This window comes from Nyctereutes procyonoides, unplaced genomic scaffold (genome assembly GCF_905146905.1).
Source record: "Nyctereutes procyonoides isolate TBG_1078 unplaced genomic scaffold, NYPRO_anot_genome, whole genome shotgun sequence".
In the NCBI taxonomy this organism is placed as follows: Eukaryota; Metazoa; Chordata; class Mammalia; order Carnivora; family Canidae; genus Nyctereutes; species Nyctereutes procyonoides.
In genome coordinates this window covers 43,237,837-43,461,756 of record NW_026575024.1, presented here as the reverse complement: position 1 = coordinate 43,461,756, position 223,920 = coordinate 43,237,837, and the positions used below count along the sequence as shown (strand labels likewise).

The 223,920-nt window shown below is 42.5% G+C and overlaps 3 protein-coding genes and 2 pseudogenes across 8 annotated transcripts; 2 read left to right on the top strand and 3 right to left on the bottom strand.

Moving 5' to 3' along the window:
• Positions 1-17,575: 17,575 nt before the first annotated feature.
• On the bottom strand, positions 17,576-201,343 carry DTD1 (D-aminoacyl-tRNA deacylase 1). 5 transcript variants are annotated; one of them, XM_055345836.1, is made up of 6 exons: positions 201,179-201,330; positions 194,798-194,888; positions 192,607-192,842; positions 174,027-174,133; positions 33,203-33,374; positions 17,576-18,151 (listed from the first exon to the last, which is right to left on the bottom strand). In XM_055345836.1, the coding sequence occupies exons 1-5, from the start codon at positions 201,219-201,221 to the stop codon at positions 33,222-33,224; spliced, it is 630 nt and encodes a 209-aa protein (XP_055201811.1). In that variant the 5' UTR covers positions 201,222-201,330; the 3' UTR covers positions 17,576-18,151; positions 33,203-33,221. The 5 variants fall into 5 exon arrangements, 1 of the variants encoding a protein (XP_055201811.1); XR_008667082.1 differs by lacking the exon at positions 17,576-18,151 and adding an exon at positions 143,463-143,562 and having other exon boundaries at positions 33,240-33,374; positions 201,179-201,338; XR_008667080.1 differs by lacking the exon at positions 17,576-18,151 and adding an exon at positions 115,404-115,660 and having other exon boundaries at positions 33,252-33,374; positions 201,179-201,343.
• Positions 104,609-105,115, top strand: LOC129496205 (ATP synthase F(0) complex subunit C2, mitochondrial-like; annotated as a pseudogene).
• On the bottom strand, positions 134,081-135,483 carry LOC129496199 (60S ribosomal protein L12-like; annotated as a pseudogene).
• On the top strand, positions 161,840-169,747 carry LOC129496193 (ubiquitin thioesterase OTUB1-like). Its single transcript, XM_055304247.1, has 2 exons — positions 161,840-161,891; positions 168,519-169,747. Exons 1-2 carry the CDS (start codon positions 161,840-161,842, stop codon positions 169,109-169,111), a joined length of 645 nt encoding a protein of 214 aa, XP_055160222.1. The 3' UTR covers positions 169,112-169,747.
• A 17,399-nt stretch (positions 201,344-218,742) lies between the features above and the next one.
• SMIM26 (small integral membrane protein 26) lies at positions 218,743-220,775 on the bottom strand. 2 transcript variants are annotated; one of them, XM_055303287.1, is made up of 2 exons: positions 220,187-220,612; positions 218,743-219,500 (listed from the first exon to the last, which is right to left on the bottom strand). In XM_055303287.1, the coding sequence occupies exons 1-2, from the start codon at positions 220,377-220,379 to the stop codon at positions 219,334-219,336; spliced, it is 360 nt and encodes a 119-aa protein (XP_055159262.1). In that variant the 5' UTR covers positions 220,380-220,612; the 3' UTR covers positions 218,743-219,333. The 2 variants fall into 2 exon arrangements, with proteins under 2 accessions (XP_055159262.1, XP_055159263.1); XM_055303288.1 differs by lacking the exon at positions 220,187-220,612 and adding an exon at positions 220,625-220,775 and having other exon boundaries at positions 218,895-219,500.
• Between the last annotated feature and the right edge of the window lie 3,145 nt (positions 220,776-223,920).

Here is a 223,920-nt window from a genome sequence, read left to right as displayed (position 1 = left end):
GTTTGTCACCAAAGGACACAAGTTGCTGATATGCAAATGCTATAGTAGAGAGAGGTTTGCTTTTTTCCTATTGGGGCATGTTTTGGTTCATCCTCATTCAGCAGATCATGGAGTGTGGTAGATCACTATCATAATGGCCCTCAATTAATCCATTCCCCTTTGCAGTAGGACGTTGCTACCCCTCCCATCAAGACTCCATCCTTGGAATCTCTTTTTCTATCCCTCTTGAATCAAAGCTGGCTTTATGACTTATTTTGACCAAGAGAATATGGTGGATGTGAAATTGTGTAGTTTCATGAATCTAGGCCTTTACAGGGACTTGCAGCTTCCACCTGCACCTTCTTGGAACCCTAAGACCACCATGCTGTGAGGAAGCATGGACTAGCCTACTGAAGGATTACAAGCCATTTAGAGGAAAACCAAGGCATCCTGCCAACATCCAGAGAGGGAGGGCATCTTGGGCTCTTCAGGCTTGATCTAGTCATCAAATGATCTCTGCCACATACGTGAGCCCAAGTGAGACTAACAGAAGAACTGCCCATACTGATAACCCATAGAAATATGAAAAATAACAAATGATATTGTTTCAAGCCACTAGGGTTTGGAATGGTTTATTACAAAGCAGTGGACACCAGATCAATTGGGAAAGAAAAGGAGCACAGACCTTGCAGCCTTTGAAACACTCTGCCACCTGCAAAAGCAATGTCATGTGTGGGGCTCAAAGTGACTGTATATGCACATAAGGAAAGAAGACTGAAGTTGAAATGGACTCCACCCGCAAGAAGCAGTCAAACATTACTGCTTGCATCTGCCCCAGGAAGAGGCCAGCTGACAGCACAACTGAACACCAGGCCCAGCATTGGAGGTGGCAGGATAGAGGCCAGAGGCCCTGGCAATATCAGGAAGCGTGAGACTTGGAGTCTAGTTCTGGCCCTGCTGCTGCTTGCTTTGGAGAAGTCACTTAGCCTTCTAGTTTTTTCATCCCCCAAATGGGCATGATATCACTTTCCCTGCCTACTTCACAAGCTTGTAAGAAAGAATGAGACAATGAATGTAAAAGCCTTAAATAAACTTAACAGCCAATTTGCTATGACCATCTAGTCATGTAACATCTAGAAATCACTGGATCTTAATTTATACTCAGAATATTAGCAGACATGAAAACAATTATAAACCACATCATTAGAAGGGCTTCTGCCAGTATCTGGAAGGCCAATTCTATCTCTTGGGAATGCAGAGATGCTGTATGGCAAAAGTATGACCTTGATGATATATATTTATAACCAGTTTCCTCCCTTAGAATACCTGGAAAATGTCTAATGTCCATGCTGGTCCCATGGTCAGCTGTGAAATTTCTATTTTGCTCCCGAAACACCAAGAGCAATACCCTAGCACTATTGTTCATGGGATTGTATTGAGGGTCTCTAAATCTCTTCTTCATTTAACTGTGAGCCATGGCCTCCATTAAATGCATTCCTCCTCCTTCCTATCACCAAAACCATAGTTTCTCTTTATGACCTGTTCATTGACCTGGTTTTCTCTTTCAATCTGTTCTAAGTTCCTTCAGCCTCCTTTGGACATTGTCTTTTCCTTCTCCTTGCTTCATGGTTTGCTCAGCTTGACGGCGCCCCATCTCCTTTAGGAACCAGCAAATGGTGACACCTTATTCAGAATCTTGTCCTTCTTCTTCAGCTCTTCCATCTACCCTACCCCAACAGGATACAGTTATATGATCACCTAAGTTTCTCCTGTCAGGGTTGCAATGGATCTCAGATGTTAAGCAGAAGAGAAAGAAGGCACAGAAATAGCCAAGCCACAGTTCTTTTTTTAAAAAAAAAAAATATTTAAATTCAAGTTAGTTAACATATAGTGTATATAAGTTTCAGGGGTAGAATTTAGTGATTCATCAGTTGCATATAACACCTTGTGTTCAGTCCATCAAGTGCCCTCCTTAATACCCATCACCCAGTTACCTCATCCCCCGACCCAACTCCCCTCCAGTAACCCTCAGTCTGTTCCCTAGAATCAAGAGTCGCTTATAGTTTGCCTCCCTCTCTTTTTTCTTTTTCTTTTATTTTTCCTTCCCTTCCCACATGTTCATCTGTTTTGTTCTTAAATTCCATATGAGTGAGATCATATGGTATTTGTCTTTCTCTGATTTATTTCGTTTAGCATAATACCCTTTAGTTCCATTCACATTGTTGTAAATGGCAAGATTTCATTCTTTTTCCATGGTTGAGTAATACATATCTATATCTATATCCATATATCTCACATCTTCTTTATCCATTCATTTGTTGATGCACATCTGGGCTTTTTCCAGGGTTTGGCTATTGTGGGCATTGCTAATACAATAAACATTGGGGTACATGTGCCCCTTCAAATCACTATTTTTTTATTCTTCAGCTAAATACCTAGTAACTCAGTTGCTGGGTCATGGGGTAGCTCTATTTTTAACTTTTTGAGGATGCTCCATACTGTTTTCCAGAGTGGCTATACGAGTTTGCATTCCCATCACTGCTATAAGAGGGTTCCCTTTTCTCTACATCCTCAACAACATCTGCTTCCTGAGTCATTAATTTTAGCCACTCTGACCAGTGTGAGGTAGTATCTCATTGTGGTTTTTATTTTATTTCCCTGATGCTGAGTGATCTTGACTATTTTTTCATGTGTCTGTTAGCCATACATATGTCTTCTTTGGAGAAATGTCTGTTCATGTCTTCTGCCCATTTCTTGACTGGATTTTTTATTTTGGGTGTTGAGTTTGATAAGTTCTTCATAGTTTTTGGATACCAGCCCTTTATCTGATATGTCATTTGCAAATATCTTTTTCCATTCCATATGTTGCCTTTTAGTTTTGTTGATTGTTGCTGTGCAAAAACTTCTTATAGTTCATTATTGCTTTTGTTTCCCTTGCCTCTAGAGACATGTCTAGCAAGAAGTTGCTGTGACCACAGTCAAAAAGGTTGCTGCCTGTGTTCTCCTCTAGGATTTTGATGAATTCCTGTCCCACATTTAGGTCCATTTTAAATTTACTTTTGTGTATGGTGTAACAGAATGGTCCAGTTTTATTCTCCTGTATGTGGCTGTCCAACTTTCCCAACACTATTTGTTGAAGAGACTTTTTTCATTGGATATTCTTTCCTGCTTTGTCGAGGATTAGTTAACCATAGAATTGAAGGTCCATTTCTGGGTTCTCTATTCTGTTCCATTGATCTATGTGTCTGTTTTTGTGCCATTACCATACTGTCTTGATGATTATAGCTTTGTAATACAGCTTGAAGTACAGAATCATGATACCTCCAGCTTTGGTTTTCAACATTACTTTGGCTATTCGAGGTCTTTTGTGGTTCCATATAAATTTTAGAATTGTTTGTTCCAGTTCTGTGAAAAATGCTGGTGGTATTTTGATAGGAATTACACTGAATGTGTAGATGGCTTTGGGTAGTATAGACATTTTAACAATATTATTCTTCCAATCCATGAGTACAGAATGTTTTTACATTTCTTTGTGTCTTCTTCAATTTCTTTTATAAGTGTTCTATAGTTTTCAGAGTATAAATCTTTTACATTTTTGGATAGGTTTATTACTAGATATTATATGGGTTTTGGTGCAATTACAAATGTGATCGATTTCTTAATTTCTCTGTTGCTTCATTGTTGGTGTATAGAAATGCAACAGACTTCTGTGCACTGATTTTATATCCTGTGACTGCTGAATTCCTGTATCAGTTCTAGCAATTTTGGGGCTATTTCAGTATTTCAGGTTTCAAGGTTTTTTTTTGTAGTTTTATGGTTTTATTGACACAAATACGACACGCACATAAGCTGTTTATTCATTTTCTTCGCTACGCAGCCTGGCATTGGGATTGGTGACTCTGATGGCCAGAGTATCATGTCATCTATGAAGAGTGAAAGTTTGACTTCTTCTTGCCAATTTGGATGCCTTCTACTTTTTGTTGTCTGATTGCTGAGGCTAGGACTTACAGTACTATGTTGAACAACAGTGGTGAGAGTGGACATCACTGTTGTGTTCTTGACCTTAGGGGAAATGCTCTCAGTTTTTCCCCATTGAGGATGATATTAGCTGTGGGTCTTTCATATATGGCCTTTATGATGTTGAGGTATGTTCCCTCTATCCCTACTTTGTTCAGGATTTTTATCAGGAAAGGATGTTTTATTGTCAAATGCTTTTTCTGCATCTATTGAGAGGATCATATGGTTCCTATCTTTTTTTTTATTAATGCAACCCATAGTTCTTTAGTAACACTCCACCATACCACCACTACCATTGCCACACATTCATTATTGGGAGTTTAAAGTTCTGGCCTCTGCAGTCCAGTTAAAAATTTCACTCAGCCTGGCCTGTGCATATATCTGGGTGGGGTTTCTCCAACCTCCAGATGAGAAAATGCTATGTTTAACTTTATGTCACTTTCTACCAGGCAAATGAAACTGCTCCTCCATTTGTAAGTATGGTGGTTTTAAAATTCTAAAATTCTTTGACACTCCCTTCATGGAGAGTGGGTGGGAGAGTATTTCTCCTTCCTTTGAATCTAGGTGGGCTTGTAACTGCTTAGAGCAAAAACAAAAGCAGAAATGATGCTGCATGACTTTCAAGACTGAATCCCCAAAAAAGTCCATGCAGCTTCCACCCTGTTCACTGGAACACCAGCACTGGAGCCTGAGCTGCCATGTAAGAAGATCAGCCATGTCAAGCTGCTTGTGAGGAAGCACAGCCACATAGAGAAGCTGTGGGTGAATTCTCTAATTCTAGACTTCAAGTCTTTACATCTTAGGCATTAGTTAGACATAAGATCAAGGGAGCTTTTGGGTGATTCCAACTCCAAATGTTGAGTCATTACCAGCACTGAAATCTTCCCAGGTAAGACCTTAGAAATCACAGAGCAGAGACAACTCATCCCTGGCATGTTCTGTCTGATTCCTTGACAAACTAAATCCATTAAGTACAATAAAATGGTTGTTTTAAGCAGCTAAGTTTGTGGGTAATTTGTTAAATAGCAATCATAACTGAATGGCAAGTTACAGTACAAACAGGCATGTATATAGCAGAGTGGTACTTTGAAGTTCCTCTTGTAATGCAGGCAGAGTCTTTGGGAGTACCTTAGGGGGAGAAATCTATGGCCCCTCTTTTGAAACATCTGAACTGTCATGGAGGTTGCGCTTGGGTCTTACCACCTAGAAAGGAAGATGGCTGTCCCACTGTAGCATGTACTACCTGGTAAGACCACTAATACACCCAAAATAAGAATCAGCATGGCAATGTTTTCAAATCATGAGGTGAGACCACTTTGAGGGTTTGGCTCTGCTCCACTGGGGAAGGCAGTGGGAGAAGACTCTGTCTGGTTCTGTTTGTCAAGACCTCTTTTATCCTGACACATAAAACATAAAATCCAAAAATCTCTAGACAAAAAACTACTTTGTACTTTGGAGAGAGTTTGAACAATTTGAGCCTCTCTTGGGGTGAAAAATGCCACAAAAACTCAGATTCCCCTTTAATTATAGGTAATACTCATGGTTTAAAAAAATCTGCCAAAAAATGACAACCAAAACATACTTTGGGCATTTGTGGTTAAGATGGGAAAAAAGCAGTTTATCAATGAAAATCAAGTCAAGAGGAAACAATTGTATAGACCAATGAGGACACAAGCTATTCTGCACAATTACTCAGATGGTAGATTCACAGTAAAAAGGGATCCCCAGAGGCTGCCTCTTCTGGGTGATTGTTCCAGCACCCAATTTTGTTCTAACATAGCTGGTTCAAACTGGATCTGAATTCTTAGAGTAGCTTGAGCCATAATTATTACTTGATTCTAATGTACCAGTGGGATTCGAGAGTACACAATGGACTCTGGTAAATACCACTTCCTCCCTGTTCCTGTGAGGTCTGCAGGAGTCAATAGCTTCCCACTGTCACTGGTTTCTGGGTGCCCCAATATCCTGTGTTTCTCTCTTGACCTTCCCTCACCTCTGTAATAAGTCCTTTCATTAAAGTCTCTTAAAGCAGTTAAGATGGATTCCACTTCCTGGATGGTGCTATTCATGAACTAAACCTTTGGTCAATGTAGAGCTTAGAAAGCCCGATAGTCTTTCTGACAAGATTCTTCATGAGTTTCCAGATCTTTGAAGTCACCTGAATATTCAACAACAAATGTTCTGTGGATTTCGGACCATTTATCACTTAGGTATTATGTTCAGCTGCTGGTAGGAAGAAAAAAAAAAGCAATGGCTTAGAGAGTTGGCAAACTTTTTCTCAACAGGGGAAGAAAAGGTAAATATTTCAGGCCATGGGACACACAGTCTCTGTCACAACTACTCATCTCTGCCACTGTAATGTGAAAGCAGCCATACATAACACATTTAAAAATGCATGGGGCTGTGTTCCAGTAAAACTTTATTTACAAAAGCAGGTAACCAGCCCATGGGGTATAGTTTGACAGCCCCTGGCTTAGACAAATTAGCAAGGTTTTTGGTTTTGTGTGTTTTTGTTTTTTCATGTAATTAAAAGGCATTAGGTTTGTGGTTTTGCTGACAGTTCGGCAAGTTGCTAGTTGATGCTGCAGTTATCTGAAGGCTCAACTGGGAGTGGAAGGATCTATGTCCAAGGTGGTTCATTCATATGCCTGGCAAGTTAGTGCCATAGTCAGTTCCTGTACTGTGGGGAATCTCCATGGGGCTGCTTGAGTGTCTTCATAACATGGTGCCTGGCTTCCCCTGAAAGCAAGCAACCTAAGGCATCAAGGTTGGAGCTGCAATGCTTTTATTGACCTACTACTGCAGTCCCATGCAATAGAGCTGTGTTCTACTGCTCACGTAGGTCAGCCCTGATTCAGTGAAAGAGGGACTACACAAGAGCCTGAATACCAGGAGGTGATGATACTGAAGGGCCATCACTGAAGCTCACTACCACACCACTAGAAAAGGCTGCATCGCTACAGTGCATGCCTCACATCTGAACAGCTAATGAAAGGCAAGGCAGACAGGGCTCCAAGGGGAGGACCTTCTGTGTGTCAGGCTCCCCTTGAGATACTTTCCACTTTGCCACAAGTCAACAGTCTCTTGACATCTCTGATAAAAGCTGGGAAAAGCCAGAAGTAAGGAAGGACCCACTAGCTTGTGGAGTTGACTAAAGTTAAGAGCACTTTGAAGGCCCAAGACTGAAGTGAAGTAGCTTTGAAAGGCATCTTTGGACACAGACTGCTAATACCTGTGTGGCCTCCAGCCTCTGCCATGAAACAGACTGACCCTGGAAAGCCTGGCTCCTCATTCTTTCCCCCACTTTGATGCCCAGAACCACCTGGACTTTGTTTCTGGAACAACTGGCAGGCAACTAACAACTATTAGACCTGTGGGACCAGTAGCTCTCAATCCCACTGCCATTCCAAACACCTCAAGAGCTTTTCAACATTCTCAGTACAGATCTATCAGGCCAGCATCTCTGGGAGTAGGGCCCAGGCATCTGAAATTTTTAAATGATGCTGATGTGCTGTCCAGCTAAGGAGCCTCCAGCACAAACACTACATCCCTTTCAGTGCAGCTAGAGACGGAACCAGATGTTTGGGCAGCTGCATCACACTTGCAACTCATTTATAGCTTGTGGTTTGCTAAAACCCAAATTCACTTTCACAGAAACTGCTCTTCACCTAGGTCCTGCATAGTCTATATTTTGCAAGTTTTGCTTTACCCAAATTTGGTTACATGGTTTTGAATTCAAAGTGGGCTCTAGATGCTGGCATCACTTAAGGCTCTCCTTTCAACTCTGGAATCTGCCACTTGATGAGCTTGACTTCATCCAAGGCATTGATAAATGTGCTGTTTGGAGCACAGCCCTGTGGCATTCCCCAGACAAATTCCTGTGGAGAGTTTATCTGCCACAAACCTCCCAGCAGCATTCCTATCTTCTATGAATTCTCAGACATTAATAAGTTTTCCTAGGGCCATAACTGCATCTGGTTTTCTTGTACACCCCATGATGGCATCTTAGCCTTCCCCTTCTATACATACTTCTAGCCTACATAAATTGTCCTAGAAGACTAGTCATTGTTCTTCAGGAGAAGACACAGAAAAGGAACTGAGTGGTTCTGCCTCTGCTAGAGCTAGACTGCCTCATTCAGGTCCTCTTCCTCCCCTGAGAAGCTGTGTGTCCTTGGACAAGTTACCTACTGGCTCTGTGTGTCAGTGGCTCATCTGTGAAATGGGGATTCTAATAGTACTTTCCTCGTAGGGTATTAAATGTGTAAGTACATGAGAACTGCTTAGAAGAGCAGCTGGTACATAAAGGATACTATGGAAGCATTTCCCATCATCGTTGATGTCATTACTACTATTATTATAACAATTATTCTTCTAAGAGTGGAACTACCTCTGTTTAGTATCTTTCCACGTGGGAAGGCAGGTACTGAATATATTTTTAATTTCTTCTACTTGCTTTAGGTTTTAATTACTCTTCCTTCTTTCCTAAGATGGAAGCTTAGGTCATTAATTTTAGCTCCTTCTTCTATTATATGCATTTAATGCTATAAATTTCCCTCTAAGCACTGCTTTTGCTTCATGCCACAAATTTTAGTAAGCTGTATGTTTATTTTCATTTAATTAAAAATATTTTTAGATTTCTGTTAAGACCCTTTTTTGACCAAGGATTTCCTAAATATTTTTCTGTTACTAGTTTCTAGTTTAATGCCATTGCAGTCTGACAAATGATTGTGTATGACTGTGAATCTTTTAAATTTATTAGAGTATGTTTCATTATCCAGATGTGGTGTATCTTGGTGAGCGTTCCATATTAGCTTGAGAAAAATATGTCCTCTGTGGCAGGTACATGGAGTGTTCTATAAATGTCAATTAGATCAAGTTGATTGATAGTGCTGTTCAGTTCAACTCTATCTTTATTGATTTTCTGCCTGCTTGATCTATCAATTACTGACAGGGGGATATTGAAGTCCCCAACTACAATAGTGGAATTGCCTATTTCTCTTTTTAGCTCTATCAATTTTTGCCTGACATATTTTGATGATCTATTATTAGGTGTATACATTGTTATGTTTTCCTGGAGAACTGACCCTTTTATCATGATGTAGTGCCCCTCTTTATCCTTGTTAATAATTTTCCTTGTTCAGATGTCTTCTCTGTCTGAAATTAATATAGCTGCCCCAGCTTTCTCTTGATTACTCTTAGCATGGTACATCTTTCTCCATACCTCTACTTCTAACCTATCAGTCTTTATTTTTAAAATAGGTTTCTTATAGGGACACCTGGGTGGCTCAGTCAGTTAGGTGTCCAACTCTTGATTTCAGTTCAGGTCATTATCTTGGGGTCATGAGATCAAGTCCTGCATTTGGCTCTGTGCTATCCATGAAGTCTACTTGGGATGCTCTCCTCCCTTTGCCCATCCCCCACTTGTGCTTGTTCTCTTTTTCAAAAGAAGAAAAAAATAGGTTTCTTGTAGAAAACATATGGTACCTCCATGTCCATCAAAAGATGAATGGATAAAGAAGATGTGGTCTGTGTATACAATGGAATATTCCTCAGCCATTAGAAATGACAAATACCCACCATTTGCTTCGACGTGGATGGAACTGGAGGGTATTATGCTGAGTGAAGTAAGTCAATCAGAGGAGGACAAACATTATATGGTCTCATTCATTTGGGGAATATAAATAATAGTGAAAGGGAATAGAGGGGAAGGGAGAAGAAATGGGTAGGAAATATCAGAAAGGGAGACAGAACATGAAGACTCCTAACTCTGGGAAACAAAATAGGGGTGGTGGAAGGGGAGAAGGGCAGGGAATGGGGGGGACTGGGTGACGGGCACTGAGGGGGGCACTTGACGGGATGAGCACTGGGTGTTATTCTGTATGTTGGCAAATTGAACACCAATAAAAAATAAATTTATTATTAAAAAAAAAGAAAGAAGGAAAACATATGGTAGTTGCCCTAGAGTTTAAAATACACATTTTAGAGCTTCCTGGTTGGTGAACTTGTGGTGGTACCAGGAACAGAGGGGCACAGAAGCACTGTATCTTTTATCCACATCTGCCCTATGCATCTCTGCCATTTGGCTGTTCTTGAGTTATATACTTTTGAAACAAACCAACAGTCTGGTTGAGAAAGTAAACAAGTAAATAAATAAGTAGTAAAATATACATTTTAGTGAATCTAAGTCCACCTTCAAAAACCACTATTCCACTTCACATGTAGTTCAGGTACATTGTAACAGAGTATTCTCCCTCCCAGGCCTAGTGACATTGCTGTTGTTCATTTCACTTATCCATATGCTACAATCACCAAATACATTATTACCATTATTACTTTAAATAGTTAGTTTTGTAATCTTTCAGAGACCAGGACAGAGCCTTTAGATTTGTTTCCAATGCTAGCAGTACTAATTTAGAGAGGGAGGGGAGACAAAAAGCTTCCTCAAATAGAAAGGTACTCCCAGTCCTTCTGGAAAGCAGGATTTCCATTAAACATCTAAAGGACACCTATCATATAAAGCACTGTGTTGGGCACCCCAGGCTATGAGATAATCACAGAACACAGATGTCAGCCACTCTGGCCCCTATCTTAGAGATGAGGAAACAGTGGGGGAGTGCTCTGCTTGTGAGCTACTCTGGAGGAAAAAGAAGCTACAGAAAGGCAGCCTGATCTTAAACTGAATCCAGTACTAAAAGGTAAAATGCACCAACAAGGACATTATCAGGTCATTAAACAAAATTAGAATAAGGACAATAAATTAGAGAAAGAGCATTAAGCTGAGGATATATATATGACAGGGAGGGATGATAAAGCAAATGGGGCAAATAGCAAGCAAATCTGGAAAAAGGATATAAGGCTGTTTTTTGCACTATTTTGCAACTTTTCTGTAAGTTTGAAATTATTTCCAAATAAAAAACTTTTAAAAAGTAATCCTTTAAACCCCATATTATAATAATAGGCTGTAATTCTACATTCCTGGAAATCCAAGGATTTTTTTCTCCATATTTCTAGTGTCTTTGTATCACTGGCCCCAAAATGCCAAAATATAGTTTATTTTTTGGTAATATAGACTGCTTTTCAGAGGGGTGAGTTTACTAAAATGGGTTGTTGCCATCTTGGAGAAAGAGGGGCATCCAGAATACTGTGTGTCAAGGGGACCAGCCTCACTATTCAGAGGTAAATGATTGCTGGGATTGGAGAATCACAATTATGCCTCAGGCCTTGCTCTCAAGCAAAGCACAGCTTGGTTTGGCTCTCTCTGGGACACCCCCACTGGACAAGGAGGGCATCTTCTTTTCCTGTCCTTATTTGGAAGCATCTCTTCTTCAGAAAGTAGTGAGAAATATGAAGAGAACATTCTTTGCTACCAGTTATCCATGTGGAATTTCTGTTTTCCTGTTGAGCAACACTTGCATCAATGTGTGCCAAAAAATAACCCAAAAATTGAAGTTAGCAGGATGCCCGTGGAGACGCAGCATGCCTCTCCAATGTCATTTCCCTGGATGCTCCAGAGTGCCTGCTTAGCCATCCAGTAAGGCCCTTGTTTCTCCCTGTACTGAAGCACTCGCCACTGTGCTCTGCTCTCCATCTGTCTGTCTTCTCAACAACATGGGCCTCCTGGAGTCACGGTTCAGTTACATTTGTCTGTGCATGCCCAGCAACGGGCACAGTAGTTAACAGAGACTGCTAAGTGAATAAATGAAAGAATGAACAAACTAACAGGGCCCAAGAGTCAGGAGCCTTAGGGTTAAGCCATGGCCCTGTCACTATTTCTTTGCTTTCAAGCAAGTCAGTCTCCTCTTGGTGACCTCATCTACACAGTGGTGATGAATTTTCTGGTTATAGCACAGAATTGTTTCAGCACAGGGGTCATATCTGCACAAACATCAAAGGGATATGCATCCTCCTAACCGCTTCACCCATGGGCCACAAAAGATATGCCTCACCTGCAAATCTCCCACCTGGCCTGGCCTGGGGACACCCCAATGCTCTGCATACTTAATTCACATAACCCCTCCTCTATGATCAGCTCCCACTGTGTGTTACCAAGAGTAACACATGCAAGCCTCTGCAGACAACCAGTGATCATGCACAGAAGGCTGGCCAACTCAGTGGGATCAGGGGAAAATCACAAACTCAGTGTTCAGCACTGCCCGTAGATGGGAGGCTCTCAGCCCAACCGATCTGGTTATCCAGCTTGTTGGGATACAGTTTTTCATAGTTGTCTCTTATAATCCTTTGTATTTCTGTGGTAGCAGTTGCAAGGTTTCCTGTCTCACTTCTGATTTTATTTGAGTCCTCTTTCTTTTAAGTTTAACCAAAGATTTGTCAATATTGTTTATCTGATTCAAAAAATCAGCTCTTAGTTTCATTGATCTTTTCTCTTCTTTTCTGGTCTTTATTTCATTTATTTGTTCTGATCTTTGTTATTTCCTTTTTTCTGCTCACTTTGGGCTTAGTTTGTTTTCTACCAAGATTGAATCATGAGGAAATAGAAAAGCTGAATAGACCGATTACTAGTGAAGAGATTGAATCAGTATTCAAAAAGGAGGCCTTTCCCCAAAAGGAAAGGCTTAGGACCTGATAGTTTTATTGGTGAATTCTACCAAACTTTTTTTTTTTTGGTATTTTAGAGCATTTAATGTTTTTATTAATAATTGTTCCTTACATGAATATTAGAGGTTATAACCTACTTTCACATTCATCACCTCTTCTGTGTTTCTATTTATTTATTTATTTACTTATTTATTTATTATAAATTTATTTTTTATTGGTGTTCAATTTGCCAACATATAGAATAACACCCAGTGTTCATCCCATCAAGTGCCCACCTCAGTGCCTGTTACCCAGTCACCCCAACCCCCCGCCCACCTCCCCTTCCACCACCCCCAGTTCGTTTCCCAGAGTTAGGAGTCCCTCATGTTCTGTCTCCCTTTCTGATATTTCCCACTCATTTTCTCTCCTTTCCCCTTTATTCCCTTTCACTATTTTTTATATTCCCCAAATGAATGAGACCATATAATGTTTGTCCTTCTCCAATTGACTTATTTTTTTTTATTGGAGTTCAATTTGCCCACATATAGCATAACACCCAGTGCTCATCCCATCAAGTGCCCCAGAGGACTGTTATGAATTCTTTTTTAAAAATGTTTGGTAGATCCACTGAGGGGGGCACTTAATGGGATCTACCAAACATTTTTAAAAAAGAATTCATAACAGTCCTCCTCATACTCTTCCAAAAAATGAAGAGGAGGGAGCACTTCTAAACTCATACTATGAGGCCAGCATTACCCTGATATCAAAGCCACTACAAGGAAAGAAAATTACAGGCCAATATCCCTGATAAATATAGGGGCTCCTGGGTGGCTCAGTTGGTTGGGCAACTGACTCTTGATCTCGGGCTCAGATCATGATCTCAGGGTTGTGGGATCAAGCCCCTCATTGGTCTCTACACTCAGCAGAGAGTCTGGTAGAGATTCTCTCTCCCCCTCTCCCCCCCCCCCCACATTCTCTCTCTAAAATAAATAAAATCGATCCTTGGAGGGAAGGAAGGAATGGAGGGAGGGAGGGAGTTCAACACCACTAGTCATCAGGGAAATACAAATCAAAACCACAAGGAGATATCACCTAGCCCAACAGAAACAGAATTCAGTTCTTCATTTGGGTTTGCAGACCAGACAGTGGATATGGGAAGTAAACCTGGGATTTTAGTTGCCCAGGTGAGCACCAGGCCAGAGCTGTAATGCAGCTTCTGAAAAAAAGCAGCTTCAGTCACACTGAACTGCATCATCACAGCGACGTGCCTTGTGTGCCGAGCAGGTGCCACTGCAAGCCACCATGCCCAGTGCCTTGTGTACAGCCCTTGTTTAAGTTAACCCTTACAACCCAGATGTACAGATGGAGGATGAAGTTCAGAGAGCTGAATGAACACACACACCATGCCGAGACCATGTGGCACCTCTGCCACACAGCCAGGATGCAACCCCAAGTCTGGGTCACCCCTTGGCCTGTTGAGGCTTCCACAGTACTGTCCAGTGGCCTTGGTCACCCCACACCAGCAGAGCTGCACGTAGTCCTCCAGGTCACTCTCACAGCCATGTCACACGAGAAACTCCAAAACTAAACAAATCCACCTGGAGAAGGAGGGAGATGTGATGAAACCTAAATCCATGATCACACCTTACCAGATATCTGGGGGGGGGGGGGTGGCTGTTCCTGCTCCTCACTCTCCACTTGCATCTGTCCATGTCCTTCCATGGGTCTCATCTCCCTGAGTCCAGCCCCACCAGCTGGCTGGCAGATGTCTGAATCCCCATTTTGCCCACACTTCGAGGCACTGGTTTGCCTTCTCCCTGGCATGCCACTTTCAATCTGCCAACTCCGCTTTGTTCTTCAGACCTTAGCTCCCTCTGGGACAGCACCGCCTAGGCTGAGCCCACTCTCTGCTGCAGGGTGACTATCTGCTGGATGTCCTTCAAAAGACACCCCAATACCTTTCCTCCTTGATGATGGAGGCTCTCATGCACCAAGCATCAGGGAAGATTCAAAAATAAGCAGTTATTTTAAGGGCTCTACAAATATGAACTCTGTTATCAAATTAATTTAACAAATCCAAAATACCATCAGCAATAGATACTTTCATAATGGGAATTTAAGGTTTTGTTCTCCAGACCTCTACCACTTTAATGCATGAAGGTCTGTACTCCAGAAGAGAACAAAGACTAGGAGCAACGGTGAGAGGCAGACTCACCTCAAAACTGATTTTTCGGGATCCCTGGGTGGCGCAGCGGTTTGGCGCCTGCCTTTGGCCCAGGGCGCGATCCTGGAGACCCGGGATCAAATCCCACATCGGGCTCCCGGTGCATGGAGCCTGCTTCTCCCTCTGCCTATGTCTCTGCCTCTCTCTCTCTCTGTGTGTGTGACTATCATAAATAAATAAATAAATAAATAAATAAATAAATAAATAAATAATAAACAAACTGATTTTTCCACCTTATTCCCAAATATGATCAATGGGAGGCTCTATCTTTGGTTATTATTCCATGTCTTCTGAAATGAGGTTAACTCTACTCCTAAAAGATCCAAATCAGTAATGACTTGCAAACTAAGAATTCTAACACTGCCTGGCTGAAAAAGGGCAGGAAATCTGACCAGTTTGACAGAAAAGATCACCTCTCTGATTTTAGAGTGACTAAAATGATAACATATCAAGAAATCGTACATTTGTGGAACTGTTTGTTCCCTACAATCAAATCAATGAAATACCACTTTATCTGGTGGCATGCACCCATCTCTTTAGGATGCAGCTTGGTAGAGAAAATGCCTTCCTGTGGACCACCAACTATGAGGTAACGCTATATCCAGCCCCAGAAGGTGCCTTTCTTTGGTCTATGCTTTGTATCTCTCAAGAGCTTGGTCTCCTCTAAAGTACACCATTAAAGGCAAATGAAACAGACCCCGCTGCCCAGTGTTAATGGACATTGCTCTGTTTAGAGGACAGGCCAGCAGTCTGCCAAGCCTTCTCAAGAAGCCATACATGGGATGATTCTCCTCTCCCTTCCCATCCAAATGCTGCTTTAACGGACAAGAAAGAGAAAGATTAAAAATAAACTGAAAGCAGGAGCTGGAGATGTTAGGAGGGTATAAAAACTGAGTTTCATACTCTGCAAGTGGAACTACACCCCAAATCCGTTTACTCGTGAATCCCATAGTAAGGATTAGAAATGACCTTCAGAATGAGAGCGAAGGGTAGGAGAAGGCAGACTTCAGTATCTTTTGGATGCAGCTGTGGATTTCATTAGGTTTCTTCTGGAGCTTTCATTTTTATTTCACAACTTTGCCCTGTGGTTAGATCTGACCCTGTTGAGCCAGTCTTTGGTTTATATGCTGCTGCTTCTGTTTCTAGGAGTTGAAAATGGCCTTCAGGATGATCAAAAAGCTTCCTTCAATCCAATGTTACAAAAGGAGCAAGGAAGGAACCATATTCTGACATTTACCGTGTTTACTGCATACCACAAGGGAGGATTTTTAAATTTTTGATATACAATTCGCCACACACCTAAGTAAGCTCAGAACTGCCCAAATGCTAAATGCTCCTAACATCACCATCCACTTCTGAATCATGGTGGAAAGCTTTACCTTGTATCAAGCCAGCATCTGTTAATGGAACTTAAATTTATTGCTCTTTTGTTCTTGACCCAAGTGTTTTGTCCATATCTTTCAAACTTTCAGAGCTTTGCTCCTCTCCTTCAGTCCTTTCATGGTTTTCAGATCCTTCAGCCAACTGCCTACACGACTCTGCTCATGCCCCAATTTGTCTATGTCCCTTTAAAATGGGATCCAGGAACTGGGTTGTGGGCAATGAAGGTCTTTATCATTTTACCACGTCCAGACCTCAAGCACATTAGCTCTTCTCTCTATGCCATCCTCGTGACCAATTAGCACAAGGGCAGGCTGCAGCTGTTCAGTAAGCATTAATTGGTGGTGATAAAATGTTGTGGCAGAGAAATGTCTGACAAATGTGTTCAGCAAGTCCATGACCCTACAACCAAGTTTACAAAACTGTAGTTTGGAGTAACTTCATAGTGAATTTTAATTAAAGCCTACATAGATAGTTTAAACAGCAGAGCTTCTTGGACCTCACTGCCCATACAGATGGGGAATCTGACCAGAGATTTGCATTTGGAAGGGAATGATTTAAAATCCAGAGGTTTGTGCTATCATGGATTATCTCGAACCATCTATATTGGTTCAGAAATGGCAGTCTGACAAACCCCTTTCCAACTCCATGTTCCAAGTACCTGAATTAACACTAGAGATATCATTTGAGCTTTTTTTTTTCTTTCTCTCACATTTTCTATGTTTTCATTTGAAGTAGACAACTGGGTCAGATTAGACAGAATTTATTATAAAGGTCACAGATAGAGTTTCAGCATTACAAAAGTGCCAAATAAAGATGTCTCCTCTACAGTTAGGCAAGAAATATTTCAAGAGAAGATAACTGTGCTTGTATAAGCATCAAAATATTATAGATATTATATAATTGTATATAATATGTAGTAATATTTATGTAACTACTAACATCATATGATGTCTAAAAATTACCACTACAGTTGTGCCACTAACAGATTAAAATTAACTAAGAAATTCTTTGGCAGAATGTGGTTCCTTCTTCACATAATTATGAGGATATTGGTTGATATACAGACAACCATGAGGATACTGGATGGATATACAGACAACCATTCAGCTCTTGGAAAAGGGGCATTTGTATGTTCCAACACGCTGAGACTTTTCTCCACCTCCCAAAGGTGGATAAATCAGAGATGGCAGCCATACTCGGTCTCAGTCATTTGCCCATTTTTCCATAACTGGATTACCTTCCCATGTATGCTCCCCTTTCCTCCATCTCATGTCCAAGTAAAATGTCATCAGCAAAACATTACCACTGATAGGCTCTCACCACAGAATCAGAGATCTGTGTAGGCCACTCAGGGACGGCCTCTTGCTAGAGGGTTAGAGTGGGGTCAGACACATTGTATTTCTATAAACAAAATGACTAAGCAAAAACACAGCAGGATCTGTTTAATAATAAAGTGGTTTGTTGAGGTCTAGGATTTTATTATTTCTTTTTAGAAAAATGACAAAATTTACAAGATGCAAAGGTCTTACACAATACATTATCACTGATGTTTGTTCTCTTTACACCTTAACATGGGGCCTGGCTAAGCCAGTACTGGGAAGAACATGGATGCAGTTGAGACCCATCATGGACACATGTGAAAGGAGGACTCAGTGTCAAGTGATGTTGGGCCAGCCTGTTTCAAAAGAGAGCCAAGAAATCATAGGAACCAGCAGAGTCTTTTCATGGGGAAAGCATGGGTGTATGCCCTGCTGCCATGTGCATGAGGTACACTCCCCCATACCTCCAACACCCACTTTCTCTATTAGACCACAGCAACAACAGAAAATGGTAATGTTCCTTTGGTGGTGTTGTTTTGTTTTATTCTTTTTTGTTTTTGCAGGGCTACTCAGGTTCCCAATTTCTTATTTCTGTCTTCCTTTTCATGACTCAGTTCCAAATTCTTAAAGCAGTGTAGGTACTTAGCATCTTTCATGAATTTTTCAGGATCCAGTTCCGCCCAATGATAATGCACTAAAAAGAACAAAGATAAGACACATTACCGGAAAAGGTCCCAAAAGTTGCCTCCAAATCCTATGTAAAAAAAATAAAACCAAGCATAAAAATTTTAAAAAAAACAAACAGCTGATGCTACCCTTTTAGTTCATACAATGACAGCAGCATGACAATGTTTCACTTCACTATGAATAATCTGCCATGTTGTCATGTATAAACCCAAACACTGTCCTCACCAAAATCTCCAATTTATTAGAACTTTATTCTTAGAGCTCAAAAAGACACTACGTATCTGGGAATTAACTCACTTCTAAATGGCCTTTGGATCAAAGAGAAATTGGAAAATATTTTAAAGCGAATGTAAATGAAAAGACAACATATCACCATCTGTGATATGTACCTAAGGCACTACTTACAGGGAAATTCATAGCATTCAAAGGTTACATTAGAAAAGAAGAAAGCTGTCACGTCAATAATCTGAGCTTCTATATTAAGAAACTAAAAGAATAAAAGAGTAAAACCCAAAGCATGCAGAAGAGAAAAAATAAAGACTAGAACAGAAACTAATGAAATTTCAAACAAAAACAAATAATAAATGGGAAGATCAATAAATTTGATAAACATCCTGCCAGACTTATCAAGAAAAAAGAAGACATATGTTACGAGTATCAGGAATCGAAGAGCTAACATCGGTACATTTTATAGACATTAAAAGGATACGTCACAAGCAACTTTATATATTCTCACAAATTAGACAACACAGATGAAATGGGACAAATTCCTTGAGAAAAGATACAAAAGTCTCATTTCCAAATCCTTTTAATCATGAAGGAGGCAGGGGGGAACCTAAATGAACCATAGGGACAGGGAATAAACTAAACACTTGCTTTTGAGACATTTTTAACACTGCTCAAAGGATGGTAGGTTCTTCAGTATAAAATCTCCAAGTATCTCAAGTCTCCTTCTGTAATTCTGAGGCTACCACAAAAACCAGCTAGTCTTGCTAAGATTTATGAGGCAGGCAATTGTCATCCAAGAATTTAAATAAGCCCCAAACTTAACACAGCAGTTTCTACTTCCTCAGATCTAAATTCTAATTGTGTGAACTTCAGTAAAAGCAAAAGATTCTGATGATAGTGGGTTGCCCAGTGATACCACATCTGTGAATATGCTTCTGGATGCACTCGAGCATGGATCACATTCTTAGGAAAGGGTCACATTATGAGCAGATGCCTCAACAGAATTAACAGCCTTCCATTCCTGAACCCAGCTTGATATGGAGGCCTATGGGCCCATCCCAGAAAGGCTAATTATAACAGGAGCTATGTTCTTCAGTTCTATATGGATCCACACAAGAGACTAAAATTTTCCCCAAGGCCTACCCTCATTCTAAAACTCACCAGTCACAGTCCTGCACTACTTCCTAAGAGATATCTCAAAGACCACAAGGGGATAGGAATTATACATCATTCCTGGGGACCATATTACTTCCACTTTTAAGCCAGGAAAAGCAATCCATATGCTCCTATATTTTAATCAAGATGTTAACCCAAACCTAGGCATCTGGGGTGTACTAATGTCTCTTTCCTCATCTGCAATACTAATAACTAAAATCCTGAAACTGGATCTCACATTGACCTTTGGGGAACTTCATCTTCTTGGTGCAGATTAAAACCTTTGTTTTTGAATTTAAAATGAGTTTTGGGATCCAGCTTTAATATATTATTCTTTTACATTTACTTCAAATAAATATTCTACATGTGTTCAAGCTTTGAGATAATAAATTTATGTTTCAATGTCTGATGTACAGATGGAAATGATAAGGTTTACTGCAGAAGAATAAATGACCTGGAAAATGTTAACAATATTCCATTAGATGATAAAAGCAGTGACATTATATATACAGTCTGTCTTTATGTAAAATTCGAGAAAAAGATATAGAATTATCTGATTAGAGAAAATGTTATAAAAGCATTAAGTTAATAATGATTATCTTTATGAAATGGCAGGTGACTTTTACTTTCTTTGAGCATTATGGCATTTTATAAAACTTTCTGTGATGAATGAGCATTAATTCTGTAATACAAAATGGCTTTCAAAAGAAATTTTATGAGAAAGACAATTTAGAAATCACAATTCCCTACCAGAGAATCACAGAACTAGAAACCTGAGAGGTTTTATCCCAGGGCTTCTCAAAGTTTACAGTAAACCACTCAGGCCTAGAGATTTCATAAAGCACTTAACCTGAAGGGTTTAAACTACAAATTTCTTTAAAATTAGCTGTTCTAATACTGGGATACCTAATAGGCACATCTCATCACACTATCAACATTAATAACATGAACTCCCAAACTGCATGCAAGACCCTTCTGGCCAACGGTAGACACTGTTGCACCTGAAAGCTACTGCCCCACCAAGGTACATGGATTGGTCAAATAGATGCTGCTTTTTATTTCCAATTTCACTTTAACAAATATTCCTTCTCATTTTCTTAAACATTACCATGGAAAAACCCAGGGGCCAGGTTACTGGCTGGCAGGTGGGAGTGGCTGGAGATCATAACATTCCCAAGGCTAGAAGCCTGAAAGGGGAGATGGGAGGGAGCTATCCATGAGGTCCACTTGCCAGATCACAAGCACTGAGCGGAAGTTATTTGCAAGCTGACAAACACATGATTCTGCACAAAAGGGTGATAAAATTTAGAAATCCTAGAGGAAAGGTAATGTGCCTCCCTGTGAGAGCCGTTGAGAGGATGGCATGTACTTCCAAGTGCATTCTTCTGATGTCTCCGTGAGGCAGGTGAGCTATCTGAGGGCAGACGGAGGCACTTGACATGCAGTGTTAAGTGCCTGAGTTAACTTAGCACCACAATTTCATAGCCTTATGGAAAGAAGCTTCTGGAGTGGTTCTCGTTTACTGCCTACAAACATCAGGGGCAGTGGGGAACAGTACAGCATCAGAAGAAAGGAATTCCTCAATAGCCTGTTTAAGTCTCTCTGAGATGCTGATTTCCAGCTGATCTACTTCTGGCTTCAGACCATTAGAGCAACCACAAAGTGTAAGTGCTTAAGATACATAGACCACAGACCCGCTCTCCAAACCACTGTCAAAAGAACCCAACTTTTATATATTTATTTCAGGCCACAGCTAGGAATCTAATCTGAGAGTTCACTTACCTAGAAAAGAAAGGCTGTTCTTAGACATGAGTCTCTGAGAAGTCCACATTATCAGAGAAGGATTCACCCTGACTTAGCACTTAGATTCCAGTGAGCCCTCCACTGAACTGTCAAAGTGAAGAATCTCTGCCTTTATTCAAGAGCTGAAGGTCCTAACTTGGTGATAAGAACATGGGGACAGTGATCCAATTTCCTGATTAAGACAGAAAAGCTTGGGGATCCCTGGGAGGCTCAGTCAGTTAAGTATCTGCCTTCAGCTCAGGTCATGATCTCAGGGTCCTGGGATGGGGTACTGTGTCAGGCTTCCTGCTCAGCGGGGAGTCTGCTTCTCCCTCCCCCTAATCTTGTGCTCTCCCCTTCTCAAATAAATAAATATTTTTGTTTGTTTAGCCTGTACACTATCTATTGCTCACATATATTTGTATGTATTTAATCAAGTCAGTCTTACAGAACTGACAGTGGTTCAGAATCTTCACTTGTCCAACTGAACTCTGCAATGACAGGCTTATTCTATGTCAGCACCATCCAATATGGCAACCACTAGCCAGATGTAGCTACTGAGCACTTGAAACGTGGCTACTGTGACTAAGGAAATGAATTTTAAATTTTAATTTAATTAATTTATGCTTAAATATACACCCAAAGGTAGCGTCTACTGTATTAGATGGCATACTTCTAGGTTATCTGTAAGCTTGGTTCACTACTTCAGCTATAGACAGAATCATCTTGACAATTTATTTTCTAATAAATGAAACTAAGGTGGAAGCCTAGGCACATAGAAAATCCAACCATACTGCTGATAAACTAGCATAACATGACTACTATGTATCAGTGAGAAAGCAGTTCAGCCTCCTGCATAACAGGCCAGAACAGCACCAAGGTGTGGGAACAGTAACCTCCTCCAGGTTAGAAAAGAGAAAATGGAGCAGAAAATATTTTTTGAAGAAACACTGCTTAAAATTTCCCAAATGTATTGAAAGACAAACATTTACAGGTTCAAGAAACTCAGAAGGCCCAAGGCAGTCATCAGAGTGAAACTCAGATGTGATACAGATGTTGAAATTATCAGACAAGGGAAAATAACCATGATTAATATGTTAAGGGCTCTAATAGGTAAAAGAGACAATACATAAGAACAGATGGGTAATACAGCAGAGAGATGGGAACTCCAAGAAAGAATCAAGAGGAAATACTAGAAGTAAAAAAAACCCACCATAACAGAATGAAAGAACACCTCTGATGGGCTCACCTACTGAACACAGCCAAAGGAAGAATCAGTGGACCTGAAAATTAGTCAATACAAACTTCCAAATTGAAATGCAAAGAGAGAAAAGAATTAAGGGGAAAGGGATGTGAAGCAATTGCAAAAGGTACAACATATACATAATTGGAATACCAGGAAGAGAGAACAGAGCAGAAGTATTTGAAGAAATAATGGCCAAGAATGTTCCAATCTAGAGAGAGAATCTTGAAAGAAGCTGAAGGGGGGGAGGAAAGAAGGAAGGGTAAGAATGGGGAATAGCTATGAACCCACCTTACCCACAGAGGAACATTGCAAGGACTTCTCAGAGGAAACTATGCAAGCAAGAGAATGGAAAAAAATATTTAAACTACTGAACGAAAAAGCCACCCATCTAAAATTCTGTACTAGTGGGATTATCCTCCAAAAGTGAGTGAAATAAAGACTTCCTTAGATCTGTACTGCAAGAAATGCTGAAAGAAGTTTTTCAGTTTTTAGGCAGAAGAAATGTGATATAGGTCCGAAACTTGGATTTGTGGGGCACCTGGGTGGCTCAAATGGTTAAGCACCTGAATGTTTTTTAAAAAGATGACCTGAGCTAAGGCAGACGCTTAACCGACAGAACCATCCAGGCACCCTAAGCATCGGCTCTTGATCTCAGCTCAGGTCTTGATCTCAGAGTCATGAGTTCAAGCCCTGTGTTGGGCTCTGTGCTCAGCAAGGAGTTTGCTTGAGGATTCTCTTTCTCTCCCTCTGCCCTCCTCCCATTTGCTCATGAGCTCTCTCTCTCTCGAATGAATGAATGAATGAATGAATGAATGAATATAAATAAATAAATAAATCCTTTTTTTTTAAAAAACCGTGTATTGCAAATTCTAGGGCAACCACCAAAAAATTTTAAGTTTAAAAAAATAAAAACAGTACCTTGGAGGCACAGTTTTATACATGAAGCACCAGCCTATGAACTGGGAATGAATGTTGACAGGGAGGCAAAATGAAAGCTGTGGAAATGAAAGAGATTCTACTGTCTACGTGTGTGGGTGGGGGGGCGGGGGGGTGACAACAATGAAAACATGACTATTTAATACACACACACACACACACACACACACACACACAACCACTCTAGCTCATTAGAAAGAAATGTGCTCAGCCAGATATGTCTTATTATTCAGACAAAGGTCAAGTTGAAAAAGCAAGCAGGGATCCCTGGGTGGCGCAGCGGTTTGGCGCCTGCCTTTGGCCCAGGGCGCGATCCTGGAGACCCTGGATCGAATCCCACGTCGGGCTCCCGGTGCATGGAGCCTGCTTCTCCCTCTGCCTGTGTCTCTGCCTCTCTCTCTCTCTCTCTCTCTCTCTCTGTGTGACTATCATAAATAAATAAATAAAATAAAAAATTAAAAAAAAAAGAAAAGAAAAGAAAAAGCAAACAGATGGCAGCTTCCAAAATGCTTTTTCCTTGCTTGGTTTCAAGTGTGTTGACATTTGAGAACAGAAATGTGGGGTGCTGCTCAGGAGCATGCTCCTCTCACACTCTAATGATGGCAGTGAAGTAAATACTCGAGGCAGTACTTGACCCTGCAATCAAAGGCAGAGAGCACATGGTCCTCGTGAGGGGCTGCGGCCTTTGGCTGTGGCCAGAAAGGGGAAAGGGAGTCACAGCCTCAGAGGAAACCCTGAACCCTCCCAGCAAGGTGAGTGAGCCTGAAGGAATGAGACAGAGGACAAAAACAGAAGTGCATTTTAGTACTTCCATGTCCACTTGATAAAATAAGGAACATCTACAATGTGACAGAGAAATGTCAGCACTCTGGGAGTTCCCTCTGAAGGTTCCGACTCATTTTCAAAGAAAACTATACCTAAGCTCATGGAGTTTCTCACTCCATTTTTTTTTCTTTTCTTTTCTTTCCTTTCTTTCTCGCTCTTTTTCTTTCTCTTTCTTTTTTTCCTTTCTTTCTTTTCTTTCTCCTTCCTTCCTTCCTTCCTTCCTCCCTCTCTCTCTCTTCTTTCTTTCTTTCTTTTCTTTCTTTCTTTCTTTCTCTTTCTCTCTCTCTCTCTCTCTCTCTCTCTCTCTCCTTGGAAACTCAAAGCTCCTCCCTTAGGTCCTGTGAGGCTCCCTAGGGCTCTTTCTGTTTGTAAAGAAAAGCAAATGAAAACTGTAGCTCCCCTCACTGAGGCAGGAGTAGGGCTGCTGTTTCTCTGTGCAGCACAGTCAATGCCAAGGTCACCTTCTGTGACTACTTAATTCAGCTTTTACAGACATCTGAATATCGGGTGGTGATTTTGTAGGTTTACTGAGAACGACGAATTTCAGTAAATGGGACAACAGAAAAGCCAAATCCCTAACTGGAGGACCAGCTCTCATTCACTCCTGGCCCCCTTTAGGGTCTTCAAATCTGAGAACATGTCTATAACCCAGAGGTGTTAGCTGTACCCCAGCTCCTCCCTGGCCCTCAGATGGCTGTGGCTGTGGTGTCTCAGAGGGCCCCTCATGTCTGTCCATGCCTGAATGTCTGCACCAGCCACGGGGCCTCCACTAACATCTCTGATTTGAATTCCAACTGGACACTCACCTTAAAGTGCCAATAAGCAGATGATTTTCCTCATGTACTCCAAAACTCAAATAGTGCTCCATTAACATGCAAAGGAAATGTGGCTTCTGTGTTTTCATGGGCCCATCCAAACATCCTCACAAGCTCCCATCCGCTGAGTGGCAGCAGAGGCAATCTTGAACCCACAGTAATTCTGCACACCAGGGTGTGAGAACAGCTGAGTCACAGAATGGCCCCTGTGCCCAGCGGGGCTGGTGTGGTGCCGCATCTGGTGCTGAGACCTGGACACACCACTGAGTAGCACCTGATAGCTTGGGGGCCAGAGCCCCCACCCCTGCCCTACCCTGCTTTCATTTCTGCTCTCACTAGCAATACAGACTCCTCACACCCCACCCACATGGAGTCTGTAGCTGAGATCTGCAGGGTCTCATAGTAGCAGTCCTATGAAGAGCTGAGGTCATGACCCTCCTGGCTTCCTGGATGCAACGGCCTTAGCCTCTGGGGCAGGCTCACTTCGCTCCTTCCACCAGGATGCAGGGTCAGCCCAATTGACCCCCACACCTTTCTTCAACACCCCTCACCCCCCTCTACTGACTCCTGCTGCATCCTGTCTCCTAACCATGTCTTGCTTTCCCTTCTACTGCACTGCAGCAGCCTCACAGAGACCTCTAAGCCATCCTCCATAGTCTCCTGCCCGAATTCCCACCAGGGACCAGCACACAGGCCCCCAGGCCTCCAGCTTTCCTGTCAACCCAACCACCAGCCAGAGGACTCAATCCTGGAGCCATAGCACCAAGCATGGCCTTGGGCTTCTCCTCTTCTACTCCTCTTCTCTCTTTCACTGCCCCTCCTTACCCTGAAGCTCTCTTTCACCTTCCCTCCTGCTGGAAGATTCCAGCTACATGATTCCTGGTCATTCATCTTTCCCCCACCTCCTCCCCAGGGTCATAATGATGATGGGGCTGCAGTGCCCTTGATTTACAGGGAAAAGGAAAACAAATCTACTCTTTTCAAAACACTGTGCCCTTGAGTTTGCTTCCCCCACTATCATGTCCCTTCTCTGGCTAGGTTTTTGTTTGTGTGTTTGTTTGTTTTGACTCTTGAATAACACACAAGTTAGGGACACAAACCCCTACATAGTTGAAAATCTATAGAAGTTATGACTCCTCAAAAACTTAACTACTACTAACAGCTTACTGCTGACCAAAGCCTTACTGATGACATAAACAACACATTTTCTGTATGTTATATGTATTATGCAGTGTTCCTACAGGAAAATCAGTGAGTGAAAAGGCAATGCTATTACGAGAATCATGAGGAGAAAATACATTCACAGTCCTGTCCTATATTTACTGGCACCAGAAGTTTTCATCTGTTCACAAGACAAATTATCTGTCAGTACCTACGTCATCATCCCACATGATCCAAAACACTGTACGCATTATCCATATTACTAACATCACACACCAAAAATGAAAAGATAGTGTGAAAAAGAAATTCGTATTTACAGGTGTAATGATAAGTGTGTTGATAATAAGAAGCAGCAATAGGATTGCTTTATGGCAGTCTAGCCTATTCACTAATGAATGAATCATTGTAAAATTTTTCTGGCATACACTGTTAGTATGATACACTACTGTAAACACTGTTAACATTGTTTTTAAAACCACTTGACAGGATGAGCACTGGGTGTTATTCCGTATGTTGGCAAATTGAACACCAATAAAAAATAAATTTGTTATTAAAAAAAAAAAACACTCATGATGATAGGCCGATAGGCACTCTCTCCAATTGTAAGACAAAGAGGCATATTGTATGGTGATTCTTTGAAAGCAAATTTATAAAACAGTAAGAGAACAAAGGCGTTATCAATTTTATATTAGCATCATGCACCTTATGCCTATGTAAGTATAGGCTCTCCATTTCCATGGGAGTCTTGCACACGATGTTCTACATGATGACTATATAGGCAATAATGATGATGACACAAACCATCTCATGCAGTTCTTGCCATACAGTTACTAGGTTTCCACATGAGGACACGCATATACACAGCCCATAGGCTGACTAACTGTTATGGAACAATGATTATTTATTATTCAGTGAGTAGAAGTGGATCATCATAAAGGTCTCCATCCTCGCCATCTTCATGTGATGTAGGTGGAGGAGGAAGAGGAGAGGCTGCTCTCGCTGTCCTGGGGTGGCAGAGCAGAGGTGGAGAAGGTGGAAGGGGAGGCAGAAGAAGCAGGCACACTCAGAGTAACTTTAGGGGAATACCAAATATCATAATTTCTGACATTTTTGCCTTTTCTTTTCTCTAAAAATGTTATCATGTGGCACCTGTCCTCCTTCCACCTCTGCTTTAGTTTCAGCATCCACATCATAAAAGAAGTCTAAAGCAGTCAGGAAGTTGGATGCCTGGGTGGCTCAGTGGTTGGGCATCTGCCTTCTGCCCAGGGTGTGATCCTGGACTCCCAGAATTGAGTCCCGCATCGGGCTCCCTGCATGGAGCCTGCTTCTCCCTCTGCCTATGTCTCTGCCTCTCTCTCTCTGTGTGTCTCTCATGAATAAATAAATAAAAATTTTAAAAATAAAGAAATAAAGCAGGAAGAATTAGAACCCTCTGCCAGACTAATAATTTGTTTTCTGGCACTGCTGCTCCTAGGTCTTTTTCCTCACCATCTCACACTGGTTCAGAAACACTCATCTCCCTCAAGTCATCTTCTGTTCATTCCTGTGTGGTGCTTATTAGCATCTGAATTTCTCCAAGATCCATATCATGAAACCCATCATCCCTCAACTTGCCTCTTTTTAACCATTAGATCCACCATCTCTTTCATGATTTCCTTGATTTGCTCTGTTGTACATCCTAAGAAGTCATGTACAACATCTGGACACAGTTTTCTCCAGCAGGGATTTATTGTTTCAGGCGTGATGGCTTTCACAGCATTTTCTATAATAACAGTGGCATCTTCAGTGGAGTAATGCTTCCAGACCTTCTTGATGTTCTATAGGCATTCTCTTCCATAGTATGGACAATGTTTTCCATACAGTCTTGGGTGTGATGAGCCTTCAATGTCTACATGACCCCCCTAATCTAGAGCTGAATCAGAGACCATGTGTTTGGAGACCACAGCCCACTTTGACAACTTCAGTGTTGAACTCACATAATTCTGTAGCCAGGGACATTGTCCAATATCAAAAGAACTTTTAAAAGGTAATCCCTTCCTGGCAAGGTATATCCTGACTTGAGGAAAAAAGCACCAATGGAACCAATCCAGGAAAAGGGTTCTCATTGTCCAGGCCTTCTTGTTATGCAACCAAAAAGAACAGCTGGTGTTTATCTTTTCCCTTCAAAGCTGGGGGTGGGGGGACTGGTGGGGGGGGAGGTTTAGCAGCTTTAAGGGCAGCCCTGATCATAAACCCAACTGCATTTGCACAAAACAACAATCAGCCTCTCCCTTCCTGTTTTGAATCCTGATGCTTGCTTCTTTTCCTTACTAATAAATGTCCTTTGGGACATTTTCTTCCAGAATAGGGTACTTTGCCTGCATTAAAAACCTGTTCAGACATCCTTTCTCCTCAATGATCTTCTCAATGGTGTCTGGGAACTTGTTTGCTGCTTCTTGGTCAGCAAAAGCTACTTCTCCTGTTACCCTGACATTTGTAAAGCCAAACCTCTTTCTAAAATTATCAAACCATCCTTTGCTGGCATTCAATTTTCCAGTGTTGGAGCCTTCACTTTCCTTTTGCATTGAGCTGTTGCATGATTTCACCTTTTCTCAAATCATCTTAAGAGTCTATAGGTATGCCTTTCTTATAGCAATCCTGCACCCACATAAAAGCTGCATTTCCAATATGAGAGAAAAAGCGCAACATTTCCGTGCCTGCTGGCATAGCTGCAGCAATGCCTTCCTGAATTTCCTTTCCTTTTTTTTTTTTTTTTTTTTTCTTTTTACAACATCCCTGACGCTGGATTCATTCATCCTGAGATGGTGGGCACTGCAGTTTCAGACCTTACTCTATAGTATGAATCAAGCAATTCAACTTTTTCTTGTGGTGTCATGACTTTTCTCTGCTTCCTAGGAGCACTTCGAGCACCACTAGTGGCACCCTGGATGGATCCCACGGTGTTATTCAAGGTTTAGGATACTGCACTCAACATTATGAAAAGTATACAAGAACTGCGAGGGATCACTTTTTACTACAATCCACAATTTACTGCAGAGACAAACTGCTCAAGTGGAGATGATTACTGTCACATGACATTTTAAACGGATACTCATGACACATGAGTTCAATGCCAATAGCAACAGGAGGTAGCTAGGAAATGATTATGGTGGTATACAGCATGTGCTATAATTAATTTTATGCAGTTATGATTTAATACTGCATTTTCACATTCGTTTACATTTCTCTCCACTGTAAATGGTGTCATATATAGTCTGTTAAGTATTTCTGTACGTTTTGATAAATTTTAACTTTTTATAATAGATGTATGTGTATTTTATGGTAGCAACAGATAAAATAGACTGTATTTACCTATATTTAATGCATTCATGACATGCCTTTTTCTTAATTTTTTTATGTTTCTAGGCTATGGGGTTTGCCTGTGGGCTTTTTCAAATTGTTGCAAATCTCTGAAAAATTTTCCAATATATTTACTGAAAAATCCATGATGAGGGGACCCATAGAGTTCAAACCCATGCTGTACAAGGGTCAACTGTAGCATAATTTACTCCAAGATCTACACTACCCAATCTGCAATACCTTGAGAATAAATATGATTACAGGTTTTTAACTTTTCCACTGATTTTAGAAAAGCAAAAAATAAATACCTACAAGTCCATGAAAAATTTTGCCTCTTAAATTTTGGGAGATGTGGAAAAGAAATGCCCACTTTCACTTCTTCCACTTTTTATTGTGTGCGGTTTTTCTATTGTGAACATGTCTTCCAGGATGTTCTGTGATACACAGTTACTGTCTCTTCCTCTACGCATTTGGGTGTTTCTGGGTGTTTTTCTTGCCCCACAGAAATGGCAAAATCACTTCCAAACTGCCCACAAGCAAAGGATAATAATGCCCTGGATACCTTTCTACTGGAATCATTCTGAGGCCAAAATCTAACACAAATAGAAAACTATGTTTTACATGATATAAAAAGCAGAATTCAAAATCGTTCAATAAAGAAAACAAAGACTCAAAGTACTGAATAGAAAAAGTTACATCAAAAACCAAGACATTAAATTTATAAAATATATTAGCAGGTTGACAATATAATCAAGAAAGAAATCAACTATGTGGCATAAGAATTTTTTAAAGCCATTTTGAAAATTCAAGGCACGTTTGAATTTGTGTGTATTGGTGTGTGTGTTTATGTTCTTAAGCTGGGTTTGGCTACTAGGAAATAAATAATTATATATTTATTCCTTTTCTATTCATTGAGCTTATCATAGGAGTCTGAAAATTCAATTTTTTAAAATTTATTGTAAGGTCCTAAAACTCACTGGGAAGAAGCTCTTATTATTTATAATCTAAAAACTAAAAGGAAAACACACGGTGCTGTGTTAGAGTAGGGCCAAGAGGTAAAACACCCTGTAGGCTGGGTGGCTACCCTCAGTCCAGGGAGTAGAAATAGAAAATGTGGGGTCTGGATTTTGCTTCTGAACCAAGGAACCACTCACTATAATGCATGTCATTCCCTGGCCATCAGATTAGCCAGTCCCTCATCCTTCTTCCAGGGGCAGGAGTGGGTGCCAGGGCATTCTCTCCAACACGATCCCTAGGAGGCAGGGGAGGCTTAACAAGAAGTGCCATAGAAACATGGGTAGAGTCCTCTTCTACCTGCCCCTCCCACTCCAGCCTGCTGGGACAGTCAGTCACCAAGGTATTATGACTCTACCTGCCTGCTTTTTACAACATTACTGGCGAAGGGGATGAATTTTACTCTTTTAGTTAATAAAGAAAAACACCAAGGAGCAAAAATTATATAACTTACTGACCCACAGAAATCATCAGGATGGAAATAAGAAGTCAATGAGTTTCTGAGTTATTGCTGGACCCACTTAATGAGCACAACTATAAAATTCACTGAAAGAGCCACTGTGTGCACTGTCTTTGTATAACACAGTTCACCCTTCAGATTCAGGGTTTCTGTTCAGACTGTAAGTCAGAAGCACCAGCAATATTTGTGATGACAAAACTGACCACTGATATGAGCAAATCATCACAAAGTTTTGAAGGGGTGGGAATGGAAGTTTTATTTGATGCAAATGCCACATAAAATGTTACTGTGTATTCGTGAGTATTTAACATTATTTAGATACCACGTAGCACTTTTCAGAAGACTCTCCCTAACTCATACCAACTGTTTCAGTTCATGAATAAAAACCGATGTCTTTAGATCCAGACCAAGAAAAAGGCGCAGGAAGGGCTTGTGACTGTGACAAATGAGGGTAAGTGAGAAAAAACCTGCCTCTGATTCCTGCTTCACACTCATATGAGTGTGAGAAAAATCAACCAAGACCTGTGGCCACTCCCCGTAGATACAGGGTAGGAAAGAGAATGATTAGAGGAGAAGTCAAGAGAACATTACTGGATTTATTACCCAGTGCCTCCCTCCCCTTAAAACTACCAGTGAGTTAACAATGTAATCTTTCTGGGCTCTCTATTCTGTTGCTTTGGTCTGTTTGTACTTGCAAGCCAGTTACACAGCACCCAGTTATCACTGTTGACTCTGTAGTATAGAGCTCAGTGCCTGGGAATATGCATCCTAAAGGTCATTTCACAGATGGCCTAAAGAGAAGGCCAAAAACCATCTGAGGAGTGTTCTCCTCTCTCACCACTCAACATCTCCAGGATGAACCCAGATGCTGACGTGGTATGAACCACAGACTATATATAAGCTGAAGGCTAAGGCTCCAACATGTATAGCCAGACCTCACTTCTCTCTTGATTTCTGCTATGTCTCCTAACTGGCCTATTGGCTCCAGCCTCACTCCCCACAGCTGCTAGTGTGATTCTCTCAAACTTCATACCTGATTATGTCACTTGTACATTTGAACCATTCCAGAGGTTCCCCGCCATCTCAGAATGAAATCCACATTTTCCAGCTGCACACTGGAGCCCTATAACCCAGAACTCTCCTACTTCTCTAATTTTATGGAAGCTCCCAGATACCCCACCCCCACTTGTACCCAGGGCTTCAGACATTCTTCTCGACCTCTGTTCCAAAACTCTGTCCTCGTCCCACACTCAACAGTGTTTGCATCTGCTCCTTTTAGATGAGACAGCTCCCACCCTCGCCCCTCATCTGCCCATTTCCATATGTCTTTTGAGGTCGGGTTCTGGGGTCCTGCCTTCTGTGGAGCTTCCCCAACTTCCCCCTCCACATTCCCACCACTTCCACAACAAACCACCCTGCTGTCTAATGATTTCTATGCTTCTTCCTGAACTTGTGAACTCTGACAAGTAAGAGGCTCTCAATAACGTGCCCACTGGGGAAATGAACATGAGCAAAGGGCCATCAGATGGCCGGATCAAGCTTTAGGTGCCTCTGACCTTCAGGCAGGAAAATGGACTTAATGCTACAGTGAACTGAGATGCATTCCTGGGTGTGGAAGTGACAAGAATGAAGCCCTATCTTAGGAAAGGGAAACTAGGAGTGCACTTGGTACTAAGAAGGATGAACTGAAGGATGGAAGAACATGAGGCAGGCAGCTATGAAAGGAAGAGGCTGCAGGTGACTGTGGCCCCCACTGCAACTGCTGAGAGCAGGAGTGGAGAGGATGGAGCCATGGCAAGGAAGGGCCTGTGCAAGGCTCCTAGTCTGGATCGCACATCTATGAGCACTGTGGAAATGTTCATGGTAGCAGCAGTTGTCGACCAACATAGGTAAGTGAGGAAGGAGAACACCCCAGGTCCATGGGTCTCTGCCCACACCTCCACTTTTCTCTTCATCCGGAAAAGCAGGAGATTTCAGGAAGCTATGGGTGAATGCTCATAAAATTATTTCTGCTGCAAAAGCCATTCTGTTCTCTCTTTGTTACCATTTGCCCAAAATGTGAGAAGATGGGGCTATGCAAGGAGGGGAGGCTCCTACCTGAGTTTCATCCCTAAGTCTACGGCTCGCGTTCAGAAGACACGTCACCCTCTGCCCCACTGCTGGCACTGCGGTCTTCTTTTCGGGGGGCGTTTCTTTCTTTGCTTGATTCAGAAGGCCCCTTGGCTCTGGTCTTTTCTTTCCTCTGCTGCTGTTTTTCAAGCTTTGACAACTGATTATAAAAAGTAAAAAGACTTGTTTTACAAATGTAAACATGTGCCTGCATATCCAAAACACCAATTACTTTACACCCAGCAACCACTGAAAATGCTTCTGATAACCTGATATGCCACAGTGTTTCAGATATGCCAAATGGTCTGCAAAATGTTCGTCAAATAGGCACCTGAACTGTTAACACAGGTTAGTCACACGTGTGATCTCTCCGGACTCTTCCCCACTCATAACTCATCTTGCCACATGCTCTTTGAAAATGGTCAACCAACAGACTTCGTTGACAGGCTAAGAAGAACCTTATAAGTGAAAAGGCTTTTATTTATTTTTCCTCTGATGTCTCTATAGCTTTCTCTAACCAAGTTATTTTCCCACTGTTTTCTAAAGAGTGATCAACACACTCCTTTATTCGCTGGAGGTAAGAGAGAAGGCTCTGAATAAAAAGGACATTATGCACATTCAGAAATCGTCTCAATTTTGTTTTTTGAGGCTGAACTTACCCACATCCAAAACCCCAAAGTGCTCCTAGTAAGCCGCATGATGGCTACACAGGGATGCTGGCCATGGGGAGCTCTCTTAGACTTCTGGCATCCGACTCCAGAGGAACCTAGGTCCACTTTTCCCCTGAATATCTCCCCAACTTGTTCAAGGAAACCACAGACTAGACACAGTCGAAAGAAACAGATCATCTGACACTGAGCAACAGCAAGGCCACTCCAGAAAGGCCTGCTGAGAAATTTGTCAAAGCACATTGGCCAAGTTTGGGCCCACAGGATTTTTTTAGACCAAAAAAGCCATGTGTAACAAAACTCAAGAGACAGAAACACCCAGTTTCATCTGCCTCCCACATCAGGACTGCAAACATTTTATAGTTCACATGGAAAGAGGAAAACTTATTGAAGGGCTGGCTTCTCCCTGCCAGTCACCGTCCCATATCCAAGCACATGAAGAAAACACTCTAACCAACCTGCCAGGTCATCCCTTGATTATAGACAGACTTTGAACTGAACCTTTAGATAGATCAATAATCACCAGTTCTCAATTCAGTCCAGAAAACCAAATTTATTAATGGCTGACTTATTATCTTTCCCATTCCCTATTACCTGAAAAGCTATGCTAAACAGTGAGGTTGGTTAACACACTAATAATTAGAGTTTGTGAATGAAGACACCAATTCACCTTTGACCCATCAACTCTTCTCTCAGATAACTCCCCTGGATAAATTCCCATTAATATGCACAGGAAATGACAGGAATGAGCACTGCACTATTGTTTGTATCCGCAAAAAAACAGAAACAACCTAAACATCCACTGATAAAAGGACAGATAAATGTAATGTGGTATATAGTCAAATAAAGCAATACAGTAAAGCAGATCTACACATATCAAAATGGATCACGTTATACAAACCAAATTAAGTTTCAAAGAGCTCTATACGACAGGATTCCATTACACAAAACAGCACTAGACATTGCTAATGGGCTCATGCCAATATGGTATTGACTTGGAGAATACAAACCACCTTCAGTACAAAAGTTTTGAGGAGACAGAGAAGGGAACAGGATCAGAGTGGAATGACTATTATATGGGCTTCCACCATAACTATCAATTTTTACTTTTATAAAAAGAACCAGACGGTGCCTGGATAGCTCAGCTGGTTGAGTATCTGCCTTCAGTTCAGGTTGTGATCCCAGGGTCCTGGGTTCAAGCCCCACATCAGGCTTCCTGCTCTGCTTCTTCCTGTCTCTGCCTCCCTTTCTGTCTCTCATGAATAAATAAATTTTTAAAATTTTCAAAAAACAAACACAACCAGATATAGAACAGGGTTGCTGACCAGCGCCAGTATGTTAACTGCTTGCATTGGCATTTGGCCACTAATAATAAAATGCTTGCACTGGGATGTAAACCAACACATAGCTTCATCAACAAAGTCTTGTGAAAGTATCAGCTACTGATACTTGGTGGCATTTTTCTCCGTACTATTCTGCCACGAGAGGAATTTCTTGCATCTAAGATGACAGTCTTCCATCCTCATTTCCCTTTTGGTGTCTCTATGAAACGATGAGGATAGTGCATGGGGGTCCTTCTGTCTGCTCTATTTTTTTTCTTTTCACAAAATGATCTTGTATCGCACAATGTGAATGTTCTTAACATTACTGAACTGCACACTTAAAAATGGCTAGGATGGGCAGCCCGGGTGGCTCAGCAATTTAACGCCGCCTTCAGCACAGGGTGTGATCCTGGAGACCCGAGATCAAGTCCCACGTTGGGCTCCCTGCATGGAGCCTGCTTCTCCCTCTGCCTGTGTCTCTGCCTTTCTCTCTCTCTCTCTCCCCCTCTCTCTCTCTCTCTTTCTCTGTGTCTCTCATGAATAAATAAATAAAATCTTTTTTAAAAAATGGCTAGGATAATAAATTGCATGTGTATTTTACTGAAATTAAGAAAAACTTATTGGGATCCCTGGATGGCTCAGCGGTTTAGCGCCTGCCTTCGGCCCAGGGCGTGATCCTGGAGACCCGGGATTGAGTCCCGCATCGGGTTCCCTGCATGGAGCCTGCTTCTCCCTCTGCCTGTGTCTCTGCCTCTCTCTCTATGTCTATAATAAATAAATAAAATCTTTTAAAAAAAACTTATTGAGCTATATATACTTGTCATATATTATAGGAGTTTCAGGTGTACACGTAATGATTTGATATTTGTATATATTGCAAAGTGATCACCATGATGAGGTTAGCTAACAGCCATCAACAACAACAAAAAAAATTTGCTAATGATCTTAGAAAACAGAGCTGGCACTTCATGCTGGATACCAGCACCCCCCAATTTCTTTTTTGTTTTTTTATATTCCTAGTTCGTGAAATCCAAACATCTGGAAATCAATGTTCTGCAGTGAACTGTGATAAGTTGCCTTCAGCTGCCAGCAGCTTACGTTTACATCAGTGTCTGTGTGTTTATACATGTATGTATAATAAATATGTGTGCATCTATAGACAAATTATACACACACATACACACTAAAAAATCATGAACACATTCCAAGTTAGGCTTAACTAAGAAAATAATTTTTATTTTAAAAGGAGACCCTCTCTGTTTTGTGTTGCCTCTTTAGAGGTAAATATATAAAATGTGAGTATCACCAGTGACTTAGCCAAACCAAGCCTCCCCCCAACTGCTAAGATTCAATCTCTCATGCAAAGACCTGTTTGTCAACCAACCTGTTCTTTACTTTCTATTCTTAAATGCTGCTGAGAAGCCAGACCCTGGGAGGGTGATGGGGAATAATTCCTAAATAAAGTAAGCTTCCTGGAGGCTCCTCCAGTGGCCACTGTGCCCATCTGATTCTGCACTCATTCAGAGGTGCCATCAATAGAGCATGAAACTGTGGGAACACTGATATGAACTTTCACCCCAACCCTGTCCCCTCCCACCATGGACCACACTTGTAAATCACACTTGTAAAGCCACAGGCATAGCCTGAGTTTCTGTGAAGGATGTAATACTGATTCTCTTACATTATTTATCTTAACACACCCCAACCACATATGGTTCCATGCCTCAAAGTTTTCTATGAGAACATTGTGAACTAACCTAATAAATTTAAGCCTTTTCTCAGAAAACTTGGAATCCAAGGCAGCCAAAACTTGGAATTTAAATCTCAAGGCAAGAAAGCAGTTGGATTTTTTTTTTTAAGGAAACAAATGAGAAAGAAAGAAAAAGAAGAAAAGAAATTGGTAATGCATATGGAATTGTGTAGAATGTCAACAACTTTCAAATTAACAGAAAGATGGATGTCAAGGGGAATGTAAACCACTATAGGTCCCATGAACATGTGATCTATAAACACTGAAATGGAGTACTTTTGGTTTTTCCTTTGTTTTCTTGGTTTTTAATTAACTGATGAGGGTGTCCATAATACAAAGGAAACACTATGCAGACTGTACAGGCTCTAGTGTTATAGGGAGAAATCCAGTCTTCCAAAAGCAGCTCTGGACACACAGACACTGCCAAGGGCCAGATAGCCATTCTACAGCCAGCCTGTACCTCTCATGGTGATTCTCAGAAAGTTCAGAGGGGACTAAAGCAGGGGGGATGGGACTATCTAGATCCCAAACTCCCCAAAGTCATGATTAAGTCCACTGAGAAAATAAAGGATTTTCTTTGTAATTAAGATGTCCATGCTCAAAATGCATAATGCAAGAATAAACTAGTTCAACATGGATACTACTTCAGGGCTTGCAAGCCTAAATGCCTTGAAGGACCAGGCCGATAGCAAACTGAGGGAAGCAACAAAGTACAGAACAGGGCATGGTGGAGACTGCAGCCACACTGGAGAGGACAAGCCCCACCTAAGGACATTCACATTTCTTCCTAAACATCTGGACAGATGTAATGTCAGTGGGACATATATGGGTCACCTGTCAGGAACCTTCCCCCTGTATAACCCTGATTGCTCTAAACAAGCCAGTAATGCTGTATTATCATCAGCATCCCACAGAGAAACCACTGTCATCTGCCAGCACTGCAGGTACAGTCATCTTTCCAGCTTCTTCTTCCCTCCCTGCTGACTTACTTGCTACTTCAGAAGTGCCCATGTCTGACCCTGCTATCACATGGGCCTGCAATAGAAATCATAGCCAATAGGATGTGAGGGGGCTGCAGGAGGCTGCAGAGCAAGGTTTCCCTCCCTAATAAACACAGGTTTATCAGCCAGCCTTGTTCCCCGATGATCAATGTTGAGTTATAGCTGTATTTGAGCCTTCTGACTTCCTCAACCATCAAGGCAGAAATGTACAGCAAACTGAGACCCTACAGCAGCTTGTTGCTAAACTACCAAGGAGCTGGACCCATGTTAGAACTAGTTACTCTTTAATTTAGCAGAGAGAGATGGCCTTGAGTTCCCTGCATATCTTCTAGCCATGAAGACAAGGGAAAAGAAGGATCACAGCCTGGCCTGCTGTATACTATGGGCAGAGTGGCAGGAGTTGCCAGTACCCCAGCTTCCTCTGCCACTGGATGGCTCAGGTCCCAGGATTCCTGGTATTGAGCCCTGCATTGTGCTCCCTGCTTCTCCCTCTCCTGCTCCTCTTGCTTGTGCTGTCAGATAAATAAACTTAAAAAAATAAAATAATAAAATTTTTTAAATGGGGATTATAGTATTACCCTTCATACCTGCCAAGTGCTTAGAATAGGGCTTGGCTCATAGTAAGTAGAGGTCATCACCTATATGTGTGGTTGACAGTCAGCTCCAGGAAACCAGGGGGTCTGCTTGGTTTGCCTCTGTGTCCCTGGCACCTAGAATAGGGCATGATTCATAGCTGGTGCTCAATGTAAGTCTTAAACGAAGTTCATAATTAAACAAGAGAAGGCATGTGGCTCCCTGAAAACAATGTGGAGTTTGGTGTCTACAGGCCTAGAGTTTGGTCCCATCTTGGTCACTTGCATGCTGTGAAACCTTATGCAAGTTACATAACCTACTGAACACCCATGTTCTCATTTAGTTCAGTGCACATTTTATGAGATATTTTGCTTTCAGCTGCAAGAGCTGTAAATCTACCTGAGTATGGCTTAAACAGGAAGGAGCTGGAGGTCCTCCCCTACAGGCCAATGGACTCTAGCTCTGCCCTGTCACAGCTCTCCAGAGTTCTCTGTGTACCTCCAGACATCCCCTCCTCATTCTGAGAGCTGCCACCATTCCAAAACTCCCAAAGCAACAAGGGCCTAGAGTCAGTTCTCTCAAATCCCTGGCACTTATCCTCAGGAAAAGACCCCGTGTGGCCTGTCAACAGCAGTACTAGAGGCAGACTGGGGCAAGAGAAAGGAGTCTGGCCCCAGGCCCATCCACTGATACAAGGCAGACACATAGCAGGAGAGTCCAGCTGCCAGCATCAAGAAAACGCAGGCAGGACAGGGACCCTCAAGGCCCAGCCATTGAGCAGGGGGCAACCAAAGCAAGCAGTCAGTACAATGGCATCACAGCAAGAGACACAGAATGGCCAAAGTGTGGTGGTCTCAAGAGGGGACAAGCCCCAAGCTCGGGGAGGTCAGGAAGGAACTGACAGAAATAGGTCAGGGAGGACCAATGGAAGCTGGGGTTGAGGGAGGGGTAGGTGTCAATGTCCTGTCGGAGGGCGGAGAAGGCACATGAATTGAAGAGACCAGCATTGTCCCACGTATTCATTCTTCATTGTCGGACGTGTGAAGATGGAGAGCACAGGCAGTGCAGACCGCCTGCACAGAAAACGACAGGCAGATGACAGAAAACAAGGAAAGGCTGAAGAGCAAGAGGCCAGGGTGAAGGTGAGGACAACCCGGGAAAATATGGGAAGACTGAGGGGTGAGTTATGGTGAGATGGCACCACCAGCGGGAACTGGAGTATCGCCATCTGGGAATGACAGGTAAGTTGATGCACCTGCTGGTGGTAACCATAGACGTGGGGAACAACAGCAGGGGTGCTGGTGGTGTGGGGGAGCCCTGGGAACAAATCTTCCCTGAGCTCCCCATTCATGAAGACAACCGTGGTAATGTGACTTGCACAGTGTGGCACACACAAAGTACTGCATGAATGAGAGCAGAAAAGAATGAGCATGACCTATTATGTTTGAAGAGTGACTGGGTGACAGCCTCAGAGGGAAGGGAAACTCGAACTGTTACTTATGTCAGCTGTGGGCCTACACAGCTCTTCACTAGTGCTCAGGGGGAGGAAAGAGCGCAGGACACCCCCTCCGCAACCCCCAAGCTGAGTGATGCTGAGTGTCAGCCCTATGGGTAAGGCCTAGTGGCTGGGGTAGGCACAGCTGTCTCTTACACAGGCAGCAGCTTACTGGACAGGGGACAGGAGGCACTCCTGGCAGGCCATTTAATCCTCTACGCCTCTGTCCACTCTTCTGTAACTGCTCTGCCATCAGCCGCCAGTTCGGCCTGCCCAGGGCACGAGTGGGGACAGGACATGGCATGGCTATCGGCACTGGCACATGTAGAGCACCAAACAAATAGGGGATCCTTCTTATCTGCCCTGTCCTCTCACCCACAGCACTTTCAGAGGGATCTTCCAAGGCCAATCACTTCCCAGTGTGGGACACTCTCCAGTGTGATGATGACATATGACACAAAATGAAGAACTTTTGCCCTTGGTGGACACTAATGAGCTGCCAGGAGCGCCCTGCTGAGAAAACCTGAGTGCTCAGTGTGGTGCGTACAGTCAGACTCCAGGCTTCCCTAAACTCCACTCAGTGCAGAAGAAGCTCAGGCGAGGTGCTGCTGCTCAGCTGGGAATAGCCGCATGAGCTGGAAGGCTGTGAGCAGAGCTGACCCAGGCCTGCTGTCGCTGTCCCTTCTACATGCCTCCTGGGGAGCACTACAGGCTGCCAGGCCAGTAGGTGCTGGGTGCAGGTTTAAAAGGGCCCTAGAGGGATCCCTGGGTGGCGTAGCGGTTTGGCGCCTGCCTTTGGTCCAGGGCGTGATCCTGGAGACCCGGGATCGAATCCCACGTCAGGCTCCTGGTGCATGGAGCCTGCTTCTCCCTCTGCCTCTGTCTCTGCCTCTCTTTCGCTCTCTTTGAATAAATAAATAAATAAATCTTTAAAAAATAAATAATTAAAATAAAAGGGCCCTAGAAAACCTACTTCTTTGCCAGTCATTTCAGAACAAAACCAGTGCCCAGAAATTCCTGATGGAAGGATCACTCTCAGAGTGAGATGGTATCTTAAGCTTGCTTCTAATGAGGTTTGGGGGAACGATGGCAAAAAAAATATAGCTTCTTGTCAATGTTCTCATAAGGTCCCATATGTCTCATGAAAACCATGTCAGGTCTTCCTCTTTCTCCATTTAAAAAAAATATATATTTATTTATTTATTTGAGAAAGAGACAGAAAGAGCACGAGCAGGGAGAGGAGCAGAGGGAGAGGAAGAAATAAACTCCCCACTGATCAGGGAGCCTGATGTGGGGGTTGATCCCAGAAATCTGAGATCATGACCCAAGCCAAAGGCAGATGTTTAACCAACTGAACCACTCATGCCACCATCCTTTCTCCTTTTTGAACCTACAGTTGACAGAAGAGAGTAGTTCTTTCCTCAAAGGAACCATGGACATAAGCTAAATTTTTAATTTTAGTTCTTCAAAGTCTTTCTTTGCACTCAGGAAATAAATGATCCCTTAGACTATGATAACCAGTTTGCCACCTTTAGGATTCCAAGAAGTCAAGGGCAGATATTATGATTCCCAGATTGCTTCTGAGTGCTACAGAGGTGAAGTCAGCTGAGAGACAACACACCCAAGACCATACCCAGGCACCAGCCAGGCTGGGAAGAGCACCAGGTCTCCCAACTCCTGGCCAAGACTCCAGTCAACCTGCCTCCTTTGGAGCCAATGCTCCCAGGACAGAAGCTCACAGGTCCCAGACAGCAAACCTGGTCTCTGTTCTTGCTAGAGCAATGTTGGACTCACCCCCATGGCCCTGTCTTTGAGTTATTTTAATACTGGTTATTTCCTGCCAGGCTGTTCTGTCCCGCATATGAGCAAAATCTAATTAGAGAGTGAAGAAAATAACCAAAGAAAAACTCAAGCCCCATGAAGTCAGTTACTATGATTTTTATAGACCGTAGTGGAGATGGAAAAGTTCTGTTCCAACCAACCCCTCGCAAAGATTCCAAGAAAGTCTTATGGTGTAAGTCATAAAGATCAAATGTCTCCTCTGCAATTACTTTTTAAAATACCACAAGGTATTATTACTCTGAGGGTGCTGGCCTACACCTGTGGCCCTGCTGGGGTCAGGAGGCACAATGGGGCAATCACAGGATGTTGCAAAGGAAGGACATGCCCAGCCAGGCTCCCTTAGACTTAAGGGTGTGAGTTAAAGGACAAAGTGCCCCAAACCAATCAGCCCCATCAATTCATTTCAATAGCTTTAGAACTTTCCAGAATGCTCAATGCCTTTCCTTAGTATCAGGCAACTCCCACCACCAGTAAAAACGCCCTAACTCTGTAAAGTCATTTAAACTGCCCTGTGTGGTCCTTCATTCACCCTGCAGAGAAACAAAACAAGCTGACACTAGATATATGCTTTACTGAATAGCTAATAATTTCAAGGTAATGTGTAAGTGAAGCACTGTAGAATATGGAAATGTTCCAATCAGCAATGAACCTCCTGAGGATTAGGCTGAATTACTGGACTTGCCTGTGCCTCAGTGTGCTCTCCTAGACCACAGAAACTGGGAGGCAACCTTGCATCACTACCATGGAGATGCACCACCACGGTGATTGGAGCAGCCCACTGCCCTTCTATAATGGACCAAAACACCTTCAGAAATTGATTCTTCAAAGAATGGCAGAGACCTACACTCACGCTGGGCAAGGCTACTTCCACCTGCTGGTCCATCACATATTGACTGGCCTTGCCTTCAGAACCAGGACATCTTCTGAGTTACTGGAAACCCCTGGGTCTACAGCCTTTTGCTTCTCCCTGTTTTTCCCACTATTTATAGGCCACGGTGGCAGAGGGTCTGAAGGGGAAAGAAGGGAAGGCAAAGTCCAATCAGCAAATGATATGGGCAAAACTCTGAGAAGACAGAAGTGTGAATCCACTGTGGCATTTTAAACCATCTGTAGAAACCTACTTCTATAGATTATCTCTAATTGACGAGACCTTTTTTATTTTTTAAGAAACTGGAATTTGTACTTGGGCAATTTGTTTTATCAAACTGTAATCTGATATAATTTCATATTATGTGATAATTCTGAAAGCTTCTTTAAAAAAGTCCTTTGTGTAATGGAAAACCTGACAGAATGTTCAGAGGATGCTTCCACATACACAGCAGTGTCTGCCATTATGTCAACTGTCGTGTTATTTTTAAATCAAGGGGCTGCTTAATAAAAACATTACGAAGCAAAGTGCACACATGGTACCTAATTTTCATACATTATTAACTCTGCTTGAGGTTTTTGTGGGAATTAAAAAAAAAAAAAGCAAGCAAGCAGGCATCTGTTCCCATCTGAAATCGTGCAAGCTAATTTTATTTTCGAATTCCCCATTGTTTAACAAAAACCCTCTTAGGCATGCAAAAATGACGGGGGGTTGAGGATGGGGGTGTTCAGTTGTCTTTCCTATTAATCTTACTTCACTAAGTCGCATCAGTGTATTCCCTCACCGCGCAGGCACACACAAAGTGAGGCTTGTTTTAGGCCATCGTGGGATGTGCCAAGGGGTTCAAGGTCAGCTCAGGCATGAGTTTCTCTATCACTGCAGCTGCCCTCAGATCTCCAAGTTGGCCAACTATAGCAGATGCTACCAGGACTCTCTGTGTCCCTTGCCCAACGGTCACTGTAGTGTCAGAAGACAACCGCCTGTAAGCCCGTGCTTTTCCAGCTGCACCTCTCTGCCTGAGGATACCACCTGGCCAAAGGCAGAGGCTAGCCCCAAGTGCAGGGCAGGCCAGAGGTACTGGGAAGACAACACCTCTGGGAGTGAGTTCAGTCAACAAGTAATGAAAGTTGAGGGGTTTAAAACCCACCTTCGTCACCCATCATTGTGCCAACTTTGAAATATTACTACACAGTCCCCCAGAGGTCCCCAGGGATCGTCAACTCAGCCTTAGTAGCCTTTTCACTGCCCTGTCTCACTGTGCTTTCTGGAAGACCTCCAAAATTAACTGTCTCTATATAAATCCTCTTACTCTGGGAGGAGCCAAACCAGAAACATTTTAAACTTGTCTAACTCAGCCACACTTTAATATGATAATTCACTAGGTGTAACTTGTTACCTGGTCCTCTGCTAACCAGTATCCTGTGCTGGTTTACACACCTGGACACTGGAGGGCAGTGGCAGTCACAGCAGCCCTAAGCAACACAGCAACGTGAAGGGACAACTGAGCAAGTCTGGAGTGTAATTCCACGACATTTCATTACATATGCTGATGCTCTGTACACTCATCACCCATCCACATGGCACACTCCATAATCTAGTAGCCAGGATTTTTATTACGTTGCACTCCACTCTCTAACTCTATTGGAGAACAAGGTGTCACTGCAGTTCTAACACCTCTCAACTCTTTATTCTGTCAGTGGCCTGGGCTTTTCCTTCAATGGGGGCTAATTTTAAGATTTCAAGAATTATGGGAAAGGAGTAACCATTCCTCTCCACTGAGCAAGAAGCAACGATGCACAGCATTTGGGGCCAGAGGCTGGTCTTCCGCCACTCCACACACCAAGTGAATGGCATCTTCTCTCCTCTGTGCCTATGTGCATTTATTGGTTTGTAGGCCATGAGCCTTTTGAAGGCAGAAAGAACAGGCAACTCTTTAGTCAACATCTACTTTAGACTGAAGTCAACATCTATCACGCTGCTGGTACATGTCTGGTTCATAATCATGAACTGTAGCAAAGTTTAAGGAGACACTAAAGCAATTTCAGTTTTGCCATTCCAGGGCATAATTGGTAACAGAAAACTGTTCACGAGCACTTCAAACTAATAGTATTCTTTAAATGATTCAAAATGTTTCTTCAATTTGCAAGTCTTTAAAAGGGGAAGTGGGACGTTTTCTCGGCCCCCCCTTGGACTACATGCTGTACAAACGCCAATGGAGCAGATTTGGAACAGTGAAGAATTATTGAACACAATAACAATCATCCAGAAAAAGAGGAAGATGGGGGACCCAGAGAAACAGTGGACATTCTCTGGAAGAGAAATCATGGGCAGGCTTAGGCAAGATGAGGGCTTGGCAGGCCAGGGAGCAAGACATCCACAGGGAGAATGGCAAGGGCTCCAGAACTGGTTTGTCACAAAAGAGACCTCTGCAAGGGCTGTGTGGCAAACAGCAGTTTGGGAGCAGCAGGAATAAATACAGTACTTTCAGTACAATGTCAAGAAGAGAAAGACAAGTACATAATCTCAGAAAAACAAAAGGCTGAATAAGATCAAAAAAAGAATCCGGGGATCCCTGGGTGGCACAGCGGTTTAGCGCCTGCCTTTGGCCCAGGGCGCGATCCTGGAGACCCAGGATCAAATCCCACGTCGGGCTCCCAGTGCATGGAGCCTGCTTCTCCCTCTGCCTGTGTCTCTGCCTCTCTCTCTCTCTCTCTGTGACTATCATAAATAAATAAAAATTAAAAAAAAAAAAAAAGAATCCGAAGATAAAATCTGAATCCGTAGTAACTAACAGTTACAGAGTTATGACAATGTAAACACTATTAATTCAATTACAAATAATGATATCAAAAAATTAATCAATTAATAATAATATAATACTAGAAAGATGGATGGGGTGGGAGGTGAACAGGGCTAAGTAGCATGAGGTAATGCCAGAATTTAATATATCAAGAACAAGAAAAGTTTATTATTTAGGAATAGAGAAGAAAGTCCCCAAAGAAATAGCTTCAAATATGTTAATGGTGCTCATTTGTGTGGAACAGGACAGAGACAGGGAAAAACAGGCAAAGGAGTTGATTTTTTATTTTAAGCCTTTAGGTATTAGCTGATTTCAATTATGTACATAATTACTTTAATAAATAATTTAAAATTTAAGAACGAAAACTCAAACAGTGGATATAGTTAACAACAGACCCAATACCATAAACAAGTTAACAATTCAGAAAAATCATTTCATGTAATCCTTCCAATATCGAGAGGACAAGACTATAAGCAAAGGGAGCAGAAACTCAGAAGTCAACTGCAGGACAGAAATTGCAAAAGAAGAGCTCAGAGCAAATACAGCAAAAAGCAATAAGCAAAGACATCACCAGAGGACAACCTCTGGGCTACAGAAAGGCTTGAATATGTCCTGAAAGGACCAACCATCCAGGGAAATTTGAAAGAAATCCATTGAGGGCACCTGTCTTCTCTTCCTGCCACTAAATGCCATGAGAGAGCTGGGACATAGGAAAAACTAACAAACTGTGTGCTGGAGGAATGAAAGAATAACTGTGCAACAACAGACAGATGGGTGGACAAAGAGAAGGGAGAAAGCCAACCAAGTATCAAGGATGATGCCTGCAGAGTCTGAGAGCAAAAGATGGTGACTCAAATATTCCATATCGACCAGGATGTCTGCAAACATGCAAGTATTCAAAAGTATCACAGCCATTCCCATCCTTAAAAAAAATAAATGCATAAATAAATTACTCAGCAAGCTGGGGCCTCTTGAGAGAGTAATAAAGGAAACTCTGTTAAGTAATGTGACCAATAAAATGTTAACCAATAAAATGTTATATAAGTTCCAAAACTAGCTAGTGAATAGAAAAAAGAAAATGCAAATGAGAAATTAATCAAACTTATCAAGATCCAAAAATCGAGATTTACAAGTATTTTTTAAAATGTGAAGAAATGCAGGGCACCTGAGTGGCTCAGTCAGTTAAGCATCTGACTCTTGATTTCGGCTCAGGTCATGATCTTAGTTAGGGTCGTGAGATCATGCCCCACATCAGGCTTTGCACTCAGCATGGAGCCTGCTTGGGGTTCTCTCTCTCCCTTACCCTCTGCCCCTCTCCCTCTCTCTCAAATAAACAAACAAACAAATAAATAGAAAAAATGCAGACATTTAATACACGTATGAAAAGAGTCCAACTTCACTGGCAATTGATACAAATAAAAAAATAAGATACAATATATGATTATTCATCAAGTTGCCAAGGATTAAAGAATGATAATCGGCCTTTGCAAAGGTTTGAAGAAAGAAACATTATATATTATCAGTGGAGAGTGTACATTTGAGCCTTGGGGGCCCATCTTGGCAATGCCCATTTCAAAGCATACAGTATGACTCAGCAATTCCACCTATTTTAATTATTTTGTGGAAAACAAGTGGCTTAGTACATGCATCCTCATACATGCATGAGGATATTCGCTGCACTCATTTTTATAATAATAAAAACTGTGAAGCAACTTTAAAGTCCACCAAAAAAGGGATTCTTCAAATAAATGATGAGACATCCTGTACAAACTGATTCACCTGATTTGAGGTGTTGCTATGAAAAACCTATGACTGCAGTAATCAAAAACTAGAATTCCCATTTCTTCATCATTAAACAAGAAAGCCAGGGGTGCCTAGGTGACTCAGTTGGTTAAGTGTCTGGCTCTTAATCTCAGGTCAGGTCTTTTTTTTTTTTTAAGATTTTATTTATTTATTCCTGACAGACACACAGAGAGAGAGAAAGAGAGGCAGAGACACAGGCAGAGGAAGAAGCAGGCTCCACGCAGGGAGCCCGACATGGGACTCGATCCCGGGACTCCAGGATCTGGCCCTGGGCTGAAAGCGGCGCTAAACCACTGAGCCATCCGGGCTGCCCTCAGCTCAGGTCTTAATGTCCAGGTCGTGAGTTCAAGACCTGTGTTGGGCTCCACACTGGGTGCTAGGTATGGAGCCTACTTTAAAAATGAGAAAGAAAAGGAAGAAGAAAAGGAAGAAAAGGAAGAGAGGAAGAAAGAAAGAAAGAAAGAAAGAAAGAAAGAAAGAAAGAAAGAAAGAAAGAAAGAAAGAAAGGAAAGAAAGAGGAAAGGAAAGGAAAGGAAAAGAAAAGAAAAAAAAGAGAAAAGAAAAGAAAAGAAAAGAAAAAAGGAGAGAAAGCCACTACTGCTTAGTGACAGGCATGTGCTTGAAGCCATTTTCAGCAGAACAGGGCTGACCGACAGGATACAGCATAGTGTCGTTGCTGGGCAGGTGAGGTGGGGAACAGGAAGGCCCCTGGGTATGGCACATGCTCTATTTGTAAGCTAGGAGGCAGATCCTTGGGTGTTCATCTCAACATTATGCTCTTTACATGTCTGTGTATTATGTACATCCTCTTCCAGCTATCAAATATTGTGTAATAATATTTTTTAAAAACACAAGAGTGATGACACTTCATCTTTAGTCATTGCTTTGTCCAAACAATTCCAACAACCTAACTTGCCCCCAAAGAGAATATCTAACGAAGTAAAAACTCTTGATCACAAACTTGTAATTCTCAAGTCCACAGCCTGTAAGAGAAAAGGAAGTGCTCTCAATAGTATTTCAACACTACCAAGGATTTGATTGAAACTTAGGCTCTGAATGCCCCTGTGGCATGGCTGAGCCTCCTTAGTCTCTGGGTCCACATGCAGGTAACCCACTGGAGGCTAGAACTGTAGCATGCAAACTTTCTTTGAAATCTGACGTTTGTGGGATGCCTGAACGTCTACCTTTGGCTCAGGTTGTGATCTCAGGGTCCTGGAATCGAGTCCCACATCAGGCTCTCTGTGGGGACCCTGCTTCTCCCTCTGCCTATGTCTCTGTCTCTCTCATGAATAAATAAAATCTTAAAAAAAAAAAGAAATCTGACATTTGCTATCATTACCATTTACTTCTAAAAAGAATGTTAGCCAAGCACCACAAAACTCTTGTGAATGCCATTTATGTGGGAGAAAACGTATTTGTAAAACCATCAGCTATAGTTTCGTACAAACAAAAGCTACTCCACCCCACTCTAAGATAAATTTATTAGCCACAACTCATTTTTCAAGATGCTATCAGGAGTATCACCTGCCAGAGGAAGTTTGCTAACAATGAAATCAGAATAGAAGCATCACTCACACAGCCATTCTACTCTTTTGATCCCCTGCTCAAAATACACATATTACTAGGCAGATCCAGGAAATCGTACAGGAGCTTTTCCTAACAAATCAGCCCCACTCTACGCTATGAGGAAGACCTATCACATCCCAAATGGATGTCAAGTGTCTTATGCCAATAAGGTCCTCAAAAGACTTGACAACCTTTGGTTACTCTATTTTCCTCTACTTTCCAGTTTCCCACAACCAGACCCCAAAAGAGAGAGCCTGAACAGCAACAACCTGTGTGGAACTGGGGCTGGCCCCCATTGCTCCAAGATGTTCCAACCATTTTCTGGGAGGTGGCTGGAAAAACAGACTCTTTGGTCTCACCCAGACGTGCAGATCAGAGTCTGTGTTGAAACAGACCCTCAGGGGGTTCACGTGTACCTTCACTTTGAGACACACTGGCTAAAGAGCTTATCTTAAACTGAGGATACAAAGGGAGCATCATATTCTTTTTGTTGTTGTTGTTTAAGATTTTATTTATTTATTCATGAGAGAAGTAGAGACATAGGCAGAGGGAGAAGCAGGCTCCCCATACAGAGCCTGATGCGGAACTCAATCCCAGGACCCTGGGATCACAACCTAAGCCAAAGGCAGACACTCAACCACTGACCCACCCAGGTGCCCTGAGGGAGCACTATCTTCAATTAGACTGCTGTGAGCCGCCTTGAAGAAGGGCCAGTGGACTTTGTGGGGAGAGAGAGCAACTCCCATCCCCCCGCCAGGCCCTGCTGCTGCCTCTGACCAAAACTCACCCCACTGTGATTGCCTTCCATCTTCCACACTCCAGGGGACACTTTTAGCCAGTTTATCCCACCAGCCTTGAGGCTAAGTGGTTGCTACTATCCAGCAAGTGGTCTATACCAGACAGGAAGGTGGGGGGGTGGGGCAGGAAGGGCTCACTAGACTCAGAGTTGATGGAGGGGCCACATCCAAACCCCTCCAGGCCTCTCTCCATCACCTCAACACATACAAACACATGCTGTTCAAGCTCTGGCCTTCTTCCCTGTAGCCCTTTGTCTCATGCATGAATCTCTTCTCTATGGTATAAACAAGCCCCCCTTCTACAGTAGCCTCCCCTCTGCCTTACCCTAGGCCACCTATCCCATGTGGACACCACTCCTCTGAAGGCCTCCCAAGGCAGAACTTCCCCTTCCCCTCCTGCTCACTGCTCACTACCCACTAGGAGGCCTGCCTCCTCCTGCTTCCCTCTCTCCCTAACCATATCCACTCTATCCCAAGAAAGTGCCCTGGAGTTTATAAACTAGGGCCACTCCACCTTCTACTCCTTATCCTCTGACCTCCAGACAGCACTCCTCACAGTCTCTGGCCCAAGCCTCACTGTCACCCTGGGCAACACTATTTCTTTCTTCTTTTTTTTTTTTTTTTCTCTTCTTTTTAAGTAAGTTCCATGTCCAGGGTAGAGCCCAAAGTGGGGCCCAAACCCATGACCCTGAGACCAAGACCTGAACCAAGATCAAGAGTCAGATGCCTGGGATCCCTGGGTGGCGCAGCGGTTTAGCGCCTGCCTTTGGCTCAGGGAGTGATCCTGGAGACCCGGGATCGAATCCCACATCGGGCTGCCAGTGCATGGAGCCTGCTTCTCCCTCTGCCTATGTCTCTGCCTCTGTGTGTGTGTGTGTGTGTGTGTGTGTGTGTGTGTGTGTGTGACTATCATAAATTAAAAAAAAAATTTAAAAAAAAAAAAGAGTCAGATGCCTAATCAGACAGAGCTACCCACGTGCCCCTGGGCAATACTATTTCTAATCAAGGTCCACCCAGCTTCCCTACCTTGCAGTTCCCGGGGCCTCCTTACTCCAGCACCTATTCCCCACCTGGAACTCTAACCTTAAGAAGAGTAAAACTCTCAGCCGTCAGCACGTAGGCTCTGGTTCTCCTAAACTCCCCATTTCATCTTTCCCAGCTCCCGGCCTCTGATTCCTGGCCTCCTCCTCTTCCAGCAAGCCACACTGCCCATGGGACATTCCTCTTTGACCAATATAACCAATTTTTCTAACTTCTCAAAAAGCGACTTCCCTCACCCCACCAGCTCTGTAGAAGGAGGATGCTGAGGGCAAAGGATTCTAGGCCTCCACAACATTGTCAAGGGTAGTTCCATTTAATCTGTGTTATATACTCCAGTTCTGCATGGGATTTTAGCTAAAACCCAAGATTCCACATTTAAAGAAGTGTGAAAAGGACTTACTTACAGAGACTTCTGTAACTACCTAACTGCTCCCTGGCTCATCTTGTCCCCTTCAAATCTATCCTGTACTCAGCCAGAGATACAGTCAAAATGCCAATTCGATGGCCTGTAAATAGCACTCCTTAGCATTATCCATGATACCCAACACAAATGTCCATCACCTGATGAGTGGATAAGTAAAATGTGCCATACAACGGAGTCATACAATGGAGTAATAGAAATAAAAGAATGGAACTAGTGATACATCTTACGATGTGGATGAACACTGAAAACATTATGCTAAGTGAAAAAAAGCCAGGCACCAAAGGCCATATATTGCATGATTCCATTTACGTGAAATGTCTAGGGCAGGCAAATCTGAAGATGCAGAAAATAAATAAAACACACTGCTGTCTGAGGCTGGAGATGGGGAGAATGGGAAGCAACAGCTAAAGAGCTTTGGGCTTTTCTGTGATGACAGGAGTGTTCTAAAATCCTTTGTAGGGATGGCTGCACAACTCTGAAGATAGTAAAAGTCACTGAATTCTACACTTTGAGTGAGTGAACTGTATGTGAATAATATCTCAGTAAAATTGCTGAAAAAATAAAGTCACTCCCCATTTAGAAGCCTTCCAGGGAGGAGCTCCATTTCCAAAGAACCAGGTCAATGCTCTTCAGTGTATTACAGAAAGTTCTCCATGAACTGGCTTCAAATTGCTTTGTTTCCCACTTCCCCTCCCCTTGCCTTTCATGCTCTAGGATGTCGAAACTCTCCCCAACCCTACCCCATCACCCTGTTTTCTGCCCAGGCCTAAGTGCATGCCTAGACTTTATGTCACCTCACTCCTAATCATCTTCAGAGACTCAGCTTCAGCATTCTAGTCTTTTCTGGGAGCTGGACTGATGGCCCCATTCAGGTTTCCATAGTAGTCCTGCCCCCCATCCCCCAGAAGCTTGGGAAGCATCCAGTCTGGCCTGCAGCTCTAGAGCTCACAGTTACCTTGAATCAGGCCTATAAGCATGAAGTCCAGCATGGGGCCCAATACCAGCATCTTGCCACATCCCATCTAGGAAGGTACACACCATCCCTCCACCAATTCCCCACTGCCATGGGCCCTAGCACACAGAAACCCACACACCTTCCTCACCAGCTCTCAACTCACAAGGCCAACAGGCTCCTAGAATACAAAGATCGTAATCCTCCAAACTTAGCCTCCCACATTTCTCTTCTCTGGAAAAGATAAAGTCACTCCCAAGTCACTTCTTCCCCATCTCTCCACTGGCAATTAATATCTTAAGAAAATACTGTGTCCCCATCTCCTCAGCCTGGACTGGGAGCAAAAGTACAACAAATGGCAATAAATCAAACCAAAGCCCCGTGACTAATCTGGATCTTCCTCAGCAGGCAAAGGAGCAACACTCTCTATTGAGACAATCTTCCTGAAAAGAGGAGTAGAATTCCCAATCACCCAAAAGGGCGTCCCTCAGAAACATCTCTAAGATGTCATTCTCGTCATGTCCATGCACAAGATATCTAAATTTTGGTGCCAGCAGCTGACATTTACACTGATGATTAACTGTCTGAATTATGTCAGTACTCTGTAAGAAAAAAACCTGGATTGACAACTGCCTCCCATCATTGCTCTATTTATTGTGCAAGATCACTTATACAGTGCAATTTCATGATAAGAATTAATATAAATATGGGGCTCACAGACAGACAAATAAATTGCACAATTTTCAATTATTGCATCAAGACCAGGGACATTTCTGGACAAATAAATGAAGCATGAGTTTGACGAAACTGGAAAAGGAAATGCCTCCACTGTCACTAGGAAGGTCAGGCCAGCAAGAGAAATATATAAATTTCAGGTTCAATCAGTTACTCACAGACCAGCTATGCCAGACCTGCCCCATACCACACCCATAAATTCAGAAACATCCCTGAACAAGTGAACTTCAGGACAATCCAATATTTTGGCACCAACTGATCTCTTCCACGAAGACAAAACTATCCAGATGGAGGGAACAGCGCACAAAGATGCCAGTTCTCTAGAAGCAACCACAGAACCCATCTGCCTGGAAAGAGCCCAAGAGTAGAGCAGAAGGTTTTCAGCACTCCTCAACATCTGCCTCTGACCACCCAGGAAGGCCTATCTGAATTCCAAGGGATAAACACCACACCAGATACAGAGCAAGATGTGGGAATGAGAAAGTGCTGACCGTGCCTTGGGGATTTCTTGCTAGACATCCACTGAAGCACAGTTATAACTGAGGGCCAACTCTGAGAAGATGCTGATGTAGCACAATGATGATACTGACCTCTGTTATCCAGAGAGAGATGTGAGGCAACTGAAAACAGACTGTGACTAGGAGTCAAGGTCTAACAGTGAGCCAAGCTGGAAGTACCTCGAGAGTTCAAAGTGAGACTGTCATGGCATCTTACTCAAGAGGACTACAGCATTTTACAGAAAATGTCATCAAAAAGTGGCTCCTGGGGGATCCCTGGGTGGCGCAGCGGTTTGGCGCCTGCCTTTGGCCCAGGGCGCGATCCTGGAGACCCGGGATCGGGTCCCGCATCGGGCTCCCGGCATGGAGCCTGCTTCTCCCTCTGCCTGTGTCTCTGCCTCTCTCTCTCTCTCTCTCTCTCTCTCTCTCTCACTGTGTGCCTATCATAAATAAATAAAAAAAATTTTAAAAAAAAAACGTGGCTCCTGGGGGTTCCTTGATGGTTCAACCAGTTAAGCATTTGACTCTTGCTTTAGACTCAAATCAAGCCCTCACAGGTCTGAGATCACGTCATGCCCCCACATCCAGCTCCATGCTCAGCAAGAAATCTACTTGGGATTCTTTCTCTCCTTCTCCTTCTGCCCTTCCTCCCACTTGTGTGCTTCTTCTAGTGTGCATGCTCTTCTCTCTCTAAAATAAGTAAATAAAACTTAAAACAAAACAAAATGGTGGCTCCTGCCAAAGTACAAGGCACTCATCAGATCAGAGATTAGATCCAACAGAACTGGGCCCAACAGAACCAGACCTGACAGAAACAAATTATGTCAAACTTCTAACTTCACAATAGAGGCTAAGGAATAGCTTCATAGCGATTTTCTCATAAAAATATAAATCCATTTAAGGGCATCCAGGTGGCTCAGTCAGTTAGGCATCCGACTCTTGGTTTCAGCTCAGGTTGTGATCTCAGGGTTGTAAGATCAAGTCCCACAGCAGGCTGCATGCTCAGTGAACAGTCGGCTTCTCTTCCTTGCCCTCTGCCCCTCCCCCACCTCTTGCTCTTTCATGCACACTCTCTCTAAAAAAAGAAATTAAATCTCTAAAAAATTTTTAAAAATATAAATCAATTTAACATCCATTCCACTACTGAAAGAAACAAGGGAGAGTGCTAGTCCAAGTTCTATTATTTAAGGACCAGCTTGCTCTGGAAGGGCTGACAACAGGTCCCTGACAGCTGACAGAGTTAGTTCCTTCCTTGGAAATCTTACACAAAAAAGAAATAGATCCCCATTTATCTGAAACTAAAATAATATTTGCAAATACTTTAAATCTTGCCAGAGGAGGGAGTGCTCTTCTTTTTTGGACAATTTGGAGAAAAATGAAAAAATATATATAATTTAGTGCCCATTACAGATCCCAAATCACATTCTAGGTTAGAAAGCTAATACATAAACTATGACAGAGTTGAAGGGCCATATTCATATTATTGTTTGTCCTGATAATAATAAAATATTTACCAATGTAATTCTGAAATCTAATTATCACTGAGTATGAGCCAATTTATTTAAAGCAGTCAGCAATTATAGTAAAAGAACTGAGGGTTCTGGACATGGAATTCTCAAATAAGGCTGAGGACAAATCGCAGACAAAACAAAAAAGCTCAGGGAATAAGTCTTGGACCACCACCTCTACCTGTCTCCCTAGTTTTTCTTTTCTGTGCACTTGCAAGCCTACATGGTCACTCTTTTTAGGGCCATGATTTTTACTACAGATTCCTAAACACCCAAGGCTTCCTGGACTGAAACATGGTTTGCTATGTGGTGCCTGAATTTTGATCTACCTAAATGCAGACCAGTGTTTCCACATGTCCCCAGCTGATGCAGACCTGAAGCTGGGAAGAGGCAGTAAGAGTCAGGTGAAGGAAGAGGAACATCTCATTCCAAACACGATCATTTTTTAAATTTGCATGGCATTTCCCCCATAAATATTCCAGTGTGAGGGCCTCTTGGAAAAAGGAGAGGAAGCTTTTCTCCCACATACTCTAGGTTCCACATCTCTAAATGGTAGCCATCTGGATGAAGTCAGCATGACTGAAGCTGGACTATACCCTACATGCCCCTTGCCTGAGCTGAAAGTGTCCAGAAAGAAGCAAAAGCATGTACCACCTGCCTACCTCTCCCTCCTCCTCTTTCCTTAGCTTTTCCCTAAGAAAAGGGATTCTGTACCAAATTCCAGGCTATTGCTGGGATCCAGTTTGCTAGCAAGAAGAGTCACTTGGCATTAAAAAGTCACACGCATGGGGCCTCTGTCTGTCTTTTCCACTTCCGTTCTCTATGTAGTGGGTGGGTGCTCAACGCAAGTCTTCCCCATGACAACATAAGCCACTCATCAACCTAAGTCAACATGTGTAGACTCTGAACTTCAAAGCCTGATGCCAGCCTTCAGTAGTTATTGTTCTAACCTGTGCTAACATGGGATATATTCAACTTCCCATGAACATCTACAACCACTGTCTTAATCACTTCCTTACTTTGTTACTCACTGCTGCCAGCTTGTCCTTGTTTATGGGATTCTCCATGCTATATGTAAAATTGGCATTTATACTCTGATGTAACTTAAATGTTTGTGATACAGAGCTCATACAAAAACAGTAAAATAAGAAAACTCTGTTTATTAAGCAAGAAAGCACATCACTCTTCTGTTGAACAGAAACTCACACACCATTTCTTGAACTGGGACATTGCGCTCAGAGTCACCACTCTTAACATACCTTTTTTTTTTTATTGGAGTTCAATTTGTCAACATTTAGCATAACACCCAGTGCTCATCCCGCCAAGTGCCACCCTCAGTGCCCAGTCACCCAGTCACCCCAACTCCCAGCCTGTGTGGAGGTTCCTCAAAGAGTTAAAAATAGATCCACTCTTAACATACCTTGATGGGAGGTGCTCTCTTTTTCTGCTCATCCACTCTGCCCCTATTCTTCCCTGCTAACAGAACTCCTACTGAGTGCACCCTTGACCAGCCAGATCCCTCAGAGGCCACACGTCAAGCCACCATGGCCTATGCACCCCATACATCTTGCCAGGTATAGACTGAGACAAAAGTATGCAAGAGAATTCTGGCCAAAAATGTAAGGAAAAGTTTGCTAGAGGCTTCAGGGAAGGTCTTAAAAAGGGACATGAGATGGAGACGGCCCTTCTGCCTCAGGTCACTGCCGTCTGTGTGTATGCAACACCTGGAAATACACTTAGAAAGGTAAATAAAGACAATGCACTTAGAAAGGTAAATGGAAAATGGAAAAAACCTGGACCTGGAGGACATTACTTGCACCACTGTATTAATGAAGCCTAAGGCTCTAAATACTTTATTTTGTGATATAATATATGTCTCTATTATTTAAGTCATTTTAAAATATTTTTAGACCTATAACCAAAATATACAAACTCACAGAACCATTAAATGTAGGAAGCAACAGGTTAAACATTTTTTACTCTACAAAAGAACTGGCACAAACATGCATATGATATGTGTGAATTCACCTGTAATAGTCTCTGGTGTTATTAAATAATTCACCTTTATTATAACTGCACCTTTACTGTGTACATTACACATTTACACATGCATATTACCACGTTGAAGCACATACACAAAACCAAGTATACTGCAATGTGAAAGCCAAACCATGCGCCAAATATCAGAGCTGACTGCAGAAAATAGTATGTTCGGAATACGATGATCCTTTTTTCTTGTGATCAGCCTGGCAATAGGCTCTACGCCACAAATTAAAATTTTGGAAACACCAAATCCTTTAGAACATGCCTGCTTTGGTGAATGCCTTAGATAAGCAGTGTTGGTGAAGCTGGCTAAATTTTCCAAGATAAAACTATTATTATCACTAGTCTGTGTCTTACTATATAGCAAAGTAGCACTCTTCTTGTCCCCTCCAGAACTTCCCATGGCCAGGGACATCTGCCAGTGTCTGGAGATATATTTTCTTGTCACAAATGGGTGAAGGAACTGCTGGCACCTAGTGCGCAGAGGCCAAGGATGCTGCTAAACATCCTGCAATGCACAGAACAACCTCCAACAATAAATAATTATCTGGCTTAAAATGGCAATGGTGTCAAATTAAGAAGACCCAGTCTAGTCACAAAATCGGGTCTGAACCGATACCAACAGATTGGATCGTCTCCTGCAAATTCTCAGACCATAACCCTTGAAAATTAGAAACTCAATCACAATAAAAGTTTTGGAAGGACTCAAACACGTGGAGGTTAAGGACCATCCTGCTAAAAGATAAAAGGGTCAACAGGAAAATAAGGAAGAATTAAAAAGATTCATGAAACAATGAGAATGAAGATACAACTGTTCAAAATCTTTGGATGCAGCCAACATCAGGCCTGAGGGGGAAATAACATCGCAATACAAGCATCCATTCAAAAACTGGAAAAACACAAATACAAAAGCTAACCTTACACATAAAGTAGCTAGAGAGAAGCAGCAATCGACCGACTCCCATCAGAAGAAGAGAGTTAATTAAAATCTGAGCAGAACTCAACGAAATTGAGACCAAAGAACTTTGAACAGATCAATAGAACCAGGAGTTGGATCTTTGAAAGAATAATAAGATAGATAAACCATTAGCCAACCATAATAAAAATAAGAGAGAGAAGACTCAAATAAATAAAATCATGAATGAGAAAGAAGAGATCACTACCAACACCAGAATACAAACGATTTAAAACATATTATGAACAGCTCTACCCAATAAATTAGGCAATCTAAAGAAATGGCGCTTTCCTGGAAAGCCACAAACTACCAAAAACTGGAGCAGAAGAAATAAAAACCAGACAGGCCAATAACCAGGGAGGAAATTGAAGCAGTCAATCAAAAACCTCCCAAGACACAAGATCTCAGCCAGATTGCTTCCCAGGGGAATTCTAATCAAAACGTTTATAAAGAAAAATCATACCTATTCTACTAAAGCTGTTTGGAAAGATTAGAAAGAGAAGGAGTACAACCAAACTCATTCTATGAGGCAAGCATCACCTTAAATCCAAACCAGACAAAGACCCCACCAAAAAGAGAATTACAGACCAATATCCCTGATAACATGAATGCAAAAAATCTCAACAAGATACTAAGCCAATAGGATCCAACAACACATTAAGAAAATTATTCCCATGACCAAGTCGATTTAAATCCCCGGATGCAAGTCTTGTTTCAACACTCGTAAAACAATCAATGTGATTCATCATATCAGCAAGAGAAAAACCAAGAACCCATATTGATCCCTCTCATTAGATGCAGAGAAAGCATTTGACAAAATACAGCATCCATTCCTATAAAAACTCTTCAAGTTTAGGATAGATAACTTTCCTCGATATCTTAAAAGCCATCTTACGAAAATCCCACACAAATATCAATCTCAATGGGGAAGCACAGGGAGCCTTTCCCCTAAGATCATAACCAACAGGGATGTCCACACTCACCACTGCTATCCACATAGTTATGGAATCCTAGCCTCAGCAATCAGACAACAAAAAGAAATAAAAAGGCCTTCAAATTGGCAAAGGAAAGAATCAAACTCTCCCTCTTTCGCCGATGACATATACTCTACATAGAAAACACAAAAGCTCCCACCCCAAGATTTGCTAGCACTCAATACAGCAATTGGTAGCGTTGGCATATACACAATCTATGCCCCGAAATCAATGGCATTCCTATACACTAACAATGAGACAGAAGAAAGAGAAATTAAGGAGACAATCCCATTAACAATTGCACCCAAAAGCAAAGATACCTAGAATAAACCTACCAAAAGTAAATGATCTAAACCCGAAAAAACTTATAGCACACTTCTGAAAGATATTGAGGAAGACACAAAGAGAATGAAAAATATTCCATGCTCATGGATGGCAGAATAAATTTGTGAAAATGTCAATGCTACCAGGCAATTTACACGTTCAAATGCAATCCCTATCAAATACCATGGACTTTTTATCAGAACCTTAGAACAAATATATTAAGATTTGTGTGGAATCATAAAGAACCACCGAAAGCCAAGGGGGGAAAATTTTAAAAAAGAAAAACCATAGCTGGGGGCATCACAATGCCCAGATTTCAGGTGTACTCAAAGCTTTGGTCATCAAGGACAGTAGGTACTTTCACAAAAACAGACACATAGACCAATGAACGAGAATAAGAATCCAGAAATGAACCCTGAACTTTATGTCAACTAACATATTCGACAAAGGAAGGAAAGACGAACCACTTGAAGAAAGACAGTCTCTTCAATAAATGGTGCTTGGAAATTGGTCATTCCCACATGCAGAAGAATGAAACTAGACCACTCTCTTGCACCATACACAAAGATAACCTCAAAATGGATGAAATAATTAAATGTGAGGACAAGACTCCTCAAAATCCTAAGGAAACACAGGCAACACCCTTTTTGAACTTGGCCACAGTAACTTCTTGCAAGCATACATCCACGAAGGCAAAAGAAACAAAAGCAAAAATGAACTATAGGGACTACATCAAGATATGAAGCTTTGCACAGCAAAGGATACAGTCAACAAAACTCAAAGACAACCTACAGAATGGGGAGAAGATATTGGCAAATAACATATCAGAAAAAGGGCTAGTTACCAAAATCTATAAAAGAACTTATTAAACCTCAACACCAAGAAACAAACAATCCAACAAGAAATGGCAAAGAACATGAAGATAAATCTCACAGAGGAATACATAGACATGCCAACATGCACATGAGAAAATGCTCTGCATCACTTGCCATCAGGGAAATATCAAATCAAAACCACAATGGAGATACAACCCTCACACCAGTGAGAATGGGAAAATTAACAAGGCAGGAACAACAAATGTTGGAGAGGATGCGATAAAAGGGAACCCTCTTTTACACATGTTGGTGGAATGTGAACGGTGCAGCCACTCTGGAAACTGTGTGAGGTTCCTCAAGAATTAAAAATAGACCTCCCCTACGACCCAGCAAGTTGCACTGTATATGGATTTTTACCCCAACATTCAGATGACAATAAACCCGGGGCACCTGCCCCCCGATGTTTCTAGCAGCCATGTTCACAATAGCCAACGTGGAAGGACCGCGGTCCCACGAAAAGATGTATGAAAAAGAGATGTGTGTTATGTATACAAAGGAATATACCTCAGCCATTAGAACCACAAAACCACACATTTTTGCTCAACGTGATGGAACTGGAGGGTAAAAATGCTGATGAATAAGTCAAACGGAGAAGGAACAAACAGTGTAGTTCTCACTTATTTGGGGAATATGAATAATAGTGAAGGGGAATATAAGGGAAGGAGAAGAAATTTGGAGAATCAGAAATGGACACAGAACATAAAGACTTCTAACTCTTGGAATGAACAAGGGTTGTTGGAAGGGGAGGAGGCGGGGGTGGGGGAGAATGGGTTACGGCACGAGGGTACCCTTTGACGGGATTAGCACTGGGTGTTTTCTGTATGTTTTAAATTGAAACACCAAAAAAAAATAATTTATAAAAATAAAAAAAATAACAAATAAAAAATAAAAATAAAAAAAAAAAAAGACGACCCAGTCTAAAGCGATGTGACTCCTTCCACAAATTAGACACACAAAAACCTGATTTCGTTAACTTAATAATTAAATCTCCAGCATTTATTTTATGTTGTTTCTGTGTTTTAGGCTTACAGAAAAATAGACAGGATTTTCAGATTTCAAGGGAACCTGGCATACAAACTTCAGGCAGGCTTGAAATCTACTCTATCTGAATGATGATTTGCAAAGCACCAATCTGCCATTTACCCAGCAATTCTATACTTGTTCCTTGAAAGCATACTTTGCAGACACACCAAGTCCACCTACCTGTATGATGTCTCTTATTCTGCTCTCAACAGTGTAGCCTTCAGATTGTGCCAATGAGGAATGAGTATGGTCCCTAATGATACAGCTGGATTGTTCACATAAGTAACAAAATTCATGCAGATGGTGAATGAGTCAATAAAACTACACTTCATCTAGGCCAGATAAATCCAACATAAAACTCTAAGTTGCTAATCAGGCATATACTCAAGGAAAGTTATCAAATATGTGAATATCTTAAATGCACATGTAAAATCTTTCCTATCCCACCTACATAACCATCATAGTCATCTTTACTTAAAATGCATGTGCCCAATTCCATAGGCCATGCTGCACCTGACTATGCCATCTCTGTGCCTTTCCACCACTGGATTCTAACCAAATGACACAGGTATGTTAGGATTCCAAGGGATGCAGAGTTACCAGGATTGAGCAGGCTGGTCAAGGCCTACCTCTAGGGGACCCCATTCTCACAGATTATGGTGCAAATGCATCCAGTAGAAATGTAAGAACACAAGACTGTACCAAAGGAAAGGGCACAGGGAGACAAGAGAGGGAATCTGAATGAGGTTTGTATGGAACAACATGTGCATTTAAGAATGGGTGGCCAGCACAGATTTGTTGTCACCCGGAGCCTGGCTAACAGATGTAGGTCAGATGAAAACGATGCCAAGATCCTCATGAAGCCCCAGTATGGCTCCAATCCAATTCTAGAGAGCTACCTGAAGAGAATGGTGTCTCCTTATCTCCCATGATGCACAGATGCTGATACGACCATTTTTCCCTCTTTTAGGACAGAGCTCAGGGCTGGAGCTAAAGAAGAACCATCACTGCCTGCCTGGGCCCCTGCAGCTTCCCATCTGTCTCTACCACCACTCCAAATGACCTTTACAGTCTGCAGAATGTTTTTAAACTCAAAAGAAACCAAGAATGGCTTTGAAAGTGGGAGCAAAAAACACTTCCTACAAAAAACCATCAGGCCCAGATGTAAAATGTGTTTTACAGACACATTTTACCAATATCTAAGGAACAGATCATTCTAATCAGATACATGCTTCCAAAGTAACATAGAAGAGAGAAAGAACACACCCAACTCATTAATTCTAAGATAATATTAACTTAATACAAACCAGATAATAATAAAACAAAAAAAGGGAAAATGATAAGCCAAGCTCACTCATAAACATAGATAGAAAAGCCCTACACAGTGGCGTCTAGGTGGCTCAGTTGGTTAAGTGTCCAACTCTTGATCTCAGTTTAGATCTTGATCTCAGGGTCATGAGTTCAAGCTCTGTGTTGGACTTCACACTGGGCATGGAACCTACTTAAAAAATAAATAAACCAGATAAAAAATTTAAAAAAGAAAAGCCCTACACAAAATATTAACAAACCAAATATTACCAAAATTATGATATATCATGACCAAAGGTGACTTCTGTCAAGAAATGCAAGGATATTTTAACACCAGGAAATTAGTCTACTTCACTACACTAACAGGTTCAGTGGGGGAGGACCCATGTGGCTGCCTCAGATTGATGAACATTGATAAAATTCAACATGTTAAGAAAATGGGAAAAGGCCTTCCTTAAACCTGATAAAGATTATTTATTAAAACAAAACAAACCAACCCAAAGCAATCACCACCTCAATGGCAAAACAAGAGAAGCATTCTCTTTAAAATTAGGAAAAGACAAGGGAGTTTGCTCTCATCATTTCTGTTCAACATCATACTGAAATATTAAGTAGTGCAGTAAGAAAAGGAAATAAAAAGCAGAGAGACTATAATTCCAGAAGTAAAAAACTGTCATTATTTTCAGCTGATAGGACTATCTATATGGAAAACCCAAAACAATCTACAGTCTAGAGATTATGAACTATTAGAAAGTTTAACAAGGTTGTTGGATATAATATCTAAATTAATAATACATGTCCTTAGAAACCAAAGCCAGACCAGGAAACAATTAAATCATACTTAACAGGTAAATTAAAAAAAAAAGATTTTATTTATTTATTCATGAGAGACAGAGAGGCTGAGAGATAAGCAGAAGGAGAAGGGGCTCCATGCAGGGAGCCTGATGGGGACTCGATCCCAGAATCCCGGGATCATGACCTGAGCTGAAGGCAGATGCTCAACCACTGAGCCATCCAGGCATCCCCATGTAAATACTTTTAAAAATAACCAGTTGGGAGTAAAACTGAGAATCTGCTGATAAAACACCAGAAATACAACAAGAATGAAGAGAAAAGATTAAAACAGAATAAACTAAACACGTATTTCCTGAAAATCCTAAGTAATTCAGACGGCAAGTTTATCTTACTTCTCAAAGGAAAGAGCCTGCTTAAAAGATTCTCTGTAGGTAGGTATAGATGAGGTGATCTGGCTTCAGAATGTCTTATGTGTGAACTGCATTTGTCTTGTTAAGAAATGTTCTTAACAATGTAACAATGGCAAAAAACCTACTGGTCATTTTTCTTCCTGCTAAGCCATACAGAAATGATTACCAGTATAACCTGAGTCTCACACATAATCTACTGGATCCAACACTTTACAAAACAGACAGGGTCTCCACGCAAATCAGAGAAGGCTACAATGTTATTTACACTTTGGTGTTATTACACTTTGAGGTCCAAGCTCTAAGAAAAAAAATGGCCTGTTTGTTCCACATGATACCTTTAAAAAGCTGCACCACAGAGTGCAGCGTCTCAGCCTTTGAATGGAGTTAAGAGTGGTTCTATTCTGATCAACAGTGATAAGACCAGATTCCTTAGGAATCAGAATTCAGAACATCAAGATTGCGACTTCATAAAATGTCCCAGTCTCTGACAAAATAGTTTGACAAAATGATTTTAAATACTTTGCTACATTTTTACATAAAGAAATATATGTCTAAGTCACAGCAAGTGCCAGGGGTTGGAATGCTGGCACCTCTGTTATGACAGGAGGGATGCCTTCAGCAGGGAGATAGCAGTTTTCCCTGTTCCTCACATGTGCCCCTCAGAGGCTTGAGTCCTGGTACACCCCTCAGCCTCTGGCAGCTTGTTTTGGAAAAACAACTTAACTCGTAAGATGCTATTCTCTGGTAACCACCAAACACCTGTTCTCACAACCCCCATCCCAATAATATTAGATACATCTAACGTGACATTCTAGGACACCTATTTCGTGCAAGTGTTCCAGCCATTGTAGCTGACACGAGATTTTTAGCAACAAATCCCTCAGAAACCACCTTTTAAGGAATCATCAAAGAAACTGGTCTAGGATGTGTCTTTAGAGGCACCCTGCCTGGGGCACTGTTAGGGCAGCAAGACATACACAGATATTGAAAATATTCATATATGCAGAAAGTTACATAAAAAATACAAAACAGAGGACATGCTCCCTGAGGAAGGACAAAGGCTAGTAGCTTTTTGCCATGAGGCCTCTCATGGCAGAGGAGGAGTCAAGTCATGCATCTGGTCTGGCCCCCAGCCAAGGTGAAGAAGACAGAGCCCCCACCACTATCCTGCCTAACTCTGGGTTCCTATGTGGGCCAAAGGGAACTTACAAGAAGTTTTCCTTAACTTGGAGAGGGCTAGCTAACAAGCTGGTATCTTTCCTCTTCAATCTCTTTTTCAAAATTTTCTGATTTTACATGTGATATTATTTTAGACTGAGCCATATAAAACTGTAATATTGCTAAAAAAAATATGGTCAAAGAGCAAAAAGTTCATATGGTTCAACCTAATATAATCTATGCAGCATATATTATTGCAAAGTATACACTATCAAAATTTTATATTAGAGATAACAGAAATATAATATTGCATCAATTTTTCATACAAAGGTAGTTCTTTGTTGTCTATTTATAATTTTGAAAAATGTAAGCTTCATTTCACTAATGAATAAGCATGGATTTCCAATTTTTCATCCAAAATAAATCTCTTTATTAAACTAATGTTACCTGAAACTTCAAAGCTCATTGAATATTTTTAAATAAATAAACTAAAGATCTAGTCAGAGAAAGTGATAAAGACTGGTTACGAAAACCTAACTCTTAAATTGAATCCCTTGTTGCTTCTTTCCATTTGGTTTTCTTTGGCTGTTTTCTCGAGAGACTTATAAACAAGTTCCCTAGAAACCCAGACAGTTCTTTTTTTCTTCTATATTCTTCTAGCTCTTTTCACCTTCTAAATCTTTGTTTGTTTGTTTGTTTTATGATAGGCACACAGTGAGAGAGAGAGAGAGAGAGAGGCAGAGACATAGGCAGAGGGAGAAGCAGGCTCCATGCACCAGGAGCCCGACGTGGGATTCGATCCCAGGTCTCCAGGATTGCGCCCTGGGCCAAAGGCAGGCGCTAAACTGCTGCGCCACCCAGGGATCCCCAACCTTCTAAATCTTTAATCCTGGACTATGAAGTACAACATTTTTTTCCAGTTTAAAGGAGAATGGCACACTAATTTCTCCCCTTCCATTGGCACCCCTCTGTAGAGGAAGTTTTGAATAAACTCAGAGTAGCTAGTTAAGTAAAAGGTCTAGCTGATTACATTCAGCTTAAACTCTAAATTTTCTAAGGGCTAGTCAGAAAGATTAAAGTAGCAGGAACTCCTGCAATCACAAATCCAAAAGGAGATAAACTGGTTTCCTGACAAAAAATATTCTTTCACCTAAATCAAAATTTATAAAATCATAGGTTGGCCTGTTATGGTAGTTTGGAAAGAACGAAAATCTCCTTTCAGAATAAAGCAAGCCCCATTGTCTCTGACAGGTTAGGTCTATTCCTTCTATGAGTCAAAAAGCAGACCTTGGATGAGTCTGTGGGCCTCGTCCTGAGATTCAGGGTTGGCCAGGCAGATGTCTGAGTGGTGTGTGCATCCCTGTGAGAGTCTGGCATCTGTGTAGAGGAGCCAGAATGATATGAAACTGCTGCCCAACCAGTGGGACCCCATATACCACAAACCAGAATCTGGAAACATTTTCCAGCTCAGGTTCCCTCTCAGTCTTAAAACATTGTTTCTCCTCTAGAAACTAGAGAAACATTATAGCCATTTTTTTTTTTAAGAGCAAAATCTAAATGCTTCTGGGATTTCAAAGAGTTTTAAGATTCTGAACCAAATTTAGATGAACTGAGTGAAAACAATCACAAGGATTACATTTGCTGGAAAAAACACAAGGCTTTGAAAACGGATGGAGAAGGTACCAATCATTGAAATGTGCTTGGTTTTATTAAATGCCAAACACCTGAAAAATAGTTTGAAACATCTGATAAACCAAGGGCATGGCAGGGTTGGCCTTTGCTTAGCAAAATTTCTCAAAGCATACTAGTAGATCCAACTTCAAATGACTCAATTTGCATTTCAAACATAATATAAACTAGATCAGCCAAGAGTTAACGTCAATGACAGACTCCAAATATACCTAGAATATCCATACACCAGAGATTCAACACCAAAATCCTCCCAAGGAAAAAGCAGTAAGGAAAATGAACCCCTACTATTTGCACAGAACAGAAAGCCTGTGAATTAGAACCTGATACACTAACCTCTAGAAATTTGGGGAAATTTTCAGAATCCAAAGAATTTGTAAGGAGGGAAGAAAGCACAAAAAACTTTGTCAACTTTGATCAGTCCTTATTTTATAGATTAGATCCATAGAAAATCCCATTTTCAAACACAGTTTCAACCCCTTCCCCCATCCAAACATAAGTTCCAAGATGTCTGTTTGATTTGGTGACTTGGTTTAGTTTGGTGTCCTCTGCCTACCTATGCTATAGCCCAGTCCAGGGCTAGGGACAGTCATAAGAATACTAGGGACAAGTGGCCTGGAAAAAGCCACACCCTGAGATGAAGCAAATGTGGAGATGAGTTCCCCAACTTCTGGGATGGATGAGAAAACCAGCTTGGTATGCTGCAGACAGTGGAGAAGCAGGGCCGAGATAAAGGGAGTAGGCCAGAAGACAGGCACCCTTCCACAAGGAGGTCCCCTGAGGTTTGTCCTCAGGGACAGGGCTTGCTATCTCAGGCTCCAGAGGGAATGGGGCTGGGGAAAGGAAAGCATATGGCAGGACTCAGTTAAGTACCCAGGGCACCCACTATAGCCGGACCAGTGGCAGATGTAGTGAAGACAGAGTCCCAGCTCATCTACCCCTGAGGTCCAAGGTCAGGACTGGTCTTCGGATTGTGGCTGAGCATACAACTGGGGACAGGAAGATCCTTAGAGCCTGGGATCCAGGTTGGGCCTGGGCACTGGAACCAGAGACTTAAAAGTCCTATACAATAGACATTGGTTCGTATCATGCACAGGGCAGGAATGTCAGCAGTTTAGCCTACCGCTGAGGTCCTGAATGTATGGCTTATTTTAACAAATCTTCTAGTTTCAACAAAAAGTTTTGCTATAAGGGAAAAATGTTTAAACTTCTCTAGGACTCAGATGATAAATCACATTTAATACTCTTAACTGCTCCTAGCTGAACAGGACATCAAGCAAATGGACCTGAGTCCTTGTACAGGACAGCCTCACTGGGCCCAACCTAGAGGATGACCCAGTGACCAGGCTGACCTCCACCCTGGTGAGGGCAGCACCGAAGGAAGCCAAACCAATCCAACCCATCACTCAGCATCTGTGCTCAATCAGCCTACGTATGCAAACAGTCACTGAATTGAACGAAGGAGGAGAAACCTGCTTATCCTAATTAGTCTACCTGCAAATAGCAGGGGCAAGGAGAAGTTCTAAAGCTAGTCCCAAGCAGAAAAGAACTAAAGGTGAAAATAATTATCCCTGCACCAAAAAGAAGCAATCACATAAAATACGAGATCCGTATCAGCAAAACCAGCTTCAATACAGCTCTTGTGGTGATGCAGCAGCATATCAAAGGTACTCATGTCGAAGTAAATACACAAACCTACAAGTGGTAAGAAAGAGGAAAATAAAAACAGTGGTTTGGTTCAAAAATAAGTATCTAGGGCAGCCTTCTGATTTCACAGGTCAGGAAAGTGGGGCCTACAAGGGTAAGTGACTTGACACAAGAACCCTCTATGCTCACCTTTCTCACCCTTTCTTTTGAGCCTCACAGTGACCCAGGGGCTGAGGAGGCCTCATGATCATCCATCCCTACTTGTTAGGCAGGTGAAGTGAAGGTAAGAGAGCACCGTGCCTTCCCAAGTTCACATTTCTAGGGAATGAAAGAGGCTTCCCTAGCCTGAACCAGAGCTCACCCGTCTCAGACGATGAAAACATCTAATAACAACCCACTCCTTCCACAGCTGTGCTGGGTCCAGAAAGGGATGCAATGCCAAGGAAAACAGACTTTACTCTTGGGGAGAGAACACTGTGCGCTGCTGAAGACAAGGACTACATGGCTCAGGGAGGGTCCTTAAGAATGGGTAGAGCCCAAGTTAGCAGGGAGAATCCTCGGCCCAGAGGAAAAGCATGAAGGAGTAGAAAGAAGTAAACATGAAAGAATGGCCAGGGACGAGCACTGCAGAAGAATCGGCCTCAGGTTCCAACTAAGGAGTGATGAGCCATGTGGTCACATAAAGGTGGGGACATGACCCCAGGCCAAGCATCCTCCAAATCCATAGTCCTGCACCAAGGACCAATTCTGAAACCCTGGGCATCTCAACCAACCCCACTCAGACCACTGTGATCCTGCCAGGTCCTTGTCCCAGCTCTTAAGCAGAATGTGACAACCCTAGAAGAAGCATGGCCTGTTCCTGCTGGGCTAGCACATCCAAGCCAACTGCAGAGTCAAGTCCTCAACCACCCACAGGGACCCTGGGAAGATTTTAACAAGAGGACATTTCTGAAGGAGCAAAAAAGTTTGGGCAAGAAAATAGGTGTTTAAAATTAAAGGTTTTTCTATTGTCTTTTGGTACACACTACAAAGCCAGACCCTACGTGAAATGGCCCCTGAAATGCCAAGCGGACACGCACCAGGAAGAAAGAGCAGTTGGAAGAGGAGCACAAAGAGGCATCTTTCAAAGAGTGACCTCTGCAAAGGATGCCCTGTGGACCAGCCTCGGCAGGAGGCTATGGAGGGGCAGCAGAGGTGGCGGCAAGCCCTGAGAGCAGCTCACCAGCAGTCCTTTCCAGCCAAGGCACAAGAATCAGAGGGAACACTGGGAAAATGGAAATGCCTGGGCAGGGGAAGGAAAGAAAACATTAAAATGGTAATCCCATTTCAGGGAAATCCAGTGACAGTCAAGCTTCAAGAACTGTGCCAGATCCCTCTGCTGGAATTGGTACCTTAGGTGGGGTGGCGAGGAGGGAGATATGCACACGAAAGGCCTTGTGTGGACTGAAGAAAGAAGACTCCAGCATCAGCACAGCTATTGGTAAAATAGATTCTATGTGAGTCCGTGTAAGATTGTGACTGCTTTAAACTGAGAAAGAGCTCCAGTAGACAAATACCTAAGATGCTTACAGATCTCCCATGTGTGCATTTGGGGACTTTATTTCCACTGGGGACCTATGCAGATGCAGGGAGCCCACTGCTGCTTTATTAAAAGGTCTGTGAGAGGGGAATGACCTAATTTTACTGTCAGCAGTAAAATTCATCTCAATTGTTGAGGTTTGGTTTTCATATGGTCTCTCAGGTCAAGTTCCATGCTGACTTGCAATCCAACAATCTCATGATAAATAAAAGACCACCTGAGACATAGACCAAGGGAGACTGGTACAGCAGTAAGGACAGTTGTGCTGACATCTGACCATGCAGCAAGAGCCACTACTTCACCCTTACTCCATCGTAAACCCACATGCACAGAGTATTTCTCAAAATGACATGTCCTGTGCATCCTCTGGCCACAAAGGCAAATATTCTTATGAACAAGTATCTATCTGCTGATGCTTTATGGGCTTATTCCTGTGCTGATAAATACGATGGGTATGAGGAAGTATAAACAAGGACTCCTGGCTCAAAAAAAGTCTGGAAAATCAAGATTTAATGACTGTAAGACAAAGATGAAGCACTGAGGGATGGCATACAACTAGCTACTATAATCTCTAAGCTCTAAGAAAGAGAAGCCAAGTACTAGAGCTGTGAAGAAAGATTTGTGGGAGGGAGCCAGACTTGGGCTTGTAAGGACAGAAGGTCTGGTCCTAAACAAAAACATAAAGAAAGGATTTAAAGGCACCTCAGATACCACCCTTGACCTGAAAAAAGGACTGTGAGTCAGAACAGCTCATAACAGAAAAGGGGGGGGGGGATTAAGATTAAAAAAAAAAAAAATACCTGAGACTTCTGCTTCTTTCAAAGAGCAACAAGAACCAGATTCACCCTTCCACCTGGACCCAAAAAAAGGGAAAGAAATGAACAAACAAACATAGGACACAAATGTTTTCAAGACACCGGACCTAAGGCAGCAAAGGCCAGTGACCCCTGACCCAGGAAACAAAGTCCTATAGCAGTGCCAGCAGTACAGAGAGGGGAACTGAGGCAGAGCCTGAAGACTTCCTAAGTAGAGTAGATGGAATTAAGAGTTCTGGAGACCAAAGCAGCTAAGCGCTTTGGGACAGAGCACTGGAGAGGCGTGAACTACACGGAGAGCCTTGGAGATCAGGAGGCAGAGACTGAACATTTGACAGGGTACCAGACAATGCCTATGGGTAAGGAGACTACTCAGGGCCAGGAAAGAACCGCTCAAAGCATTAGAGGTAACAGTACCTGGTGCTCACATAGGACTGGGAACAGTGCCTATTCCTACCCACTGGATGGAAGAACCTCCTCATCCATGGGGCAGTGGGTGAAGTGCTCAAAAAGGCCTTGCCTCAGTAGTGGGGAACAAGTAGCCCTAAAATGAGCAATGCTCTGGACTCAATAAATCATAAAAGTGAGACCCAAAAGAAACTGATTCCAAGCAACTAAAAGCTCAAGATTATTTATAGTAATACAAAAATAACCAGGATCCAAAAAAAACAAAAAAACAAAAAAAAAAAAAACCCAGGATCCATCTAAATAAGAAACTATATGAAATCTCCTCAACCTACAAATGGCCAAAGGAGAGAACGCAGAGAAAACATAAGCCATTATTACTCTCAACATATGGAGCCCCTTCCTGACTCTGCACAAGGAGGCACGTGGCTTCAGCGGTACTGTCATCTGGGTTCAGAAAACACGTGAATGTGCAATCCCATCAGTGACATTTCCTGCGTCGGCCACCTTCATTTAAGGGCTGTTGTTTGAGAAGTAGTGCAGCGAATCTTTTCTTACAGCTTTCAAGCTGAGACAAGTCTTAGTTACTCAGTTGCTTCTATGGCTAAAACAATTTAAAATAATTGAGGTGCTACTTTTTCCTTTTGCATTTATAAAGCTCAACTAATGCACAAAATTCTGTCATGAGATTCAATTTTATTAGAAATTCCCATCCTGTAAAAATAAACTGATTATTAACGAGGTGAATGTTATCTATGAACCTCTGAGAAAATTTTCAGTAGCTTGTTTTATATGTGAATCCCTGACAAGATGAATAGTGTCACTATTTACTTTCAAATACTGTCCATAAAAAATTTTCTCAAAATATTTTAACAGGATTCTGAAACTATAATGCATTTTTCTTTATTTATATTTTTAATTTTTTGTATATTTATTTATTGGAGTTCAATTTGCCAACAAATAGCATAACACCCAGTGCTCACCCTGTCAAGTGCACCCCTCAGTGCCCGTCACCCAGTCACCCCATCCCCCCGCCCACCTCCCCTTCCACTAACCTTGTTCATTTCCCAGACTTAGGGGTCTCTCATGTTCTGTCACCCTCATCAATATTTCCCACTCATTTTCTCTCCTTTCCCCTTTATTCCCTTTCATTATTTTTTATATTCCCCAAATCAATGATACCATATAATGTCTATCCTTCTCCGATTGACTTACTTCACTCAGCATAATACCCTCCAGTGCCATCCACATTGAAGTGATATACATGGCAGCTCCTACATTAGGGGCATAAATATTCATGATTGTTAGGTCCTCTTGTTGGATAGATCCTTTAAGTATGATATAGTGTCCCTCTTCATCTCTTACTACAGTCTTTGGAATAAACTTTAGTTTATCTGATGTGAGGACTGCTACCCCTGCTTTCTTTTTTTTTTTTTTTAAGATTTTATTTACTTATTCTTAGACACAGAGAGAGAGAGGCAGAGACACAGGCAGAGGGAGAAGCAGGCTCCGTGCAGGGTCTCCAGGATCACACCCCAGGCTGCAGGCGGCGCCAAACTGCTGCGCAACCAGGGCTGCCCCCTGCTTTCTTTTGAGGACCATTTGAATGGTAAATGGTTCTCCAACCTTTCATTTTCAGGTTCTAGGTGTTCTTAGGTCTAAAATGAGTCTTATGAGCACTGGGTGTTATTCTGTATGTTGGTAAATTGAACACCAATAAAAATTAATTTATTAAAAAAATAAATAAAATAAAATGAGTCTCTTGTAGACAGCAAATAGATGAGTCTTGCTTTTTTATCCTGTCTGAAACCCTATGCCTTTTGATGGGATCATTAAGCCCATTCATGTTCAGAGTTACTATTGAAAGATATGAATTTAGTGTCATCATAATACCTATTCAGTCCCTGTTTTTGTGGATTGTTTCTTTGGACTTCCTCTTTCTTTTACAGAGTCCCCCTTAATATTTCTTGCAGACCTGGTTTGGTGGTCACATATTCTTTCAGTTTCTGCCTATCTTGGAAGCTCTTTGTCTCTCCTTCTATTCTGAATGAGAGCCTTGCTGGATAGAATATTCTTGGCTGCATGTTCTTCTCATTTAGGACCCTGAATATATCCTGCCAGCCCTTTCTGGCCTGCCAGGTCTCTGTGGAGAGGTCTGCTGCTAATCTAATATTTCTCCCCGTATAAGTTAGGAATCTCTTGTCTCTTGCTGCTTTAAGGATTTTCTCTTTATCTTTGGAATTTGCAAGTTTCACTATTAAATGTGGAGGTGTTGAACAGTTTTTAGTGATTTTTATGGGGGGACCTCTCTATCTCCTGTATCCGAATGCCTGTTTCCCTCCCCAAATTAGGGAAGTTCTCAACTATGATTTGTTCAAGTATGCTTTCTGGCCCTCTGGCCCTCTCTGGAACCCCAATTAAACATAGATTTTTCCTTCTGAGGCTGTCATTTATTTCCCTTAAGCTTTCCTCGTGGTCTTTTCATTGTTTTTCTCTTTTTTCCTCAGCTTCCTTCCTTGCCATCAACTTGTCTTCTATGTCACTCTTCTACCTCATTAACCATCGTTGTTAGGACCTCCAGTTTGGATTGCATCTCATTTAATTGATTTTTAATTTCAGCCTGATTAGATCTAAATTCTGCAGTCATGAAGTCTCTTGATTCCTTTATGCTTTTTTCCAGAGCCACCAGTAGCTTTATAATTGTGCTTCTGAATTCGTTTTCTGACATCGAATTGTAATCCAAATTCTGTAACTCTGTGGCAAAGAGTACTGTTTCTGATTCTTTCTTTTTTGGTGAGTTCTTCTTTCTAGTCATTTTGCTAAGTGCAGAGTGTCTGTATGAGTGGGCTGCATCAAGAAAATCAACCATGACCTAAGTAAATTTCATCCTAGATGATTTTTGTGAGAAGCAAAAATCCTTCTCTCTGTAGCATTCCAGCTGTTCTCTCTTTAAATCTCAGGTCGAATTCGTAGCAGTTCAGGATGATTTGAACGTTATCTAGGTAAGTTGGTGAGGCCAGGTGAGTTGGGGACCCTATTCCTCCGCCATCTTGTCAGGATCTTTTTTAAAGCATTTTTTTTGTCAAAAACTATTTTTTTACAAAAATTACCTTGGTATAGATAGTTTTAATAAAAATTTCTCTATTTTATTATTATTTCTATAATTATTATTATTTCTATTATATTATTAGTTTCTATTAGAGAGAGAATATGAGACATGAATTCTATCAAAACTGAATCCTATTAAATCTGAATTCTACCAAAATTGTTCTCAAAAAGAAAATGTTCATTTTACGATGACTTACTCAAACTGATCTTCATAATCAGTGAGACCAGCCATTGTGGTTTTCCCAGAACAATCACACCTACAGTCCTCTTCAGTCTCAGAAGTGTCCCAAGTCTGGACCATATATTACACGATAGCCCATTTATAATGGAAGTGACCACACTGTACTTTCCAAAGTGATCAAAGCCTCAAATACAACCACAAGAAGTCATTTAGACTAATGTATCCTGCAGTAAAAACTGAAATTAGAATGGAGGCCCAAAGTTTCCAGATTGCCTACTTTCTATATGGTTTTCTAGGCATTTTTAAGAAGAGGGGGATCACTCACAAATGAAAATGCCCCATCCCTCCCCAACCCCAAACTTCTGGATATAAGCTGGCTTATTAAGCTCTTACTAGCTGCTTTCATTTCCTTTGTTCAACTGTAAGACTGAACTTTTAAGATTTTTAAGCCAAGTCTATACCCAGTATTATCAATTATATCACAGGTACATTTAACTTATAAGAATTCAACTACCTGGCACTCAGAAAAAATAGAGAAATGAAGATTCCCTATAGGCTGGGACATTCTGTCCCCCATCATCTTTGATGAGAATTTGTCCACAGCAAAGGAAACAAGGGGCTACCAAACCAATGGGGAGACCTACAGATAGAACATGCGGGTCTCAGGCAGAGATACGACTTTTAGGGGCCAGACAGAATGAGTGGTAAGGCTCCTGCAACATCCTCCAGGAAGAAAAGAGAAGGAATGGAAAGTCAAAGAGAAACAATGACATTGGAGAGTGAGGAAATAAGGAACCATGCTTACCCAAACACAATGACGACAGCAAAAAGGAATGGTAGCCCACTAGAGTAGCCATCAGTGACAGTGACATCCTTATGGATTTCATCATGCCCACCAGTGCACACCAAACAGCTTTATATAAATATGCACCTTACTATAGAGGGCCATCTATACAAAATCATGGGCGGTGCAAGGGATTTTCCAGGGTCACTGAGACCATACCCAATTCCTACCTTATATGATGAATCTGGAAACTGACCCATGCTCAGATGAGAGTTCACTACAAATTTGCATCCCCAAACTTAGCAGCAAGGGCATTTGAAATCAGGGGAACCAAAACTAATGCCTCAAGGAAATGAGGAAGATACAGCCACACATGAAGAGGGCAAGTGTGAGAAGAGCAAGGACATCCTGCAGAAGAGGAGGTGGGGACTCAGGGCAAACACCCATGGCCATTAAGATATCCATGTCAGCCAGATTCCTGAACTGTAGGAGAAGAGCTGAAAATCTCAAATTTTTATAATAATGGCAACTGGTTTTCTTTACAGGTATAAATACTGAACTGGCCAAACATACATGTGCAGGCTCACGGTCTGCAAGCATGAGTCTCTAATATTCAGGTCACTACCCTTATTCTATTAATCATGTTTATACTGCCCACGGTCCCTAAGTACATGGCCTGGGCATTCACCTTACCTGATCAAATCCCCCAAAGAAAACTAGAACCAGTGTTCAAAATACTGCCTTAAAATAGGATCTCATCTAGGCACAACAGACCTCTGGTAAGTGGAAGCTTGATGGGCAGTGGGCACTACACAAACTGGAGAGAGCTATGGGAGTAAAAATATAAGCTATGCCCAGGCCTCCATAGACCCAGTGAAGTCACAGTGTACACCAGTCCATTTCCAAGGAGACATGTGCTCTTCCCTTATCGGAGAAACTCAACAGCCAAAGGGCAATGGGAAGACCACATTCCACCATCAAGTAAGAATAACTAGTGCTATCAAAGAATGCAGGTCCAGAGCTCTACATTGGGCAGAGAGAATCTGTGGAGACATTGTGATCTCTGTGACAATGCTTCCTAGTTGCATCAAGTCTGCCTGGGAACAGGCCCACTCTCAAGAAGAACCACCGGCCCACCCCACATACCTGGGCGGGCATCAAATGCCAAGAGAAGAGCCAGTCACATCACTTACAGGAACTCCTTAGAACATGAGGCTAAAGAAATGGAGATTGGCAAAGGAGGAAAATGTCCTTCCAAACTTACAGGATAGCAGGGGGTCGCTTTGATGTATTTTTTAAGTAACTTTTAAATAAAAGTCCACTTGTCTATAATGAATGAGGAAAGTCTGATGCCCTTTGAAAGGAAAGCTAGCCTCTTCCAAAAGACCAAAAATATCACTAAGCAAATGGGGGTTTTATTTATGGTGCACATGTCTTTCCCAAGTATTTTATTCTGTGGAAGGGAGCCTAGGAAATAACATGCTCTCTACAGTGCTCGGTCTCTCTTGCAAAAAGCCTGTGAAGACCCAGATCCTGAGCCAGTGGTCTAACAGAAAGTACTTTTTTTCCTAGAGGCAACAAGCAAAAATGCCTCCAGAATTTCTAATCAGAAGGGGCTTGGCTGTGCCAATGCAGTGGAAGGAAGTGGGGGGCAGGGGCAAGGCCTTGTCTTGAAGCCATACGTGCATCACAAACCCTTCACTCTGCCTTATGTTACACATGGACTTTGACCAGCTGGCAGGACTGAAGGAGACCCGAGAGGCATAGGGCTACAAGTCCCACGACCACTCCTGGACCCGTTGCTGTTGCAGGTGACAGGGGACTACATCACTATCCTGATAATAGTGCTAGAAAAGGCTGCCCTCTCACACAACACTACTCAAAGCAAGGGCAACAGACCACCGCCTACCTGTTTGTGCAGATCTGTAAGGACATACAGACAGACAGTGCCAAGAAATTTTTGCAGGATTCTGATGCTGCTGTGTACTTTTATTGTAGTGGTCCCCAAAAGATCAAACATTCAACACAAACAAACAAAAAAACTAACAAAAGCACCACTCTAAGCAAGCCATCCCTCCACTTAACTCTCCTCAGGCATTCAGGCCCCATTGGTGAGATTCAGACTATAAGCTGGTCTGGCAGGAATGGGGACATGGGACAGGAGAAAAGACAGGGAGGATGGGAAAGCGTAACTGTGGCCTCGTGTTATTCTGAAATATTGGTAAGTCCCCTTGTTGTTTACAAAAGTAGAAAAGGCCCAGGGAATTGTGAATACTGGAAAAGATCAAATAAGCCTGTTCTACTGGGAAATAGAAAAAAATTTAGACAGAATTTGGAAATGGAACCAAAAGATTACTGGGTTCTCCTTCAACATTGTTGTGGAGCATGGTTAAGCAACACCAACCTTCACGCTCAGGGAAGATGGCTTTGTGCGATTTACTCTTCACTACTGATTAGGGCCCAGCCCCTGTGAAGTTAGATATTAGAAGACTGAGAATGTGCAAATGACTTCTGCAGAAACAAAGACATATTCCCAGGATTATAGCTTGATGACCATTGACCAATGTATATTTACCTCTAACATTCTGTAGTTAACTCCTCATTCCCACCTGTCTCCTGTTGTGCCTCCCCAGATCCCGTTGCCATCCAACTGGCTACCTCATTTATGAGCTAAATAATCCTTGATACCTACTCACTATACATTTGTAGGAGAATTAGGTGTTAAAAATTATAATCTGACCATTAATATGAAAACTGTTTTCCCTCTGGCCTCTCTCTTTCCATGTAGCAATGGAAACATCCTATTTACCTGAATAGCAGCGTAATGTATCATGTGGAAAAGGGGGGGGGAGACACAAAGAATCATTTCAAATGAACAAATAATTTCACTTGAGAAAAAAAATCTTAAATTACAGTCCTGTCTTTAAAATGAATAACCAGGGATCCCTGAGTGGCGCAGCGGTTTGGCGCCTGCCTTTGGCTCAGGGCGCGATCCTGGAGACCCGGGATCGAATCCCATATCAGGCTCCCGGTGCATGGAGCCTGCTTCTCCCTCTGCCTGTGTCTCTGCCTCTCTCTCTCTCTCTGTGTGACTATCATAAATAAATAAATTTTTAAAAAATTTAAAAAAAAAATAAAAATAAAATGAATAACCAGTTCTATCCACGTCGAAGCAAATGGTGGGTATTTGTCGTTTCTAATGGCTGAGTAATATTCCATTGTATACATAGGGTATTCTGCTGAGTGAAATAAGTCAATCGGAGAAGGACAAACATTATATGGTCTCATTCATTTGGGGAATATAAATAATAGTGAAAGGGAATAAAGGGGAAAGAAGGAAAAATAAGTGAGAAATATCAGAAAGGGAGATAGAACATGGAAGACTCCTAACTCTGGGAAATGAACTAGGGGTGGTGAAAGGGGAGGTGGGCGGGGGGTGGGGGTGACTGGGTGGCGGGCACTGAGGTGGGCACTTGACGGGATGAGCACTGGGTGTTATTCTGTATGTTGGCAAATTGAACACCAATAAAAAATAAATTTATTATTAAAAAATAAAATAAATAAAATAAAATAAAATAAAATAAAATGAAAAACCAATAAGCCAGTGATCGGTAAAATCACCTCCCTGCATATGAAAACATTTTTATTCATACAAACTTTACTTCCACAGTAAATGCACTTTCTTGCTCTCCTGAGATCAAAATATTTTACTGCACAATTAATTCTCATGTAGTTTTCCCATAAAACACCCTAATGAGATGTGGAGAAAGAGTTGTGGAGAGAAGAAAGTTCACAGTTTACATTTAAGATTTTAGTTATCTTACTCTCAAAGTCCTAGGCAATTTACATGCATCCATATACAGATGTATCTACAGGCAGGCACACATACACACACATTCTTTGCTTTCATTATAACTTTCTCATTAAGAGTCCCTAAAGAAAACCCCCTTTCAGTAAAGACCAGGGGCCAGCATATATACCACCACTGTGTCATGATGTTCACCAGACTGTTCTTGATAGCAGTTAAAGCCCATGGGTTTTAAATCAGTGTCATCCAGCAGAAACAACATAAGCCACAAATAGGAGTTACCAATATCATTTTAAATTTTTCAATAGGCACATTAAGAAAGTAAAAGAAAAAGGTAAAATTAATTTTAATGCATATTATATAATCAACATAAAAATTATTAAGGAGATATTATACCTTCTCTTTCTACTAACTACTTGAAACCCACTGTGTACTTTGTATCTACAGCACATTCCAGGTGGGACTAGAGACAGAGAGAATGCCCCCATCTTCTTCAAGGTCTGACCACCCTCTGGTGCATGGCCCACAATCCCCTAAGCCCTACCCACTCACAATAAGAGTTGGCTACACAGCTAGGTCTATAAAGGCATCTCTTGCACCATAGTCCTCACAGGGACACACTCACAAGACCCCTGTCCTAGGAGGCCTGTGGGCCAGCAGCCAGGTGTTAGGGCTGGCCCTTGGGTCCTACAAGAAAGTTCTCTTTGGTTGGGCTGGACGCCAGGTTCCTGAGGACTAGCAGGTCACCCCAGGAGGGCCAGGTGAGGGAGCTCTAAGAAGATGTAGACCTTTGGTACTCTTTTTCTGGCTATAAAGGAGGCAGCATCAAGATATGTGTGCGTGCATGTGCACACGCATGTGCACAAGTATGTGTCATCATGTATTTTATTTTTTTAAGATTTATTTATTTATTCATGAGAGACATCGGTGGGGGGGGGGTAGGGGGCAGAGACACAGCCAGAGTGATAAGCAGGCTCCACACAGGGAGCCTGATGTGGGACTCAGTCCCTCAGTCCCAGATCCTGGGATCACGCCCTGAGCTGACGGCAGATGCTCAACCACTGAACCACCCAAGCGTCCCCTGTCATCATGTATTTTAAGATCTCCTATAGTGGGGCACCTTAGTAGTATAGTTGGTTAAGTGTCTGACTCTTAGTTTCAGCTGGGATTGTGATCTCAGGGTTGTAAGATCAAGCCCCATGCTGGGCTCCTTGCTCAGCTCAGAATCTGTTTGGGACTCACCTACCTCACTCTCTGCCCTTCCCCACCACATGCCTGCTCTTGAGCACACACTCTCTCAAATAAATAAATCTTTAAAAAAGAAAAAGGATTTTCTGCAGCAAAGTCTACTTGTCCAGAGAGAAAAGAATCAGCTGTAAGATCCACAGCAGTGGATCAGTCTCCAACAGGGCTAACACACGATGCCCTGAGGAGGCCTTCCTGTCAACAGCCAGCCACCAGTTCACCTTGAACCCTTTCAGACCACCAGGGCTCCATTTAGAGTCCTGGGGCCATTCTAGTACCCAGTACTCTTCAGCCTAAAGAGTTGGCATTCCCTCAGACATTAATGACTACAGCTTGTGTTTGGTAAGACCAGATGCATATATGAGAGAGCAAGCAAGATTAGTCCCAGACACAGAGTACTCAAAAAATAATCTATTATAATGCATTCAAAGGTGTTTTAGACGACAACTATGCATGATTTTGAACACTAAAGAGGTTGGGTTTTTTTTCTTTTTTTTCTTTTAAAGAGGTTGTTTAAATGGAAGAACTCAAGCTGAGACCACGGAGGTCTCTGGTTTCTCATAATCAATCACCATATGCCTTACCCAAGAAAGTTCTCTTTCCGAACATAACTGAAATCCTGATAATATCCAAGGGAGCCAAGAAGACTGGAGTTATCAGGTTTCTGCATCTCTTTCATGAAGATACTGCTTAAAGGAGGTGAAGACCAGGTGAAAAATGGCCAACCACACAAGAAAACCAAAATGTGAAGGATGCCATCTAACAGCAGGCACTTTCTCGGACCTGGGCTCACACTGCTCTCCATTGGCACACCGGATGGGTACCATGGCAACACTTAAAAATGCTTCACCTGAGGAAGGCTGAAACATTCAATTAAAATATGTAAATGTACCACTAAAGAGATTAAAAAGAACTCAATTACAAAGGCAGTGATTCCTTTCAGAAGCTTAAACACCAGGATAGGGTAATTACAAAGCACTGAGTCACACTGCTTCCTTGGGTATAATTCACACAAAATGTTTTTCTGCCTACAAATACACTCCACTTGATCTGCCTCAGAGAACAGAACTGAAAGGTCATTTTTTTTTCAAGAGATTAGCTATTAATCTAGCTCTTGGGAGGCAACTTCCTACATCATTGTCAAAGCATCAAGTCTCTTTTTTTTAAGGTAGTGGATCCTCCACTAGTAAAGAAGTCCCAATATTCCTTTTCCGAAGTCAACCATGGCACCCTGAACTGCCCAAACCCAAGAGCAATCCTGTCCACTTTACAAGTTACCTGTTTGGAAATCAAAGGAAGGTGATTCAACTCTACAAAACAGCAAGCAGCACAAGGAGAAAATCTAAAGCAGTAGCAAAGAGATTTTATCTTTTAATTTTTTTTTAACTTGTAATTGCAGTGGAGCTTCATGAAGAAACCTTTCCAGGTACTAAAGAGAGCAATGTCCCCAAATAAACCTCTCTGCAGGAAGGCAAACCTATTCCCATGAACACAGGGTATGGCCAGCACAGCTGATATTACTATAAGCACAATGGCCTTGGCCTCACACCTGACACAGGGAAAGAGTCCCAAACTCTCTGCTGGTGAACAACACTCACATCTCTAGCATCAAGACCACAACTGCTGATAACAACAGCTCAACTTAACCTTTATATTCTTTATCCAACTCTAAGAAGAAAGAGAAAACTGAAGAAAGCTACATGCATTAAGCAGTCCCCTCTTCCAGTACAATCTTAGCTCCAGGTCTAGTCAGTCATGGCTCCACCAGCACAGTCAAGGAGAAAACACAGTGCACAAGAAGGACTCAAATGGCTGTGCCTTCAGAAGGACACTGACTCAAACAGTGTCCTTCAGCAAACAGGCTGAGAATACACTGGGCTACAAGAGCAAACTCTTCCATTTTAGAACAGATTTAAGATTCCAATATTGATTCTGTCCTTTGGCATTTTGTCTCTAACATCTCCACAATTCTTTGCAGTTCTATTAAAGGAGACAGTGTCACTGCCTTCTCCCAGAGGAGAAAGTACACCTGAGGCAGATATATGTCCCTTCACAGGTGAAGGGAAGGGGGGGGGGCTCATCGAGTTCCTTTGTCTTTGATTTGGTCATTCTCACACAAAGCAGATCTCGTAACTCATAGGGACCACCATGACTGAGCTAAATCACTTCCATCCACCTTCTCCTTTCCACTGAGACATCTGCATTTGACTCATTATCATGTTATGAAAGTGCTCAGATTCTTCAGCATCCTTTTGGAAAAATATTAGAACACTAACCCTCCACTATAACCTATTATGGTCCTGATTCCTTCTCATGTATTTCCCCCAATGAAGCAGCACTTGCAAAATAAATGTATCACTTCTAGTGAATGTTAATTTCCTCCACTATCACTGAATAGTTACAGGTGGTTTGAGGCCTTGCATTCACTTCCTTGGTCTGGGGTGCTCACTCTAATTCCAAACCTGACATTCTACAGGCACTTGAGTGCATTCTGTGACCTGTGCTAGAGGGGCCAGCACCATCACACACATACCTACTTAGTAAGAGGCACCTGAATGTGACATCAGACCCCCAGAAGAACATCCAATCCAACAAGGCCTCAAATGAGGCTGGGATTATCATCTCAGCAGTGCCCTTGGACTCAATCAGAACTTTTTGACCTGAACCTTCCTGGAGAACTTTGTGAACAAAGTCTAAAGGTGCTCTCTTTCCATCTACTTGAGCTCCATCCGTCTTCAAACAGTAGCTATGAGACAACTGAGCAGAAAGGGTATGGCCTGGGGGCAGGGTCCACTGTGGGCATATGAGTGGGTTTCTGTGCTGGTGCAGGTCGTGCACTATGGATGTAGATCTAAATGTGAGGAAACTGATAAACTCTGTTTCTGTTAAAATTAGAATTTGTGTCAATTGGTGACCTCTTTCAAACTCCCCTCAGCCCGATACCTTAAAATACAAAACTAAATTTTTTAACAAACAGCACGCTTTCTAGTCTTAAATTCCTCAAAACATCACCAACAGCATCGAGACCAGCTCTGTCAAAAAGAATTATCCACGATGATGGTAATGTACTATCTCTGTACTGTCTAATGCAATAATAGCCACAAGTGGCTGTTGAGCAGTAGAAATGTGGTTAATGTAACTCAATTAAATTTTTTATTTTAGTTCATTCTAAATAGGTACTTGTGGCTGGTAACAATGCACTGGACAGTGTCTAGACAACCTTTCTTACAGATTCTCTAGGATGAAAACATTTACTTGCCAAGTCTCTCCCCTTGGCAGAGTGGACAAGGAAAACAAAAACGACAACCTATGAGACATGCTTCCTGACATCCTTCAACCTGCCCTAACTGCCCTACACTCTCCTCAATTATCTTCCTCTGCAGTAGCATTTCTCAATCTCAGCACTACTGACATTTGAAGCCAGATAACTCTTTGTTGTGAGGGCTGTCCTGTGGATTCTGGGTTGTCTGGTAGCATCCCTGACCTCCACTCACTAGAAGTCAGTAGCCCATCCCCCTTCCCCAGCTGTGACAACAAAAATGTTCTAAACTTGATAAGGGGGGATTACATGAATGTCTGCTTTTGGGAAAATGAATTGAATGCTTAAGATAAGTACTGGAATGTAATATATACAGGATGACTAATACTGCTGTATAATATATAGAAAAGTTGTTAAGAGAGTAGAGCCTAAGAGTTCTCATCACGAAAAGAATTTTTTCTTTTTTTCTTTTTTTAAAGTTTTTATTGGAGTTCAATTTGCCAACACATAGCACAACACCCACTGCTCATCCCAAGTGTTGTTTGTTTCCCAGACTTAGAGGTCTCTCAGGTTCTGTCACCCTCACGGATATTTCCCACTCATTTTCTCTCCTTTCCCCTTTATTCCCTTTCACTATTTTTTATATTCCCCAAATGAATGAAACCATATAATGTCTGTCCTTCTCCGATTGACTTACTTCACTTAGCATCATACCCTCCAGTTCTATCCACGTTGAAGCAAATGGCGGGTATTTGTCATTTCTAATGGCTGAGTAATATTCCATTGGATACACAGACCACTTCTTCTTTATCCATTCATCTTTCAATGGACACCGAGGCTCCTTCAACAGTTTGGCTACTGTGGACACTGCTGCTATGAACATTAGGGTGCAGGTGTCCTGCCATTTCACTGCATCTGTATCTTTGGGGTAAATCCCCAGCAGTGCAATTGCTGGGTTATAGGGCAGTTCTATTTGTAACTCTTTGAGGAACCGCCACACAGTTTTCCAGAGTGGCTGTACCAGTTCACATTCCCACCAACAGTCCAAGAGAGTTCCTCTTTCTCCACATCCTCCCAACATTTGTTGTTTCTTGTCTTGTTAATTTTCCCCATTCTCACTGGTGTGAGGTGGTGTCTCATCATGGTTTTGATTTGTATTTCCCTGATGGCAAGTGATAGGGAAAATTTTCACCCTTTCCATAGCCCCCTTCAAAACCTGAGGCAATCAGAGAGCCTGAATTGTTTTTCTGAGGTTTCTGCTCAAATATGCACACAGGCTGAGCCCCTGGCAATCCTCCTATTCAGGGGAGAGGCCCACTAAAGACCAAATTGACCTACCTGTGAAACTAACTACCCATCAACTACTTCTATTAATCTACTCCAGTCAGCATTCTTAAGTATGGACACACAAACTTTGAGGCAGCATCCATTCCTCAAAAGAGAAGAAAAAATAAACAGAACTGGCTCCAACCAAAAGATATAATTCAGCAAACAGAAATGAATATTTTCAATTTCTAATTAGCATCTTCAGAAAGTATCAGGAAGATATAATATCCCAAAGAAACAAAATAAGCAAACAAAACAAAAACAAAAACTGGCTGCTATGAAAAGGCAGCCATTAGAACAACAAAAAAAGAATTCCTTGATATTTGAAATATGACTGCCAAATTAAAAATTCAGGGGTGCCTGGCTGGCTCAGTCGGAGGACTGTGTGACTCTTGATATCAGGGTCATGGGTTCAACCCCACGTTGGGTATAAAGATTTCAAAAAAATAAATAAATAAAACTTAAAAAATAAATTAAAATTCAGTAGAAGGACTAGAAGATAAATATAGAAGATGACCCAGGGAGAAAAAAGAATTAGAAAAAGACACAGAACATATTGAGAAAATTTAAGACAACAGACCAATCTAGAAAGACAATCAACTGACCTCCAGGCTTTCCAGTAAAAGAGAATAGAAAAGTAAATGGAGGAAATAAAATAGTGGGCGGCGCCTGTGGCTCAGTGGTTTAGCGCCACGTTCAGCCCAGGGCGTGATCCTGGAGACCTGGGATCAAGTCCCACCTCAGACTCCCTGCATGGGGCCTGCTTCTCCCTCTGCCTGTGTCTCTGCCTCTCTCTCTGTGTCTGTCATGAATAAATAAATAAAATCTTTAAAAAAAATACAATAGGAATAGTGGTGATAATAATAATAGGAAGAAGAACAAGGGAGGCAGGGCAAGATGGTGGAAGAGTAAGGTCCTCAAGTCACCTGTCCCCATCAACTTACCTAGATAACTTTCAAATCATCCTGAAAACCTACGAATTCAGCCTGAGATTTAAAGAGAGAACAGCTGGAATGCTACAGTGAGAAGAGTTTGCGCTTCTATCAACGTAGGAAGACGGAAAAAAAAGAAATAAATAAAAAAGCTTCCAAGGGGAAGGGACCCCGCGAGGAGCTGGGCTAAGGCCGGGTGGCGAGAGACCCCAGGACAGGAGAGCCCCGTCCCGGAGAAGCAGGAGCTTCACCAACCTTCCCAGGTGGAAAGGCGCTTGCTTGATCCCAGGAGGGGCGGGGATAGAAGTGGACCCTGAACTTTATGGTCAACTAATATTCGACAAAGGAGGAAAGACTATCCACTGGAAGAAAGACAGTCTCTTCAATAAATGGTGCTGGGAAAATTGGACATCCACATGCAGAAGAATGAAACTAGACCACTCTCTTGCACCATACACAAAGATAAACTCAAAATGGATGAAAGATCTAAATGTGAGACAAGAGTCCATCAAAATCCTAGAGAACACAGGCAACACCCTTTTTAAACTCACCACAGTTACTTCTTGCAAGATACATCCACGAAGGCAAAAGAAACAAAAGCAAAAATGAACTACTGGGACTTCATCAAGATAAGAAGCTTTTGCACAGCAAAGGATACAGTCAACAAAACTAAAAGACAACCTGCAGAATGGGAGAAGATATTTGCAAATAACATATCAGATAAAGGGCTAGTTTCCAACATCTATAAAGAACTTATTAAACTCAACACCAAAGAAACAAACAATCCAATCATGAAACGGGCAAAAGACATGAAGAGAAATCTCACAGAGGAAGACACGGACATGGCCAACATGCACATGAGAAAATGCTCTGCATCACTTGCCATCAGGGAAATACAAATCAAAACCACAATGAGATACCACCTCACACCAGTGAGAATGGGGAAAATTAACAAGGCAGAAAACCACAAATGTTGGAGAGGATGCGGAGAAAAGGGAACCCTCTTACACTGTTGGTGGGAATGTGAACTGGTGCAGCCACTCTGGAAAACTGTGTGGAGGTTCCTCAGAGTTAAAAATAGACCTGCCCTACGACCCAGCAATTGCACTGTTGGGGATTTACCCCAAACATTCAGATGCAATGAAACGCCGGGACACCTGCACCCCGATGTTTCTAGCAGCCATGTCCACAATAGCCAAACTGTGGAAGGAGCCTCGGTGTCCATCGACAGATGAATGGATAAAGAAGATGTGGTTTATGTATACAATGGAATATTACTCAGCCATTAGAAACGACAAATACCCACCATTTGCTTCAACGTGGATGGAACTGGAGGGTATTATGCTGAGTGAAGTCAATCGGAGAAGGACAAACAGTGTATGTTCTCATTCATTTGGGGAATATGAATAATAGTGAAAGGGAATATAAGGGAAGGGAGAAGAAATGTGTGGGAAATATCAGAAAGGGAGACAGTGCATAAAGACTCCTAACTCTGGGAAATGAACTACGGGTGGTGGAGGGGGAGGAGGGCGGGGGGTGGGGGTGAATGGGTGACGGGCACTGAGGGGGACACTTGACGGGATGAGCACTGGGTGTTATTCTGTATGTTGGTAAACTGAACACCAATAAAAATTAATTTATTTAAAAAAAAAAAGAAAGGGAATATAAGGGAAGGGAGAAGAAATGTGTGGGAAATATCAGAAAGGGAGACAGAACATGAAGACTCCTAACTCTGGGAAATGAACTAGGGTGGTGGAAGGGGATGAGGGCGGGGGGTAGGGGTGAATGGGTGATGGGCACTGAGGGGGGCACTTGATGGGATGAGCACTGGGTGTTATTCTGTATGTTGGTAAACTGAACACCAATAAAAATTAATTTATTTAAAAAAAAAAAGAAAGGGAATATAAGGGAAGGGAGAAGAAATGTGTGGGAAATATCAGAAAGGGAGACAGAACATGAAGACTCCTAACTCTGGGAAATGAACTAGGGTGGTGGAAGGGGATGAGGGCGGGGGGTAGGGGTGAATGGGTGATGGGCACTGAGGGGGGCACTTGATGGGATGAGCACTGGGTGTTATTCTGTATGTTGGCAAATTGAACACCAATATAAAATAAATTTATTATTTAAAAAAAAAAAAAAAAAAAAAGGAGGGATGGGGATGCCCTCAGGCTCCCAGGGGCACCAACTGAGGACCTGCACCCCGGGGAGAGCGCGCCACACCCCGCGGCCGAGTTCCCTAAAGGGCTGCAAGCGCGGGGCCTCAGAAGCAGCTCAGGTGGCTCAGGCGGCGGCTCCGCGTAGGTGGTACGTGGCCCTGGGAGCGCGATTCCAGCGGTGCAGGCCCCAGAGCCCAGGGCTCCAGGGGACACAGCCCAGGGTCCTGCGCTCCCCCCGGGACAGGTGGAGGCCAGGAGAACACAGGGCAGCGAGGAAGCTCCTGCCACCAGGCGGCCTGAGCTGTGCAGATTGGCGCCCCCGCCTCCGGAGCATCCTGGCCCCTGAGGACTGCAAGCTGTGGTAGTTACTGCGGGAGCTGACTCCACAGCTGGAGAGCTGGCTACCACCACTGTTGTTGTTCCTCCTGGTGTCACCTTGTACTTGGGACTGATGAGGGGCCTCACAGGATAAACAGCTCCCACTGAGCCGTGCACCTGGCAGGAGGCTAGGCAGCTCCCACAGGAGCGCACATGTGAGAATCAGCACAGCATGCCCTTCCCCTAGAAGACCAGCTGGAAGGACAGGGGAAACGCAAGTTATTAACCAAGCAGCACTGGAAAGTTCCGGGGGAAGTCGAGGGACTTACAGTATATAGAATCAGAGGATGCTCCCCCTTGTTTTTTGTTTTCTGTTTGTTCCCCCCCCCCTTTTTTTTCTTTTTCCCGTACAACTTGTTTTTGGCCACTCTGCACTGAGCAAAATGGCTAGAAGGTAAAACTCACCACAAAAGAAAGAATCAGAAACAGTCCTCTCTCCCAGAGTTACAAATTTGGATTACAATTCAATGCCAGAAAGCCAATTCAGAAGCACAATTATAAAGCTACTGGTGGCTCTAGAAAAAAGCATAAAGGATTCAAGAGACTTCATGACTACAGAATTTAGAACTAATCAGGCTGAAATTAAAAATCAATTAAATGAGATGCAATCCAAACTGGAGGTCCTAATGATGAGGGTTAACGAGATAGAAGGAAGAGTGAGTAACATAGAGGACAAGTTGATTGCAGGAAGAAAACTGAGGAAAAAAGAGAAAAACAATTAAAATATGAGGATAGGTTGAAGGAAATAAATGACAGCCTCAGAAGGGAAAATCTACATTTAATTGGGGTTCCAGAGGGCACCGAAAGGGACAGAGTTCCAGAAAGTGTATCTGAACAAATCATAGCTGAAAACTTTCCTGATCTGGGAAGGGAAACAGGCATTCAGATCCAGGAAATAGAGAGATCCCCCCCTAAAATCAATAAAAAACGTTCAACACCTCAACATTTAATAGTGAAGCTTGCAAGTTCCAAAGATAAAGAGAAGATGCTTAAAGCAGCAAGAGACAAGAAATCCCTGACTTTTATGGGGAGGAGTCTTAGGGTAACAGCAGACCTCTCCACAGAGACCTGGCAGGCCAGAAAGGGCTGGCAGGATATACTCAGGGTCCTAAATGAGAAGAAAATGCAGCCAAGAATACTCTATCCAGCAAGGCTCTCATTCAGAATAGGAGGAGAGATAAAGAGCTTCCAAGATACGCAGAAACTGAAAGAATATGTGACCACCAAACCAGTACTGCAAGAAATATTAAGGGGGACTCTGTAAAAGAAAGAGGAAGTCCAAGGAAACAATCCACAAAACAGGGACTGAATAGGTATCATGATGACACTAAAATCATATCTTTCAATAGTAATTCTGAACGTGAATGGGCTTATTGACCCCATCAAAAGGCACAGGGTTTCAGACAGGATAAAAAAGCAAGACTCATCTATTTGCTGTCTACAAGACACTCATTTTAGACCTAAGGACACCTACAGCCTGAAAATAAAAGGTTGGAGAACCATTTACCATTCAAATGGTCCTCAAAAGAAAGCAGGGGTAGCAATCCTTATATCAGATAAATTAAAGTTTATCCCTAAGACTGTAGTAAGAGATGAGGAGGGACACTATATCATACTTAAAGGATCTATCCAACAAGAGGACCTAACAATCATGAATATTTATGCCCCTAATGTGGGAGCTGCCAAGTATATCAATTAGTAACCAAAGTTAAGACATACTTACATAATAATACACATATACTTAGTGACTTAAACACAGCGCTTTCTATAATCAATAGATCTAAGCACAACATCTCCAAAGAAACAAGAGCTTTAAATGATACACTGGACCAGATGGATTTCACAGATATTTCCAGACCTTTACATCCAAATGCAACTGAATACACTTTCTTCTCAAGTGCACATGGAACTGTCTCCAGAATAGACCACATACTGGGTCACAAATCAGGTCTTAACCGATATCAAAAGACTGGGATCATCCCCTGCATATGTTCAGGCCATAATGCTTTGAAACTTGAACTCAATCATAAGAAGTAGTTTAAAAGGATTTCAAACACGTGGAGGTTAAGGACCATCCTGCTAAAAGATGAAAAGGTCAACCAGGAAATTAGGGAAGAATTAAAAAGATTCATGGAAACTAATGAGAATGAAGATACAACCATTCAAAATCTTTGGGATGCAGCAAAAGCAGTCCTGAGGGGGAAACAAATCGCACTACAAGCATCCACCCAAAAACTGGAAAGAACTCAAATACAAAAGGTAACCATGCACCTAAAGGAGCTGGAGAAAAAACAGTAAATAGATCCTAGACCCAGCAGAAGAAGCGAATTAATAAAGATTCTAGCAGAACTCAATGAAATAGAGACCAAAAGAACTGTGAACAGATCAACAAAACCAGGAGTTGGTTCTTTGAAAGAATTAATGAGATAGATAAACCATTAGCCAGCCTTCTTAAAAACAAAACAGAAGACTCAAATTAATAAAATCATGAATGAGAAAGGAGAGATCACTACCAATACCAAGGAAATACAAACGATTTTAAAAACTTATTATGAGCAGCTATACGCCAATAAATTAGGCAATCTAGAAGAAATGGACATATTTCTGGAAAACCACAAACTACCAAAACTGGAATAGGAAGAAACAGAAAACCTGAACACACTGATAACCAGGGAGGAAATTGAAGCAGTCATCAAAAACCTCCCAAGACACAAAAGTCCAGGGCCAGATGGCTTCCCAGGGGAATTCTATCAAACGTTTAAAGAAGAAACCATACCTATTCTACTAAAGCTGTTCCAAATGATAGAAAGAGATGGAGTACTTCCAAACTCATTCTATGAGGCCAGCATCACCTTAATTCCAAAACCAGACAAAGACCCCACCAAAAAGGACAATTATAGACCAATCATCTCTAATGAACATGGATGCAAAAATTCTCAACAAGATACTAGCCAATAGGATCCAACAATACATTAAGAAGATTATTCACCATGACCAAGTGGGATTTATCCCCAGGATGCAAGGCTGGTTCAAAACACTCATAAAACAGTCAATGTGATAGACCATATCAACAGAGAAAAAACAAGAACCATATGATCCTCTCATTAGATGCAGAGAAAGCATTTGACAAAATACAGCATCCATTCCTGATCAAAACTCTTCAGAGTGTAGGGATAGAGGGAACATTTTATCTTAAAAGCCATCTATGTAAAGCCCACAGTAAATATCATTCTCAATGGGGAAACACTGGGAGCCTTTCCCCTAAGATCAGGAGCAAGACAGGGATGTCCACTCTCACCATTGCTATTCAACATACTACTAGAAGTCCTAGCCTCAGCAATCAGGCAACAAAAAGAAACCAAAGGCATTCAAATTGGCAAAGAAGAAGTCAAACTCTCCTTCTTTGCAGATGACATGATACCCTACATAGAGAATCCAAAAGACTCCACTCCAAGACTGCCAGAACTCATACAGCAATTCAGGAATGTGTCAGGACACAAAATCAATGCACAGAAATTGGTGGTATTTCTATACACTAACAATGAGACAGAATAAAGAGAAACTAAGGAGTCAATCCCATTTACAGTTGCACCCAAAAGCATAAGATACCTAGGAATAAACCTAACCAAAGAAGTAAAGGATCTATACTCTGAAAATTACAGAATACTTCTGAAAGAAACTGAGGAAGACACAAAGAGATGGAAAAACATTCCATGCTCATGGATTGGAAGAATTAATATTGTGAAAATGTCTATGATACCCAGGGCAATTTACACATTTAATGCAATCCCTATCAAAATACCACGTTCTTTCTTCACAGAGTTAGAACAAATAATCTTTTAAGGATTTGTATGGAATCAGAAAAGACCCCAAATAGCCAGGGGAATGTTGAAAGAGAAAACCAATGATGAGGGCATTACAATGCCAGATTTCAAGCTGTATTACAAAGCTGTGATCACCAAGACAATGTGGTACTGGCACAAAAACACATAGATCAATGTAACAAAACAGAGAACCCAGAAATGGGCCCTCAACTCTGTGGTCAACTAATACTTGACAAAGCAGAAAAGACTATCCACTAGAAAAAAGACAGCCTCTTCAATAAATGATGTTGGGTAAATAGGACAGCCACATGCAGATGAATGAAACTAGACCATTCTCTTACACCATACACAAAGATAAACTCAAAATGGATGAAAGATCTAAATCTGAGACAAGAATCCATCAAAATCCTAGAGAACACAGACAACACCCTTTTTGAACTTGGCCATAGTAACTTCTTGCAAGACACATCTATAAAGCCACAGAAAACAAAAGTAAAAATGAATTATTGGGTCTTCATCAAGATAAGAAGCTTTTGCACAGCAAAAGAAACAGTCAATAAAACTAAAAGACAACTGACAGAATCGGAGAAGATATTTGCAAATGACCTATCAGATAAAGGGATAGTATCCAAGACCTATAAAGAACTTATTAGACTCAACAACCAAGAAACAAACAATCCAATCATGAAATGGGCAAAAGACATTTACAGAAATTTCCCCAAAGAAGACAGAGACATGGCCACCAAGTACATGAGAAAATGCTCCGCGCATCACTGGTCATCAGGGAAATACACATCAAAACCACAATGAGATACCACCTCACACCAGTGAGAATGATGAAAATTAACAGACAGGAAACAGGAAACAACAAATGTTGGAGAGGATATGGAGAAAGGGGAACCCTCTTGCACTGTTGGTGGGAATGTGAACTAGTACAGCGACTCTGGAAAGCTGTGTGGAGATTCCTCAAGAAGATAAAATAGAGCTACCCTATGACCCAGCAATTGCACTACTGGGGATTTACCCCAAAGATACGATGTAGTGAAACACTGGAACACCTGCTCCAACATTCATAGCAGCAATGTCCACAACAGCCAAACTGTGGGAGGAGCCACAATGTCCTTCAACATGAATGGATAGAGAATATGTTGTATACACACACACACACACAAACACACAATGGAATATTACTCAGCAATCAGAAAGGATGAATACCCACCATTTGCTTCAACGTGAATGGAACTAGAGGGTATTATGCTGAGTGAAGTAAGTCAGTTGGAGAAGGACAATCATCATCTGGTTTAACTCACATGGGGAATCTAGGAAATAGTGAAAGGGATTATATAGGAAAAGAGGGGAACTGAATGGGAAAAATTAGAGAGGGAGACAAACCATGATAGACTCCTAAGAAAGCGTTGCAAAAGGGGAGGTGGGCGGGGGGTTGGAGTAACTGGGTGATGGGCACTGAAGAGGGCACTTGATGGGATAAGCACTAGGTATTATACTATATGTTGGCAAATCGAACTTCAATAAAAACAACACAAAACAAAAAAAGAATGAAATCTTACCAATTACAATGACATTGATGAGGCCCAAAAGTACTATGCTAAGCGAAATAAGTTAATCAGAGAAAGACAAATACCATATGATTTTACTCCTATGTGGAATTTAAGAAATAAACCAAATAAGCAAAGGGAACAAAAGAAAGAAGAGAGACAAACCCAAACATAGATTCTTCACTACAGAGAACAAGCTGCTGGCTACCAGAGGGGAGGTGGGTGGGAGGATGAGGGAAGCAGGTGATGGGGATTAAGGAGGATACTTGTGATGAGCAGTGGGTGATGTATGGAAGTGCTGAATTGCTATAGTATACACCTAAAACTAATATAACACTGTACGTTAACTAACTGGACTTAAAGAACTTAAAAATGAATAAACTATATCTTCTGGGTTTTTTTATTTTTTTAAGGGAAAGCAATAAAGAAGTATAGTTCATCTAAGAGCACAGTTACTTTTCTAGACTGCTGGAATGTGTTATTCACTCCTATAAATTTCCTCACTAATGCACATTTCAATTGCCCCTCCAGGACCCCAAAATCAAAGGTGGGTACCTGGGTTCAGCATGACCTAAAGGGATAGGGGGAAACCAACCAAAACCTGAGGAGAAAGACATGGAAATCATAGGTGTCATCTTTCCTCATTAACAAGCCCTGTCACCCTCACTTTCACTCTCAATGAGACTGTCCTAGACAAGTGACCTGACTTGCTCAAAAGCATGCAGTTCCGACTGGTAGGGAAATTCACTGCAACCAGAAGTACGGTCCACATTTTTCTCATTTCTGGAGAACTCTAAGAAAGATTCATGCGTGGAAATGTGCTCTTTACATGAAGCATAGTGGAGCCTGGGTATAAATATCAAAACAACATCCATAAGAACATGGTGAGAACAGAGTCTGCAAAGTGTCCCACTTCCAACAGCATTTCACTAGGGAGTGTCCTTGCTGGGCTGTGCAGTCATTTCTCATGGACAGTTAGAGGCTGGCTCCATCTGACCCCCCTGCTCCTGTTCCGGGAAAAGGCCTCCTCCCTTCTCTGCTGAAGTTGCTTCTTAGCTTCTAAGCCATTTTTATGATAGAAAAGGCCAGAGTAATAAATAGCCTCAATTTAGATAATGCTGAGTGCTGAGCACTAGGTTTTACAAATATTTTTTTTCTTTTAACCTTCACCACTGCTCCATAAAACAAGTACTAAAAATCCCACTATTAAAATGGAAGAAAATGAGACGCAGAGAGGGTAAGGGATGAATGGCAAGGCATGCAATGGGCTGGATTTCTTCACACTAATCATTCTCCTCTTTCGTAAAAACACACTTAAATCTTTCTTCCCTGTCAAGGAAAAAGAAGGACGGTATCCCCAGCATCATCCCTGCGTCCCCAGGAAGGGATGGGCACAGAAGTACTGACATTTATTACCTGGGATTTTCTGGCTCTGCTTCTTGCACCTTGCTCCTCACCAAGATGGTGGCTCCACAGACAGGCCTTACCTTTCTGGTTCCTCACAGTGTCTCAGAACAGGGCTTGACAAGGATAAGATACTCAGCACTACCTGTTGACTGGTAGTCATTCCAAAAAATGGCTACCACAGTACTATGGAGTAGAATTTTCTCTGTGATGGAAATGTCCTACATCTGAGCTATCTGGTAGCCACTCGAAATACATGGATACTGAGTACTTGAAATGTGACCAGTGGGACTTAAGGGGATTTTCTATTTTATTTAATTTTCATGACTTTCACATTTCCATGGCTACGTGAGGCTGGTGACTACCCCCTTGGTGGACGCAGGTCTAACCCCTCCTGATTTCTAACACAATGCCAACATTCACTGGCGATGTTTCCCGTCTCTGTTTCAGGCTTTACTCCTGCTCAGGCTCACTTCTGTGCGAACACCACACTGGCACTGCATCCATGGTGGATGTTAAGGCTACTACTTTCGAGGTGCTTAGTTAAGGAACAATAGGAGAAACTAAATGAATCAAATAAGCATGATTCATGCCAATGACACAATTTTGGGATTACAACAAAACCTGGTGGGAAGTAGGAAGTAACAATGTTATTCACTGATCGCTTTCTCTTCATTGATAGCAGTGAGTCATGAGAACAAACATCACCTCTTTCCTACCTGTCACTACCTACCACAAGAAAGAGTAAGAAAAGGTCAAGAAGAAAGCAAACAACAATTTTGTTACAGTTATCAAGAAGTCTGAGTCATGGTTACTCGGGTGCCAATTAAAAAAGCAGAAAAGAGGGCAGCCCCAGTGGTGCAGCGGTTTAGCGCCGCCTGCAGCCCAGGGTGTGATCCTGGAGACCCGGGATCGAGTCCCATATTGGGTTCCCTGCATGGAGCCTGCTTCTCCCTCTGCCTGTGTCTCTGTCTGTGTGTGTGTGTGTGTCTCTATGAATAAATAAATAAAATCTTTAAAAAAAATCAATTAAAAAAAAGCAGAAAAGATGAATTAATATCCGTGTCATGTTTCCAGAAAATGTTCAAATGCACAAGTAGTATATATCAGATCAAAAGAATTCAAAGTATGAGATATTTCAAGAAGAAAGAGTACTGGTTAATTCATGTGGAGCTGTATCCTGTGTGGTAGTCAGGGATGATTTTATAAAAGTAAACATAACCTCTAGGCCTAAGGGGCCACCTGCCAAGAGCCCAGGCTTGGAGCCACACATCTTCCTTCCAGATATGTTGGCAGGGCTCCTCCTGACTCCAACCTGACAGACGATCAAATCTTGGCTGGCTGAGCATCTATACTCTCCCTTACACGATCCTATGCACCAGTGGGGTCCTGTTCTAGCCCTAATGAAACCAGCTGACTTTTGAGGAAGGCAGGGGAGATGATGTCTCTTCTTCTTCCACTAGCCTAACACAAATGCCCCAACTGAAAGGCACCCCATGGGAAAATGGACAAAAGAAGCAAAGATGCAGAGAGTTTACAGCTGATAAAAACATCAACATGGGCAGGCCAAAGATTCTCCTCCTAAGTTAGAGACCATTTCATTATCTCCATCACTGATCAACAAAGCATTCAATCTGCAAACATGAAACCCCTTAAGTATCATGTTAATATTTATTACACACTAAAGAGGTAAATCTCCATTTAGTCCTTGCACCAGCCGATGTGTACATAACTGAAGAATAAACTATGGAAGAGAAGACAGTTTGGGTATGGCTCACACATCTTTGGTATATACAGTACATACTCAACAAAAGTATGCTCTTTTATACATTCATCACTGTACCTTAAGTTGAAAGCAAGGGGGTAATTTCTTATACAGGGACAAACTCTTTTGCCTCTGTATTGTCTGGTATTGACACCATGGCAGTGGTGGATGGATGGCAGCCTAAAAGCCAGCTTGATGTTTTACCAGGCGTGAGATTCTCCAAGCAGTTGGGACCATGGGTAGGATGAGAATATTCCAGCCCAGTTGCAAGGCAACAAGGTGGGGCACGGCTCAGCCCTGTACTGTCCAATGTGGTAACCACTGGCCACAGGCAGCTATTAAAGTTAATAAAACTAAAGTTCCACAATTGCAGTAGCCACACTCATAGTGCTCATCAATCATGAGTGGCTGATGGCTGACATACTTAACAATGCAGACACAGAATACTTCAAAACATCACAGAAAATTCTACTGGACAGCACTGATCCAGATAGTTTTGAAACAATAATAAAAAGTGCCTAAAAGTCATTCTGGTGTTTACTGTCAACATGCACTGGCAATTCTAAACAATATTAGTGATAAAATACTCCCCTCCGCCCCCTTGACCCTCCCCATATGCCACTGTCCAAATATATCTGCCTGGAGACTAAAATCTCCATGACTGCTCAAATGAATGTAAAAGTGAAGGGTGGGGGGAGACTAAAGGTGTAATTCCACTCCCTTTCTCTGTCCCTAACAGAACTCTAATGAAAGCCTAAGGCTGATTTTATGAAAAGCTGGAGAAAAAAACTGGTAAAAGAAGGTATAAGAGCACCTGGGTGGTTCAGTTGGTTAAGCATCTGACTCTTGATTTTCTCTCAGGTCATGATCTCAGGGATCATAATCTACGCTCTGCACTGAGTGTGGAGCCTGCTTAAGATTCTCTCTCTCCCCCTATCCCTCTGCACCTCCCAAACCCCAACCCCTTAAAAATAAATAAATAAATAGATAGATAAGAATTTATAATTACCAAAATGTATACAGCCCTGAAAATTGCACATAACATATATACAAGAGGGGCAAGAGGCAAATAATCCAAAGCAAACCATTTTTCTTCTATCAATATACCTAGTCATATAGGAGAGGAAAAGCAACTCAGACCTCAGGGCTCTCATTCTATGGCAGCATCCAGTTCTCATATATAGGCCTAAAATAGAACCCAACTTCTTTTTTCTGGACAAGTCTGGAACAAATGGGGCCATGGAGAGCTATTCAGCTCTCTATTATGGGCCATGCATTAAACATTAATGTGGTTAAGGTCTTTTTCCTAGCAGAATATTAAAAATGCACACAATGTTTCTAATTTCAATTCCCATAATGGTCTGTAATGCTTTCAGAGAGTTCTGAATTTTTCATTTCTCATTCGGTCATCCCTCCTCGTCACTGCTGGCTTCAATTGCTACGTTCTATCTCCCTCCTAACACCCCCATTAATGGCAAAAGGGGGTCAAGACATCTAAGCTCTCTCCTACACAGTGTTCTGCTGGCATTCCCCCCCCCCCCCCGGTACATGTGTTACCCAATTAAACATCACTTCCCTGAGAAGAACATCTTCACTCAGGTAATTTCTGGGAATGCATCATAGCTAAAATACCAAACACCAGAAAATAAAAGGAGAACAGATGACAAAAATAACATAAAGCTTTCTATTAAAATAAAGTGAATTATTCCAGATGCTCAAAGGGAAGTGTTTATGCCCCAAAGTATATTTAGCTAGGTCTAAAGACTATGACACGTTTCCCTGCTATTATATAAGAATATCCCAGAGTTACTGTGCAGTTTTCTTTTTCTTCAGGGCCTTTACGCATGCTGCCCCTGCTGCCTGGAATGTTCCTCCCATCCCAGTTCTCACTAATGCCCCTCTGTCTTTAGCTCAACTTCACTTCCCCAGGGAAGCTTTCTTGACACCCCAAGTGACTACAGGTTCCTCAGATCCACACACTCTACATCTTGTATTTATACTTCACGGCACTCCTCAGTTTATAATTACATATTTATCTACAGGATTATTTAGAGATTAATGTAATTATTATACAGAGAATGTCTACCTCACCCCACAAGTCTGAACAATCAGTGAGGAGTGTTTCTGTGTCGGTTCTGTTCATCATTACATCCCCAATGGCCAGTACCTTGCATGCTATAGGAGATAATAAATACTTTAAAAGATGAACAAATGGATTAGTGAATAAACAAATATCTTTTGAGAATCAGGGAAATATGCCCTCCTACTGGGATATAACTTTAGTTTCAAACAGAGATGTGGGGAAAATCACACCTTGAAACATGGAAACAGACATATCAAGGTCTGCTTGGAAAAGAAGCCACTGGAGTCATAAACCAGTAGCAACACCTAAATAGTAATGCTGGTGGGCTGTTGGACACTGAGTGTGCACTAGTGTGGGGGAGAAACTCTGTGGGGTCCCCACACTTGGGTGCTTTACCGCCAGAAACTAAATCAGAGTCTCATGGTGAAGGATGCTTCCAGAACCAAAGCTTACTCTCCAGCAAAGCACATTTTGCAGACCTTTATCTTAACTCTGAAGGGAGAGTTTCTCCCCCTACAGCCCCTCCAGGTACCCTAAGTGGGAAGAAAAATCATCAAAGGGTGAGGACTTCAAGGAAACTAAGGAATGCTGCAAGGAAGGGAGCAGGGGATGGAGCAACTGTCCCACAGCCCCAAGACACAGACTTCCTACAGAACTAAAATTTAATGGGAAGATTACAGAATACTCCTTCCCTAACCTTACCACCATACCAACGGGCTCCAGTGTATTAACAGTGCTTATAACTCAAAGAACTGAAGACACAGTACTCGAAACTCACAGTTTTGAGTACCACAGAAGAGAGGAGCATATCTGGGTTAATGCTGGACCCACAGCTTAGTAGTGAATGCTAAGATAGCTTGACATAAGACATACAGCAGCCTGCTCCAGGGGACAGCTAGCCTGGTAGACTGGGCATGAGCCACTCTAAAGTTTGTTGACACTAAAAAAGATAATTATCCTGCCCCTTCTTTAAATGCCAAATAGCAAGCCATTCTGGATTGTTTTTATGACTGGGATGTTCACTCACTTGATGTATCCCTTACCAAGGTCAAGAAAAATGCTGGGATTAAGGGGCCCTTTTATACATGCCCCATGAAACCTCACTGCTGCAGAATTAGGGAACACTTTGAGAAGCCATGAGATTTACTGTCTCAGCTTCCTCTACAGGTATTGATGCCCAAAAAAAAAAAAATTATGAAGAGTGATTCACAAGAGAATGGGGAAAAATAAAGAGGATGGCCAACAAACTCTCCCAATAGAGTGGAGTCTTTAAACTGTTAAGAAGGAATGAATATAAAAAAAAAAAAAAAAAAAAAAAAAGAAGGACTGAATATCCTGAATAAACCATACACAGATAGGGTTAACACAAAGGTCTCAATATAACATTATCGAAGCTTGGACCGACTGGTGGAAGCCCCTACTCATCCTCCAACATTAAAGGGACCTAAACAGGGGATCCCTGGGTGGCACAGCGGTTTAGTGCCTGCCTTTGGCCCAGGGCGCGATCCTTGAGACCCGGGATCGAATCCCACATCGGGCTCCCTGCATGGAGCCTGCTTCTCCCTCTGCCTGTGTCTCTGCCTCTCTCTCTCTCTCTCTCTCTCTCTCATAAATGAATAAAAAATAAAAATAAAAAAAAATAAAAATAAAAAAAATAAAAGGACCTAAACAAATCTGCTCTATTTACTACCATTTGTAAGAATTTTGAAAGCCAGAAGGCAAAAATTACAATGAGGAGCTGGACCACCCAATCACTAGGGGTGACGTTATGACTGATTAAGGGGGATTAGAAGTGATGAAGGAGCCACAGTCTTTTGGCCTGACTCCTGGCTTGGGGCCCGAGGCCATACGCACATGCATGGGTAAATGACCGGGGCATGAAGAAGAAACTTTTCGGAGGCTCCCTATCACGGAAGTCCAATTCTGTGTGATTCAAAAACCCACTGGTGAGATCTTGAAAGGGGCTACAATTAGACTGGGAGGAAATAGGGATGGAAAGGTTGATGCAATTAAGATAAAAGTTTTATCTTAATCACATCAGTCTGTGTTTAGACAGACTTTATGTGAGCTGGCGGTGTATCCCTTACATGAATGTACCGTGGGGATGGATATTATGTCTGACTGAGGGACCCATTCTCTACCTAGAATTGTTCATTTGAAACAACACAGAATACCTGGTAGATGAAAAGAAATTCTTGCCTTAGTTAATGACATTTTAGCAGTACCAGCAAATGTTCTGTGTGATAGTTCTGTGTGGCCTATGAAAAAGGCAGATGGCTCATGGACACGAACAGTTTACTGAGGCCTAAACAAAGTAGTACCACCTACAGCATTGTCAGCTCCTGATACAGTTTTGATGGTGCCAAAACTACAAACTATAGGAGAGTCATAATGCAGTGACTGATCCTGCAAATGCATTTTCCTCAATACCTACCTCAAAAGGGTCAACTGTAACTTGCTCTCATATGGAATGAATCCCAATTTACATTTATTGGACTGTCACAGAGTCATCTGAACTCACCAGTTTACTGTTATGATCTGGTTAGGAAGGCTTTGTCCTCAATGCAGGTCCTGAATTTGATGGTACTACACACTGATATCATAGTAGAAACTCAAGAGCAAGCTAGAACTGAATTAAATGCAGTGGTGACACACATGACCAACAGAGGCTGCCTGATAAACCCAGCAGATACACAAGGGCCCCATGTAAAATTCTTAGAAATAGTAAAATTCTTAGAAACAAATAGTAAAATTCTTAGAAATAACTTGGGCAATAGCCACCTGTGATATTCCACAGGAAACTAAAAATGCTGTCTGTTGGGGTGCCTGAGTGGCTTAGTTAAATGTCCGTCTCTTGAGGTCAGCTCAGGTCTGAATCTCAGTCGTGAGTTCAAGGCCTACACTGGGCGTGGAGCCTACTTTAAAAAAAAAAAAAAAAAAGGAAAGTGCTGTCCTTGCCTATCCTTGGAACTAAGCAAGAAACATAGTGCCAGGTCACGCTGCTCAGATGTAAAGGACAAGTATCCTACATCTGTGAAGACCACTGCCTCCTAAACATGAAACTATCCAAAAGAGGGTTATATTTTATTTGAATGGAAGCCTAAACAATATCAGGCTATGTCAGAATTGCAAAAAGTGGTGGCTATCAATGCCTTTGGGCCTCAGGATCCATATTTAGATTTTGCACTTACACATATTAGAGCTTATGGCAAAAACCCATGAGTGCCACTCAAGGAGTGACTACTGGAATTTAGGAGAAAATTTCTAGACATGGTGGTATGGTATATGCCATTTGAGAGACAATTACTGGCTTGCTAAAGAGTATTAATGAAAACTTTCCCTATGACTGAAGGACATAAAATAATGTTGAAAACTGAAACACCAAAATGTCTTAGGTAAAGTGTCTAGGTAAACACTCTATTAAGTAAAAGAGTTACCAGAAAAGTGCCATACTCAATGGACATGGTTTATACAGGAATAGGCTACTCCAGAAATGCAGTTACTGCCTTCATGAGCAGGTGGCCTGTTTTTCCCCAGCTACAACACTGGAACCAACTAAAGAGCTGCCAGACCCTATCAGTACATGGGCAATGTTCTATGAAAACTCCCAATTGACCCAGAGCTGCTTGGTTCACAGCTGGTATTCCAAGATGGATGGAGAGTATTCTGTTTGGAAAGCTGTCACACTATAATTAACTCATGGAAAAAGTCTGATTAAAGAAAGTTAAGGATAAATCAGTTCAGTGGCCTAAATGCATGTTTTCCTTACAATAATGAAAGAATTAGATAACAATAAGAGCACTGAAGTTTGAGTGTATACAGACTCATGGGCCGTAGTCAATGGCTTGCCATATGGTCAAACAGATGGGCATAGAAACTGGGTTATTAAAGGGATGCTCATATTAAAGGGGCATAGGCCATGAAAGCCACAATGGAAATTTAAGGGGCTTAAAGGACATGTTTAGGTCCATAAGAAGAACCCTCTACCAGGATCAGAACATAACTGAAACAAGTGGATATCCTGCAGTACTCACTTGGGGATAGCCAACTAGCTCCATGAAATAAATGGATACAGGTCAGCTATAGCCATGCAGAGATGGCTCAACTGTCAGCATATTCCTCTTGCATCCTCTGAGGCATAACATCTCAACAAAGACTGTCCTATTAACAAGAAAGATGGGGCTCAACCTCATTTAGCTGAGCATCTGACTCTTGTTTTCAGCTCAGATCCTGATCTCATGGGTCATGATATCAAGCGCTGAATTAGGCTCTGCACTCAGGGGGTATCTACTTGGGTATTCTCTCCCTCTGCCCCCTCCCTTGCGTGCATGCATATACTTTCTCCCTCTAAAATAATTAAGTAGGGATCCCTGGGGGGCGCAGCAGTTTGGCGCCTGCCTTTGGCCCAGGGCGCGATCCTGGAGACCCAGGATCGAATCCCATGTCGGGCTCCCGGTGCATGGAGCCTGCTTCTCCCTCTGCCTGTGTCTCTGCCTCTCTCTCTCTCTCTCTCTCTCTCTCTCTCTCTCTGTGTGTGTGTGTGTGTGTGTGTGTGACTATCATAAATAAAAAATTTTAAAAAAATAAAAAATAAAATAAAATAAGGAAGCAAATCTTAAAACACGCACATACACACAAGAAAGAAACTCAGACAGCTCTTAGCCAGATTCCTTAAAGAAAGGTCCTGTATGCCGCTGGCAAATGGACAACACGAATTGCTGCCTGTAGATCCAGGAGATTATACATAAGTCCTGACATGAATAGACAGTCTGAACTGGACTTTGCAGACTGGGTGGCAGATGCTAAGCCTTAAAACCCTACTGAAGGATTAAAACAAAAGGACTACTGTACCCACTTGGGCCACCAGATTACATTTCTTCAAACCAAGGAACATACTTTACAACTCACAGTGTGCAACAATGAATGGGTAGGAACTAGCATATCAAATTTGGCACGAAGCATAACACATATAACCCTCAGGGTAGTAGTCTGACCAAGAACTGGAAGGGGAATAGAAGTATTGTTGTCTAAAATAGGGAGAGACACACACATGTCTTTACAAATGTGGGCTCTCTCTCTCAATGGACCAATTAATTACATTTTTCTTTTCAAACTTTTACTGATTGCCCTAGAGCTTACAATACACATTTTTAACTAATCTAAGTCACCTTCAAATTAACACTATAGTGTTAACCTGTCTAGTACAGGCCCCCTACAGCAGAATTCCCAATTCCTCTCTCCCATCCCTTATGACATTGCTATCATTCATTTCACTTGCTCATATGCTATAGTTACTGGTACTCATTTGGTCCCACTGAGAATAAGATAAATAAAAAAAAAAATTCTTTCATCATAATTTATTCCTTCCCTGGTACTCTTCCTTTCTTATGGAGACCCAAGTGTCTGACCTACATCATTTTTCTTCTACCTAAAGAACTCCTTTTACCATTTCTTACAGGACAGGTCTGCTGACAATGAGTTCTCTCAGTCTTTGTATGAAAAAGTTTTGATTTCTCCTTCACTTTTGAAGGGTAACTTCACAGAATGTAGAAGCCTAAATTGGTGAGTCTTTCTTTCAATCCTTGAAATATTCTCCTCTATCTTCTGCTGGCTTGCAAAGTTTCTGTCAAGAAGCCCGCTCTAATTCCTATTCCTGTTCCTCTCTAGGTAATGATGTTTCATTTCCATATTGAAAGCCTTCCAGTAAAACACCTACCTCCAATAAGAGAAACACTCTTTATCAATCCCATAAAATTCCCAATGAGGTAAACCTGAACACTGTGCAATCCAGGCAAATTAACATGGCTCCAGTAAAAGACAACTTGTCATGAAGGTGTCTGTGAACCTAATTTTCACCTCATAATGCTTAAAATAATTCTACACCTTGCCAGCAAACCAGCCTGTAAACGAATCTGTTTAAAATGTCCCAAATCTCCCGCCCCTCTCTGTCGTCTCCGCACTGGGAGCAACTCTCTTGCTACAGCCCCCCATCCCCTGAAAATGTACGCCTGTGCAAAGTTCGTCTCCACTCTCTTCTTGGTCCAGAGCACCTCTCAGCTGTTGAGCTGATCACTGTCTGCAGTGGTGCTAAAACCACCAGAGACACTGACAGATAAGAGCCTCAGCAGCTTGGCAGCCCCACGTCCCGTGACCTCACTTATTCCTAGCCACAGCTTCCAAACCAGCACCTTTTCAAGGAACATTGACACAGCAGCCAAGTTCATTGGGGCTGGGTCTGCCACTGTAGGGGTGGCTGGCTTTGGGGCTGGAACCGGGACTGTGTTTGGGAGCTTCATCATTGGTTATACCAGGAATCCCTCTCTGAAGCAACAGCTCTTCTCCTACACCATTCTGGGCTTTGCCCTCTCGGAGGCCATGGGGCTCTTTTGCTTGATGGTGACCTTTCTCATCCTCTTTGCCATGGGAAGGAGTCATCTCCACCACCCATAGGTCTTTCTCCTATGTCTTGTTTACCTCCTCAGGCAGCCTGGCTCAGGGTTTGACAAAGGGAAGACAAATAAATACTGTATTATTAAGAAAAAAATAAAAATAAAATGTCCCAAATTGACAGACAGCTAGCTCAGCATACCCAGCTATTGTGTGACCCAGAGATAATAGATTTCCATCCCCATCAGGAGGCTCCTGCACGAGGTTGTGTGGCTCAGTACTCAGGACTACTTAAATAAATTACTAGCCACTTGTAGGTCTTAAAAAAAAAAATCACTAAGATAAAGGGTAGATAACACTTCATGCAGCTAATTACTTGCCAACTTTATGGAAAGACTGGTTAAAAAACATTATGAGCCAAATAATCTATTGATATACATTCAAAACAGAAGCCTGTCTATGGTAGCCTTAGGAATAAGGAACCAACTGGAAGACTCTTGTTAAGTGTAGAAAACTATCCTTGTGATAGAGATAAACTTGCTAATTCAGGGAACCACCTTCAGATTACATTGCCAAAGGTGAACCCATCATCAACTCTGTACTTTGATCTCCTGATGTGTGAGCGCTCCCACTTCCTCAACCTCACCTTATGAAAGGCAGCTGCCTCCAAGTGCCATAAAAAGTAGGTGCTTGATTTCTTTATTGTCTCCCTTCAGCAGAGACACTGAGGCCTTGCCACATGGCCTGCCAGGAATGGGCAGCCTTTGTTCTAATCAGGACCCCTATTCTAGAGACCATGATGCCAGGGCCTTCATTATCTACACCTTGTCAATGGGCTGTGCTATGAGAAAATGAATGTCAGAAGTAGGCATTCAGTAGCAAATTAATGCGTAATCTGCATAACAGATATTAGAAATGGGTATTGAAAGAGCCCAGATGTCTATCAATAGATGAATGGATAAAGAATTTGTGAGATATATAAGTATATATACACACATATATGTATACGTGTGTGTGTGTATACGCGCACGCGCACACACACACACACACACACACACAAATACTAGTCAGCCATCAAAAAAAATTTAGGGGCACCTGGGTGGCTCAGTTGGTTAAATGTCCACCTTCAGCTCAGGTCATGATCCCAGGGTTCTAGGACAAGCCCCACATCGGGCTCCCTGCTCAGCAGGGAGTCTGCCTCTTCCCTCTGCCCTTCCTCCTGTTCATGTTTGTGCTTGTTCTCTCTGAAATAAATTTTTAAAAAATGAAATCTTGCCATTTGCAACAACATGGATGGAACTAGAGGTATTATGCTAATCAAAATAAGTCAATCAGAGAAAGACAATTATCATATGATCTCACTCATAGGTGTAATTTAACAAAACAGAATCACTGGGGAAGAGAGGAAAAAATAAAACAAGATAAAATCACAGAGGGAGAAAAACCATAAGAGACTCTTAATCAAAGAATACAAACTGAGGGAAAGGAGGGGGTGAGGGGATGGGGTAACTGAGCAATGGGCACTAAGGAGGGCAGATGATGTAATGAGCACTGGGTGTTATATGACTGATGAATCACTGACCTCTACTTCTGAAATCAATAATGATTATATGTTAATTAATTGAATTTAAAGAAAATTTAAAAATAAAATAAAAATTAAAACATAAAAATAAATAAATATTTACATGAGATTACTAAGAATGGGTACTGAAACTGAAAGAAATTTTTCTAAACAATAAACTATAAACAATACAGATGTTGATTAGTCCTGGCAGAAGAGAGACTGAATTGTGTTTCTCTTTTCTCTACAGACAATAATATTATGAAATTGCTGTCAAAGGAAGAGTTAGTCAAGACAATGAAGCCAAAATAGGTAAGGAAATAAGCATTACAGATATGTGCCAGGAAGGTAATTAATAAAAATATTTTTTCATTTTCAAAAAGAAAAAGGGGATCCCTGGGTGGCTCAGTGGTTTAGCACCTGCCTTCGGCCCAGGGCATGATCTTGGGGTCTCAGGATCGAGGAGTCCCACATTGGGCTCCCTGCATGGGGCCTGCTTCTCCCTCTGCCTGTGTCTCTGCCTCTCTCTCTCTCTCTCTTTCTGTGTGTGTGTCTCTCATGAATAAATAAAATCTTTACAAAAAAAAAAGAAAGAAAGAAAAAGAAATGGGTTCTCACCAGTGAAAGTTAACAGTATTCATGAAATGTGGAATGGCTATAATATTTGAGGCAAACTCCCCGGACCCTGCACAAATAGGGTATGAGAGTCTACCCAGGTATGTCACCTCTATGCCTGGGAAAGAGGCCCTAGCCTTAATTCCTGAGCAGTGCTATACACACTGATCCTGGATCAGGATCCTAGTGCAGATCCAGGGGCCTAACGTAGACCATACGTTAGGTTCCTGCTGCTAAGTCTAGAAGATACAGCATCCTCTTGAGCGCTGGTTTTGTGCCAGCTTGTGAATGCATGTCTCTTTAACAAATACTATTGAGCAGAATTTGGCCTGATACTTGCTTCCATCACACCTGGCAAGGAGATTGGCAGAAGGAATAACTAACCTCACACATTCTGGTGGTGATTATTACCCACCAAAAAGAATCTAAGAATTGACATGGCAAGGTTGATTAGGTCAGTTTTCAAAAGTGGTTTATCCATTCTTCCTCCTATCACTCAGATAGGTCAGTATTACAATATAAAACATACCAGGGAAGGTAATTATTTAAAATCTCACTTTTAATATCTGTTCTTCAAGAAAAGTACCCCAAGTTCCAGATTCCTTAGAAAATTAAGGCCAGCAAGTGGCAAATTACAACCACCACAGTTGAGATGGATGTCATGTAGGCTCCCAGACTATAATCAGATAGAGAATAAGGTTAGGGTGAGTCACTTTCATGCTTTAGAACAGAATCTCATTGCAAATGGTGAATAAATAGGCACCTGGTGCTCTCAATAATGGCGACTGCCCCACAGCACTAACCACACAAGTATCATCCCCATGGCAACTGCTGTCAGGCCAACAGGCCTTTTCAGATGCAATCAAAGAAAATGTAAATCAAGAAAGGCTTTCACAATTCAAAAGCATGGTCTCAGGAAAACCAGAAAGAAGGCCCTGGCTTACTCAGGGACTTGAAGAAGGATGGGGCTCATTGTGGATTTTTACTCTGCTGCAAAACTGACATTTCTTTAGTATTCAAAGAGAACCCATGACATGAGGTCTAGCCAGGTTTCCCTTCCACTCCTCAGAAGCCATCCTAGGATGGTACAGTCAAACATGGAGAAAAGAGCTCTCCTAGAAAGCCAAGGGACAGGGTATGAGGAGACTGTCTAGGAGAGTTTACTGATTCCAAGCCCAAAATATACTGAACAGAAAGGAAATCAATTCTCAGTGGGAATCTGGGGTGAACAGGGGAGAGAGAGGGTGATGCTGGTGGAGAGGATGAGGTAGTGACAAGGGGCTACACAGGGACACAAATGGGAAGGTAAGGCCAAAATATGACTATGGAATCAAAAAAGTAAAATGTTATCTTCCTGGAGCACAAATAGTTCACCTGAAAAACTTCATCTCAACATCAAGCATTTAGATAAATATTTAGGATTTAAAATGCGTATTATTTCTGACATAATTTTTAATATCTCTTTCTCAGAAAAAAATCACAACTACCATATGGGCTCACCTGTAATCAAGTATGAAAACATCAATTGCTTGAGATGGATTATGATGAGCTTCCAGAAAATAGCAAGTGTCAGAACATAAGACATACTACATCCCCAGGGAGATGTGGGGGAAAGTAGGCAGTGGGTTAATGTAGAAAGACTTAAGTTCCAAAAAAAGAACATTTCCAGACAGTAAAGTTGAATTACTAGTGGAGGTGTTAACAGCCCATCCCTCACCTAGAACTCTCCTAAAATCAGTTCCACTTTCTCCTATTGGATGCCTGGCGCAGTGTGCCTGCAGATGGCCAGCCGGGAGGTGGCTCCAGGCCTCTGGAGAGCCCTTTAAACCCAAGGCTGTCCACATCAGAATCACATGTGGGTTTTAACTTCCTTCTTGCTTTTGCTGTCCTGCCACCATTTACAGCACCTCTTGGTCTCAAATTCTTTTCTAAGCCTTTCTTTTATATTTCTACTCATAAGGCTCTCATATCATCTCAAAAATCTAAGGGAAACCGGTATTTATGATTTATTCCACAAGAGACCAGAGCATCAAGGAGTGCAGTGTTTTAGAAATAAGCCCCTAGGGACACCTAGGTGGCTCAGTGGTTGAGCATCGGCCTTCAGCTCAGGTCATGATCACAGGGTCCTGGGATCGAGTCCCACACTGGGCTCTCGGTGAGGAGCCTGCTTCTCCCACTGCCTATGTCTCTGCCTCTCTCTGTCTCTCAGAAACAAATATATAAAACCTTAAAAAAAGAAAGAAATCAGCCCCTACGTTCCTTTCACCATGCATATTTTAAGATTACACTCATGTGTCTGGTAAGGAGAGCTGAGGTTTAATTTTTTAAAAGCAGCAACTACATTTCTCAAATTACTGTTTAGGACTTTGGTAGAGTGGATGCTCCTAAATTTTGCCTTTTTTGTAGCTATATTTAGATAAAGTTTGATAAAGTCAAGGAAAGAGAGGGAGTTTGGAGTCTAGCTCTCCTCTGACTAGTCTTTCCATTTCTCTGTCCAGTCCATCAGTAAAATCCCAACAGGTCTCCCATCTGTGAATGGCTGTGAATGCTCTAGAAAGTAAAATGTCTTCATTAAGCAGTATTTGTTAAACATCTAAAGCACAAGACACAGAGGTAAACATGGGCCTTCTGGAAAGCATTCCCTGGGGGTGAATTTCCACCATGAGAGACATCAGAGCAGCACTGGATGGACACTTCAGGCATGTCAGCCAGCCTCAACCAACCTAATCCCCTGGGTCTAGAAAACAGCTCCAAGAGGAAAAACAGAACAAACAGTAAAATACAGCTGACAGGTTTGAACTGCACAGGTCCACTTACATACAGATTTTTTTGGATAAACACACTGCTATAAATACATATTCTCTTCCTTACAATTTTCTTAGTAACATTGTCTTTTCTCCAGGTTACTTTATTGTAAGAATATAGTATATAATACATATAACATACAAAACGTGTTCATTGACTATGTTATGAGTAAGGCTTATATCAACAGTAGGCTATGAATAGTTAAGTTTGGGGGAGTTACAAGTGATACATGAACTGTTACCCACAGGGGGGTGCTGGCTTCAAAAACCCATTGTTGAAGCATCAACTATAAACTCAGAAATGAAATGTCATTGAAATGTTCCCTAAGTCACTCAGAGCTGCAGACACACCATGGATTCTTAAGCAAGCAGTTCAAAAGTCAGGGCTCCAGTTCACACACACACACACACACACACACACACACACACACACACGCATGTTATCTCCTTAATGGAAGAAGTTGCATGTGTTTTCCTTTACATTTATAGAAACAGCAAACCGAAACCTCAAACCATTGAGATGTACATGGGTTGTTAAGGGTTGTAAACTCTTGAATCAGGCAGAGAAAACAAAGGCTTCAAATAAGAAAATATTTGCTCATAAAGTTCATGCATGAAAGAAATTTTTAAGTTGTATGTTATTTATGACCATGATTAATGACTTTGTCACCTGAGTAAAATAATGTATACAAAATGCATGCTTCTTTTCCTTTCCTGGAAGGGGGAGAGGAAGTGAGTAAAAACAAGAGAAATGCCTGGCAAGGAGGAACTAGGAGCTGAATAAATGGTAGTTCCCTTCTCCTTCCCGTTCCTGCTCTTTTGGTGGGCCTGAGATACCTGGAAGTATCAAAGGGCCAACAAGTATGTGCCTGTCCAGTACACATAAATGTGAGCCCCAGGCTGGGAGCTCAAGGTCTGTCACTGAGCCCTCCTCCGCTAACCAGCGACAGATACCCAGAACAGACACAACCATCCTAATAACCAGTGGCATTCAGTGAAGGCACACAGGACACTGTCACCTTCAAAGCTTTGAAAATAAACCAATAGCCTTGGGGATGAGTACCCCAGTGCTTTGGTTCTCCGCTCTCACCTGTTCTGGGGCTCGGCAGAACCATCAGGTTTAGAGTGGGCAGAGAGAAAGGAAGGATGAAACAAAACAGTCAATTTTCCAATTTATTGGCTTCTGCACAGGTGGAGAAAACAGCTGCTTGCAGGGAATGCTGCTTGGGTTTCTGCTTGAATTGTCTGGCAGTTCATTCCACATGGCTAGGTTATTCCCACCTCCTCCATGCAACTTCTTTGGGCAAGTAGAAATGAACTGACTTAATTTTTTTAAGTGAGATATACTCCAAATAAACAAAATTTCTACTATTTTACCATTTTTTAATCTATCAAATTGGCAAAAATTCACATTGATATGCTGGCTCAATGCTCAGGAAGGAGCCCCTGTGAACTCTGCCAACTAAAGGCTAACTCTAAAGACATGGAGGGGGGCGCCTGGCTGGCTCAGTTGATAAAGTATGCAATTCTTGATCTTAGTGTCATGAGTTCAAACCCCATGCTGGGTGTGGAGCCTACTTTAAATAAATAATAAAAATAAACACACCATGCTCCTTATCAAAACTTTGAGTGTGACGATGTTGTCTGACCCAGCAGTTACAAGTCTGGGAATTCATGTCAAAAATCAACCCCAGCTACACAGCAAGATTTAGGACACAATGCAGTTTGCCAAAGCACTGCTCCTAAGATGGAAAGCTAGAACAAAATTTAAATGTCCAACAATAGTGAGTTAGGTAATAGACTACCACTTATGACACAGTGGTAGGTAGGCTCCATTAAAAGTGAGCTTGAAAAAGATTATTTGAAGATATGTAAAAATGTCCATGATGTTAAAAGTAGAAAAATTAGGTTATAAAACAGTACAGTGAGATCCCATTTTGTAAATATCTTTGTAGATCTAGAGGTACCAGTAAGCCCTATACAGAGGCACAGAAAAAAAGGACTATGTGGGAAAAAAACTAAAAGCATTTGGGTACTCTGGAGGGTAGAATTAGGGTGAGTTCATGTTCCTTGTTAAAAGAGATAAGTGTTATCACTGACTTTAAAAGAACATTTGAAGAAACCACACACTCACCAAGGATGCCACTTTTCTCTATGATGTCTAGGCAGCCATCTCTGCAAGTTTCCCAGAATATAACAGAATGCCTGTACTCAGCAAGCATTTTTTTTTCAGCTTTAATTTCATGATGTGACAACAGGATGGATTCTACCCAAAAGCAGGTATGTTTGCGATGGTGTGGCAGCCAGCCTTCGAGATTCCCCAGTGATTCCAGCCCCTAGTGTTTGTGATCTTGTGCAGTCACGATGAACAGGACTCACAGGGGTAACCAACAGGATACTGCAGGAATGACAGCATGTGACTTCAGAGGTGAGGTCTCTGGGGGACACCAACTGTCATGTCATTGAGGACACTGAAGCAGCCCAGTGACAAAGTCTAAATGGCAAGAAACTGAGGCCTCCTGCCAACACAGCCAGCACCAGCCTGCCAGCCTCCTAAGGGCTACTCAGGAAGCAGTCCCTTCTGCCTGTCCTGCTGACACCATGACCGTAACTGCACAAAAGACCCCTGACCAGAACCACCCAACTAAGCAATTCCTAACCCACAAAAACTATGAACAATATTTGTTGTCATGTTGAGCTGCTGAGTTCGGGGTAATGTGCTACATAGCACTAGATAACAAATGCAGATAATCTGAACTACAGTACAACCCACGTGACACCCCTCCCCCACCAGAATTTACTTTTCAGGGCTGAGACTGCGGCTTCACCAGCATGCCTAGGGCTCCTCCAGGGACACCTGGGAGGCCAGCTAACTTCCAATACAGCTTGGTGAACATTCAAACTGGCAAAATAGAGGAGGGACACTACCTCCCCCAGAGGAGACCACACCTGACTTTATCAATAAAGAGGCATTTCCAATCAATCCAGGGATCACAAGACACACATGTGGCCCCAAATTGCAGGCAAACCCACAGAACAGACAATCTTCCACAAAGTAACACTTGAAATGGTGTGTGCTGTCCAATAATTCCTTTGATACACTTTTAAGCTCATTTGAACTTTTTAATATTCACTCTTGAGGTCCCCTCCAGGTAAAATTATTTTTAATTCTTAATATTATGATCTTATTTTAAGGGACATGGGTAAACTGCCCTCTCTATGTGATTCCACAAGCAGTTTGTAATTTAAATGGCATTTTCCCCATTCCCTACCCTAGCCACCCCCCTTTGTTCTAATCATAAACTTTTTGTGATGATCCCAGGGTTGTCAGTTACTTTAAACACTGCAAGCAACCACTGGAAACCAAGACAACCTAGGTTTCCAAGTCAATAAAATTATTACTGCTCAGAATATTTCAACAGCAATAGTTTCCTTGTATATGTACATCATGAAATCAAGTTAACAAACTGAAAAATTAAAAAAAGAAATCACCAAAGTACCAGTAAAGTACATTTGATATAAATCTACATGGAAAAAATAGAAAAAGAGCAATGCAAGTACAGGAAAAAATGTAAACCCTGAGACACTTAACTGGGTAATTTAAAAAGGGAAAGGTATCTCCTTTCTCCAGGTTTCTCCTCCCCTTTATTACCAATGATTTTGAAAAGGTGATCCTGAAATGGTTTGTATCAATTTAGAATAAATGAAACAAAAGTTTCAAATTGTGAATTCTAAACAGAAGAGTATCTAAACATAGGGTTTTATTTCATTTTGGACATATTTTAAGGAGAAAACATGATCAGATAAACGCTATCAGAGGGGCTGAGCAGGTACACTTGGCTGAAAAATACACTAGGTCCCACTCAGCCATCAAACTGAGAAAAAGACTTCTGTGCTTGCTTCCCCAGGCATAAACTTCTATTATCCTGCAAGACACTTTTAGTGCCAATTTACATGTGACATGGGTTTAAAGAGTTAAAAAGCTCTTTTGAAAATAATGAATGACAGTATCTCAAAGAAACTATACTTTATTTCTAATCAATTGAGATAGATGTTATTAAATAAAGGTCAAGAATCATAAACTTGACAAGAATAATTTTCATCACTCTAGACCTTTCATGTTATGTTACATAAGAGTAGCAACCTGCTAAGAATCAAGTCCCTCCCAGCCTCTTCCCCATAACTTGTAAAAATGAATAACAATCATGAAAGAAAATATGATTCATACATGTATTCTACCATGTGCCTTAACTTGTAGCATTTTTCAACCCAGAAACAGTTTCACATTTTATTAACTCTAAAAATGCTTAGGTGGATACAAAATACAAAATACAAAAAAAAAAAAAAATTGGTCAACTGATCTCAAATGGTTTAAGATATCCCATAATAACAAAAGGTCCAACCACCAACCAAAAAAAAAAAAACCTTAGAATTTCAACTTAGGCTTAAACAAATTGGACAGGTTAAGCAGCCTGACTTCCAGTTAAGACTCACAGATAATAACATGGTGGAAACCAGGTGACCTGGCACTCCAGCAATAAATTACTCCCAGGTACAAATAACGTCTGATCACTTGTTAAGTCTTTTGGCAATTCAATAGACAGTTATTGAATGCCTGTTATGCACCAAACAAGTCCTGTGCAACAGGAAGAAGTAGAAGCAGAACCCAGCTAGACAAAAGAACAGATTGATTTTTTGGCTCAGAATCAAGAGACTTTGACATCTAGGAAGTTCTGATTATGAGTTGGGCAGCATCTGTCTGGCTGGCTTACTGTAACAAACATTTTCTGTACAATCATAACAGTATAGCCCCAAATCAGCTAATGTATCAATTAACTATAGAAGGAAATTTACTAGACCACAGGATTCATCATGACCACTTCCTCTGATGATGTTATGTTGACTTATTAGGTGTCTGCTTTAGGATAAACCAATGGAGTTTCCCCATCTATCCAAATTTGTAAAAGAGCAGAGAAGAAGATTCAAACAGTATAAAGAGCAAGGAACTCTTAAAATAAACCTTTCATCCTTAGACACATTTTCTGAATCTAAAATTCTTCAAAATACTGAGCTACATTATTATTTTGCAAACCTTGTTATGAAATAGCAATTTAGAAGGTACACTTTGACCCAAATGTGGAAACAAATCTCTTTTTTTTTTCTGAAAGTTAATATTGATAAGCTTTTCTATGAATGCCCAAATTCAATGAACCAAAAATAATTACTGGACTCCTTAGCACAGGAACCAAGCTCCTGTCCAAGTCTGAAGTCAGTTCAATGCTTTACAAAGGTATCAGAGTTGTGAAGGCTTTAATTGGTTCAAAAGCTCTCTCCAGAGAGATGGAATATTTTCTTTTTAAATTCTGCTTACCTTAAAACACTGGTAACTTCACTTCTGCGTTCTTAAAAGCCATTTTTCAAGGTGATTTGACATTTGGATTGCTATTGAATGTTCTACTGACTGTACATGGAGAGGTTTCTGCATGCTGGCCCTAGGTTTTGAAGTTCATGGTTCTTTCCCTCAAGACTCTTCTCAGCAAAGATCACCATGGCATCCTCACTATCTCTTCCCAAGGACCAGGTCTGGAAAGGGCCAATGGGGTTGCTCTGCTCCCATGGCCTACAGCTCTTTTAAAAAAAAAAAAAATGTAAATATAAATGTCCTGCAAGTCATCAGAAATTAAATAAGCAAATACAGTCATGCTAAAATATTCCTTTTAAAACATCTGTTCTAACAACAACCAATTAAAGTGATGACAGAGCCCACAAAAAGTAAAACAAAGAGGACTGCGTTGGTGCTGTTTTTACTGCCTCATGCAATAAATAGCACAGGAGTATGCTATCCAGCTTACTCTGGCTTCAGCCTCTTGGTTATGTAGTCCAAGCTTTAAAAGTAGCATAACTCAGAGTGCAATGGGCCAAAAACATTAAGCTGTTCCACGCTGATCGAGATGGGATAAAGGCCTTGAGAAATAATGAAAAGGAGGCCCTTCGCCAGGGAGTTACAGTCATTCGTTCATCATAAGGATCAATTAAGGCCTCTGCGTGACCCCAGATTCTTTACAACTGCAATGTTTTAGACTTTTTTTCATTGAAATGTTCTCAATTAAATAAGCTGCAAAAGTAAGAGAACAAGATTTAAACTGTAATGAGACCAAGGTCTCCAAATAAAATAAATACAGAATGCAAAGGAGTCCCTCAGTCTAAGAATGTCATGTAAAGGGGCAGCCTCTCCCTCTCCTTTTTTTATTCTAGAAGGCAACGGAGTCCCATATATTCTGCAAATTCAAGTGCATTTACTTAGTGGGGGCTGTTTCGGGCTGCTACTAAGGGAGGACAAAGACACCCTTTTCGTGAGGCTGTCAACCACAGCTACCCCAAGAATCTGTGGAGTGGTCCACATCATAAACATTAGAAGAAATGATGAAAAATAATTATGAATGCCACCAGAACTCCAGACTCCAGACTTACATTTTTCTATTAATAGATAATACTGATAATACTGATAATACTGATGATGACACCAGTGTTTTCACTGTCCCAATGTACAGAAACCTTAGGAAATGATGAAAAATAATTATGAATGCCACCAGAACTCCAGAACTCCAGACTTACATTTTTCTATTAATAGATAATACTGATAATACTGATAATACTGATGATGACACCAGTGTTTTCACTGTCCCAATGTACAGAAACCTTAGGAAGTGTCACCACTGGCTTCTTGCTTTGCTTGGTTAGTCCAAGTGAGCAACATGGAGAGAACACTGCTGAAGAACAATACTGGAGAAACATGATTACCGCGTCCATGTGCAGTGACACAAAGCACCACCCTGAGGAATGTTTTCTTTGGGACTCTAATAGAAAGCAAATACTTGGCAGCCCAAGTGGCTCAGCAGTTTAGTGCTGCCTTCAGCCCAGGGCATGATCCCGGAGACCTGGGATTGAGGCCCACATCAGGCTCCCTGCATGGACCCTGCTTCTCCCTCTCTGTCTCTGCCTCTCTCTCTCTCACTCTCTCATGAATAAATAAATAAAATTTTAAAAAAAATCAAATACTTGTCAACTGCCAGTTCTGTGCATTGTCATGGAGACTTTGGGGAGCTTTCTAAGTTCTGGTTCTCCTACAGAAAAAGAGTTATTAGAAAAGAGTTCCTAATTTAATTGCAGAGCAAGGGATGAGCTCTTGAAAAGTCAAATGGAAATGACTTCATCACATTCCCAGGCAATGAAAGTGCTAACAAATAGTTGTGCACAACAGCACCATCCGCAGACAAGACAGGCCTGCCATTCCATTGCAAAAAAGGGAGAGCAGGAAGAAGGTGCATTAATTTGCAGCCATGTAGGTGAAAGAGCTGGAGCACAGTCCTGGGGACAAGAAGTATGTGTTCCTGTTGACAATCCCTACAGGAAAGCAGTGTGACCCAGACCTAGACACACAGACCTGTACCTAGCTCAAGTTTGATCTTTACCTAAGGGAAGCAGAGCCAGCAAGGACTTTTGGAAGGGACTGCTGGGATCAAAGTGGTGGAGAGATATCCATCAAACCCTAGTATGCAAGACATGGTACGGAAAGAAACCCTTGGCATGCTGACTCATCAGGGGCAGTTAGAAAATTCCAGTGTTAGCTGAGAAGTGAACTCCGGTTCAGTAGTGATACAAGAAATGGAAGTTATGGGTCATCTGCACCTCCCATGACAAGGCTGGAGCAAGGGGTGAGTATGATAACACAGTGAAGCACAGTGACAGCAGCCTAGCACCACAACTGCTCCATCAACGCCGGCCACTAGCGCTGTTTCAGTTCTTACCAAGACACTGATGAACAGGCTCTGGGTACAGATGAGGAACAGGAGGCCAGGGAAAAGAGGTGCCAAGAGCTTGAGCCAGTGACAGATCGTGAATATGACAGGGAAAAGAGGAACACAGCAGAGGAAACACTGAGACTGACTTCCCAGCAGAACTATCAGGCCTCCAGTGAGACACAGGTCCAGAGCTCAGAGAGAGGCTGTCCAGGGAGGCGGGCAGCACCAAGGACAGACCCTCGACCATGTGAGATGACCCTGCCCACAAATGCCTGGCTCCAGATCTAGGGCTTCTGGGCTGTCACCAAAGACTCCTCAGAAGCAGCCTCAGAGATACCCCTTCCCACCACCTCCTGCAGAAACGGCTCAATGCTCTCTGTTGTCTCGCTCTCCCAATCCCGTCACACAGCAGCTCGTTCTGGTGTTTTACTGCTGGTCAGCATATAATTATATGTCTACAAAGGGGGCCCCTACTAATAAAGTTTTAAAACAAGTGCTCTATGGAGTACCCTTGCCTAACTGCATGCCACCCCAGGTGAGCTAACCTCTCAAAGACACTCGTGTTCTAGAGGGAGATTCTCTGCGCCTCCAAGATGCTCATTACCCAGAACTCAGGGTAACAAATATCTGAAAACGGGGAGCCACAGCTGCAAAAGTGTTCAATTCGATCACCTTAAAGCTGAAAAGAAAACCTTCTGGTGACCTTATATGCAGCTATAAAAGGAGCAGCAGAAAATCTGGAAAAGGGCAAGTAAAGCTGCTTAGGTTTCCTCATAAAAGAACAGGGAGCAGTTCAGAAGAGATTGTGGTCTGTGTAAAAACGATACACTGTAGCTCATTTCACTCAGCAATTCCATTGTGGTTCCAAACACAGAAGGGCACTGACCCAGAGACTCACACCTCATAATAATTATTGGAGTGCTCTGTTCCTAGGCCACTGGCCACTGACAGGGATCTGTGGCTGCCAGGAGATGCTGGGCCACCCCCAGTATGGGGCTTTGCTGACAGGTGTGGGTCTGGGGAACTTTACCCGACAACAGGGGCCCAGAAATGGTGGCACTGTCCCAGTGCTCAGCTCCTGGCTTCCCCATCTCTGAACAGTGCAGAATCCAGCTGTCTTTCTTCAGGACTTAGCCTTTCCTTCCAAAATCCTCAGCAAAAATATAACTGCCTGCTCTTTTTTTAGAGTTGTTAGAGACTGACCCCACTGTTTACAATTCATGTATTTCACAGACTGGCATCCCATAACTAGAAATTCAAGAAAGTTCAAAACTGAAAAGAGTTTGCCAAAACATACCCTACGACCAGGTAGCACTCAGTACTCATTTCTATAGCAATATCCCAAAATGTGTTTTCAAGTTTCAAAACAAAACTCGAAAACAGATAATAAGAACTTGTACTACAGACATCTGGTATCTTAAAAAATATAAACACACGGACAGACATATGTTGTTCTGTTCAAGAAGATTACAAGAACCAAACACAGACATTTGTAATACCTTCAGAAAGCTATGTTAAAAGTGATGCTTCTTGTTTTCTCATGACAAAAGAATTGGCAGCCTGACTAAATTTATTAACTGTACACATGTGCAGATATTTTAATAAGTTGCCCTGGGGTGGCTCAGTGGTTAAGCATCTGACTTCACCTCAGGTCATGATCTCAGGGTCCTAGGATTGAGCCCCGAGTCTGGCTTGGCCCTCAGCCGGGAGTCAGCTTGTCGCTCTGCCCCTGTCCCTACCCCAACTTGTGCTTATGTGTGCTCTCTCTCAAATAAATAAATAAAATCTTAAAAAAAAAAAATAAGTTGCCCTGGGCACTATGGTACCTATAAGCATTTCTTACTTGGGATATAGAAATCATTTCAGCCTAAAGTAGTTATTTACTCACTCCCCACATATCTGACAAGAGCTTTCTGCAGGTCAAAGACTGTGCCAGGGGCCGGAGACTAGATTCTGCACTGTAGAGAGGCAGAGGCAAGGGCAGCCCCATCTTGGTGAGGAAAATGGAGAAGGCACTCAGACGAAAGGCCATCACACCTCCAGGAGTGCTGGAGCCCTTCTGTGGAAACCCAAAGGAATGAGACCCTGTAGTCAGGAAAATTGGTTTAGACTAGGCAATGACAAGTGATTGGTGGTGTTAACAAGGGAGACAGGGTTTAGTTTAGAGAAGATAGATCCATGTCACAACTGCTGAGGATCATCTGAACATATCATAGGGCAAAGAATGAGGGTACTCATTTGATGGACATTTAATAAAACACCTAAAGTGTACCATCCTTCAAGTGACATGAACCCTCTCAAGTGCCATTTTTTCAAATGAACTGATAAGAAGGCAATTGTCCATAGGGTACAGTCACATTCAGTTCACCAAGCTCCTAAACCTCCTCTCAGCCTGGCCCTTCAGGTCTAGGAAGGCTTGCCAGGGCCCTTGGGACAGCTACAGCCTCTTGTCCAGAAGGAGCTGAGCCACCCTTTGACTCTGCATCCCCTTGTTGCTTCTTAGAACACCTGCTGCTGCTGAAATGGGTGCCAGCTACTGAAACACATCACCCGAGGAAATCATGCTATAGAACTGCTGCTTTGATGAAAGGCAACACCATGTGACAGGCTAGGTGCATTGCATGCAATCAACAAGAGGTCCTGTTTCTTTTTGAAAGAAAACTTCACGGATCTGCTCAGCATCTCCAACCACCCCAGCCCACCTTCATTTGCACATCCACTTAGCTAGCATTCTCTCACACAGGCCAGAAGTCAGGGATCTTAAGCAATCACAAGTGCCTCATACTGCCAAGTTCAGCAAGAATCCATGTGCTCTTTGCTGCTTTCGTCCCCTGGGGCTGCTCAAGGAACAGCAGCGACTCTTTTCCCTGCACCTCCCAGGATCCACACTTGGAAATTAAGAACAAATCTCGTTTCCTTCACCTCTGGGTTTGATTTATAGGGGTTGGAAACTAATGTGCTTTTTGGCTCACGTAATGAGAAAAATCCTTTGATTAAACACACACACACACACACACACACACACTAATTCATTTTCGAGCAAAACTCAATTATTTTCCACGTTGTTTTAAAAGAAAATTAAGTAGACAAAGTACAATGACTAAAATATATCAAACTCTGCTGAAGGATGACAGAAAGTGGGAAGACAATTGTACCAAAAAGATGGTGGAATCAAACTAAAATTCAAATGTAGTGGGGGAAGAGACTAATTTTTCTTGCAGAAGAATTCCAAATACTTAGGGTTGTCAGATTTAACAAGACACCAAGTTACATTTGAAGTTCAGATATGGCAAGGGACATACTTACACCAAAGAATTATCCATTGTTTATCTGGAAATCAAAGTCATGTCGGTGTCCGCAGCCCAACAAATAATAAATACATATACTACCTCCACCTCCAAGAAGTGGAGCTTAACCCTCCCGAACCCCTTCAAGGTGGCCGGTGCTTCAGGATTCACTTCCAAGAACTGAGGAGCGAGTGGGAAAAATAGTAACAGCACAGTGGAGCCACCTGGCTAATGCCAACCAGGTGACCAGGTCTGCATCACTGGGGATACCACATGGGTGTCACATACCCCTGATATGCTGAGATGACAAAGACATGTCACGTCTGGGGTGGATTTCCCAAAACCCATAACCCCAGTCTAATCACAAGACACACAAGACAAACCCTGATGAGAGGCCATGCTGCAGGGTGCCTGACCAATACCGCTCAAAGTCAGAAACTGTCAAAGATAATCAAACATAATGTGTTGCCCTAGACTGGATCCTGAAACACAAAGTGGATAGAAATGGAAAAGCTGGTGAAATCTAAATAAAATCTGGAGTTTAGTTAATGGTAATGTACCAATGGCAAGTTCTTGATTTTGACAAATGTGCCATAGACAGGTAAAATTGTAAGAATGGGATATGCTGGATGCTGGGTATTCAGAACTCTGTACTCTCAGAACCTTTCCGGAAATCTAAGATAACTCCAAAACAAAAGCTTATTTTTATGAAATCAAATAAAAAGAAATGAGAGGATATCACGGAAATGTTTCAAAATTCTCCACCAAAACAGAGTGAGGGAATTAATAAAACGAGAATAATTAAGTGTTGGTAATCATAATAAAAAATATTTAAATAAGAATTTCTTTAAAAAGGAACAGAGCAAAAAAAAAAGGGGGGGGGACAGAGCAAACAGCAGAAAACTGACTAGAAACTTATCACTGGGAATCTCGTAGGTGTCACCTACATCATCCTCTGTCCCATTTAGGTCCTTTGTAGGGCAACCAACCATCCCAGTTTTCCTGAGACTGTCCCAGTTTTAGCACTAAAAGTCCCACATCCCAGAGAACTCCCTCAGTCCTGGAAAACCTAGATCTCTCAGTCTGTCTCCCTATGGGAGACATTTGTGTATCTGTCTCATGCACCTGCATGCACGCATGCATATACACAAACACACAAACAACTCTAGAATCCAGGTAACTAATTCACTTTTACAGAAAACTCTAGAATAAAACAATACCCCACTCCCCCCACCACTACATATTTATACTCAATATCAGGCCTAGAAAGAAAGGAATTCTTTGTCATAGTCTGTTAACACAGAGTGCCACCTTTGTATATGACCTTCCAGATACACTTCTAGAGCACCCCAACAGTCTTGGGAAAGACCACCTCATAAGCAGTCGGGCTACTCAGAGACAGTGCAGTCTATTTGCACAAACCTGAACAGTGGGACCTGGGCTTTCTTAGGCTTGGCATGGATTCAAATGTGCACCACACATCTGTAATAGAGAACACAATGTTGGCCCCTGCTGCTACACCAGATCTCCTGAGACTGAAAACAGAGGCTTGCAGCACCTAGTCTGAGGCACCTTTCCATCTCACTACCTGCACTGGGAAACCTGAATCCGCGTAAACTAGAAAACATTTACCCACAGGTGCCATGGAAGGCACCCAATGAGAAGCTCTAAAAGTAGCGAAAGCATACTGGGGGGATACCAATGACCATGCCTCATTTCTCCTCAGAGCAATAGCAGCTACTATCCACTGAGCAAGTACTATGTGACAGGTGTGTAACTGGCTGGGACCCACCAGAAGAAGCTGGAGGCAACAGGGCCTTTGAGAAGAAAACAAACTTACATTCGAAGGATTTCTACAAAGATAGATTCATACATTTTCAAAAATATAATATGGAGACCAAGGCACTGTCTCAGGATGGAGGAGATCAAATAGACATGACAAATCCCAACATGGAATCCTGGATGGGATCCTGGAACACAAAAGGGACACTAGAGGGAAAATCAGGGAAATTCAAGTAAGGGTTGAAGACTACTTAATGGTGTTGTACCAACATTCATTTCTTACTTTTGATAACTGTGCTGTGTTCATGTAAGATGTTAACATTAGGGGAAGCCAAATGAGTGTACAGAAACTCCTCATTACTATTTTTGCAAGTTTTCTGTAAATCTAAAATTATTTCAAAATAAAAGGTTAAAAAGATCCATATTTTGCAAATAACATGCAAGAGATTATAAAAATAAGTCCTGTGGACCGCATGCATTCTTCTGTAAAGATACTTCAAAGTTACTGACAAGCCTATGAGAATTGACTTTTTTTTTTTAATTTCAGACTACAAAGTACACCTTGCAAACAGGCTGCAAAGGATGGGTACACTTCATCAAACACTAAAACCTGTTGCTCCTCAGGAACAGAGGTCCTAATTGCTAAGGACATTTCACTTTGTATCAAAGCTACTTCTCATGTTTTTAACTCAGGAGCACCAAACAGATTATGTGTAATCAAGTTGAGTAAGCCAGGATCTCCCTGGAACTCAATGTGTCATTGGAGCCGCAGGGCCTAACTCTAGGGGTCATGGTAGTCCCCTAGAGTCCTGACCTGGGACACAATCAGGAAGGAATATTCAGTCTATATTGGCCTCTTGTGCATCATGTGGGGTATGGGAAGGTAAAATATTACATGCTAGGCACTTCATGAGGCCCTTCTACCAAAGCACCCTGCAGAGGAGGACCACTCTTGTTTTACAAACCAACATGGGCCCTCAGAAAAACTGAATGACCTGCCAGGGCAGAACCACCAACACTTCTGAGCCAGATCTAAATGCAGGTATGACTCTGTGGCCAAAGATTGCCTAAGACTGGCTTCCCTCAAGTGACCAAGGTCACAAGGGGTAATTGCTAGGAGCTTGCTGAGCAAGCCAGCTACCACCAGACGGCACTGTGCCAAGATAGGTCTCCTAAGGACAGTGCTGAGGTGTGCGAGGGCCTCTATGAAAGCAACCAGTCATAGAAAGAGACATTGGGCACAACTGCCAACACTGTCACCCATCCCAGGACCAGTCTCCCTCTTAGCAGTGGTCTTGAAATTCAGTGATCATCTACCCTATTGGTAAAAGATGTGGGGCATGTACCCTAATGACACACATTCACTAACCTTTAAGTTATACACAGTTGCTGTCATATTCACACACTAAGGACATCATAAAATAGTCCTAAAAATAGACATTTTTAAAAATGAGATACAGATAAATAAAAGTGGTAATATTTACTTTCCATGCTCCAAATGACTTTTTTTTTCCCCACAGCCCACTCTGGAGGCCCCTGGTTTATGAGTCTGTAGCCCCTCCAGCCTGTGTCTAAGTCTCCTTTACAGGGGAGGAGGTAGAGAGGTGGGATTTGCCACAACTGGGGATTTTCTCTCAGCTCCAGATGCTTCAAGGATGGTGAGGACTCCAGAACCTCTAAACAGACCACCACCAGCAGTCCTTGAGTCATACATCTGCCTCCCACTCCAACACCCTCCACACCTCTATCAGAACTATAGACTTTAAAGCTCACTGAGCATGTCATCTGCCTGCTAAAAAATCCTTCCAGGCCGCCCCAGGACTTTGAAGAAGATGAAATAGAGTGCTTATTAGGGCACTTGGGTGGCTCAGTTGGTTGAGTGTCTGCCTTCGGCTTGGGTCATCATCCCAGGGTCCTGGGATGGAGCCCCATGTCAGGCTCCCTGCTCAGTGGGGAGTCTACTTCTCCCCCTCTCCCCTCTACCCATCCTCCCTGCTCATTCTCTCTCTCTCTCTCTCTCTCTCTCTCTCTCAAATAAATAAAATTTAAGAAATAAAGAAGTAGAAAGTGCTTAAAACAATGTCCAGAGTCTGTACTGGGATTCCCAGCCCAATCAGCTCTCCCCACTCATAGGTGCACCCCCCTGAGGCCTATAGACCAGCTTGCAGATTCAGGACCATGCTATGGCAGCACTCCAAGAGATGCCCCATAATCCTTGCCTCTTGGTAGCCATGCCCTTACATAGTCTCTACCTCCCTCACAGTAAAGATACACCTGGCTGTAGCCAACAGGACAGTGCAAAATGATAGCATGGGGCTGCCACTACATGACACTGTGAAATGACCAGCAAGGCTAGGTCACAGGTATTACAGATTCCATCTTGCTATCTCGGATCACTTGCTCTGAGAAAGCTGGCAGCTGGCTATGAGAACAGTCAAGTAGTTCTAGAAAGAGGCATCAGGAAAAGAACTGAGATTCTTGCCAACAGTCAGTATCAGCTTCCCAGCCATACTAGTGAACTACTCTGGAAGCAGACTCTCCAGCTCTAGCCAAGCCTAGGGATGACTATGGCCCTGCCCTGACATCTTGACTGCAACCCCACCACAGACTCTGAGTCAGAACCACCCAGCTAAACTGTTCCTGAATTCCTGATGCTCAGAAACAATGTAAGATAATAATACTGTTAATTCACTAACTTTTGAAGTATTCTGTTATCTAGCAATAAATAATATGTTACACTCTCTTTCCCTGTGTCTTTGCAAAAAAAAACCCATCCCTCACCTTGAAATGTCCTGTGTCCTTCTCACTTACCCATACATATATCCTCCCTCCCTCCCTCTCTCCATATCACTCTCACACACACATACAATAATACAATAGTGTGTACTACCACAGCACCCTGGACATTCCTCTCTTAAAGAAATTCTTAAAATAGGCTAGAAATTGCCTGTTTCTCTCTCCTAGAACACTATAGACAGAGGTAGTCTGCAAAGGACACTCCAGCCAGACCAGGTTGCTGGAGAAACACATGCTCACCCATACCCCTAGCTCCCAAAGGCTTACCTTTAATGCCTCCATTGCCCTGAAATCTTCATTGATGAGAATACATCCACAAAGCCCACACTAACCATAAACATAAGTGCTCCATGTGCCCTGAGCAGTTCTCATTGAAGGGCATCTACTGCCACCCGGACAGCTACTAGCAGCATGACCTGAACAACCATAGTGTCAGTCCTAACCACATGCTAGGCATGAGGCCTACACAAGCAGTAGCACTCCTAACACCCCCAGACTCCTAACACCTCTGCAGAGCATGGCTCCACCCCAGAATCCACACTAAAACCACTGTGGGACCAGAAGAAGATGCAGAATAATGAGCAGGGCTGGTCCAAGGTGGTCTACAGCTGCCCTTCTTACTTTAAGCAGGACTTCAGCCTGGCCATGCCAAGCATGGAGCCTTATTAATACAGCAGATACTCAATGAATACTGAATCAATGGAGGGATGCCAGGATGGATAGACAGATAGAAGGACAGATGGATAGAGAGATGATGCATAGAAAGGCAGGGAAGTAGGTAGGGGGATAGGGGCCAGATCTGGATTCCTTCAGGGCAAAGGGTAAGAGCTTCACTGGCTCAACCAAGAGTACCATTACTGCAATAGCTTTGGCAAGAGGAGGGACAACAGCTTCCTATAAACTTTGTATTAAATACTAAATTTCATCTACAAAGAAATCACAAGAAGCCATTTTCTGAACCTTATCCCCCAGCCCAGTGTCTTTTCCAGCAACGCATCCCTACGGAATCTGGACCCGCAAAAGCATGGAGCTGAGTCCCAGATACCAGTGGGTTTTTTTTGTTTTCTTTTGTTTATTTTTATTTATTTATGATAGTCACACACAGAGAGAGAGAGAGAGAGAGGCAGAGACACCGGCAGAGGGAGAAGCAGGCTCCATGCACCGGGAGCCCGACGTGGGATTCGATCCCGGGTCTCCAGGATCGCACCCTGGGCCAAAGGCAGGCGCCAAACCTCTGCACCACCCAGGGATCCCCCAGATACCAGTGTTAATCAGAAAGTACTAGCACAGCGGGCAATAATATGGCCAGCTCGCCCCTCACGAGGCCATCTTCAAGATCCTACTTTCTTAGGCTGGGAGGTGGATACACTGTGATCACTGTCTTATTCCTTCTTATTTGTCTTCAATAATTCATAGTAAAATGTTTTTAATTGAAAAGAACACACAGGAAATAAGTTCTGGTCACAGAAGCAATTCTATTCCGAAGTTTTTTTGAAAAAATAAATATTTTGATTTATTAAATTTAATGATCGATTTATTTTGATAGACCTATAGATCAAGGTATTTACTCAACTGTTGTATGGATACCTTTTACGAAACTTTTCTCCCATCTCCGTCATGAAAATAAGACTTCTTCAGGTGCCAGTCCTATTAAGACCTTGTCAAAGAAAAGGTCATTCCTCAGAGAGGTTAGCAGTGCCCTCCTGACCTGAGTAGGATAACACACGGCCAGGGCACTAAGAGGACAAGAGCACTCAACACAGCCAAATGCATCATTCCTGCCCGTGGTACGGCACGGCCCCATCCCCACAACTCTGGACATTTATTCCCCATTTTAGTACAGAATGAAAGTAATAAAAATTACTTCAAGACAAGAGTGATAAAAACAAAGTTAATTTATCAGTAATTTGAACTCTCTGAGCCACAGCATAATTATCCGAAGCATCTGTATCAGTTCAACAATGTGACAGCAGAGTCAGAATTAAGCAGATGGCCAATTTCTATGTGTTTAAAAGCAAAGTAGAACTAAAAATGGAAGGGGGGGAGGAGTATAATTTGACTTCTTTCCTATTCTTATCTAATTTGAATGTCAGTACAAATAGGTCAGTCTCATTCTCTTTAAATAGTACACAGTATTCTACACTACAGATGAGATAGGATTTATCTAACCTTGCCTCTACTGATGAGCTTTTTGGTTGTTTCCATAATGCTGTACTGAGCCCCCTTGTACCAATATCTTCATGCACATGTGCACAGACTTCTGAAAGAGAGGTTCAAAGAAGTGAAACTGCTCAGTCCACTTATGTCTGGTTCTAATTTTGATCAACATTGCTAATGCCTTCTAAAAAGTCTTCACCAGGTGACAGAATGGACAAAAAAGCAAGACCCATCTATATGCTGCCTATAAGAGACTCATTTCAGACCTAAAGATAAATGCAGATGGAAAGTGAAGGAATAGAAAAGCATTTATCATGCAAATAGAAGTGAAAAGAATGCTGGGATAGCAATACTTATATGGGACAAAACAGACTTTAAAACAGACTGTAAACCACACACACACACAGACTGCAATAAGAGATGAAAAAGGTCACTATACTCATAAAGGAAACAATCCAAGAAGATATAACAGCTGTAAATATTTATGCACCCAACCTGGAAGCACCCAAATACATAAAACAGCTAAAAATAAACATAAAGTAAGTGATCAATAGTAATGCACTAATAATAGGGGACTTCAACACCCCCTTACATTACTAGATCAAACAGAAAATCAACAAGGAAACAATGGCTTTGAATGACACATCAGACTAGATGGATCCAACAGATATATTCAGAACATTCCATCCTAAAACAGGAGAATCAGGAGAATACACATTCTTTTCATGTGCACACAGAACATTCTCCAGAAGAGATCACACATTAGGCCAAAAAATAAGTCTCAACAAATTCAAAAAGACGGAAGCCATACCACACATCTTTTCTGACTAAATGCTATGAAACTGGAAATCAACGCAAGAAAAAGTCTGGAAAGACCACAAATACATGGAGGTTAAATAACATGCTACTAAACAATGAATGAGTCAACCAATAAATCAAGGAAGAAATCAAAAAATTCATGGAGACAAATTAAAATGAAAACACAATGGTCCAAAATCCACTGGATGCAGCAAAAGCTGTTCTAAAAGGGAAGCTTATAGCAAAACAGGCCTACTTCAAAAAGCAAGACAAACCTCAAATAAACAACCTAACCTTACACTTAAAGGAGCTAGAAAAACAAGAGCAAATGCAAAACCAGTAGAAGGAAGGAAATAATAAAGACTGGAGCAGAAATAAATAAAATAGAAACAAACAAACAAAAAAAAAAAATCAATGGAACCAGGAGCTGTTTCTTTGCAAAGATCAACAAAATTGAAAAATCTTTAGCCAGACTCATCAAAAAAAAAGGAAAAAAAAAAAGAAAAGGAGAAAGGACTCAAACAATATGAGAAATGAAAGAGGATAAATAGCTACCAATTCCACAGAAACACAAAGGATTGTGACAACTGAAATATTCTAAAGTATATCCGAAATTATGAAAAAATTACATGCCAACTTGACAACAGAAATGGATAAATTCCTAGAAACATATAACCTCCCAAAGCTAAACCAAGAAGAAATAAAAAATTTGAACAGACCAATGAAATTGAATCAGTAATCAAACAATCCCAACAAGCAGAAGTCCAGGACCAGACAGCATCACAGGTGAATTCTACCAAACATTTAAAGAAGAGTTAATATCTCAAACTATTCCAAAAAATAGAAAAAGAAGGAAAACTTCCAAATTCATTCTATGAGGCCAGCATTACCCTGATACCAAAACCAGACAGAGATACCACAATAAAAGAGAATTATGGGCCAACATCAATGATGAACATAGATGCAAAAATCCTCAACAAAATACTAGCAAATCAAAAAAAAAAAAAAAAAATACTAGCAAACCAAATCAAACAATATATTTTTAAAAATCAAAGGTGCCTGCCTAGCTCAGTCAGCAGAGAATGTAACTCTTAATCTTGGGGTTGTGAGTTCAAGTCCCATGATGGAGGTAGAATTTACTTAAATAAAATGCATGTATAAAAAAAATCATTCACCATGATCAAGTGTGATTTATTCCTGGGATGTGAGGGTGGTTCAATATTCGCAAATTAATCAATATGATACGTTTCATCAATGAAATAAAGGATAAAAACCATATGATCACTTCAACAGACTCAAAAAAGCATCTGACAAAGTACAACATCCATTCATGATTAAAACCTTCAACAAAGTAGATTTAGAGGGAACACACCCTCAAACATAATAAAAGGCATATATTAAAAAGAAAGCCCATAGTTAGCATCTTACTGGTGAAATACTAAAAACTTTTCCCCTATGATCAGGAATAAGACAAGGATCGCCACTCTCACAACTCTATTCAACATAGTACTTAAAGTTCTAGCCTCAACAATCAGACAGCAAAAAGAAACAAAAGGCATCCAAATTGGTAAGTAAAACTTACAATATCTGCAGATGACATGATACTATATAGAGAAAACCCTAAGGAATCCACCAACAAACTACTAGATATGATAAATGAATTCATTAAAGTTGCAGGATACAAAATCAATGTACAGAAATCTGCTGCATTTCTATGCACTAATAATAAAGACAGAAAGAGAAATTAAGAGGGATGCCTGGGTGGCTCAGTGGTTGAGCATCTGCCTTTGGCTCAGAGCATGATCCAGGGGTCCCAGGATCAAGTCCCGCATTGGGCTTCCTGCAGGGAGCCTGCTTCTCCCTCTGCCATGTCTCTGCCTCTCTCTGTGTGTCTCTCATGAATAGATAAATCTTTAAAAGAGAGAGAGAGAGAGAGAGAAATTAAGAAAACAATCCCATTTACAACTGCACCCAAATAGGGGCGCCTGGGTGGCATAGTCAGTTGGGCATCCATCCAACTCTTGGTTTTGGTTCAGGTCATGGTTTCAAGGTTGTGAGATCAAGCCATGCATCAGGCTCTGTAATCAGTGCAGAGTCTGCCAGAGACGCTCTCTCCCTCTCCATTTGCCCTTCCCACTGATGCACTTGCTATGTCTCTTTCAAATAAATAAATCTTTTGTAAAAACTGCACCCAAAATAGTAAGATACCTAGGAATAAACTTAACCAAAGAGATGAAAGATCTATACGGTCAAAACTATAAAACACTGAAAAGAAACTAAAGACACAAAGAAATAGACATTATGCTCATGGACCGAAAGAACAAATACTGTTAAAATGTCCATACTATCCAAAGCAATTTACACATTTTTTTATTGGAGTTCAATTTGCCAACATTTAGCATAACACCCAGTGCTAATCCCGCCAACTGCCCAATTTACACATTTAATACAATCCCTGGGATCCCTGGGTGGCGCAGCGGTTTGGCGCCTGCCTTTGGCCCAGGGCACAATCCTGGAGACCCTGGATCAAATCCCTCATCGGGCTCCTGGTGCATGGAGCCTGCTTCTCCCTCTGCCTATGTCTCTGCCTCTCTCTCTCTCTGTGACTATCATTAAAAAAAAAAAAAAAAAAAAAAAAAAAAAACCCTTTTGTATGGAACCACAAAAGACCCAAATAGCCAAAGCAATCTTGAAAAAGAAAAATGAAACGGGAAGTATCCCAATTCCAGACTTCAAGATATAATACAAAGCCGGAGTAATAAAAACAGAATGGTACTGGCACCAAAACAGACATACAGATCAGTAGAACAGAACAGAAAGCACAGAAATAAACCAAACTTATATTGATCAATTAATCTTCGACAAAGGAGGCAACAGTATACAATGGGAAATAATCTCTTCAACAAATGATGTTGGGAGGGGCACCTGGGTGGCTCAGTGGCTGGGTGTCTGCTCAGGGTGTGATCCCAGGGTCCTGGTTGAGTCCCCACACCAGGCTCCCTGCAGGGAGCCTGCTTCTCCCTCTACCTATGTCTCTGCCTCTCTCTGAGTCTCTTTTGAGTAAGTAAATAAAATCTTCTTTAAAAAATGATGTAGGGGGACAGCCCCGGTGGCGCAGCGGTTTAGTGCCGCTTGCAGCCCAGGGTGTGATCCTGGAGACCCTGGATCGAGTCCCACGTCAGGCTCTCTGCATGGAGCCTGCTTCTCCCTCTGCCTGTGTCTCTGCCTCTCTCTCTCTCTCTCTCTCCATCTCTATGAATAAATAAATAAAATCTTAAAAAAAAAATGATGTAGGGAGGGCAGCCCGGGTGGCTCAGCAGTTTAGTGCCGCCTTCAGCCCAGGGTGTGATCCTGGAGACCCGGGATCAAGTCCCATGTCGGGCTCCCTGCATGAAGCCTGCTTCTCCCTCTGCCTGTGTCTCTGCCTCTCTCTCTGTGTCTCTCATGGATGAATAAATAAAATCTTAAAAAAAAGATAAAAATTAAAAACAAAAAAATGAAAAAAATAAAAAATGATGTAGGGAAAACTGCACAGCTACATGCAAAAGAATGAAACTGGACCACTTCCTTACAATACAGACAAAAATAAGTTCAAAATGGACTGCAGACCTACATGTGAGACCTGAAATGATAAAATCCTAGAAGAGAGCACAGGGAGTAATTTCTCTGACATCTGATGTTTTTGTTGAAAAATCAGCATTTTTCTAGATATATCTAAGGCAAGAGAAACAAGCAAAACTTAACTATTGGGACTATATCAAAATATGCCCATTTTCTTGAACTCTTATCAGTTGATATTATCCTATTTTATTGTTACCAATCTAAATATACACAACAATGGGATTTTATAATTTCCATTTCCTGGAACACCAGTATGAGCACCTTTTTATTTTTTTTTATTTTTTTTTTATAAATTAATTTTTATTGGTGTTCAATTTACCAACATACAGAATAACACCCAGTGCTCATCCCGTCAAGTGTACCCCTCAGTGCCCGTCACCCATTCACCCCCAGCCCCCACCCTCCTCCCCCTCCACCACCCCTAGTTCATTTCCCAGAGTTAGGAGTCTTTATGTTCTGTCTCCCTTTCTGATATTTCTCACACATTTCTTCTCCCTTCCCTTATATTCCCTTTCGCTATTATTCATATTCCCCAAATGAATGAGAACATACACTATTTGTCCTTCTCCGGTTACTGTGGCCAAGTTCAAAAAGGGTGTTGCCTGAGTTCTTCTCTGGGATTTTGATGGAATCTTGTATGAGCACCTTTTTAAATCTTAGAAGCCATTTGTATTTCATATGGGAATTGCCTGAAAATAGCCTTTTCTTAGTTTCCTATAGAGTTTTGGCCATTTTGTTGTTGTTGTTATTGATTTGTAGAAGCTCACCATGGGTTCCAAGTACTAATTCTTTGTTCATAAAATATAAAATATTTCATAAATGGAGAGACATAACATGTTTCCTCATTAGAGGACTCAACATAGTAAAAAAGTTAGATCACTGTAGATTGATGTACAGATTTAATGCAAACCCGATCAAAAGCCCAGCTTAGTTTTTTTGTAAACAAAATTATTCTAAAATTTATTTGAGAAAGCACAGGCCACAAAATAACTGAAGTTTGGAAAGCAGAATAAAATGGAAGGAATCACTATGCCCAATACTAAGGCTTACTATATAGCTACAATAGTCAAGACAGTGTCGTAGTGGTGGAGGGATATGCACATAGGTCAATGGAACAAAATAAGAGAAGCCAACAGTGGATCTACACAAGCAAGTCCAGCTGGGTTTTGACAAAAGGGTAAAAATGGACGAAAAAGCAGTCTTTTCAACAAATGGTGCTGGATCAATTGGAAATCCATAGGCAAAAAAGAAATCATTCACCCTCAAGATGGGTGAACCGAATCAATGTCGTGGTTGTGATATTATACTATACTTCTACAAGACACTGCCATTAGGGAAAGTTGGGTGAAGGGTACATAATATTTCACTGTATTATTTCTTGCAGTTGCATGCAATTCTATAATTACCTCAATCAAAAACTTAATTAAAAATGTTGAAAATAGGGGTGGCCTGGGTGGCTCCATTGGTTAAGCATCCAACTCTTGATTTCAACTCAGATCATGATCAGGTCAGGTCATGAGATCAAGCCCACACTCAGTAGGAAATCTGCTTCTCTCTCCCTCTCTCTCTCTCTTTCCCCCTCTGCCCCTCTCCCCTGCTCATGTGCACTCTTGCATGCATACGCTAAGATAAATATTTTTTTTAATGTTGAAAACAGGAGACACGGCTTTGGAAATTATTCCCATAATACCTGTTTGTACAAATAAAGCTGACATCATGAGGAAAAAAAAAGAAAAAGAAAAAGTTGAAAATATTTTTTTTGGTTGTCAAATGATCCTTTATTGAAATATTTTCCTTTGTACTTTTTAACTAGCTGGGCATTCCACTGCACCACTGTTGATATCATCTATGATATCATGAGGGTGGTGGCCATCAACATGGCAGCCCAGACTGGGCCATCCACAGGATCTCTTTAATGTTCCAGAGAGCTCTCTAGCTACAAATTGGTGCTACATCCGCTGGGCAATGTTGACAATCTCATCAAAAGTGGATTTTCACTGTGCTTAATGTTTTTCTGCTTCTTTCTGTCTCTCAGTAGTTTCTTGCAGGCTTTGATAATCAGGGCAGAGGCAGAAGGTACCACTTCAACTTGGGCCTGTCTGTTCTGAATGGTCAGTTCAATTGTCATCCCCAGATGCTTACAATCACTGGCTGCCTTGGTCATGTCATTACCAACCATTTTTGGAGACAGATCCAGGGTGCCGATCTTGGGGGCCAGGGCAGATGTGGCCCCCAAATCCCCAACCAGCGTACCTCAGGTATATGACTTTGATCTTGTTCAGGCTGAACTTAGGCAGCTAGTGTCAGATGAACCGAATAAAGGTGTGCCCTGGCCTACTTTGAGCCAAAGCCAAGACTATCCTAGTCTAACTTTTGTCTCCTAAATTTATTTATATCAGAAGGGTTAATTTTTACCTAATAAATTTACTTCTCTATGTCTCCCAAATTTATCTGTTTTCTTAATACTTTGTAATTTTCTTGAAGTTGTTAAAAAAGAACTGATTTTAAAATGCTGGTTCACCCATCTTTAGGGTAAATGATTTCTTTTTAGCCTATGGATATCCAATTGATCCAGCACCAGCCCCTTTTAGGCTAGGGGCGCTTGGGTAGCTCAATTGGTTGAGCATCCGACTCGGTTTCTGCTCAGGTCATGATTTCAGGGTCCTGAGATCAAGTTCCACATCAGGCTCTATGCTCAGCAGGGAGTCTGCTTAAGATTCTTTCTCTCTCTGCCCCTTCCCTACTCACACACATGCTCTCTCCCTAAAATAAATAAATCCTTTAAAAAATAAAAAATATTCTTTCAAGCTAAATAAAGAACTCTTTAAAAAAAACTATTTTAATTAGCCATAAGAAACCGTATGAAACATAAGAAAATTAGAGAAACCGAAGTATGGCCTTAAAAGAATGATGTATAAGTGATCTCAATTTCAGGCTTAGTTGATATGACAAGAACAGAGAAATTAAACACCATGAATACAATGGCAAAAGCACATGTATATGTAGTTGCTCCTGAAGGAGGGAGGAAAGATTCTATAAAGCCAGGTAAATATTAGAGCACCCCCATTCCCCCAAACCATGTCAGCCTGAGCAGTTGCAGTGGTGGCAACAAAGCCAAAGTGCAAACCAACACCAGGCACAGCTTTTGGTCAAGCCCCTTCCTCAGGATCTGACCCATCAGACTGTGTCTCAAAGATGTTTCTTCCATTTTCCTTGTGGGGTACACAAAAAGACCTTACTTTGAAATTTCTAATTCTTAAGAAAGCAGCCATGTACATTTGAATTATCTATACTTACAGATTTTTAATTTTTAGAGAGAGAGAGAAAGAGAGAGACAGGGAGGGGAGGAGTAGAAAGAGAGAGAATCAAGCAGGCTCTACACGCAGCGTGGAGCCCAATGCAAGGCTCAATCTCATAGCCCTGAGAAATCAAGAGTCAGACACTTAATTGACTGAGCTACCCCAGGTGCCCCAATTTTTCTTTTTCTTCCTTTCTTTCTTTCTTTCTTTCTTTCTTTCTTTCTTTCTTTCTTTCTTTCTTTTCTTTTCTTTTCTTTTCTTTTCTTTTCCTTCTTCTTTCTTTCTTTCTTTCTCTTTCTTTCTTTCTTTCTTTCTTTCTTTCTTTCTTTCTTTCTTTCTTTCTTTCTTTCTTTCTTTCTTTCTTTCTTTCTTAAGATTTTATTCATTTGACAGAGAGAGAGAAAGCACATGTACCAGCAGTGCTCGGGGGGTGGAGGGCAGAGGGAAAGGAAAAACCAAAATCCCCACTGAGGAGGGAGCCTGATGCAAGGCTCAATCCCAGAACCCCAGAATTATGACCTGAGCCAAAGGTAGACGCTTAATCAACTGAGCCACCAGGTGCCCCATCAATTTTCTTTTTTAAAGGAAGTATTCAGACATCCCAGAAATCTTAAACGGAATTACAAAGTTCTGTGTTCCATGTCTAAAATGTGCCAGATCCCAGTCCAGGCACTTTACTTACTTTCTTTTTAAGATTTTATTTATTTATTCATGAAAGACAGAGAGAGAGGCAGAGACACAGGCAGAGGGAGAAACAGGCTCCCTGCAAGGAGCCTGATGTGGGGACTCGATCCCAGATCCCAGGACCACGCCCTGAGTGGAAGGCAGACACTCAACCGCTGAGCCACCCAGGCATTCCACAAGCCATTTATAAGATAAGGAATTAATATTCAAAATACATTTTAAAAAACTCATACAACTCAACAGCAAAAATAATCCCAGTTTTTTATTTTTTTTTAAATTTTTTTTTATTTATTTACGATAGTCATACAGAGAGAGAGAGAGGCAGAGACACAGGCAGAGGGAGAAGCAGGCTCCATGCACCGGGAGCCTGACATGGGATTCGATTCCGGGTCTCCAGGATCGCGCCCTGGGCCAAAGGCAGGCGCCAAACCGCTGCGCCACCCAGGGATCCCTAATCCCAGTTTTTTAAATGGGCAGAAGACCTTGAACATTTTGGAACATTTTTCCAAAGAAGACATACAAATGGCCAAAAGGTATATGAAAAGATATTCAACATGACTAATCATCAGGGAAATGCAAATGAAAACCTCAGTAAGATATTATCTCACACCTGCTAGAATAGTTATCATCAAAAAGACAAGAGATAATAAATGTTGGTAAGGATGTGAAGAAAGGGGAACTCTCGGTGGGGGAAACGGAAATTGGTGCAGCCATGATGGAAAGCAGTATCGAGGTTTTCAAAAAGCTAAAAATAGAACTACTACATGATTCAGCAATTCTACTTCTGGGTATAGACCCAAAAGAAATGAAATCAGTATCTCAAAGAAATATCGACACCCCTATGTTCATTACAGCATTATTTATAGTAGCCAAAACACAGAAATAACCTAAGTGTCCACTGACAGATAAATGGATAAAGAAAGTGTGATCTATCACCTCTATCTATCTCCCTATCCAACTACCTATATAATGGAATATTATTCAGCCATAAAAAAGAAACAGATCCTGCCATTTGCAACATGGATGGGCCCTGAGGACATTATGCTAAATGAAATAAATTGGAGAAAAAGAAATATTGGATGATCTTACTTATATGTGGAATCTAAAAAAAAAAAAATCGAACTCATAAAAAAAGAAGAATGGTAGTTGTTAGGGGCTAGGGAGTGGAAGCAATGGGGTCAAAGACTACAAAATTTTCATTATAAGAAAGTTCTGAGGATGTAATGTACAGCATGGCGACTATTTTTTTTAATAAATTATTTTTTATTGGCGTTCAATTTACCAACATACGGAATAACACCCAGTGCTCATCCTGTCAAGTGTCCCCCTCAGTGCCCGTCACCCATTCACCCCCACTCCCGCCCTCCCCCCATTCCACCACCCCCAGTTCGTTTCCCAGAGTTAGGAGTCTCTATGTTCTGTCTCCCTTTCTGATATTTCCCACACATTTCTTCTCACTTCCCTTATATTCCCTTTCACTATTATTCATATTCCCCAAATGAATGAGAACATACACTGTTTGTCCTTCTCCGATTGACTTACTTCACTCAGCATAATACCCTCCAGTTCCATCCACGTTGAAGCAAATGGTGGGTATTTGTCGTTTCTAATGGCTGAGTAATATTCCATTGTATACATAAACCACATCTTCTTTATCCATTCATCTTTCGATGGGCACCGAGGCTCCTTCCACAGTTTGGCTATTGTGGACATGGCTGCTAGAAACATCGGGGTGCAGGTGTCCCGGCGTTTCATTGCATCTGAATCTTTGGGGTAAATCCCTAACAGTGCAATTGCTGGGTCGTAGGGCAGGTCTATTTTTAACTCTTTGAGGAACCTCCACACAGTTTTCCAGAGTGGCTGCACCAGTTCACATTCCCACCAACAGTGTAAGAGGGTTCCCTTTTCTCCGCATCCTCTCCAACATTTGTTGTTTCCTGCCTTGTTAATTTTCCCCATTCTCACTGGTGTGAGGTGGTATCTCATTGTGGTTTTGATTTGTATTTCCCTGATGGCAAGTGATGCAGAGCATTTTCTCATGTGCATGTTGGCCATGTCTATGTCTTCCTCTGTGAGATTTCTCTTCATGTCTTTTGCCCATTTCATGATTGGATTGTTTGTTTCTTTGGTGTTGAGTTTAATAAGTTCTTTATAGATTTTGGAAACTAGCCCTTTATCTGATATGTTATTTGCAAATATCTTCTCCCATTCTGTAGGTTGTCTTTGAGTTTTGTTGACTGTATCCTTTGCTGTGCAAAAGCTTCTTATCTTGATGAAGTCCCAATAGTTCATTTTTGCTTTTGTTTCTTTTGCTTTCGTGGATGTATCTTGCAAGAAGTTACTGTGGCCAAGTTCAAAAAGGGTGTTGCCTGTGTTCTCCTCTAGGATTTTGATGGAATCTTGTCTCACATTTATATCTTACATCCATTTTGAGTTTATCTCTGTGTATGGTGCAAGAGAGTGGTCTAGTTTCCTTCTTCTGCATGTGGATGTCCAATTTTCCCAGCAACATATATTGAAGAGACTGTCTTTCTTCCAATGGATAGTCTTTCCTCCTTTATCGAATATTAGTTGACCATAAAGTTCAGGGTCCACTTCTGGGTTCTCTATTCTGTTCCATTGATCTATGTGTCTGTTTTGTGCCAGTACCGCACTGTCTTGATGACCACAGCTTTGTAGTACAACCTGAAATCTGGCATTGTGATGCCCCCAGATATGGTTTTCTTTTTTAAAATTCCCCTGGCTATTCAGGGTCTTTTCTGATTCCACACAAATCTTAAAATAATTTGTTCTAACTCTCTGAAGAAAGTCCATGGTATTTTGATAGGGATTGCATTAAACGTGTAAATTGCCCTGGGTAACATTAACATTTTCACAATATTAATTCTGCCAATCCATGAGTATGGACTATTTTTCTATCTCTTTGTGTCTTCCTGAATTTCTTTCAGAAATGTTCTATAGTTTTTAGGGTATAGATCCTTTACCTCTTTGGTTAGGTTTATTCCTAGGTATCTTATGCTTTTGGGTGCAACTGTAAATGGGATTGACTCCTTAATTTCTCTTTCTTCAGTCTCATTGTTAGTGTATAGAAATGCCATTGATTTCTGGGCATTGATTTTGTATCCTGCCACGCTACCAAATAGCTGTATGAGTTCTAGCAATCTTGGGGTGGAGGCTTTTGGGTTTTCTACGTAGAGTATCATGTCATTGGCGAAGAGGGAGAGTTTGACTTCTTCTTTGCCAATTTGAATGCCTTTAGTGTCTTTTTGTTGTCTGATTGCTGAGGCTAGGACTTCCAGTACTATGTTGAATAGCAGTGGTGAGAGTGGACATCCCTGTCTTGTTCCTGATCTTAGGGGAAAGGCTCCCAGTGTTTCCCCATTGAGAATGATATTTGCTGTGGGCTTTTTGTAGATGGCTTTTAAGATGTGGAGGAAACTTCCCTCTATCCCTACACTCTGAAGAGTTTTGATCAGGAATGGATGCTGTAATTTGTCAAATGCTTTCTTTGCATCTAATGAGAGGATCATATGGTTCTTGGTTTTTCTCTTGCTGATATGATGAATCACTTTGATTGTTTTACGAGTTTTGAACCACCTTGTGTCCCAGGGATAAATCCTACTTGGTCATGGTGAATAATTTTCTTAATGTGCTGTTGGATCCTATTGGCTAGTATCTTGTTGAGAATTTTTGCATCCATGTTCATCAGGGATATTGGTCTGTAATTCTCCTTTTTGGTGGGGTCTTTGTCTGGTTTTGGAATTAAGGTGATGCTGGCCTCATAGAACGAATTTGGAAGTACTCCATCTCTTTCTATCTTTCCAAACAGCTTTAGTAGAATAGGTATGATTTCTTCTTTAAACGTTTGATAGAATTCCCCTGGGAAGCCATCTGGCCCTGGACTCTTGTGTCTTGGGAGGTTTTTGATGACTGCTTCAATTTCCTCCCTGGTTATTGGCCTGTTCAGGTTTTCTATTTCTTCCTGTTCCAGTTTTGGTAGTTTGTGGCTTTCCAGGAATGCTTCCATTTCTTCTAGATTGCCTAATTTATTGGCGTAGAGCTGTTCATAATATGTTTTTAAAATCATTTGTATTTCCTTGGTGTTGGTAGTGATCTCTCCTTTCTCATTCATGATTTTATTAATTTGAGTCTTCTCTCTCTTCTTTTTAATAAGGTTGGCTAATGGTTTATCTATCTTATTAATTCTTTCAAAGAACCAACTCCTGGTTCTATTGATCTGTTCCACAGGTCTTCTGGTCTCGATTTCGTTGAGTTCTGCTCGAATTTTAATTAACTCTCTTCTTCTGCTGGGTGTCGGGTCTATTTGCTGTTTTTTCTCTAGCTCCTTTATGTGTAAGGTTAGCTTTTGCATTTGAGTTCTTTCCAGTTTTTGAATGGATGCTTGTATCGCGATGTATTTCCCCCTCAGGACTGCTTTTGCTGCATCCCAAAGATTTTGAACGGTTGTATCTTCATTCTCATTAGTTTCCCTGAATCTTTTTAATTCTTCCTTAATTTCCTGGTTGACCCTTCCATCTTTTAGCAGGATGGTCCTTAACCTCCACGTGTTTGATGTCCTTCCAAACTTCTTGTTGTGATTTAGTTCTAATATCAAAGCGTTATGGTCTGAGAATATGCAGGGGACGATCCCAATCTTTTGGTATCGGTTCAGACCCGATTTGTGACCCAGTATGTGGTCTATTCTGGAGAAAGTTCCATGTGCACTTGAGAAGAATGTGTATTCAGTTGAGTTTGGATATAAAGTTCTGTAGATATCTGTGAAATCTATCTGGTCCAGTGTATCATTTAAAGCTCTCGTTTCTTTGGAGATGTGCTTAGAAGACCTATCGAGGGTAGAAAGAGCTAGATTGAAGTCACCAAGTGTATTATTATCTAAGTATTTCTTGACTTTGGTTAATAATTGGTTTAAGTATTTGGCAGCTCCCACATTCGGGGCATATATATTGAGGATTGTTAAGTCCTCTTGTTGGATAGATCCTTTAAGTATGAGATAGTGTCCCTCTTCATCTCTCACTACAGTCTTCGGGGTAAATTTTAGTTTATCTGATACAAGGATGGCTACCCCTGCTTTCTTTTGAGGACCATTTGAATGGTAAATGGTTCTCCAACCTTTTATTTTCAGGTTGTAGGTGTCCTTCTATCTAAAATGAGTCTCTTGTAGACAGCAAATAGATGGGTCCTGCTTTTTTATCCAGTCTGAAACCCTGCGCCTTTTGATGGGGTGTTTGAGCCCGTTCACGTTCAGAGTCACTATTGACAGATATGAGTTTAGTGTCATCATGATATCTATTTAGTCCTTGTTTTTGTGGATTGTTCCACTGAACTTCTTCTTAAAGGGGAATTTTAAGAGTCCCCCTTAAAATTTCTTGCAGAGCTGGTTTGGAGGTCACATATTCTTTCAGTTCCTGCCTCTCTTGGAAGCTCTTTATCTCTCCTTCCATTTTGAATGAGAGCCTTGCTGGATAAAGTATTCTTGGCTGCATGTTCTTCTCATTTAGGACCCTGAATATATCCTGCCAGCCCTTTCTGGCCTGCCAGGTCTCTGTGGAGAGGTCTGCTGTTACCCTAATATTCCTCCCCATGAAAGTCGGGACTTCTTGTCTCTTGCTGCTTTAAGGATCTTCTCTTTATCTTTGGAATTTGCAAGCTTCACTATTAAATGTCGAGGTGTTGAACGGTTTTTATTGATTTTAGGGGGGATCTCTCTATTTCCTGGATCTGAATGCCTGTTTCCCTTCCCAGATTGGGAAAGTTTTCAGCTAGGATTTGTTCAAATACATATTCTGGCCCTCTGTCCCTTTCGGCACCCTCGGGAACCCCAATTAAACATAGGTTTTTCTTCCTTAGGCTGTCATTTATTTCCCTTAATCTGTCTTCATGGTCTTTTAATTGTCTGTCTCTTTTTTCCTCAGTTTCCCTCTTTGCCATTAACTTGTCTCTATGTCACTCACTCGTTCTTCCACCTCGTTAACCCTCGTCGTTAGGACTTCTAGTTTGGATTGCATCTCATTCAGTTGATTTTTAATTTCTGCCTGATTGGATCTGAATTCTGCAGTCATGAAGTCTCGTGAGTCCTTAATGCTTTTTTCTAGAGCCACCAATAGCTGTATAATAGTGCTTCTGAATTGGCTTTCTGACATTGAATTGTAATCCAGATTTTGTAACCTGTGGGAGAGAGGACTGTTTCTTTCTTTTGAGGTGAGGTTTTCCTTCTAGTCATTTTGCTCAGTGCAGAGTGGCCAAAAACAAGCTGTATTGGGAAAAGGAGAAAAAATAGAGAGAAGGAAAGCAAAGAGAAAAAGAAAAAAGAAAAAGAAGGAAAAAAGAAGAAAAAGAGAAAAAGAAAGAAAGGTGAAAAAAAGGGGGGGTGGGGGAAGCAATCAGAAATCAAAAAGAAAAAAAAAAAAACACGGGGGAGTATCTTCTGATTCTGTGTACTTTAAGTCCCTTGACTTCCCCTGGAACTGGTCCGTCTAGCTGGTCTTCTGGGGGAGGGGCCTGCTGTGCTGATTTTCAGGTGTTAGCACTTGGGGGAGCTGTTCTGCCCCTGCCTGCTGCAGGGCTCAGTGGGGGTTGTTCATCCCGTGAGGCCCCAGGAGGAACAGCCACAGTGGCTATGGCAGCTCTGGAAACCTGGATTCAGCCTCCGCAGGAACTACGGGGCTCTCCGTCTGCAGGGCCTGGAGGCTCCGGGGCGGGGCCGCTGATCTGCTCAGCTCGGGGCAGGAGCGTCCTTGCTGTCCTGGATCCTCCTGGCCTCTGCCTGTCCCGGGGGAGACCGGATCCTGGGCTGTGTCCCGGCGCCCTGTGCCCCGGGGCCTGCGCTGTTGGGATTCGCGCTCCCGGCCCGCAGCCCCCTCCGCGGAGCCGCCGCCCGAGCCCCTCCGAGCTGCTCCGGCCCCGCCGCGCACGCTGCAGCCCTTAGGGAGCTCGGCGCACTCTCCTGGGACGCAGGTGCCTGTTAGTGTCCCCGGGAGCCCGAGGGCATCCCCGCCCTCCTGGGTCCTGCTCTAACTCCCTGCGAGCCCCTTTCCGCCCAGGAAGGTTGGTGCAGCTCCTGCTTCTCCGGGACGGGGCTCTCCTGTCCTGGGGACACTCGCCCCGGCCTCAGCCCGGCTCCTCGCGGGGCCCCTCCCCCTCGGAGGCCTTTTGTTCCTTTATTTCTTTTTCCCGGTCTTCCTACCTTGCTAGAAGCGCGAACTCTTCTCACTGTAGCGTTCCAGCTGGTCTCTCTTTACATCTCAGGCCGAATTCGTAGATTTTCAGGATGACTGGAAGGTTATCTAGGTAATGTGGGGACAAGTGACTCGGGGACCCTACTCTTCCGCCGTCTTGCCCCTCCCTCTCAAATCTGTTTTTATTAACAATGACAGTCTTCTATTTATTACAATCCTCCCTCATGTATAACAATTTCATTTTTGAAAAACAAAGTTTACTTTTAGAGTTACATACTTCAAAAAAGAAACCATCACAAAATTTTACCCGGAAAAAAAAAAAAAAAAAAACTTTTGGAAAGAACACCAGAGCTACCAGGGGCACCTGATTGGCTCAGTTGATACAGCATGTAACTCTTGAGGTCAGGGTCTCAAGTTTGAGCCCCATGCTGAGTGTAGAGATTACTTTAAAAAATTTTTTTTTAATAAAATAAATTAGAGGTGCTTGGGTGGCTCAGTTGGCTAAGCGCCTGACTCCTTGTTTCAGCTCTGCTTGTGATCTCAGGGTCATGAGATGGAGCTCCATGTGAGGCTCCGTGTGCCGTATGGAGTCTGTTTACAACTTTCTCTCTCTTGGGACGCCTGGGTGGCTCAGTAGTTGAGTGTCTACCTTTGGCCCAGGGCGTGATCTGGGGTCCTGGGATCGAGTCCCACATTAGGCTCCCTGCAGGGAGCCTGCTTCTCCCTCTGCCTGTGTCTCTGCCTCTCTGTGTCTCTCATGAATAAATAAATAAAATATTAAAAAAAAAAGAAACTTTCTCTCTTCCTCTGCCCCTCCAACCCGTGCTCACATGCTTTCTCACTGTCATTCTCTATCTATAAAATAAATAAATCTTTCTTAAATATAAAATAAAATAGAACACCAGGGCTACTACCCAAAGTTAGAAGGCAGATTAGAATTTTATGAACTAGCATCTGACTTTCAAACAGGCAGGCTATCTATCTGTTTAACTGATTTGTCTCTCACATTAATTATAAACCACTGAGAATTAAAATTACTCAGTTTTGTAAACCTCTTTAATTTTTAGAGTATTTTTATTTCATATTCAAAAATGAAACTGAGCTACTGCTTTCATATATTTGTATACTTTAGATCAATATTTAAGTTCAAACAAAGACAATTTATGGAATCTGGCCATTGTTCTTAATTAATATTAGATAATACAGTACTGAGCCACAACACACTAATTAAAAGCCACATCCACAGCTGAATGAGCCCTTTTTGCTTCAGGAAGTTTCACCCACACAAAAATTAGATTTCTGGGGTACCTGGCTGGCTCAGTTGGAAGAGCATGCAACTCTTGATATTGCAGTCATGAGTTCAAGTCTCATGCTGGGTGTAGAGATTATTTAAATAAATAAAACTTTTTTAAAAATTAGATTTCTAGGGGCACCTGGGTGGCTCAGTGGTTGAGCATCTGCCTTTGGCTCAGACAGTGATCCTGGGGTCCTGGGATCGAGTTCCACATCAGGCTCCCTATAGGGAGCCTGCTTCTCACTTTGCCTAATGTCTCTCCCTCTCTCTGTGTGTCTCTCATGAATAAATAAATAAAATCTTTTTTTAAAAAAATTAGATTTCTAAAGCAAATAAGCCAGCCTGCTCCCGAGCATCTTCCCCCACACACCCGCCATCCCCCATCCCCAGCACCATCTCATCCCTCACATCTGAGGCATGCTGCACTGAAGTGGGGAGTGCTCTTTCAGAAGTGTGACCCAAGTGCCCAAGAGGGCTAGAAATACTGAACCTGACAGGGTTCTAGTTGTGGGCATCCCTGACATCCAGTCTGGGGACACACTTCACAAAACTAGAAACAGAGGGTCGTTTCATACATCCCTGGAAGGGTGCTTGCCCCTGCCTCTCCCCCCTCACCACCCATTGAAGCCTCCAGGCTATACCCGACCTTGTCAGAAATCTCAATGGGCCTATCCAGGCTCAGCCTGCCAGTTCCCAACAAGAAGCCAAGCAGGAACCTGAAAGGAACAGCATTGCCAAAGACCCCGCTGACTTCTAATCTTCCCAGGAGCTACTCTACAGACTAAACATATAAAACAAAAATGGGACTTTTCTCTCACTGCTTTAGAGAATACTCTTACAACTATTATGATTCTGGTAATATTTATTGACAACCCCACAAGTGTCTAGAAGAGCACTTAATTTTAAGAATAAGGTGCCCTCACGCACCTTATTTAAGAATACCCTCACGCACCTTATTTAAGAAAACTTAAATGCAGACCCTGCTGAGTGCTGTGTCCTTGACCCACCTCTAATGTCAGCCCTGGCTACTACAGACAGTTCCATGCAAGCTCCAGCTCAGCTGACAGCCAGGACTCCTCAAGTAAGCACTAAAGGTCTTTCTGCCTCTGAGCCTTCTCAGAAGCCATGCAATCCTGCCCACCTGTTTGGAAAGCCAATGGGGACAGGAACCAGTGGCTAAAGGCCCCACCTGCCAACCTATGGACAGATCCTGGAAGACATTCTGCACTCTTTATAAGTGAACTGGCTAAAAATCCAGCAGTTACCCCCCCATCCCTATATAACTCTAAGAATCTGGTGAGTCCTATGCCCTAATCCTTTGGAGCAGCATTCTTGGCCTACATCTTGTGTTATACCCCCAAAAGAAGGAATTCTTACCAGATCCAATTAGAACAATGGTTCTTAGCATTAGCTGCATGTTGGAATTCCCTGGAGGCCTTTGCAAAGTTTTGTTCAGATCACTTTCCAGAAAAATAACATTGACCTGTCTCACGGTGGCAGGCTGCCCAGGGCTCAACCCTTACACCAGGACCCATGAGTTCCCAAATTGGCAGGAGTGCAGTCAGCTCAGCCCTGCAGAGAGGGCCAAGAGATGCAGCAAGGCCACTATCAAGGGCCCAGTCATGAGAGGCTTAAGACAGATCCTCTCTTTATCAGAATGTACTGGAGACAAAGGATCCCTGAAAGTGGGAGGCAGATAAATGGATTATGTACCAACAGTCTTTGCTTTTATATAACCAGAATTACGCTACAAGTATTCCTTGGAGAAATACTTATTTCATACAATAATATAGCCGTTATATTTTTCCACATATTGCATTCCTCTATTGCTTTCAATTTTTAGAACTAACTAGCCAGTTGTAACACCTTTATTGAAAATCCACCTCTTGGGATGCCTGGGTGGCTCAGGGTGTGATCCCGGGGTTCCCGGGATCGAGTCCCACATCAGGCTCCTTGCATGGAGCCTGCTTCTCCCTCTGCCTGTGTCTCTGCCTCTCTCTCTGTGTGTCTCTCATGAATAAATAAATACAGTCTTAAAAAGAAAAAAAAAAGAAAGAAAGAAAATCCACCTCTTGCCCAATGATCTGAAACGCTGCCTTTAGTATATACCAAACGTCTCCTAAATAATCCTTTCAGGTCTCTCCCATCTAGTCTGCTAATAGTTTCTCTCTTGCCCTGCCAGCACCATCTGTTTTCATTACTGTAGTGTTATAATACATTCTGATACCTAGGAAGACCAGGAAGTTCTGTGAGGTTTTGTTTTTTTTTTTAATTACATTGATCTCTTCAATTCCCTCGGAATTTATTTTAAGGTACAGTATAAAGGATCTAAAATGATTAATTTTCCATTATTGCCAACTAGCTGCCCAATTACTGCATACTGAGAAATCTTCCATCTATTACTTTGTAATGCCTACTTGGTAACATATTATATTCTTACATAGTAAATACCACATATTCAATACCCAACTGCCTATTGCCTTCCTTTAGCTGATCTAAGATCCCTGCCTCTGGGGAACTTACATTCTAGCAGGGAAATAGACAATAAGTTTTTCGAAATAAATAAACTATAAACATTTTAGAAGAATATATCATTTTAGAATATATCATTTAGATATATAAATAAACTATAAACATTTTAGAAGAATATATCATTTTAGAATATATCATTTAGAATATATCATTTTAGAAGGTGACAAGCCTTGCAAAAGAAGTAAGAGGTGGAGAGCATAGGAGGCGCTGGGAGAACAGAGCAGGAATGGGGGCAGGGCAGGAACAGGCTGAAGTCTGAAACAAGATGATCATGGGGCGGGGTGGGCGGCACGAGTACAGGGAGGGAGGGCAGGCTTTGTTGTGAAAAAGGGTAGCAAGGACAGGGGGCCCCAGTAATTTAAGGAATAGAGGAGATGATGTTGGCCCGCTCTAAGTTGATAATGCCACCATTACCTAGTTGCTTCCACCAGAAACCGAAACCACCCATGCTCTATGATCAATCAGCCCCCTCCTTTCTGGCTCATTGTCCCCCCTGCCCATCAGACTCACATTTTGATCCTATCTAGCACAGCCCAATGCAGTGTTCTGTTCACCTCTCAGGTCCCCACCTCTCCTGTCTTGCCCAGTCCAATCTTAGAGGGTTCCAGCCAAAGAACAAATGTGACCTTTCCATCCTGAACTATCCATAGTGGCTGCCCACTGCCAAAGGACCAAGCCCCATGCTCCTTACTGGGACCCTGAATACCATCGTCATCATTCCATCCCAACTGCCTGCTTCTCCAGGCTCATTGCTCTCCTTCCGACATGCAGCCTTCTTGCCACAAGACTCAAACTGCTTGTTATCCCACTGGGCAGAATCAAGCCTTCCTCCCCTTGTTCATGCTCTTCCAGGAGTGTGCCAGATCCCTCCCAACCTTTCAGACGCAGCCACCCCTACTTCACCCTTCCAGACTCAATTCAGATATTTGATATCTGCTTATGGACACCTATTCTGATGACCATTCCTCCAACTCAAAGCTCTGTGTATTCCATGTTCTCCCACAGCACCAGGAAAATGATGTCCTCTCAGAACTGTCCCAGGGTGATTTCCATCTCATTAAAGGACAGGCTTCTTAAAGAAAGAAACCTTGACTTATTTCTCTTTCTTGTACCCATGACTAACACAGAAATCTGGCACATGAAGAACAGTCAACAAATACTCATGAGAAGGAAAAAAAAAGAGGTAACTGGCCCAATTTATACATACACAGGTATGGATCAAGTATAGAAATCAGCCTCCTATTCAAAGCAAATGGAAACATCAATACATTTTGGAAGATATATATTCATAATGCAAATATTATTTGCATTTGTTATTTCCGCAATACTTGTCCTTTGAAACTTTCAGGTTGGTTGATTAGAGGAGCAGAGAAAGCTGGGATTTCCCTTCCCCACTGTCAGAGCTTTACTTTGTTCTGCTGAACTAAGGTTAAATCCAAATATAAGTGGTTCTCTCTGGTCACAGCTGAGGAACCCGAAATGCGATCAGCCCGTACAGCTTATTAACATGCCCACCCTCCTCTGCTGGCATCTGATTTCCATCAAGGTACACAGAGACCAACACCTGCACAGTTCCTAACAGTCTCTAGTGGAGACTGCAAAACCATTTGGGGTTGTGGGTTTCTCGTGGAGAATAAAGGCCTAAGGCAAAATGTGTCAACAAAGAGAAACAGTGAGGGCAGATGAGGAAGGACCTTGTACAAATAGCCAGGTATCAACATTACAAAACCACAGATCTGGAGCAGAAAGGCCCCCAAGGATGACCAGGCCCAACCCTCTAACCTGAAACACAAAGACACCAAACCTAAGGGGTTCTACAATGTCCCCTAGTAGCAGTCAAGCCAGAATTCCCAAGGACCAACCTCCACATCCCTGCTCTGGGCTACTCGTCTTTTCTTTCCTTCAAACACCTCAAGAGATGTCAGGAAGAAAAATAAAGAAAGGAAGGAAAGGCTATATACTCTGTATTGTGTGTATTCCCACAGCATTTAATAGAGGCAGGTGGAGCGAACAGCAGACAGTGTGCCTAGGAACATTATTCACCCTCCAACCAAGAGGCTGACCACAGGCTCAGGAGTGTTTACCTGCCACACAAGCATAGTGTCCAAGCCCATGATGACATTTTTGTTCTACAGTGGGCACTTTGCCTTTTATGGGAAAAAATGCCAGGCCAATGCCAGCAGCCAATCCACCACAAACCTGATAGCCACAAAGACACAGTTCACAGGGAAGGTTGGACATAACTGCCCTGCTCTTGCCCTTGTCCAGGGAGGGCTCACTTCTTCCTTGGTCTCTCTCAGGGCCTTGGGGACAAATATGAGTTGGTGCTGACTGACATCTCCAACACCCACAGCAGCAATCTGAGGCCCCAGACAGCATCACTTCAAATGCCAACTACTCTGTATCCCTAGGAAGGATGCAGGAGAAAACCCTCAAAGTTACCATCTACACCGCAATCCTAAGCCAATGACTGAAACAAGTTATGTCCACTCCACTGAATGCTGAAATACTGATATCTCAATTCTACAGCCTTAATATATATAGTACTTCAAATATGGTGGACAAGAAATCCACAAACCAGCTCCCGGTTGTGTTTACTGTTGTTACTGTTGTCTTTTAGGCTGGAGGCCACAGGCCTTTTCTCCAGGAATCCTAACATATAAAGTGAAAGCCACATTCCCACCAAACACTGTCTCAGCCACAATGGGATCCCAACGCAGCATAAATGTTAAGATATCTCTGTGCTTCCTTTGTATTCCACTATTAATCAACAAGCCAAGAGGAATTCTCCCAAGGATGTTATTGAGCATTAAAAACAAAACCCTTGGGCAGCCCGAGTGGCTCAGCAGTTTAGCACTGCCTTCAGCCCAGGGCCTGATCCTGGAGACCCAGGCTCCCTGCATGGAGCCTGCTTCTCTGCCTCTCTCTCCCCCTCTCTCTCTCATGAATAAATAGATAAAATCTTTAAAAAAAAATAAAAATAAAACATAAAAACAAAACCCTTGAAACACCCACTGACAGTAACATGGAGACTTCATTTAAAAGCTCATAGAAGGGCAGCCCCGGTGGCTCAGCGGTTTAGTGCCACCTTCAGCCCAGGGCGAGATCCTGGAGACCTGGGATCAAGTCCCACGTCAGGCTTCCTGCAGGGAGCCTGCTTCTCACTCTGCCTGTGTCTCTGCCTCTGTCTCTGTGTCCCAAATAAATAAAATCTTTAAAAAAAAAATAAATGAAATAAATAAATAAATAAAAGCTCATAGAAGGTGGTGTCTCAGTAGTTTGCTTTTTTCCAGGACTTCCAGGAAGACACAACTGACCACATGCCGTAGGCTTTGGTTGAGGGCTGCAAGAGATCCAAGAGTCCTGAATTTATTTCTTTATCTTTAGAGAATTCCATTTCCTGTGACTTCGTAAAGTAAGCTGGGCTCTGACCTAATTCCTTTCCTTCTTCCAATGATTGGCCTACTGTCATACATGCATATAGAACTGATTTATCACCAATCTATCCTGGGTACTGAAATAGGCTTGGAATGAATTCCTGGACGCCCTTCTCGCCTCACCCAATGCCAGAGTCAAGGAAGAGTTCCAAAAGGAGAAATGAGCAAGTCTTTCAGGTCTATTATTCTTAACCTTTTGCGATTCCTCCTCCTGTTTCATTTCATTAAATTCTACTAAGAAAGACATGAAAGAAGCCTAAAAGAAAAGTTGGCTGAGCCTACCTGGTATTTTATTCACAATTCACATCTGAGTGGAAGGTCTACATTTTTGGCTTCTTAAATCTGACAGATTCTCCCAAAATATCTCTCTCTTGAATAAAGCTATATACTTTTGAGGCAATTTGTCATTAATAATAATTCTCACTCAGTGAGATGCCAACTTTGCACAAATCCCAGTAAAACTCCCACTCACTGAACAGGATGACTTTACCAACTTAAAGGTTCAGCGCCAATATTAACAGTTGCTAAAGCTGGGTATTGTATATTATTCTCTATACTTTTGGCATGTTCGAAATGATTCAATTTTTAAAAATAATAATAAAAATCCATTGCTTAAAAGACGAAGTCAAACTCTCCCTCTTCGCAGATGACATGATACTCTACGTAGAAAACCCAAAAGCCTCCACCCCAAGATTGCTAGAATTCATACAGCAATTTGGCAGTGTGGCAGGATACAAAATCAACGCCCAGAAGTCAGTGGCATTTCTATACACTAACAATGAGACTGAAAAAAGAGAAATTAAGGAGTCAATCCCATTTACAATTGCACCCAAAAGCATAAGATACCTAGGAATAAACCTAACCTAAGAGTAAAGGATCTATACCCTAAAAACTACAGAACACTTCTGAAAGAAATTGAGGAAGACACAAAGAGATGGAAAAATATTCCATGCTCATGGATTGGCAGAATTAATATTGTGAAAATGTCAATGTTACCCAGGGCAATTTACACATTTAATGCAATCCCTATCAAAATACCATGGACTTTCTTCAGAGTTGGAACAAATCATCTTAGGATTTGTGTGGAATCAGAAAAGACTCCAAATAGCTAGGGGAATATTAAAAAAAAAAAAAAAAAACCACAGCTGGGGGCATCACAATGCCAGATTTCAGGTTGTACTACAAAGCTGTGGTCATCAAGACAGTGTGGTACTGGCACAAAATAGAGAATCCAGAAGTGGACCCTCAACTTTATGGTCAACTAATATTCGACAAAGGAGGAAAGACTATCCACTGGAAGAAAGACGGTCTCTTCAGTAAATGGTGCTGGGAAAATTGGACATCCACATGCAGAAGAATGAAACTAGACCACTCTCTTGCACCATACACAAAGATAAACTCAAAATAGATGAAAGATCTAAATGTGAGACAAGATTCCATCAAAATCCTAGAGGAGAACATAGGCAACACCCTTTTTGAACTTGGCCACAGCAACTTCTTGCAAGATACATCCATGAAGGCAAAAGACACAAAAGCAAAAATGAACTATTGGGACTTCATCAAGATAAGAAGCTTTTGCACAGCAAAGGATACAGTCAACAAAACTAAAAGACAACCTACAGAATGGGAGAAGATATTTGCAAATAACATATCAGATAAAGGGCTAGTTTCCAAAATCTATAAAGAACTTATTAAACTCAACAGCAAAGAAACAAACAATCCAATCATGAAATGGGCAAAAGACATGAAGAGAAATCTCACAGAGGAAGACATAGACATGGCCAACATGCACATGAGAAAATGCTCTGCATCACTTGCCATCGGGGAAATACAAATCAAAACCACAATGAGATACGACCTCACACCAGTGAGAATGGGGAAAATTAACAAGGCAGGAAACAACAAATGTTGGAGAGGATGCGGAGAAAAGGGAACCCTCTTACACTGTTGGTGGGAATGTGAACTGGTGCAGCCACTCTGGAAAACTGTGTGGAGGCTCCTCAAAGAGTTAAAAATAGACCTGCCCTATGACCCAGCAATTGCACTGTTAGGGATTTACCCCAAAGATTCAGATGCAATGAAACGCCGGGACACCTGCACCCCGATGTTTCTAGCAGCAATGTCCACAATAGCCAAACTGTGGAAGGAGCCTCGGTGTCCATCAAAAGATGAATGGATAAAGAAGATGTGGTTTATGTATACAATGGAATATTACTCAGCCATTAGAAACGACAAATACCCACCATTTGCTTCAACGTGGATGGAACTGGAGGGTATTATGCTGAGTGAAGTAAGTCAATCGGAGAAGGACAAACAGTGTATGTTCTCATTCATTTGGGGAATATGAATAATAGTGAAAGGGAATATAAGGGAAGGGAGAAGAAATGTGTGGGAAATATCAGAAAGGGAGACAGAACATAGAGACTCCTAACTCTGGGAAACGAACTAGGGGTGGTGGAAGGGGAGGAGGGCGGGGGATGGGGGTGAATGGGTGACGGGCACTGAGGGGAACACTTGACAGGATGAGCACTGGGTGTTATTCTGTATGTTGGTAAATTGAACACCAATAAAAATTAATTTATTAAAAATAATAATAATAATAAAAATAAAAATAATAAAAAAAAGAAAAGACAAATACCCACCATTTGCTTCAATGTGGATGGAACTGGAGGGTATTATGCTGAGTGAAGTAAGTCAATCGGAGAAGGACAAACATTATATGGTCTCATTCATTTGGGGAATATAAATAATAGTGAAAGGGAACAGAAGAGAAGGAAGAAGAAATGGGTAGGAAATATCAGAAAGGGAGACAGAACATGGAAGACTCCTAACTCTGGGAAACGAACTAGGGGCGGTGGAAGGGGAGGAGGGCGGGGGATGGGGGTGACTGGGTAATGGGCCCTGAGGGGGGCACTTGACGGGATGAGCACTGGGTGTTATTCTGTATGTTGGCAAATTGAACACCAATAAAAAATAAATTTATTATTAAAAAAAATAGATCTGCCCTACAACCCAGCAATTGCCCTGCTGGGGATTTACACCAAAGATACAGATGCAATGAAATGCCGGGACACCTGTACCCCGATGTTTATAGCAGCAATGTCCACAATAGCCAAACTGTGGAAGAAGCCTCGGTGTCCATCGACAAGATGAATGGATAAAGAAGATGTGGTCTATGTATACAATGGAATATTACTCAGCCATTAGAAACGACAAATACCCACCATTTGCTTCGACATGGATGGAACTGGAGGGTATTATGCAGAGTGAAATAAGTCAATCGGAGAAGGACAAACATTGAATGGTCTCATTCATTTGGGGAATATAAAAAATAGTGACAAGGAATAAAGTGGAGAGGAGAAAAAATGAGTGGGAAATATCAGAAAGGGAGACAGAACATGAGAGACTCCTAAATCTGGGAAACAAACTAGGGGTGGTAAAAAGGGAGGTGGGCGGGGGGTGGGTGACTGGGTGATGGGCACTAATGTGTATGGGGGTGAGGGGCACTTGATGGGATGAGCACTGGGTGTTATTCTATATGTTGGCAAATTGAACACCAATAAAAAATAAATTTATAAAAAAAATCTATTGCTTAGAAAATCTACATCCAAAAAGAGAAATGTTAAAAAAATAAAATGTTAAACAAGGATGACTTTTGCATCACCATTAGAGCAAAAAATTGCCAATAACCCCGTAAGTATTAAAAGGAGAACAGCTGAACAAAATACAGTATATTCATATGACAGAATCCTATCTTGCAGTTAAAATGAATGAACTAGTTGCAGATATAACAGTATATGCACTACAGTACCATTTAGATCAAGGATATGTGCAAACACGCATGCACATACACACATACATGTATACACACACACATGCACACATGCTGAATCTAGTCCTAAAGAAACCCAACTGAGGGACATTTCTCAAAATAACTTTCCTATACTCTTCCAAAGAGCCAAGGTCAGGAAAACCTGAGCAACCATTCTAGAATGAAGGAAATTAAAGACATATGACAATTAAATGCAACACATGGTTCTGAACTACTATAAAAGAGCAGTTATTGGGATAACTGCTCAAAGGTAAACAGTCTGAGGATTGGATGGTACTGAAATGGCAGAGGTAATTTTCTGCTTTTATGGATGTTTTGCAGTTTTCTAAGAGATGCCTCTGTTTGCAAGAAATACACACTCATGTTTTCAGGGGTGATAGGACATCAGCAACTTACTCCCAAATGCTTTAGGAAAAATGTCCATTCTTCCAATTTGTCTAAAAGTAAAACCTTATGACAGTTACTTCACATCATATATAAAAATTCAGTCAAAATAAACATTAAGAGCTAAAATTATAAAATTCTTAAAAGAAAACATAAGGGAAGGCCTTCACAACCGTCTTACGTATTGGACATGACGTCAACAGGACAGGCAAATAAAGAAAAAACAGAGAAAATAGAATTCATCAAAATGTAAGACTTTTAGGGGCACCTTGGTGGCTCAGTCGGTTGTGTCTGACTCTAGATCTCAGCTCAGGATTTGATCTCAGGGTTGTGAGCCCAAGCCCTGCACTAGGCACCAGGCTAGGCATGGAGCCTACTTAAAAATAAAACAAACAAAAAAAGTAAAACTTTTATACATTAAAGGTGTATAAGGTGTTCAGAGTGAAAAGGCAATCTACAGAATGGGAGAAAATATTTGCAAATATGTATCTGATAAAGGGTTAATATCCATGACAGATAAAGAACTCCTACAACTCAACAACAAAATGATTCAAAAAGGAACGAAGCACTTGAATAGATATTTCCTCAAAGAAGATGTACAAATGGCCAATCAGTACATGAACAGATGCTCAACATCACAAAGCAAAAGGGAAATGCAAATCAAAGCAAGATCCCACCTCACACTCATTGGGATGACTATTATCAAAATAATAATAATAATAATAATAATAATAATAATAATAATAATAATAAGTGATGGCAAGGATATGAAGAATTGTAACCTTGCGCATTGCAAGTGGAATCATAAAATGGTGCCACCACTGAGGAAGAGATTGGGCACTTCCTCAAAAAATTAAACAAAGAATTATGAATATGATCCAGCAATTCCACTTCTATGTATACACTCAAGAGAACTGAAAGCAGGAACTCGAACAGATATCTCTACACCTGTGTTCACAGCATTACTCTACAGACCCAAAAAGCAGCAAAAACCCAAATGTCTATCAACTGACGAACAGCTAAACAAAATATGGCATATACCTACACTGGCATGTTATTCAGCTTTTAAAAAGAATGAAATTTGACATGCTACAACACGGATGAGCTCCAAAGACATCAAGATAAGTAAAATAAGCCAGACACAAAGGACAAATACCATTTGATTCTATTCACGTGAGTGACTTAAATAATAAATTCAGAGACAGAAAGTAGAACATTGGTTACCAGGGCTGGGGGGTATGGAGGGGAATGGGGAATTTGAGTTTAATGGGTAGAGTAGCAGTTTAGGAAGATGAAAGGTTCTGGAGATGCATGGTGGTGATGGCTGCACAACCAACATGAATGTCCTTAATGCCACTGAGTTGAAAATTCGAAAATGGTAAAATGGTTAAAAAATGGTATGTTTTATATTTTACCACAATTTTATGATATGCACACTCCCAGAGATACCAGGTATTTTCTATGACTATATGATAAATATGGGTAAACAAATTTTTATTAAGTCTTGAAGAAAAGGCATAGAACTTATTAATTGTGTTACCTCTGGAAATGAGAAATTATAGCCAAAATCCTCTTTAGTGTATCTCAAATTTTTAAAAGGATACTGATTTTACAAATTATATGGAACAAAATTTGATATACAAATGGTATATTATGGGCACACGAGAAAAATAAAAGGCAGGAAAAGAACTGCTTCTATAAAAATACCTTTCTACCCAGGAATACTGTAAAATCTCACTAATGAAAAAATAACATTTCTAAACTGGTCTTTTCCAGTTGATACACTGCTTGCACGAAATTTAAAAAACAATATTAGGAGCTTCTTCCCAGGAGAAAATGAAGGGGGCACAGGGACAGCAATGAAAAGGGGAAAGGGGGAAAAAAAAAAGGAATCCACAGAGCATTAGGCCAGATCTAGTCTAGATTTTGAAATGAAATTTTGTAGGACTTGTACTTATCCCCTGAAGGTTTCATGACCCAACAATGACACCACCAACAGCTAATAACAGCCTTTTTGCCCTTCCTGCAGTCGAACCACACTGTGATTCCTGAACAGAGCCACTGCTTGGAGGTGTTCTGTGGGCATCGTGCTCCTGCCTGAGCAGGAGGAGTAGAGAATGGAAACAAGGCCACAAACTTAGATCTTTCCATTACACAGAAATTGAGGCTTCCAGGCTCCACTTTCATGCTTAAAAATAGAAAAAGAAATGGACTTCACATTTTCTATGAAGAGCAGTCAAAGGAATACATTTAATGTGAAGAATCTTCATAAAAGGGCTGTTCTTTTTTGTTTCGTATTGACAAAAATAACTAAGATGGTGGCACAAAGCACGTAGAAAGTGATGATTATGAAACTCTTGACCTGATCCCAGCGAGCGGTCCACAGGCATCAGTCAACCACAACGGCCTCTTCCAGCCCTGGATTTCCACTCCGCCTCTAGAGCCACGGCCACCCTTTAGACAATTACTTCCCATAATTTCCAAAATCAATGAACACCAGGAAACATACTTTTCCAAAAATAAATCCTTTTTTTCCTCCGACAAGTACTGAACACTTAGATTTAGAAACTGCCTTAATGATACAAGTTAAAATGGTATATATAAATCAAATTCAACATAAACATTTCTTGGGCTTTTTACAATTTCTTTTTATAATTAAAGTTTTTTGCATTTGGGGGAAAGCTGGCTGATAGTGAAACATGTGGCTTCATGCTGACTTGAAGAGGGGGATGTAAATCCCTGAAACTTGATTTTTTGTTGTTTGACATCATCAAAGAGGTTCTGACTTTTATGTCCAAACTGTGACCAAGGATCACATAGAACCAGGGGTGAGCATCACACACCTTGATGTCGAAATGTCTGATCTCATCCTAGAAACTCAAAGAAACTCATGCCATGGAATCCCCTCACCATCCTGCATTGGAGGCAGGAATGGAGTCTTTCTAGTAGTGAACTGTAGGTGGTTAGACTTCACAATATTTCTCATCGTTCAAATCCTGGTATAAAAGAATTCAAACGTCAATCATTTATAGAAAAGCCTTACTGTGGGAGGCAGAACAGCAGAGCAGTTAAGAGCCTCCAAAGTACATCCGGACTCTCTCCATGTCTCTCATCGACCTGTTGCAAGAGCTCCTAACTGTTCTCCCTGTCGCTCCTTCCGCAGCCTACGTTACAGCCTATAGTCCAGCTCAGCCACTTCTGCAGACACACACAACAACCATCCGGCTTGCTACCCTGGCCACTAGGCCTGGGCCACAGTTCTGCCCTCATTGTCCTACCCTCTCCCTGATACCTTCCAAGCTCTGGCCACACTGGCTTTTCTTCCACTGATCGCTCCAGGGCTCTGCACTTGCTGATCCTTCCATCAAACACATTCTCCCTCCAAGCTTCACCTCAGCTCCCTCTCAGCTCTACCTCCTTCCCCAGCCCTCATAAAGTAATCCCCACTCCACCAGTATTCTCTATACCTCACCCTGTTTTTTATTTCTTTATATAAACATGACTAAATCATGCTTGTCTTTGAATGTGTCGCACTACAGTGCAAGCTCCATAAGGGCGCGCTGTTGGCTCAGTGCTGTACTTATACGAAAGGCCAGCACAGAGCAGGCACCTGATCAGCATCTGTTACACACACAGATAGAAGGGTGGTGGGCAGGTGAGTGGATGGTTGGATAGGTAGATGGATGGATGGAAACATGGTGGATGCAGAGGTGGGTAAATGAACAAGCAAACAAACTAAGAAAAAATAAGGATGGGCCATTAATAAAAGCATCAACCACTACACAGCCAGTGCCACACCATGCAATGAAGGATTCAAAGGCAGGAAGAGCCCGCCTGGGTGAGCCCTGAGGTAAGTATCATAAATGAAATACTATGTGAAATGGACCTTAAAAGATGGGGTCTGGGGGGCACAGCACCAGGTGGAGACAGGGAACGAGTTCTTTTCAACTGGATGACGAGGAAGACAAGGAGAAAAAAATAACAATCAAAAACCAGTAAACAATCTGCAGGAAACTAGTCCTACAATTTAATGTGAAAAGCTTTTACCATGAACTTAATAACTAATACACCATAAAATGTAAACCCCTAACAACGTCCCCTGTGTTTTAAAAGCAAATGATTAGCCAACTGCCCACAAAGCCTCAACATTCATGCATCCCGTTATATTGCAATTCTCCTAGCCAAGGCTGGGTGATGATCACCCTGGGTTTTTATTCAAGTCCCAGAAATAAATCGACCAATGAATAAAGCATGTCTGGTCTGGTACCCAAAAAAAACAAGAGAACTATGCATTGTTTTTCAAACCAAAAATCTCAAGATAGTATGCCACTGCAATCTCCCCTAGCCACTGGGCAAGCCACACATTGAGTTCATCTCTCTTAAGAAACAAGCTATTCCAACACACCTGAGTGGCTCAGTTGGTTGAGCATCTGGCTTTTGATTTCATCTCAAGTCATGATCTCAGAGTCCTGAGATTGAGCCCCATGTCAGGCTCTGTACTCGATGCAGAGTCTGCTGGAGATTCTCTCTCTCCCTCTGCCCCTCTCCCCACTCACATATGCTCTCTCGCCCTCTTTCTCTCTCAAATAAATAAAGTCTTTAAAAAAACAAAAAAAGGAAACCAAGTATTCTTTTTTTTTTTTTTTGGAAACCAAGTATTCTAATTGTCTATGCCTCAATGTTGTTCTGCAGAGGGGTCCATCCTCAGTCACTAATATGTTGAGCTGTTGTGCTATCGGCTTTTCCCTGACACATCTACAACTGTGTCAGGAAGGCACCATGTTCTGGGAATATTTTCATCACTTCAGTGTGTATGGGGGTGAGGGGTGAGGAGCTGAGGGGGGTACTGATGAATAAGGACAGCTTCATATGTAACCTAAATAATCAAGCCCAGCCATCATGCTTACTGGCAGCTGCAGTAACACAGGTTCTGAAGTATTCATAGACATCACAGCTGGGAGGGTGGGGAGTGGGAGCAGGGTGGTCTAGAGAAACCAATGCCTAGAGCAGATAAAAATGTCAGTATTTGGAATGCTTGGGTGGCTCAGTGGTTGAGCATCTGCCTTTGGCTCAGGTTGTGATCCCGGGGTCCTGAGATCAAGTTCCACATTGGGCTCCCCACAGGCAGCCTGCTTCTCCCTCTGCCTATGTCTCTGCCTTTGTGTGTCTCTCATGAATAAATAAATAAAACCTTTTTAAAAAATGGCAATGTTCAATTTTCTCTGGTCCAGTAGTTCTCAAATGTCGGTGTACAAAGAACACATAAAGAACTAGTTAAACACTTAAATCTGCTACTCTTCTGCCTTTCCTCGACATGCCAGGTAATCTGGTTGAGAAAACCAGGGGTGGGGGGAAAAGTGAGAAGATTCTGCATTTTCATATGCACCCTCTGCAGCTTAAAGCCTGTGATCTCATACAGCCCTTGGAGGAACACAACTACCAGTCCCAGTTAAAATCTTGAGTCTGTATAAAATATTGCTGTGCTCAAAGCATAAATCCATGGAAGGATAAACTTCACCTCCATCCCTTGGGAATAAAAAAAAAAAAAAGAAGCTTAAGGGCGCCTGGGTGGCTCAGTCGGTTAAGTGTCTAACTCTTGATTTTAGCTCAGGTCATGATCTCAGGGTATTAAAATGGAACCCAGGCACCCCTAGGAATTCGTGTTTTTAACACAACCACCAATAAGATTAGAAGATTAAAATAACGGGAAACCTGGGTCGCTCAGCATTTGAGTGTCTACCTTCAGCTCAGGGCATGATCCCAGTGTCCAGGATCAAGTCCCACATCAGGCTCCCTGAGGGGAGCCTGTTTCTCCCGCTCCCTGTGTCTCTGCCTCTCTCTCTCTCTTTCTGTCTCTCATGAATAAATAAATATAACATTTTTTTAAAAGATTAAAGTAGGGCAGCCCTGGTAGCTCAGCGGTTTAGCACCACTTTCAGCCCAGGGCATGATCCCTGGAGACCTGGGATCGAGGCCCACGTCAGGCTTCCTGCATGGAGCCTGCTTCTCCCTCTGCCTATGTCTCTGCCTCTGTGTGTGTGTGTGTGTGTGTCTCTCATGAATAAATAAATAAAATGTTTAAAAAAAATCAAAATAAAAAAGAATTTACCCAAAATACTTATACAGGAACAAAGCCCCTAAACTTTAAATGCACTAACCCATTAGTGCCCTGAGAAAGTTGTTTAATCTAGTTGAAGATTACAAATGTTTTCTGTGTCAAAGGTAGAGAGGATGACTGTTTTTAATTTACCAGCCATATTTCAATAGGAGGGAACCAAACTCTTTTCAATTTTTGCAATTTCAGTAACACGTTATGGATTTAAGAAGGTAGGATGAGAAAAAAAAAAAGAAGAAGGTAAGATGAAGGTCAGTTGATAAATCAATGGGCCCCCAAGCAGAGACACAGTCATATATCTCTTGGAAAGGCCTCTTTTTTAATTCTATAGTGTACCAACTTAGGACAATCGTCTATATGGAAATAAATTAAAATAATACAAAAGCAATCACTTGCAGCTCCCCCAACTAGGAAGAAGCCAGCCTGTTTGGAAACATCTCCGAGCTGCCAGCCTTTCCAACCAGCCAGGTCTGCATGCCCTGGGCACAGCGCCCCCCACAGACACAGACGGGCCTCAGCTGAAACTGTGACTGCTGGTGAGCAGAGGGCAGGGCTGAGAGACGTCACCCAGCCCCCACACTCAGCCCTCTCCCCAGAGAGCTGTGCTGCTTTCCTCACTCAGGAAAGTGGGTGCTCACACTGAAAGAAAAACAAAGGTGATTTCTGCAGCCGAAGAGATCTGGCCAAGTACCAGCCCTGTCCTGTTGGGAAGCCTTCCCCATGTGGGAGGCAAAGTCTCAGGACTCAGGATCACCAGGACTCAGGATCATCAGCACTCCCACCACGATACCATGACAACAATGAACAACAGCAACAACAAAACCTCTAATGAAGATGCTCTTGGTATGCTTCTGCTTCTGTTTTAGTTAACACTTCAGTATAAACAAAATAGGACTCTCAACATTTGTTTGATAAATCAACATGACAAAACGAACTAATGCCTGGAATAAAGGATAGGACTGGGGTACTATTTTGGCAACCAGACTTGGAGTCACATTCTTGTGGCAAGTCAACAACACGAGCCTGGCTTAGGTCGTGCAAAAACCGAGATGAAACCAACAGAGATAGGGAACTCGCATCTAAGTTCGAGCCTTAAAAAAAAAAATAGAAAAGGAAAGACCTACTGTACATAAATGTACTTCTATGAAAAAAATGCAAACTTATGGGAATCAACATAATTCCTCCTTATAATGAGAATAATTCTCATCAGAGTTGAACCTCAAACTGGAACATGCAGGAATGAAGAGCCCACCTCTGTGCACCCGTGACGGGGTGCCACCTGTATCCTTCGTCTGTCCTCTGTTTCACCTTCTGGATTCCAGAGCATGTATTACTAAAAAGGCTACCCTGTCTCTGGAAGTACAAATAAATAAAACCAAATGGAGCTCTTTTCCCCACCCACCTGTCTAACCTATATATTTCTTTCTGATCCTGCAGAAGCCGTAAATGTCTCAATCCAGGCATTCTAAGGTTTCCAGGCACCAGAATGGATCCTTGCCTGTAAGACAAGTCTGGGGAGAAAGTTATAGGTGAAGTGATGGTAATACTCAGATAAGCATAAAATTAAAAGCTCTGGCACCGTTTTTCACTGGTCAACTTACCCCAGCGATGTGTCAATAAACACGGGGGCTAATTCAAAGATGTGTATTTGAAAGCTCATTTTTTCAGCTCCTTCTAGCCTTTCCATTAACTGAGAGTTTCAATCACACTAAATAAATGAGAATATAAATAATTAACGGCAACACTATGAACTACATGGGCTCCAGGCCTGAGGGAAGAGCCCCTCATTACAAAATGCACCTCCCCACCTCCTCACACACACATGCAACTCCCTCTATGTGAGCCCCAGGCTAACATCCCCTACTTAAGGGGAAGGATATTTAAATTAAAACAAGAGCAGGAACAAATTCCTATCATCAGGAATGGCTAAGTAGGGTATTGAAATCTCCCAATATCTAGCCACCCACAAATGAACTCATGCACTAGAAATCTTGTCTAGGTAATCATCAGCATGTTCTTCCCAGAATCGTGTCCCTTCGCAAGAATGCAACAGGGGAAAGATAGTTTCTGTCTGGTAGTGCTGGTACTGCTTCCATGCCCTGTTCCCTTTGGAAATACATCTTTCAGAGCAAGCACATCATGCTCTTGTTCCGACTTCTCAATGTCAGAACACATCATGGGACCCACATGGCAGCCTATAAATGCATGGGGCATGCTACTGATGCAGCCACAGGAAAGCATGCAGAGGCTGCAGGGCCAGTTCCAAAAACAAGCAGAGATCTGCTAAAGATAGGCAAACCACTAGTCACCTTTACCAGCCCAGACTTCACTAGCAGTAAATAGGGGCATGACCCAGAGCAGAACTCTGGGATTTGTAAAAATAAGAATGTACCCCTAACTGCAGTGCAAATCTGGAAACAACAATCGAGAATGCCTCCTTCCTTCCGCATCCTTAAAGGTCAGTGAAAACCTCCAATCCCCTGGGAGGCTTGACCACATCAGCGGGGACATCAGCCTTCTTGGAACCCAGGACATTCACAGACAGCACAGCTCACCAGCCCATGACACACGAGTCCAAAACAAACTACACACCCCAGCCTCCCTCCTGGGACAGGGCAGTGAATAAGACTAAGGTAGCTTGAGTTTTAGGAGTGGGGAGAACAGATGAAGAACAAGGAAATAAGCAGATAATAATTGACGGCCAAGTGCTATGAAATTCATCATCAGAGTAGGGGGGCAGAGTAGCTGGAAGGGGCTTACTCAGGACTGACAGTGGTAAGAGGATCCCTTCTGAGTAGGAAACAAAGACACTGAGACAAGAGCCAGAGGTAGGAAGGAGCTCAGTCTGTTCTCAGAATAGAGAGGAAGTGACAGCAGGTAAAGTGTAGGGACCGAGGAACAAAGGACTGCGAGCGGGGCAGACAGAGCCACAGAAGCCTGGGCATCAGGCATTTAGGCATGACAAAAGGGAACTTAGACTATAATCTAAGTGCATCTGGAAGGCACTGAAGGGTCTTAAAGAGGAACAGGACGCCATGGTCTTGTGACACGTCCTAAGCTGTCGGATACTACTCTTTACCTGTCTCACTGCTATTAACCTTCCAGGTTTATGCTGCCTCAGATCTACCCCTGGGAGCAAGGACTGGCTCACAGCACTTCTTTCTCTTCCTCAGGTGCCCAGTACAGTACCATGTACTAAAAAAACACTTGATGCATAAATACACACACATACACACACACACACAGCACATTTGTTCAGATGGTTTAAAGAACCTGTATTTTAAAACTTGCCAAAATAACCACTTCTCTACAATGTATGCAGTTTTCACTATTAGTTGGGTTATATTGAGAAAAGAAAACAATTAAAAGCTCAATTGACAGAAAGGCCTGCTTATCTATCAGTGAGAAGAATTTGGCTGCTGTCTTCCTACCAATACAAAAGCAAGCAAATTAGCTATTTGCCCAAAGAGGAACCCCCTTCCTCCTGAGAATGGAAAGGCAGAGACAGATCACAGAGGCAAAGGCTGGCCCCCCACCATCACCAGGGCCCTCCATGCCTACTTGTCGCCATCTACTGGAGAGCAAGAGGACACAGATCTGTACACTGTTGCAGTGTCTGAGACTCCAGCGCCAGTTAACTAGTAAAAAAATTAAACTCATACAGTGCAAATCATGGATTTGAACAGAGAGCTCCTAAAAGAAAGACTCAGAAATAACTGAAATAAAAGACTCTTTGGGGACCCCTAGCTGGCTCAGTCAGTGGAGCATATAACTCTTGATCTCGGGGTTGTGAGCTCAAGCTCCACACTGGGTATAGAGATTACTTAAAAGTACAAATTTAAAAAAATAAAATAAAAAAAGACTTTCTTACTCCGATAAGTTAGCATGTCTCATTAGATGTTTAAAAAAATTATGCTTGTATGTCTTTATGTTATAAAGAAAAGAGGTACTAATTGAAATAAGATTGAGGATCTTAGGGACACCTGGGTGGCTCAGTGGCTGAGCATCTGCCTTTGGCTCAGGTCGTGATCCCAGAGTCCTGGGATTGAGACCCACATGGGGCTTCCCGCAGGGAGCCTGCTTCTCCCTCTGCCTAGGTCTCTGCCTCTCTCTATGTGTCTCTCATGAATAAATAAAATCTTTAAAAACACAGATTGAGGATCCTAAAGATCCTCTGTATTAACACTGTATTATTATCCTCTGTATTAACACTGTATCCTAAAGATCCTCTGTATTAACACTGTATTATTATTTTTTTATTTTATAAATTAATTTTTATTGGTGTTCAATTTACCAACATACAGAATAACACCCAGTGCTCATCCCGTCAAGTGTACCCCTCAGTGCCCGTCACCCATTCACCCCCACCCCCCGCCCTCCTCCCCCTCCACCACCCCTAGTTCATTTCCCAGAGTTAGAAGTCTTTATGTTCTGTCTCCCTTTCTGATATTTCTCACACATTTCTTCTCCCTTCCCTTATATTCCCTTTCACTATTATTCATATTCCCCAAATGAATGAGAACATACACTGTTTGTCCTTCTCCGGTTACTATGGCCAAGTTCAAAAAGGGTGTTGCCTGAGTTCTCCTCTGGGATTTTGATGGAATCTTGTCTCACATTTAGATCTTTCATCTATTTTGAGTTTATCTTTGTGTATGGTGCAAGAGAGTGGTCCAGTTTCATTCTTCTGCATGTGGATGTCCAATTTTCCCAGCACCATTTATTGAAGAGAGTGTCTTTCTTCCAGTGGATCGTCTTTCCTCCTTTATCGTATATTAGTTGACCATAAAGTTCAGGGTCCACTTCTGGGTTCTCTGTTCTGTTCCATTGATCTATATGTCTGTTTTTGTGCCAGTACCACACTGTCTTGATGAACACAGCTTTGTAGTACAACCTGAAATCTGGCATTGTGATGCCCCCAGATATGGTTTTCTTTTTTAAAATTCCCCTGGCTGTTTGGGGTCTTTTCTGATTCCACACAAATCTTAAAATAATTTGTTCTAAGTCTCTGAAGAAAGTCCATGGTATTTTGATAGGGATTGCATTATACGTGTAAATTGCCCTGGGTAACATTGACATTTTCACAATATTAATTCTGCCAATCCATGAGCATGGAATATTTTTCCATCTCTTTGTGTCTTCCTCAATTTCTTTCAGAAGTGTTCTATAGTTTTTAGGGTATATTTTGAGAACCATTTGAATGGTAAATGGTTCTCCAACCTTTTATTTTCAGGTTGTAGGTGTCCTTCTGTCTAAAATGAGTCTCTTGTAGACAGCAAATAGATGGGTCCTGCTTTTTTATCCAGTCTGAAACCCTGCGCCTTTTGATGGGGTCATTAAGCCCATTCACGTTCAGAGTTACTATTGACAGATATGAGTTTAGTGTCATCATGATATCTATTTAGTCCTTGTTTTTGTGGATTGTTCCACTGAACTTCTTCTTAAAGGGGAGTTTTAAGAGTCCCCCTTAAAATTTCTTGCAGAGCTGGTTTGGAGGTCACATATTCTTTCAGTTCCTGCCTGTCTTGGAAGCTCTTTATCTCTCCTTCCATTTTGAATGAGAGCCTTGCTGGATAAAGTATTCTTGGTTGCATGTTCTTCTCATTTAGGACCCTGAATATATCCTGCCAGCCCTTTCTGGCCTGCCAGGTCTCTGTGGAGAGGTCTGCTGTTACCCTAATACTCCTCCCCATAAAAGTCAGGGATTTCTTGTCTCTTGCTGCTTTAAGGATCTTCTCTTTATCTTTGGAATTTGCAAGCTTCACTATTAAATGTCGAGGTGTTGAACGGTTTTTATTGATTTTAGAGGGGGATCTCTCTATTTCCTGGATCTGAATGCCTGTTTCCCTTCCCAGATTGGGAAAGTTTTCAGCTAGGATTTGTTCAAATACATATTCTGGCCCTCTGTCCCTTTCGGCGCCCTCGGGAACCCCAATTAAACGTAGGTTTTTCTTCCTTAGACTGTCATTTATTTGCCTTAATCTGTCTTCATGGTCCCTTAATTGATTGTCTCTTTTTCCCTCAGTTTCCCTCTTTGCCATTAACTTGTCTTCTATGTCACTCACTCGTTCTTCCACCTCGTTAACCCTCGTCGTTAGGACTTCTAGTTTGGATTGCATCTCATTCAATTGATTTTTAATTTCTGCCTGATTGGATCTGAATTCTGCAGTCATGAAGTCTCGTGAGTCTTTAATGCTTTTTTCTAGAGCCACCAGTAGCTGTAGAATAGTGCTTCTGAATTGGCTTTCTGACATTGAAGTGTAATCCAGATTTTGTAACTCTGTGGGAGAGAGGGCTGTTTCTGATTCTTTCTTTTGAGGTGAGGTTTTCCTTCTAGTCATTTTGCTCAGTGCAGAGTGGCCAAAAACAAGTTGTATTGGAACCCGGGGGAGTATCACTGGTCCGTCCAGCTGGTCTTCTGGGGGAGGGGCCTGCTGTGCTGATTTTCAGATGTTAGCACTTGGGGGAGCTGCTCTGCCCCTGCCTGCTGCCGGGCTCAGCGGGGGTTGTTTACCCCCGTGGGGCCCCAGGAGGAACAGCAGCAGTTGCTATGGCAACTCTGGAAGCCTGGATTTAGCCTCCGCAGGAACTACGGGGCTCGGGGCTCTCGGTTCTCCGTCTGCAGGGCCTGGAGGCTCCGGGGCGGGGCCGCTGATCTGCTCAGCTCGGGGCAGGAGCGTCCTTGCTGTCTTGGGCCCTCCCGGCCTCTGCCTGTCCCGGGGGAGGCCGGATCCTGGGCTGTGTCCCGTCGCCCTGTGCTCCGGGGCCTGCGCTGTTCGATTCGTGCTCCCGCCCTGCAGCTCCCTCCCTGGAGCTGCTCCCGAGCCCCTCCGAGCTGCTCCGGTTGGTCCCTCCGTGCGCGCTCGCCAACTCTCCTGCGCTCGCAGGTGTCTGTTAGTGTCCCCGGGAGTCCGAGGGCATCCCCGCCCTCCTGGGTCCTGCTCCAACTCCCTGCGAGCCCCTTTCCGCCCGCCCCTTTCCGCCCGCCCGGGAAGGTTGGTGCAGCTCCTGCTCCTCCGGGACGGGGCTCTCCTGTCCTGGGGACACTCGCCCCGGCCTCAGCCCGGCTCCTCGCGGGGCCCCTCCCCCTCGGAGGCCTTTTGTTCCTTTATTTCTTTTTCCCCCCCGTCTTCCTACCTTGATAGAAGCGCGGACTCTTCTCACTGTAGCATTCCAGCTGGTCTCTCTTTACATCTCAGGCCGAATTCGTAAATTTTCAGGATTGTTTGAAGGTTATCTAGGTAATTTGGTGGGGACAGGCGATTTGGGGACCCTGCTCTTCCGCCATCTTGCCCCTCCCTCCCTGTATTATTATTCTATCACTTCTTAGAAAGAGATTTGGAATGAAAACAAAAACTTGACTAAAATTTTTTCCCAAATATAGTTAAAGCAGAATAATAAATCAGAACCACAAAACAGCAATCAAATCAAACCAGAGAGAAGAGCCAGAGGCAAGAGGGAAATGAGGAGAGAAAGGTGTCCCAGAAAACAAGACTCCAGACCTCATCCAGGGGCAGGCGTGCAGCAGCGGCAGATGCTGCTCAGTCAGCAGATCAGCAGGGCCTGCCAGCCCTGAAATCAGGCAGCATAGAGCTCAGGGGCCACAGCGGGCGCCTCTGCAGGTGTCCCAGGGCTTCACTGAATTCACAATCGAGGATTTCCACAACACGTTCATGGACCTGATCGAGCAGGTGGAGAAGCAGACCTCTGTAGCTGACCTGCTGGCCTCCTTCAACGACCAGAGCACCTCGGACTACCTGGTGGTGTACCTGCGGCTGCTCACCTCCAGCTACCTGCAGCGCGAGAGCAAGTTCTTCGAGCACTTCATCGAGGGCGGGCGGACAGTCAAGGAGTTCTGCCAGCAGGAGGTGGAGCCCATGTGCAAGGAGAGCGACCACATTCACATCATCGCACTGGCCCAGGCTCTGAGCGTCTCCATCCAGGTGGAGTACATGGACCGCGGCGAGGGCGGCACCACCAACCCGCACATCTTCCCCGAGGGCTCTGAGCCCAAGGTGTACCTTCTCTACCGGCCTGGACACTACGATATCCTCTACAAATAGGGCTGGCCCTGGCCTCCTGCTGCCCTGTCTGCCCTCCCCTCTGCCGGGCGCCAGACATGTACAGAAGTTTTTTGTGGTTGTAAATGGTCATATTTCACTCCCTCCTCCACTTTCCCTGTCACGCAACCTTCCACATTTTATTAAAGGGGATGCTGGTGGTGGAAAAAAAAAATGGAGGTGTTTCTCAACTGGAAATGCTGGGGAATAGTTAAAAGCCACGGGAATTAAACAGATGACTGAGAGAGACAGACTGACTTGTCAAGAGGACAAAGGGTTTAATGGAGGCTGCAGAAAGGCAGAAGCAGAGGCTGGGGAGGGCACCACAGCCCAGGCTAGTTTGGCTCCACCAGATGCAGGCTCATGGGGCCTTGCACATAGAAGGGCTCACCATTGGCTTAAAGTTCTGTGTTATCATCCTGAAATTCCTTATTACGCTTTTTCAAAAAGGGGCCCCTTGTTTTCATTTTGCACTGGGCCCCACAAATTATAGAGCCAGTCTTGGCCCAGGGAAGACACTGGTCTCAGCACAGGAAGGGCAGCTCTGCTACCTACATAGTTGGAGAGAGGTGGAGAAGGGTCAATGCCATCTGATGGCTTCTTTGTGAAGCAGAAAGACGCATCTGTTATGAGCAAACAAGAGAGCAGATGAGATGAAGGGGAAAGGTTAATATTATGGATAATAATATAATTATTATTAATAATATAACAACATCCATAATAATATATGGATATATGGAAATTTGGTCAACTTCATCTTTACAAAGGGATTGAGGTTAATATCACCTATAATAAGACAGATTAGTCTCATGTACTTCCTTATGATACACTGAGAAAGTCACCTCACTTTTGTGCTATTTGCTATTCCTGTCAAATGCATAACCTCAATGTAATCAGAGAGCCCAAACTGAGGAATCTTCAACAAAAGAGCATACCAGTACTTGTGAAAATTGTCAAGGTCATGAAAAATGAGGAAAGACTGAGGAGCAGGGATCCCTGGGTGGCTCAGCAGTTTGGCGCCTGTCTTTGGCCCGGGGCGCGATCCTGGAGACCCGGGATCGAATCCCTCATCGGGCTCCCGGTGCATGGAGCCTGCTTCTCCCTCTGCCTGTGTCTCTGCCTCTCTCTCTGTGACTATCATAAGTAAATAAAAAAATAAAAAAAAAAAAAGACTGAGGAGCAGTCACAGATTAAAGAGACATAACAATTATTATATGTGGGATTACCCTGAAATAGAAAAAGGACATTAGAAAAAAAAAAAACAGTAAAATTTGAATAAAGTTTGTAGTATAGTTAATGATGCAAGAAACAAAGGCAAAACAAAATTAAATCTCCTTACTATTTACAGCCCCCTGACAAGTCCCTGAAACAGGCAGAATGACATTCCTTTAGGAAGTCAGCTGCCTCAATATTAATACTTTGCTAAGGGCAACAGGCAATCTTAGTTCAACATCATCCCAATACCCCAGGATCATGTAAGTCTTCCTTAACATATAAAAATTCCTTTGGAAATTTCCTTTATCTTTTTTTTTTTTTTTTTTTTTTTACGATAGTCATACAGAGAGAGAGAGAGAGAGGCAGAGACACAGGCAGAGGGAGAAGCAGGCTCCATGCACCGGGAGCCTGACGTGGGATTCGATCCCGGGTCTCCAGGATCGCGCCCTGAGCCAAAGGCAGGCGCCAAACCGCTGCGCCACCCAGGGATCCCAATTTCCTTTATCTCTACCCCCAAGATCTATGTTAGCAATCATCTTCCAACCATATGGCCCACTGATAAACATCTGAAGGGTCTCATGACTAGGGTTTTACTAGTTAGTAATGACCTTTTCCTAACAATAGCTCCTAACCCCTTCAGGGTCCTGGAAGCCTTGCTTCCAAAATTCGTTAGAGATTTACGCTCTCGCTAACCGCTCGCCCCCCCCAACTTGAAAGTATATAATCAATTGTTCCTCACAACTGCAGGGCAGCTCTTTCCGCCCACGGGTCTTGTCTTGGTGCTCTAATAAAACCACCTTTTTGCACCAAAGTTGTCTCAAGAATTCTTCCTTGGCCATCGGCTCCGAACCCCAACATTCCCTCCATCAATTAACAGCATTTTATCAGTATTAATCTCGGTGTTTTATCAGTGTACTAGGATTGTGAAGACAGTAAATTAGTGGGAGCTGGGTAAAGCATACAAGGGAACTGTGGACTCTATAACTTTTCTTTCTTCAAGTCTCCAATATTTCAAAATAAAAAGTTTAAACTTCCACGTGGATTTTTCAATCATGATTTTCTTTCATGTAATCAGTAACTCCAGGAACTTCAATTATCACCTTTGAAGTCCAGCACTAGTACTACTATGTCAGACATGTCCCTGTTTCTCTAACAATCCAAAGATTCAGCAACAAGAAAGAAAGGTTATGTTCCCCTTAAAAATTATAACTTGGAACTATGGGAGGGGGAACAGTTAAACAAACAAAAATCACCCACGCTGCTTATTTTTGTAGTTTCAGTAAATTGAATAAAAATTTAAAAAATAAAAATAAACCACAGGCCCCAATGCAAAGGAACCACAGACATTCTCCAAAAAAGGCTAGGAAGTGGCAAACATTCAGAGACTATTAGATTTCTCTTCAAAAACAATGTCAACGGGCGCCTGGGTGGCTCATTAAGCGTCTGCCTTCAGCTCAGCTCATGATCTCAGGGTCCTGGGATGGAGTCCCATGTCAGACTCCCTGTGCAGTGGGAAGTCTGCTTCTCCCTCTCCCTCTACGTTTCCCCCTGCTCATGCTCATGCTCATGCTCTGTCTCTCTCTCTCTAATACATAAAATCTTTTAAAAACACACACACAACAACATCAGCAACCTCAGATTTTAGGCAATCATTTTTTGCCTCCTGATTTTGAAAACTGGGTTTGCATCTTGGTTCTGCCTCTCTCAGCAGCTCTGTGACCTTAAGTAACTGCTTAAGTTTGGTACCTCCATTCCCACATCACCCTATGATAAAGATTAAATTACTTACTACATTTAAAAAAAACAACCACCACACCTTACAGCAGTATCAGCATATAGGAAATTGTACTGGGAGAGGCAGGAATGAAAGTAGGATGATGCCAGATTTGGGCCCGCCTGAAAAGGTAAATGGTAGTCCCATGAATTTAGGAAAAAAGAAAACAAAAGGAATGTGCCAGAGGTGGGATGGCAGGAGTTTCGTTTTAGCTTTCTGCATTGGAGAGAACCATCAACTGCAAGCTCTGAACTAACCTAAACCAGTCTGTTTTTGCATAACTGGTAGGTTCCTCTCGTTGATAACAGTAAGGACTCAAAGTGGATGAGAGTTGGCTATCCTCCTCTAGACTGGTATCAGGTTATACTGATGGCAAGTCTTAGACCAATTTCAGCCATACAGGCAGATCTTCACATAGGAGGTAAGAATTTATTTATTTATTTTTGTATATTTTTTATTGGAGTTCGATTTGCCAACATATAGCATAACACCCAGTGTTCATCCCATCAAGTGCCCCCCTCAGTGCCTGTCACCCAGTCACTCCATGCCCCCGCCCACCACCCTTTCCACCACCCCTTGTTCGTTTCCCAGATTTAGGAGTCTCTCAGGTTCTGTCACCCTCACTGATATTTCCCACTCATTTTCTCTCCTTTCATCTTTATTCCCTTTCACTATTTTTTATATTCCCCGAATGAAAGGGAGATAAGAATTTATAAGCAAGCGGGCACAAAATAATTCACAGAAACTGTTTGTAAGGCTGATAGAGCCTTAATACTCTGTCCCACTGGCTGTCACAATCATGTCTTTACAAAAGGTTCCCCAGTAGCACATGCATGAAGCAACCAGAGTCCTCGGTCCCCGTGGCTGGACAGGGGACTATTTAGATAATCAGGCATTATCCATAAAGATTCAGACTATGGGCTCTGCTATCTTCTCCTACTCTATTCTTGGTTTTGGTTTTGTTTTTTTTTTAAGATTTTATTTATTTATTCATGGGGGGGGGGGAGGCGCAGAGACACAGGCAGAGGGAGAAGCAGGCTCCATGCAGGGAGCCCTACATGAGACTCAATCCTGGATCCCAGGATCATGTCCCAAGCCAAAGGCAGATGCTCAACCGCTGAGCCACTCAGGCGTCCCTCTTACTCTATTCTTGTGAAAAGAATATCTCAGGAGTATTTTATTCAATAAATATCAATGAAAGAAACATTACGACTTTGAACAGGTCATACAGACTTGGTATTTATATAATACTTCTCCTGCCTGCTGCATCATTCCACTTCACAGCATCCTAGGAATGGAGGGAAGGAGGTGGAGAAGGAAGAACAGAAATATCCCTTTGGTTCTCACTCCTCTGCTTGCTCCCATGTGTCTCGAAGGCTATTAAGTGGGCACAATAATTAATGCCTCAAGTGTTAAGCATCTATAAGAACCATACAAGTTACAAGGACTATCACAGATACCTTTCTCTCTTTTAATTAAAATTTTCCTCAAAGCTTAGAGAGATCCAGGATCTCTCTACAGCAAATCCAGGTCAGACAGTGCTTTAGAAAAATAAGGATTTACAAAGAACTTCAGGTAGCACACGTACCCACACCTAGGACAAAACCCACCCCAGGTAACCATTCTCAACTGGTTAAGACGCCAGGCCAGGGCTCAGTGGAGTTGTGCCGCTACTCTGCTGCCACCCAGCGGCGTGTGTGCACCAAGGCACCTCGCAGCAGGGAAAGAGGCAAGGGAGAAGCGCTGTCCAGCCAACCACTGCACCAACGGGATGCAGTGTAAACAGATGCATTCTTCGAAATGGATATATTAAAATAGATGTTAAGTTACCACAATGTAGTCTTATCTCCACCTCAAACTAATAACTGCTCCAGGGACTCAATCAAAGCCAAAAGCCAGAAGACAGACCCCAAGAAAGTCCAGACTTACCTGCTTTGGGTCAGAGGTAGCAGTGCCAGGAGCCGGGGACTCCAATTCTATGGTCACAGGTCCATCATTCTGAATGTGGACTTGCATGTAGGTACCAAACTTGCCATCTGAAAGAGAAATGCAAACAATTATGAGAGATGGAGGTCTCATCTGTCTAAGACCAAGGTTACTCTGTCTAAAAAGTCATCGAGATCAATGTAACCAGAAATATGAGGAGCAGGACTAGCCCGGAAACATGGAGGAAAGTGGCCAACCCCATAAGTAGAGAGGGAAATGCAAAATTAAATAGCAGAGATGCCACTGTAAGCTCTGCGATTTGGCAAGAATGAAAAGATCTGAGAACACCAGGGTGGGGAAATGTGGGCTTACAGGACTATAAAATGGGGGAGAAGGCAAATTGGTTTAACCACTTTGGAGGGCATCGTGGTGCTTGAATAAACCCTACAACTCTGGAATTCAACCTTGGAGAATCTACTCAAAAACTTTTACACAAAAGGAATGTTCAAGGGTGTTCATTCTGTCAATGTTTATAACAGAAAAACTGGATACAATCCGTCCCTCACTGGGGGGATGAATGCATAAACTCTGCTTTAATTAATTCCTCAGTGGATACTACGTGGCAGCCACATGCCTCAACAGGGCAAATCTCAAATCTTTATAAAATAACTTGCTGGGGATCCTGGGTGGCTCAGATGGTTAAGGGTCCAGCTCTTGATTTCAGCTCAGGTCATGATCTCCAGGTCGTGGGATTAAGCCATATGCTGGGCTCTGCCCTCAGGGGGAAGTCTGCTGGAGAGTCTCTCCCTCTCCCTCTGCTCCTACCCCCATTCACACACACAGTCTCTCTAAAATAAATCTTAAAAAAAAAAAAAAAGGTAACTTGCAACAAGGATGTATCATAATACCATTTATTTATTTATATGATATTTTTAAATATCCCAAACAAGTTATATGATTTATAGCTATATAGATATATGGATCTATTTATGGAAAAAACATGAGCAGGAACGATGAAGGCCAAACACAGGACAAGAACCACATTCATACCAAAGAGAAGGCAGGGGATGGTGGGATTTGAGAGAAACAGACCAGAGGCAAACATGACTAAATATCTACTTTGTTTCATAATTAAAATTTTCAAACTAATTAAATATAAAAGTTAGATGATAAGGTGGGGAGGGAGGTCCTGCTCCCTCACTGTGGGAACCAATCCTGCTCCCCCAGAAAAGAGCACTTCTCTTTGTCCTATTCAAAACCTTCTGTTTTAATACCCAAACCCACTCACTTGTGTCTATCATTCCCCAAATGCTGAACTACATTTATAAAGAAAGCCAAGAATTTGCTTTGAGAGATGATGCTGTGGAGTATCAGAATGTTGACTCCATCCGTCCAAGTACCTCTGTTAAACCCTGGGCCTAACCACTGCTGATGACACATAGGGATGCTGACTCAAGGGAACACACTGGTCTTGACAGTTCAGCAATTAAATTTATTTAATTTAAATGTATCAGTTTAAATCCAAAGTAAGAAAAGAGCTGTGTCCAGAGTAAAAATAGTAGGAGTCGTCAGCACCTGAGAACCATCAGGAACACTTCTACTGCCACCTGTACCATAAAGGAACAGAGAGTATATGAGATCCAGTCCACATGTGGAAGTCACTCACAGCAACTACGTGCCAGGCGTGGTGCTAGAGATCAAAGACTCAGATCACAGGCAAAGACAGGCCTGGTGCTCATGAACCCTGGGGTCCACTATGGCGGATAATTGGGCACCTCGGGGTGACAACCCAGTATGGCAGAGACCTTGAGAAATTCTGGTTCTGGAGACCAGAGAAGGGTCCAAGTTCCCCCTTGGAGATAGGGAGGGAATCAGAAAGTCTTCTTGGATGAGGCTACACAGGGTCCAGGACTTGAAGGACAACCAGGACCCAGGCTGGAAGAGAAGGACAAGCCCAGGCCCATGAGCTCTGAGGCTCTGGGCAACTCTTTTAACCTCGCAATGGCTCAGCTTCTTCCCACAGGGGTGCTAACAAGACGACCTTAATATACAGGGAAAATTTCCTAAGACAGTGCTTGCAAGTGCTTAGGATAGTAACTCACACGTGGTGTGTACAAAATCAGCATGTGTCTTTCTTGTTATAAAGTCATGTTCAGAGTGCCTGGGTGCCTCAGTCGGTTAAGCATCTGCCTTCAGCTCAGGTCATGATCCTAGGATCGTGGAATTGAGTACTACATCAGATTGCCTGCTCAGCAGGGAACCTGCTTCTCCCTCTGACTCTGCCTGCTACTCCTCCTGCTTGTGCTTTCTCCCTCTCTCTCACATAAATAAATAAAATGTTAAAAAAAAAAAAAAAAGGAGGTCATGCTTGAGAGGCTCCACACAACCAGAATTGTGCTTCCCACACTGTGCCCTGCAGGGTATTCCTTGAATAAAGAAAAATAAAGTCACATACTTCTGGAAAACCACATTTGTTTGAACTCTCCCTCAGAGAATCGCAAAGCACAGCAGCATATAACAGGCTCTCAAGACCTCCTTGAGTAGAGAAACCTATTTAGTTTCTTTACCCTGGTAGTTCCCAAACTCCCCTGGGCAAGGAGCCCTAATTTCACACAAAACATCCTTTACAGAGCAGATGACTCTCTGAGAGAAGCTGAGGAAAAGAAAAGCATCAAATGGACACACTAGCCCAGAGCAAGCCAGCCTGGGGCCTTACTGGTTCCCTCCCTGGAGAGCAGCTCTGCTCAGACACCAGACCCACTGCAGCATGAGGTGACCTCCATGAACCACGGCTTCTGCCACCACGACCACACAACTTCCATCTCTGGTTCCTCCCCCTGGTATCAGTCCCTCCAACCTCCTTAACCTTGTGGAGGGTCTTAGGCCGCTTCTCTTCAATGCTCAGACAGCAGCTCTAGAAACTATATGAGAAGAACCCATGCTGTTCGTCATTTTTACAGGCAAGATTAACCTAGTTCCAAGTGCGTAGCCAAGCATGCTCAAACAATGGTGACTTTCCTTCAACTTCTATCAAATTAAAGTGGCCATTCAAATCTACAGAGCTTTTGTTTTATCCATGTCAGACTAGCTAAAAAGACATCAGCTGGGAAGGAAATCATGTGTTTAATTGCATGCTAAAATTATGGCTACAATTAGTGGCAAATTTCAGCGGCTGCACTCCTCTGAGAAGCTGAAGGCAGACTCATGAGGAAAGGAATTATTTCCGACCTTGAATTTCTGTTGCCAGGATATACAGCATATGCTTCACCGTGTTTAGTAGCGAGAAATTTATTTTCTTTTCCTGTTTTTCCTCACTTATGAACAGAACTATTATCTGAATTTCCATTTGTACAGACAATAAATCCAAAGACATGTTTTAAGAGGTCTTAAAACGGGAACATTTTTTCCAGTTCAGATCAAAGAGTAAAGCCCCATGAAAAATTATACTGGCCAGAGGAAATAAAAACATTTTTAAAAATAATCTTAAAAGACAGAAACATATCTGTAGAACCACAGCTGGGCTCCAGTGATGATATAATCAAGTCGTCCTTAAATATCAGTCCCATGGTTCTGTCCAGAGCTGGAAGAGAAGCCTGTGTCAGGCACATTTGTGCCACATGTTTCCAGCTGGAAAACTCCCAGCCAAAGCCCCAAACCTGCTGTGACCTGGTTTCTGGTAGGCACTGTCCAAGGCCTCTACCAGGTCCAAACCAGTGCACCCCATTAACCTGTGAAGGCTGACATCCTACTCCTTTGAACAATGCTTGACTGATGGTCACCATCCCTGAGAGGCCCAGTACCACCTCTCTGAGCCCCCCGTGTTCAAGGACGATAGCAGGGCAGTCACCACAGGAGGATGCGCATGAGTTAGTACAGGCATGGCACTGGGCCCACAGCCCAGCAGTGTGCAGGAAATCTGAGTCCCCATTATTGCTCTCACTCCCACCGTCTATGGGAGAATACGAGCAACTGGAGGGGTTGGGGGGACAGGGCAAGAAAACCACATGGAAAGAACACGCTATTAAAGAAAAATGGAGAACAAAATCATGACGGTTTCCTGGCCTGACTGGGAGCAAGCCAGGCACCTTTCCACAGCCGACTGCATGGCCATGACCAGGTTGGGACTTGGCCTATCTCTGGGGACGGTCCTGAGCCTCAGGCCAGCCCACCTAAGCACATCCCCAAAGGCAGCTTCCTCTGTCACTAACGCAAGGTCCTCCCAAACCCAGGATTCCTCTTCATTGTACTTTAAAGCTGTTCAGAGCCTGGACAGGCCAAGAAGACAGTTATGGATGGAGGCCCCAGTGCCAGGTGCATAGGCTGAGATGAGAAATCAAGCAAATGTATAGAATTGGGGAAATCAACTGGGGCTCAGGATGGAAAGTGCCTACTCACCTCACCTGGGTGAGGGAACCTGCCACCAAAGGGGGGCACCCCAATTCCAAACAAAAGAGATGGCAACAGGAGCTGCCAGGGGAAACAGCCCAAAATTAACCTCTCACTGGGAAGTTAAATTCCCATCTGAGCTAAAGTCAGATAAGCATGTGGCAAAGCGAGGGCCACTGCAGCTAAAGGAGTCTGGTCTTAAAAAAAAAAAAAAAAAAAAAAAAGGAGTCTGGTCCAGACCCACAGGCTTCGATCATACCTGGAGCCCAAGGGAATGTATCCTGATGGGCCACAGGCACTATGACAGCTCTGTCCACCAGTATGGAACCACTTCTCTAGTAGTAGAGTGCTCCTGGCCCTATCTCCCCAGAGGGCTCAGCCGATTTGGGGTACCACCAGTAGGGCACAGATTCCCCAGTGGGCTGGTATGGCTCCAGGGAGCCTACAAAGCAGAGGCAAGAGCTCTGGGAGCCACCAGCAAAGACCAGCAGCTCCAGCAATGGCATTTCCTAAATGATTTGGCTGGGGAAAGTATTCACTTGTCAGAAAAAGTACACAGGCCCTATCAGCTGAGTTTCTCAGAGAGTGAGAGCCAGGCCTAGGTCAGCAGCATTATAATGTCAGACTCCATTCCACATCCAGGGCCATGGAGAGAACTAGAAAGGCAATCCCTGGAATCTTGTGGCTTCTCCCCAGGCTCAAGCCTAGCCTTATCAGTGGTCTCTGCTTATCTCTGCCATGGTTCAATCCATTCAGGAGAAACACCTCCTCTGGGCAGATGTCTCAGGCCTGGGACTCCATGGCCAGAGGAATTAGCAAACAGGCCCTGTGGCTCGGGATGGAAAGTGTCTACTCCCAGGTGAGGGCACCTGCCATCAAAGGGGGCCACCCCAATTCCAAACAAAAGAGCTGGCAACAGGAGCTGCCAGGGGAAACAGCCCTAAATTAACCTCTCACTGGGAAGTTAAATTCCCATCTGAGCTGAAGTCAGATACAAGGCAACTGGTACAGCCCTCCTCACATGACAGGGAGACTCAAGGCAAGGTTTTCTCTGACCATCAGGCTTTGCTTGGACATCTCTGGGCTCTGCTGTGATCCCAGGTGTCATTCTGCCTCCTCGCTGAGGCACCAGTGAGCCTGTGTGGGGACAATGCAGTGTCTGAGGCCCCAGCAGACCTACACGGGGTCTTGTGCAGGGCTTGTACAGACATACTGAAAGAGCCTGGACAGCACTGGGCAAGGACACCCTTCCACCAAAAGCAGCAAAGTAAGAAACCAGGGAGGGCGACTTCTGAGCTCATCAGACCATGGGATTTGATTTTAGACTTTAATTCCTTTATACTTGAATATGATACAGAATTTAAACTTAACCTATAATTTTTCTCTAGTTTACATTCAAATTCAGTGCATCTCCATGTTGTTGACATTTTATTGTGATCCCATATATTATATTAATGGAGTGTATTAATATCATCACTAAGCCTCACTGTAGAACCTCTGGTGTGGTGTGCTAGGTTGGGTGATGTGGCTAGAGATGGTTGGGACACAGGTTAGGGAATAAGTTTTCACTTTGGAAAGAGAATGGCCTTAGAGTGGCTTCACAGCAGGGTTTTAACCCAGTTCAAAGCCTCTAGGACCGAAAGACACACAGCAAGAGTAGCCTCAGAGAGGTTCAAAGGTAGACTCCAACCTGTGAACTCTGACCCTCCCCTGAGCCAGGAGACCCCATGGCCAAAAAACAATCAAAAGAGATAAGGGACTATACTAGAGGGTGATTATCATCATGGACCACAGGATTCATGAATTTTAAATCTAGTATTATCCAAACAAAAATAACACAGATCATTTTCTGGAACTAGACAAGCTGATTTAAAAATTCATAGAGAAAAACAAGAATAGGCAGGAAAACTCCAAAGAGCAATATGGATGAGACTCATCTTACCCAATATGAAAGCATAGCAAAATCTTTAATAACTGAAACAATGTGTCTTCATCATGTAAAGAGACAAAAAGGAAACAAAAACAAAACTTTACAGTTCATAAACACAGGGATATAATATAGGATAAAGTCAAAATCTCAGATTAGTGGAAGTACAGATGGTTTTCTTTAAATAAATGTTTTTGGGAAACCACTTCATAACTACCTGAGAAGGATAAATTCCATGCTTTACATTGTATACAAGATAAACTCCAAACTGATCTAAGATTTCAAAATAAAAAATGAAAGCACAGGGGCACCTGGGTGGCTCAGTCAGTTAAGCATCTGCTGTGGGCTCTGGTCATGATCTCAGGGTCCTGGGATCAAGCCGCGTATTGGGCTCCTTGCTCAGCAGGGAGTCGGCTTCTCCTTCTCCCTCTGCCCCTCCCCCACACCACTCTGTGTGTGTGTGTGTGTGTGTGTGTGTGTGTGTGTGTGTCTGCTTTTCTCTCAAATAAATAAAATCTTCAAGAAAAAAAAATGAAAGCATAAAAGCACTGGATGCGGAGGAGGGAGGAACAGCCAGATTTCTTAGTAATTCTGGAGTAGGAAATGTTATAGAAATCTAAGAAACTGTGATTCAAAATCCAGCAGACATTTAAAAAAATTAATAATCAACTACTTAGAGATCGGAAATGTTGTTCTTGGGGCACTTGAGTGGCTCAGACAGTTGAGCATCTGACTCTTGATCTCAGCTCAGGTCTTGATCTTAGTTATTAGGGTCATGAGTTCAAGCCCTGTATTGGGCTCCATGCTGGTTATGGAGCCTACTTAAAAAAAAACAAAAACAAACAAAAAAAAAAACAGGGGCACCTTGGTAGCTCAGTTGGTTAAGCATCGAAGTCTTGGTTTCGGATCAGGTCATGATCTCAGGGTTATAGTTCTACACTCAGCACAGAGTCTGCTTGGGATTCTCTCTCTCTCTCTCTCTCTCTCTCTCTCCCTCCCTCCCTCCCTCCCCCTCCCCACATTTGCACTCTCTTTCTATGTCTAAAATAAACGAAAAAATATTTAAGAAGAAAAAAGAAAAAGGAGCTCCTGGGTGGCCCAGCTGGTTAAGCATCTGCCTTCAGCTCACATCATGATCTCAGGGTTCTGGGACAGAACTCCACATCGGGCTCCCTGCTCAGCAGGGATTCTGCTTGTCCCCTCTCCAACCTGCTTGTGGCTCTCTCTCTCTCACACTCTTTCTCTCTCTCCCTTAAATAAACAAACAAAAAAAACCTTAATAAAATTTAAAAAAAAAGAAAAAAAAAGGAGTCTGACCAGCAAACAACCATTAGCGCAAGGTCAAACGACAAATGACAAAATGCATGAAAAATATCTACAATTCATGGCATATATGAAAAGCTCACAGAAATAACCTAATCAAAGCACGTGAACAGTGTTCATGGTAAAGGAAATACAAATCACACAAACATCTAAAAAATGTTCAACCACATCCTGCATATTAAAACTAAAAGGAGATGCCATTTTCACCTGTGAGAAAGACAAAATTCTAGATAAAATACATTCTGTTAACAAAACTGTGATGAATATGGCAGCCTCACACACTGAAAAAAGGTCAACGCCTATAGAGGGCCATCTAGCTCTATCTAGCAATCCCACTTTTGAGAATTTATCCCCAAGATATATCTGCCAGAACATGAATGGCCTATATACAAATTTATTCACTGCATCACTGTTGTTTTCAACACCCAAAAAAATCAGAAACAACCCAAGAGTCCAAGATACAAATTATATAAGATTTAAAATAGGAGCATCCCAGGTGGCTCAGAGGTTTAGGGCTGCTTTCAGCCCAGGGAGTGATCCTAGAGACCTGGGATCCAGTCCCACATTGAGCTCCTTGCATGGAGCCTGCTTCTCCCTCTGCCTGTGTCTCTGCCTCTCTCTCTCTGTGTGTGTCTCTTATGAATAAATAAAATCTTTAAAAAAATAAGATTTAAAATTAAATAAGCTAGGTTCTGTTCCCACCACAGAACACTGCACAGCTATTACAAAAGGTGTGAGGAAGTTCTCTATGAATTAATATGGAAAGAATCTCTAGAACATGCTGTGAAATCCTTTTTAAAATAATTTGTTAAAAATGCTACTTTTGTATAAAAAGAAAGCTATAAAATATATATATATATTCATATTTGCTCACATGTGCATGAAGAGGCACTAGAAAGATAGAAAAAATTAATTAAAAGGATTGCCTATATAGAGTAAGGGAAACAGAGTGGATGTCATGTGAGAACATGACTCCCCGGGCAGCCCAGGTGGCTCAGCAGTTTAGTGCTGCCATAAGCCCAGGGCATGATCCTGGGGACCAGGGATGGGTCCCACGTCGGGCTCCCTGCGTGGAGCCTGCTTCTCCCTGTGCCTGTGTCGCTGCCTCTCTCTCTCTCTCTCTCTCTCTCTCTCTCTCTCTCTCTCTCTCTCTCTCCGTGTCTCTCATGAATGAATAAATAAAATCCTTTAAAAAAAGAAAAAAAAAAGAACATAACTCCCCAAGGAAGACCTTTCCAGATCATTTCGATGTATGAACTACCTGATCATATTCCCTTATTCAAAAATTAATTAAAACAATATTAGAAGACTTACACTTTTCAATTTCAAAACCTACTACAAAGCTATAGTAATTAAAACAGTGTAAGCACTTCCATAAAGATAAGCATACAGAATGACGAGATAGAACTGAGAGTTCATAAATAAGCCCATACATAGATGTATAACATAGTACAAAAAGAGTACAAAGTCAACAAGAGTACAAAGACCATTCAATGGAGAAGAATGGCCTGTTCAGCAACTGGTGATAGAACAACTGGATATTCAGATGCAGAAGAATGAAGTTAGATCTTTGCCTCATACCAAAATTAACACAAAATGGATCAAAGACCTAACTACACGGGTTAAAACTGTAAAATTCTGAGAAATAACCAGGTCAACCTTCATGACAATGGATTTTGGGAATGGTTTCTTAAATATAAAACCAAAACACAAAAGAAAAAAGATAAAATTGGACTTCATCAAAATTAAAAACTTTTAAGGGTAGAGGATGAGTAAAATAGGTAAATGGGATTAAAAGGTATAAACTTCCAATTATAAAATGAGTAAGTCACAGGGATATAAATTAAGCACAGGGAATGTAGTCTATAATATTGTAATAACTTTGTATGGTGACAGTTGGAAACAACACTTATTATGGTGAGCATTTGTAATGCATATAAATGTCATATCATTATGTTACACACCTGAAACTAATATAATATTGTATATCAACTACACTTCAATAAAAAAATTTTAGGAGTGCCTGACTGGCTCAATCAGTGGAGCATAAGACTCTCAAATCTCTGGGTCATGTTTTCAAGCCCCACTTTGAGCCAAAAACAAACAAAACTTTTAAACTTTTGTGCATCAAAAGACACTATCAAGAAAGCAAAAGGACAATCCACAGAATGGGAGAAAATATTTGCAAATCATGTATATAATAAGGGTCTGGGATCTGGAATTTATAAATTACTTACAATTCAATGACAAAAAGACAAACCAATGAATTTTAATTGTGAGCCCCAACATAAGACTCGAACTCACAACCCCAAGATCAAGACCTGAGCTGGGATCAAGAGCCAAATATTTAGCTAACCAAGCCACCCAGGTGTCCCTCAAACAATTCAATTTTAAATGAATGAAGAATTTGAATAGCTATTTCTCCAAAGAAGACATACTAATGGCAAACAAACACATGAAAAGATGCTCAATATCATTAGCCATTAGAAAAATGCAAATCAAAATCATATTGATGTACCATTTCACATTCACCAGGATGGCTATAACCAAAAAATAAATAAAAATTTAAAAAGAGGGCAGCCCCGGTGGCGCAGCGGTTTGGCGCCGCCTGCAGCCCGGGGTGTGATCTTGGAGACCTGGGATCGAGTCCCACATCGGGCTCCATGTGTGGAGCCTGCTTCTCCCTCTGCCTGTGTCTCTGCCTCTCTCTCTGTGTCTATGGATAAATAAATAAAATCTTTAAAAAAAAAAAAATTTAAAAAGAAATAACAAGTGCTGGCAAGGATGCAGAGAAATCAGAAACCTCGTGGCTGGTGGGAATGTATAAAGTCACTGTGGAAAACAATTGGGGGCAGCCCGGGTGGCCCAGCGGTTTAGTGCCACCTTCAGCCCAGGGCGTAATCCTGGAGGCCCGGGATCGAGTCCCACATTGGGCTCCCTGCATGGAGCCTGCTTCTCTCTCTGCCTGTGTCTCTGCCTCTCTCTCTCTCTCTGTGTGTCTCTTATGAATAAATAAACAAAATCTTTAAAAAAAGAAAAAAAAAAAACAATTGGACTGTACCTCAGTAAGTTAAACAGAATTTTCATATGACCCAGCAATTCTACTCCTGAGTATGTAACCAAAAGAACTGAAAACAGGTGCTCAACCAAAAACTTGTCCACACATGTTTATAGCAGCTCTATTCACAATAGCTAAAAGGCTGGGAATGTCCATCAAGGAATGCATGGATAAACAAAATGTGATAGTTATGCAATGCAATACTCTTCATATAAAGGAATGAAGTAGGGCAGCCCCGATGGCCCAGCGGTTTGGCGCCACCTTCAGCCCGGGGTATGACCCTGGAGACCCCGATCGAGTCCCACATCAGATTCCCAGTATGGAGCCTACTTCTCCCTCTGCCTGTGTCTCTGCCTCTCCCTCTGTGTGTGTGTGTATCTGTCATGAATAAATAAATAAAATCTTTAAAAAAAAAAATAAAGGAACGAAGTACTGATACACGCTATAGTGCACGTACACATGTATGTAAGCACAATGTATGTTCAAAGGATGAACCTTGATTACACTATGCAAAGTCAAAGAAGCCAGACACAAAAGACTGCATATTGTATGGTTCCATTTCTATGAAATATTCAGATGAGGCAAATCCATAGAGACGAAAGGCAGATTCCTGGTTGCAAGAGCTAGGAATGGGGGAGTATGGAGAGTGCTTGCTTAAAGAGCATAGGGTTTCCTTTCAGGGTAATGAAAATGTTTTGAAACTAGACGGTGGTGATGATTTCATAACACTGTGAATACACAATCACTTAACTCCATGCTTTAAAATGGTTAATTTTATGTTACATGTATTTTACCACAATAAAAAACAAGTTAACTTTAGAAAGAACAAATAAATACTGAGAATAAAAAATAAGTGACTGACTTAAAACTCAAATGACACACTAAACTCCAGACTGGACATGGTCAAAGAAAACATTAGTAAACTGGAGGATCCCCTCAGGGCACAACAAAGAAAAAACAATTGAGATACTATACCATGCATAGTATTATTTGTTTAATATACCCACTGAAGAAAATATAGAGAACCAACTAATTTATCTATATTTCTGAATTTGTAGACCCCAAATCAATATGGTTTTAAATTGGTCCTATTTCTCCAGCTGAGAACTTCAGACTCTTCCCTTCATCCTGGGTTATTTCAGGTCCTTGGATTATGATAACAACGAGTTTCTTCCCACCTATGCCAGGATCTTCTTTTTTATTTTTTTTTAAGATTTTATTTATTCCTTTGAGGGAGAAAGAGACCAAGTGAGTGAACACAAGCAGGGGAAAGGGGTAGAGAGATGGGGAGAAGCAGACTCCCCACTAAGCAGAGAGCCCCATGCAAGGCTCAATCCCAGGACCCTGAGATCATGACCTGAGCCAAAGGCAAATGACTGAGTCACACCGGGACCCCTGTATCTTTTTTTATTTTTTAATGGCCCTTATTTCTTCAAATTGAGCTACAACAACAGACTCTAATGGGCAAGAAAAAGAGGCTGACCCCACAATTCACAACCAGAGTAGGGAGGAACTCAGGAACTGAGATAAAAGGGGTGAAGAGAGGGATCCCTGGGTGGCGCAGCGGTTTGGCGCCTGCCTTTGGCCCAGGGCGCGATCCTGGAGACCCGGGATCGAATCCCACATCGGGCTCCCGGTGCATGGAGCCTGCTTCTCCCTCTGCCTGTGTCTCTGCCTCTCTCTCTCTGTGACTATCGTAAATAAATAAAAATTTAAAAAAAAAAAAAGGGGGTGAAGAGAATAAAGGTGAGAGGAAGAAGGAGCTCAGAGAGGAAGGAGATGGATAGAACAATACTGTCACCATAATGAGCCTATTCTCATCTCCCTAGGCCTGGGGGGCATTTGTCACCCAAAATAACTGAGCACCTACAGTGTGATGCATAAGGAACTCTATCATTACTGCAGGGTACTGAACCACCACGACATCGATAACACTGTTTTTAATGTGGCTCTAAACAGTTAGGTGGGGAAAGGAGAACCGGCAAAAAGTAGGCTGTTGTTCACCTTGTAAAATCAACTAAGCAAATCAAGGAATCATGATTGGGATCTGAAAACAAAAATGGGGGGTTGGGCGCTGGGGTGGCTCAGCTGGTGAAGCATCAGCTTTCATCTCAAGTCGTCATCTCAGAGTCCTGGGATCAAGCCCCACATGTTGCTCTCTGCTCAACAGGGATGCTGCTTCTCCCTCTCAGCAAATCACTGAAGAGAAGGAATGAAAGAAAGGAGTGCCAAAAACTGACTTGGCCAACATGAGTCACACATCTGCATCAGACTTCAGGAGAGCCATCAGCCTGTGCCACAGTCCACCAAACTTGCCATTTATCAACGATGAAGATGTGATCCTACATTGTGATTTCCTAACTTTACATTAACAATAATGCTTCTGGCATTACAGCCCTTGTCAAAGTATATAAAACAGGCTTCCACTGAAAGCTTACTCAGGCTGCTAACATGCTGTATGTAGTAAAAAGAGTAAGACATTAAACAAATCCAAAAATTAAACACTAACCACAAAGCAAACACTAGATGTGGGCTTCCTCCTACTGGCGCCTTCTCTTTGTGAACAAACCTGCAGGAGCCCTGGACATAATGGATGCCCCATGGAGTGAACAGAGCTGAAGAAGCAATCAAAGAGCTGCTGTACTCCCGAAATGCCTTTCCACGTTCTTCTAGCTCCTTACCACCCACAAAAGATCAGACCCCACAGAGAAACACAGGTAGCTCTTTTTAATATCGTGGCAGCTTCTGATTTGCTCAACAAAGCCTACGGGTGATTGTTTCCCTGGGCCCATTACAAATGGCTCAATGTTGGAACAAGAAGTTTGAGAGCAGAGATATCTCTTTCAACTCTTCCATTTTGGTATAATATTCATTTTTTTCCTAACTATAAAGGTACTGTACGTTTAAAACTCCACTTTGACAGCTTTTAATGCCTCCCACTAAACAGGACTTTCAGTCCTTTTTCTGAAGGAATGAAGATTCCCAAGGGGCTGCTGAGGGCCATATCTGGACCTAATCTCCTGGGCCCACTCAGTCTGGGTGTCCAATAAGGTACCCTTAACCTCTGGCTCATTCTGTAGCAGAGAGCAAAAACTGATAAATGTATACACTGGGTTTTTCCTCCTAAATCAATTATTGGCAGAAGAGTCAGAGAATAAAAAAAACGTTTTGAGAACACCAGAGTTAAGAGCTATGCAGTATTAAAGATGGCCATAAACTCTGAAATTCTTTCCATTGCAAAGTGGTCTACAGCCCTCCCCTGGAATCTGGGTGGGCTGGGAGACAGCTTTGTCCAATAGCATATGGCAGAAGTGATGCTGCACTCCCTTCCAAGCCTGGCCTTGAGGGGCTAGCACTCTCATTTCCTAGCTTTTAAAATACCTGGTCTTGGGAGTGTTTGCTGTGGGAGAAGCCAGCCTCAAGTTAGAAATCAAACTACCCTGAGAGCGCCCAGCTGTGAGAAGCCCAAGTAATTGGGAGGGGGAGACTGACCCTGGAGAATAAGATGAGGTGGGGAGGAGGGGAGAAGCAAGATGAAACACGGGCCATCTTAGAAGTAGATTCCTAGCCCCAGCCAACACAAATAGATCAGAGACAAGCACCCAACCAAACCCTCTTAGATTCCTGACGCACAAAATTGTGAGGAAGACAGAATGGTTTTGTTTTTTTGTTGTTTTTTAAGATTTTATTTATTATTTATCTGAGAAAGAGAGAGCACAAGCAAGAGAGAGCACAAGCAGGGGAGAGAGAGAGAAGCAAGCTCGCCGCTGAGCAGGAAGGCTGACATGGGACTTGATCCCAGGACCCTGGAATCATGACCTGAGCCAAAGGCAGCCACTTAACCAACTGAGCCACACAGGCACCCCTAGAAAGGTTATCTTTAAGCCACTAAGTTTTGGGATGGTATGTTTTGCAGCAATAGCTAGTAGAAGCATAAGCCAAGGTAGGCAAGTTCTTAAGAAGAGGAGATGCCCTCACAAAGCCAAAGGGTCAGGGGGCCAGCAGAACTGGACCAGAGTGGGGAGGGGTGTCATGGCCTAAGCAATGTCTGGGGACACCAAACAGACTATACCCAAACAGGTCAAGGATGCTAAAAATTCTGGTCAAGTGGGTATGGTGGATCACTATGGTTTCAAGTACCAACTCAAGGGCCACTTGGGGTGGAATAGGCCTCAAAGAGCCAATTAGGGGAATTATGCCACTTACTTCTCCCTCTCAGGGCCCTCCCTCATTAACTGCACACACATCTATGACAGCCTCCCTCCATGTCCCTGCCAGAAAGGCAGAGTTCTGCTAGGACCACCTAATAACCTGCCCAACTCCCTCTATTAATCCCAGCTCCCAGTGGCCATCAATAAAGCAAGTCAAGGACACTCAAGTGGGACTTTCCAGTAGCCCTCCTAGCAGGCATCTCCCACCCACCCCGCTTCCCAACAGCCCCAGACTTCAACTGTGGCTCCAGGTGGTCCCCAGGAGGTCAACTCTACACTCTATGAAACGTATGACCTAAGCTGAGTCATAGAGTCGATCCCATACTGGCTCAAGAATGGACATGCTAACTAACTAAGCTGGCCCAATCAAAGTAACCTTCAGGACTTCTGCTTGAAATGCAGAGACAAAGGCTCAATCTCCTTCTTGGGATGGTGAACTGTGAAGACTGCAACCATCATGGCCTACCTGAGGACATGGCTGACATGCATGGGGGAAACCAGGGCTCAGAGAATCTCAGAGAAAACAGTCCCAGTAGTGATGACAGAGGGAATCCAGTTCAAGCTGAAATCGAATTCATTGTACCTTCACATGCTTCAATCATAAAGCAATAAACCTGCTTCACTAAAGACAGCTGAGCTGGGCCATGCCCAGGGGAAGAACTAGAACTAGTAAGGAAAAGCCTGAAAGCACATGGGCACTAGGCAGGGCAAGGACGTAACAGAGACAGGGAATAAACTGGACAATCTTCTGCTACGCAATCCTTAACAACAAGGAAGAGAAATGATTTGATTTATTTATATAAATAATGTAATTCATTTATATACATTAATTTAAAGTAGAGTTCTAGTCATTAAAGAGGAAGAGAGTGAAAATAAATGTTAAATCTAATTAAGTCAAAAGCCAAGACATAAAAGCAGCCTAAGTCTCCACTGACAAATGAATCCATAAAGAAGAGGTGATATGGAGACACAACAGAATACTATTCAGCCATAAAAACAGAAGAAAATCCTGTCATTTGCAAGAATATGGATGGATCGGAAGGGCTTTCAGTCAGACAGAGAAAGACAAATACTATACAGTCTCCCACATGTGTAGAATCTAAAACACCAATCTCAGAGATACAGGTAATAGATTAGTGGTTGCCAGAGGCAGGGGTAGAGGGCGGGTGAAATGGATGAAGATGGCCAAAAGATTTAAACTTCTAGTTATTAAGATTAATAAATTCCGGGATATAAGGTATGGCACAGTGACAAGTTAACAATACTGTATCACATATATCAAAGTTGCTAGGAGAGTAGATCTAAAAAGTTCTCATCACAAGAAAAGTAAAACTGTAACTACGTGAGGTGATGAACTAACTGAACGTAACACTAGTGATCATTTCACAATATACCCATGTATCAAATCATCATGTTTTACAATTCTAATAGGGTATTACATGTCAACTGTATTCAATAAAACTGGAAAAATATTTTAAATTTTTTGCAAAAAGGAAATTAAACTACTTTAAGTCTTAAAATTGCCAAAGTGGCCCCAAGAATCCTAAAATTAAGAAAATGTATTTATTAGCAGTTGGTTTGTGTTCCATCATCCCTTCAGCTCTCAGAGGGCTTTCCATATTGGAACTGGAAGCTAAAAACTCAAAATTAAGAACACACACAGCAAGCATGTAAAACATACTCTCTGCATTTTATTCCACCAAATACCATAAAAGAGATAAAGAGCTGAAAGAGCAAGAGAGGCACTTTGTATCACTTAAGTGTTTCTGAAAGTCCAAAGGATTTGGAAATAAATTTTGATTAAGACTCTTCGCATAAATCACATCAATTTTTCATCAAAATGATCAGATGTATCATATCCCCCACAAACTTAAATTGTCAACCATTATAAAATTATATTGCTAATAGTACACTGCTTCAGGCACTTAACAGAATTATCCGGATAAAATAGACATCATTGCAAAAAGTAAAAGGAACACAAAACACCTAATAAAACACAAAACACTCCTCTTTAAGGACTCAGATGAAAGCTGTTTTGTTTTCACTTGAGCATACCTTAACAACCACTAGTGTTCTCCCATTTCAAGTGCCTTCACTTATGCTTTTATGATATTCCTTGTGCTCATCCTTTCAAGGGGCTTCAGTACATTCTAAAATATTTGAGATTACTCAAAAATGGGATGATTCTACAAACATCAAGCAGAGAAGACAATGATGACAGCATTTAATTCTCAGCTCAGCACAGAAAAATAATTATTCAGAGGACCTGACTTAAATGCTAATTCTAGGAAGAAACACGTTTGCAGCAAAGCCATGCTGAAGGATCCCAGGGGACACAGGGTGGGAAAAAGTACTGGAGACATCTATAACCAGACTTGTGAATGGAGCTCTAAAACTTGGGATTATTTCCAGAAGAGGCAATCCATTCTACTCTACCAGGACCCAAGTAAAGATTGGGATTTAATTTAAGGCAGGGGTGTCCTGATCATGGCAACAGGTAAGAGGAGAATTAAGATCAAAGGAAATGCTGAAGAAGGATAAGAATATGACTCTTCTAAACAGAAGTGAATCTGATGAGCTGACCATCCTCAATGTGGGGCTTTACTGTAGACCTTCAAAATCAGGCAATAAACTCTATTCCTTAAGGTTGAAAATGGGTCCAAGAAACAAGGGATCAAGTTTTGTTTCTTCAGAGAAAGTCAAAGTACAGGAAATAATACAGAGTTAACTATTAACAACTCTTAGATGTCTACAAAAGGGAATGATGGCAGCAAAAGAAACTGCAGATACTAAGACATTCTACTTACACTACATACACTGAGATGTATTACCAAAGGAGGCTAAATATTCTAATAACTTTGAAGAGAAAGGCAGAATGTGATGGTTTTTAATGGCCCTCAGAAACATAAAAACAGAATAGAAATGAATGGCCACCTTAAACAGATTCATAATTTCAGATTCCTAATTCTTCTATAAACCAGGATCACTATTCCAAGGCATTTTCTAGACTAAATCTCAGTCAGTCAAAGCAAGTTGGCATTCTCACCAATAAGCAGTTCGTCAAAGACCTAAACCTTCACTGTCCAATATGACAGCCATTAAGCACACACAGGTGTCGGGTACTTGAAATGTGCCGGGTCAAAATTGAGATGGGCTGTATGTATAAACTACACACCAAGATTTAGAAAACTTTAGCACCAAAAAAGGAATGAAAATTCTATCAATCAACTTTTTATATTGATTATGAGGTGAAATCATACTATTTTGGATATATTAGGTTAAGTAAAATATATTTTTAAATTAATTTCACTTGTTTCTTTTTACTTCTTTTTTAATATGCCTACTAGGAATTTAAAATGGCATGTGGCTCACACTTGTGGTTTGCATTATATTCCCTGTCAGACATGATAAGCAAACAAAATGAAACACCACTGTTATCAAACACACTTCCGGGATGGTAAACATTCCACATGTGAACAGAAGACTAAAGAAGGGTAAACAGGATCAGGAGCATTCAGATGACTCGTACCACAGCACTAGCTATGCTGTTTGAAGGAAGTAATAAGCACAAACAACAAACTTTCTGGAAAAGGAGTAGCTGTAATTGCAGATTCTCTTTTCCTCCAGCTCTAAGTGTCCAGAGACTCTCTTCTTGGGTGGGCTCGCCCTCCTGCCTACCTTTGATGAGCTCCGGCCTGTATGTCTTCCGCAGCTGCTCCAGGAAGCTGTTGTAGAAACTCTCCGCCTGCTCCGTGGGCATTGCCAGGTGGAAGTCAGGCTTGTTCCCCTTGAGGACACACTGGAGCGTGAACTGGCTGATGCACAGCACCTCATACTGTTTGTCCATCACACTCTTCGACCAGTGCTTCCCACTTTCATCCTCAAACACGCGCAGGTTTAAAATCTTTCTGACCCTGAGGGAGAAAACAGTGACAAGAGCTATCTGAAGAATCATAAGCCCCCCAACATTCTCCATACCCCCAAGTGTTACCAGCATCCTGTCAAACAAGGACATAATGTTGACATAATGTTATGTGTATTACATATATATACAGAAGAAGGAAGTTACTTGGGCCTTGGGCAAGTTATTTATCCACTCTATGCCTCAGTTTCCTCATCTGTAATATGAGGTAGTAACAGACTTACTTCACAGGGTTGTTTTAGGATTCCTTTTTTTTATTTTTTATTTTTTATTTTTTATTTTTTTTTGGCCAGTTCCTCCAATTCACAAGCAGCTACCCATGCAAACCTGAGCTAAGAACAACCATCCACCAACTGCTCCTTCAGGTTGGTGGATATGTCAAGACGTGGATTCAATTTGTTTAATTGAAAAATTCAATCTTTACACTGAAATAAATGATATCTCACTTTAACATCCTTTCTTGGAACTACTCAAAATGAAGAAGTGGGCAAACACCCTAGAGAAAACTCATGCTTATTGCAAATATGCAAAAAGACCTGGCAAAAGCCTCCCTGACAACTATGTCCCATGCCTCTTAAGCCCTAGGAGGGCCTCCTTATAAATGTGGATGACAAAGAGCAGCCACTGTGACAAGGAAGAGAAGCAGAGAACATTTATTCCTTAGAAGGAATTAGGTTCCAAATCTGATTTTCAACCGACTACAAAAGGGACAATCGGATGGAATTACACCCAGGTATGGGCCTCAACAGGCAGAATCCACAGGTCACAAGTCTAAAGCAAATGTGCCAAGTGGTGCTGGGGGCAGGGGCAGAGTAAGTATGGGGACAGGTGAGGCTGCCTGTGCTGAGAGCCAGTCAGGAGAAAGCAATGGCAAACTCCCCTACCATAGAAAGAGCACCAGCTTTCAAGTCATGTAGTCTAGATTCTAATTTGAATTCAGGCTTTTTACTATATACACGTTCATGATCTTAGGCAAGTCATTTAACTCTCTGACCTCCAGATCCTATGCATCCAATGAACAACTGAACATTTTTTTAAAGACATAAATAGTGCCCAGATCATACTGCTCTAATTGGAAACAGAAAACACTCATAAGAAAAAAAGTTTGGTTCTACATTATGAGAATGGTTCATGGATAAAGGACCAAATAGGAACTGAGGCTTTTGAGTTCCAGCTCTGCTGCTAATGTAGCAGGGTGTCACTGGACAGATTACACTTCCTTGGTCTCCTCATCTGAAACACGGAGACAGGGGCACCTGGGTGGCTCAGTGGTTGAGCATCTGCCTTTGGCTCAGGTCATGATCCGGGGTCCTGAGACTGAGTCCCACATCGGGCTCCCTGCAAGAGCCTGCTTCTCCCTCTGCCTGTGTCTCTGCCTCTCTCTGTGTCTCTCGTGAATAAATAAATGAAATCTTAAAAAAAAAAAAAAAAAAGAAAAGAAAAGGAAAGGAAAGGAAAGGAAAGGAAAGGAAAGGAAAGGAAAGGAAAGGAAAGGAAAGGAAAGGAAAGGAACATGGAGATAGCCATATTACATCAAATCCAACACAGATAAAAGTCACAGCAACTTACTTCACAGGACCAAAATACTATGGAAGTTCCCAGTGTACATATATACGCAACTTTTTTAAAGATTTATTTTTTTTTTTATTTGAGAGAGAGAGAGCATGAGCAGAAGGGGGAGAAGAAGAAAGAATCTAAAGCAGACTCCACACTGAGCACGGAGCCCAATTCAGGGCTCAATCTCACAACATGGAGATCATGACCTGAGTTGAAACCAAGAGTCGGTTATTTAACTGACTGCACCACCCAGGCACCCCATATATACATATAGAGTTTAGATAGGTAGGTAAGCAGACAGAAATATACAGATATAGATATCTACAGGTATATATCTATACCACTACATATCCCATTCAAATAGCAATGACCTAGAAATCCGCCTCGTACATGTGTTCCAGTTCCTTCTGTGTATCTTCCAGAGAAATACCCAGCAACACACAGATGCCCCGTCCAATAGCACTTATTTGCTCTCCTCCAACTAGAAAGGAAACAAAAGTGAAAAGAGACTCAGAACCAAACAGGTACCATGACACGCTCTTAAGTAACCACAGGAATGTTTAAAAATCACATGTACTTCTTATAATTACTTTGGCAAAGTCAGTAGGTATTTAAAAATGAGTTTCAGGGATGCCTGGGTGGCTCCGCGGTTGAGCGTCTGCCTTTGGCTCAGGGCGTGATCCCAGAGTCCCGGGATGGAGTCCCACATCGGGTTCCCTGCATGGAGCCTGTTTCTCCCTCTGCCTATGTCTCTGCCTCTCTCTCTGTATCTCCTATGAATAATTAAATAAAATCTTTTTTAAAAAGTTTCATAGGGGATCCCTGGGTGGCTCAGCGGTTTAGCGTCTGCCTTTGGCCCAGGGCGCGATCCTGGAGTCCTGGGATGGAGTCCCACATCAGGCTCCCGGCATGGGCCTGCTTCTCCCTCCTCCTGTGTCTCTGCCTCTCTCTGTCTCTATGTCTGTCATACATAAATAAATCTTCAAAAAAAAAAGTTTCATAAATGCAGTAAACCTATCAAGATTTATGTCCATCCTGATTTTATATCTGGAATGAATGACTTAGGGTTTTTTTAAGATTTTATTTATTTATTCATGAGAGACACAGAGAAAGGCAGAGACACACAGGCAGAGGGAGAAGTAGCCTTCCCACAGGGAGCCCAATGTGGGACTCAATCCCCGGTTCCTGGGATCACAACCCGAGCCAAAGGCAGACACTCAACCACTGAGCCACCCAGACACCCCATGGAATGAATGACTTGTTAAGTGAACAACCATTAAGCCAAATTTTAGGGCCACATTTTCATCTGTGTTACCTTGGGTAAGACACCTCAAACTTTCCATGCTCATCTGTAAAAACAGAACAGAGTTTTCCTCCCCAAAGAATACAATTCCGCTGTATTAATTCTCAGAAAGGAAATGCCTGCTTTCCTTGGGAATCAGCAACTTTGGTAACACAATATACAGATCCCACAATAAATATTTATGTAAGAAAAATAAAGAAATAATTTTTCTACTTACTCCAAGAAGATAAACGTTATACATAAAAACCACTATTTAAAAGTTAAGCTTCGAAAATAAATAAATAAATAAATAAATAAATAAATAAATAAATAAATAAATAAATAAATAAATAAATGCAAGTTAAGCTTCAGGGTGCCTGCATGGCTCTCTTGAGCATCTGACTCTTGGTTTTGGCTCAGAGTCTTGATCTTGGAGTCATGGGATCAACCCCCAAATTGGGCTGCATGCTCTGCATGGAGTCTGCTTAAGACTCTCTCTCTCTCTCCCTCCTCCTCTGCCCCCTCTCCTCCTTCTCTAAAATAAATAAATAAATCTTTTAAAATTGAAAAATAATTAAGTAAATAAAAGGCTTCAAGTCAGTAAACATCTATTAATTTGTATTCTAAGTCAATGACCTCCAAATCCCTCTTAATCATGCATCTCATCCACAAAAACTAAATCTTTAAATATATATATTCCAAATATTTGTGTGTGTATTTATAATCAAATGTACACTCTACTACCATTAGGCAGTATCTCAGTGCTGGCACAGTTCTTAGGCCAAGATCTGTCATCATGATGGTGAATCGAAATCCATATTTCAAATGTTAATCTCCTAACTTTCAAAATTTTTGGCCAACTTTTTGTCAAATCTCATTAGATTACTGACGTCTTGTTATTTTACCATCTATTAACCTAATGTTCCAATCAGGAAAGGGCAGACTCTGTCATTTTCTTGTAGTTTGCCTCTGCTGGATAATAGTATCTATAAATATATCTGACAAGGCATCATGGATTGGAACATGTTGTCATATCCTGCGAGCTAAGAAAAGAATGAAAACCTCCTCTGACAAGGGACCACCTGACCTGCAGTCGCCAAGGAGTGTCAGCACCAACCCATTCCAACCCAAATACCAATAAAGCCTAATTTCTCTTCTTTTTATGCTAAGAACTATTTTCTTCTGTGCTGTTTTGCTTATAATGGACTATAAGTGATTACTGTCCTTTGTGCCAATGACTCAGAAGCTGAAACAGAAAGAATCTAATCTGAAATAAGCAGTAAACAATTGGGTGGTTGGCTTGTTTGTGTCACCTTAGAAAAAGCTGGCTTCATTTGTTCTTTAAATATATCAGTATTGTTTTCTTACAAGATCAATATTATTTTCTTAAATTTTCCCCACAGTATGTTTTAAAAGCTTAAAAATAATGGTTATCGAATTATACCCACCATTAAATTAATGCATACACATCACAGAAAATTTGGAAAATATAAGAAACAGGAAGAAAAAAAGAACATCCAAAGACGAGTACTTTAATATTTTAATGACTTCCTTTTGATATTTTCTCTATCCACAGGTTTTCATATTTGTTTTCAATTACTATAATAACACTGTATATAAATTTTTGTGTCTCATCTTTTCTCTTAACAGTGTATAAGGATTTTTCATGTTATAAGCTTTTCCTAAACATCTTTTCATAGTCACATCTCATCAAGTTGAATAGTTACTTCTATCCAATGCACCAACTAATCATCCCATTTGGCTAGATATACGGTTTGTTTCAAAATTCTCACTTCAATAAATAACACTGTGGGGAAAATCTTTATATACTACACATTAGACTTTCATTTTTGAGCATTTTTAGGTTCACAGCAGAATTGAGCAAAGATACAGAGATTCAGGACACCCGGTGGCTCAGTCGGTTAAGTGTCCTATTCTTGATTTCCACTCAAGCCATGATCTCAGGGTCAGGAGATGGAGCCCCGCATTGGGCTCTGTACTGGGTGTGGAGCCTGCTTAAGATTCTCTCTATGCCTCTGCTCCACCTCCTCTCTCTAAAAAAAAAGAAAAAGGGGGTACTATAACTCACTGCCCCCATAAATGCATAGCTTCTCCACCACAGGGGTACATTTTTTTACAACTGATGAACCTACAATGACACATCATTACCACTCTAAGTCCATAGTTTACATTAGGGTTCACTCTTGATGTTGTACATTCTATAGATTTGGACAAATATACAATAACATGTACCCACCATGACAGTATCCTACAGAGTAGTTTCACTGCTCTTAGAATCCTCCTTGCTCTGCCTATTCATCCCTCCAAATCTTTTCCTACAGTTAGTATTCTCAGAACAGATTCTAAAAAAAGAATCACTATTCAAAGTGATTCAAATCACTATCTGAAGAGTTTCATGCTTTCCCTCTGCCACTCTCTTGTGTGTTCTCTCTTTCGAGTAAGTAAAATCTTTTAAAAATATATATTTTTAAAAAGGGGGACGCCTGGGTGGCTCAGTCAGTTAAGCATCTGCCTTGGCCTCAGGTCATGGTTCCAAGGTCCTGGGATCAAGCCTGGCAGGGGGCTCTCCCTGTGCATCAGGGAGCCTCCTTCTCCCACTCCCTCTGCCCCTCCCCCTGCTCAAGCTCTCTCTCAAAGAAATCTTAAAAAAAAAAAAATTGAACAGTTTCAACATTTTTTTTTAAATTTTTGTTTATTTATGATAGTCACACACAGATAGAGAGAGAGAGAGGCAGAGACACAGGCAGAGGGAGAAGCAGGCTCCATGCACCGGGAGCCCGACGTGGGATTCGATCCCGGGTCTCCAGGGTTGCGCCCTGGGCCAAAGGCAGGCGCCAAACCGCTGCGCCACCCAGGGATCCCTAGTTTCAACATTTTTATAATGTATTACTTGTCTTAATAAGAAACAAATTATGCCCCAAAGCCTATATGTGAGTTTGCTCTCTTATTTTGGAATAGTTTTGCTCTCCACCTCCAGGTACAAGTATAAGAACCAGGAGGTCCAAAGGGATCTTTTATTACAGACAAATGGATTCCGAAGGGAAAAAACTTGAGAATCGCCATTTTAGACAACAGATCACAGGGCTAGAAAAGACCTGAGATATTTGGTCAATTTCCCGTGTATACCATCATCACCACTGGCCTCTTCTTTTTCTTTTTTTTTTTTAATATTTTATTTATTTATTCATGAGAGACACAGAGAGAGACACACACAGAGGCAGAGGGAGAAGCAGGCTCCACGCAGGGAGCCTGTTACCGGACTCGATTCCAGGTCTCCAGAACCACGCCCTGGGCCAAAGGAGGCCGCTCAACCACTGAGCCACCCAGGTGCCCACCACTGACTTCTTCAAGAATTCATAATCTCTGAAATTAACTCATTCAAACCCACTTTAGATCCTCTTCCCAACATTCTGTGATTCTATTCAGATTTAAGCTGTTGAAGCTGAGTGATGGGACATGGGAATTACCACACCGTGCCGCCTGTGTAACTAAATGAATATGTCTGAGGGGATCCCTGGGTGGCGCAGCGGTTTAGCGCCCGCCTTCAGCCCAGGGCGCGATCCTGGAGACCCGGGATCGAGTCCCACGTCAGGCTCCCTGCATGGAGCCTGTTTCTCTCTCTGCCTGTGTCTCTGCCTCTGTGTGTGTGTGTCATGAATAAATAAATAAAATCTTTAAAAAAAAAAAAAAAGAATATGTTTGAAATGTCCCATAATGAAGCTTTTAAAATTAGATTATCACAATAGCCATGCCAAAGCATCAAAATGTGCCTGACCAATCTCATTAAGTGCGTCTGCCACATAATAAAATATGACTCCTGATATTGTACTCTGTCCCAACCATAAAATCGAAAGTGGCATCTTAGAATCCCTGTAATAAAATGCCATTCATGTACGGCCACATTTCAGTGAAGCCAGTCACATTCTAAAAGAGTCAGAAAACCTTTCCATTACAGTTCAATTAGAAGGCCTGGCTAATGTGAAAGTCCCTCCAGCACTGAGAGAGAATTCCATTTTATTTGATACCTTCCCACAATTAATACCCTTATCTTTTTCTAAATACCCTTATCTTTTTTAATATGCAGGTTTGTTTGCTGGTTTTTAACTAAAAGCACACAATTTAAATAGTATTTAAATAGTAAACTAAAATCACTCAAACTATTCAGCAAATCTCACAAAATACGTGTCCTCAAGATCCCAAATCATCAGAATAAAGAGTTCGACAGAAGATTAGAAGTTAAATCCCTCAAAGTTCACTTGCGGTTGGTGATGACCACATAGAGCGAAACGTGATTTCGCTCAAAAACGCAAAAAACCTTTACCTCTATGAATTTCCTCGGTTTTAATTAACTTAAATATTAACTGAAAGGCCAAAAAACCTTTGTTTTAGAATCCCGTAAGTCCCAAAGCTCTTCTGTTCCCTATTACTCCAGGACCATATCCAAAACCAGTTAACAAAACAGCTCAGACATCATTAGGCAGAGCTGAAGAGTAGACTCTCTGATCTAATATACGGCTTTGCTGGGTGTGGTCGTTTCTTTAGGGGATCTTGTTGCTTTGTTTTTAGATCTATACTTTTGTGGACGCCAGAACACATACTTGGTGTAGCCTGGCTCAAGAGAAGGGTATCTGGAATTACTTGGACAGAGACAACACTACAATTCTGAGAAAGGAGGGGAAAAAAAGACTAGAAGACAAATCTAAGATCAGTCATCGAAAAATTTTTTTGACTTATCTCGGTCTGACTTCTTGAAACGACCGCCTCGTACACATCAACCATCTGGATCCCTGAGGTTCGAACCAGACTACAGTGGCCCGGCAGCGGCTCCGTGACTGTGGAGGGCTTGGCCCGCAGGAACCGGGCCAAAGGGAGATGTTTCCCCGGAATTCTTGGGGCGCCGGCGCGTCCCCGCAGGACCCGAGCGGCCGGCGGGCGGGGCGGGGGGGGCGGGGCGGGGCAGGGGTCCTCGCGGGCTGGGCCGGGCCGGGCCGGGCCGGGCCGGGCCGGGCGCCGGGCACGTGGGGGGCGCAACTCTTCAGATCTGTGCATTTTATTGGCAGTGCGGCTCCGTGACAAGCGGGCACGCAGACAATGGGCGAAGACGGGAAATCTAAAACGAAACGCTCCGGAAATGCCGCCTGCGTGCTGTCTGCGCCACATTCCACCTGAGGACGGCCACGGGGATGCTCGGAGGTTCCGCCTCCCGGTACCCGGGACCAGAGAAAGAAAAAAGACAATAAAGAGGCGCGCTGACCGAGGCCCGGGCAGGACCCTCGGCCGGGACCCCGGGGCACCCGGAGCCCGCCCGGGGCCTCAGGGCTGCGGGGGCCGCGCCCGCCGGGGACGGCGCCGGGCACCCTCCGGGGGCGGCGGGGACGGCGGGAGCGGACTGCGGGCGCGGGGTCAGGGGTGGCTCCTCCCGGCCCGGCCCGGCCCGGCCCGGCCCCGCCCGGCCCCGCCCGACTGACCTGTGACGCTGGCCCGGGTGACGCGCTGCACCACGGCTTTCATGGCGGCGGCTGCGGCGAGTCGGGCGGCGCCGCGCTCTTCCGGCCTCGCGACTCTGCGCGCGGCGTGGCGGCCGGCGCCCTCTGCGGGTGACACCGGGAAGCGCGGCGGCAGCCCCGACGGACCCCGCTCGCGGCGGCGCGCCCACGCCGGCCACGCCCACCCACGGTTGGCCACGCCCTCCAGCCACGCCCCCGGGGTAGGCCCCGCCCCCGCCGCCGGTGGGCCCCGCTCCCCGCAGGCACCGAGACCCCCACCCAGATCGCGCCCCAACCGCGGGTTCTGGGCCAGATGTTTCTCGCATCCCCGATGTAGGAGCCAATCATCCCTAAATCCCAGCTTTGTCCTGAATCCTAACCCTGTCGTCCTCCTCCCACCCTTCGGCGCCTCTGTTCCCGTGCTTCCCAAGTTCCTTTTCCCTTGTTTCCTGCCTCAGGGGCTTCTCAGAAACAGGCAGAACAGCATCTGCTGCCTGAAATAGCCATTTAAGTGCACCAGGCGGTTCAGCAGTTGAGCGTCTGCCTTTAGCTCAGGTCGTGATCCCGGGTCCTGGGATCGAGTCCCGCACCCGGCTCCCTGCAGGGAGCCTGCTTCTCCCTCTGCCTGTGTCTCTGCATCTCTCTCTCTCTCTGTCTCTCATGAATAAATAAATAAGACATTTAAAAAAAAATTTAAAAAATAGTCATTTAACTACGGTATGCAAGGATTCGTATGATTCAACCATGCCATGATAGAGCAGAGATCTATGAGTCGGTGATTCTTATTCCTCTGATACAGTACTTAGCAGCTCCCCCCACGCAGGGTTGTTAGGAGGTTTAAGTAAAATTGTGTAAAAATCATTCGAAAGCCGCAAAGGACTATGCAAGTATTACCCTAACGAATTACTATCACTGATAAAAATAAGCCTCTTTCCGGGGCCGGGGGGGCCGCCTGGTTAGCTCAGTCCGTTAAGCATCTTCCCAGCTCAGGTTCCCATCTCAGGATCCTGGGATAGTGCCCTACGTGGGTTCCCTGCCCAGCTGGGAGTCTGCCTCCCCATCTGCCTCTCCTCTCTCTCATGTTCTCTCTCTCAAATAAATAAAATTTCAAAATAAATAAGCGCCTTCAGTGTGCCTTTTTCTCAAAGCCCTCTCGTAGTATTAGTAGATGTGGAGTGATGACATTCAAAACACGCTACCCCAAAATATGGCACCTTGGCATCTTGAATACTGTAACCTAAGGGAGCCTGAGAAGGCAGAGGATCAGGAAAGTCACTCTGAACTTCCCCCCACCCTTTTCCCTTAAAACAAGTCATAAGCCCTTGAGTGAGAACTGCCTTCCCCTACACACCGAGATCTGCAAAGACAAGGGGATGGCAAGAACAAACAGGTATTGCTGTTTCCCCAGTGTACTATGTTCATGTCAAAGTCCTTGACCTATTAACTTTCTTAAAAAATATTTATTTATCCATGAGAGACAGGCAGAGGGAGAAGCAGGCCCCATGCAGGGAGTCCGATGCAGGACTCGATCCCAAGTCTCCAGGATCACACCCTGGGCTGAAGGCAGGCGCTAAACCACTGAGCCACCTGGGCTGCCCACTCTTTGACTTATTATATTCCTCCATGAAGTTCACTCATCATCAAAAATAGCATAATGCACAGGTCTGTTTCTTCAAGTCTTCATTTTCATGTAAAACCTAAATAAATTTGTGTACTTTTCTCCTGTTAATCTTTGTCGGCTTAATTGTCAGATCCAGCCAGCAACCCTAAGAGTGAGAAAAACTTAAGGTTAGGAATTTGTTTACATTAAATCAGCATTTTGATCTCAATGTCCCCTTACATTCTTAAAAATTATTGAACACCCCAAATAGCTTTCGCTTATCTAGGTTATTTCTAAAGAGATTTGCTGTATTAGAAATTACAACTAAGAAAATTGTTAAATATTGACTTATAAAACATTTAAAAACGACAATAAGGAATTCATTATATGTTGACATTAGAGCAATGAGGTCATTATACACCATGGAATCTCTAGAAACCCCCATTGTACCCTCCTGGTGGAGTAAAAGTGAAAAAGGCAAATACTGTCTATATATTATTATAAAAATAGTTGGAAATCATGGGTCCTCTCAAGGAACACTTTGAGAGCTGCTGGATTTGATAATGACATTCAATCAATACTAACTTACTGATTTGTGTGTAAGAGAATATCCTTGTTTACAGAAAATACACACCGAAGTATTTAAAGGTAAGGGCACATATCTGCAATTTACTCTCAAATGATTTGAAGAAAAATAATATATACAGAGGAAATAAAGAGAGAGTGATAAAGCAAATGAAGTAAAATGACAACTTGTAATGGAAGCATGTTTACTTTTCTGAAAGTTGGAAATTATTTCAAAATATAAGGTTTTTAGGGGTCCCTGGCTGGCTCAGTGGGAGGAGCATGTGACTCCTGATCTCGGGGTTGTGAGTCTGAGCCCATTTTGGGAGTAGAGATTACTTAAAAATAAATTCTTAAATAGGGTAGCCCTGGTGGCTCAGTGGTTTAGCGCTGCCTTCAGCCCAGGGCATGATCCTGGAGACCCGGGATTGAGTCCCATGTTGGGCTCCTGGCATGGAGCTGGTTTCTCCCTCTGCTTGTCTCTCTGCCTCTCTCTTTCTCTTCTCTCTCTCTCTCTCTCTCTCTGATGAATAAATAAATGAAATATTTAAAAAAAATAAATAAAAATAAATTCTTAAATATATACATAATAAATGGTTTTAAAAACATACCAAAAAATAATAATAATAAATAAAAACATACCAAAACACCTTTCAGTGACCCTAGTGCCTGTTAGGCTCTGTTCTTTTTTTACATTTATTGAACCCAAAAAGGTCAACATCAGAGGCAGAAGCATCTCCTTCTTCTGGGGGCTTCCTCCGCCCTGCACATGTTCTCCTCGGGCTTTTCAATTGCCACTCTCACCGGAGGTTCCCTCCTTTCCCTGCCTTCCTCCACTACACTTGTATGTGACAATCCTTCAGGGCTCAGCCATTGGCCCTGTGCTCCCTGACTTTCCTCCCCGTCTTCATGCTACCATCTCTCACACTTTCATTTCCATTCCAGACATGTCCTGTGAGTTTGTGCTTCCAAATACCTTCTTCACATCTCCATTTCCATGAATCACAGACATCACAAAGTAAATAGATTTTAAGTGGAACTCAGAAGTTCCACCCCTGTTGTATAATAAAGAATTTGTCTAGTTTTTGTTCTGGGTTTCTGGCATAGAGCTTTGAAAATCCTCAGAATTTCCCAAGCAATAGGAGTGTGTTTATTATTCGTGCCCCTTGATCACATCTGACTTTTTGCTATTAAGCCAGTTCAAGATGGGAGTTGGTCACCAGAAAGCCCCATCATGTGAGTCATTGCCGCAAATTATTAAACCTAAGGGAGTCACAGAAACTCCCAAATTTGTAGTCAGTTGGTCAGAAATGCAGCTGACCTGGGGACCCCTGAAGCACACCTGGCAACTGAGGTAAGAGCAGCCTGTTGGGGAAGTGCCCTTAAACTTGCAGAGTCTGGGTGTTTAGTGCCAGGACCGAATTGCAAATACTGGTTGGTGTTAGAATAACTCCCCTTTGCCCATATTCCACCACCTGGGCCATCCTGATCTAAGTAAATGGCTCCTATGTTACTAGAGTCATAAGTGACTCATGATTGCCCCCCTTCTCTCTCTCCAAGTATCTAGTCCATCAATGAATCTTCTCACTCTCTAAAACATACCCCCTGTTACCTGCAACTGATGAATTACTGAATTCTATATCTGCAACTAATGATGTATTATATGTGGGCTAACTGAATTTTTTAAAAGATTTTTATTTATTCACTTGACAGAGCAAGAGAACACATGCAGGGGGAACAGCAAAGGGGGAGGGAGAAGCAGGCTCCCGGCTGAGCAGGGAGCCTGTTGTGGGGCTCCAACCCAGGACCCTGGGATCATGACCATTGCTAAGGGCAGATGCTTAACCAACTGAGCCACCCAGGTGTCCTGGCTAATTGAATTTAAATGAAAAACAAAAAGGAAAACAAAAACATACCCCCCACTTGCCCTCATTTCTCCACTACCATGTCATCCTGTAACATACTCCCCATCATCTCTCACCTGGATTTCTCCCACAGCTCTCTCACCTGTGTCCCTACTGCCACATTTGTCCTCCTCCAACCCATTCTCCATACAGAGATAAAAGTGATGCCTCCAGTATAAAACCTTCACTTTCCAGACTCTGGTCTTCTTTACATTTCTCAAATAAATCCATTTTTTGCTACCTCAGGACCTCAGCCTCTGCTGGTTCTCCATCTGAACTATTCTCCCCCCATTCTTTGTACATCATGCGCCTCCCTTATTTAAGTATTCAGCTCAGAGGCTTCCTCCTCAGACCTTCTCTGACCACACAGAGAAAAGTGTCCGCGGTGCATTATTCCCATCACCATCCCATGGTTCTTCCCTCATCTCTGGCAACTTTCAGTGACCATAGTGCCTGTTAGGCTCTGTTCTATTCACGTTTCTCATGCTTCTTACCCTTGTATCCTAAGCATCTAATACAGCACCCAGAGCTCAGATAATATTATCCAATGAATAAATGTGTGAATGTGACTTTTGGTTAACAATGTATCATAGACTTATAGCAGGCTGTGGCTGTTGGAGTCATTCTATCCAGACACAATGTCCAGGCATACAAAAGACCATCTCTTCCTGATCCTTCCTCTGAAGCTAGGACTTCTTGCCCAAAAGCCCCTCGGAGTTGGCTAGCCAGGCTGAAATCACATGACCATGCCTAACCCAATCACTGGAAGGGAGAAAGGACTTGATCTGTCCCCCCCCCCCCCCCACACACACACACAGGATTGGCTCCGACAAAGGGTTCTTATCTGGGGCATTCAGTCCTCCAGGGGGTTAGGGGAGGTGTGAGTGAACAGGGGGTCTGGAGCCGGCACAGCCTCCGGAGGTTGTTACTGGAATTTAATGACCAGAGTACGTGAAATGCTAAGGCTCTTAAACACCTCAGGCAGCTCACAAACTGGGTTGCCCCACCCCAGTCTTGGACCAAGCGGGGGACTGAGCCAATCCCCCTAAAGCACAAGACGGGTGGATTCGCTGGTGTGTCATACAGCAAGGTGTTAGGAAGGCAGTCAGCAGTGTCTACTGAAAGGTCATTTTCAGCTCAATGCCAAGTTAAGCAAGTCTTAAGAGGCTTCTTCCTGAATCTCTTCAGCTATCTCCCTAAATTCTTGAAAGCTGGATTGCTGGATCAAAGGCTATGACATTCTCCATTTTGACACACCCGGCTAAAATGCACTGCTAAAGTATGGTAGCACCAGGGTAAGGCTTCTTTTGGAGGACAGGCGAGTTCCATGCGACAACTCCCTGGGGTACCAGGAGTCAAATGACCAGAGGACCTCAGGAGGTGACTGGGCTTAAAGTAGGAAGGTGTTCACACCTGATTCTCAGGACTACCTAGGACATATTTTAGCTTGGACATGAAGACCTTTCTCACTGGAAAGTCATATCCCTGTCAGCAAACAGTGTAGATGTTATGCCTCTTCATCAAAAGGAACTGAGGCTCAGAAAAGTAGAGGAGATTTTTCTGTCATGGTAAGTTAGATTCAATTTTTTAAATAAATTAATAGGGACATGGGCTTTTTGCTTAGAGTTACATCAACTGTAACAGAGAGCCAAGCAACAGTGGCTTGAACTTTGCAGAAGTTGATTCCTTTTCTCATAAAACCCTGAGCTAGTATGGTCCTTCACAGGGCAAGAGACGTGAACTCATTTCTTTTTGTTGTTGTTGTTGTTGTTGTTGTTTAACATTTTATATTTGGGGCACCTGGGTGGCTGAGTCGGTTAAGCGTCCGACTCTTGGTTTCAGCTCAGTTCATGATCTCAGGGCTGTGGGATGGAGCCCCACATGATATTGTGCTCTGCACTCAGCAGGGAATCTGCTTAAGATTCTCTCTGCCCCTCCCCCATCCTCTCTCTCTCAAAGAAATAAATAAATCTTAAAAAAAAAGTATTTTTAAGTAATCTCTACACCCAACATGGGGCTCGAACTCACAACCCTGTGATTAAAAGTAGCACATTCTAGTGACTGAGCCAGCCAAGCACCCTTTGTTTCTTTGCCCTGTTATTCTCTGGGAGTTGTCTTCATCAGAATGGTGGAATAGAAGAGGTGGTCATACTATGAGTCACCTCCCTGCTCCTCCAGTAGGAGGGGCATCAGGAAGGGAAGCCCATGCCCAGGAGATGGCTCATCACTCACTCACACCCCATGACAGATGTGGCCCATTTTCCTTTCAAAGAGGCCACAGTCTTTGGGAAATACTCCTGTGGAAGAAAGAGTCAACATTCTCTGCCACAAATTCCAAATAGGAGTACTTTTCTGAAGACATTGTTAGTGAACTGTCCATTTCCAGCCATTCTATTTTTTTTAAAGATTTTGTTTATTTATTTATGAGAAACAGAGAGAGAGAGGCAGAGACATAGGCAGAGGGAGAAGGAAGCTCCTTGTGGAGAGCCTGATGCTGGACTTGATCCCAGGATCCTGGGATCATGACCTGAGCCAAAGGCAGACACTCACCCGCTGAGCCACCCAGGCGTCCCCTCCAGACATTTTAAATAGAAGATATCATTGACCTGATATAAATCGGAGACAAAGAAATAACTGTTCATCCCAGCACCTGTGAGTTGTGCATTGAATCATCATTTTCACATTTCCTCCAGGGTGGTGACTACAGTAGGCTCTCTGTAGACATGATATGAATATGTGGATGAATAAATGAAGAAAGAATGAGTGAAAAATGAACTGGCGAGCTTCTGCTTCTGAGTTAGCTGAGCTATGGGGGATATCTTCTGTGTAACAGTAATATCTGGATATGACATTTTTTAGCACTTGAAATACACTTAGTACTGGGGCCCCTAGGTAGCTCCATCAGTTGAGCATCTGCTTCTTGGCTCAGGTCCTGATCTCTGAGTCATGAGATCATGCCTCATGTGGAGTCTGTTTGGGATTCTCTCTCCCTCGCCTCTGCCCCTCTCCCTGCTCTCTCTCTCTCTTGTCTCTGTCTCTCTCTCTCATTCATATAGATAAATAAATATAAATACATAAATATTTAATACTAAAAATTCCTTTTGCATATTCAACCTTTCTGCAATGATACAGGATGCTGCTATGTCTCAAATCATCAACCACCAGCCTACTAGACAGCAAATAACAGCCAATTGATTAAATATGTGGCCAAACTACTACATTCATGGAACTAAATTCAACTGGACTCCTAAACTCACTGGACTTTTATTTTTAATAGATCCCTGATGTAGTTTTTCACTTGTTATCTGGCCCTCACAAAGGCATAAAGCATTCTGGTAACTTGAGCTTTCTGGCTTTGGATTCTAGGAAAATGAAAAGTTTTCTATGTTTCTTTCCAAAGCTTATAATCTATAGCTCCCTCTCTTTTTTTAAGAGAGGAGGTTGGTATAATGCCACCAGCTTACACTTTGGCCCCAGAAAAACCTTGTTTTCTGTCCCAGCTCTGCCACTCTGTATGTGATCTTAAGGAAATATGGTTTAGCCTCATTTAGCCTAAGTCTTTTCATCTGTAAAGTGGGGAGACGATCTTCTTAGAATTGTGGCAAGGAGTAAACGTAGTGTAGCTCTCAGAAAGTGATCTTGAGGCAAATATGCAAGTAAGCATATTTTTATAATGGCATATCCATCATATCTGTCTGGGCCATATGTGTCTAATTCAGACAGAGCCCCCCTGAATGTTTAAAGCCCAATACTTTGCATGCAAGAGCACATTGGAGTGCAAGGCCCCCAAAAAAACATGTTCTTCAGCTCCAGTAGGTGAATCTCTAATGCTTAGAGATCTCTCGCTTCTTTGACTTCTGCCACTTATGCATTTTTCCGGTTCCACCAGTACACAATTGGGTATAGTTTTCTTCTCTGAAAATAGACTGAGTTCAGGAGGGTCTCATGTTCATTTTGACATATGCTGAATCTGTAACTGAAAAAAACAGAAAAACGTGGCAAGATAGTCCTCTGATATCACCAGAAAGACCCTGAGCTGTGCTCTCCTGATCCCTTCCATGAAATCCACTCAAAATACCTCATCTTGGACTCTTGGACGTGACCCTCCTCTAGTATTTGCTGAGACAGCCAAGACTGGGCAGGGCTGGGAACCAAGTCACTGAGTCCCGGCCCCGCCAATGACAGTTCTGTCAGGATGATAGAAACAAAAATCATCCAAAATTTGCAGTATCAGGTAAAAGAAAGATAGCAAGTGCTCTTAATATCATTTGGAGTATTGTGTTTAACAAGCTGTGGTATTGTGATTTGTAATAACACATATGTATTTGGCCTTCCTTTATTCCTGCTACAGAGTTCCCTAAATTCCTGGAATTACCTAACTGATGAGAGTGATACCTATGTCCTCTGTTACATTAATGAGGTGACTTTTGGGCCCCACCTAAGGAGGAGGGGTGGTCATCAGCAGAAGCAATCATGCAATTGAAGGGTTGGAAATTTCAACCCCACCCCCAACCTCTGGGGAGGGCAGAGGGGCTGGAGGTCGGGTTCCATTGCCAATGGTCCAGGATTTAATCAGTCACACCTATGTAATGAAGCCTCCCTGAAAAACCCCAAAGGACAGGGTTCTGAAAGCTTCCTGTTGGTTAACACTTGGGGATTGGGGAAAGGCGTGCTCAGAGAGAACAGGGAAGCTCTCCGCCCTTTCCTGACACCTTGCCCTGTGCATCTCTTCCATCTGTCTGCTCCTGAATTACATTCTTTCATAATTAACTGGTCATCTAGTCATTAAAATGTCTCTCCGAGTTCTGTGAGCCGCTCTAGCACATTAATTAAACCCAAGGAGGAGGTCATGAGAAACTCTGATTTTTTTAAAAGAATTTATTTATTATTTATTTATTTATTTATGAGAGACAGAGAGAGAGGCAGAGACATAGGCAGAGGGAAAAGCAGGCTCCTGGGTGGGGAGCCCAATGTGGGACTCGATCCCAGGACCTCAGGATCATGACCTGAGCCAAAGGCAGGCACTCAACCACTGGGCCACCCAGGTGCCCCAGGAATCTCTGATCCATAACTGGTAGGTTAGAAGTACAGGTAACAATCTGGCCTTGAGACTGGTGTCAAGTCCAAGTACAGTATTGTTGGCAAAGCCTATTACCACAGGCAGAAGCACAGGGCAGGAGGATCTGGGTTGTGACACATCTGGGAGGGAGGTAACAGTCTTACAGTCTTGCAGGACTACGCCCTTGACTTGGGGGATCTGATGCTGTCACTGGGTAAATAGTGTCAGGATGGAGCCGAACTGTAGGGCCCTTTGCATTAGTCCATTTCCTCCATCCAGGAGTATGGAGTCCTCAGCAGCCATCCTGAAGGATGGAAAGGATGGAAGGAAGGATGGAAGTTTCCATTCCAACTAGAAGATGGAAGCCACTTTCTATGGATGGAGAACCAGAAGGACAAAAGGAGCCTGGGCCCAGGATGACTCTATAGATCCCTTCCACCAGCCTGGGACTGCCCACTGCTGGATACTTGCATGAGAACAAACCCTTATGAATGTAAGATGCTATAGTTAGGCCCTCTCCCTCTGCCTGCTGCTCCCCCTACTTGTGTGCATGCTCTTTCTCTGTCAAATAAATAAACAGGGATGCGTGAATGGCTCAGCAGTTAAGCATCTGCCTTTGACTCAGGGTGTGATCCCAGGGTCCAGGGATCGAGTCCTGCATCAGGCTTCCTGTGAGGAGCCTGCTTCTCCCTCTGCCTGTGTGTCTCTCGTGAATACAAAAATAAAATCTTTATTTAAAAAAAAAGGAAAAAAAATGGGCAGCCCTGGTGGAACAGTGGTTTAGCACCGCCTTCAGCCTAGGACCTGATCCTGGAGACCCGGGATCAAGTCCCACATTGGGCTCCCTGCGTGGAGCCTGCTTCTCCCTCTGCCTGTGTCTCTGCCCCTCTCTCTCTCTGTCTCTATGAATAAATAAAATAAAAAGAAAAAAGGAAAAAAATAAGTAAAATCCTTAAAAAGAAAGAAAGAAAGAAAGAAAGAAAGAAAGAAAGAAAGAAAGAAAGAAAGAAAGAAAATTGTTATGGAGGAAGAACATGGTCTTAGCACAAGCAGTTGGGATTTAAGTATTTTTTTTTTTTATTTATGATAGTCACACACACACACAGAGAGAGAGAGAGAGAGAGAGAGAGAGGCAGAGACATAGGCAGAGGGAGAAACAGGCTCCATGCACTGGGAGCCCGATGTGGGATTCGATCCCGGGTCTCCAGGATCGCACCCTGGGCCAAAGGCAGGCGCTAAACCGCTGCGCCACCCAGGGATCCCGACTTAAGTATTTTAAACAAGGAAATGTAAGTAGATCTCAAAGACTTAAAAAAAGTTTTTTGAGTATAGCTGACACTAAAGATCTTTTCTTTAAAGATTTACTTATTTATTTTTAGTGAGACAGAGAAAGAGAGTGGGGGTGGGGCAGATGGAGAGAATCTGAAGCAGACTTCCTGCTGAGCACAGAACCTGACATGGGGCTCAATCTCATGACCCTAAGATCATGACCTGAGCCAAAACCAAGAGTTGAATGCTTCACCAACAACCACTAGGCAACCACTAAAGATCTTTTTGTGTGTCAATGCAAACCTCTACTTCAATAAAACTTGGAGCCATGTCTCCTTAGAGCATAATCCATAAAGAGAGAAATCAAGTAGAGACCTGGTGACTAACATAATGGAAGGGAAGAAGCAGAAACCTGAAGGCTGTTAAAGAACAAAATACTGAAGGACTCTTGTTAGAGCACAGTAAGACTGACTCTACTCAGGGCAGGGAGAGAAGTGGGGTTCAGCTCTAAATACAGCGTGGGCAAGTGAGAATTCACAATCAAGCAGCAGAGTGGGAATCAGTGGATGACCAGGAAGAAACATCAGGAACAAGGTAGGTTCTGATTAAGCTGACCTACCAGGATCATTGCTGAAGACAGGCCAGGCTGTCGGCATCACTGGAGGGATAGTGGAGGATGAGGAACCCAATCAGATATCGAGGTGGTTGGTATCAAGCAGGGAGGTTCTGGTGAAAGTGACTTAGCAGGATTCTTCCTAAAACTGTATTTTTACAAGGAAGTGCCCAGAGGGACCTCGGACCAGGTTCAGGAGCCTGGCTGAAGTCTGGTCGAGCAAACAAACTCCATCCGGCCTGCAAAGGGAACATGGATGAGAAGCCACCTCTTACCTCAAGATTGCTAGAACTCATATAGCAATTCAGCAACGTGGCAAGATACAAAATCAATGCCCAGAAATCAGTGGCATTTCTATACACTAACAATGAGACTGAAGAAAGAGAAGTGAAGGAGTCAATCCCATTTACAATTGCACCCAAAAGCATAAGATACCTAGGAATAAACCTAACCAAAGAGGTAAAGATCTATACCCTAAAAACAGAACACTCCTAAAAGAAATTGAGGAAGACACAAAGACATGGAAAAATATTCCATGCTCATGGATTGGAAGAATTAATATTGTGAAAATGTCAATGTTACCCAGGGCAATTTACACGTTTAATGCAATCCCTATCAAAATACCATGGACTTTCTTCAGAGAGTTGGAACAAATCATCTTAAGATTTGTATGGAATCAGAAAAGACCCTGAATAGCCAGGGGAATATTGAAAAAGAAAACCAGAGCCAGGGCATCTCAATGCTGGATTTCAAGCTGTATTACAAAGCTGTGATCATCAAGACAGTGTGGTGCTGGCACAAAAACAGACACATAGATCAATGGAACAGAATAGAGAGCCCAGAAATGGGTCCTCAACTCTATGGTCAACTAATATTCTACAAACCAGGAAAGAATATCCATTGGAAAAAAGACAGCCTCTTCAATAAATGATGTTGGGAAAATGGGACAGCCACATGCAGAAGAATGAAACTAGACCCTTCTCTTACACCAGACACAAAGATAAACTCAAAATGGATGAAAGATCTAAATGTGAGACAAGAATTCATCAAAATCCTAGAGGAGAACACAGGCAACACCCTTTTTGAACTTGGCCACAGCAACTTCTTGCAAAATACATCTATGAAACTAAGGGAAACAAAAGCAAAAAATGAACTATGGGACTTAATCAAGATAAAAAGCTTCTGCACAGCAAAGGAAACAGTCAACAAAACTAAAAGACAACCTACAGAATGGGAGAAGATATTTGCAAATGACCTATCAGATAAAGGGCTAGTATCCAAGATCTATAAAGAACTTATTAAACTCAACAGCAAAGAAACAAACAATCCAATCATGAAATGGGCAGAAGACGTGAACAGAAATCTCACCAAAGAAAACCTACACATGGCCAAGAAGCACATGAGAAAATGCTCCACATCACTGGTCATCAGGGAAATACAAATCAAAACCACAAGGAGATACCACCTCACACCAGTGAGAATGCGGAAAATTAACAAGACAGGAAACAACAAATGTTGGAGAGGATGCGGAGAAAGGGGAACCCTCTTGCACTGTTGGTGGGAATGTGAACTGGTGCAGCCACTCTGGAAAACTGTGTGGAGGTTCCTCAAAGAGTTAAAAATAGAGATACCCTATGACCCAGCAATTGCACTACTGAGGATTTACCCCAAAGATACAGATGCAGTGAAACGGCAGGACACCTGCACCCGAACGTTCATAGCAGCAATGTCCACAACAGCCAAACTGTGGAAGGATCCTCAATGTCCTTTCGACAGATGAATGGATAAAGAAGATGTGGTCTATGTATACAATGGAATATTCCTCAGGTATTAGAAACGACAAATACCCGCCATTTGCTTCAACGTGGATGGAACTGGAGGGTATTATGCTGAGTGAAGTAAATCAATCAGAGAAGGACAATCATCATATGGTTTTACTCATATGGGGAATATAGGAAATAGTGGATTATAGGGGAAAGGAGGGGAACTGAGTGGGAAGAATTAGGGAGACAAACCATGAGAGACTCCTAACTCTGGGAAATGAACAAGGGGTAGTGGAAGGGAAGGCAGGCGGGGGGATAGGGTGATTAGGTGACAGGCATTGAGGGGGGCACTTGATGGGATGAGCACTGGATGTTATACTATATGTTGGCAAATCGAACTCATTAAAAATATATATATATATATGTATATATATATATATATATATATATTAAAAAAAGAGAGAGAGAGAGAGAAGCCAGCTCTTTACCTTTAGCCCCATAGAAACTTGGAAGAGCTCAGTGATTGGAAGTAGCAGGTACACCGTGGGAGATAGGCTGCAAGTAGAGGGATGCGAGGGTCTGTGTAAGCACCAGACCCCCACTACAGAGCCAGGAACTTCCCTGGCCTTTACTCAGGAGAGTGGAGGTTTGTGCTTGGAGATACTCACGGGGGCAGCCAGAGGACAGAGCACTGGACTATATGAAATCTGTGTACTGACCAAGTACCCCAAACCCCTCCCCCACCCAGCTCCCAGAATTCCTAGTGTCAGGCATCTACCTGCAGGGGGCAGAGACAGGAACTTCTGGGATAAATGATTGCCAGATGCTGACATTTCAGGTCTTCCCAATAAAAGTGGAGCCTGCTGCCAGAATGGGACATCTGTCATGGTATTTACCTAACCAGCATTTTGTGGACATCTTCCTCTAGGAAGGACAGAGGACAGAGAACTTCCTCACACATCTCTACTATGGGAACCAGAAACTCACTTTCCCAGCTTCCTTTGCAGTGAGGGCCCAGACATGTGGGCCCTCAACTATCAATTGAGTTTCACTACACAAAACAGAGTTAGAGGTGAGTGATGAGAAGCAGGCCACTCCAGGAAGCCATTCTGGGGCTTGCCCCCCAGCACCACATGTTCCCACGGTGCCTGGACTTGGCAGCAATCAAGCACCATACCTGGAGTGCCATTCTTGGCCCAAATGTCTCTAACCAGGCTTCCCTGACCCTCTTTCCAATCCTGGGAGTTCTCCCGTGTCCTTTCCAGAGTTCCTTTTCCACACGAACCACTCTAGGTCTCTGGCATGTTGCAAAGAACCCTGCCAGCCAGGCCATCCCCGGTAGAAAGCTGGCCTTACTTACCCTGATCATAAGAGCTCTCCCACAGATGCAAATGGTTCTTAAATCCAGACCTGTCCAGGAAGAGGGGGCTTTATACAAATACTTCCAACCTGACAGAGAGCAAAACAAACAGCAGAAGGGAACTTCTGGCACAACGCAAAAGAGAGTAAAACATATTAGAATATTTTCAGCAATGAGAAGGTAATGTTCATCAGTGAATGAGATGCCATTAAAAAAAGAACCAAGAGGGCAGCCCAAGTGGCTCAGCAGTTTAGCACTGCCTTCCGCCCAGGGTGTGATCCTGGGGACCCAGGATCGGGTCGCACATTGGGCTCCCTGCATGGAGCCTGCTTCTCTCTCTGCCTGTGTCTCTGCTCCCCCACCCTCTGTCTCTCATGAATAAATAAATAAAATCTTAAAAAAAAAAAAAAAGAATGAAGAGGGGCGCATCAAACTCCAAGCTGGGCATGGAATCTGCTTGAGATTCTCTCTCTCCTCCCTCTGCCCCTCTGCCAACCCCTCATCCCTAACTTGAGCATTCTCTATCCAAAAAAAAAAAAGAACTGAAAACAAGAAAGAGCTCTTGAAAGTTAAAGATGTAGCCAATATAAAAAATTCAATTAAAAAGTTGGATTATATGGATCCCCGGGTGGCTCAGCGGTTTAGCGCCTGCCTTTGGCCCAGGGCATGATCCCGGAGTCCCAGGATCAAGTCCCACATCAGGATCCCTGCATGGAGCCTGCTTCTCCCTCTGCCTGTGTCTCTGCCTCTCTCTCTCTCTCTCTCATGAATAAATAAATAAAATATTGGAAAAAAAGTTGGATTATAGAAGACCTGTATTTTCTGGTTTTATTATCTGCTTCCCTGGGTAAAAGGTAAAACAGCCTAAGTCACTGTTTGTATAGTGCCCAACAACACAGAACAATGCCTGGCACAGGGTAGGGGCTCAGGACATATTTGTTGACTATATAGATGAATGGTCCTCTCCAAAAAAAGTAGAGCAAAACAGAGATGAAGAGTAGTTAAGAAAATTACAAAATGATGAAAAACAGGTCTGGAATGTCCATTAGGATTTTCAGACAAAGAGAATAACAACAACTAAAAAGACAGGGAAGAGGGGTATCTGTGTGTCTCAGTCAGTTAAGTGCCTGCCTTCGGTTCAGGTCATGATCCCAAGGTCCTGGGATCAAGTCCCATACCAGGCTCCCTGCTCAGTGGGGAGCCTGCATCTCCCTCTCCCTCTGCTTGCCACTCCACCTACCTGTGCTGTCAAACAAATATATAAAATCTTAAAAAAAAAAAAAAGGTGGGGGGAGAAATTGCTAAAAATAAGAAAATCCTCCAGAACTGAATAAGAGTCTATAGAAATTCAGAGTCCACTAAGTGATCAGCCAAATGAAAAAGAGCCACACGGGGGCACCTGGGTGGATTAGTCGATTAAATGTCTGACTCTTGGTTTTGGCTGAGGTCATGATCTCCTGGGTCATGGGACTGAGCCCTGCCCTGGGCTCAGTGTCCTGAGTCTGCTTGGATATTCTCTCCCTCTGCCTTTCCCTGCTTGTACTCTCTCTCTGTAAAATGAGTAAATAAATCTTTAAAAAATATATAAAGAGCTACACAAGATGCATCATTGAGATTTCAGAATAGTAAAGTAAGGGTCCCAAGGCTCCAGGAAGGAAAAAATAGGTCACAAAGGATTGGGACTCTTACCTACAATATTGGGATGGCTAGAATACAGTGAATCAATGCTTTCAAAATTTGGAGGAAAAAATGTTATCCAATTTGGAATTCTATACCCAAGCCAATTAGTAATCAAGCATGAGAATAGAATAAAAACATTTTCAGGTATAAAAAATGTCTCCACAAAATTATATACATCTTCACAAAATGAAGAGCATGCTGTGGGTGAAGGCAGTGATTCCAGCTGTGGGGTTTGATGAAGCTAGGGGACAAGTGGTAATGCTGGGTGGATACAGATCTCCGGTTCAGGGGAGTTTGGTCTAGGCTGATATGAGAGGCACATGAGGCTAGATCCAGCTAACACACCCAGACAATCCCAGGAAAATCTAAGCCAATGTCCCCTCAGGGGGGTTGGCGGAGGCACAAGATTATGGATTCTGGGTAAACCGACTGCCAGGTGAAGGTGGAAGCTCATTTATCCCAGGTGTCACCTATTACTAGCTCTCACCTGCCAAACACCCCAAGTCCTCGTTCTTGTGTTTCTGAGTTGGGAATGTTTCCCATGAGGTTTATGCTGCAGTTCCCACCTCTCCATGCTTTGGATTCTCTCCCTTCCGTCACCTTCCTTGTTTCTTGCTATGTTTGCTGCCGATCATGGTGGTCCACCGGGGCACTCACCCTATAGGTAGTGACCCATTCTTGACCTCTGATATTCCTGGGAAGGGGCTCTCTGCTGCTGGCATCTGAAGCTGTCACTTCCTGGAATCTTTTGCCATTTAGGTTGACTGCACCAAAACACTCCTCAGGCCCCCCACATGGTAGAACCAACACCAAGAAGGAATCAAGGCAAAGGTTTAAAAGTAACAGTTCTGTAGCAGGAAGCTAGAAATGCTGGATTCCTGTCCTACCAGGCATCCCTATTCCTCACAGGGTCCCAAATAGCTAGGAAGCAGCATTACCCAAATGAGAAATGAATGCCACCTTTAAAATTTTTTAAAACAGAGAGACTGGGGCGTGGTGTGTTGGGGGGGAGCAATAGAAGGAGAGAGAGAACCCCAAGCAGGCTCCACGACAAAAGCCTTGCTCTACTACTGCAGAAAGTGGGGTTGGAGGGGAGAGAGGCTGGCATGTAATGAGAGCCAACAAGGCAGACAAGAGCCCGCGCAGGCCGAGCGAGTGGCCGCCTGCCTTCCCATTCTGGTGCCAGGCTCTCTTAGGACCTCAACACACTCAGCTGTAATTCTGAGCTGTCCATATACATCTCTGATAAACACCCCTTTCTGATTTAAGCTCACTTACATTGGTTTGTTACTTGTAACCGTAAGAGCCAGTGGAGATCAGTGCAGCAATCTAGGGCACGACCCACGTAGTCTTGACTTTGTATCCCCTGTACCCTGTATCTAGAATACTGGTAGCCACAGTTGGGGTTGATTCCAACCCTCCTGAAGGAATGAGGAGTACCTATATGGATCCTAATAAAAAGGTCAAGTCTATTTATTTTTTAGTCTATTTATTCGTGAGAGACACAGACAAGCAAAGGCACAGGTAGAGAGAGATGCAGTCTCCCTGAGGGGAACCTGATCTGGGACTCAATCCCAGGACCCCAGGATCATGCCCTAAGCCAAAGGCAGTTGCTCAACCACTGAGCCACCCAGGCGTCTCAGGCCAAGTCTGTTTAATTCAGGAGTTATAAAATCTAATTTATAACATACTTACCAAATACCCAATCGTACCAAAGGGCTGCTATAAATCCCAGACTGAAGGTGGGAGATTTGCTGAATGCAGCCTTCAAGGGGCCACTAAAGCCCTATCTGCCAACAACATGAAAGAAATATAAAGTTACATGAAACAGTTTCAGAAAACTGAGCTTATGGAAGCTCCACGTGAAATTTCACTTCAACCTTTCACTCTTGTGAGAGACACCTCTTAAATATGCAAGTTTGCTTTTCCTCAAGGAAAGATTTATTGCATACTACTAGTGATTTTGTTTTACAGCAAAATTAAATTATACAGATCCACTTTTCACAAACATAAACTGGAAATCAAAGCATCCATCAAATGTAGATGCTGAACAAAAGTACTGGTTTTAAGCATTCAGCAGTTTTTCCCTTTTTTTTTTTAAGATTTTATTTATTTATTCATGAGAGATATTTATTCATGAGAGATAGAGAGAGAGAGAGAAAGGGAGAGAGAGAGAGAGGCAGAGACACAGGCAGAGGGAGAAGCAGGCTCCATGCAGGGAGCCCGATGTTGGACTCGATCCCAGGTCTCCAGGATCACGCCCTGGGCTGAAGGCAGGCGCTAAACTGCTGAGCCACCCGGGCATCCTCAGCATTCAGCAGTTAATCATGATTCTGGTCCGGGGCCACCTGTCCATGATTTTAAGAAGTTGAGGATCCTGTCAGTGACTGGAACAAAATCTTCTTTATACGTCACAATTGTTTCCATGTAAAACCCTTTTGGGGGCTCAAGCATTTCATTTCTTGACACATCCTTTTGCTCTACTTCATCACCTTTAGAAAAAAATGGAAGACATGAATTATTAACTTTTTAAACTTAAGACAGCAGTCCTTAAAATTATTAGTCAAGTCTAAGAAATAAAATAAACTGAGATAAGAATTACTCTCCCACCCCCCGTCAAGTTCCTGACACCATTTTCTCTCCATAAAAAAGAAAAATAAAGAACTATGGCACGACCGCTACTACGGACACTGCAATGTTTCAAAGCTCACTACTGGACACATGGACTTTCAGGCCACTGGTAATCTTCATCACTCAATGTAATCTTCAGCATGGTTTTTACAGAACAGCTTTCCCAAGATGTACGTATCCTACAACCAACTCGTTTGAAATGTACCCCTGAATGGCTTTTAGTATATTCAGATCCGTGCAACCGCAGTTCCAGGATATTTTCTTTCTTTCTTTTTCTTTCTTTCTTCTCTTTCTTTCTTTCTCTTCTTCTTCTTCTTTTTTTTTTTTTAAGATTTTATATATTTATTCATGAGAGACACAGAGAGAGAGAGGCAGAGACACAGGCAGAGGGAGAAGCAGGCTCCCTGCAGGGAGCCCGACGCGGGACTGGATCCCACTGGATCCCAGGACCCCAGGATCACGACCTGAGACAAAGGCAGACGCCTGACCACTGAGCCACCAGATGCCCCAGTTCTAGGAAACCTTCATCCACACACAAAGTCCATACCCTCCAGCAAGTGCGGCCCCCGGCCCGGAACGCGCTCCCGGTCCGCGGATTTCCTCTCCGCCGGGTACCGGGCAGGACGAAGGCTCCCCGGCTGGCGGAGCGGCTCCAACCGTCTGCTCGCCAAGCGCAACGCGGACCAACGTGGCCGCCGCAGCACCTCCTTACATACATCTCCGTCCAGGGTCTCTGACATTCCCTCTGGAATCTTGCACAGATTCTTCAAATGCACGAACAGGCAGGAGGACTTAAAGGGAGACTCCAGGCAGACTCAGTTACAGCGAACTGCTCCCAACAGCAGTTCCCACTAGTGTTGCAGAATAAACCCGAGGCTTGCACCGCAGCGAGGCCGCTTCTGTGACCGCCCCTCGGGACAACCCCCCTCCCCCCCCCGCCGCGGAGGGCCGCGGAGGGCCGCGGAGGGCCGCCGGAGGGTCGTACCTGGGGACTTGCTCTTTTTCCGTCCTAAATAAATAAAGGAGCCCAACGTGGTCCAGGCTCCCACCGCGTAGAGCCCGGACATCCGCCGGTACCAAGAGGAGGCCTGGTCCGCGCGCATCACCCGGCTCGCGGAAGGACGCCACCCCACGAGGCCCAGGGCGGGGCGGGACTTCCGGTCGGCCCCCGGCCGCCGCCCCCAATGGAGAGCCGACTCCGGGAAGCCGCTTCCTGCTCCGGCCCGGGTGCATCCTGGGGCGTGTAGTCCCGAAAGTCGCGCCCGGGACTGGACCTCTTAAAAGGTGTGGGATTCGGGGGGTTTCCGTGCTGAGCCGGGTACCCACAGACTCGCATACCACGTGACGCAGGGACCAGATGACAATGTCTCTGAACAAACTCCTCGCGTAAAAAATTGTAACACCTGCCTTACGCAGGATTCAGATGGTTTTCGTAAAGATTAAGTCCACCCCTCCTGCGGCTCTCGGGCGAGAATGCCTGGCTCCCCCCGCAGCTCTTCCCCATTTTCCTTCTGGAACCCATTCCGGGTGAGCCGTGGGTCCCCCCTGGTCGGAGGTAATTTCTCCACCAGGGTCTGGGTCCAGTTCTTTATCGCCTCCTCGGGGGAGGGGAACATCATTACACTCAACTCTACCAACACCTCGAAAACAGAACATCTTCAACTCTGCGCACCTTCAACTTTTTTCTTAACCACACGTTTCTGAAGTCAAAGCATAATCTACCCCTACCCCAGCAGACCCAACAGCTTTAGGGCAAAAGCGACGTGCTTGGCACAGCGTGGAGATTCGGTAAATTGCCATATCCAGTAGCTACGGTTCAGCCATGATCAATTCGGTTTCTAAAGCATTTGACACCATTGACCCCACCTGCTCCTTTCATGGCTTCAAAAACATAATTTTCTTCGGTATCTCCGTATCCTTCGGGGCTCTTTCCACTTCTCCCACCCTTTAGAAATTGTGCCATACACAAGAAATTAACTCTAGATGGTTCATAGGCTTAAATGTAAAAGCTAAAACTACAAACCTAGAAGAAAACAGGAGAAAATTTGCCACCTTGGGATGGGTACGATTTTTTTAGAATACAGACAGCATGAACCATAAAACAAATACTGGTAAATTGGACTTTTTCAAAATTAAAACTTTTGCTTTTCAAAAGTCACAGTTAAGAGGAAAAAAGACACAAAATTAAATATTTGACCAAGGCCTTGTATCCAGAATATAAAAGGACAACTTACAACTCAATCATAAAAAGACAATCTTACCGGGACGCCTGGGTGGCTCAGCGGCTGAGCGTTTGCCTTCCAGCTCAGGGCGTGATCCTGGAGTCTCCGGATCAAGTACCGCATCTGGCTCCCTCATGGAGCCTACTTCTCTCTCTCTGCCTTTCTCTCTGTGTGTCTCTAATGAATAAATAAAATCTTTAGGGACGCCTGGGTGGCTCAGGGTTGAACGTCTGCCTTTGACTCAGGGCACGATCCTGGACTGCCGGGATCGGTCCGCATCCGGCTCCCTGAGGGGAGCCTGCTTCCCCCTCTGCCTGTATCTCAGCCTCTCTCTGTCTCATGAATAAATAAATAAAACCTTTAAAAAATAAATAAAATCTTTTTAAAAAAAGACCACCTTACTAAAAATCAGGCAACAAATATGAACAAACTCTTACCAAAGAAGTTATACAAATGGCCAACAAGCACAGGAACATCATTACTTATCACAGAAATGCAAATAAAACCACAAGACACCATTTACACACCTAATAGAATGTGTCTGGTATTATCAAGAATACCAAGAGTTTTAAGGATTTGAACAAATCAGACCTCCTACTGGTGGGAGCATAAAATGCCACCATGTCTTTCCAATACTGCCAGTTTCTTAAAAATTTGAACATACACCTACCATACTACTCAGATATTCCATTCCTAGTTATTTATCCAAACGAAATGAAAATGTATCCACAGACATGTAGATGAATGTTCACAGAGCTTTAATCATGAGAGCCAAAAAAGGAAACAACCCAAATACCATCATCTAGTGACTGGAAAAACAGAATGTGGTATACCACTCAGCAATAAAAAGGAATTACTGATACATGCAGCTACATGGTGAATCTCAAATGGATTATGCTACGTGAAAAAAAGCCAGATACAGGGCAGCCCGGGTGGCTCAGAGGTTTAGCGCCACCTTCAGCTCAGGGTGTGATCCTGGAGACCCAGAATCGAGTCCGTGCATGGGGATGTCGTGCTCCCTGCATGGGGCTTGTTTCTCCCTCTGCCTATGTCTCTGCCTCTCTGTGTGTGTCTCTCATGAATAAATAAGTAAAATCTTTAAAAAAAAATGCCAGATACAAATGAAACTAAAGTCTAGGAACAAACTTACCTATAGTGGGACAAAGCTGACCAGTAGTTGCCTACTAAGGAAACCTTTGGGGGTGATGTAAATGTTCTGTATGGTGGTAGTTTCATGGGTGTACACATCTGTCAAAACTCATTGAACTGTATAAACAGAGGCAATTCTTTGCATGTAAACTATACCTCAATAAAGTTGTTAAAAACAAAACAAAAACATTGGTATTGTTGTGACATTGCTTCTCTTCTCATCTTGAGCAACTTTATTTACTTTGTGAATGACTAAAATCTGCTCCAGACTCCCCTGAAAGCAAATCCATATTAATTACTGCCAACCTGCTGGGTATTCTCTTCTCTCACAACCTCCCTAAGCTCAAAATGTCCAGGACTGAATTTATCAATGCTAGGAAAGAAAAAGCAAAGAACTCTTCCCTTTTCTGCAATTCAGAGAATGATTGACCTATCACCCAAAACAGAAACTTGAACTCAGATTCTTGTCTAACATCCCACCTTTGTCTAAACACCGGCCTCTTTACAGGCCTCATCTGGATTCCAGCTTCCTCCTATCCACCCTGCCACTCTCCTAGTGTTTTTAAAATCCAGAACTGGTTGTTTCCCTGCCTAAGGCTTTCCTTGCCTTCAAGACGGATTTCAGAATCCTCATTAGGCACACGGGGCTCCGTGCTTCCTCCCCCAAGATGGCTGCTTTCCATACATGACTCCCCACCTCCATGTTCTCTCTGGAAACAGCTGCTAGCACCCAGAGATGGGACCTGCATGGCAATGTCTTCTATATTAAGTCACCCAGTGGTGCCACTCACCTCGGCACCAAAACCCATTGTCACTGAAGAGAACACCAGAGCAAGGTGGGTCTATCACATTCTACGTTCTGTTCGTTTGAAATTCAAAGGCCCAAGGTGTCCCAAGTTTCAACCTTTAT

Coding starts and splice junctions, on each gene's coding strand:
- SMIM26 (XM_055303287.1), bottom strand. CDS start 220,379: ATGTCAGAGACCCTGGACGGAGATGTATGTAAGGAGGTGCTGCGGCGG. Junction 219,501..220,186: donor GGGGCCGCACTTGCTGGAGG/GTATGGACTTTG, acceptor TTTTTTCTAAAG/GTGATGAAGTAGAGCAAAAG.
- DTD1 (XM_055345836.1), bottom strand. CDS start 201,221: ATGAAAGCCGTGGTGCAGCGCGTCACCCGGGCCAGCGTCACAG. Junction 174,134..192,606: donor CAGGCCGGAGCTCATCAAAG/GTAGGCAGGAGG, acceptor TTTCTCTTTCAG/ATGGCAAGTTTGGTACCTAC. Junction 33,375..174,026: donor CTACCTCTGACCCAAAGCAG/GTAAGTCTGGAC, acceptor TTTTATAATCAG/TTGTCAAAGCTTGAAAAACA.
- LOC129496193 (XM_055304247.1), top strand. CDS start 161,840: ATGACAACAATGAACAACAGCAACAACAAAACCTCTAATGAAGATGCT. Junction 161,892..168,518: donor CTCTAATGAAGATGCTCTTG/GTATGCTTCTGC, acceptor GGAAATGAGGAG/AGAAAGGTGTCCCAGAAAAC.